Raw genomic sequence first — 288,358 nt, forward strand, 5'->3', positions numbered from 1 at the left:
TCGCTCTTTGCATACTTCCTGATCCAATGTATTTTACCTGTTACAGACACAGCACCACGTCATTCAGTAAGGACATTTACTGAATCTTAGAGAAAGGCATCCATCCTAGCAGGCCATTGTGCACAATCTTATGCCTCAGTGATGACTTCATAATTCTGTACCATTATCGTGTGAGTCAGGTTCTGGCAACTGCATCATGTGATAGGATGAGAGAGCGTCATGGTTCTGTGTCCACAGCCTCTACGTTTCAGCCTATCAGCTCGTACCTGGTCTCACCATAATGCACAATCGTATGTTAGTAGATCATTCCCGCCAAAGGCCATCATTGAGTGGAAGCAGCTAAGGCCCTGTGGGAAGGAAAGATAAATGTATGCAAGGGAAAGGAAAGGCCAAAGGCATTCCAGTAGTCTACCCATATGACAATCATATTTTTCACTTGAATTTGTACGTCAGCTGCTACACCTCCTCCTCAACATTGGGTCCATTATCCATACGAAGAAGGCGGTTCTTTTTTTTGCTTGTCAGTCATTTAATCCTGGAAGAGACTGAGTGGAAGCGAAAACCAGAACTTTATGGGCATACTCACAGCATTTCCTCCTGGGAGCATGACCTCTTTGGTAAAAAGGACCTCTTGAGCCATAAAACATGGTTGGGCAGGGAGGAAAAGGACAAACATTCAAAATGAGACACTCAGAGTCATGAACAGTGGGGCTCCTCATCGCTCCCTTGCTTATTTCCTGAGCCAATGTATTTTAACTGTAAGACACAAAGCACCATGTCATTGATTAAGGACATTTACTGAATGTTAGAGAAAGGCATCCATCCTTTTAGGCCATTCTGCACAATCTTATTCCTCAGTGATGCCTTCATAATTCCATACCATTATTGAGGAACCCTGGCAGGTTCTGGCAGTTCCAGCATGGCGTAGATAGAGAGAGTATTCACACTTATGTGGACACAGTCTCTCCTCTTCAGCGAAACACTGAGTGCCTATGCGCAACATTATCCTTGACCCTCTGTTAGTAGTTCACACCCTCTAAAAGCCATCATTGAGTGGAAGCAGCTAAGGCCCTGTGGGAAGGAAAGGTAAATGTACGCTAGGGAAAGGAAAGGCCAAAGGCACTCCAGTAGTCTACCCATGTGACGATCGTATATTTCACTTGAATTTGTGTATGAGCTGCTATTCCTCCTCCTCAAGATTGGGTCCATTATGCATGCGAAGGAGCTGGTTCCTTTTTTTGCTTGTCAATCTTTTCCTCCTGGAAGAGTCTGAGTGGAAGCGAAAGCTAAAATGTTATGGGAATACTCACAGCATTTCCTCCTGGAAGCATCACCTCTTTGGGATCCAGGACCTCTGGAGCCATAAAACCGGGATAGTCCGGGAGGAAACGCACAAACATTCAAAATGAGACACTTAGTGTCATGGTCAGTGAGGCTCCTCATCGCTCTTTGCATACTTCCTGATCCAATGTATTTTACCTGTTACAGACACAGCACCACGTCATTCAGTAAGGACATTTACTGAATCTTAGAGAAAGGCATCCATCCTAGCAGGCCATTGTGCACAATCTTATGCCTCAGTGATGACTTCATAATTCTGTACCATTATCGTGTGAGTCAGGTTCTGGCAACTGCATCATGTGATAGGATGAGAGAGCGTCATGGTTCTGTGTCCACAGCCTCTACGTTTCAGCCTATCAGCTCGTACCTGGTCTCACCATAATGCACAATCGTATGTTAGTAGATCATTCCCGCCAAAGGCCATCATTGAGTGGAAGCAGCTAAGGCCCTGTGGGAAGGAAAGATAAATGTATGCAAGGGAAAGGAAAGGCCAAAGGCATTCCAGTAGTCTACCCATATGACAATCATATTTTTCACTTGAATTTGTACGTCAGCTGCTACACCTCCTCCTCAACATTGGGTCCATTATCCATACGAAGAAGGCGGTTCTTTTTTTTGCTTGTAGGTCATTTAATCCTGGAAGAGACTGAGTGGAAGCGAAAACCAGAACTTTATGGGCATACTCACAGCATTTCCTCCTGGGAGCATGACCTCTTTGGTAAAAAGGACCTCTTGAGCCATAAAACATGGTTGGGCAGGGAGGAAAAGGACAAACATTCAAAATGAGACACTCAGAGTCATGAACAGTGGGGCTCCTCATCGCTCCCTTGCTTATTTCCTGAGCCAATGTATTTTAACTGTAAGACACAAAGCACCATGTCATTGATTAAGGACATTTACTGAATGTTAGAGAAAGGCATCCATCCTTTTAGGCGATTCTGCACAATCTTATTCCTCAGTGATGCCTTCATAATTCCATACCATTATTGAGGAATCCTGGCAGGTTCTGGCAATTCCAGCATGGCGTAGATCGAGAGAGTATCACACTTATGTGGACACAGTCTCTCCTCTTCAGCGAAACACTGAGTGCCTATGCGCAACATTATCCATGACCCTCTGTTAGTAGTTCACACCCTCTAAAAGCCATCATTGAGTGGAAGCAGCTAAGGCCCTGTGGGAAGGAAAGGTAAATGTACGCTAGGGAAAGGAAAGGCCAAAGGCACTCCAGTAGTCTACCCATGTGACGATCGTATATTTCACTTGAATTTGTGTATGAGCTGCTATTCCTCCTCCTCAAGATTGGGTCCATTATGCATGCGAAGGAGCTGGTTCCTTTTCTTGCTTGTCAATCTTTTCCTCCTGGAAGAGTCTGAGTGGAAGCGAAAGCTAAAATGTTATGGGAATACTCACAGCATTTCGTCCTGGAAGCATCACCTCTTTGGGATCCAGGACCTCTGGAGCCATAAAACCGGTATAGTCCGGGAGGAAACGCACAAACATTCAAAATGAGACACTTAGTGTCATGGTCAGTGAGGCTCCTCATCGCTCTTTGCATACTTCCTGATCCAATGTATTTTACCTGTTACAGACACAGCACCACGTCATTCAGTAAGGACATTTACTGAATCTTAGAGAAAGGCATCCATCCTAGCAGGCCATTGTGCGCAATCTTATGCCTCAGTGATGACTTCATAATTCTGTACCATTATCGTGTGAGTCTGTCAGGTTCTGGCAACTGCATCATGTGATAGGATGAGAGAGCGTCATGGTTCTGTGTCCACAGCCTCTACGTTTCAGCCTATCAACTCGTACCTGGTCTCACCATAATGCACAATCGTATGTTAGTAGATCATTCCCGCCAAAGGCCATCATTGAGTGGAAGCAGCTAAGGCCCTGTGGGAAGGAAAGATAAATGTATGCAAGGGAAAGGAAAGGCCAAAGGCATTCCAGTAGTCTACCCATATGACAATCATATTTTTCACTTGAATTTGTACGTCAGCTGCTACACCTCCTCCTCAACATTGGGTCCATTATCCATACGAAGAAGGCGGTTCTTTTTTTTGCTTGTCAGTCATTTAATCCTGGAAGAGACTGAGTGGAAGCGAAAACCAGAACTTTATGGGCATACTCACAGCATTTCCTCCTGGGAGCATGACCTCTTTGGTAAAAAGGACCTCTGGAGCCATAAAACATGGTTGGGCAGGGAGGAAAAGGACAAACATTCAAAATGAGACACTCAGAGTCATGAACAGTGGGGCTCCTCATCGCTCCCTTGCTTATTTCCTGAGCCAATGTATTTTAACTGTAAGACACAAAGCACCATGTCATTGATTAAGGACATTTACTGAATGTTAGAGAAAGGCATCCATCCTTTTAGGCCATTCTGCACAATCTTATTCCTCAGTGATGCCTTCATAATTCCATACCATTATTGAGGAACCCTGGCAGGTTCTGGCAGTTCCAGCATGGCGTAGATAGAGAGAGTATTCACACTTATGTGGACACAGTCTCTCCTCTTCAGCGAAACACTGAGTGCCTATGCGCAACATTATCCTTGACCCTCTGTTAGTAGTTCACACCCTCTAAAAGCCATCATTGAGTGGAAGCAGCTAAGGCCCTGTGGGAAGGAAAGGTAAATGTACGCTAGGGAAAGGAAAGGCCAAAGGCACTCCAGTAGTCTACCCATGTGACGATCGTATATTTCACTTGAATTTGTGTATGAGCTGCTATTCCTCCTCCTCAAGATTGGGTCCATTATGCATGCGAAGGAGCTGGTTCCTTTTCTTGCTTGTCAATCTTTTCCTCCTGGAAGAGTCTGAGTGGAAGCGAAAGCTAAAATGTTATGGGAATACTCACAGCATTTCCTCCTGGAAGCATCACCTCTTTGGGATCCAGGACCTCTGGAGCCATAAAACCGGGATAGTCCGGGAGGAAACGCACAAACATTCAAAATGAGACACTTAGTGTCATGGTCAGTGAGGCTCCTCATCGCTCTTTGCATACTTCCTGATCCAATGTATTTTACCTGTTACAGACACAGCACCACGTCATTCAGTAAGGACATTTACTGAATCTTAGAGAAAGGCATCCATCCTAGCAGGCCATTGTGCACAATCTTATGCCTCAGTGATGACTTCATAATTCTGTACCATTATCGTGTGAGTCAGGTTCTGGCAACTGCATCATGTGATAGGATGAGAGAGCGTCATGGTTCTGTGTCCACAGCCTCTACGTTTCAGCCTATCAGCTCGTACCTGGTCTCACCATAATGCACAATCGTATGTTAGTAGATCATTCCCGCCAAAGGCCATCATTGAGTGGAAGCAGCTAAGGCCCTGTGGGAAGGAAAGATAAATGTATGCAAGGGAAAGGAAAGGCCAAAGGCATTCCAGTAGTCTACCCATATGACAATCATATTTTTCACTTGAATTTGTACGTCAGCTGCTACACCTCCTCCTCAACATTGGGTCCATTATCCATACGAAGAAGGCGGTTCTTTTTTTTGCTTGTAGGTCATTTAATCCTGGAAGAGACTGAGTGGAAGCGAAAACCAGAACTTTATGGGCATACTCACAGCATTTCCTCCTGGGAGCATGACCTCTTTGGTAAAAAGGACCTCTTGAGCCATAAAACATGGTTGGGCAGGGAGGAAAAGGACAAACATTCAAAATGAGACACTCAGAGTCATGAACAGTGGGGCTCCTCATCGCTCCCTTGCTTATTTCCTGAGCCAATGTATTTTAACTGTAAGACACAAAGCACCATGTCATTGATTAAGGACATTTACTGAATGTTAGAGAAAGGCATCCATCCTTTTAGGCGATTCTGCACAATCTTATTCCTCAGTGATGCCTTCATAATTCCATACCATTATTGAGGAATCCTGGCAGGTTCTGGCAATTCCAGCATGGCGTAGATCGAGAGAGTATCACACTTATGTGGACACAGTCTCTCCTCTTCAGCGAAACACTGAGTGCCTATGCGCAACATTATCCATGACCCTCTGTTAGTAGTTCACACCCTCTAAAAGCCATCATTGAGTGGAAGCAGCTAAGGCCCTGTGGGAAGGAAAGGTAAATGTACGCTAGGGAAAGGAAAGGCCAAAGGCACTCCAGTAGTCTACCCATGTGACGATCGTATATTTCACTTGAATTTGTGTATGAGCTGCTATTCCTCCTCCTCAAGATTGGGTCCATTATGCATGCGAAGGAGCTGGTTCCTTTTTTTGCTTGTCAATCTTTTCCTCCTGGAAGAGTCTGAGTGGAAGCGAAAGCTAAAATGTTATGGGAATACTCACAGCATTTCCTCCTGGAAGCATCACCTCTTTGGGATCCAGGACCTCTGGAGCCATAAAACCGGGATAGTCCGGGAGGAAACGCACAAACATTCAAAATGAGACACTTAGTGTCATGGTCAGTGAGGCTCCTCATCGCTCTTTGCATACTTCCTGATCCAATGTATTTTACCTGTTACAGACACAGCACCACGTCATTCAGTAAGGACATTTACTGAATCTTAGAGAAAGGCATCCATCCTAGCAGGCCATTGTGCACAATCTTATGCCTCAGTGATGACTTCATAATTCTGTACCATTATCGTGTGAGTCAGGTTCTGGCAACTGCATCATGTGATAGGATGAGAGAGCGTCATGGTTCTGTGTCCACAGCCTCTACGTTTCAGCCTATCAGCTCGTACCTGGTCTCACCATAATGCACAATCGTATGTTAGTAGATCATTCCCGCCAAAGGCCATCATTGAGTGGAAGCAGCTAAGGCCCTGTGGGAAGGAAAGATAAATGTATGCAAGGGAAAGGAAAGGCCAAAGGCATTCCAGTAGTCTACCCATATGACAATCATATTTTTCACTTGAATTTGTACGTCAGCTGCTACACCTCCTCCTCAACATTGGGTCCATTATCCATATGAAGAAGGCGGTTCTTTTTTTTGCTTGTAGGTCATTTAATCCTGGAAGAGACTGAGTGGAAGCGAAAACCAGAACTTTATGGGCATACTCACAGCATTTCCTCCTGGGAGCATGACCTCTTTGGTAAAAAGGACCTCTTGAGCCATAAAACATGGTTGGGCAGGGAGGAAAAGGACAAACATTCAAAATGAGACACTCAGAGTCATGAACAGTGGGGCTCCTCATCGCTCCCTTGCTTATTTCCTGAGCCAATGTATTTTAACTGTAAGACACAAAGCACCATGTCATTGATTAAGGACATTTACTGAATGTTAGAGAAAGGCATCCATCCTTTTAGGCGATTCTGCACAATCTTATTCCTCAGTGATGCCTTCATAATTCCATACCATTATTGAGGAATCCTGGCAGGTTCTGGCAATTCCAGCATGGCGTAGATCGAGAGAGTATCACACTTATGTGGACACAGTCTCTCCTCTTCAGCGAAACACTGAGTGCCTATGCGCAACATTATCCATGACCCTCTGTTAGTAGTTCACACCCTCTAAAAGCCATCATTGAGTGGAAGCAGCTAAGGCCCTGTGGGAAGGAAAGGTAAATGTACGCTAGGGAAAGGAAAGGCCAAAGGCACTCCAGTAGTCTACCCATGTGACGATCGTATATTTCACTTGAATTTGTGTATGAGCTGCTATTCCTCCTCCTCAAGATTGGGTCCATTATGCATGCGAAGGAGCTGGTTCCTTTTCTTGCTTGTCAATCTTTTCCTCCTGGAAGAGTCTGAGTGGAAGCGAAAGCTAAAATGTTATGGGAATACTCACAGCATTTCGTCCTGGAAGCATCACCTCTTTGGGATCCAGGACCTCTGGAGCCATAAAACCGGTATAGTCCGGGAGGAAACGCACAAACATTCAAAATGAGACACTTAGTGTCATGGTCAGTGAGGCTCCTCATCGCTCTTTGCATACTTCCTGATCCAATGTATTTTACCTGTTACAGACACAGCACCACGTCATTCAGTAAGGACATTTACTGAACCTTAGAGAAAGGCATCCATCCTAGCAGGACATTGTGCACAATCTTATGCCTCAGTGATGACTTCATAATTCTGTACCATTATCGTGTGAGTCTGTCAGGTTCTGGCAACTGCATCATGTGATAGGATGAGAGAGCGTCATGGTTCTGTGTCCACAGCCTCTACGTTTCAGCCTATCAGCTCGTACCTGGTCTCACCATAATGCACAATCGTATGTTAGTAGATCATTCCCGCCAAAGGCCATCATTGAGTGGAAGCAGCTAAGGCCCTGTGGGAAGGAAAGATAAATGTATGCAAGGGAAAGGAAAGGCCAAAGGCATTCCAGTAGTCTACACATATGACAATCATATTTTTCACTTGAATTTGTACGTCAGCTGCTACACCTCCTCCTCAACATTGGGTCCATTATCCATACGAAGAAGGCGGTTCTTTTTTGTTGCTTGTCAGTCATTTAATCCTGGAAGAGACTGAGTGGAAGCGAAAACCAGAACTTTATGGGCATACTCACAGCATTTCCTCCTGGGAGCATGACCTCTTTGGTAAAAAGGACCTCTTGAGCCATATAACATGGTTGGGCAGGGAGGAAAAGGACAAACATTCAAAATGAGACACTCAGAGTCATGAACAGTGGGGCTCCTCATCGCTCCCTTGCTTATTTCCTGAGACAATGTATTTTAACTGTAAGACACAAAGCACCATGTCATTGATTAAGGACATTTACTGAATGTTAGAGAAAGGCATCCATCCTTTTAGGCGATTCTGCACAATCTTATTCCTCAGTGATGCCTTCATAATTCCATACCATTATTGAGGAATCCTGGCAGGTTCTGGCAATTCCAGCATGGCGTAGATCGAGAGAGTATCACACTTATGTGGACACAGTCTCTCCTCTTCAGCGAAACACTGAGTGCCTATGCGCAACATTATCCATGACCCTCTGTTAGTAGTTCACACCCTCTAAAAGCCATCATTGAGTGGAAGCAGCTAAGGCCCTGTGGGAAGGAAAGGTAAATGTACGCTAGGGAAAGGAAAGGCCAAAGGCACTCCAGTAGTCTACCCATGTGACGATCGTATATTTCACTTGAATTTGTGTATGAGCTGCTATTCCTCCTCCTCAAGATTGGGTCCATTATGCATGCGAAGGAGCTGGTTCCTTTTCTTGCTTGTCAATCTTTTCCTCCTGGAAGAGTCTGAGTGGAAGCGAAAGCTAAAATGTTATGGGAATACTCACAGCATTTCGTCCTGGAAGCATCACCTCTTTGGGATCCAGGACCTCTGGAGCCATAAAACCGGTATAGTCCGGGAGGAAACGCACAAACATTCAAAATGAGACACTTAGTGTCATGGTCAGTGAGGCTCCTCATCGCTCTTTGCATACTTCCTGATCCAATGTATTTTACCTGTTACAGACACAGCACCACGTCATTCAGTAAGGACATTTACTGAATCTTAGAGAAAGGCATCCATCCTAGCAGGCCATTGTGCACAATCTTATGCCTCAGTGATGACTTCATAATTCTGTACCATTATCGTGTGAGTCTGTCAGGTTCTGGCAACTGCATCATGTGATAGGATGAGAGAGCGTCATGGTTCTGTGTCCACAGCCTCTACGTTTCAGCCTATCAGCTCGTACCTGGTCTCACCATAATGCACAATCCTATGTTAGTAGATCATTCCCGCCAAAGGCCATCATTGAGTGGAAGCAGCTATGGCCCTGTGGGAAGGAAAGATAAATGTATGCAAGGGAAAGGAAAGGCCAAAGGCATTCTAGTAGTCTACCCATATGACAATCATATTTTTCACTTGAATTTGTACGTCAGCTGCTACACCTCCTCCTCAACATTGGGTCCATTATCCATACGAAGAAGGCGGTTCTTTTTTTTGCTTGTCAGTCATTTAATCCTGGAAGAGACTGAGTGGAAGCGAAAACCAGAACTTTATGGGCATACTCACAGCATTTCCTCCTGGGAGCATGACCTCTTTGGTAAAAAGGACCTCTTGAGCCATAAAACATGGTTGGGCAGGGAGGAAAAGGACAAACATTCAAAATGAGACACTCAGAGTCATGAACAGTGGGGCTCCTCATCGCTCCCTTGCTTATTTCCTGAGCCAATGTATTTTAACTGTAAGACACAAAGCACCATGTCATTGATTAAGGACATTTACTGAATGTTAGAGAAAGGCATCCATCCTTTTAGGCGATTCTGCACAATCTTATTCCTCAGTGATGCCTTCATAATTCCATACCATTATTGAGGAATCCTGGCAGGTTCTGGCAATTCCAGCATGGCGTAGATCGAGAGAGTATCACACTTATGTGGACACAGTCTCTCCTCTTCAGCGAAACACTGAGTGCCTATGCGCAACATTATCCATGACCCTCTGTTAGTAGTTCACACCCTCTAAAAGCCATCATTGAGTGGAAGCAGCTAAGGCCCTGTGGGAAGGAAAGGTAAATGTACGCTAGGGAAAGGAAAGGCCAAAGGCACTCCAGTAGTCTACCCATGTGACGATCGTATATTTCACTTGAATTTGTGTATGAGCTGCTATTCCTCCTCCTCAAGATTGGGTCCATTATGCATGCGAAGGAGCTGGTTCCTTTTCTTGCTTGTCAATCTTTTCCTCCTGGAAGAGTCTGAGTGGAAGCGAAAGCTAAAATGTTATGGGAATACTCACAGCATTTCGTCCTGGAAGCATCACCTCTTTGGGATCCAGGACCTCTGGAGCCATAAAACCGGTATAGTCCGGGAGGAAACGCACAAACATTCAAAATGAGACACTTAGTGTCATGGTCAGTGAGGCTCCTCATCGCTCTTTGCATACTTCCTGATCCAATGTATTTTACCTGTTACAGACACAGCACCACGTCATTCAGTAAGGACATTTACTGAATCTTAGAGAAAGGCATCCATCCTAGCAGGCCATTGTGCACAATCTTATGCCTCAGTGATGACTTCATAATTCTGTACCATTATCGTGTGAGTCTGTCAGGTTCTGGCAACTGCATCATGTGATAGGATGAGAGAGCGTCATGGTTCTGTGTCCACAGCCTCTACGTTTCAGCCTATCAGCTCGTACCTGGTCTCACCATAATGCACAATCCTATGTTAGTAGATCATTCCCGCCAAAGGCCATCATTGAGTGGAAGCAGCTATGGCCCTGTGGGAAGGAAAGATAAATGTATGCAAGGGAAAGGAAAGGCCAAAGGCATTCCAGTAGTCTACCCATATGACAATCATATTTTTCACTTGAATTTGTACGTCAGCTGCTACACCTCCTCCTCAACATTGGGTCCATTATCCATACGAAGAAGGCGGTTCTTTTTTTTGCTTGTCAGTCATTTAATCCTGGAAGAGACTGAGTGGAAGCGAAAACCAGAACTTTATGGGCATACTCACAGCATTTCCTCCTGGGAGCATGACCTCTTTGGTAAAAAGGACCTGTTGAGCCATAAAACATGGTTGGGCAGGGAGGAAAAGGACAAACATTCAAAATGAGACACTCAGAGTCATGAACAGTGGGGCTCCTCATCGCTCCCTTGCTTATTTCCTGAGCCAATGTATTTTAACTGTAAGACACAAAGCACCATGTCATTGATTAAGGACATTTACTGAATGTTAGAGAAAGGCATCCATCCTTTTAGGCGATTCTGCACAATCTTATTCCTCAGTGATGCCTTCATAATTCCATACCATTATTGAGGAATCCTGGCAGGTTCTGGCAATTCCAGCATGGCGTAGATCGAGAGAGTATCACACTTATGTGGACACAGTCTCTCCTCTTCAGCGAAACACTGAGTGCCTATGCGCAACATTATCCATGACCCTCTGTTAGTAGTTCACACCCTCTAAAAGCCATCATTGAGTGGAAGCAGCTAAGGCCCTGTGGGAAGGAAAGGTAAATGTACGCTAGGGAAAGGAAAGGCCAAAGGCACTCCAGTAGTCTACCCATGTGACGATCGTATATTTCACTTGAATTTGTGTATGAGCTGCTATTCCTCCTCCTCAAGATTGGGTCCATTATGCATGCGAAGGAGCTGGTTCCTTTTCTTGCTTGTCAATCTTTTCCTCCTGGAAGAGTCTGAGTGGAAGCGAAAGCTAAAATGTTATGGGAATACTCACAGCATTTCGTCCTGGAAGCATCACCTCTTTGGGATCCAGGACCTCTGGAGCCATAAAACCGGTATAGTCCGGGAGGAAACGCACAAACATTCAAAATGAGACACTTAGTGTCATGGTCAGTGAGGCTCCTCATCGCTCTTTGCATACTTCCTGATCCAATGTATTTTACCTGTTACAGACACAGCACCACGTCATTCAGTAAGGACATTTACTGAATCTTAGAGAAAGGCATCCATCCTAGCAGGCCATTGTGCACAATCTTATGCCTCAGTGATGACTTCATAATTCTGTACCATTATCGTGTGAGTCTGTCAGGTTCTGGCAACTGCATCATGTGATAGGATGAGAGAGCGTCATGGTTCTGTGTCCACAGCCTCTACGTTTCAGCCTATCAGCTCGTACCTGGTCTCACCATAATGCACAATCCTATGTTAGTAGATCATTCCCGCCAAAGGCCATCATTGAGTGGAAGCAGCTATGGCCCTGTGGGAAGGAAAGATAAATGTATGCAAGGGAAAGGAAAGGCCAAAGGCATTCTAGTAGTCTACCCATATGACAATCATATTTTTCACTTGAATTTGTACGTCAGCTGCTACACCTCCTCCTCAACATTGGGTCCATTATCCATACGAAGAAGGCGGTTCTTTTTTTTGCTTGTCAGTCATTTAATCCTGGAAGAGACTGAGTGGAAGCGAAAACCAGAACTTTATGGGCATACTCACAGCATTTCCTCCTGGGAGCATGACCTCTTTGGTAAAAAGGACCTCTTGAGCCATAAAACATGGTTGGGCAGGGAGGAAAAGGACAAACATTCAAAATGAGACACTCAGAGTCATGAACAGTGGGGCTCCTCATCGCTCCCTTGCTTATTTCCTGAGCCAATGTATTTTAACTGTAAGACACAAAGCACCATGTCATTGATTAAGGACATTTACTGAATGTTAGAGAAAGGCATCCATCCTTTTAGGCGATTCTGCACAATCTTATTCCTCAGTGATGCCTTCATAATTCCATACCATTATTGAGGAATCCTGGCAGGTTCTGGCAATTCCAGCATGGCGTAGATCGAGAGAGTATCACACTTATGTGGACACAGTCTCTCCTCTTCAGCGAAACACTGAGTGCCTATGCGCAACATTATCCATGACCCTCTGTTAGTAGTTCACACCCTCTAAAAGCCATCATTGAGTGGAAGCAGCTAAGGCCCTGTGGGAAGGAAAGGTAAATGTACGCTAGGGAAAGGAAAGGCCAAAGGCACTCCAGTAGTCTACCCATGTGACGATCGTATATTTCACTTGAATTTGTGTATGAGCTGCTATTCCTCCTCCTCAAGATTGGGTCCATTATGCATGCGAAGGAGCTGGTTCCTTTTCTTGCTTGTCAATCTTTTCCTCCTGGAAGAGTCTGAGTGGAAGCGAAAGCTAAAATGTTATGGGAATACTCACAGCATTTCGTCCTGGAAGCATCACCTCTTTGGGATCCAGGACCTCTGGAGCCATAAAACCGGTATAGTCCGGGAGGAAACGCACAAACATTCAAAATGAGACACTTAGTGTCATGGTCAGTGAGGCTCCTCATCGCTCTTTGCATACTTCCTGATCCAATGTATTTTACCTGTTACAGACACAGCACCACGTCATTCAGTAAGGACATTTACTGAATCTTAGAGAAAGGCATCCATCCTAGCAGGCCATTGTGCACAATCTTATGCCTCAGTGATGACTTCATAATTCTGTACCATTATCGTGTGAGTCTGTCAGGTTCTGGCAACTGCATCATGTGATAGGATGAGAGAGCGTCATGGTTCTGTGTCCACAGCCTCTACGTTTCAGCCTATCAGCTCGTACCTGGTCTCACCATAATGCACAATCCTATGTTAGTAGATCATTCCCGCCAAAGGCCATCATTGAGTGGAAGCAGCTAAGGCCCTGTGGGAAGGAAAGATAAATGTATGCAAGGGAAAGGAAAGGCCAAAGGCATTCCAGTAGTCTACCCATATGACAATCATATTTTTCACTTGAATTTGTACGTCAGCTGCTACACCTCCTCCTCAACATTGGGTCCATTATCCATACGAAGAAGGCGGTTCTTTTTTTTGCTTGTCAGTCATTTAATCCTGGAAGAGACTGAGTGGAAGCGAAAACCAGAACTTTATGGGCATACTCACAGCATTTCCTCCTGGGAGCATGACCTCTTTGGTAAAAAGGACCTGTTGAGCCATAAAACATGGTTGGGCAGGGAGGAAAAGGACAAACATTCAAAATGAGACACTCAGAGTCATGAACAGTGGGGCTCCTCATCGCTCCCTTGCTTATTTCCTGAGCCAATGTATTTTAACTGTAAGACACAAAGCACCATGTCATTGATTAAGGACATTTACTGAATGTTAGAGAAAGGCATCCATCCTTTTAGGCCATTCTGCACAATCTTATTCCTCAGTGATGCCTTCATAATTCCATACCATTATTGAGGAATCCTGGCAGGTTCTGGCAATTCCAGCATGGCGTAGATCGAGAGATTATCACACTTATGTGGACACAGTCTCTCCTCTTCAGCAAAACACTGAGTGCCTATGCGCAACATTATCCATGACCCTCTGTTAGTAGTTCACACCCTCTAAAAGCCATCATTGAGTGGAAGCAGCTAAGGCCCTGTGGGAAGGAAAGGTAAATGTACGCTAGGGAAAGGAAAGGCCAAAGGCACTCCAGTAGTCTACCCATGTGACGATCGTATATTTCACTTGAATTTGTGTATGAGCTGCTATTCCTCCTCCTCAAGATTGGGTCCATTATGCATGCGAAGGAGCTGGTTCCTTTTCTTGCTTGTCAATCTTTTCCTCCTGGAAGAGTCTGAGTGGAAGCGAAAGCTAAAATGTTATGGGAATACTCACAGCATTTCGTCCTGGAAGCATCACCTCTTTGGGATCCAGGACCTCTGGAGCCATAAAACCGGTATAGTCCGGGAGGAAACGCACAAACATTCAAAATGAGACACTTAGTGTCATGGTCAGTGAGGCTCCTCATCGCTCTTTGCATACTTCCTGATCCAATGTATTTTACCTGTTACAGACACAGCACCACGTCATTCAGTAAGGACATTTACTGAATCTTAGAGAAAGGCATCCATCCTAGCAGGCCATTGTGCACAATCTTATGCCTCAGTGATGACTTCATAATTCTGTACCATTATCGTGTGAGTCTGTCAGGTTCTGGCAACTGCATCATGTGATAGGATGAGAGAGCGTCATGGTTCTGTGTCCACAGCCTCTACGTTTCAGCCTATCAGCTCGTACCTGGTCTCACCATAATGCACAATCCTATGTTAGTAGATCATTCCCGCCAAAGGCCATCATTGAGTGGAAGCAGCTATGGCCCTGTGGGAAGGAAAGATAAATGTATGCAAGGGAAAGGAAAGGCCAAAGGCATTCTAGTAGTCTACCCATATGACAATCATATTTTTCACTTGAATTTGTACGTCAGCTGCTACACCTCCTCCTCAACATTGGGTCCATTATCCATACGAAGAAGGCGGTTCTTTTTTTTGCTTGTCAGTCATTTAATCCTGGAAGAGACTGAGTGGAAGCGAAAACCAGAACTTTATGGGCATACTCACAGCATTTCCTCCTGGGAGCATGACCTCTTTGGTAAAAAGGACCTCTTGAGCCATAAAACATGGTTGGGCAGGGAGGAAAAGGACAAACATTCAAAATGAGACACTCAGAGTCATGAACAGTGGGGCTCCTCATCGCTCCCTTGCTTATTTCCTGAGCCAATGTATTTTAACTGTAAGACACAAAGCACCATGTCATTGATTAAGGACATTTACTGAATGTTAGAGAAAGGCATCCATCCTTTTAGGCGATTCTGCACAATCTTATTCCTCAGTGATGCCTTCATAATTCCATACCATTATTGAGGAATCCTGGCAGGTTCTGGCAATTCCAGCATGGCGTAGATCGAGAGAGTATCACACTTATGTGGACACAGTCTCTCCTCTTCAGCGAAACACTGAGTGCCTATGCGCAACATTATCCATGACCCTCTGTTAGTAGTTCACACCCTCTAAAAGCCATCATTGAGTGGAAGCAGCTAAGGCCCTGTGGGAAGGAAAGGTAAATGTACGCTAGGGAAAGGAAAGGCCAAAGGCACTCCAGTAGTCTACCCATGTGACGATCGTATATTTCACTTGAATTTGTGTATGAGCTGCTATTCCTCCTCCTCAAGATTGGGTCCATTATGCATGCGAAGGAGCTGGTTCCTTTTCTTGCTTGTCAATCTTTTCCTCCTGGAAGAGTCTGAGTGGAAGCGAAAGCTAAAATGTTATGGGAATACTCACAGCATTTCGTCCTGGAAGCATCACCTCTTTGGGATCCAGGACCTCTGGAGCCATAAAACCGGTATAGTCCGGGAGGAAACGCACAAACATTCAAAATGAGACACTTAGTGTCATGGTCAGTGAGGCTCCTCATCGCTCTTTGCATACTTCCTGATCCAATGTATTTTACCTGTTACAGACACAGCACCACGTCATTCAGTAAGGACATTTACTGAATCTTAGAGAAAGGCATCCATCCTAGCAGGCCATTGTGCACAATCTTATGCCTCAGTGATGACTTCATAATTCTGTACCATTATCGTGTGAGTCTGTCAGGTTCTGGCAACTGCATCATGTGATAGGATGAGAGAGCGTCATGGTTCTGTGTCCACAGCCTCTACGTTTCAGCCTATCAGCTCGTACCTGGTCTCACCATAATGCACAATCGTATGTTAGTAGATCATTCCCGCCAAAGGCCATCATTGAGTGGAAGCAGCTATGGCCCTGTGGGAAGGAAAGATAAATGTATGCAAGGGAAAGGAAAGGCCAAAGGCATTCTAGTAGTCTACCCATATGACAATCATATTTTTCACTTGAATTTGTACGTCAGCTGCTACACCTCCTCCTCAACATTGGGTCCATTATCCATACGAAGAAGGCGGTTCTTTTTTTTGCTTGTCAGTCATTTAATCCTGGAAGAGACTGAGTGGAAGCGAAAACCAGAACTTTATGGGCATACTCACAGCATTTCCTCCTGGGAGCATGACCTCTTTGGTAAAAAGGACCTCTTGAGCCATAAAACATGGTTGGGCAGGGAGGAAAAGGACAAACATTCAAAATGAGACACTCAGAGTCATGAACAGTGGGGCTCCTCATCGCTCCCTTGCTTATTTCCTGAGCCAATGTATTTTAACTGTAAGACACAAAGCACCATGTCATTGATTAAGGACATTTACTGAATGTTAGAGAAAGGCATCCATCCTTTTAGGCGATTCTGCACAATCTTATTCCTCAGTGATGCCTTCATAATTCCATACCATTATTGAGGAATCCTGGCAGGTTCTGGCAATTCCAGCATGGCGTAGATCGAGAGAGTATCACACTTATGTGGACACAGTCTCTCCTCTTCAGCGAAACACTGAGTGCCTATGCGCAACATTATCCATGACCCTCTGTTAGTAGTTCACACCCTCTAAAAGCCATCATTGAGTGGAAGCAGCTAAGGCCCTGTGGGAAGGAAAGGTAAATGTACGCTAGGGAAAGGAAAGGCCAAAGGCACTCCAGTAGTCTACCCATGTGACGATCGTATATTTCACTTGAATTTGTGTATGAGCTGCTATTCCTCCTCCTCAAGATTGGGTCCATTATGCATGCGAAGGAGCTGGTTCCTTTTCTTGCTTGTCAATCTTTTCCTCCTGGAAGAGTCTGAGTGGAAGCGAAAGCTAAAATGTTATGGGAATACTCACAGCATTTCGTCCTGGAAGCATCACCTCTTTGGGATCCAGGACCTCTGGAGCCATAAAACCGGTATAGTCCGGGAGGAAACGCACAAACATTCAAAATGAGACACTTAGTGTCATGGTCAGTGAGGCTCCTCATCGCTCTTTGCATACTTCCTGATCCAATGTATTTTACCTGTTACAGACACAGCACCACGTCATTCAGTAAGGACATTTACTGAATCTTAGAGAAAGGCATCCATCCTAGCAGGCCATTGTGCACAATCTTATGCCTCAGTGATGACTTCATAATTCTGTACCATTATCGTGTGAGTCTGTCAGGTTCTGGCAACTGCATCATGTGATAGGATGAGAGAGCGTCATGGTTCTGTGTCCACAGCCTCTACGTTTCAGCCTATCAGCTCGTACCTGGTCTCACCATAATGCACAATCCTATGTTAGTAGATCATTCCCGCCAAAGGCCATCATTGAGTGGAAGCAGCTAAGGCCCTGTGGGAAGGAAAGATAAATGTATGCAAGGGAAAGGAAAGGCCAAAGGCATTCCAGTAGTCTACCCATATGACAATCATATTTTTCACTTGAATTTGTACGTCAGCTGCTACACCTCCTCCTCAACATTGGGTCCATTATCCATACGAAGAAGGCGGTTCTTTTTTTTGCTTGTCAGTCATTTAATCCTGGAAGAGACTGAGTGGAAGCGAAAACCAGAACTTTATGGGCATACTCACAGCATTTCCTCCTGGGAGCATGACCTCTTTGGTAAAAAGGACCTGTTGAGCCATAAAACATGGTTGGGCAGGGAGGAAAAGGACAAACATTCAAAATGAGACACTCAGAGTCATGAACAGTGGGGCTCCTCATCGCTCACTTGCTTATTTCCTGAGCCAATGTATTTTAACTGTAAGACACAAAGCACCATGTCATTGATTAAGGACATTTACTGAATGTTAGAGAAAGGCATCCATCCTTTTAGGCCATTCTGCACAATCTTATTCCTCAGTGATGCCTTCATAATTCCATACCATTATTGAGGAATCCTGGCAGGTTCTGGCAATTCCAGCATGGCGTAGATCGAGAGATTATCACACTTATGTGGACACAGTCTCTCCTCTTCAGCGAAACACTGAGTGCCTATGCGCAACATTATCCATGACCCTCTGTTAGTAGTTCACACCCTCTAAAAGCCATCATTGAGTGGAAGCAGCTAAGGCCCTGTGGGAAGGAAAGGCAAATGTACGCTAGGGAAAGGAAAGGCCAAAGGCACTCCAGTAGTCTACCCATGTGACGATCGTATATTTCACTTGAATTTGTGTATGAGCTGCTATTCCTCCTCCTCAAGATTGGGTCCATTATGCATGCGAAGGAGCTGGTTCCTTTTCTTGCTTGTCAATCTTTTCCTCCTGGAAGAGTCTGAGTGGAAGCGAAAGCTAAAATGTTATGGGAATACTCACAGCATTTCGTCCTGGAAGCATCACCTCTTTGGGATCCAGGACCTCTGGAGCCATAAAACCGGTATAGTCCGGGAGGAAACGCACAAACATTCAAAATGAGACACTTAGTGTCATGGTCAGTGAGGCTCCTCATCGCTCTTTGCATACTTCCTGATCCAATGTATTTTACCTGTTACAGACACAGCACCACGTCATTCAGTAAGGACATTTACTGAATCTTAGAGAAAGGCATCCATCCTAGCAGGCCATTGTGCACAATCTTATGCCTCAGTGATGACTTCATAATTCTGTACCATTATCGTGTGAGTCTGTCAGGTTCTGGCAACTGCATCATGTGATAGGATGAGAGAGCGTCATGGTTCTGTGTCCACAGCCTCTACGTTTCAGCCTATCAGCTCGTACCTGGTCTCACCATAATGCACAATCCTATGTTAGTAGATCATTCCCGCCAAAGGCCATCATTGAGTGGAAGCAGCTATGGCCCTGTGGGAAGGAAAGATAAATGTATGCAAGGGAAAGGAAAGGCCAAAGGCATTCTAGTAGTCTACCCATATGACAATCATATTTTTCACTTGAATTTGTACGTCAGCTGCTACACCTCCTCCTCAACATTGGGTCCATTATCCATACGAAGAAGGCGGTTCTTTTTTTTGCTTGTCAGTCATTTAATCCTGGAAGAGACTGAGTGGAAGCGAAAACCAGAACTTTATGGGCATACTCACAGCATTTCCTCCTGGGAGCATGACCTCTTTGGTAAAAAGGACCTCTTGAGCCATAAAACATGGTTGGGCAGGGAGGAAAAGGACAAACATTCAAAATGAGACACTCAGAGTCATGAACAGTGGGGCTCCTCATCGCTCCCTTGCTTATTTCCTGAGCCAATGTATTTTAACTGTAAGACACAAAGCACCATGTCATTGATTAAGGACATTTACTGAATGTTAGAGAAAGGCATCCATCCTTTTAGGCGATTCTGCACAATCTTATTCCTCAGTGATGCCTTCATAATTCCATACCATTATTGAGGAATCCTGGCAGGTTCTGGCAATTCCAGCATGGCGTAGATCGAGAGAGTATCACACTTATGTGGACACAGTCTCTCCTCTTCAGCGAAACACTGAGTGCCTATGCGCAACATTATCCATGACCCTCTGTTAGTAGTTCACACCCTCTAAAAGCCATCATTGAGTGGAAGCAGCTAAGGCCCTGTGGGAAGGAAAGGTAAATGTACGCTAGGGAAAGGAAAGGCCAAAGGCACTCCAGTAGTCTACCCATGTGACGATCGTATATTTCACTTGAATTTGTGTATGAGCTGCTATTCCTCCTCCTCAAGATTGGGTCCATTATGCATGCGAAGGAGCTGGTTCCTTTTCTTGCTTGTCAATCTTTTCCTCCTGGAAGAGTCTGAGTGGAAGCGAAAGCTAAAATGTTATGGGAATACTCACAGCATTTCGTCCTGGAAGCATCACCTCTTTGGGATCCAGGACCTCTGGAGCCATAAAACCGGTATAGTCCGGGAGGAAACGCACAAACATTCAAAATGAGACACTTAGTGTCATGGTCAGTGAGGCTCCTCATCGCTCTTTGCATACTTCCTGATCCAATGTATTTTACCTGTTACAGACACAGCACCACGTCATTCAGTAAGGACATTTACTGAATCTTAGAGAAAGGCATCCATCCTAGCAGGCCATTGTGCACAATCTTATGCCTCAGTGATGACTTCATAATTCTGTACCATTATCGTGTGAGTCTGTCAGGTTCTGGCAACTGCATCATGTGATAGGATGAGAGAGCGTCATGGTTCTGTGTCCACAGCCTCTACGTTTCAGCCTATCAGCTCGTACCTGGTCTCACCATAATGCACAATCCTATGTTAGTAGATCATTCCCGCCAAAGGCCATCATTGAGTGGAAGCAGCTATGGCCCTGTGGGAAGGAAAGATAAATGTATGCAAGGGAAAGGAAAGGCCAAAGGCATTCTAGTAGTCTACCCATATGACAATCATATTTTTCACTTGAATTTGTACGTCAGCTGCTACACCTCCTCCTCAACATTGGGTCCATTATCCATACGAAGAAGGCGGTTCTTTTTTTTGCTTGTCAGTCATTTAATCCTGGAAGAGACTGAGTGGAAGCGAAAACCAGAACTTTATGGGCATACTCACAGCATTTCCTCCTGGGAGCATGACCTCTTTGGTAAAAAGGACCTCTTGAGCCATAAAACATGGTTGGGCAGGGAGGAAAAGGACAAACATTCAAAATGAGACACTCAGAGTCATGAACAGTGGGGCTCCTCATCGCTCCCTTGCTTATTTCCTGAGCCAATGTATTTTAACTGTAAGACACAAAGCACCATGTCATTGATTAAGGACATTTACTGAATGTTAGAGAAAGGCATCCATCCTTTTAGGCGATTCTTCACAATCTTATTCCTCAGTGATGCCTTCATAATTCCATACCATTATTGAGGAATCCTGGCAGGTTCTGGCAATTCCAGCATGGCGTAGATCGAGAGAGTATCACACTTATGTGGACACAGTCTCTCCTCTTCAGCGAAACACTGAGTGCCTATGCGCAACATTATCCATGACCCTCTGTTAGTAGTTCACACCCTCTAAAAGCCATCATTGAGTGGAAGCAGCTAAGGCCCTGTGGGAAGGAAAGGTAAATGTACGCTAGGGAAAGGAAAGGCCAAAGGCACTCCAGTAGTCTACCCATGTGACGATCGTATATTTCACTTGAATTTGTGTATGAGCTGCTATTCCTCCTCCTCAAGATTGGGTCCATTATGCATGCGAAGGAGCTGGTTCCTTTTCTTGCTTGTCAATCTTTTCCTCCTGGAAGAGTCTGAGTGGAAGCGAAAGCTAAAATGTTATGGGAATACTCACAGCATTTCGTCCTGGAAGCATCACCTCTTTGGGATCCAGGACCTCTGGAGCCATAAAACCGGTATAGTCCGGGAGGAAACGCACAAACATTCAAAATGAGACACTTAGTGTCATGGTCAGTGAGGCTCCTCATCGCTCTTTGCATACTTCCTGATCCAATGTATTTTACCTGTTACAGACACAGCACCACGTCATTCAGTAAGGACATTTACTGAATCTTAGAGAAAGGCATCCATCCTAGCAGGCCATTGTGCACAATCTTATGCCTCAGTGATGACTTCATAATTCTGTACCATTATCGTGTGAGTCTGTCAGGTTCTGGCAACTGCATCATGTGATAGGATGAGAGAGCGTCATGGTTCTGTGTCCACAGCCTCTACGTTTCAGCCTATCAGCTCGTACCTGGTCTCACCATAATGCACAATCCTATGTTAGTAGATCATTCCCGCCAAAGGCCATCATTGAGTGGAAGCAGCTATGGCCCTGTGGGAAGGAAAGATAAATGTATGCAAGGGAAAGGAAAGGCCAAAGGCATTCTAGTAGTCTACCCATATGACAATCATATTTTTCACTTGAATTTGTACGTCAGCTGCTACACCTCCTCCTCAACATTGGGTCCATTATCCATACGAAGAAGGCGGTTCTTTTTTTTGCTTGTCAGTCATTTAATCCTGGAAGAGACTGAGTGGAAGCTAAAACCAGAACTTTATGGGCATACTCACAGCATTTCCTCCTGGGAGCATGACCTCTTTGGTAAAAAGGACCTCTTGAGCCATAAAACATGGTTGGGCAGGGAGGAAAAGGACAAACATTCAAAATGAGACACTCAGAGTCATGAACAGTGGGGCTCCTCATCGCTCCCTTGCTTATTTCCTGAGCCAATGTATTTTAACTGTAAGACACAAAGCACCATGTCATTGATTAAGGACATTTACTGAATGTTAGAGAAAGGCATCCATCCTTTTAGGCGATTCTGCACAATCTTATTCCTCAGTGATGCCTTCATAATTCCATACCATTATTGAGGAATCCTGGCAGGTTCTGGCAATTCCAGCATGGCGTAGATCGAGAGAGTATCACACTTATGTGGACACAGTCTCTCCTCTTCAGCGAAACACTGAGTGCCTATGCGCAACATTATCCATGACCCTCTGTTAGTAGTTCACACCCTCTAAAAGCCATCATTGAGTGGAAGCAGCTAAGGCCCTGTGGGAAGGAAAGGTAAATGTACGCTAGGGAAAGGAAAGGCCAAAGGCACTCCAGTAGTCTACCCATGTGACGATCGTATATTTCACTTGAATTTGTGTATGAGCTGCTATTCCTCCTCCTCAAGATTGGGTCCATTATGCATGCGAAGGAGCTGGTTCCTTTTCTTGCTTGTCAATCTTTTCCTCCTGGAAGAGTCTGAGTGGAAGCGAAAGCTAAAATGTTATGGGAATACTCACAGCATTTCGTCCTGGAAGCATCACCTCTTTGGGATCCAGGACCTCTGGAGCCATAAAACCGGTATAGTCCGGGAGGAAACGCACAAACATTCAAAATGAGACACTTAGTGTCATGGTCAGTGAGGCTCCTCATCGCTCTTTGCATACTTCCTGATCCAATGTATTTTACCTGTTACAGACACAGCACCACGTCATTCAGTAAGGACATTTACTGAATCTTAGAGAAAGGCATCCATCCTAGCAGGCCATTGTGCACAATCTTATGCCTCAGTGATGACTTCATAATTCTGTACCATTATCGTGTGAGTCTGTCAGGTTCTGGCAACTGCATCATGTGATAGGATGAGAGAGCGTCATGGTTCTGTGTCCACAGCCTCTACGTTTCAGCCTATCAGCTCGTACCTGGTCTCACCATAATGCACAATCCTATGTTAGTAGATCATTCCCGCCAAAGGCCATCATTGAGTGGAAGCAGCTATGGCCCTGTGGGAAGGAAAGATAAATGTATGCAAGGGAAAGGAAAGGCCAAAGGCATTCTAGTAGTCTACCCATATGACAATCATATTTTTCACTTGAATTTGTACGTCAGCTGCTACACCTCCTCCTCAACATTGGGTCCATTATCCATACGAAGAAGGCGGTTCTTTTTTTGGCTTGTCAGTCATTTAATCCTGGAAGAGACTGAGTGGAAGCGAAAACCAGAACTTTATGGGCATACTCACAGCATTTCCTCCTGGGAGCATGACCTCTTTGGTAAAAAGGACCTCTTGAGCCATAAAACATGGTTGGGCAGGGAGGAAAAGGACAAACATTCAAAATGAGACACTCAGAGTCATGAACAGTGGGGCTCCTTATCGCTCCCTTGCTTATTTCCTGAGCCAATGTATTTTAACTGTAAGACACAAAGCACCATGTCATTGATTAAGGACATTTACTGAATGTTAGAGAAAGGCATCCATCCTTTTAGGCGATTCTGCACAATCTTATTCCTCAGTGATGCCTTCATAATTCCATACCATTATTGAGGAATCCTGGCAGGTTCTGGCAATTCCAGCATGGCGTAGATCGAGAGAGTATCACACTTATGTGGACACAGTCTCTCCTCTTCAGCGAAACACTGAGTGCCTATGCGCAACATTATCCATGACCCTCTGTTAGTAGTTCACACCCTCTAAAAGCCATCATTGAGTGGAAGCAGCTAAGGCCCTGTGGGAAGGAAAGGTAAATGTACGCTAGGGAAAGGAAAGGCCAAAGGCACTCCAGTAGTCTACCCATGTGACGATCGTATATTTCACTTGAATTTGTGTATGAGCTGCTATTCCTCCTCCTCAAGATTGGGTCCATTATGCATGCGAAGGAGCTGGTTCCTTTTCTTGCTTGTCAATCTTTTCCTCCTGGAAGAGTCTGAGTGGAAGCGAAAGCTAAAATGTTATGGGAATACTCACAGCATTTCGTCCTGGAAGCATCACCTCTTTGGGATCCAGGACCTCTGGAGCCATAAAACCGGTATAGTCCGGGAGGAAACGCACAAACATTCAAAATGAGACACTTAGTGTCATGGTCAGTGAGGCTCCTCATCGCTCTTTGCATACTTCCTGATCCAATGTATTTTACCTGTTACAGACACAGCACCACGTCATTCAGTAAGGACATTTACTGAATCTTAGAGAAAGGCATCCATCCTAGCAGGCCATTGTGCACAATCTTATGCCTCAGTGATGACTTCATAATTCTGTACCATTATCGTGTGAGTCTGTCAGGTTCTGGCAACTGCATCATGTGATAGGATGAGAGAGCGTCATGGTTCTGTGTCCACAGCCTCTACGTTTCAGCCTATCAGCTCGTACCTGGTCTCACCATAATGCACAATCGTATGTTAGTAGATCATTCCCGCCAATGGCCATCATTGAGTGGAAGCAGCTATGGCCCTGTGGGAAGGAAAGATAAATGTATGCAAGGGAAAGGAAAGGCCAAAGGCATTCTAGTAGTCTACCCATATGACAATCATATTTTTCACTTGAATTTGTACGTCAGCTGCTACACCTCCTCCTCAACATTGGGTCCATTATCCATACGAAGAAGGCGGTTCTTTTTTTTGCTTGTCAGTCATTTAATCCTGGAAGAGACTGAGTGGAAGCGAAAACCAGAACTTTATGGGCATACTCACAGCATTTCCTCCTGGGAGCATGACCTCTTTGGTAAAAAGGACCTCTTGAGCCATAAAACATGGTTGGGCAGGGAGGAAAAGGACAAACATTCAAAATGAGACACTCATAGTCATGAACAGTGGGGCTCCTCATCGCTCCCTTGCTTATTTCCTGAGCCAATGTATTTTAACTGTAAGACACAAAGCACCATGTCATTGATTAAGGACATTTACTGAATGTTAGAGAAAGGCATCCATTCTTTTAGGCCATTCTGCACAATCTTATTCCTCAGTGATGCCTTCATAATTCCATACCATTATTGAGGAATCCTGGCAGGTTCTGGCAATTCCAGCATGGCGTAGATCGAGAGAGTATCACACTTATGTGGACACAGTCTCTCCTCTTCAGCGAAACACTGAGTGCCTATGCGCAACATTATCCATGACCCTCTGTTAGTAGTTCACACCCTCTAAAAGCCATCGAGTGGAAGCAGCTAAGGCCCTGTGGGAAGGAAAGGTAAATGTACGCTAGGGAAAGGAAAGGCCAAAGGCACTCCAGTAGTCTACCCATGTGACGATCGTATATTTCACTTGAATTTGTGTATGAGCTGCTATTCCTCCTCCTCAAGATTGGGTCCATTATGCATGCGAAGGAGCTGGTTCCTTTTCTTGCTTGTCAATCTTTTCCTCCTGGAAGAGTCTGAGTGGAAGCGAAAGCTAAAATGTTATGGGAATACTCACAGCATTTCGTCCTGGAAGCATCACCTCTTTGGGATCCAGGACCTCTGGAGCCATAAAACCGGTATAGTCCGGGAGGAAACGCACAAACATTCAAAATGAGACACTTAGTGTCATGGTCAGTGAGGCTCCTCATCGCTCTTTGCATACTTCCTGATCCAATGTATTTTACCTGTTACAGACACAGCACCACGTCATTCAGTAAGGACATTTACTGAATCTTAGAGAAAGGCATCCATCCTAGCAGGCCATTGTGCACAATCTTATGCCTCAGTGATGACTTCATAATTCTGTACCATTATCGTGTGAGTCTGTCAGGTTCTGGCAACTGCATCATGTGATAGGATGAGAGAGCGTCATGGTTCTGTGTCCACAGCCTCTACGTTTCAGCCTATCAGCTCGTACCTGGTCTCACCATAATGCACAATCCTATGTTAGTAGATCATTCCCGCCAAAGGCCATCATTGAGTGGAAGCAGCTATGGCCCTGTGGGAAGGAAAGATAAATGTATGCAAGGGAAAGGAAAGGCCAAAGGCATTCTAGTAGTCTACCCATATGACAATCATATTTTTCACTTGAATTTGTACGTCAGCTGCTACACCTCCTCCTCAACATTGGGTCCATTATCCATACGAAGAAGGCGGTTCTTTTTTTGGCTTGTCAGTCATTTAATCCTGGAAGAGACTGAGTGGAAGCGAAAACCAGAACTTTATGGGCATACTCACAGCATTTCCTCCTGGGAGCATGACCTCTTTGGTAAAAAGGACCTCTTGAGCCATAAAACATGGTTGGGCAGGGAGGAAAAGGACAAACATTCAAAATGAGACACTCAGAGTCATGAACAGTGGGGCTCCTTATCGCTCCCTTGCTTATTTCCTGAGCCAATGTATTTTAACTGTAAGACACAAAGCACCATGTCATTGATTAAGGACATTTACTGAATGTTAGAGAAAGGCATCCATCCTTTTAGGCGATTCTGCACAATCTTATTCCTCAGTGATGCCTTCATAATTCCATACCATTATTGAGGAATCCTGGCAGGTTCTGGCAATTCCAGCATGGCGTAGATCGAGAGAGTATCACACTTATGTGGACACAGTCTCTCCTCTTCAGCGAAACACTGAGTGCCTATGCGCAACATTATCCATGACCCTCTGTTAGTAGTTCACACCCTCTAAAAGCCATCATTGAGTGGAAGCAGCTAAGGCCCTGTGGGAAGGAAAGGTAAATGTACGCTAGGGAAAGGAAAGGCCAAAGGCACTCCAGTAGTCTACCCATGTGACGATCGTATATTTCACTTGAATTTGTGTATGAGCTGCTATTCCTCCTCCTCAAGATTGGGTCCATTATGCATGCGAAGGAGCTGGTTCCTTTTCTTGCTTGTCAATCTTTTCCTCCTGGAAGAGTCTGAGTGGAAGCGAAAGCTAAAATGTTATGGGAATACTCACAGCATTTCGTCCTGGAAGCATCACCTCTTTGGGATCCAGGACCTCTGGAGCCATAAAACCGGTATAGTCCGGGAGGAAACGCACAAACATTCAAAATGAGACACTTAGTGTCATGGTCAGTGAGGCTCCTCATCGCTCTTTGCATACTTCCTGATCCAATGTATTTTACCTGTTACAGACACAGCACCACGTCATTCAGTAAGGACATTTACTGAATCTTAGAGAAAGGCATCCATCCTAGCAGGCCATTGTGCACAATCTTATGCCTCAGTGATGACTTCATAATTCTGTACCATTATCGTGTGAGTCTGTCAGGTTCTGGCAACTGCATCATGTGATAGGATGAGAGAGCGTCATGGTTCTGTGTCCACAGCCTCTACGTTTCAGCCTATCAGCTCGTACCTGGTCTCACCATAATGCACAATCGTATGTTAGTAGATCATTCCCGCCAATGGCCATCATTGAGTGGAAGCAGCTATGGCCCTGTGGGAAGGAAAGATAAATGTATGCAAGGGAAAGGAAAGGCCAAAGGCATTCTAGTAGTCTACCCATATGACAATCATATTTTTCACTTGAATTTGTACGTCAGCTGCTACACCTCCTCCTCAACATTGGGTCCATTATCCATACGAAGAAGGCGGTTCTTTTTTTTGCTTGTCAGTCATTTAATCCTGGAAGAGACTGAGTGGAAGCGAAAACCAGAACTTTATGGGCATACTCACAGCATTTCCTCCTGGGAGCATGACCTCTTTGGTAAAAAGGACCTCTTGAGCCATAAAACATGGTTGGGCAGGGAGGAAAAGGACAAACATTCAAAATGAGACACTCATAGTCATGAACAGTGGGGCTCCTCATCGCTCCCTTGCTTATTTCCTGAGCCAATGTATTTTAACTGTAAGACACAAAGCACCATGTCATTGATTAAGGACATTTACTGAATGTTAGAGAAAGGCATCCATTCTTTTAGGCCATTCTGCACAATCTTATTCCTCAGTGATGCCTTCATAATTCCATACCATTATTGAGGAATCCTGGCAGGTTCTGGCAATTCCAGCATGGCGTAGATCGAGAGAGTATCACACTTATGTGGACACAGTCTCTCCTCTTCAGCGAAACACTGAGTGCCTATGCGCAACATTATCCATGACCCTCTGTTAGTAGTTCACACCCTCTAAAAGCCATCGAGTGGAAGCAGCTAAGGCCCTGTGGGAAGGAAAGGTAAATGTACGCTAGGGAAAGGAAAGGCCAAAGGCACTCCAGTAGTCTACCCATGTGACGATCGTATATTTCACTTGAATTTGTGTATGAGCTGCTATTCCTCCTCCTCAAGATTGGGTCCATTATGCATGCGAAGGAGCTGGTTCCTTTTCTTGCTTGTCAATCTTTTCCTCCTGGAAGAGTCTGAGTGGAAGCGAAAGCTAAAATGTTATGGGAATACTCACAGCATTTCGTCCTGGAAGCATCACCTCTTTGGGATCCAGGACCTCTGGAGCCATAAAACCGGTATAGTCCGGGAGGAAACGCACAAACATTCAAAATGAGACACTTAGTGTCATGGTCAGTGAGGCTCCTCATCGCTCTTTGCATACTTCCTGATCCAATGTATTTTACCTGTTACAGACACAGCACCACGTCATTCAGTAAGGACATTTACTGAATCTTAGAGAAAGGCATCCATCCTAGCAGGCCATTGTGCACAATCTTATGCCTCAGTGATGACTTCATAATTCTGTACCATTATCGTGTGAGTCTGTCAGGTTCTGGCAACTGCATCATGTGATAGGATGAGAGAGCGTCATGGTTCTGTGTCCACAGCCTCTACGTTTCAGCCTATCAGCTCGTACCTGGTCTCACCATAATGCACAATCCTATGTTAGTAGATCATTCCCGCCAAAGGCCATCATTGAGTGGAAGCAGCTATGGCCCTGTGGGAAGGAAAGATAAATGTATGCAAGGGAAAGGAAAGGCCAAAGGCATTCTAGTAGTCTACCCATATGACAATCATATTTTTCACTTGAATTTGTACGTCAGCTGCTACACCTCCTCCTCAACATTGGGTCCATTATCCATACGAAGAAGGCGGTTCTTTTTTTGGCTTGTCAGTCATTTAATCCTGGAAGAGACTGAGTGGAAGCGAAAACCAGAACTTTATGGGCATACTCACAGCATTTCCTCCTGGGAGCATGACCTCTTTGGTAAAAAGGACCTCTTGAGCCATAAAACATGGTTGGGCAGGGAGGAAAAGGACAAACATTCAAAATGAGACACTCAGAGTCATGAACAGTGGGGCTCCTTATCGCTCCCTTGCTTATTTCCTGAGCCAATGTATTTTAACTGTAAGACACAAAGCACCATGTCATTGATTAAGGACATTTACTGAATGTTAGAGAAAGGCATCCATCCTTTTAGGCGATTCTGCACAATCTTATTCCTCAGTGATGCCTTCATAATTCCATACCATTATTGAGGAATCCTGGCAGGTTCTGGCAATTCCAGCATGGCGTAGATCGAGAGAGTATCACACTTATGTGGACACAGTCTCTCCTCTTCAGCGAAACACTGAGTGCCTATGCGCAACATTATCCATGACCCTCTGTTAGTAGTTCACACCCTCTAAAAGCCATCATTGAGTGGAAGCAGCTAAGGCCCTGTGGGAAGGAAAGGTAAATGTACGCTAGGGAAAGGAAAGGCCAAAGGCACTCCAGTAGTCTACCCATGTGACGATCGTATATTTCACTTGAATTTGTGTATGAGCTGCTATTCCTCCTCCTCAAGATTGGGTCCATTATGCATGCGAAGGAGCTGGTTCCTTTTCTTGCTTGTCAATCTTTTCCTCCTGGAAGAGTCTGAGTGGAAGCGAAAGCTAAAATGTTATGGGAATACTCACAGCATTTCGTCCTGGAAGCATCACCTCTTTGGGATCCAGGACCTCTGGAGCCATAAAACCGGTATAGTCCGGGAGGAAACGCACAAACATTCAAAATGAGACACTTAGTGTCATGGTCAGTGAGGCTCCTCATCGCTCTTTGCATACTTCCTGATCCAATGTATTTTACCTGTTACAGACACAGCACCACGTCATTCAGTAAGGACATTTACTGAATCTTAGAGAAAGGCATCCATCCTAGCAGGCCATTGTGCACAATCTTATGCCTCAGTGATGACTTCATAATTCTGTACCATTATCGTGTGAGTCTGTCAGGTTCTGGCAACTGCATCATGTGATAGGATGAGAGAGCGTCATGGTTCTGTGTCCACAGCCTCTACGTTTCAGCCTATCAGCTCGTACCTGGTCTCACCATAATGCACAATCGTATGTTAGTAGATCATTCCCGCCAATGGCCATCATTGAGTGGAAGCAGCTATGGCCCTGTGGGAAGGAAAGATAAATGTATGCAAGGGAAAGGAAAGGCCAAAGGCATTCTAGTAGTCTACCCATATGACAATCATATTTTTCACTTGAATTTGTACGTCAGCTGCTACACCTCCTCCTCAACATTGGGTCCATTATCCATACGAAGAAGGCGGTTCTTTTTTTTGCTTGTCAGTCATTTAATCCTGGAAGAGACTGAGTGGAAGCGAAAACCAGAACTTTATGGGCATACTCACAGCATTTCCTCCTGGGAGCATGACCTCTTTGGTAAAAAGGACCTCTTGAGCCATAAAACATGGTTGGGCAGGGAGGAAAAGGACAAACATTCAAAATGAGACACTCATAGTCATGAACAGTGGGGCTCCTCATCGCTCCCTTGCTTATTTCCTGAGCCAATGTATTTTAACTGTAAGACACAAAGCACCATGTCATTGATTAAGGACATTTACTGAATGTTAGAGAAAGGCATCCATTCTTTTAGGCCATTCTGCACAATCTTATTCCTCAGTGATGCCTTCATAATTCCATACCATTATTGAGGAATCCTGGCAGGTTCTGGCAATTCCAGCATGGCGTAGATCGAGAGAGTATCACACTTATGTGGACACAGTCTCTCCTCTTCAGCGAAACACTGAGTGCCTATGCGCAACATTATCCATGACCCTCTGTTAGTAGTTCACACCCTCTAAAAGCCATCGAGTGGAAGCAGCTAAGGCCCTGTGGGAAGGAAAGGTAAATGTACGCTAGGGAAAGGAAAGGCCAAAGGCACTCCAGTAGTCTACCCATGTGACGATCGTATATTTCACTTGAATTTGTGTATGAGCTGCTATTCCTCCTCCTCAAGATTGGGTCCATTATGCATGCGAAGGAGCTGGTTCCTTTTCTTGCTTGTCAATCTTTTCCTCCTGGAAGAGTCTGAGTGGAAGCGAAAGCTAAAATGTTATGGGAATACTCACAGCATTTCGTCCTGGAAGCATCACCTCTTTGGGATCCAGGACCTCTGGAGCCATAAAACCGGTATAGTCCGGGAGGAAACGCACAAACATTCAAAATGAGACACTTAGTGTCATGGTCAGTGAGGCTCCTCATCGCTCTTTGCATACTTCCTGATCCAATGTATTTTACCTGTTACAGACACAGCACCACGTCATTCAGTAAGGACATTTACTGAATCTTAGAGAAAGGCATCCATCCTAGCAGGCCATTGTGCACAATCTTATGCCTCAGTGATGACTTCATAATTCTGTACCATTATCGTGTGAGTCTGTCAGGTTCTGGCAACTGCATCATGTGATAGGATGAGAGAGCGTCATGGTTCTGTGTCCACAGCCTCTACGTTTCAGCCTATCAGCTCGTACCTGGTCTCACCATAATGCACAATCCTATGTTAGTAGATCATTCCCGCCAAAGGCCATCATTGAGTGGAAGCAGCTATGGCCCTGTGGGAAGGAAAGATAAATGTATGCAAGGGAAAGGAAAGGCCAAAGGCATTCCAGTAGTCTACCCATATGACAATCATATTTTTCACTTGAATTTGTACGTCAGCTGCTACACCTCCTCCTCAACATTGGGTCCATTATCCATACGAAGAAGGCGGTTCTTTTTTTTGCTTGTCAGTCATTTAATCCTGGAAGAGACTGAGTGGAAGCGAAAACCAGAACTTTATGGGCATACTCACAGCATTTCCTCCTGGGAGCATGACCTCTTTGGTAAAAAGGACCTCTGGAGCCATAAAACATGGTTGGGCAGGGAGGAAAAGGACAAACATTCAAAATGAGACACTCAGAGTCATGAACAGTGGGGCTCCTCATCGCTCCCTTGCTTATTTCCTGAGCCAATGTATTTTAACTGTAAGACACAAAGCACCATGTCATTGATTAAGGACATTTACTGAATGTTAGAGAAAGGCATCCATCCTTTTAGGCCATTCTGCACAATCTTATTCCTCAGTGATGCCTTCATAATTCCATACCATTATTGTGGAACCCTGGCAGGTTCTGGCAATTCCAGCATGGCGTAGATCGAGAGAGTACCACACTTATGTGGACACAGTCTCTCCTCTTCAGCGAAACACTGAGTGCCTATGCGCAACATTATCCATGACCCTGTTAGTAGTTCACACCCTCTAAAAGCCATCATTGAGTGGAAGCAGCTAAGGCCCTGTGGGAAGGAAAGGTAAATGTACGCTAGGGAAAGGAAAGGCCAAAGGCACTCCAGTAGTCTACCCATGTGACGATCGTATATTTCACTTGAATTTGTGTATGAGCTGCTATTCCTCCTCCTCAAGATTGGGTCCATTATGCATGCGAAGGAGCTGGTTCCTTTTTTTGCTTGTCAATCTTTTCCTCCTGGAAGAGTCTGAGTGGAAGCAAAAGCTAAAATGTTATGGGAATACTCACAGCATTTCGTCCTGGAAGCATCACCTCTTTGGGATCCAGGACCTCTGGAGCCATAAAACCGGTATAGTCCGGGAGGAAACGCACAAACATTCAAAATGAGACACTTAGTGTCATGGTCAGTGAGGCTCCTCATCGCTCTTTGCATACTTCCTGATCCAATGTATTTTACCTGTTACAGACACAGCACCACGTCATTCAGTAAGGACATTTACTGAATCTTAGAGAAAGGCATCCATCCTAGCAGGCCATTGTGCACAATCTTATGCCTCAGTGATGACTTCATAATTCTGTACCATTATCGTGTGAGTCTGTCAGGTTCTGGCAACTGCATCATGTGATAGGATGAGAGAGCGTCATGGTTCTGTGTCCACAGCCTCTACGTTTCAGCCTATCAGCTCGTACCTGGTCTCACCATAATGCACAATCCTATGTTAGTAGATCATTCCCGCCAAAGGCCATCATTGAGTGGAAGCAGCTATGGCCCTGTGGGAAGGAAAGATAAATGTATGCAAGGGAAAGGAAAGGCCAAAGGCATTCTAGTAGTCTACCCATATGACAATCATATTTTTCACTTGAATTTGTACGTCAGCTGCTACACCTCCTCCTCAACATTGGGTCCATTATCCATACGAAGAAGGCGGTTCTTTTTTTTGCTTGTCAGTCATTTAATCCTGGAAGAGACTGAGTGGAAGCGAAAACCAGAACTTTATGGGCATACTCACAGCATTTCCTCCTGGGAGCATGACCTCTTTGGTAAAAAGGACCTCTTGAGCCATAAAACATGGTTGGGCAGGGAGGAAAAGGACAAACATTCAAAATGAGACACTCAGAGTCATGAACAGTGGGGCTCCTCATCGCTCCCTTGCTTATTTCCTGAGCCAATGTATTTTAACTGTAAGACACAAAGCACCATGTCATTGATTAAGGACATTTACTGAATGTTAGAGAAAGGCATCCATCCTTTTAGGCGATTCTGCACAATCTTATTCCTCAGTGATGCCTTCATAATTCCATACCATTATTGAGGAATCCTGGCAGGTTCTGGCAATTCCAGCATGGCGTAGATCGAGAGAGTATCACACTTATGTGGACACAGTCTCTCCTCTTCAGCGAAACACTGAGTGCCTATGCGCAACATTATCCATGACCCTCTGTTAGTAGTTCACACCCTCTAAAAGCCATCATTGAGTGGAAGCAGCTAAGGCCCTGTGGGAAGGAAAGGTAAATGTACGCTAGGGAAAGGAAAGGCCAAAGGCACTCCAGTAGTCTACCCATGTGACGATCGTATATTTCACTTGAATTTGTGTATGAGCTGCTATTCCTCCTCCTCAAGATTGGGTCCATTATGCATGCGAAGGAGCTGGTTCCTTTTCTTGCTTGTCAATCTTTTCCTCCTGGAAGAGTCTGAGTGGAAGCGAAAGCTAAAATGTTATGGGAATACTCACAGCATTTCGTCCTGGAAGCATCACCTCTTTGGGATCCAGGACCTCTGGAGCCATAAAACCGGTATAGTCCGGGAGGAAACGCACAAACATTCAAAATGAGACACTTAGTGTCATGGTCAGTGAGGCTCCTCATCGCTCTTTGCATACTTCCTGATCCAATGTATTTTACCTGTTACAGACACAGCACCACGTCATTCAGTAAGGACATTTACTGAATCTTAGAGAAAGGCATCCATCCTAGCAGGCCATTGTGCACAATCTTATGCCTCAGTGATGACTTCATAATTCTGTACCATTATCGTGTGAGTCTGTCAGGTTCTGGCAACTGCATCATGTGATAGGATGAGAGAGCGTCATGGTTCTGTGTCCACAGCCTCTACGTTTCAGCCTATCAGCTCGTACCTGGTCTCACCATAATGCACAATCCTATGTTAGTAGATCATTCCCGCCAAAGGCCATCATTGAGTGGAAGCAGCTATGGCCCTGTGGGAAGGAAAGATAAATGTATGCAAGGGAAAGGAAAGGCCAAAGGCATTCTAGTAGTCTACCCATATGACAATCATATTTTTCACTTGAATTTGTACGTCAGCTGCTACACCTCCTCCTCAACATTGGGTCCATTATCCATACGAAGAAGGCGGTTCTTTTTTTGGCTTGTCAGTCATTTAATCCTGGAAGAGACTGAGTGGAAGCGAAAACCAGAACTTTATGGGCATACTCACAGCATTTCCTCCTGGGAGCATGACCTCTTTGGTAAAAAGGACCTCTTGAGCCATAAAACATGGTTGGGCAGGGAGGAAAAGGACAAACATTCAAAATGAGACACTCAGAGTCATGAACAGTGGGGCTCCTCATCGCTCCCTTGCTTATTTCCTGAGCCAATGTATTTTAACTGTAAGACACAAAGCACCATGTCATTGATTAAGGACATTTACTGAATGTTAGAGAAAGGCATCCATTCTTTTAGGCCATTCTGCACAATCTTATTCCTCAGTGATGCCTTCATAATTCCATACCATTATTGTGGAACCCTGGCAGGTTCTGGCAATTCCAGCATGGCGTAGATCGAGAGAGTACCACACTTATGTGGACACAGTCTCTCCTCTTCAGCGAAACACTGAGTGTCTATGCGCCACATTATCCATGACCCTGTTAGTAGTTCACACCCTCTAAAAGCCATCATTGAGTGGAAGCAGCTAAGGCCCTGTGGGAAGGAAAGGTAAATGTACGCTAGGGAAAGGAAAGGCCAAAGGCACTCCAGTAGTCTACCCATGTGACGATCGTATATTTCACTTGAATTTGTGTATGAGCTGCTATTCCTCCTCCTCAAGATTGGGTCCATTATGCATGCGAAGGAGCTGGTTCCTTTTTTTGCTTGTCAATCTTTTCCTCCTGGAAGAGTCTGAGTGGAAGCAAAAGCTAAAATGTTATGGGAATACTCACAGCATTTCGTCCTGGAAGCATCACCTCTTTGGGATCCAGGACCTCTGGAGCCATAAAACCGGTATAGTCCGGGAGGAAACGCACAAACATTCAAAATGAGACACTTAGTGTCATGGTCAGTGAGGCTCCTCATCGCTCTTTGCATACTTCCTGATCCAATGTATTTTACCTGTTACAGACACAGCACCACGTCATTCAGTAAGGACATTTACTGAATCTTAGAGAAAGGCATCCATCCTAGCAGGCCATTGTGCACAATCTTATGCCTCAGTGATGACTTCATAATTCTGTACCATTATCGTGTGAGTCTGTCAGGTTCTGGCAACTGCATCATGTGATAGGATGAGAGAGCGTCATGGTTCTGTGTCCACAGCCTCTACGTTTCAGCCTATCAGCTCGTACCTGGTCTCACCATAATGCACAATCCTATGTTAGTAGATCATTCCCGCCAAAGGCCATCATTGAGTGGAAGCAGCTATGGCCCTGTGGGAAGGAAAGATAAATGTATGCAAGGGAAAGGAAAGGCCAAAGGCATTCTAGTAGTCTACCCATATGAAAATCATATTTTTCACTTGAATTTGTACGTCAGCTGCTACACCTCCTCCTCAACATTGGGTCCATTATCCATACGAAGAAGGCGGTTCTTTTTTTGGCTTGTCAGTCATTTAATCCTGGAAGAGACTGAGTGGAAGCGAAAACCAGAACTTTATGGGCATACTCACAGCATTTCCTCCTGGGAGCATGACCTCTTTGGTAAAAAGGACCTCTTGAGCCATAAAACATGGTTGGGCAGGGAGGAAAAGGACAAACATTCAAAATGAGACACTCAGAGTCATGAACAGTGGGGCTCCTCATCGCTCCCTTGCTTATTTCCTGAGCCAATGTATTTTAACTGTAAGACACAAAGCACCATGTCATTGATTAAGGACATTTACTGAATGTTAGAGAAAGGCATCCATTCTTTTAGGCCATTCTGCACAATCTTATTCCTCAGTGATGCCTTCATAATTCCATACCATTATTGAGGAATCCTGGCAGGTTCTGGCAATTCCAGCATGGCGTAGATCGAGAGAGTATCACACTTATGTGGACACAGTCTCTCCTCTTCAGCGAAACACTGAGTGCCTATGCGCAACATTATCCATGACCCTCTGTTAGTAGTTCACACCCTCTAAAAGCCATCGAGTGGAAGCAGCTAAGGCCCTGTGGGAAGGAAAGGTAAATGTACGCTAGGGAAAGGAAAGGCCAAAGGCACTCCAGTAGTCTACCCATGTGACGATCGTATATTTCACTTGAATTTGTGTATGAGCTGCTATTCCTCCTCCTCAAGATTGGGTCCATTATGCATGCGAAGGAGCTGGTTCCTTTTCTTGCTTGTCAATCTTTTCCTCCTGGAAGAGTCTGAGTGGAAGCGAAAGCTAAAATGTTATGGGAATACTCACAGCATTTCGTCCTGGAAGCATCACCTCTTTGGGATCCAGGACCTCTGGAGCCATAAAACCGGTATAGTCCGGGAGGAAACGCACAAACATTCAAAATGAGACACTTAGTGTCATGGTCAGTGAGGCTCCTCATCGCTCTTTGCATACTTCCTGATCCAATGTATTTTACCTGTTACAGACACAGCACCACGTCATTCAGTAAGGACATTTACTGAATCTTAGAGAAAGGCATCCATCCTAGCAGGCCATTGTGCACAATCTTATGCCTCAGTGATGACTTCATAATTCTGTACCATTATCGTGTGAGTCTGTCAGGTTCTGGCAACTGCATCATGTGATAGGATGAGAGAGCGTCATGGTTCTGTGTCCACAGCCTCTACGTTTCAGCCTATCAGCTCGTACCTGGTCTCACCATAATGCACAATCGTATGTTAGTAGATCATTCCCGCCAATGGCCATCATTGAGTGGAAGCAGCTATGGCCCTGTGGGAAGGAAAGATAAATGTATGCAAGGGAAAGGAAAGGCCAAAGGCATTCTAGTAGTCTACCCATATGACAATCATATTTTTCACTTGAATTTGTACGTCAGCTGCTACACCTCCTCCTCAACATTGGGTCCATTATCCATACGAAGAAGGCGGTTCTTTTTTTTGCTTGTCAGTCATTTAATCCTGGAAGAGACTGAGTGGAAGCGAAAACCAGAACTTTATGGGCATACTCACAGCATTTCCTCCTGGGAGCATGACCTCTTTGGTAAAAAGGACCTCTTGAGCCATAAAACATGGTTGGGCAGGGAGGAAAAGGACAAACATTCAAAATGAGACACTCAGAGTCATGAACAGTGGGGCTCCTCATCGCTCCCTTGCTTATTTCCTGAGCCAATGTATTTTAACTGTAAGACACAAAGCACCATGTCATTGATTAAGGACATTTACTGAATGTTAGAGAAAGGCATCCATTCTTTTAGGCCATTCTGCACAATCTTATTCCTCAGTGATGCCTTCATAATTCCATACCATTATTGAGGAATCCTGGCAGGTTCTGGCAATTCCAGCATGGCGTAGATCGAGAGAGTATCACACTTATGTGGACACAGTCTCTCCTCTTCAGCGAAACACTGAGTGCCTATGCGCAACATTATCCATGACCCTCTGTTAGTAGTTCACACCCTCTAAAAGCCATCGAGTGGAAGCAGCTAAGGCCCTGTGGGAAGGAAAGGTAAATGTACGCTAGGGAAAGGAAAGGCCAAAGGCACTCCAGTAGTCTACCCATGTGACGATCGTATATTTCACTTGAATTTGTGTATGAGCTGCTATTCCTCCTCCTCAAGATTGGGTCCATTATGCATGCGAAGGAGCTGGTTCCTTTTCTTGCTTGTCAATCTTTTCCTCCTGGAAGAGTCTGAGTGGAAGCGAAAGCTAAAATGTTATGGGAATACTCACAGCATTTCGTCCTGGAAGCATCACCTCTTTGGGATCCAGGACCTCTGGAGCCATAAAACCGGTATAGTCCGGGAGGAAACGCACAAACATTCAAATTGAGACACTTAGTGTCATGGTCAGTGAGGCTCCTCATCGCTCTTTGCATACTTCCTGATCCAATGTATTTTACCTGTTACAGACACAGCACCACGTCATTCAGTAAGGACATTTACTGAATCTTAGAGAAAGGCATCCATCCTAGCAGGCCATTGTGCACAATCTTATGCCTCAGTGATGACTTCATAATTCTGTACCATTATCGTGTGAGTCTGTCAGGTTCTGGCAACTGCATCATGTGATAGGATGAGAGAGCGTCATGGTTCTGTGTCCACAGCCTCTACGTTTCAGCCTATCAGCTCGTACCTGGTCTCACCATAATGCACAATCCTATGTTAGTAGATCATTCCCGCCAAAGGCCATCATTGAGTGGAAGCAGCTATGGCCCTGTGGGAAGGAAAGATAAATGTATGCAAGGGAAAGGAAAGGCCAAAGGCATTCCAGTAGTCTACCCATATGACAATCATATTTTTCACTTGAATTTGTACGTCAGCTGCTACACCTCCTCCTCAACATTGGGTCCATTATCCATACGAAGAAGGCGGTTCTTTTTTTTGCTTGTCAGTCATTTAATCCTGGAAGAGACTGAGTGGAAGCGAAAACCAGAACTTTATGGGCATACTCACAGCATTTCCTCCTGGGAGCATGACCTCTTTGGTAAAAAGGACCTCTGGAGCCATAAAACATGGTTGGGCAGGGAGGAAAAGGACAAACATTCAAAATGAGACACTCAGAGTCATGAACAGTGGGGCTCCTCATCGCTCCCTTGCTTATTTCCTGAGCCAATGTATTTTAACTGTAAGACACAAAGCACCATGTCATTGATTAAGGACATTTACTGAATGTTAGAGAAAGGCATCCATCCTTTTAGGCCATTCTGCACAATCTTATTCCTCAGTGATGCATTCATAATTCCATACCATTATTGTGGAACCCTGGCAGGTTCTGGCAATTCCAGCATGGCGTAGATCGAGAGAGTACCACACTTATGTGGACACAGTCTCTCCTCTTCAGCGAAACACTGAGTGCCTATGCGCAACATTATCCATGACCCTGTTAGTAGTTCACACCCTCTAAAAGCCATCATTGAGTGGAAGCAGCTAAGGCCCTGTGGGAAGGAAAGGTAAATGTACGCTAGGGAAAGGAAAGGCCAAAGGCACTCCAGTAGTCTACCCATGTGACGATCGTATATTTCACTTGAATTTGTGTATGAGCTGCTATTCCTCCTCCTCAAGATTGGGTCCATTATGCATGCGAAGGAGCTGGTTCCTTTTTTTGCTTGTCAATCTTTTCCTCCTGGAAGAGTCTGAGTGGAAGCAAAAGCTAAAATGTTATGGGAATACTCACAGCATTTCGTCCTGGAAGCATCACCTCTTTGGGATCCAGGACCTCTGGAGCCATAAAACCGGTATAGTCCGGGAGGAAACGCACAAACATTCAAAATGAGACACTTAGTGTCATGGTCAGTGAGGCTCCTCATCGCTCTTTGCATACTTCCTGATCCAATGTATTTTACCTGTTACAGACACAGCACCACGTCATTCAGTAAGGACATTTACTGAATCTTAGAGAAAGGCATCCATCCTAGCAGGCCATTGTGCACAATCTTATGCCTCAGTGATGACTTCATAATTCTGTACCATTATCGTGTGAGTCTGTCAGGTTCTGGCAACTGCATCATGTGATAGGATGAGAGAGCGTCATGGTTCTGTGTCCACAGCCTCTACGTTTCAGCCTATCAGCTCGTACCTGGTCTCACCATAATGCACAATCCTATGTTAGTAGATCATTCCCGCCAAAGGCCATCATTGAGTGGAAGCAGCTATGGCCCTGTGGGAAGGAAAGATAAATGTATGCAAGGGAAAGGAAAGGCCAAAGGCATTCTAGTAGTCTACCCATATGACAATCATATTTTTCACTTGAATTTGTACGTCAGCTGCTACACCTCCTCCTCAACATTGGGTCCATTATCCATACGAAGAAGGCGGTTCTTTTTTTTGCTTGTCAGTCATTTAATCCTGGAAGAGACTGAGTGGAAGCGAAAACCAGAACTTTATGGGCATACTCACAGCATTTCCTCCTGGGAGCATGACCTCTTTGGTAAAAAGGACCTCTTGAGCCATAAAACATGGTTGGGCAGGGAGGAAAAGGACAAACATTCAAAATGAGACACTCAGAGTCATGAACAGTGGGGCTCCTCATCGCTCCCTTGCTTATTTCCTGAGCCAATGTATTTTAACTGTAAGACACAAAGCACCATGTCATTGATTAAGGACATTTACTGAATGTTAGAGAAAGGCATCCATCCTTTTAGGCGATTCTGCACAATCTTATTCCTCAGTGATGCCTTCATAATTCCATACCATTATTGAGGAATCCTGGCAGGTTCTGGCAATTCCAGCATGGCGTAGATCGAGAGAGTATCACACTTATGTGGACACAGTCTCTCCTCTTCAGCGAAACACTGAGTGCCTATGCGCAACATTATCCATGACCCTCTGTTAGTAGTTCACACCCTCTAAAAGCCATCATTGAGTGGAAGCAGCTAAGGCCCTGTGGGAAGGAAAGGTAAATGTACGCTAGGGAAAGGAAAGGCCAAAGGCACTCCAGTAGTCTACCCATGTGACGATCGTATATTTCACTTGAATTTGTGTATGAGCTGCTATTCCTCTTCCTCAAGATTGGGTCCATTATGCATGCGAAGGAGCTGGTTCCTTTTCTTGCTTGTCAATCTTTTCCTCCTGGAAGAGTCTGAGTGGAAGCGAAAGCTAAAATGTTATGGGAATACTCACAGCATTTCGTCCTGGAAGCATCACCTCTTTGGGATCCAGGACCTCTGGAGCCATAAAACCGGTATAGTCCGGGAGGAAACGCACAAACATTCAAAATGAGACACTTAGTGTCATGGTCAGTGAGGCTCCTCATCGCTCTTTGCATACTTCCTGATCCAATGTATTTTACCTGTTACAGACACAGCACCACGTCATTCAGTAAGGACATTTACTGAATCTTAGAGAAAGGCATCCATCCTAGCAGGCCATTGTGCACAATCTTATGCCTCAGTGATGACTTCATAATTCTGTACCATTATCGTGTGAGTCTGTCAGGTTCTGGCAACTGCATCATGTGATAGGATGAGAGAGCGTCATGGTTCTGTGTCCACAGCCTCTACGTTTCAGCCTATCAGCTCGTACCTGGTCTCACCATAATGCACAATCCTATGTTAGTAGATCATTCCCGCCAAAGGCCATCATTGAGTGGAAGCAGCTATGGCCCTGTGGGAAGGAAAGATAAATGTATGCAAGGGAAAGGAAAGGCCAAAGGCATTCTAGTAGTCTACCCATATGACAATCATATTTTTCACTTGAATTTGTACGTCAGCTGCTACACCTCCTCCTCAACATTGGGTCCATTATCCATACGAAGAAGGCGGTTCTTTTTTTTGCTTGTCAGTCATTTAATCCTGGAAGAGACTGAGTGGAAGCGAAAACCAGAACTTTATGGGCATACTCACAGCATTTCCTCCTGGGAGCATGACCTCTTTGGTAAAAAGGACCTCTTGAGCCATAAAACATGGTTGGGCAGGGAGGAAAAGGACAAACATTCAAAATGAGACACTCAGAGTCATGAACAGTGGGGCTCCTCATCGCTCCCTTGCTTATTTCCTGAGCCAATGTATTTTAACTGTAAGACACAAAGCACCATGTCATTGATTAAGGACATTTACTGAATGTTAGAGAAAGGCATCCATTCTTTTAGGCCATTCTGCACAATCTTATTCCTCAGTGATGCCTTCATAATTCCATACCATTATTGAGGAATCCTGGCAGGTTCTGGCAATTCCAGCATGGCGTAGATCGAGAGAGTATCACACTTATGTGGACACAGTCTCTCCTCTTCAGCGAAACACTGAGTGCCTATGCGCAACATTATCCATGACCCTCTGTTAGTAGTTCACACCCTCTAAAAGCCATCGAGTGGAAGCAGCTAAGGCCCTGTGGGAAGGAAAGGTAAATGTACGCTAGGGAAAGGAAAGGCCAAAGGCACTCCAGTAGTCTACCCATGTGACGATCGTATATTTCACTTGAATTTGTGTATGAGCTGCTATTCCTCCTCCTCAAGATTGGGTCCATTATGCATGCGAAGGAGCTGGTTCCTTTTCTTGCTTGTCAATCTTTTCCTCCTGGAAGAGTCTGAGTGGAAGCGAAAGCTAAAATGTTATGGGAATACTCACAGCATTTCGTCCTGGAAGCATCACCTCTTTGGGATCCAGGACCTCTGGAGCCATAAAACCGGTATAGTCCGGGAGGAAACGCACAAACATTCAAAATGAGACACTTAGTGTCATGGTCAGTGAGGCTCCTCATCGCTCTTTGCATACTTCCTGATCCAATGTATTTTACCTGTTACAGACACAGCACCACGTCATTCAGTAAGGACATTTACTGAATCTTAGAGAAAGGCATCCATCCTAGCAGGCCATTGTGCACAATCTTATGCCTCAGTGATGACTTCATAATTCTGTACCATTATCGTGTGAGTCTGTCAGGTTCTGGCAACTGCATCATGTGATAGGATGAGAGAGCGTCATGGTTCTGTGTCCACAGCCTCTACGTTTCAGCCTATCAGCTCGTACCTGGTCTCACCATAATGCACAATCCTATGTTAGTAGATCATTCCCGCCAAAGGCCATCATTGAGTGGAAGCAGCTATGGCCCTGTGGGAAGGAAAGATAAATGTATGCAAGGGAAAGGAAAGGCCAAAGGCATTCTAGTAGTCTACCCATATGACAATCATATTTTTCACTTGAATTTGTACGTCAGCTGCTACACCTCCTCCTCAACATTGGGTCCATTATCCATACGAAGAAGGCGGTTCTTTTTTTTGCTTGTCAGTCATTTAATCCTGGAAGAGACTGAGTGGAAGCGAAAACCAGAACTTTATGGGCATACTCACAGCATTTCCTCCTGGGAGCATGACCTCTTTGGTAAAAAGGACCTCTTGAGCCATAAAACATGGTTGGGCAGGGAGGAAAAGGACAAACATTCAAAATGAGACACTCAGAGTCATGAACAGTGGGGCTCCTTATCGCTCCCTTGCTTATTTCCTGAGCCAATGTATTTTAACTGTAAGACACAAAGCACCATGTCATTGATTAAGGACATTTACTGAATGTTAGAGAAAGGCATCCATCCTTTTAGGCCATTCTGCACAATCTTATTCCTCAGTGATGCCTTCATAATTCCATACCATTATTGAGGAATCCTGGCAGGTTCTGGCAATTCCAGCATGGCGTAGATCGAGAGAGTATCACACTTATGTGGACACAGTCTCTCCTCTTCAGCGAAACACTGAGTGCCTATGCGCAACATTATCCATGACCCTCTGTTAGTAGTTCACACCCTCTAAAAGCCATCATTGAGTGGAAGCAGCTAAGGCCCTGTGGGAAGGAAAGGTAAATGTACGCTAGGGAAAGGAAAGGCCAAAGGCACTCCAGTAGTCTACCCATGTGACGATCGTATATTTCACTTGAATTTGTGTATGAGCTGCTATTCCTCCTCCTCAAGATTGGGTCCATTATGCATGCGAAGGAGCTGGTTCCTTTTCTTGCTTGTCAATCTTTTCCTCCTGGAAGAGTCTGAGTGGAAGCGAAAGCTAAAATGTTATGGGAATACTCACAGCATTTCGTCCTGGAAGCATCACCTCTTTGGGATCCAGGACCTCTGGAGCCATAAAACCGGTATAGTCCGGGAGGAAACGCACAAACATTCAAAATGAGACACTTAGTGTCATGGTCAGTGAGGCTCCTCATCGCTCTTTGCATACTTCCTGATCCAATGTATTTTACCTGTTACAGACACAGCACCACGTCATTCAGTAAGGACATTTACTGAATCTTAGAGAAAGGCATCCATCCTAGCAGGCCATTGTGCACAATCTTATGCCTCAGTGATGACTTCATAATTCTGTACCATTATCGTGTGAGTCTGTCAGGTTCTGGCAACTGCATCATGTGATAGGATGAGAGAGCGTCATGGTTCTGTGTCCACAGCCTCTACGTTTCAGCCTATCAGCTCGTACCTGGTCTCACCATAATGCACAATCGTATGTTAGTAGATCATTCCCGCCAATGGCCATCATTGAGTGGAAGCAGCTATGGCCCTGTGGGAAGGAAAGATAAATGTATGCAAGGGAAAGGAAAGGCCAAAGGCATTCTAGTAGTCTACCCATATGACAATCATATTTTTCACTTGAATTTGTACGTCAGCTGCTACACCTCCTCCTCAACATTGGGTCCATTATCCATACGAAGAAGGCGGTTCTTTTTTTTGCTTGTCAGTCATTTAATCCTGGAAGAGACTGAGTGGAAGCGAAAACCAGAACTTTATGGGCATACTCACAGCTTTTCCTCCTGGGAGCATGACCTCTTTGGTAAAAAGGACCTCTTGAGCCATAAAACATGGTTGGGCAGGGAGGAAAAGGACAAACATTCAAAATGAGACACTCAGAGTCATGAACAGTGGGGCTCCTCATCGCTCCCTTGCTTATTTCCTGAGCCAATGTATTTTAACTGTAAGACACAAAGCACCATGTCATTGATTAAGGACATTTACTGAATGTTAGAGAAAGGCATCCATTCTTTTAGGCCATTCTGCACAATCTTATTCCTCAGTGATGCCTTCATAATTCCATACCATTATTGAGGAATCCTGGCAGGTTCTGGCAATTCCAGCATGGCGTAGATCGAGAGAGTATCACACTTATGTGGACACAGTCTCTCCTCTTCAGCGAAACACTGAGTGCCTATGCGCAACATTATCCATGACCCTCTGTTAGTAGTTCACACCCTCTAAAAGCCATCGAGTGGAAGCAGCTAAGGCCCTGTGGGAAGGAAAGGTAAATGTACGCTAGGGAAAGGAAAGGCCAAAGGCACTCCAGTAGTCTACCCATGTGACGATCGTATATTTCACTTGAATTTGTGTATGAGCTGCTATTCCTCCTCCTCAAGATTGGGTCCATTATGCATGCGAAGGAGCTGGTTCCTTTTCTTGCTTGTCAATCTTTTCCTCCTGGAAGAGTCTGAGTGGAAGCGAAAGCTAAAATGTTATGGGAATACTCACAGCATTTCGTCCTGGAAGCACCACCTCTTTGGGATCCAGGACCTCTGGAGCCATAAAACCGGTATAGTCCGGGAGGAAACGCACAAACATTCAAAATGAGACACTTAGTGTCATGGTCAGTGAGGCTCCTCATCGCTCTTTGCATACTTCCTGATCCAATGTATTTTACCTGTTACAGACACAGCACCACGTCATTCAGTAAGGACATTTACTGAATCTTAGAGAAAGGCATCCATCCTAGCAGGCCATTGTGCACAATCTTATGCCTCAGTGATGACTTCATAATTCTGTACCATTATCGTGTGAGTCTGTCAGGTTCTGGCAACTGCATCATGTGATAGGATGAGAGAGCGTCATGGTTCTGTGTCCACAGCCTCTACGTTTCAGCCTATCAGCTCGTACCTGGTCTCACCATAATGCACAATCCTATGTTAGTAGATCATTCCCGCCAAAGGCCATCATTGAGTGGAAGCAGCTATGGCCCTGTGGGAAGGAAAGATAAATGTATGCAAGGGAAAGGAAAGGCCAACGGCATTCCAGTAGTCTACCCATATGACAATCATATTTTTCACTTGAATTTGTACGTCAGCTGCTACACCTCCTCCTCAACATTGGGTCCATTATCCATACGAAGAAGGCGGTTCTTTTTTTTGCTTGTCAGTCATTTAATCCTGGAAGAGACTGAGTGGAAGCGAAAACCAGAACTTTATGGGCATACTCACAGCATTTCCTCCTGGGAGCATGACCTCTTTGGTAAAAAGGACCTCTGGAGCCATAAAACATGGTTGGGCAGGGAGGAAAAGGACAAACATTCAAAATGAGACACTCAGAGTCATGAACAGTGGGGCTCCTCATCGCTCCCTTGCTTATTTCCTGAGCCAATGTATTTTAACTGTAAGACACAAAGCACCATGTCATTGATTAAGGACATTTACTGAATGTTAGAGAAAGGCATCCATCCTTTTAGGCCATTCTGCACAATCTTATTCCTCAGTGATGCCTTCATAATTCCATACCATTATTGAGGAATCCTGGCAGGTTCTGGCAATTCCAGCATGGCGTAGATCGAGAGAGTATCACACTTATGTGGACACAGTCTCTCCTCTTCAGCGAAACACTGAGTGCCTATGCGCAACATTATCCATGACCCTCTGTTAGTAGTTCACACCCTCTAAAAGCCATCATTGAGTGGAAGCAGCTAAGGCCCTGTGGGAAGGAAAGGTAAATGTACGCTAGGGAAAGGAAAGGCCAAAGGCACTCCAGTAGTCTACCCATGTGACGATCGTATATTTCACTTGAATTTGTGTATGAGCTGCTATTCCTCCTCCTCAAGATTGGGTCCATTATGCATGCGAAGGAGCTGGTTCCTTTTCTTGCTTGTCAATCTTTTCCTCCTGGAAGAGTCTGAGTGGAAGTGAAAGCTAAAATGTTATGGGAATACTCACAGCATTTTATCCTGGAAGCATCACCTCTTTGGGATCCAGGACCTCTGGAGCCATAAAACCGGTATAGTCCGGGAGGAAACGCACAAACATTCAAAATGAGACACTTAGTGTCATGGTCAGTGAGGCTCCTCATCGCTCTTTGCATACTTCCTGATCCAATGTATTTTACCTGTTACAGACACAGCACCACGTCATTCAGTAAGGACATTTACTGAATCTTAGAGTAAGGCATCCATCCTAGCAGGCCATTGTGCACAATCTTATGCCTCAGTGATGACTTCATAATTCTGTACCATTATCGTGTGAGTCTGTCAGGTTCTGGCAACTGCATCATGTGATAGGATGAGAGAGCGTCATGGTTCTGTGTCCACAGCCTCTACGTTTCAGCCTATCAGCTCGTACCTGGTCTCACCATAATGCACAATCCTATGTTAGTAGATCATTCCCGCCAAAGGCCATCATTGAGTGGAAGCAGCTAAGGCCCTGTGGGAAGGAAAGATAAATGTATGCAAGGGAAAGGAAAGGCCAAAGGCATTCCAGTAGTCTACCCATATGACAATCATATTTTTCACTTGAATTTGTACGTCAGCTGCTACACCTCCTCCTCAACATTGGGTCCATTATCCATACGAAGAAGGCGGTTCTTTTTTTGGCTTGTCAGTCATTTAATCCTGGAAGAGACTGAGTGGAAGCGAAAACCAGAACTTTATGGGCATACTCACAGCATTTCCTCCTGGGAGCATGACCTCTTTGGTAAAAAGGACCTCTGGAGCCATAAAACATGGTTGGGCAGGGAGGAAAAGGACAAACATTCAAAATGAGACACTCAGAGTCATGAACAGTGGGGCTCCTCATCGCTCCCTTGCTTATTTCCTGAGCCAATGTATTTTAACTGTAAGACACAAAGCACCATGTCATTGATTAAGGACATTTACTGAATGTTAGAGAAAGGCATCCATCCTTTTAGGCGATTCTGCACAATCTTATTTCTCAGTGATGCCTTCATAATTCCATACCATTATTGAGGAATCCTGGCAGGTTCTGGCAATTCCAGCATGGCGTAGATCGAGAGAGTATCACACTTATGTGGACACAGTCTCTCCTCTTCAGCGAAACACTGAGTGCCTATGCGCAGCATTATCCATGATCCTCTGTTAGTAGTTCACACCCTCTAAAAGCCATCATTGAGTGGAAGCAGCTAAGGCCCTGTGGGAAGGAAAGGTAAATGTACGCTAGGGAAAGGAAAGGCCAAAGGCACTCCAGTAGTCTATCCATGTGACGATCGTATATTTCACTTGAATTTGTGTATGAGCTGCTATTCCTCCTCCTCAAGATTGGGTCCATTATGCATGCGAAGGAGCTGGTTCCTTTTTTTGCTTGTCAACCTTTTCCTCCTGGAAGAGTCTGAGTGGAAGAGAAAGCTAAAATGTTATGGGAATACTCACAGCATTTCGTCCTGGAAGCATCACCTCTTTGGGATCCAGGACCTCTGGAGCCATAAAACCGGTATAGTCCGGGAGGAAACGCACAAACATTCAAAATGAGACACTTAGTGTCATGGTCAGTGAGGCTCCTCATCGCTCTTTGCATACTTCCTGATCCAATGTATTTTACCTGTTACAGACACAGCACCACGTCATTCAGTAAGAACATTTACTGAACCTTAGAGAAAGGCATCCATCCTAGCAGGCCATTGTGCACAATCTTATGCCTCAGTGATGACTTCATAATTCTGTACCATTATCGTGTGAGTCTGTCAGGTTCTGGCAACTGCATCATGTGATAGGATGAGAGAGCGTCATGGTTCTGTGTCCACAGCCTCTACGTTTCAGCCTATCAGCTCGTACCTGGTCTCACCATAATGCACAATCGTATGTTAGTAGATCATTCCCGCCAAAGGCCATCATTGAGTGGAAGCAGCTAAGGCCCTGTGGGAAGGAAAGGTAAATGTATGCAAGGGAAAGGAAAGGCCAAAGGCATTCCTATAGTCTACCCATGTGACAATCATATTTTTCACTTGAATTTGTATGTCAGCTGCTACACCTCCTCCTCAAGATTGGGTCCATTATCCATACGAAGAAGGCGGTTCTTTTTTTTGCTTGTCAGTCATTTAATCCTGGAAGAGACTGAGTGGAAGCGAAAACCAGAACTTTATGGGCATACTCACAGCATTTCCTCCTGGGAGCATGACCTCTTTGGTAAAAAGGACCTCTTGAGCCATATAACATGGTTGGGCAGGGAGGAAAAGGACAAACATTCAAAATGAGACACTCAGAGTCATGAACAGTGGGGCTCCTCATCGCTCCCTTGCTTATTTCCTGAGCCAATGTATTTTAACTGTAAGACACAAAGCACCATGTCATTGATTAAGGACATTTACTGAATGTTAGAGAAAGGCATCCATCCTTTTAGGCCATTCTGCACAATCTTATTCCTCAGTGATGCCTTCATAATTCCATACCATTATTGAGGAATCCTGGCAGGTTCTGGCAATTCCAGCATGGCGTAGATCGAGAGAGTACCACACTTATGTGGACACAGTCTCTCCTCTTCAGCGAAACACTGAGTGCCTATGCGCAACATTATCCATGACCCTGTTAGTAGTTCACACCCTCTAAAAGCCATCATTGAGTGGAAGCAGCTAAGGCCCTGTGGGAAGGAAAGGTAAATGTACGCTAGGGAAAGGAAAGGCCAAAGGCACTCCAGTAGTCTACCCATGTGACGATCGTATATTTCACTTGAATTTGTGTATGAGCTGCTATTCCTCCTCCTCAAGATTGGGTCCATTATGCATGCGAAGGAGCTGGTTCCTTTTCTTGCTTGTCAATCTTTTCCTCCTGGAAGAGTCTGAGTGGAAGCGAAAGCTAAAATGTTATGGGAATACTCACAGCATTTCGTCCTGGAAGCATCACCTCTTTGGGATCCAGGACCTCTGGAGCCATAAAACCGGTATAGTCCGGGAGGAAACGCACAAACATTCAAAATGAGACACTTAGTGTCATGGTCAGTGAGGCTCCTCATCGCTCTTTGCATACTTCCTGATCCAATGTATTTTACCTGTTACAGACACAGCACCACGTCATTCAGTAAGGACATTTACTGAATCTTAGAGAAAGGCATCCATCCTAGCAGGCCATTGTGCACAATCTTATGCCTCAGTGATGACTTCATAATTCTGTACCATTATCGTGTGAGTCTGTCAGGTTCTGGCAACTGCATCATGTGATAGGATGAGAGAGCGTCATGGTTCTGTGTCCACAGCCTCTACGTTTCAGCCTATCAGCTCGTACCTGGTCTCACCATAATGCACAATCGTATGTTAGTAGATCATTCCCGCCAAAGGCCATCATTGAGTTTAAGCAGCTAAGGCCCTGTGGGAAGGAAAGATAAATGTATGCAAGGGAAAGGAAAGGCCAAAGGCATTCCAGTAGTCTACCCATATGACAATCATATTTTTCACTTGAATTTGTACGTCAGCTGCTACACCTCCTCCTCAACATTGGGTCCATTATCCATACGAAGAAGGCGGTTCTTTTTTTGGCTTGTCAGTCATTTAATCCTGGAAGAGACTGAGTGGAAGCGAAAACCAGAACTTTATGGGCATACTCACAGCATTTCCTCCTGGGAGCATGACCTCTTTGGTAAAAAGGACCTCTGGAGCCATAAAACATGGTTGGGCAGGGAGGAAAAGGACAAACATTCAAAATGAGACACTCAGAGTCATGAACAGTGGGGCTCCTCATCGCTCCCTTGCTTATTTCCTGAGCCAATGTATTTTAACTGTAAGACACAAAGCACCATGTCATTGATTAAGGACATTTACTGAATGTTAGAGAAAGGCATCCATCCTTTTAGGCCATTCTGCACAATCTTATTCCTCAGTGATGCCTTCATAATTCCATACCATTATTGAGGAATCCTGGCAGGTTCTGGCAATTCCAGCATGGCGTAGATCGAGAGAGTATCACACTTATGTGGACACAGTCTCTCCTCTTCAGCGAAACACTGAGTGCCTATGCGTAACATTATCCATGACCCTCTGTTAGTAGTTCACACCCTCTAAAAGCCATCATTGAGTGGAAGCAGCTAAGGCCCTGTGGGAAGGAAAGGTAAATGTACGCTAGGGAAAGGAAAGGCCAAAGGCACTCCAGTAGTCTATCCATGTGACGATCGTATATTTCACTTGAATTTGTGTATGAGCTGCTATTCCTCCTCCTCAAGATTGGGTCCATTATGCATGCGAAGGAGCTGGTTCCTTTTTTTACTTGTCAACCTTTTCCTCCTGGAAGAGTCTGAGTGGAAGAGAAAGCTAAAATGTTATGGGAATACTCATAGCATTTCGTCCTGGAAGCATCACCTCTTTGGGATCCAGGACCTCTGGAGCCATAAAACCGGTATAGTCCGGGAGGAAACGCACAAACATTCAAAATGAGACACTTAGTGTCATGGTCAGTGAGGCTCCTCATCGCTCTTTGCATACTTCCTGATCCAATGTATTTTACCTGTTACAGACACAGCACCACGTCATTCAGTAAGGACATTTACTGAATCTTAGAGAAAGGCATCCATCCTAGCAGGCCATTGTGCACAATCTTATGCCTCAGTGATGACTTCATAATTCTGTACCATTATCGTGTGAGTCTGTCAGGTTCTGGCAACTGCATCATGTGATAGGATGAGAGAGCGTCATGGTTCTGTGTCCACAGCCTCTACGTTTCAGCCTATCAGCTCGTACCTGGTCTCACCATAATGCACAATCCTATGTTAGTAGATCATTCCCGCCAAAGGCCATCATTGAGTGGAAGCAGCTAAGGCCCTGTGGGAAGGAAAGATAAATGTATGCAAGGGAAAGGAAAGGCCAAAGGCATTCCAGTAGTCTACCCATATGACAATCATATTTTTCACTTGAATTTGTACGTCAGCTGCTACACCTCCTCCTCAACATTGGGTCCATTATCCATACGAAGAAGGCGGTTCTTTTTTTGGCTTGTCAGTCATTTAATCCTGGAAGAGACTGAGTGGAAGCGAAAACCAGAACTTTATGGGCATACTCACAGCATTTCCTCCTGGGAGCATGACCTCTTTGGTAAAAAGGACCTCTGGAGCCATAAAACATGGTTGGGCAGGGAGGAAAAGGACAAACATTCAAAATGAGACACTCAGAGTCATGAACAGTGGGGCTCCTCATCGCTCCCTTGCTTATTTCCTGAGCCAATGTATTTTAACTGTAAGACACAAAGCACCATGTCATTGATTAAGGACATTTACTGAATGTTAGAGAAAGGCATCCATCCTTTTAGGCCATTCTGCACAATCTTATTCCTCAGTGATGCCTTCATAATTCCATACCATTATTGAGGAATCCTGGCAGGTTCTGGCAATTCCAGCATGGCGTAGATCGAGAGAGTATCACACTTATGTGGACACAGTCTCTCCTCTTCAGCGAAACACTGAGTGCCTATGCGCAACATTATCCATGACCCTCTGTTAGTAGTTCACACCCTCTAAAAGCCATCATTGAGTGGAAGCAGCTAAGGCCCTGTGGGAAGGAAAGGTAAATGTACGCTAGGGAAAGGAAAGGCCAAAGGCACTCCAGTAGTCTACCCATGTGACGATCGTATATTTCACTTGAATTTGTGTATGAGCTGCTATTCCTCCTCCTCAAGATTGGGTCCATTATGCATGCGAAGGAGCTGGTTCCTTTTCTTGCTTGTCAATCTTTTCCTCCTGGAAGAGTCTGAGTGGAAGCGAAAGCTAAAATGTTATGGGAATACTCACAGCATTTCGTCCTGGAAGCATCACCTCTTTGGGATCCAGGACCTCTGGAGCCATAAAACCGGTATAGTCCGGGAGGAAACGCACAAACATTCAAAATGAGACACTTAGTGTCATGGTCAGTGAGGCTCCTCATCGCTCTTTGCATACTTCCTGATCCAATGTATTTTACCTGTTACAGACACAGCACCACGTCATTCAGTAAGGACATTTACTGAATCTTAGAGAAAGGCATCCATCCTAGCAGGCCATTGTGCACAATCTTATGCCTCAGTGATGACTTCATAATTCTGTACCATTATCGTGTGAGTCTGTCAGGTTCTGGCAACTGCATCATGTGATAGCATGAGAGAGCGTCATGGTTCTGTGTCCACAGCCTCTACGTTTCAGCCTATCAGCTCGTACCTGGTCTCACCATAATGCACAATCCTATGTTAGTAGATCATTCCCGCCAAAGGCCATCATTGAGTGGAAGCAGCTAAGGCCCTGTGGGAAGGAAAGATAAATGTATGCAAGGGAAAGGAAAGGCCAAAGGCATTCCAGTAGTCTACCCATATGACAATCATATTTTTCACTTGAATTTGTACGTCAGCTGCTACACCTCCTCCTCAACATTGGGTCCATTATCCATACGAAGAAGGCGGTTCTTTTTTTGGCTTGTCAGTCATTTAATCCTGGAAGAGACTGAGTGGAAGCGAAAACCAGAACTTTATGGGCATACTCACAGCATTTCCTCCTGGGAGCATGACCTCTTTGGTAAAAAGGACCTCTGGAGCCATAAAACATGGTTGGGCAGGGAGGAAAAGGACAAACATTCAAAATGAGACACTCAGAGTCATGAACAGTGGGGCTCCTCATCGCTCCCTTGCTTATTTCCTGAGCCAATGTATTTTAACTGTAAGACACAAAGCACCATGTCATTGATTAAGGACATTTACTGAATGTTAGAGAAAGGCATCCATCCTTTTAGGCCATTCTGCACAATCTTATTCCTCAGTGATGCCTTCATAATTCCATACCATTATTGAGGAATCCTGGCAGGTTCTGGCAATTCCAGCATGGCGTAGATCGAGAGAGTATCACACTTATGTGGACACAGTCTCTCCTCTTCAGCGAAACACTGAGTGCCTATGCGCAACATTATCCATGACCCTCTGTTAGTAGTTCACACCCTCTAAAAGCCATCATTGAGTGGAAGCAGCTAAGGCCCTGTGGGAAGGAAAGGTAAATGTACGCTAGGGAAAGGAAAGGCCAAAGGCACTCCAGTAGTCTACCCATGTGACGATCGTATATTTCACTTGAATTTGTGTATGAGCTGCTATTCCTCCTCCTCAAGATTGGGTCCATTATGCATGCGAAGGAGCTGGTTCCTTTTCTTGCTTGTCAATCTTTTCCTCCTGGAAGAGTCTGAGTGGAAGCGAAAGCTAAAATGTTATGGGAATACTCACAGCATTTCGTCCTGGAAGCATCACCTCTTTGGGATCCAGGACCTCTGGAGCCATAAAACCGGTATAGTCCGGGAGGAAACGCACAAACATTCAAAATGAGACACTTAGTGTCATGGTCAGTGAGGCTCCTCATCGCTCTTTGCATACTTCCTGATCCAATGTATTTTACCTGTTACAGACACAGCACCACGTCATTCAGTAAGGACATTTACTGAATCTTAGAGTAAGGCATCCATCCTAGCAGGCCATTGTGCACAATCTTATGCCTCAGTGATGACTTCATAATTCTGTACCATTATCGTGTGAGTCTGTCAGGTTCTGGCAACTGCATCATGTGATAGGATGAGAGAGCGTCATGGTTCTGTGTCCACAGCCTCTACGTTTCAGCCTATCAGCTCGTACCTGGTCTCACCATAATGCACAATCCTATGTTAGTAGATCATTCCCGCCAAAGGCCATCATTGAGTTTAAGCAGCTAAGGCCCTGTGGGAAGGAAAGATAAATGTATGCAAGGGAAAGGAAAGGCCAAAGGCATTCCAGTAGTCTACCCATATGACAATCATATTTTTCACTTGAATTTGTACGTCAGCTGCTACACCTCCTCCTCAACATTGGGTCCATTATCCATACGAAGAAGGCGGTTCTTTTTTTGGCTTGTCAGTCATTTAATCCTGGAAGAGACTGAGTGGAAGCGAAAACCAGAACTTTATGGGCATACTCACAGCATTTCCTCCTGGGAGCATGACCTCTTTGGTAAAAAGGACCTCTGGAGCCATAAAACATGGTTGGGCAGGGAGGAAAAGGACAAACATTCAAAATGAGACACTCAGAGTCATGAACAGTGGGGCTCCTCATCGCTCCCTTGCTTATTTCCTGAGCCAATGTATTTTAACTGTAAGACACAAAGCACCATGTCATTGATTAAGGACATTTACTGAATGTTAGAGAAAGGCATCCATCCTTTTAGGCGATTCTGCACAATCTTATTTCTCAGTGATGCCTTCATAATTCCATACCATTATTGAGGAATCCTGGCAGGTTCTGGCAATTCCAGCATGGCGTAGATCGAGAGAGTATCACACTTATGTGGACACAGTCTCTCCTCTTCAGCGAAACACTGAGTGCCTATGCGCAGCATTATCCATGATCCTCTGTTAGTAGTTCACACCCTCTAAAAGCCATCATTGAGTGGAAGCAGCTAAGGCCCTGTGGGAAGGAAAGGTAAATGTACGCTAGGGAAAGGAAAGGCCAAAGGCACTCCAGTAGTCTACCCATGTGACGATCGTATATTTCACTTGAATTTGTGTATGAGCTGCTATTCCTCCTCCTCAAGATTGGGTCCATTATGCATGCGAAGGAGCTGGTTCCTTTTCTTGCTTGTCAATCTTTTCCTCCTGGAAGAGTCTGAGTGGAAGCGAAAGCTAAAATGTTATGGGAATACTCACAGCATTTCGTCCTGGAAGCATCACCTCTTTGGGATCCAGGACCTCTGGAGCCATAAAACCGGTATAGTCCGGGAGGAAACGCACAAACATTCAAAATGAGACACTTAGTGTCATGGTCAGTGAGGCTCCTCATCGCTCTTTGCATACTTCCTGATCCAATGTATTTTACCTGTTACAGACACAGCACCACGTCATTCAGTAAGGACATTTACTGAATCTTAGAGAAAGGCATCCATCCTAGCAGGCCATTGTGCACAATCTTATGCCTCAGTGATGACTTCATAATTCTGTACCATTATCGTGTGAGTCTGTCAGGTTCTGGCAACTGCATCATGTGATAGGATGAGAGAGCGTCATGGTTCTGTGTCCACAGCCTCTACGTTTCAGCCTATCAGCTCGTACCTGGTCTCACCATAATGCACAATCGTATGTTAGTAGATCATTCCCGCCAAAGGCCATCATTGAGTGGAAGCAGCTAAGGCCCTGTGGGAAGGAAAGATAAATGTATGCAAGGGAAAGGAAAGGCCAAAGGCATTCCAGTAGTCTACCCATATGACAATCATATTTTTCACTTGAATTTGTACGTCAGCTGCTACACCTCCTCCTCAACATTGGGTCCATTATCCATACGAAGAAGGCGGTTCTTTTTTTGGCTTGTCAGTCCTTTAATCCTGGAAGAGACTGAGTGGAAGCGAAAACCAGAACTTTATGGGCATACTCACAGCATTTCCTCCTGGGAGCATGACCTCTTTGGTAAAAAGGACCTCTTGAGCCATAAAACATGGTTGGGCAGGGAGGAAAAGGACAAACATTCAAAATGAGACACTCAGAGTCATGAACAGTGGGGCTCCTCATCGCTCCCTTGCTTATTTCCTGAGCCAATGTATTTTAACTGTAAGACACAAAGCACCATGTCATTGATTAAGGACATTTACTGAATGTTAGAGAAAGGCATCCATCCTTTTAGGCCATTCTGCACAATCTTATTCCTCAGTGATGCCTTCATAATTCCATACCATTATTGAGGAATCCTGGCAGGTTCTGGCAATTCCAGCATGGCGTAGATCGAGAGAGTATCACACTTATGTGGACACAGTCTCTCCTCTTCAGCGAAACACTGAGTGCCTATGCGCAACATTATCCATGACCCTCTGTTAGTAGTTCACACCCTCTAAAAGCCATCATTGAGTGGAAGCAGCTAAGGCCCTGTGGGAAGGAAAGGTAAATGTACGCTAGGGAAAGGAAAGGCCAAAGGCACTCCAGTAGTCTACCCATGTGACGATCGTATATTTCACTTGAATTTGTGTATGAGCTGCTATTCCTCCTCCTCAAGATTGGGTCCATTATGCATGCGAAGGAGCTGGTTCCTTTTCTTGCTTGTCAATCTTTTCCTCCTGGAAGAGTCTGAGTGGAAGCGAAAGCTAAAATGTTATGGGAATACTCACAGCATTTCGTCCTGGAAGCATCACCTCTTTGGGATCCAGGACCTCTGGAGCCATAAAACCGGTATAGTCCGGGAGGAAACGCACAAACATTCAAAATGAGACACTTAGTGTCATGGTCAGTGAGGCTCCTCATCGCTCTTTGCATACTTCCTGATCCAATGTATTTTACCTGTTACAGACACAGCACAACGTCATTCAGTAAGGACATTTACTGAATCTTAGAGAAAGGCATCCATCCTAGCAGGCCATTGTGCACAATCTTATGCCTCAGTGATGACTTCATAATTCTGTACCATTATCGTGTGAGTCTGTCAGGTTCTGGCAACTGCATCATGTGATAGGATGAGAGAGCGTCATGGTTCTGTGTCCACAGCCTCTACGTTTCAGCCTATCAGCTCGTACCTGGTCTCACCATAATGCACAATCGTATGTTAGTAGATCATTCCCGCCAAAGGCCATCATTGAGTGGAAGCAGCTAAGGCCCTGTGGGAAGGAAAGATAAATGTATGCAAGGGAAAGGAAAGGCCAAAGGCATTCCAGTAGTCTACCCATATGACAATCATATTTTTCACTTGAATTTGTACGTCAGCTGCTACACCTCCTCCTCAACATTGGGTCCATTATCCATACGAAGAAGGCGGTTCTTTTTTTTTGCTTGTCAGTCATTTAATCCTGGAAGAGACTGAGTGGAAGCGAAAACCAGAACTTTATGGGCATACTCACAGCATTTCCTCCTGGGAGCATGACCTCTTTGGTAAAAAGGACCTCTTGAGCCATAAAACATGGTTGGGCAGGGAGGAAAAGGACAAACATTCAAAATGAGACACTCAGAGTCATGAACAGTGGGGCTCCTCATCGCTCCCTTGCTTATTTCCTGAGCCAATGTATTTTAACTGTAAGACACAAAGCACCATGTCATTGATTAAGGACATTTACTGAATGTTAGAGAAAGGCATCCATCCTTTTAGGCCATTCTGCACAATCTTATTCCTCAGTGATGCCTTCATAATTCCATACCATTATTGAGGAATCCTGGCAGGTTCTGGCAATTCCAGCATGGCGTAGATCGAGAGAGTATCACACTTATGTGGACACAGTCTCTCCTCTTCAGCGAAACACTGAGTGCCTATGCGCAACATTATCCATGACCCTCTGTTAGTAGTTCACACCCTCTAAAAGCCATCATTGAGTGGAAGCAGCTAAGGCCCTGTGGGAAGGAAAGGTAAATGTACGCTAGGGAAAGGAAAGGCCAAAGGCACTCCAGTAGTCTACCCATGTGACGATCGTATATTTCACTTGAATTTGTGTATGAGCTGCTATTCCTCCTCCTCAAGATTGGGTCCATTATGCATGCGAAGGAGCTGGTTCCTTTTTTTGCTTGTCAATCTTTTCCTCCTGGAAGAGTCTGAGTGGAAGCGAAAGCTAAAATGTTATGGGAATACACACAGCATTTCGTCCTGGAAGCATCACCTCTTTGGGATCCAGGACCTCTGGAGCCATAAAACCGGTATAGTCCGGGAGGAAACGCACAAACATTCAAAATGAGACACTTAGTGTCATGGTCAGTGAGGCTCCTCATCGCTCTTTGCATACTTCCTGATCCAATGTATTTTACCTGTTACAGACACAGCACCACGTCATTCAGTAAGGACATTTACTGAATCTTAGAGTAAGGCATCCATCCTAGCAGGCCATTGTGCACAATCTTATGCCTCAGTGATGACGTCATAATTCTGTACCATTATCGTGTGAGTCTGTCAGGTTCTGGCAACTGCATCATGTGATAGGATGAGAGAGCGTCATGGTTCTGTGTCCACAGCCTCTACGTTTCAGCCTATCAGCTCGTATCTGGTCTCACCATAATGCACAATCGTATGTTAGTAGATCATTCCTGCCAAAGGCCATCATTGAGTGGAAGCAGCTAAGGCCCTGTGGGAAGGAAAGATAAATGTATGCAAGGGAAAAGAAAGGCCAAAGGCATTCCAGTAGTCTACCCATATGACAATCATATTTTTCACTTGAATTTGTACGTCAGCTGCTACACCTCCTCCTCAACATTGGGTCCATTATCCATACGAAGAAGGCGGTTCTTTTTTTTGCTTGTCAGTCATTTAATCCTGGAAGAGACTGAGTGGAAGCGAAAACCAGAACTTTATGGGCATACTCACAGCATTTCCTCCTGGGAGCATGACCTCTTTGGTAAAAAGGACCTCTTGAGCCATAAAACATGGTTGGGCAGGGAGGAAAAGGACAAACATTCAAAATGAGACACTCAGAGTCATGAACAGTGGGGCTCCTCATCGCTCCCTTGCTTATTTCCTGAGCCAATGTATTTTAACTGTAAGACACAAAGCACCATGTCATTGATTAAGGACATTTACTGAATGTTAGAGAAAGGCATCCATCCTTTTAGGCCATTCTGCACAATCTTATTCCTCAGTGATGCCTTCATAATTCCATACCATTATTGAGGAATCCTGGCAGGTTCTGGCAATTCCAGCATGGCGTAGATCGAGAGAGTATCACACTTATGTGGACACAGTCTCTCCTCTTCAGCGAAACACTGAGTGCCTATGCGCAACATTATCCATGACCCTCTGTTAGTAGTTCACACCCTCTAAAAGCCATCATTGAGTGGAAGCAGCTAAGGCCCTGTGGGAAGGAAAGGTAAATGTACGCTAGGGAAAGGAAAGGCCAAAGGCACTCCAGTAGTCTATCCATGTGACGATCGTATATTTCACTTGAATTTGTGTATGAGCTGCTATTCCTCCTCCTCAAGATTGGGTCCATTATGCATGCGAAGGAGCTGGTTCCTTTTTTTGCTTGTCAACCTTTTCCTCCTGGAAGAGTCTGAGTGGAAGCGAAAGCTAAAATGTTATGGGAATACTCACAGCATTTCGTCCTGGAAGCATCACCTCTTTGGGATCCAGGACCTCTGGAGCCATAAAACCGGTATAGTCCGGGAGGAAACGCACAAACATTCAAAATGAGACACTTAGTGTCATGGTCAGTGAGGCTCCTCATCGCTCTTTGCATACTTCCTGATCCAATGTATTTTACCTGTTACAGACACAGCACCACGTCATTCAGTAAGGACATTTACTGAATCTTAGAGTAAGGCATCCATCCTAGCAGGCCATTGTGCACAATCTTATGCCTCAGTGATGACGTCATAATTCTGTACCATTATCGTGTGAGTCTGTCAGGTTCTGGCAACTGCATCATGTGATAGGATGAGAGAGCGTCATGGTTCTGTGTCCACAGCCTCTACGTTTCAGCCTATCAGCTCGTATCTGGTCTCACCATAATGCACAATCGTATGTTAGTAGATCATTCCCGCCAAAGGCCATCATTGAGTGGAAGCAGCTAAGGCCCTGTGGGAAGGAAAGATAAATGTATGCAAGGGAAAGGAAAGGCCAAAGGCATTCCAGTAGTCTACCCATATGACAATCATATTTTTCACTTGAATTTGTACGTCAGCTGCTACACCTCCTCCTCAACATTGGGTCCATTATCCATACGAAGAAGGCGGTTCTTTTTTTTGCTTGTCAGTCATTTAATCCTGGAAGAGACTGAGTGGAAGCGAAAACCAGAACTTTATGGGCATACTCACAGCATTTCCTCCTGGGAGCATGACCTCTTTGGTAAAAAGGACCTCTTGAGCCATAAAACATGGTTGGGCAGGGAGGAAAAGGACAAACATTCAAAATGAGACACTCAGAGTCATGAACAGTGGGGCTCCTCATCGCTCCCTTGCTTATTTCCTGAGCCAATGTATTTTAACTGTAAGACACAAAGCACCATGTCATTGATTAAGGACATTTACTGAATGTTAGAGAAAGGCATCCATCCTTTTAGGCCATTCTGCACAATCTTATTCCTCAGTGATGCCTTCATAATTCCATACCATTATTGAGGAATCCTGGCAGGTTCTGGCAATTCCAGCATGGCGTAGATCGAGAGAGTATCACACTTATGTGGACACAGTCTCTCCTCTTCAGCGAAACACTGAGTGCCTATGCGCAACATTATCCATGACCCTCTGTTAGTAGTTCACACCCTCTAAAAGCCATCATTGAGTGGAAGCAGCTAAGGCCCTGTGGGAAGGAAAGGTAAATGTACGCTAGGGAAAGGAAAGGCCAAAGGCACTCCAGTAGTCTATCCATGTGACGATCGTATATTTCACTTGAATTTGTGTATGAGCTGCTATTCCTCCTCCTCAAGATTGGGTCCATTATGCATGCGAAGGAGCTGGTTCCTTTTTTTGCTTGTCAACCTTTTCCTCAAGGAAGAGTCTGAGTGGAAGCGAAAGCTAAAATGTTATGGGAATACTCACAGCATTTCGTCCTGGAAGCATCACCTCTTTGGGATCCAGGACCTCTGGAGCCATAAAACCGGTATAGTCCGGGAGGAAACGCACAAACATTCAAAATGAGACACTTAGTGTCATGGTCAGTGAGGCTCCTCATCGCTCTTTGCATACTTCCTGATCCAATGTATTTTACCTGTTACAGACACAGCACCACGTCATTCAGTAAGGACATTTACTGAACCTTAGAGAAAGGCATCCATCCTAGCAGGCCATTGTGCACAATCTTATGCCTCAGTGATGACTTCATAATTCTGTACCATTATCGTGTGAGTCTGTCAGGTTCTGGCAACTGCATCATGTGATAGGATGAGAGAGCGTCATGGTTCTGTGTCCACAGCCTCTACGTTTCAGCCTATCAGCTCGTACCTGGTCTCACCATAATGCACAATCCTATGTTAGTAGATCATTCCCTCCAAAGGCCATCATTGAGTGGAAGCAGCTAAGGCCCTGTGGGAAGGAAAGATAAATGTATGCAAGGGAAAGGAAAGGCCAAAGGCATTCCTGTAGTCTACCCATGTGACAATCATATTTTTGACTTGAATTTGTATGTCAGCTGCTACACCTCCTCCTCAAGATTGGGTCCATTATCCATATGAAGAAGGCGGTTCTTTTTTTTGTTTGTCAGTCATTTAATCCTGGAAGAGACTGAGTGGAAGCGAAAACCAGAACTTTATGGGCATACTCACAGCATTTCCTCCTGGGAGCATGACCTCTTTGGTAAAAAGGACCTCTTGAGCCATATAACATGGTTGGGCAGGGAGGAAAAGGACAAACATTCAAAATGAGACACTCAGAGTCATGAACAGTGGGGCTCCTCATCGCTCCCTTGCTTATTTCCTGAGCCAATGTATTTTAACTGTAAGACACAAAGCACCATGTCATTGATTAAGGACATTTACTGAATGTTAGAGAAAGGCATCCATCCTTTTAGGCCATTCTGCACAATCTTATTCCTCAGTGATGCCTTCATAATTCCATACCATTATTGAGGAATCCTGGCAGGTTCTGGCAATTCCAGCATGGCGTAGATCGAGAGAGTATCACACTTATGTGGACACAGTCTCTCCTCTTCAGCGAAACACTGAGTGCCTATGCGCAACATTATCCATGACCCTCTGTTAGTAGTTCACACCCTCTAAAAGCCATCATTGAGTGGAAGCAGCTAAGGCCCTGTGGGAAGGAAAGGTAAATGTACGCTAGGGAAAGGAAAGGCCAAAGGCACTCCAGTAGTCTACCCATGTGACGATCGTATATTTCACTTGAATTTGTGTATGAGCTGCTATTCCTCCTCCTCAAGATTGGGTCCATTATGCATGCGAAGGAGCTGGTTCCTTTTCTTGCTTGTCAACCTTTTCCTCCTGGATGAGTCTGAGTGGAAGAGAAAGCTAAAATGTTATGGGAATACTCACAGCATTTCGTCCTGGAAGCATCACCTCTTTGGGATCCAGGACCTCTGGAGCCATAAAACCGGTATAGTCCGGGAGGAAACGCACAAACATTCAAAATGAGACACTTAGTGTCATGGTCAGTGAGGCTCCTCATCGCTCTTTGCATACTTCCTGATCCAATGTATTTTACCTGTTACAGACACAGCACCACGTCATTCAGTAAGGACATTTACTGAACCTTAGAGAAAGGCATCCATCCTAGCAGGCCATTGTGCACAATCTTATGCCTCAGTGATGACTTCATAATTCTGTACCATTATCGTGTGAGTCTGTCAGGTTCTGGCAACTGCATCATGTGATAGGATGAGAGAGCGTCATGGTTCTGTGTCCACAGCCTCTACGTTTCAGCCTATCAGCTCGTACCTGGTCTCACCATAATGCACAATCGTATGTTAGTAGATCATTCCCGCCAAAGGCCATCATTGAGTGGAAGCAGCTAAGGCCCTGTGGGAAGGAAAGATAAATGTATGCAAGGGAAAGGAAAGGCCAAAGGCATTCCAGTAGTCTACCCATATGACAATCATATTTTTCACTTGAATTTGTACGTCAGCTGCTACACCTCCTCCTCAACATTGGGTCCATTATCCATACGAAGAAGGCGGTTCTTTTTTGTTGCTTGTCAGTCATTTAATCCTGGAAGAGACTGAGTGGAAGCGAAAACCAGAACTTTATGGGCATACTCACAGCATTTCCTCCTGGGAGCATGACCTCTTTGGTAAAAAGGACCTCTTGAGCCATAAAACATGGTTGGGCAGGGAGGAAAAGGACAAACATTCAAAATGAGACACTCAGAGTCATGAACAGTGGGGCTCCTCATCGCTCCCTTGCTTATTTCCTGAGCCAATGTATTTTAACTGTAAGACACAAAGCACCATGTCATTGATTAAGGACATTTACTGAATGTTAGAGAAAGGCATCCATCCTTTTAGGCCATTCTGCACAATCTTATTCCTCAGTGATGCCTTCATAATTCCATACCATTATTGAGGAATCCTGGCAGGTTCTGGCAATTCCAGCATGGCGTAGATCGAGAGAGTATCACACTTATGTGGACACAGTCTCTCCTCTTCAGCGAAACACTGAGTGCCTATGCGCAACATTATCCATGACCCTCTGTTAGTAGTTCACACCCTCTAAAAGCCATCATTGAGTGGAAGCAGCTAAGGCCCTGTGGGAAGGAAAGGTAAATGTACGCTAGGGAAAGGAAAGGCCAAAGGCACTCCAGTAGTCTATCCATGTGACGATCGTATATTTCACTTGAATTTGTGTATGAGCTGCTATTCCTCCTCCTCAAGATTGGGTCCATTATGCATGCGAAGGAGCTGGTTCCTTTTTTTGCTTGTCAACCTTTTCCTCCTGGAAGAGTCTGAGTGGAAGCGAAAGCTAAAATGTTATGGGAATACTCACAGCATTTCGTCCTGGAAGCATCACCTCTTTGGGATCCAGGACCTCTGGAGCCATAAAACCGGTATAGTCCGGGAGGAAACGCACAAACATTCAAAATGAGACACTTAGTGTCATGGTCAGTGAGGCTCCTCATCGCTCTTTGCATACTTCCTGATCCAATGTATTTTACCTGTTACAGACACAGCACCACGTCATTCAGTAAGGACATTTACTGAACCTTAGAGAAAGGCATCCATCCTAGCAGGCCATTGTGCACAATCTTATGCCTCAGTGATGACTTCATAATTCTGTACCATTATCGTGTGAGTCTGTCAGGTTCTGGCAACTGCATCATGTGATAGGATGAGAGAGCGTCATGGTTCTGTGTCCACAGCCTCTACGTTTCAGCCTATCAGCTCGTACCTGGTCTCACCATAATGCACAATCCTATGTTAGTAGATCATTCCCTCCAAAGGCCATCATTGAGTGGAAGCAGCTAAGGCCCTGTGGGAAGGAAAGATAAATGTATGCAAGGGAAAGGAAAGGCCAAAGGCATTCCAGTAGTCTACCCATATGACAATCATATTTTTCACTTGAATTTGTACGTCAGCTGCTACACCTCCTCCTCAACATTGGGTCCATTATCCATACGAAGAAGGCGGTTCTTTTTTGTTGCTTGTCAGTCATTTAATCCTGGAAGAGACTGAGTGGAAGCGAAAACCAGAACTTTATGGGCATACTCACAGCATTTCCTCCTGGGAGCATGACCTCTTTGGTAAAAAGGACCTCTTGAGCCATAAAACATGGTTGGGCAGGGAGGAAAAGGACAAACATTCAAAATGAGACACTCAGAGTCATGAACAGTGGGGCTCCTCATCGCTCCCTTGCTTATTTCCTGAGCCAATGTATTTTAACTGTAAGACACAAAGCACCATGTCATTGATTAAGGACATTTACTGAATGTTAGAGAAAGGCATCCATCCTTTTAGGCCATTCTGCACAATCTTATTCCTCAGTGATGCCTTCATAATTCCATACCATTATTGAGGAATCCTGGCAGGTTCTGGCAATTCCAGCATGGCGTAGATCGAGAGAGTATCACACTTATGTGGACACAGTCTCTCCTCTTCAGCGAAACACTGAGTGCCTATGCGCAACATTATCCATGACCCTCTGTTAGTAGTTCACACCCTCTAAAAGCCATCATTGAGTGAAGCAGCTAAGGCCCTGTGGGAAGGAAAGGTAAATGTACGCTAGGGAAAGGAAAGGCCAAAGGCACTCCAGTAGTCTATCCATGTGACGATCGTATATTTCACTTGAATTTGTGTATGAGCTGCTATTCCTCCTCCTCAAGATTGGGTCCATTATGCATGCGAAGGAGCTGGTTCCTTTTTTTGCTTGTCAACCTTTTCCTCCTGGAAGAGTCTGAGTGGAAGCGAAAGCTAAAATGTTATGGGAATACTCACAGCATTTCGTCCTGGAAGCATCACCTCTTTGGGATCCAGGACCTCTGGAGCCATAAAACCGGTATAGTCCGGGAGGAAACGCACAAACATTCAAAATGAGACACTTAGTGTCATGGTCAGTGAGGCTCCTCATCGCTCTTTGCATACTTCCTGATCCAATGTATTTTACCTGTTACAGACACAGCACCACGTCATTCAGTAAGGACATTTACTGAATCTTAGAGTAAGGCATCCATCCTAGCAGGCCATTGTGCACAATCTTATGCCTCAGTGATGACGTCATAATTCTGTACCATTATCGTGTGAGTCTGTCAGGTTCTGGCAACTGCATCATGTGATAGGATGAGAGAGCGTCATGGTTCTGTGTCCACAGCCTCTACGTTTCAGCCTATCAGCTCGTATCTGGTCTCACCATAATGCACAATCGTATGTTAGTAGATCATTCCCGCCAAAGGCCATCATTGAGTGGAAGCAGCTAAGGCCCTGTGGGAAGGAAAGATAAATGTATGCAAGGGAAAGGAAAGGCCAAAGGCATTCCAGTAGTCTACCCATATGACAATCATATTTTTCACTTGAATTTGTACGTCAGCTGCTACACCTCCTCCTCAACATTGGGTCCATTATCCATACGAAGAAGGCGGTTCTTTTTTTTGCTTGTCAGTCATTTAATCCTGGAAGAGACTGAGTGGAAGCGAAAACCAGAACTTTATGGGCATACTCACAGCATTTCCTCCTGGGAGCATGACCTCTTTGGTAAAAAGGACCTCTTGAGCCATAAAACATGGTTGGGCAGGGAGGAAAAGGACAAACATTCAAAATGAGACACTCAGAGTCATGAACAGTGGGGCTCCTCATCGCTCCCTTGCTTATTTCCTGAGCCAATGTATTTTAACTGTAAGACACAAAGCACCATGTCATTGATTAAGGACATTTACTGAATGTTAGAGAAAGGCATCCATCCTTTTAGGCCATTCTGCACAATCTTATTCCTCAGTGATGCCTTCATAATTCCATACCATTATTGAGGAATCCTGGCAGGTTCTGGCAATTCCAGCATGGCGTAGATCGAGAGAGTATCACACTTATGTGGACACAGTCTCTCCTCTTCAGCGAAACACTGAGTGCCTATGCGCAACATTATCCATGACCCTCTGTTAGTAGTTCACACCCTCTAAAAGCCATCATTGAGTGGAAGCAGCTAAGGCCCTGTGGGAAGGAAAGGTAAATGTACGCTAGGGAAAGGAAAGGCCAAAGGCACTCCAGTAGTCTATCCATGTGACGATCGTATATTTCACTTGAATTTGTGTATGAGCTGCTATTCCTCCTCCTCAAGATTGGGTCCATTATGCATGCGAAGGAGCTGGTTCCTTTTTTTGCTTGTCAACCTTTTCCTCAAGGAAGAGTCTGAGTGGAAGCGAAAGCTAAAATGTTATGGGAATACTCACAGCATTTCGTCCTGGAAGCATCACCTCTTTGGGATCCAGGACCTCTGGAGCCATAAAACCGGTATAGTCCGGGAGGAAACGCACAAACATTCAAAATGAGACACTTAGTGTCATGGTCAGTGAGGCTCCTCATCGCTCTTTGCATACTTCCTGATCCAATGTATTTTACCTGTTACAGACACAGCACCACGTCATTCAGTAAGGACATTTACTGAACCTTAGAGAAAGGCATCCATCCTAGCAGGCCATTGTGCACAATCTTATGCCTCAGTGATGACTTCATAATTCTGTACCATTATCGTGTGAGTCTGTCAGGTTCTGGCAACTGCATCATGTGATAGGATGAGAGAGCGTCATGGTTCTGTGTCCACAGCCTCTACGTTTCAGCCTATCAGCTCGTACCTGGTCTCACCATAATGCACAATCCTATGTTAGTAGATCATTCCCTCCAAAGGCCATCATTGAGTGGAAGCAGCTAAGGCCCTGTGGGAAGGAAAGATAAATGTATGCAAGGGAAAGGAAAGGCCAAAGGCATTCCTGTAGTCTACCCATGTGACAATCATATTTTTGACTTGAATTTGTATGTCAGCTGCTACACCTCCTCCTCAAGATTGGGTCCATTATCCATATGAAGAAGGCGGTTCTTTTTTTTGTTTGTCAGTCATTTAATCCTGGAAGAGACTGAGTGGAAGCGAAAACCAGAACTTTATGGGCATACTCACAGCATTTCCTCCTGGGAGCATGACCTCTTTGGTAAAAAGGACCTCTTGAGCCATATAACATGGTTGGGCAGGGAGGAAAAGGACAAACATTCAAAATGAGACACTCAGAGTCATGAACAGTGGGGCTCCTCATCGCTCCCTTGCTTATTTCCTGAGCCAATGTATTTTAACTGTAAGACACAAAGCACCATGTCATTGATTAAGGACATTTACTGAATGTTAGAGAAAGGCATCCATCCTTTTAGGCCATTCTGCACAATCTTATTCCTCAGTGATGCCTTCATAATTCCATACCATTATTGAGGAATCCTGGCAGGTTCTGGCAATTCCAGCATGGCGTAGATCGAGAGAGTATCACACTTATGTGGACACAGTCTCTCCTCTTCAGCGAAACACTGAGTGCCTATGCGCAACATTATCCATGACCCTCTGTTAGTAGTTCACACCCTCTAAAAGCCATCATTGAGTGGAAGCAGCTAAGGCCCTGTGGGAAGGAAAGGTAAATGTACGCTAGGGAAAGGAAAGGCCAAAGGCACTCCAGTAGTCTACCCATGTGACGATCGTATATTTCACTTGAATTTGTGTATGAGCTGCTATTCCTCCTCCTCAAGATTGGGTCCATTATGCATGCGAAGGAGCTGGTTCCTTTTCTTGCTTGTCAACCTTTTCCTCCTGGATGAGTCTGAGTGGAAGAGAAAGCTAAAATGTTATGGGAATACTCACAGCATTTCGTCCTGGAAGCATCACCTCTTTGGGATCCAGGACCTCTGGAGCCATAAAACCGGTATAGTCCGGGAGGAAACGCACAAACATTCAAAATGAGACACTTAGTGTCATGGTCAGTGAGGCTCCTCATCGCTCTTTGCATACTTCCTGATCCAATGTATTTTACCTGTTACAGACACAGCACCACGTCATTCAGTAAGGACATTTACTGAACCTTAGAGAAAGGCATCCATCCTAGCAGGCCATTGTGCACAATCTTATGCCTCAGTGATGACTTCATAATTCTGTACCATTATCGTGTGAGTCTGTCAGGTTCTGGCAACTGCATCATGTGATAGGATGAGAGAGCGTCATGGTTCTGTGTCCACAGCCTCTACGTTTCAGCCTATCAGCTCGTACCTGGTCTCACCATAATGCACAATCGTATGTTAGTAGATCATTCCCGCCAAAGGCCATCATTGAGTGGAAGCAGCTAAGGCCCTGTGGGAAGGAAAGATAAATGTATGCAAGGGAAAGGAAAGGCCAAAGGCATTCCAGTAGTCTACCCATATGACAATCATATTTTTCACTTGAATTTGTACGTCAGCTGCTACACCTCCTCCTCAACATTGGGTCCATTATCCATACGAAGAAGGCGGTTCTTTTTTGTTGCTTGTCAGTCATTTAATCCTGGAAGAGACTGAGTGGAAGCGAAAACCAGAACTTTATGGGCATACTCACAGCATTTCCTCCTGGGAGCATGACCTCTTTGGTAAAAAGGACCTCTTGAGCCATAAAACATGGTTGGGCAGGGAGGAAAAGGACAAACATTCAAAATGAGACACTCAGAGTCATGAACAGTGGGGCTCCTCATCGCTCCCTTGCTTATTTCCTGAGCCAATGTATTTTAACTGTAAGACACAAAGCACCATGTCATTGATTAAGGACATTTACTGAATGTTAGAGAAAGGCATCCATCCTTTTAGGCCATTCTGCACAATCTTATTCCTCAGTGATGCCTTCATAATTCCATACCATTATTGAGGAATCCTGGCAGGTTCTGGCAATTCCAGCATGGCGTAGATCGAGAGAGTATCACACTTATGTGGACACAGTCTCTCCTCTTCAGCGAAACACTGAGTGCCTATGCGCAACATTATCCATGACCCTCTGTTAGTAGTTCACACCCTCTAAAAGCCATCATTGAGTGGAAGCAGCTAAGGCCCTGTGGGAAGGAAAGGTAAATGTACGCTAGGGAAAGGAAAGGCCAAAGGCACTCCAGTAGTCTATCCATGTGACGATCGTATATTTCACTTGAATTTGTGTATGAGCTGCTATTCCTCCTCCTCAAGATTGGGTCCATTATGCATGCGAAGGAGCTGGTTCCTTTTTTTGCTTGTCAACCTTTTCCTCCTGGAAGAGTCTGAGTGGAAGCGAAAGCTAAAATGTTATGGGAATACTCACAGCATTTCGTCCTGGAAGCATCACCTCTTTGGGATCCAGGACCTCTGGAGCCATAAAACCGGTATAGTCCGGGAGGAAACGCACAAACATTCAAAATGAGACACTTAGTGTCATGGTCAGTGAGGCTCCTCATCGCTCTTTGCATACTTCCTGATCCAATGTATTTTACCTGTTACAGACACAGCACCACGTCATTCAGTAAGGACATTTACTGAACCTTAGAGAAAGGCATCCATCCTAGCAGGCCATTGTGCACAATCTTATGCCTCAGTGATGACTTCATAATTCTGTACCATTATCGTGTGAGTCTGTCAGGTTCTGGCAACTGCATCATGTGATAGGATGAGAGAGCGTCATGGTTCTGTGTCCACAGCCTCTACGTTTCAGCCTATCAGCTCGTACCTGGTCTCACCATAATGCACAATCCTATGTTAGTAGATCATTCCCTCCAAAGGCCATCATTGAGTGGAAGCAGCTAAGGCCCTGTGGGAAGGAAAGATAAATGTATGCAAGGGAAAGGAAAGGCCAAAGGCATTCCAGTAGTCTACCCATATGACAATCATATTTTTCACTTGAATTTGTACGTCAGCTGCTACACCTCCTCCTCAACATTGGGTCCATTATCCATACGAAGAAGGCGGTTCTTTTTTGTTGCTTGTCAGTCATTTAATCCTGGAAGAGACTGAGTGGAAGCGAAAACCAGAACTTTATGGGCATACTCACAGCATTTCCTCCTGGGAGCATGACCTCTTTGGTAAAAAGGACCTCTTGAGCCATAAAACATGGTTGGGCAGGGAGGAAAAGGACAAACATTCAAAATGAGACACTCAGAGTCATGAACAGTGGGGCTCCTCATCGCTCCCTTGCTTATTTCCTGAGCCAATGTATTTTAACTGTAAGACACAAAGCACCATGTCATTGATTAAGGACATTTACTGAATGTTAGAGAAAGGCATCCATCCTTTTAGGCCATTCTGCACAATCTTATTCCTCAGTGATGCCTTCATAATTCCATACCATTATTGAGGAATCCTGGCAGGTTCTGGCAATTCCAGCATGGCGTAGATCGAGAGAGTATCACACTTATGTGGACACAGTCTCTCCTCTTCAGCGAAACACTGAGTGCCTATGCGCAACATTATCCATGACCCTCTGTTAGTAGTTCACACCCTCTAAAAGCCATCATTGAGTGAAGCAGCTAAGGCCCTGTGGGAAGGAAAGGTAAATGTACGCTAGGGAAAGGAAAGGCCAAAGGCACTCCAGTAGTCTATCCATGTGACGATCGTATATTTCACTTGAATTTGTGTATGAGCTGCTATTCCTCCTCCTCAAGATTGGGTCCATTATGCATGCGAAGGAGCTGGTTCCTTTTTTTGCTTGTCAACCTTTTCCTCCTGGAAGAGTCTGAGTGGAAGCGAAAGCTAAAATGTTATGGGAATACTCATAGCATTTCGTCCTGGAAGCATCACCTCTTTGGGATCCAGGACCTCTGGAGCCATAAAACCGGTATAGTCCGGGAGGAAACGCACAAACATTCAAAATGAGACACTTAGTGTCATGGTCAGTGAGGCTCCTCATCGCTCTTTGCATACTTCCTGATCCAATGTATTTTACCTGTTACAGACACAGCACCACGTCATTCAGTAAGGACATTTACTGAACCTTAGAGAAAGGCATCCATCCTAGCAGGCCATTGTGCACAATCTTATGCCTCAGTGATGACTTCATAATTCTGTACCATTATCGTGTGAGTCTGTCAGGTTCTGGCAACTGCATCATGTGATAGGATGAGAGAGCGTCATGGTTCTGTGTCCACAGCCTCTACGTTTCAGCCTATCAGCTCGTACCTGGTCTCACCATAATGCACAATCCTATGTTAGTAGATCATTCCCGCCAAAGGCCATCATTGAGTGGAAGCAGCTAAGGCCCTGTGGGAAGGAAAGATAAATGTATGCAAGGGAAAGGAAAGGCCAAAGGTATTCCTGTAGTCTACCCATGTGACAATCATATTTTTCACTTGAATTTGTATGTCAGCTGCTACACCTCCTCCTCAAGATTGGGTCCATTATCCATACGAAGAAGGCGGTTCTTTTTTTTGCTTGTCAGTCATTTAATCCTGGAAGAGACTGAGTGGAAGCGAAAACCAGAACTTTATGGGCATACTCACAGCATTTCCTCCTGGGAGCATGACCTCTTTGGTAAAAAGGACCTCTTGAGCCATATAACATGGTTGGGCAGGGAGGAAAAGGACAAACATTCAAAATGAGACACTCAGAGTCATGAACAGTGGGGCTCCTCATCGCTCCCTTGCTTATTTCCTGAGCCAATGTATTTTAACTGTAAGACACAAAGCACCATGTCATTGATTAAGGACATTTACTGAATGTTAGAGAAAGGCATCCATCCTTTTAGGCCATTCTGCACAATCTTATTCCTCAGTGATGCCTTCATAATTCCATACCATTATTGAGGAATCCTGGCAGGTTCTGGCAATTCCAGCATGGCGTAGATCGAGAGAGTATCACACTTATGTGGACACAGTCTCTCCTCTTCAGCGAAACACTGAGTGCCTATGCGCAACATTATCCATGACCCTCTGTTAGTAATTCACACCCTCTAAAAGCCATCATTGAGTGGAAGCAGCTAAGGCCCTGTGGGAAGGAAAGGTAAATGTACGCTAGGGAAAGGAAAGGCCAAAGGCACTCCAGTAGTCTACCCATGTGACGATCGTATATTTCACTTGAATTTGTGTATGAGCTGCTATTCCTCCTCCTCAAGATTGGGTCCATTATGCATGCGAAGGAGCTGGTTCCTTTTTTTGCTTGTCAATCTTTTCCTCCTGGAAGAGTCTGAGTGGAAGCGAAAGCTAAAATGTTATGGGAATACTCACAGCATTTCGTCCTGGAAGCATCACCTCTTTGGGATCCAGGACCTCTGGAGCCATAAAACTGGTATAGTCCGGGAGGAAACGCACAAACATTCAAAATGAGACACTTAGTGTCATGGTCAGTGAGGCTCCTCATCGCTCTTTGCATACTTCCTGATCCAATGTATTTTACCTGTTACAGACACAGCACCACGTCATTCAGTAAGGACATTTACTGAATCTTAGAGTAAGGCATCCATCCTAGCAGGCCATTGTGCACAATCTTATGCCTCAGTGATGACTTCATAATTCTGTACCATTATCGTGTGAGTCTGTCAGGTTCTGGCAACTGCATCATGTGATAGGATGAGAGAGCGTCATGGTTCTGTGTCCACAGCCTCTACGTTTCAGCCTATCAGCTCGTACCTGGTCTCACCATAATGCACAATCGTATGTTAGTAGATCATTCCCGAAAAAGGCCATCATTGAGTGGAAGCAGCTAAGGCCCTGTGGGAAGGAAAGATAAATGTATGCAAGGGAAAGGAAAGGCCAAAGGCATTCCTGTAGTCTACCCATGTGACAATCATATTTTTCACTTGAATTTGTACGTCAGCTGCTACACCTCCTCCTCAAGATTGGGTCCATTATACATACGAAGAAGGCGGTTCTTTTTTTTGCTTGTCAGTCATTTAATCCTGGAAGAGACTGAGTGGAAGCGAAAACCAGAACTTTATGGGCATACTCACAGCATTTCCTCCTGGGAGCATGACCTCTTTGGTAAAAAGGACCTCTGGAGCCATAAAACATGGTTGGGCAGGGAGGAAAAGGACAAACATTCAAAATGAGACACTCAGAGTCATGAACAGTGGGGCTCCTCATCGCTCCCTTGCTTATTTCCTGAGCCAATGTATTTTAACTGTAAGACACAAAGCACCATGTCATTGATTAAGGACATTTACTGAATGTTAGAGAAAGGCATCCATCCTTTTAGGCCATTCTGCACAATCTTATTCCTCAGTGATGCCTTCATAATTCCATACCATTATTGAGGAATCCTGGCAGGTTCTGGCAATTCCAGCATGGCGTAGATCGAGAGAGTATCACACTTATGTGGACACAGTCTCTCCTCTTCAGCGAAACACTGAGTGCCTATGCGCAACATTATCCATGACCCTCTGTTAGTAGTTCACACCCTCTAAAAGCCATCATTGAGTGGAAGCAGCTAAGGCCCTGTGGGAAGGAAAGGTAAATGTACGCTAGGGAAAGGAAAGGCCAAAGGCACTCCAGTAGTCTACCCATGTGACGATCGTATATTTCACTTGAATTTGTGTATGAGCTGCTATTCCTCCTCCTCAAGATTGGGTCCATTATGCATGCGAAGGAGCTGGTTCCTTTTCTTGCTTGTCAATCTTTTCCTCCTGGAAGAGTCTGAGTGGAAGCGAAAGCTAAAATGTTATGGGAATACTCACAGCATTTCGTCCTGGAAGCATCACCTCTTTGGGATCCAGGACCTCTGGAGCCATAAAACCGGTATAGTCCGGGAGGAAACGCACAAACATTCAAAATGAGACACTTAGTGTCATGGTCAGTGAGGCTCCTCATCGCTCTTTGCATACTTCCTGATCCAATGTATTTTACCTGTTACAGACACAGCACCACGTCATTCAGTAAGGACATTTACTGAATCTTAGAGAAAGGCATCCATCCTAGCAGGCCATTGTGCACAATCTTATGCCTCAGTGATGACTTCATAATTCTGTACCATTATCGTGTGAGTCTGTCAGGTTCTGGCAACTGCATCATGTGATAGGATGAGAGAGCGTCATGGTTCTGTGTCCACAGCCTCTACGTTTCAGCCTATCAGCTCGTACCTGGTCTCACCATAATGCACAATCCTATGTTAGTAGATCATTCCCTCCAAAGGCCATCATTGAGTGGAAGCAGCTAAGGCCCTGTGGGAAGGAAAGATAAATGTATGCAAGGGAAAGGAAAGGCCAAAGGCATTCCAGTAGTCTACCCATATGACAATCATATTTTTCAGTTGAATTTGTATATCAGCTCCTCCTCCTCCTCCTCAAGATTGGGTCCACTATTCATGCGAAGAATGCGTTTGCTTTTTTTGCTTGTCAGTTATTTCCTCCTTTAAGAGACTGAGTGGAAGCAAAAGCTAAGATTTTATGAGAATACTAACAGCATTTCCTCCTGGAAGCATAACCTCTTTGGGAAAAAGGACCTCTTGTGTCATAAAATGTGGATGGGCAGGGAGGAAAAGCACAAACATTCAAAATTAGACACTTAGAGTCATGGGCAGTGGGGCTCCTCATCGCTCCCTTGCTTAGTTCCTGAGCCAATAGGTTTTACCTGTTAGAGACACAGCACCATGTCATTGATTAAGGACATTTACTGAATGTTAGAGAAAGGCATCCATCCTATTAGGCCATTCTGCACAATCTTATTCCTCAGTGATGCCTTCATAATTCCATACCATTATTATGTAACTCTGGCAGGTTCTGGCAATTCCAGCATGGGATAGATTGAGAGAGTATCACACTTATGTGGCCATAGTCTCTCCTCTTCAGCGAAACACTGAGTGCCTATGCGCAACATTATCCATGACCCTCTGTTAGTAGTTCACACCCTCTAAAAGCCATCATTGAGTGGAAGCAGCTAAGGCCCTGTGGGAAGGAAAGGTAAATGTACGCTAGGGAAAGGAAAGGCCAAAGGCACTCCAGGAGTCTACCCATATGACAATCGTATTTTTCACTTGAATTTTTATATCAGCTCCTACTCCTCCTCCTCAAGATTGGGTCCACTATCCATGCGAAGAATGCCGTTCCTTTTATTGCTTGTCAGTCATTTCCTCCTTTAAGAGACTGAGTGGAAGCAAAAGCTAAGATTTTATGAGAATACTCACAGCATTTCCTCCTGGAAGCATAACCTCTTTGGGAAAAAGGACCTCTTGTGTCATAAAATGTGGATGGGCAGGGAGGGAAAGCACAAACATTCAAAATGAGACACTCAGAGTCATGAACAGTGGGGCTCCTCATCGCTCCCTTGCTTATTTCCTGAGCCAATGTATTTTAACTGTAAGACACAAAGCACCATGTCATTGATTAAGGACATTTACTGAATGTTAGAGAAGTCATCCATCCTTTTAGGCCATTCTGCACAATCTTATTCCTCAGTGATGCCTTCGTAATTCCATACCATTATTGGGTAATTCTGGCAGGTTCTGGCAATTCCAGCATGGCATAGATCGAGAGAGTATCACACTTATGTGGCCATAGTCTCTCCTCTTCAGAAAAATACTGAGTGCCTAAGCGCAACATTATGCATGACCCTCTGTTAGTAGTTCACACCCTCTAAAAGCCATCATTGAGTGGATGCAGCTAAGGCCCTGTGGGAAGGAAAGGTAAATGTATGCTAGGGAAAGGAAAGGCCAAAGGCACTCCAGTAGTCTACCCATGTGACGATCGTATATTTCACTTGAATTTGTGTATGAGCTGCTATTCCTCCTCCTCAAGATTGGGTCCATTATGCATGCGAAGGAGCTGGTTCCTTTTTTTGCTTGTCAATCTTTTCCTCCTGGAAGAGTCTGAGTGGAACCGATAGCTAAAATGTTATGGGAATACTCACAGCATTTCGTCCTGGAAGCATCACCTCTTTGGGATCCAGGCCCTCTGGAGCCATAAAACCGGTATAGTCAGGGAGGAAAGACACTAACATTCAAAATGAGACACTTAGAGTCATGGTCAGTGAGGCTCCTCATCGCTCTTTGCATACTTCCTGATGCAATGTATTTTACCTGTTACAGACACAGCACCACGTCATTCAGTAAGGACATTTACTGAATCTTAGAGAAAGGCATCCATCCTAGCAGGCCATTGTGCACAATTTTATGCCTCAGTGATGACTTCATAATTCTGTACCATTATTGCGTAAGTCTGGGACGTTCTGGCAACTGCATCATGTGATAGGATGAGAGAGCGTCATGGTTCTGTGTCCACAGCCTCTACGTTTCAGCCTATCAGCTCGTACCTGGTCTCACCATAATGCAGAATCGTATGTTAGTAGATCATTCCCTCCAAAGGCCATCATTGAGTGGAAGCAGCTAAGGCCCTGTGGGAAGGAAAGATAAATGTATGCAAGGGAAAGGAAAGGCCAAAGGCACTCCAGTAGTCTACCCATATGACAATCATATTTTTCACTTGAATTTATATATCAGCTGCTAGTCCTCCTCCTCAAGATTTCGTCCATTATCCATGTGAAGTAGGCGGTTCCTTTTTTTGCTTGTCTGTCATTTCCTCCTGGATGAGACTGAGTGGAAGCTAAAGCTAAAATTTTATGGGAATACTCACAGCGTTTCCTCCTGGAAGCTTAACCTATTTGGGAACTAGGACCTCTGGAGCCATACAACGAGGATGGGCAGGGAGGAAATCCACAATCAAAATGTTGCCCTTATAGTCAAGGACAGTGGGGCTTCTCATCACTCCATTGCATAGTTCCTGGTCCAATGTATTTTACCTGTTACAGACACATCACCACGTCATTCAGTAAGGACACTTACTGAATCTTAGAGAAAGGCATCCTTCCTTGCAGGCCATTTTTCACAATGTTATGTCTCAGAGGTGCCTTCATAATTCCATACCATTATTGGGGAAGTCTGGCACGTTCTGGCAAATACATCATGTAATAGGATGATAGAGTGTTATGATTATGTGTCCACAGCCTCTCCTTATCAGCCAGTCAGTGAGTACCTGTTCTCAACATTATGCACAATCCTATGTTAGTAGTTCACACCCTCTAAAAGACATCATTGAGTGGAAGCAGCTAAGGCCCTGTGGGAAGGAAAGGTAAATGTATGCATGGAGTAGGTGTTGATATCAGTGATATAATGTTCCCCCTTTCATGTTTGAAGAAGAACCAAAAAGACAACATTTAAACGAAGTGTCTGGGTGGTCTCCTTAAGTGATCCTCCCATAGTGGGAACTTGGCCTTGGTCCTTCTTGCGTATTATTTAAACTTTGGAAAGAGCAGGTACCGAGATCAATCCTGGAGAATGAGAGCCCATGCTACCACATCCACGCATAGCTACTAGCTACTTATGCCACCAGAGGGGTGGCCATGCCATAGAATGGCTGAGATCCAGTGCCGGTTGTTACCTGCTCTGTGGTGGGTGCTCTCTGATGAACTTTTACAATGCTGAGTGCTCTACACGTTTGCCCCTTCCATAGATTCATACACAGGCCTTTCCTTTTTCTTATCAGACCCCTAACAACTATCTGTTCAAAACTGTCCAATAATCCGTGTTTATTCTACTTAGACCACTTTTCTTCCCACATAAAGGGGCTATAGTCCACCTTCATGTGCTGAGTTTACTTTACTGGAAATAGCTGCTCCAAGATTTTGTTCTGCCTTTTTTTCTAATGAGAGAGATACAAACGGAGGATTGTTTGAACAAACTACATTGTGCACCTCTGAAGCTGGTTTTGAGTCCTGAACTGACACTACCATCATTCTCTCCTTCCTCTATGACAAATCCTAGATTTCCCCCACACTTGGCAAGCTCCCTTGGCTATACTTCTCTTGATGTCTTTCCTGTTGATTGTGATCCAGAGCATTATACCTGAGGCGTCTGAGCTCCTGGTCAGTAGGTCCGTCATAGTCCATGGACACTGTGCTTGTGAATTTTCTGTCAAGATGAGGCAAGGATGTAACAAAGGGCACTCCAGTAGTTCCCCCCAGTGTCAGTCATATTTTTCACTGGAATTTGTATAACAGCTGCTCTTCCTCCTCCTGATGATTGTGTCTGTCATCCATGAGAAGAATGCGGTTCCTTTTATTGCTTGTCAATCTTTTCATCCTAGAATGGACTAAGTGGAAGCTCAAGCTAAAATTTTATGGGAATACTCACAGCATTTCCTCTAGGAAGCATCACCTCTTTGGGATCCAGGACCTCTGGAGCCGTAAAACCTAGTTTGGCAGGGAGGAAAAGCACAGGCATCAAAATGAGACACTTAGACACATGGAAAGTGAGGCTATTCATAGTTCAATTGCTTAGATCCAAAGGCACCATACTTTTCCTACTAGAGACACAGCACCATGTCATTGATTAAGGATGTGTACTGAATTTTAGAGAATGGCATCCATCCCTGTAGGCCATTGTGCACAACTTATGTCTTAGTGATGCCTTCAAATTCCGTACCATTAATGCATAAGGCTGGCAGTTTCTAAGAAGTGCCGTATGTGATTGGACGAGAGAATCTCATGGTTTTGTGGCTACTGCCTCACCTCTTCAGCCAATCAGTGAGTCCTCCCGGGGCTCAACATTATACACGATCTTATGTTAGTAGATCAAACCCTCTACAAGCCATCATTTAGTGGTAGTAGCTAAAGGTAAATGTATACATGGCATAGTTGTTGATATCAGTGATAAAATGTTCTCCCTTTCAGTGTGGAAGAAGTACCATAAAGACAGCATCCCACCAAGAGGCTGGGTGGTCTCCTTAAGTAATCCTCCCATGGTGGGGAATTGTCCTTGGTTTTTGTTGTTTATAATTTAAACATTGGAAATTGCCGGTACCGAGATCAATCCTGGAGAATGAGAGCCCAAGCTATTAGATCCACGCGTAGCCAGTAGCTACTTTTGCCAGCAGTGGTATGGCCATGCGACAGAAGGACTGAAATCAGGTGCCGGTTGATGCCTCCTCTGCGGTGGCTGCTCTCTGATGAACTTTTACAATGCAGAGCTCTCCACATGGTGGACTCTCCCATAGTTTCATACACAGGGCTTTTCACCAGACCGTTGCTGCTGATTTCCTTTCCTTTTTTTTTCTTGCTGACACTTGACCAACCTTGTGTTCACCACTGTGTAATAATCCATATTTATTCTAATTAGAACACTTTTCTTCCCACATAAAGTTTATATCCACTGATACTCTGCCCATCAGGAGAATATTTTCTCTGCCATTTTTCAGGGCCTACCTCTGGTTTTTGGTGGTATAGCAATAGCCCAGTTTTGCCTTGTACCACTGCATTAGCTCATTTATTATTAAAGCTTAGTTTTTTTCTCCTCTGTCATTGGGTCCTAGGTGACTCCCCATGCAGCTGTAGGGAAATTAGATTTAACAGTGGTGCATTACTTGGGATCTGGTTGCTCTATTTATGCTGCACACTAGTGCTCACTGGCCTTACACTTGGTCCAAAATACCCCACTTTTTCCTCTTACCATGGAGTGCTGCTTCTCTCTGCAGAGCTGTCCTCATTTGAAGTAAGGGGGTCAACTTTGAATGACCCTATCCACCAGTCTTTGGGAGCAGGCTTCTCCCAGGGATGTTGAGTACTTAGGGTGAGGCAGCTCCCTACATACTTTGGCTGAGGAGGCTTTCTGGAGAGGAGCTAAGTTGTGAGTTGTCAGCACTCAACATTCCAGGCAGCTGAATGAATAAATGCCTTGGTCCTGGAGAGTAATCTTCATGGCACCTTACAGCAACTGAAGAATATATTTTCAAGGATAATACTGACAGAGCTGAGGTCAGGGAAGGGAGGGCAGTTTCATTACTGTCAACCTTGCTTGAGGTCTGATTCCATGATGAGTTTTTTTCCATACAATTTTCAAAAAAGATGCTTCAGTGAAAAGTCATGTCCAGAGCTTCTGTTTCTATCCACCTGTCAAAATTTCTCTTAAAAATATAAATAACTTGATGAATGTAGATAATATACTATCTCAAACTGCCAAACTGTCATCCCAAAAATCTCTTAGACATAATTAAGAATGACCATTAGAGTACAACGAATCCAAAGCTTTCATTTGTCAGAATAGAAAACTAACACATAGGAGGAATGGTTTACCTATTTTTTGTTACTAAGCCTCACCTTTCTGCATCTGTAAACTTGAAATAAGAATAGTTCCTACTAATAGATTGTAACTCTTTCTAGAACATGGAGGCTCAGAAGGACCCAAGAGCATACAGTTAGAAAGTGAATGAAGAGAGCATTTGATCATAAGGCACATGTTTAGAAATCCTTTCATTTGTTCATTCCATTGTACATGTATAATCTATTTCTAAGAACTTGATATTTCAGTACAAGAGACCATTCGTTCATTCAGCAAATACTTATTGATGCGTCCTCTATACCAGGCACAATGCCAAGCTGTGAAAATGCAAGAATTAAGAGTATTTGCTTTCACAGAGCCTGCAGTATAATTGGATGGATTCACATTTATCAAATATCACAAAGCATATTAAAACTTACAGTTGTGATAAGTGGTCTGAAATAGATGTGGTTCCATGAATGTGCATGATAGTGGAACTGACTTAATCATGGAGGTCATGGAAGATTTTGCAAGGGTAATGTCACCAGCACAGAGATCTGAAGCACTAGTGGAGTTAACTGGATGAAGGAAATATAAGGAAGTATTCAAGACAGAGGGAACGGTACTTGCTGAGACCCTCTGGCAGAAGAGGCCATGGCACATATGAAAAAGTTAAAGGTTATTCTGGCTGAGAGTGGAGAAAACAAATAGGAGTGTGCAGCATAGAGGGATTGCAGGGCTAAACTAGGATCAGACCATAACTGCCCTGTGGTGAATGAGTTGGGGCTTTTGCACTTGTTCTGATGGAAGATGATAATAGCATGGACTATACCCAGCTGGGAAAGCTGGGGTTCTGGTGGACGGATTCGAAAATTCTCAGTAAAATCGACAGCACTTGATGCTAGATTACATATGGGAGATGTCTAGGATGATTTCCTAGGTTTTTGGTTAGCATAACTGAATGGAAGTAGTGCCAAGATACACACATACGAACCTTTCCAAGCAGAATGTGGTTAAATATTTAGTGAGCTTACTTGCATATGAAGAAAATCCTATGAATTTAGAGCTCGGGTCTTCAATATGGCTCTTCATTTTTGAATTGTTCCTGAAAGAAAGTGGTGAGTTATGAAACCTCTGTCCAGACAAAAGCACTTTTACACTGACTTACAATTTTGCATGTATTTTCTGGGCAGGCTTTATCCATATAAATTCAAATTCACATGGCATTTATGCAGCCTATGGATTAGAGGCAAAATACCTACAAATCTTTATGGTATAGTGTACCCTGTTGCTTCACTTGCACGCTTCACCAAGCAAAGATAGGGAGCATGACTTTATACGGCTGCTATGGTCATCCATTTGTTGTATTTTACTGCTAACAAATAAGTATTGAGTGGGCACTTGCAAAGTGCTGTTCCCTCCTCACAGGGAATCACTAAATATAAATGCTCATCTGGGAAACTATACAAAAGCACATCAATCCTTAATGACAGCACCAAACACAAGGGTTGCCGTGGCATTATTGTCCAGAAGACAAGCTTTCCTTCAGAGAAAAACTGCCTTCTCTCATCTCCTCTTCACGTTCCTGGGTTCATGGAGCCTGGTGAGGAAAATAAAATATTTCCTTCCCCAGGGACAGAGTCATTTGGATGCAGCTGCATGTGAAAGAGAACAGCTGACTTCGGAGTTGATTCCATGATGAGCATTTTATGAGCATACTATTTATAGCAATTATATATACTACATACTGTATACACATGAGACATCAATTATATGCTAAATCAGCTCCTGAGCCAAACTAGAAATAATGGAAAAGAGAAAAAGGGCTTCAGTTGCAGCTGGCAGGCTTAGAAGGAGAAATATTTTAAAGGAAAATCACATACACGGAAAAACAGTCCCACCTTCTCCAGAAAGTCTTTTAAAATTACACAGTCATATGGCATGAAATTCAACCATAATCTTCTCCGGAGTTTAGGGATAAGTCTGATGAAGTTCAAAGTTCTCTTCTATTTTTCTTTTTCAAATGTAATCAAGTATAATAATTCCAAATACGTATTGAAGGCTTACTGCTTGCCAAGTATTGTGCCAGCTTTACATACATTATCCCATTTTATCTTTGCAATCATTCTGTGAAGTAGGTACCTTTATAAAACTCCTTTTACTAAGGAATAAACTGAAGCTCAAAAATGCTCCACAATTTTCCTGGTGAGACTCCATTATCAAATATCAAATATCATAATCAAATCTAGGTGTGTTTGAGTTGGAAAGCCCAAGTGCTGCCTTATAGGTGACCACTTCACTAAAACACACATCCCACCTAAGTGGAAATAATGAAAAGTAGTTTCATAGCCAAATCATCTGTCATTCTTATCATAGTAACACAACTACCAAAGATATGTGTTGATCCCTTGAAAACAAAATTATAAGTATTTTTTCAGGACCATTGTAATTAGAGAACACAGAAAACCCCACCATGAAATTTCAAATATTAACAGCAAGTGTAATTTAAGTCACCATGTTAGACTCCAATCAATGCTTCTTTGATAATGGGAGAGAGAGAATTACTTGAGATCTGCAGGAATTTCTCAAAAACAATGTTACTTCCTAAAAATGTTACTTCCTAAAAATGCCTACCGGGGGCCTTTCAAAACAGTAATATGATCACACAAAACAGAAATATGGTTTTGTGTGAAAAGTTTCTCCTTAGTGAATCTCAGTATTTTGTCTCAGAAACCAAGGACAGCTGCTCTGTAGAAACATGGTAAATACATAGCTGGAAGATGGCTGCGCTAAGAAGTGGTCAAGCAGTAGTTTTTTCAACATCAGTGAATTATATACATTTTTTAAATGAAATTCATTCCTCCATGTTACATAATCATTTTTCAAAGCTGTTAAATTGCAATCAGGCAAGTCCTTTGGCTTCCTTCTGAAAATACATTTCTGAAATTAAGAGGCATGCAAGCTCATTGCTGTCTTCTTTCTCCTTATCAGATGTCACACCTAGATGGCTGTAAATAAATTCCCCCTCATTACTTGGTAGCCTTTGATCCAGACCCATAACTCATCTCTCATTAAACTGGCACAAGGCTAAGGTTTATGTGGTTAAGTTCAGAGCTCATTCAAGTGCAGGTACTTCATCAGGAAGCTTAAAAACATTTCCATTTAAAGATCCTGGTTTGTCATGCAGTCTTCTAAAAAACTGTTTGCATGATGGATGCCCTCCCTTTAGCATTCTAGCATATTCATATGCAGGAGAAATAGTTTCTCTTTCCCTTTAGTCACCTGTAACCAAAGCCTAAGATAATTCAATAGCCCTAAACACTCATTTTTATATAATAAAATAAATATACCCATAGCATTTCTTTCTAACAGATGATGAAAGTACGTTTCTGAATAATCTTCAGCTGTGTGATCATGATGGTCTTCTGACTATTCAATCCTGCATTTAAAAGCTTATAGGACCCTGAAGCCTTCTAGGTTCAGTTTAAAGCTTGTTCATGCTCCTTAGCCTGGTCTCATCAAAAAAGTTAGATTCTATAAGAAGGGTGAAAGTGGAGATGAAATTATGCCCAATGTTCTTTCCACCCTTAAGCCCTTTAGTAGTCTTTATGTATATTTACACCACTTTACTTAAACTGTCACATCCTTGTACTCACCTCTATACTTTTTTGTACTGTTCACTGCACCTACCTGTAAGGTTCTCTCTTGCTCCACAAAGCCATATGAGAGTCTTCCTATGCTAACACACTACAGAAATATCATGGACTAAATGTGCTAGATAGGGCCAATTCACTTAAACAAAAACCCCAATATGCAGGAATTTGATTTCACCAAACTGAAAAATCAGATTACTTAATAAAACTCAAAGTCCCAAAATCACTTTGTGAAGGAAGCTGTCTGATGATCTGATGATTGTACCCCCTTGTCCAGTCACTCTGGTAGTAGAAATGATCACAGCTACTACTCAGAGTTCTGTGAAATGGATTCTATTATCCCCAACTCAAAGATGAGGAGACCAAGGGTCAGAGAACTCAGGTGACTTGTTTAGATCAAGAACTAGGACTAACCTATGTCTGTTTTACTCCACAGAGTGTTCTTAATCATTCCAGAATCCCATCTCCTCAGGGCTCGCCTACACAGTTCATGTTCAGCTGTTCCCCTGCCTGAAACGTCCTCCCCTCTCTTCATCAGTCAGATCCTATCACATGCTGGGAGTATTTCTTCTCCAATCATAACATTTTCCTCCTCAGAGGGAGCTTACTTAGTGTGGCTCTGGGTTTGTCTCTGAGGAGGGAGAGTGACTTCTCTGACTGGTAAGGTTGGGAAGGATAACAGACTCAACTCATCTTTACCTTTCTTCCGTGAGGAATAACCCTTCTTTTAGAGCAAGAGCCGTCCTGGTTCCTCGGTCGTGTGTGTGCAGCCTGTCCGTGTGGAGAGGTGTGTCTGGTCCAGGGCTAGCCTGGTAGGAGGTAAATCTGTCAGGTTCCAGGGATCAGTTTTAACAGTCCACTTGACTATCTATTAGACGAGTCTCCCAGCTTGGTGTTATCAGGAATCATGGCAATACTTGACCTGATATTATTACTCTTTATTTCTGAATTTTTTCAGAATTGGGCAGGAATGAGAGGTACAGTTTGGGATGCTGCCCAGACCCCTAGATTCTACTCCCTCCTAAAAGCTTTTCCCAAGTCCCTTTTCCCTTCCCTATCCCCACAACACTTTGTATTTCCCTACTAACCTTCGTAACGGGTTCAGTTGTATTGGTGATGCATTCTATGGCTACTTACATGAAGCTGCAGAGGGTTGGAGCTTTGCCTCATCCATTTATCAGGGTACCCCCCGCAGAACCTAATGTAGTGTTTTGTAAATGGCAGGACCTCACAAAAATGTTCGTTGAGTTGAATTGTTTCTATGTCATGTCATCCTTGTGTGTAGCTTTAAACTTTTTTTTTTCCACTTTCCTTAATTCCCCAGTTGGTTAAAAGCTGTAGAAAAATACAAACTCCAATTTTCTCTCCTTTGCAGTAGACCACTCAGTGCGATGATTCAGGCCCAGTGGAGAAACTGTAAAATTGCTGGCCTTCTGACTGAGAGTGAGCCAATCAACTGTTCCAGTTAGGAGACTTGCCTGTCTGCCCCTCCCGTTCACTCTGATTACTCATCCTGCACTGGCTCCAGGTGCTTCCGTCATGAAAGATTGCCCTGGAACTATGTGACACCGCATCTCAGAAATACTATGACACCATATTTGAAGCAGAGGCATCTTCAGGAGCAGCTGGGGGCTGGCTGCCATTAAGTCTATTTCAGGCAAGAGGGAACCTAGCATTTTTAATCGGAAATAGGCTATTGTTGCATATCTTATAATTCAATTCTGAATGAATATGAGTGTGACAGTGTTTCTGAAGCAATGAATTTAACACCTAGCATTTTAAGAGCTTGCACTTATTGCCAAAGCACTAATTAAGCTTTACAGATGAGAGATTAAGTGACTCATTAGAGGTCACAGAGAACAGCAATGACAGGGCTTTTGAATGTCATAAGGGCCTTGCATGAAGGTTGAGCTCTGTTCATTCAGTATAACTTTATGTGAATATCATTCTATAGCAAATCATAATCCAGTTCATCAATTTACTCATTCATCCCTTCATGTGTTCATGCCTTAATACAGTCAAAGAGCTCTTACACTGTGCAAAACCCAGTTGGAGGTGCTAGAGACAGAGATAATTACATTTTCACTCATCTTTAAGGAGTCTATAGTGAAGGACAGATCAGCCAAGAAATTACGGAAGTACCTAGACTATGAGCTAAGGGTGTTAGGAGAGGACAAGGTCTCTAATCGGCCTGGGATCTAGGACTTCCTAAAAGAGACCAGGTTTGAGATGAACATTGAGGGCTTTTGCAGAAGTTACCTGGAGATAAAAGAACACGGTGCAGAGCTTCCAGTGTTTCCAGAGCACAGTATTCCTCAGGAGGAATTCCTCTGTGAGAGCAGATAGAGACTGAGGAAGAGCTGGGCCAGATTATGAAGAGACTACGCTGAGTAAGGAACTTTACTCTGCTGCTCAGAGGCAGCTGCCTCAAGTGGGAGGATGATGTCATCAGTGCCATCATAATCAGTTCATTGTGAAACAATGGGAATAGACTGTAGCCTGTGTAATAGCTTTAGCTATGGGGAGAGACTTGTCTGAGGGATGTTTACGATAGAATGACAGACTTTGAACTGAAAAAATGCATGTTTATTGGGGATTCATAAGAAAGCTCATAGGAAAGATAGTGTAAGAGAAGGTAGGAACTGTGGATAACTCCTAAATTTCTGGCTTAAATTACCTGGGTGGGTGATAACATCTATCAACAGTGTTAGGAAACACAAGATGACAAGTAAGTGTAGGAAATAAGTCCAGATGCTGAGCTGAGGAATAGGGTCAAGAGGTACAAAACAGTCATTAACAAAGAGATAATGATTGAAATGATGGCTGTAGTTGGAATTCTTTCTACATGTAACCATATTTCCAATTGCTTTGACTGCATGGATAGCATTTCTCACTTCCAATAAGAAGGTCACTACTGGGTCTTCTTACTTCTTACAAGCAAAGTAACTACAATTTTCTTAAAATAGCAAACATGAGAATTTTGACACATCTACACATTATTCTTAGGAATACAGAAAAATGAGTACATGAATAAGCACAATAATTAAAATGTGTTAAACTATGATTCTTTCCCCAGTAATGGAGAAAAAATAAAACTATGGTCATAGTAAAAGGTATTTGAATAAGGAACTTTACCCTGCTGCTCAGAGGCAGCTGCCTCAAGTGGGAGGCAGCTATTTAGCTTTACTAGAAATGTAATATGCTGTCCTACGTCACCTTCTGCACGCCTCTCCTCAGCCCCTCCCCTTCCACCCATCGCCCTATGCAGCCTACACACCTGCATGGCAGTTTCAGCCCTCTCTTCAAGTGGTCACAACTCATTTAAAGAAACAAAAGGGTAGGGTCCTCTATGTGCTCTACAACCTTCACATATCAGTTTAAATAAACTTGTCTATGCTGGTTTCAAATTGGTTCTCTTCCACATTCCGCGTATGTAAATTCCATCTGTAAAACTAACCCAAATTGCTGAGCTGAGAGAGAAAGATATGAGGTCAATTTTGAATGTGAATTCAATGATGTAGAATTTGCTTTTAAGGTTCAATTCAGATTGTTCCTCTGGCCTGGAAACCTCCTATGATCCCTCTCACTCTTAGCAACATCCTGTATTGGACAAGCCCTTTTTACCTTATCGCTTCAGAACAGCTGGTATCTCCGTGACTAGAGAGACAGCTCCTGCACGGCAAGCCGTGTCATTCATTTTAGTTGTTTCACCATCTATAGTTTTCAGGGTGCAGGTCTTATACCTCCTTGGTTATATTTATTCCTACGTATTTTATATTTTTGATGAAATTATAAATGGGATTATTTTCTAACTATTCTTCCTGAGAGCTTATAGTTAGTATATAAAATGCAGCCTATTTCTGCAGTTAATTTTGTATCCTGTGACTTAAATAAATTCATTTATTTGAATAGTTTTTTGGTGGAGGCGTTAGGGTTTTCTATATATAGTATCATGTCATTTGCAAATTGTGACAGTTTCACTTTCTTTGTTCAGGGTTTATAATATGCCTTCCTACAATGATGGAGTTTCTCTCCTACCAAAAAAACAGATTGATCTCTGTTCAAAAAATAAAATATGAGCTATTGAGGTAGAACCGATATTCTTATCCTTATATCTGAAATTTGGAATCAAGCAAGCTTCTCATATTCTATAACCATTTCTGTAATATAAAATGGTTGATTTAACCATAAATAAAATAAAATACTAACACTCTGATGCCTAGTATATACATTATGTTATATATGTTCAACTATACCCTTATTATCTGCATTAATAAATTGACTGCAAGATAAGAATCATATCTGTGTAACTACACCTTTGCACAAAGTTTATCAGCATCTCCCTTGCTGCACTATACCTTTGTTTTTGTATTTTTTAACCCAACTGGATAATGAGCTCCTGAAGTATAGGTTTCTTGATTTCTCAGTATCTATGGTGGTATCTGGCATAAAGAAGGAACTTCAATCATATCTCCTAAATTAAGGAAAAAACAAAAAACTGTTTCACTATATTAAAGGCATCAGGACCGTTCATACCTCCCCAGCTTAGTCCTGGATGGTATCTGGTGGTCATCTGCTTCACTGTGCTCCCCAGACAAACCTTTGTCTTCATGCCAAGAACACTGCACAGGAAGGCAGCCAGGAAAGGGTAGTGGGCTGGTGTCAGACTCTAAGAGGAATACACATGACCTTAAAGCTAAGTGTGTAGAAGAAAAACAGAGCTGGGGATCAAAAAGTGATCTGCTAACCCTGAGACCAAATGCAACTGAGAACAATTGTGCCAGGGACTATCCAGGATCAGGACCCAGAAACGTTAGTGTGTTACAGACTGAAGAAAATTAGCAAGCCCACTTTCAGTATACATGTTCCTCACTGTAGCCCTACAGGCCCATAATGAACGAGGCTTTCTCTAATGTTTAAACTGTGCCCTCCATCTGTACCATGCTTGTATTACCTCAGTTCTTATGCTGTTTTTGTACAGACTTGCACCTCTCATTCTCTGAAAAGTCTTAAATGAATTCCTCAAAACTAGGTCGTGCATACTTCCTATGTGTTCATACTGCTCTTTTGCTGCCACTCATCACAGTGTATGGAAATTGCCTATTCAAAGATCTGTTTTACTAACTTGTCTGAAAGTTACACTCATTCACTGTATCCAGAGCCTAACACGGTGCCTACTAGAAAGTAGGATTTGATAAATATTTGCTGAATGAAATAAGGAGGATTGTTTGGATTTTACATATGGACAAAAAGTGTTGAAACACTGAGTTATCTTTCAGTATTGCAGTTAGCAGTCCCTAGTACACATTCATTCAACACATACTGATCAAGTACCTGTTAGGTGCCATGTACCATGCTAGATGCCGTGAGCATACATTATAAACTTTTATTTTCTTTTTGTAGTTTCCCTTTCATGTAGTGTCAGTTTATATAAGTGATTTTTGTATTTTAACATTAATTATAACAACAACCATTCAGAGGGGCTGCTTTTGTCTCACATTTTGCTGATGATAAAGGTGAACTTCATGGGAGCTAATTGTTCAAGGTCTAATCTAACTTGAGGAGGTGGCTGGAATCAAATCTTATCTTTCAGATCAAATCTCAGATCTTTCTGATTTGATGACAGCTCTTTTTCTACTGTGAATATGTATCTATGAATACTATAATTAATATAATTCTCTCATTTGGTGAGCAAATAAAGTATAGAGATTGTGTTCCTCTTTGAAGTGTTTGGGATTAGTGAATAAAATATTTGGGTAATTTTGGTACCTTGACAATTTGTCTATATAACTGAAAGAAGAGTCTCAGGGTAAGTGAAAAGTTTTCTAGTTGGATCTTTCTATGTGCCTTAAAAATTAATTTTCAGTGGCTGTATTTAATTATGAAATCAAGTAGGCTTGATTAAAAAATAAGTCACACTTTGGGCCAATATATTATTAATGCTATTGAGTTTTGTACTGCAATTTGGAGAATATTATTCTGAGTTCTTGTCTAGGCTTCCTATCACCTGAGCATCAGAAAATAACTTGTTCTTTGTCCACTTGTACTTTAATTATAGCTGTCGGGAATAAAATGAAGTATAATTAAAGAAAATTGAAAGAGATTATATAAAAAGTAGATGGTAGTATATAAACTTAATTGTATTCACTATTTAGTGCCTTTATGGTATTTATTTAAATACCCAATGATCTGATTCTAGGAGTTTAACTCTTCATTATTTAAGTCCAGTACTGAAAAGTAGATCTTTATAGATCTTCACTTTACAGGTCTATAATCTTAACTATTACACTGCCCTTCTCACTTATTTTCCAAGACCTTTCCAAATGGTCCAGCCTAAATGACACTGAATGTGAGTGTGCAAATGCCTGTGAATGTATGTGTGTAAGTACATGTAGTGAAGGGAAATAAAACATTAAAAATTAAATCAAGGCTGTAATGAAATACTTGATACTATGAATAGGTATGTTGTAAATGAAGAAAGGTTATAGTTGTGGGCATTTTAAACTACCAACTATAAATTAATTTATGTGGAAAACTAATTTCCAAGTAATAAAACTTAAGATATTTCAAGTGGGTATTAGTGAGTTTGAGGACAATCCTACTGACAGACCCCATTCTGGTAATTCTCTGCATAGCTTAGCATATTATATCCAGAAAAGTATTAACATGTCTGGAAGGGAAATTAAATAAATAAACAAATAGGTGTGATATAAAATACTTAGGTAATAAAGGATAATTGTGTGCATAGTTTACATGATGTGCCATTAGGCACTGTTTTTCCTGGTGACAATTTAGTAGGAAGGACTTCTTGGTAAAGGAATAGAGTGCAAGCCAAGTAATCAGACAACATCAGGGATTCACAAACGCCCATACCTCATGTGGACATTGACAATACCATTAATGAGCCACAGTGTGAAATCAATGCATTGCCTTGTGGGGGCAATGATCCCCTGAGACCCACCTGTGGTGGCATTGCAGCCATGACTCATTGTCATAAATTGTTAGGAGGAAAACTACCTTGAAAATAGGATAGAACCTTTATTAATAGCATGATGCTTATATGAGTTGGGAGGAAAACTCTTGCTTTAGTTTAAGAGTTGGGAAATTAACTATTTAAGATACTGATGAAGTTGACATCACTAAAAATGCTCCATATGAAATGGTTGTCTAATATGTCACTTGTTTAAAAAAGACTATTCAATTTAAACACAGTAAGTTATTGAGCAGCTATAATGAACCAGATGTGTGGAAAGTACCTAGAAAAAAAGAAGAGAATGGACAGAGGGAGTCAAGGTGCAAAGGAAGAAGGAAGGAAAGAGTACTCCTTTAATTTGTGGAGATCACAAATCAGTGGTAGCATACACAAGTGAGAATCTGACTATAACCTGTCCAACTGTGATTAGAGATAACTGCATCAACAGTCATACACACAGAGCATCACAAGCAGATGTATACAAAATTGATTCATTATTGAGAGAGAAGGGAGGATTGGGTAAAGTGTCAGAGTAATTAATGCCAGAATGTGTCTTTGAAGGATAAGTAGGATTTAAAGAGAAAAAAGAATGGTACACAAACAATTTTCAGTTGTTGAATAACTGATGCTCTGGTACTAGTTTCCATATAAGTAATTAGATAGGTAGCCCGCTGTCCTGTATATTATTACTACATGTAATTATTTTTAACACTATACGTGATTATAATCAATGCTTACTTTTTTTCTGATTTGAATCATAACTCGGTGTTTTTATTAAAAACAGTATTCTCCAAGGCTAGATTGTTGCTGAATTTTTGTATTATATTCACAAAAAGGTCGTGTGATGCTATTTACATCCTCCAGGCCCTGCCTCTTCAACCAACTTCCTGGCAGTCCCATAGACATGTAATAATACATAGGAATAGAAGTTATTTTTCTGGCTGTGAGTCTAGTTTACTTAAAGTCAGTTTATTGGATTTAAATCAACAGCAATCATAAATTTTAAATTGTACAATATTGTGAACCTAGGTGTTCTATGTGTGTGTTAGATTTTTCATGTGTAAATATGTGGTGGTACACTTGGTGGCTGTAATTTGAACTATTTTATGAGTAGGGTAAGCAATCACCATTAGAATAGTCATCATGTTTCTCCAAAAAGAGTCTTCAGTATGAATAAAGAGAAGAAAATAATTCAACCTCTAGAGTATGTGGAAACAGGGGAAATATAATCCAGAAATGGAAAGGAAGAAAACGTGTCACAAAAGTAGTGCCAAACCAAATAGAACTTAAACCAGAGAAGGAGCTTCAAGAAGAAAGGGCTCCAGAGAGGCCAAAGGGAAACGGCAAAAACTGTACACACACACAAAATTCTGTCAGCATTTACTTACTTTGACAAATAATGTCTGTAGAAAGAGTAGAAGGGAGATGACTTTAAAAAGATAAGGAATTGATGAAGTAAAAGTATAAAGTGTGCTCCATTAAAACAAGTTTGAAAGTGAACAAAAAAGAATAAATATGATACTCCTCAGTAGAGGATAGGAGCAAGTTAAGACTGTAATTTTTTTAAAGGTATTGCAACCTTTGCAAATTTGAAGATCTAGGAAAGCAGGGAATGCCAAGAGAAAAAATGAGATGCTGACAAGGATTCTCAGGACAAGTTCATTCAAATGTCTTGAAGAGGAGGGTCTGAGATCTAGAGACAGCGAAGGACAATGGACATTAAATCTGAAGCAGAATCACTCACGAGGATATGTTACAAAAGCTACAAAGTCTTGAAAAACTCTTGTATTTTTCTCTCATCTATAATTCCCCACTATCTTTTTCACCTAATATTTGATACTGTGATGAATTTCTGATTCCCAAATTTGTTCCAACATACTCTCTTCCATTTGTTAAGTGATGTAGGACTCTTCATTCAAGAGGTCTCTCGATCCAGCTCTGGAATAAAAGAAAAATACCTTGTATATAAAGAAGTAGCTTTTTCAAGGACCTCCAAGAATCATGTGGGAAATTTATGTATATCATGGTGTGCTCCAGACAGAGTGGAACCGGTCTCATTTTTCCTCCTTCTCCTTCATTCCTCCTTTGCTATCATCTTATATACTTCTTTCTCAGTGCTTTTCAGACCATCAGGAAGGCTCAAGAAGCAAAATGGTAAGGGTGATGTGATGAAAGTGAGGTTTAGACCTGATGAAAGGTCAAGAAGGTATGAAATTTTGGCTTAATGCTGAGAGTATCCCTGAAATTACTGCTCACAGAGTGCCAATACAGCACCTGGACAAGCCAGGAGAAGGATACTAGACTGGGTTCATGTAAATAAGTTAGTGGTTTCATCATTGAAACTGTAGCAAGTCTCTTGTTCCTTATTAAGTAGATGAAAAAGATGAATAGTAAGGAAGGGGTCATGAAACATAGGGTTGAGGGAGTGAGTTCCATGTTTAAGATGTCAAAAGCAGAAAAGTGCCTTACTTAAAATGGATTTGTCCAGTATGTGGCCAAGCTCATGTTTTATTGAATTTAATTCATAGAAATCAAATATGGTGAAGCTAAGTGGCATCAACAGAGATACTCTCAGAATAATGACATCTGCCATTCAACTCACTTTCCACATAGTTTTCAAACTAATTTAATTTACTTTCCCTCCCAAATTCTAAATTGGGAAGAGGCTGATAAATCATTTTAGCCTCAGGATAAGAGCTATGTGAAGCCACCACTGTAAGTGGACTTCCTAGTAATGCAAGACAATAGAATCCAGATGGATGGATGGATGGATACATAGGCAGACAGAGAGAGAAAGAGAGAGAGGAAGGGAGGGAGGAGCGAGGGAAGAAGCAAGGAAAGAAAGGAAGAGAGGATACATACATACATAGATTTACACAAGCTAGTTTGTATTTGATTTTTTTAACATAAAAGTACTGACTTCTCATTTACAGTTATGTCTCCAATGCAGAATATTTGGAATCCCTATTTTATCTAACATCTCTATTTGTATATTAGAAAGCCACCATATTTAAAATAGAATTCATAATCCTTTCCCCAAAACATTCTTCTCTGTGTACTTTCTCAATGAATGATACAACTACCCCTCCAGTTGTTTAAGCAGATCTGAAAGTCACATAATGCTCTATTTTTCTTCATACAACCAGAGACTCTGAAAATCCCAGTTCCATTCCTCTCTGTCTCTCAAATTTCTTCATTATTTTCCATCTCCACTGCCATCATCCAGGCTACAGGGATATCTCTCCTGAATCAGTGCAAATGCATTTTAGTTTGCAAGTGCGTCTTTTTCTAATGCTTCCCATCACTGATTTTTCACATTTTAACTGGTATATACAGTGATGTTTCTAAAATGCAAATCAGATCCTGTCATTGCTTACTAGAAACTTTTCAAAGACTTTTTGTTGTGTCTTTAAGGTGGCCTCTGAAGTTTCTGTGATGTGGCTTTTGACGTATTGTGCTATTCTCCCTCTCATTCTCTGCCCTGGCCTTTTTTCATTTCTTTAAATGAATCATGCGCCTTCTTACCTTACAAACTTCAAATAAGGGCTTCAAACAGGATGTCTTCCTAGCATACTGCTTTACCTGGTTAATTGTTACTGGCATGTTCTTTACTTGGTTAACTGTCACTCATCTGTTGAGTTCAGATTAAACATTCACTTCATCTTCCTGGCACCCAGATGAGTTCAAGTGAGCTTCTGATATTTCTTCATTGTTGTACTTCTTTCCCTTGTTGTAATTAATTTATAATTAAAAATTATCATGTGATCTTGGTGTTAATACTTGTATTCATTGTTATGACACCAAACATTTTTTTTATTACATTGGGTGTTTTTCACCTAAGTTCACTGCCCAGCTTAGAGGAGTTGCTAAATAAATGTGTTGAATGAATGAATGAATGAATGGGAAAATTGTAAAGGGGAAAGAATACTGCTTTCATTGCTGAAATATATTGAAAGGTTGAAAATGAATGCTGATGGCCAGCAGATAAAAAAGCAGCAATTTGTATGATGTGATTCAGATAAGTGACTGGATTGTCCATTATCTGATGGGCTAGTTCAGAATGTCTGAGACCAATTAAAAACTCCTCATGTTCATAATCTGCAGTCTATACTCCTCTTTATATTATGGTTTTTAATTTGTTTCAGATCATAAGTTCATTATTAATACTATATATTCCAATATTTTTAAATATATATGCCCTGATTATCAGTAACTGATTATCTGGAAGTAGTAACAACATTCCATGTAGTGTGATAATATGCAACACTAATCTAAAATCTCCCCAATTTTTAATATTCAAAAAAGTCTCTTTCTTCCAATTATATGTTTAATGTAGCACAAAAATACAGCCTTATGATTAATGGTGAATTCATAGCCACATCTCAGTTTAACACCTACATGTAATATTCAGTGTTTTCATTTTTTATGCAAATAATGGACGACATAGATTGGCTTCAGCATTTAAGAGGATTTATTGATTCATGTAATTAAAAAGTCCAGGGTGGTCGGGTTTGAGGTGCAGTGGGACCAGGACTCTGACTCCATTGCTTTGTGACTCTCCATGTTTCAGTTTCACTCTCAGGCTGGTTTCTTCCTCATGGTGGAAGAACAGAAATTAGTGGCTTTGCAACCTCACATTGTCCAGAGAAAGAGATTATCTGTGTCCCACAGTTCCCAGCAAAGGTTCTAACTAGGCCAGGAGAAATCTAAATTCTAGTTATCTTGGCTAAGGTTACCTAAACCAGTAACTGGGGCACCAGGAGAGATTACCCATTGCCTGAGACTAATCAGGGTACACCTCTGGAGTTGGAACTAAATGTGTTTACTACAGAGGGGATGAAAGTGAATATTGACAGGAAACACTACCCACTGTGTTACAAATCAGGGCTTCTGGATAATGCTGCAAATGTACAACTGAATAAAAACTATATATTATCTTCCTATCACATATACATATATATGTACTTATTTACATAAACCTTCTAGTCAAATAAATGTATACAGTAAAATTAACTTCATTGGACATTTGCATAAATAAAAATATGAAATTCTAGGTTGCTCACCAATAAAGAATTTAGGTCATTAATTGATTTATAAAACAACTTGTTATTTCAGTACTCAACTGTTTTTCCATAGTTTCCAAGTATTTTTTCAAACAGGTAACCAGAAGAGATTATTTTCATTTCTCAAATATAAATTGCTTTTCTGTAATTTCAGATGAATAATCACTAAGTTCTTTCAACAAAAATGACCCCTTAGCCACCATTTGACTACAAGCATTTAAGGGCAATGTGTGGCACACAGTAGGTGCTTAACAAAATAGGTGTTCGTTAAATGGATGCATTAACTTCCGTTTAAAAAATCTATTAATGTAAGTATATAATTTTCACTTAAAAATAACCACTTCCATTATCTAAAACCTTGATAACAATGAAGTACTTGAGTTGAAGGATTCACTTGTGTCTCATTTACTCATTCCTTCTAAAATTTATCAACAAAATTGAAAATCTACTCTCTGAAATACACTGTTGCAATCTTTTTATACTTTTTTTCTTTTTATACTTTTTTTTTCATTCTTTTTATTCTTCCCATAGCATCCTGTGCATATACAAATCATAGCACTTACAATACAGAGTATTTACTCAGTGTTTATTTGTCAAGTATTGGAATATAAATATAACAAAGATACAAAATCTGCCCCCAAGAAACTTAAGTGTGTGGGGTGGAGTGAGGGTAGCTAGAGAATGTCTCATCTATTACTGTAACTCAAATGTTAGCATATATAAATATAGTAGGTGCTCAATACACATTTGTTGAATTCATAAATAATTCATTGAAGACTGAATTAATAATGTCCTCTGGAGAATTCTGCAGCCCACTCAATTCCTCTGGAAAGGATGGGAGTGAGACTGTAGTCAATCACGGTTATAAAACCAATCAGGGGAATAAAACACTGAATTAGATAGACTAAGTTTTATCAGAGTGTTATAATAAAATTCAAGACATTAAGTTTTACGGAATGCCAGTAACTCCTCTAAAGGCTAAAATACTTTGACTTTCCTAATGACCCTTGTTGCCAAGTTCTTTGTTACAATTGACCTCCGGGTTTTTACCCACGGGTTCACGAACACAGGGCTGCAGTTGTAGCACTTTATGTTTCTAACTCTCCAAACAGTATGTTTGGTTCTCTTACATACAGAATGCTAAGACTCTCAGTCATGGCCATCTGCTCCTTCTGCATTTACACACTCAATCCATCCATCCCTGTGTTTAACCTTCAAATAGTCACATTGGATTCCAATGTTTTGTTGATTCAACAAACATTTATGGAATGCCTGTTATGTGCCAAGACCACTACTTGACTCTTTATATATGGCTGTGAGAGAAAGAGTCCAAGTTTTCAAGTCTGGATGCCAAGAGAAATCTAGACAGAGCAACTGACTAGGGAGAAAAGAAGATGAGTTTGATTTTAAGTATGGAGTTTCTGATGAGGGTGGGACGTATAGATAGAACCATCGGGCAAATTGTTGTAACTGTAGGACAGAATCTTCAGAAACAGCTTGGATCTTCATGGAGGCAATATTTAAGGCTGAATTCCTACCACCACTCATACTTATTGTGAAACATCTCCAATCTTGTTCCAGGTGGTCCCTTTATCTGCAAAAATCCCATTTTTCCCAGCCTAAACAAAACCTGTGGATACATCAAAATTCAGTTCAAATCCTTTCTTTTTCCATTAAAGCTAGTGCTATCCTTTTTCCTGTAAATAACAACTACTTGTGAAGTTCTCTTCTAGTGCACATCATAATACTTGCCATTTGCTTGTAGATAGCCTTAGGCTGTTCTAAATTATTTTGTGTATTAAAAGTTTATCAGCCAAGAAGACTTTAATCTGCTCAAAGACAGAAAATATTCCTTCCCCTCTCAAATCCCCCACATGCTGGAAACTTTAACACATCCTACAAAATCCTTAACTATTTAAATTGCTAGCATATCCCCTTGCCATCTCATAACAAAGTCCTTCTTCTTTAACAATTGCCACACTCCTTCCATTTATCCAATACTATGTAGTCCCTTTTTTATTAACAAACAATGAGTTATGTGCTGGGGCTATGGAACTAAAACACCATACTTATTAAGTTCACCATTTTTGCAGAGGAGAAGCATACAAACCATTGAAATACAATGTGATGCATGCTAAATTGGAATAAACACAGCATATAAAGTGCAAAAATGCATATCTCTTTCAGACTGGTAAGATCACAGAAGGCTCAGAAGAGAAGATATCTGAAATGAAGTTAGAAAAACAGGTAGAAGTTAGTAAAATGAATGGAAAAGGGTGTGACTTAGCAAACACGAATGATTATGAAAACTGGTAGTAGGGAGGATTATTAAGAAATCATGGTATCTTATAGGAACTTAAAGAAATCAGGGCATACAGAAAAAATGGGAATGGTAAGAGACTATTGATCATGGACAATATCATGAAAGATCTTATGTGCTTTTTAAGGAGTTTGGACTTTATTTAAAGGCAAGGAGAGCCAAAGAAAATGTTTAGGCAGAGATTTGATATTGGTAGATTTGTGTTTTTAAAGTCTCAGTACTAACAGCAAAGGAAAACAAGTAGCACCTAGTCCAAATGAGAGAGGATGAGGTCCTCATTAAATCCATTACTGGGATGGGTGTAGTAAAAGGAAGAAGGTTCCCAAGATGTTAAGGACATGGAACACCATGTCTCTGGAAGGAGGAGATCTTTGGTAAGGAGGAGTAACACTGCCCCTTCCTTAAGTCTTCGGTTTGAGTAATTAGAAGAATAATGGTGGCTTCTGTCTAGAAACATACAGCAAGAAAGGGCAACAGTTTCTCTTTGGGAAAGTTATAAGTACTCTATTTTTGGACAAGCTGTATTGGAGGCACCCCTGGGTTGAGCTGTCTCATAGATGCTGAATACTCTTTAGAATTTGAGAAGAATAACAAGGCTAGAGGTAGAGATCTAGAAGTAATTCAATAAAAATGGCAGTTGAGGTCATTAGATGAAGTCTTGTGCATAGGACAGAAAAGAGAGACTTTATAAAAGTGCAGGTAAAAAACTGTAACCCCAGGGGGAAATTATGTTCCCAGCCCAGGGCAAATTACCTCTGAAGCTGAAATCAAAGGGAGAAATAAAGTGGGAGAAACCCGTTTATTGCTTACAAGTAGTTGTCCACTTCTGCTAGCCCTTGTTTCTCATGACCTGGCTGGGAAAAGGGAACCCACCCAGCCTCTGCAGTCCAGCTATGCCCTCACTCCCCCTTGTAATCACCTATTGATATGGAGATGGACTACTTCTCTCCACTCCTTGGAAACATGTATTGATAGGCAGATGCACTAAGGCCAGGCAACAGATTCTGAAAATATTGCAATTTTACCCACAAAAACCAAAGACAAAACCCCAGGAAGCACAGGTACCTAACATGCAAGCATAAGAATAAAGACTAGAGAAGGCAGGGGAGTGAGAGCAGAGCCACAGAGAGTGGGACCACAGAAGGCATGGGATAAGAGATTTTCAGGGAGGAAGTGGCCAGTCACCTAAAATGCAGTGGAGGTCAGTGACCCCCAGCATCCTTTCCCCTTTACCTAGTCAACAACCCAGAGTCATCTCCACTTCCCTCTGATATATCTTAGATGCACCATACAAAGGAGACTTACTGATCGTTCCTCATACTTCTCTGAATGCTCTCATTCCTTCTCTAAATCTATGCCTTGCCCCACATCTGCTTATTTCCAACACTGTAATACAGTCCCACAACCTGCAGCACATAGATTCTTGTTAATTAGACTTTTTTTTTTTTCTGGAACAGTGTGATGTCTCCTGGTCTGATATTACAGATATTCAGCTATGAGCCATTTGTTGGTTATCTTGTTCCTTTTTAAGTTCTTGCCTTTCTTGGTGTTGCATGATCACTCTCCCACCACTCCTCCCATTGTTATTCTCTTTTCTCATTACCTTTTTTAAATCAAATTCCTAAAAGGACCTCTTCTCCCTCCAGGTATTCCTTGAACATTGGTGTTATCTGGACTTCTACATTTCTCCTTGCTCATATCATGCAAAACACTTTCATTAGGTAATCATATTTCCCCTAACAGTTCTACCAAATATCAATTTGTTGACAATATTTAAATTAAATATCTTAGGTCAGATTCTTTAAGTTTCAGATTTATATGCATAACTACATTCTTGACATAATCCACTCAAATGTCTCACAAGCATTTCAAAGTTAAAACGTCCAAAACTAAACTCCCACCATACATATTTCTCCTTAGTAAATGGCACTGACTCAATGAGAAAGCTCAGTCACTGTAGTCTCCTTTCCTTCTTTCTACTCCACAGTATATTAATCAACAAACCCTGCCTCTTTGAACTTCTAAATACAGTATTTCTTATTTCAGTTGCTTACTTTTCATCCTATGAATACTTCCCTTTTTTTCAACCCCCATCAATCCTCATCTGGATTATTGCAGAAGCCTCCTAATAAGTACTCACGCCTTTTTTTCTTCAAATCTATTTGTATAGAAGAGTCATGTATAAAAACTATAAATTGAACTGTCATGTTCATATTTAAAATTTCTATGAAAATAAAACTGCTGGCTGGAGCAATGTTCATTAAAAGGGTGACATAGGCAGTTCCTGACTTCAGTTGCCCTCCCAAGAAAACCAACTGGCAACTACCCATAAATAAGACCCAATGACCATCCTGAACCCAGGGGTGAGGCTGAAGCACCCCTACAGCACAGAGATGTGAGGGATGCATTAGGAGGGTAAGAGGAGAAGCAATGCTCTGACCACATCACCACTCCCGCAGGCCAGCCCAGCACCGCGGTGAGAGGGCTCCCTGGGCTTATGGTTTCTCCAGTGGGAAAAACGTACCCAAGATGGACATCCAGCTCCCCCAGTGTTACACAGCACTTCCTAGTAAGCACACTCAGGTCTCGCCTCACAGGAATTGATAGGGAAGTCTGGGGCTTGACTACTAAAGATCAGATTAAAACAGAAAGGGGTGGGGCTTATAGCAACCGGTGCTCTGATCTGGGCAGACCACTTTCCTTGAAGCTGCACTCACATCGAGATCCCAGCCAGTGGCTCTGCTCATCTGCAGAGTCAAGCCAGTTACCCCATCTGGCCAGGGGCCCAGTGGGCAGTTCTGCCTGGTTGGGGTCACCAGCCAGTGAGCTGTGCTGACTCTGAAGCTTGCTCTATAGCTCCACACAATCAAGGAACCAAATTCAAAGCCCTGCCTACTACTGAATATAGTCTCCATGCCCACGTGACCAAGGAAGCCTCACCCGAGAACCCAGGTAGGGCACAGACCAGCCTACACTGGTCTTGCAGCAGCACCTGAGCAGAGAGCCCAGCCAGTGGTTTCGCCTGTCTGCAAAAATGAGCCAGATTTCTTGGTGGCCAGGGAAACTGGTGGGTAGTTCTGCTTTATTCAGGTCACCAGTCTATGAGCTATACCAGCCTTGAAGCCTTTGTGTGGCCCTCCCTGTGCAGGCAAACAAATTTGAAGTCTTTTTTACTGCCAAATACAGTCTCAAGTTCTGCCAGGCCAGGAAGCTTAACCAGAAAATCTAGGTAGCTATGGAAACTACCCTATAGCCTCACATGAGCAGGGAACTCATGTGTAAACTCATGGGAACTCAAGTAAGCAGTCCTGCCCAACTATTTTGTATAGCTTCTGGCCCCACATACCTAAGGAGACTTATAAGTGAACTGGACAGCCTTTAAACCCAGTCTTTGGTACTACTCAGCTGCAGAGTGCAGCCCTATAGCCCTGCCCCACAAGCAGAGCCTAGCATACATCTTTGCCTGATTGCTGAATACAGCCTTCAGCCTTTCCAAGGCAGAGTACCCAGCCAGTAACCCAGACCAGTTGTGGAGCATAGCCAGAGGCCCCATTTAACAAAGAAACCTGGAAAGCAATCCACACCCCCCAAATGTGGAGCACCTCTAGCCCCACCCAAAAGCCCCTCCCAACCAAAAAACCCAGCCAGTGACCTTACGCAACAGCAGACACAGCCAGTGGCCTATCTGCTTGTAAAGCCCTGCCAGCAGCCCAGCCAGCAGTACCATCCAGTCAAGGATCACAGCCTGAGATGCCACACAACCAGGAGCAGTTAAGGAGCTAGGCCCACAGCCCTGCCCAACAGACAAGTCTAACCAGTGGAACTGCCATGCCAGGGGCCTTACTTGACCGAAGACCAAAACTGTCAACTGAGAATTTCATACTAGGCAAAGCTGTCCTTCAGAAATGGCTTTATGAAAGAAACAAAAACTAAGGAAGTTCTTCACCATTAGACTTGTCTTACAAGAAATGCTAAAGGACACTCTTCAAGCAGAATTAAAAAGATTTTAATTAGTATTGCAAAAAACAGATGAATGTGTAAAACTCACTGGTTAAGTATACAGTCAAAGTCAGATTCTCTAATATTATAATGATGGTGCATAATATGCATATAATTAGATTAAAAGTTTAAAGCCAAATGTATTAAAAATATCCACAACTACAATGATTTGGTATTAGATACATAGTATTAAAAAGATGGAAATTATATCAATAACTTAAAATGTGAGGTGGGGAGAAGTAAACATTTAAAATTTCTGTATAGCATTCAAGTTGTTATCAGCTTAAAATAGGATGTTATAAACATACGATATTTTATGTAAGCTTAATGGTAACCACAAAAGAAAAACCTGTAGCAGATACACAAAAGATTATGCTGAAGGAGTCAAAGCATACTACTACAAAATGTCATCAAATCACAAAAGAAGACAGCAAGAGAGAAAGCACAGAACTGAGATTCTGTAAAACAGTCAGAAAACAACAAAATGGCAAGTCCTTACATGCTGATAACTACTGTAAACATAAATGGATTAAATTATCCAATCAAAAAACATAGAATGGCTGGATGGACAAAAAAAAATAAGATCCAACTATATGCTGTGTACAAAAGACTCTCTTTAGCTTTAAAGACACACATAGACTGAGAGTGAAGGGATGGAAAAAGGTATTTCAAACCAATGGAAACCAAAAGAAAGCAGAGGTAGCTGTACTTATATCAGAGAAAATAGGCTTGAAGTTAAAAATTGCCAACAAGGAGAAGATTGTCCTATAATGATAAAGGGGTCAATCTATCAAGAACATATACCAATTATAAATATTTATGCACCAACATCAGAGGCCCTAAACATATAAAGCAAATACTAACAAAACTAAAAGGAGAAATCAGCATCAAAACAATACTTGGGGACTTAGTACCCCACTCTCAACAACAGATAGATCATCCAGACAGAAAATCAGTAAAGAAACAGAGGATTTGAACAACACTATAGATCAAATGGACCTAACAGACATGCACACATTTCCTTCCAATAGCAGCAGGATACACATTTTTCCCAAGTGCATACAGAACAATTTATAGGATAGATCATAGGTCAGGCCACAAAACAAGTCTCAAAAAATTCAAGAAGATAAAAACCATAAAAACTATCTTTTGCTTCCACAATGGAATGAAACAAGAAATCAGAGGAAAGCTGGAGCTCATTCAAAGCAAAAGGAACCAAAATGTTACTTTCTAATGCTGTTAGGTTAGTACTGTCTTTTTCTCTTTTTATATGAATGGAATAAGTCTTCTCCTTTGTGTATATTTTGTTTATATTTGTGTATATTATGTTTATATTACTCATTTTGCTTTATGTGCCAGTTATTTTCATTGTCATTGCTATCTAGTACTGTTTTATATGAATAAACCACATTTTTTTTCCTTTTTATTGGCAGTGAGCACTTTGGTTGTTTTCCGTATAGGTCTATGCAGATTAGACTGATGTAAGCATTCTTCTACATGCCTTTTGATATGTAAATGATCACATTTCTGCTGGAGACGTTCATAAGAATGGAATTGTTCAGTCATAGTGTATATTTATATTCAGTTGTTATAGACACTGTCAAATAGTTTTCCAAAGTGGTTATACCAGGCTATACTTTTACTGCCACTGTTTGAGAATTGCAGTTTTTATAGATTCTATCCTGCACTGTGTCAGTCTTTTTGTAACTTTAGCCATTCTTGTTGGTGTGTAATGCTATTTATAGTGGTTTTACTTGTATTTCCCTAATGAATAAAGTTGAGCACTTGTTTTATCTACTGGCCATTTTAAATCCTATTTTGTGAAGTATCAAGTACTCAAATTTCTTGAACCTTTTTTTTAATGACTTATTTTTATATTACTTTATAGGAATTCTTCTTATATTCTAGATATAAGTCCTTTCCAGATTATCTACATACATCTGCCTATCAGTCTATCTGTCTATCCATCCGTCTGTATATCCATCTACACACACACATACCCCACAGACATCTTCTAATTTGTAACCTGCGTTTTCATTCAGTTAGTAGTGTCTTTTGATTAAAATAAGATCAATTTTATTATAAATACATTTAATAATCCTGAATTTTATGGTTAGTCCTTTCTGTGCTGTGTTTGAGAAGTCCTTCCTATCGTACAATGATGAATATATTCTCTTTTGGTATATCTAGAAGCTTTTTATGTCATCTAGAAACTGTATTGTTTTATTATTTTATTATTCACATTTAGATCTACAAACCACCTGGAATTGATTCCCACGAATGGTGTGGATTAAGTATCATGATTTTTTTCCATATAGATATAAATTTACCCAGAATCATATATTTAATAGAATCTTCCCTCCTACTTCTTTGCAATGTTGTCTTTGTCAGAAATCAAGTCTCTGTGTACATATGAGACCCTATTCCATTGGTCTATCTGTCTTTACAATTGTATATAATTGTAACTTTATAACAAGCTTGGGTATCTAATACTGTATTTCCTCAAATTTGTTCTTTTTTATCAATATTATCTGAGCTATTCTCGGTCCTTTATAAATTTTAGAATCTGTTCATAAATTCATGTGTGGGTTTGTGCTCTTGGAGTAGATTTCTAGGGCTGCGTATTTAGCAGTCCTGGGCTTCTACACCCACCCCACCCTATTTCTCTTTCTCCTGCTGGTGAGCTGGGGTGAGGAGAGTGTTCATGTCCTGCCGGGTCATGACTTTGTTACTTTACCCTTTTCTGTGATGTAGGTTTTCCATACTCTTTTCACAGATATAGACTGGCTGGTACCATCTTATTTCTGGGTCACTCTTTTAGGAATAGTTGTATTTGCTGTATTTTTGTATTATATGTGGTTGTGGGAGGAGATTTCTGCCTCACTTCTCATGCCACTATCTTCTCCTCCCACTCCTTTTATTTCTTATTTCCTCTTTGAATGCCTAGAACATTCAAAAAATATTGAAGGAAAATAGTGAGAGAAAACATCCTTTATTTGCTCTACATTTCAGGAACATTTTACTGTTGTGTATAATCTTCACTGTAAAAACTCTTGCATAGGTTAAGAAAATTCTCTTTCTTTAGCTAGGTTGCTATTGATTTTTTATCAGAAGTATGTTGATTTTGTCACATATATTCCTTAATTTATTGACTCTATTATTTTGTGAGAATGATGTTAAACTATTGAGTTTTTTTTGTATATAAAATATCTGTGTTGTTTAAAGATTAATAATGAACTGCCATGTCCCCACCACCAGGTTAAAAAATATAAATCTGCTTGTTCCTTGGAAGGCCCTCATGCTGACCCCATTATACCCTACTGTCCTGAATTCTGTCTGTCAAACCTCCTTTTCTTAGAATTTCACCTCCTCTTTACGTCTCCCAAACCATGTACTGCTAATATAAAAAACATTTTTCTGCATTTATTCTGCTGTGACTTGTTCCTTGTGCTTGATGTTGTCTTTGAGACTTGTGGACAGGGATGCACACATAAACTATTGAATTTTTAAAAAATCCTATTTTCTTTCCATTCACCCACTGATGGACATTAATGTATGTTGTTTCTACATTTTAGCTATTGTTAATATTGGCTGTAGTGAACATGGGAATGCATATGTCTCTTGAAGGTCCTGATTTTAATTATTTTAGATAATACCCATAAGTGGGATTGCTGGATCATATGGTATTCTAATTTAATTTTTTGAGGAATCTCCAAACTGTTTTCCATGGTGGTTGTGCCATTTTCCCATACATTGATGAACTTTGAAAACATTATGCTAAGTGAAATAGACCAGTCACGGAAGGACAAATGCTGCATGATTCCATTTACATGAGATATCTAAAGTACCTCAAATGCACAGAAGTAGAGAGAAGAATGGTGGTTGCCAGGGGTTGAAGGACAGAGAAATGGGGAGTTGCTCTTCTTTGATGGGTATAAAGTTTCAATTATGTAAGAGGAGTAAGTTCTAGAGATCTCCTGTACAATCTTGTGCCTGTTGTTAACAATAATATATGCCTAAAAGTTTGTTAAACATGTGGATCTTATGTTATCTGTTCTTAACACAATAAAAAGACTTCCAAATTTGCATTCCTGGGGCAAACAGATTGGTCATGATGTATCCACATATTTATTTATTGCTGGATATGGTTTATTGTTGCTGCATATGGTTTGTTGAGGATTTTGCATTGGTATTCATGAAAGTTTGGGGTACTTTTTTTCTTCCTTGTGAAATTCTTTTGATGTTTTGATGTCACAGTTTTGCTGGACTTACAAAATGAATTTGAGGAGTTTCCTCTTTCCTTTGCTCTGAAGAAATCTGTGGAATACTGGTGTTATTTCTCTCCTAAATCTTTGGAAAAATTTGTCAGTGAAGATAATGGAATCAGGTTGTGTGTGTGTGTAGGTGCTTAGATTGTTTCTGGGAAGCTTTATGTAAATTTCCATTAATTTCATAGATATAGGATTATTTGAGTTTTATATTTCTGTCTGTTTTGTATATTATATTTATTGACATAAAACAACATGCTCTTATAATGCCTTTTTAAAATTATCTTCTTTTTCATTTATGATATTTGTAATTTGACTTTTCTTATTTTTTCTTGATTATTGCTGCCAAGTGTTGGTCAATTGTATTAGTCTTTTTAAGGAACCAATTTGGCTTTAACATTTTTCTCCTGTACATTTATATTCTGTTTCTCCAATTCTCCATATATCTTTATTTTTCCATCACTACTAAATTTTCTGGCTTTCATTTACTTCTTTTCCTAATTTATGTAATTTTCTTTAAGGCACTATCTTTAATATTAGCAGTTTTACTAGGATCTGCCTAGGTGTCTAGGAATTACTTTGTATTTTTTTTGTCTGAATTCACCAAACTTATTAAACTGTGGTTCACTGGTTTTGGAAAATTCTCTTCAAATGGGGTTTTTACCCCCTTTCCCTTTCTCCTTTTCTTCTGGGAATCCAATTACATATGTCAGATATTTGATATTTTCATCATGTTTCATATGTTTCATGCTTTTCTGTCTTCAAAATTATTGTTTTTCCAAGCAGCAGTTTAGATAATTTTATACTTCAATGTTCAAATTTTCTAAATTTCACTTTTGCTATGTTATTTTTCTAGAAAATAAAACACATCAATTGAGTTCTTAATTTTACTTCTTGAATTTTTAATATCTTAAATTTATCTTTTTCATGAATTACTGTGTCAGCTAAATTCTCTGACTTCTCTTGAATCTATTTATCATAATTACTTTAAAATTCACTCTCTATTAATTCTAATGATGGCTTAGGATTGAGTCTATTGCCTGTTTTCCCTGGTTTTCAATCACTTGCTTGTTTCTTCTATGCCTGTCCATTTTTTATTGAATGATAGACAATGTATATAAAAATTTGTAGAGAATCTGAGGTTATCTCTAATGGTATTTCATCCAGAGAGGATTTGCTTTTGCTTCTTTTAAGCAGAACAGAGAGACCATTTTAATTTAGTAGTTTGATATTGAGATGATTTGAAGTGGGGTCCCATTTTGTGAGGGCTTATCCTTTCCAGGTTTGGCCTTACAAGTTAAATGTACCCTTTAAGGATCCCAAATGAAAGCCTGGAGTGTATTGGTTTTTTTTTTTTTTCTTGGAGGTCCACAATTCCAATTATTTTTTCTTCAGTGCAGTGTGATTGCCTAAGGCTCTGCTCAATTTTCAAGCCATTAGCCATTGTTTTATGCTCAACTACTAAGCTTTTCACCAACTGCCTACAAATCAGCAAATGACTTAAGGGATAAGTGGTACCAAATATGTTTCAGATCTCTGTGCTTCTCCTCTTTCCCAGATACTTGCTCATCGTGTTTTGGATGTAATATTAGCCCAGAACCTTAACAAATTTTGAGCCTCACCCGTTGCTTCTGTTCCAGATTCTCAGCATCTCATCCTCGCCTTTCTATTTCAAAGGAGTCTTAGCTCAGCACCGTGGTCCCTTCTGTCCTGCTGGCTAGACAGCTTTTTTTACAGCATAAACAGATTCTTTTTTTTTTTTTTTAAGTTTATCCAGCCTTCAATTTGTCTTCAAAGGAAGATTTGCCCAATTTATCATAGCTAGAAATGGAATTAGCTGCTTGGTTTCTAATTTGTGACTTACATATTGTCAGTCTTTTTGGATTATTGGGCAGCTGGCATCTAAATTTTTCAGGCTTTCAGGTTCTTACTTTTGTCTGCCTTCTTATATAAAGACTATGTCTTAAACTTAATCTGACACTGAGAGCAATTTTCAATTATTTACTGGTCTAGAGCTTGTCAGTGTTCACTGGTTAACCATACCTGATAGATGTGAGAGGTTAACGATAGACTTGGTTTCAGTGGGTATCATGGGGCTATTTTGTCAAGGCAAAACATGTTGTCTCAAAGTGAAATGTGAATTGAAGAGCGTCCATTCTGTATCTGTGTGCAGATATCAAGGTCTCTTGAGCATCTCCTAAAAGCAGTTTTCCTTGTAGCTGAGAGACTCCTAATAACTTTGCCAGTGTATTCTACCATGACAAACATGGACATTTTATCAGAAGATGAATGCAATGGTTTGATTCTTTGCTTACAGTCTCAGGGAGGAAAAGAAAAAGAACCTGATTCGAAGATCTGTATGTGTGTGTATACATACAGAAATTAAAAATAACTCCTCTCTATTTTTTCAGGTACAAAACCAGATAACTTTGTTCACAGATTTGGATCAAATACCATATTACTAGGTTATACCAATTCAGTATTGGTTTCTAGATTTAGGTACACTTAAGTTTGAATCCTGTATAATCCTGGGTGACTTAGTGCCTTTCAAACTAAACTTTCCTCATATGAGATATCATGTAAAAATATGTCTCCCAGGATCATACAATATATATATGGCAACCGGCAGAGAGGAAGCATGTATATAAAGTGCTTAGAATGATGCCTGGCAGATAGCAAAGCCTAACTATATGTTGATCACTGTCACTCTGTAAGTTTTCATTTGCCTGTCTCTAATACTGAAGAGTGGGTAAGGAATGACAATTTTTCTTCTCTTTATTCATCATATGCAGCACTCTGAAAAGTAATTCGCATGTGTAGTGTTATTCACTAAATTTTGCTAAATGTAAGCGGCATGCCAAAAACATGAAAGTTGATGAAAGTATGAGGAAAATATATTTGACTGATATTATAAAGTCCTCAATGTTATAAGAAGTAAGGGAAGAAAATAAATGGGGAGGGGGACCATAATCTCAATATCATCATGAAGTCTGCCTTCTTACTTGAAATTTAATAGATGCTCAATAACTATTGACAGTTTGACTAAACATTAACTTAGTTTACCAGCCTAACAGAAGAAATTAGTCAAATTCAGTGGAAGAGGCATCTGCAGGCTGAAAACTGGAAGACTGATGAAAGTAAGGAAGTTTCTTGAGAAAACATCAAAAAGGTTATATAAAGCTGTGGACACAGTAGACTACTCATAATGTGTTTTATCTGTTTAACTGAATCAATTATCTTATTGCACATTTTATAAAGTTGCCTCAATTTTTGCATTTCTCCAAACAGCTACATGTGACAAAAGAAACAATAGATTGTATAATTCACAAACCAATCAGCCTAATTACAAATATTTTTCTGTTTCTCCTTTGTGAAGGGTGTGTATGGTAAGGAAGCATCTCACAGCGACAAGACATTAAACCAAAGGGCAAATGCCTACCATCCTGGAGTCTAAAGTGAGGCAGTATGGGTGTTCTAGCTATCATAATATAGTTGACATTATCCATCATTTTCTGTAATCTCCACATCTTTAGGAGTCTACTCTAACCAAACACAGAATTAGCTCAGACCTCTTAAGATGGTATTCCTTCTGATAGTAACATGCTTTGGCCTTCCAAGGGAGGATCTGGAGAAGAGAGGCAGGGAATGAATAATAACTGTCTGTATAACAAATCACCACAAATTTAGCATCTTAAAACAATATGCATTTATTATCTTATACTTTCTGGAGGTCAGGAATCCAGGTATGGCATAAGTGGGTTCTCCCCTCAGGGTTAAACAGCTTGAAATCAAGATGTTGGCTGAGCTGCATTTCTTTCTAGAGATTTGTGGAAGAATGTGCTTCCAAACACATCCATGTCTTTGGCTGAATTCAGTTGCTTTTGGACGTAGGCCTGAGTCCTCATTTCCTCGCTGGTTTTTATCCAGGGGGCATGCTCAGCAATGAGAGGCCACCTGTATTCCTCTACACATAGCGACCTCTGTCTTCAAAGCCTACAGTGGAACTTCTCCCCCAGGTCTCCCATGTAAAATCGCTTTCATGTTTGAGTCTCTTTGTCCAGGAAGAGTCAGTCACTTTCAGGGATTACCTGATTAGGTCATACTCACTGAGGATAATCTCCCTACTTTAAGGTCAATTTATTTGGGACCTTAAATATATCTTGAAAATCCCTTCAGAGCAGCACCTATCCAGATTAGTGTGTGTTTGTTTGAAAAAGTAGAAGGTGTGTGTACACGAGGGAATGGGAACATTGGATGCCATGTTAGAGCTCCACAGATGCAGACCCACGCCTACACCCTGCTCCCTGTCCTTCATTAAATGCCTCTTAAGTATGATCCCCTTAAGAAACATTTTTCAATGCTGTCATCACTGCAGAGGCACTGTAAAGTGCGGAAAGCACTGCAGTTTGGGAGGTAGAAAGATCTGGCTTTAAGTCCACTCTATATTTTCTGTGGGATTTTGAGTAGGTTACCTCATCCCTCAGAGCCTCAGTTTACTCAATGGTAAAATCTCAGGCTAATAATAATTATCTCTAAGGACTGCAGAGAATTAGGAAAAATAATGCAATGGAAATCACTGACTTTTGCTGAACACATAACAAACTTTAGGTTCCTGACTTTTCATCTGTCTTCTGAACATTCTGCTATATCTCCTCCAAGCCTTGGAAATGGGAAACACTAAGATTTCAAACCCTGGAGATAAATTCACTTTAGTACATAACCTGTTCTCTAAAAAAATCCTACATTGGCTTCTTTTTAGAATTAAACAATTCATTAATATTGCCTGGTATATATTCCTAAGAACTTCTATTTAAAAGCTCAATATCCTTCCATGCTTTTCACTATTATTTAGAGATCCTAAGACCTCCTACTCCCCTTGGGGGGAAAAAACAAGAATATTATATGAAGACAGCCAAACAGTCAGTAGGCTCCCACTATTAGAAAAAAAAAAAATCCCCAAATATCTGTTAAAATGCTATTGGTAAGAGATTTGGCAGGATGAGGATTACATGTGGGTAGAACAGCAGTTTCCATAATAATTATATGGGTTGTGAACAGATTTTGAAAAAAAAAAGCTCAGATGTGGTCTAATGAATGTTCTCATTAACCTTAATAGCATCAGGTGGAGAATGGAGAGGACCATTTTGGAGGGGCAATCAATTCAGCTTTTCAGGGAATTTTATAAGACACATCCAACGACACTGTGTTCTCAATTAAAAATGAATATATGCAGTTATCTGTCAGAAATTCTCTATAATTTGAAGTTTGCCTTTTAAGTTCTAATTTCCTAATAAGTTACATTGAACATTTCTTGAATGTTTACAGTGTGCCTGGCATTATAATAAATATAAGGATGTGGAGATGTCCAAAACAAAATTTATAGGCTCTCTGGGAAAAAGAGAGATAAACATATCTAACTTTAACACAATGACAAATGCAAAACTAAAAACATCATAATGCTACCTCTACGAGAGCAGAAATCTTGTTCCCACACTTAGATGTAGTTACCCAATACTTGTTCTGAGAATAAAGGAACAAATGTCACAGCATTTTGGGAGCAGAGAGGAGGGAACTATTAAGTACACGGGAGCTTGAGAAAGGTGGTGATAAGCTGCATTCAAGCTCGGTCTGTCTGATGACCTGGATTTTATCTAATCAGGAAACAGGTGTTGAAGGGATTGGCACCGTGCAGAGGGAAGGGAAGAGCGTGCTCACAGCTTAGAGGTATGAAAGTGTAACATATTTAAGGAATGAGAATCAACATGCTGAGCCTCCAGTATACAATGTGTGTGCGGTTACGTTCAGCAGCACCAATGTCATTATGACAAGCAGGACTAAAGATACCAGAAAGCAAGAATAACTGTGTGTGCCTGGGACACTCACCCTCCTTCCACCCACACCGAGCTCTTATCTCCTGACACAAATCTCAAGACTGCTGCCTCCTAGGAGTAGTCGTTCTGGTGCTTACATCTGTAGTCTGCTTTGCTCCTTTCAAAACAGACTTGGAGGTGATTTGTTTGTGTTGTGTGCCCATGGCAGATGCCTCCCCCAAAACTCTGGAGTTATACTCATAATCATGTTGCCACTTGAGAGTTCAGCTAATGAAATCCATTCTCATTGTATGTGATTAGCCTTCCACGTAAATAAATCAAGAGATTCTAAATGTAAGAACTACGAGTTTGGCAACACCCATAATACTAATTGAGGGAATAATCTCAGGGAGGCAGGACAGGAGTGTGATTTTCAGTAAGTGATCATTCAGTGCCTGGAAACCTAATGAATTGTACTGCTTGTGGAAAGATTGAGGAAAAAGGAAAGGGGACATTCAGTCTGGGATGAATGAGCAACTTCAAATGGGCTGAAAGTCAGCAATACCTATTCAGGCAGGTCATGCCTAATGGACTGTTGGGTCCTTGAGGGCGTGTACTGGAACCTACTGCAGTGTTGGCACAGTTTGAAGGCACAGAAGAGGCACTCAAAATGTTTACTGAATTAATTAATTGGAATGGGTAGAACATAGAGACTGTTGCTAAAGGATCACCCAATGCAATTTTCTCGGCTATGTATATTTTTCTGTTTTCAAATAGCAATAACTTAAAATATATGCTGATTGGAAATAAGGAAAGGAAGAAAGATTATATTCTTTGCATTGGACAGATTTATATTTTGATATGAGAGACAAATTAAAAAATATTGGGCATCTCTAATCTAACATTTGATAGTCCATAAACTTTATTCTTCATAGTTTTCAAAGAATATTATTTTCTATTCTTGGTAGCAAGTGGTCCTCAGGAATTTCTACATTCCAGAAATATATTTGATACTAAATCTATTTGTTATAAACCCTGAACTAATTATTTTATACTCATAAACATTGGTGTGATCTATATATCAGTTATTTAATACAATGAATGATAAAAATAATAATTCTAAAGGTAAATATTAAGTTAAAATATTTGAAGCATAAGGACATAATGGTATAGAGTATCAGATCTTCAAAGTTTTATGATTTTTTCTTTTTTTTTTTGAGTGCCAATAACTATCATTCAGCATGCAAAAACATAAACATAATAGAATAGGGTGGGTTAATCTGGTACTGGGACCATAGATAAGAAAACAAGGTTAACTTACATTTTTTTAACATCCGAATCAATTGTATATGTAGAGAATTCTAAGTATGAGAAATAATGTGAATTGTACATTAAGGGGAGAAGGGGAAAAGAGTAGATTATAGGGCAGTAGTAATTTGGGTAATGCAATCTTGGTAAGAAAATGAAAGTGAAGTCTTGCTATATGAGCATGTCCTTGAGATGTCTGTGGGAAAGATTTAAATGACTCTATCTACTGGGGGAGGTATTTTGAGAATGGGTACATATTGAAGGTTTCTCCTTTAGTGAAAGTTAAGCCACCCTACATAAGTTAAAAATATTTTTCCTGTTTCAAATGTTCAAGTTACTCTGTTTCTATAGCCTAAGAAAGACTGGAAGCCTGACTAACACAACAACCAAATTAAGAATCTATATGTCCAATCATTCCTGTTATTCACAGTAGTTGTGTTCTATAAACATGCACCAAACACTGAATCAGTGAATACTGACCATTGCTCCTAGGGGAAATAGAGGTTTAAATTGCTGTGAGCCTCTAGTCCCAACCTTTTCGTCAACTAGTCAATATGTAACCTTGCTTTATGTATGCCACTGCCAGCAACACCTTATTCAATGTATATTGTTGATTCATTAATATTGAATTCACAGCAAGCAGCTATTTATTCATGCCTGAATGCAGCTGGTTTGACAAACATATTTTCTTTGGAAGGCACATGACAGCCTTCTTGTGCTTGGGCACTCAAGATCAGCACCATGGATCAGTCTAGATCAGCACTCTATTTTAAACAGCGGAATCAATAAAAACACACAAAAATGCAGACACCTTGGTACTAAACAGACCATGAAAAGGACACTTATGCATAGTGTGAAAGCTAAAACAAGAAAGCAGAGCGCCCCCTTGTTCAGCAGAATGTGCACATCAGAAGACTCCAGTTTTCTGCCACTCTGAATAATCTGCAAATGGCCACAAAATGCTACCAGTACCGATTTGGGGGGTTGCAAATAAATTTTAGCGTGTAAGTTAATTCTCAAGTACAGAATCTGCAAATAAAGAGGATCGACTGCATATCATGGAATTGGAAATAAAAGAATGCAATAGATTATGAGGAGATAGGTAAAATGTCCATCAGAGAGAAGACATAGAAATTAGATGGATGGATGGATGGATGGATAGATAGATACTATATCTAGACAAAGTGCCTTAAATACGGTACATTTTCTTTCCTTATCTTCCTCCCTACTTATTTTCCTGATTTGGTAAAAATATATGTCACCCAAAGGCATTAAAGTAGTGCCAGTATCTTGACAGCCTACTCTAACAGTGTAATGCAAAGCATTAAAGTAGAAAAGTAAGCCCAAGTTTTTCTTGGGATTTCATTTTACTTTAGGATTTATTATTCCTTACTTAGAGATACCCTGTCATCTTAATGCAAATCTTAAAAGCACGTTTTTACAGAAGTGTTAATATTTAATAACCTGAAGTCAATATAACATCATCTAACTTAGTCAGCACGGAATGGACTTTCTTGACACTTACATAGCATGTATTTTCCAATAAATTTCAGGAGGGTAACCCTGCTTTGTCACAGATATTGGGATTTTCTGTTTACACACACATTCCTTTATGGTTTTTATTTTGCTGTCGAATGGAAGTATCTGGAACAGAGCTGTTTTAAACTCACAACTCTAACTTACAAGCTACTAATAAAACCTCATCTTTTGCTAAATTCTTCAGTATAGACAAGGGATTTATACCTGAAAAACAGAAAAACCTAACAAACATGAGGAAAGATGAGTAAATTAACACACTCTGATCCTGACAGTTTTTTTAGTGGAAATGTTATCCTCCAAAAAGTTTTATCAAGACAAGCATTCTACAATCCCCATTAAATTCAGTGAATGAATTGTGAAGGTTAAATTGGGCCCATTATAATCTTACATTTCTTATGTAACATTCATGATCATAGAATTACATAAAAGCATATGAGTGAGCTGGCATGAACAAAAGGAACGAATTCCCACTTTCTTGGAGAATGGGCTCTGCTAGACAAACAGAGCTTCCTGTCCCATTTGCAGCACGTCCACGCATTTCCTCCAGTGCCAGTGAGACCCACACTCTCACATCAGTGATACAATAAACCCTCCAAAACAAAGGGAGAAAATGAGGCAAACAAGCCCACTTCATTTCAACTTGTCAGCTTTAAATAAAACCTTCTCCAGCTGAAAATGAGAAACTTGAGAGAAGATAATGTGTGAAGTAACCAAATTCAACACTGGGACAGAACACATTGCACTACTTACTATTTTTTCCTGATCTGCCACCAAAGTTTTTGAAATTTCATCATAGGTAATTTTTAATGAAATATCTTCTCATCAAGGAGGACTTACAGGAAGAAATGGTTTCTTTTGTTTGTTTATTTTTTTCTCCTTTCCACCCACTGACATCTTAGGAAATATCTCAAATTATCTTAAGCCCTTGTGATATTTTAATGAGTAATCTATGACCTTTGGAACAATTGTCATTATCAGTTTTTAAGTCAAAGTTGTATAGCTAAGCCTACTGAAAAAAGGATATGCTTTTTGAGCTTAACTTTAATTAACTGCTTACATAATATCTTTCCAGCACTAATTTTATATGCAGAATATAAGAGCATGCTCTCTGCCTACAGAAAATAGCAAACGAAAAACAGTATAAAGGACAAAAAATGCATTTGAAGAAAGAGTAAAGGAAATTAAGATTCTAATAGAAATACCTGAATATTGATGAAATAAACAGTGACTGCTTATGGAAATCCTTTCCCTCACCCTTTCCCCAGGGCCCACTTCCTCCTAGCCCAGTTTACCTCCAAACACTCGCCTGCTTTGCATTCAGAAGGCTGCATGCTCTTTTTTCCATCAGTTCTCTTCTTATGCTTTCCCTTCCCTTCCCTCTTTGCTGTTACTTTTCTTTTTTTCATTCCCTTGACTTTCTTCATCATCCCTGAAAGAGCGCTTTGCACCTCTTCAATGAAAGGGTTAACACCACTAGCTCCCAGCAGTTAGGCTACACAATTTGTGCATATTTCCTGGGGAGAGAACATGGGAACAGTCATTTTTCCTGAATGCCCCAGGGGTACCCACATTTGATATAAACATCTTTTTGCCTTTTACTTCTAATCTGTGTCTGATATATTTTCCAAATAAGTTTAGAATACTGTTCCTTATTTTGTTATACTCTTGTATGATTATAACATGAACTCTCTGATTGCAAACTCTTTAATTTAAAAATTCCTAGATTATTTTGAGTGATGGGTGTGTGATGTTGAGGAGTGATCCCTGGCACCATCTCTGGCCCATTGTTAAGAAGTTCTTGAGTCATCCTAAAATAAAATATGATTTCATATGTTTATTTTAAATCTACTGGAGAAATAACATGGCATAGAGAAGAGGATATGAACCATGATCTACAAAGACTTTGGTTTGAGGCTCTGACGAATCAATGTTTAATAGAATGACCACAATCAGCAAGTTTTCTTTTTAACCTCTCTATAATTCACTCGTAAAATGTGGGGAAAAAATGAATAACATGTCATAGGATGATTAAATTAATGTTAGGTGTGCTTAAGAACTATTTTTCATTTTTGCTTTATGATCACTATAATGATTATTACAGAGTAAGGGAAAAGAATTTATTGAAATCTAACTTGGTCTAGCTACTAAACATTCACTGAATAGTGATATTATGCAGCTTCCATGCACTTACTATATTTTATAACCAGTAAACTCTGCCAAAAGCATTAGGTTAGTCTCTGTAGTTCAAGGCAAGAGACATCAGTGCCTTCCAGCACTATTGCACCCAAAATTCCATTGTGTTTTGTACTTTTTCTTAACAAACCGCTATCATGTAGATGTAATATAGTGTGGCCATTTAATGACTGATCTTTTCCAAAGGAAAGCAAATGGAATCATTTGCTTAGAGGATAGCTGTTCTAAGCTGAGGGGTTTCTTTGTTTCCCCACAGTGATGGCTGGGCCGACAGGTATGATGTGACAGATGGATATCAGCGAGAAGCTGTTGGTGGAATTACAATCAAGCTCCAATCTCCTGATGTCAAGTGGTTTGATGATTATTATCTGAAGCTCCGGCCAGAAACAAACCTCCGAAACCCTTGGTTTCAAGAATTTTGGCAGCATCGTTTTCAGTGCCGGCTGGAAGGGTTTGCACAGGAGAACAGCAAATACAACAGGACGTGCAACAGTAAGCAGATTTATGGCTTCATTTAGTGTGGATGAGGTTGAGACTCCAATCTAAGGGAACTGTGCCATGGGGATGGTGGCTGTTACAGAGGAGGACTCAGATAAATAGAGTGTGTATTGCTACTTGCAGTGATAAACAGGTTTTATTTGCACTAAGAAAAATATATCAGAGCAATCACAAACAATTCGATTATTTACATTTATATCATTCAAGAAATCAGCCCTGTGCTAATAGGATAATGTGGGCTCCAGAGAGGAATTATTCTTGACATCCTTAGAGGCAAGAACTGCATTCTGCTCATTTCAATTATCTTTAATGGTTAGCACAGTGTAGGGCACATAGTAAGGGTTTCATGTATGTCTGAAGAATGAATAAATGAGTGTTGAAGGACAAAGCCAGTCCTACTTCCATCAATGAACTATTAAGTAGTAGGCAATTTGCTCTGAATAATTATGGTGTTTCAGGAGATATAACCTGAGCATAGCCATTCATTCAGCCATTCAACAAATACTTACAAGGGCTCACAAGGTGCCAATTCATGCTTTAGGTATAAGGATACCAAGGGAGGAAAGCAAGTTCCTGTCCCTCTTGTGAGGGAGTCAGTCATGCCAATGAACCTACAATTCAACATTGTGGTATGTGTCAAGCAAAGGATTTGGTTAGTATTATTCATAGCAAATCCAAGGGCACTCCTGACTCTAATACGCAGGGAGGGCCAATGTTGATCGGTATGCCAAACAAAGCCTGCAAAGGTTAGGGTCTGTTGTTGAGACTGACTCATCCCCATCCTGTGTAACAAGAACCCTATTTAAATTTGCATAGGGGTAGAATGTTGTAGTTGTTAGATAGGTGCCTTTATCCACAATGTTGTAACACAGGCTTTCCTTGGGATAATGGGTTTCAAATTCTGCTCATGAACCAATTCCAGCCCTCAGAGAAGTCACTGTGTAACAGCACCAAAATGAGGAAAACAGAAACAATGTGTTTTCATAATGCATTTCCTCCACTGAGTTCATGTCCATCCTGTGTTTTTTATATTAGTTCATTCTTTTGTGAAATGAAGGTGGTTGTAACTAGTGATTTGTGATCATTTTTAAATGTGGATGCTTGGTAAAATAAGAACTTGGCAATTCTTGTCCGTTTCTATCCTAGTTGGGTAATGGGGGTAGAGGGACGGTGGGGTGTGGGATATTGTACTAGTCAGCGAGACCCAGAAATCAGAGAAGCCTGGTGTGAGGCTCTGTTTGCTTCTCTGTCACTGCAGATACTGGTAAATCTTGTCCAAAAGTTTCAAATACTTATTCATTTCCTTCATTTTTATTTTTTATTGTTATGAGAAAATGTGTATGAATAAACAGCATGGTGACTTATACATCACAATTTCCATTTTTGTAGCTAATTTAATATTGTTCACAGTTCTATCCAGTTTCTGAAGGACACAGACTTCTTTCCTCTCTTGAGATTTGGGAGCATATGCCTTTGATGTTCTGATTCTGTGACTGTGTACAAACTTAATATATTTTGTAGCTACAGTTATAAAGGGTAAGCAGATCAACAATTCCTGACCAGTGTGGCTGAGGGAATTTTTCCAGATGTTTTTCACCCTCTTTTGTACTAATGTTCTTTTTCCCCACTTCTTTTTGTCTGAAGTATCTTCTTGAAACAGTTTTTGCTTCTTTTTTTTTCCTGCTGGAGGTCTTATACAGACCTCTTTAATTGATTTCCCTTAAAACTCTTTAATTGACTTCCATGGAAACACTATTTCTATGGAAATTATTCTGTAAAATCCTTTGTACCTGTTACTGTAACTCTGTCTTTCACATGAGCACCGCAATAGGATTTCTCTGTGTAGAATCTGTTCCTTACTCTAGGATTGGAAAGAGCCCTTCAGTCTCCCCCACTTAAGGATCTTATCTAACAATGGTTGTCATTTTGTACAGAGACATGGACATTTATTGTGTAATACCTCAGTTATTCTTCTCAGTGATGGAAGCATTATTATCTTTATTTTAAAGATAAGAAAGCCAAGATTTAGAAAGACAAAATAACTTGTTCAAGGCCATGTACTATTAAGTACTATAAACTGAGAACTGAACTCAGATTTGTCTGGAGTTTAACCTATATGCAGTACTAAAGAGTTAGACTATTATAATTTTTTTAAATCACCATCAAATATTCATTATATCATAGCCAATATATAGGTCAAAGATATAAAAAATGAATCTTAAGATTACTTGTACATGACTATGGAATGCAATAATAGATGCTCGAATGATCATTGCTCTTTAGTTATGACCATATTTCCTTATTTACATCTTTTTTACCCATCTTCAAAAAGGCCCCAAGTAGTTTGCTCATATCTAAAACACTACCAAATATGATTAGCATTTTCCTAAATAAAATGTATTTAAGCCCTTTCATCAAGCGTGTGCATAGGGCAACCATTTTGAGTTGGAATGGTAAGGAATACTAGGAGTTTATAATTGATGTGTGATAAGAAAGTTTCACCTTATTCACTATCTATGGTACCTTAAACCTAGTAGTTCAATAATAAAAATGACTTGATACTTTGAGTGGAAATACCCATAACTGAATCACTATTTATTTTTCTTAGTTGCTTCTTGGAAGGTGAAATATAAGAACTAGAAGAATCTAGATCTAGTAGTCTAGAATTAGCAGTAGCCTTATAGAGAATGAAGTACAGAAAAGTTCTGAGTAAACAGAAAGTTCAGTCTCATACACTTATTACTACTTCCTATTTCTCATTTGCTGTTTGTTTTCTATTCAGTTTGTCCTTGAATTTGTTATTCCACCTTCCTTACTGCCTTCTTTTGGATCAATCAATAATTTTTATTATTCTAGTCAATCACCTTAACATTTTTGTTTCATCTCCTAGTATAAGCCTTCTGGAGTTTTCAGTAGAAATTACTAAATGAATCCTTCATTTAATATAAACTATTATAAGTTGGTTCTTGTTTACATTCAAGAATCTTGCAAATATTTAGGTCTACTTATCCCATTGTACTTTTTTTGCTATTGCCATATAATTTACTTTATATGCATTATATATGCTACAGGGCTTTATGATCTTTGCTTTAAATAAATGCTCAGCAGTCATATTTGCTTACTTCTAGTATTCCTCATTCTTCTTTTACTTCCTTGATTTCATACGTGATTCTTTCAGCCTGAAAAATTTCCTTTAGTACTTCTTGTGCCAATAGTTTACATTAGCTTTACTTTTTGAGAACATCTTTATTTCATCTTTATTTTTGAAGGATACATTCACTGAGTGTAACATTCTATATTGGCAGTTTTCTTCTGTTTTTTTTTTCCCCAGTTCTTTTTTTTTTTCATTTAAAAACATAATTCCATTATTTTCTCAATTCCCTGATTTTACTGAGAAGTTAGCCAGATACAGTATTTTACAGTCCCAGAATGCCTTATATTTATTTTTATGGTTTCCAATGTTCTGTTGACGTTCTCTTTTTCATCTACTTTTTAAATCCTTTACTCTTTACTTGAATGTATTGATAGTTATTTTAAGGTCCTTTTTTTCCCCTGACATCTGGATCTTCTGTCAGTCTACTTCTATTGACTGATTTTTCTTAGTCATTGGTAACATTTTATGTTGATACACCTGCAGCATGTTTTCTTTTATGCCATATATTGAGTATAAAATACCATAAAGACTGAATTTCATATTATTTCCCCCTCACCCCCCACTGAGGGTCTGCCTTTTCCAGATTCAAAGAAATCAAGATGGGGTAGGTTGCAACCTCTAGTTAAAATTGTCTTTAAGGGACAATTGGCATGAAATTTTAATTGAGGGTCTAGCTAGTATATTCCCTTCCCTGGATAACTCAGCAGATCTTTACTATATATTATCTTTTCTCTCAAGTCTCCTGCACTATGTTGTTTCTAAGTTCAGCATGTATCTTGAAGAAAAGACTCGCCAAAGTTTGAAGAGTCCATTCCTCAAGTGAAGCTTTTCTTTCAAATAATTACAAAACAATAGGAAATTTCTGTCTTCCTCTTCAAATTCCTGAGCCTTTCAAGCAGCTCCCAGAATAGGCAAGGGAATCAATCGTGAGGGAAAATGGCTATCTTACATTTAGAGCTCCCAGAGTTTATAAATTGACACACCAGATCATTTCAGTATCTACAAGTTTTCCTGGTTTCTCTTTTTCCCAGCAGTGTCATATACAAGGTAGAATTTATATCTCCTCCAGATATGATCCATGTCCTTTCCCCTCACCTCAGAATGTGATTTTATTTAGAAATAGCATCATTACAGATGTAACTGATTAAGATAAGGACATACCGAAGGACTTTTAATCCATTATGACTGGTGTCTTTATAAAAAGAGGAAACGAGACATAGAGACAGAGAGGCACACAGGGGAAATGGGGCAGGAAGACACAGGCAGAGACCTGAGTGGTGCAGCAGGAAGCCAGGGGACGACAAGGATTCACAGCCACCAACTGAAGGCCCCGTTTCCTTTACAGATACACTCTGTCACTCACTGACATTCATTTACATTGCCTTTGTATGATTTCTCCCTGTCACCTCCAGTCACTTCCAGAGGTGTCACTTATCGCATTAACACACAAACATTCTCACCTGGATGTCCTGAGGGCACCTCAGACTTAACATCTCTAAAACTAGCCTCATTACAGCTTCTGTAAACCATAGGCCCAGACTCGAGTCTATCCTCTATGCCTCTCCAGTTTCAAAAAATGATCCACTCACCCACTCTGCCTCCCAAGATATAGGAATAAGACATACCCTCTTTTCCCCTTTGCCCATCCACACAGCAAACTGGTGACCAAATATTGTTAATTCTACCATTTCAATATCTTCCATATCCGCTGTCTCCTTTTCATTTCTGCCTGAATTCAAATCTTTATGCTGCTGCTGTGGTTTAGTTCTTCATTGTCTCTTACCTCAAATAATAGAATAATCTCCCTGTTTAATCTTCTCTTGGTTCTTCCTCTTCCATTATATGCTGAAAAGTAGTCCCAAAGGTGTCCATCCAAAGGCCACATCCCATCATGTCACTCCTGTTCTTAAAGATCTTCCGTGGTTCTCCAACGTCTGCAAAAGGGAATCCTCACTCCTTTGATCCGAGTTCTTCAAATTCATCATTCATATCTTTCAAGGGTCACTTTTTATTCCTTAGACCCATGAAATCTATGCTTCAGCCACTCACAGACTGTGCTCTGCCCTTTCAGAGTGGCAGCCCACTGAAGTCCCTGTGCTTTTACATGTGCTAAGTCTGGCTCAGCAAAGAGCCTACTCAGGATGTCTGTCAGTTCCGTTGCATTTACAGTCTCATGGTTTCTAATAACTCCAGGTTCCCAGTCTCAAAGAAACTGTTACCCTCGCAGTTCACTTCCTGTGCCTTTCTCTTCCTTTTTGTCACCTACCGGTCCAGATATTAACACAGGTCCTCTATTCCCTTTATTTTTATGCCACGATGTAACCATTCACAGAGGCATCTATGTGTGTGCCAAACTGCCATCAATAAAATGAGGATGAAATAAATGGGTTCAGAGGAACATAAAAGTACTTTGGCCATGAGGGCATTCCTAGGATTCTAGTAATAGTCTATTTTGTGAGCCAGCTGTAGTTCCTAGGATGTGTTTGTTTTGAGAAAAATGAGTGTATCGGTATGATTTTTACACTTCTCTGTGTTAATGTTTTAATTTAACAAGAGTTTACCTTAAACCCCCTCCCTCAAATGCAAGTTCTGTGGCCACTATATCCAGCCTAACATTGCTTTCATTCCAGATTTTCCCAAAGTTCTCTCCCCCACACACTTCACTCCCCCACCAGCCTTTGGCCACTATGTTGCCTGATTCCTCTTCCTTTCTTTCTTGGTAACTTTTGCCTCCTTTCTTCTCAGTATTTCTATACGCCAACAAAAATACCTCTGCAGTTAATATACAGAATTACTTAGCTGTTTGTTTTCTTGTCTCCTTCAAAATTCTACCTGTGGAGAGGGGGTGCTCACCTTTTGGGTCCAAAGCTGCCGCTAAAGTTACTCTGCCAACCAGAGGGCCACTTACTCCAGAGAAAAAATGATAGCAGTGCTGCAGGGAATAAAGCAGCTACAGTGATAATAATTTTTTTCCACTGTATTACACCAACATAGAAATACAATTTTCACATTGTTACCAACATGTTAACATTTTTTGTTCATCTTTTTCGATTAAGCTATAAAATTCTCATGGATAGGAACCATCCTATTTGACTGTTTTCTAAACTCCTAGCATGGTATCTTATATATAGAAGTATTTAGTAAATATTGTTAAATAAATGTTACTTTATTTCTCTTAGACCCAGGTAGAGTTACAGCGTCTAGAGGACCTCGAACAGTGGTTCCCAGTCTGTGGGCTGCAGGCCCCAGGGGTCACTACTGATTTGTTGGCTGGGTCTAGAATTCTTGTGTAGTTCAACATTGCCAGCAGACAGAACTGTGCTTTGCATATCCTTGTGTGAATATGGTGTTTTTATGCACAAGCTAATTCAGTTAATAAATTATAGATTAATTTTTAAATTACTGAAATCACAGTAGTTTATTGCCATTATGTGTTTTACCTATCAAAAGTCTAATATCTACAAATATATTAAACTACAAATAATATTTATGGAGTGTGTGGAATACTTTGACATTAAAAGGATTTCTCATATTCAAAAAGATTGGTTCCCCTAGCTTGGAGGTGTTTCTTCTCCCTTTCTGTAAGTTTCCAGCTCGAGTGTCTATATTTTCTCTGACACACATGTCTGAGGAGGATTTGAAGTGGGCTAGTTAAGGATACTTCCTTATGCATCAGAATTTTTTCCTGCCATTTTGTTTGCTTTTAATATGCTTCTTCATAGTTTAGCCACAAAAACATTTCATCATCTCTCAGCCTGAAAACATGACAAGAAAAGCCAAAAGTGTGAAATGAGAAGAAATAATTGTCTGGGTAAGAGAGGGGCCAAATAACATTAACCCCCAGATTAGAGATTCCTCATCCTTCCCCTACATCAGCACTTCCAAGACTGCATTTAGAAAGAAAGTTAATCCAGTGTGAATAAAGGATTCCACAGTTATAAATATTGGGATATTACATTCTGTATCCAATTTTTAGAGATTCATAATATATATCAATATGTTGGAAAAGGACAGATCCTGTTGTAAAAAATTTTAAATAATCCTTCATTTATTTAATTAAATTCAACATTTCCTCTATTTTTCTTTTACTATGAGCTCATCTTATATAATGCTGATTAGCCCCATGCTTTAGGAAAGATTGCGCTAGAACAATATTAATATCCATACATTGAAGAAGAAATTTGATCACATCATGCTAGTGTATGGGGTGAAATCGGCATGGAAGCCCATTTCTGTCTTTATATCAGCCAAATTATTAAATTAATGAGAATTTGATGTGACAGTTTGGCTTAATACAATTCTTGGATTTTTTTACATTTTGATATTTCCATTGCCAGGGAAAAGAAAAGTTCTCCATCTTGGACTCTTCTTTAAAGAAATGAAATATAGAGCAAGATCAAGGCCCCAGATACTAACACATCAAAGTTTTGAGAAACATAAGCTGTCACATTTCTTATTTGAGTTCCAGAGTTTAAGAAATAAGAGTAATTATCCATCCAAGTGTTAATACATGTAATTTTCTATGATGAATATCTACCATTAAAAAGTACTCAGATATCCCCAGAAGAAAGCCCTTGCATTAGAAACTGAAAAGGTTTCCAAACTCTTAAGACACTAGGATTGGAACCCAAGATGTGTCAAAGCTATTTAAAATAAACTAAAGAGAGAGCTGATAAGCTCGCTGAGATGCCCAGGTACACTGCAAAAATAACAGACTTAGTCCAAGAAGAGCCACTTAAACAAACTCAACCTGTAGCCATGAGTAGGCCTCTCTGAGTCTTAGTTTTCTCATGTGTGAGATGGGGATGATTATTTAAAATAATAGCTAAATAGAAAAGGAAACCTTAGACAGTATTGGTGGAAACATATTGGTCCAGCCACTATGGAAAGCATATGGAGTTTTCTCAAAAAAAAAAAAAAACAACTAAAAATAGACCCAGTAATTCCATTTCTGGATATTCACCTTTCTGAACAAAACAAAATCACTAATTGGAAAAGATATGCACTCCTATGCTTATCACAGGATTATTTACAATAGCCAAGATATGGAAGCAGCCTAAGTGTCCATCGATAGATGAATGAATTAAGATGTAGTATATTTAAACAATGGAATATTGCTCTACCATAAAAAAAAGAATGAAGTTTTGTATTTGTGACAATATGAATGGACATAGAGGGTATTATGCTAAATCAAATAAGTCAGAGAAAGACAAATAGCCATATGACTTCACTTACATGTGGAGTCTAAAAAACAGACAAAACAAATAAAATAGAAAATAGACTCATAAACACAGAGAACAGATTGTTGTTTTTCTATAGGGAAAGGGATTGGGAGTATAGGTAAAATATGTGGAGGGGATAAAAGGGTACAAAATTCCAATTAGAAAATAAGTTAGTCAAGGGGACAAAATACAGCATAGGGAAGATAGTCAATAATACTGCAGTTTCCTTGTATGATGAAAGATGGTAAATGTGCTTATCGTTCTGAACATTTAATAATGTATATAATTGTTGAATCACTATGTTGCATATCTGAAACCAATATAATGTTTTATATCAACTATATTTCAATCAAGAAAGAAAATAATTTTAAAAAGTAATACCTATCTCACAGGACTCTAATGAGGCTTAAATATGGTGATGTATGGGAAGACACTTAAAGATGTGATGGGGAAATACCTGCTTCTAACAAAGATGAAGTAATAGAGACTGGATTTACTCTCCTGCTTGAAATAACTACCACAAAGCAAGACAAAATGTATAAAACAACAGTTTGCAAGATATTGGATGTCAAGCAGTGAAGGACAGTTCTTAAGGGACAAGAAATAAATGAGGTGAGCTTCTGAGTTAAGAAGATGGAACTGTGAGTTATGAGAGACCTAGGAAGCTAGTGAAGCTAAGACTGAAGAGGAGAACTGCAAGGAAAGAGAACTCTGGAGATGTGCAGAGGCTCCCTTTCAAGGATTCAGCTGAACACTGGTCACTACGTGTGTGTGAGGATAGTAGAGACCTGGGAAAGAACCAACCCAAAGGATTAGACAGAACAGTGCTCCTGACGCCCATATGGGACAAGGAACAGTGTCTGTCTTCAGCAGGTGGATTGGAAAGACTTATGGTTGAGAGGGCTAAAACAATACATAGGGGAATTTTATACCATTAACTTGCTACATTAGAAAAAAAAAATATCTCAAATTAATGACTATAGATCCAGCTTAAGAAATTTGGAGAGGAAGAGCAAATTAAACCCAAAGTAGAATGAAGCAATAGATCAGAGTGAAAATCAGTGAAATATTTAAAACAAAACAGAAACATAATAGAGAAAATCAATGAAACTAAAGACTGGCTCTTTTAAAAGATCAATGAAATAGAAAAAATATTGGTCAGGAAAAGAGAGGAAACACAAATTAACAATACAAGCATAAGAGGTGACATTACTACAAAGTCTACAGATATGAGAAGGAAACTAAGAAATATTTTTTAAAACAACTCTATCCAATACATTAGTCAACCTAGATAAAATGGAGAAATTCCCTGAAAAGCACAAACCACCAAAGTTCACTGAAGAATAGGCAACCTGAATAGCCCTACATCTATTAAAGAAACTAAATTTATAGTTAAGGATTTTCCCACAAATACAACTATAGGTCAGACGGTTTTACTGGTAAACTGCTACCAGATATTTATGGAAGAACTGATATGAATTCTATATTAACTCCAACAGAAAATTAAAGAGGCAGGCAGGAATACTTCCCAATTCAATCAATGAGGCCAACATTATCCTGATATCAAAACCAGACCAAGATATATATGGAAAATGACAAACCAATATTGGTATATTCTAAAAGAATTTTAGCAAATCATATCCAGTAATACGCAGAAGATTACTATATCATGACCAAGTCAGATTTATCCCAAAATGTAAAGTTAATTTAATATTTAAAAGTTGAGCAATGTACTTTTTTTATTAAAAACCTACAAGATTGTTAAATATGTCAAAATGTAATGTTAATTTCTGATAAAAAAATAGGAATAGACAGGAACTTCATCAGTCTAGTAATACTTCCCCCATGATAAGGCAAGGAGGTTGGCTCTTCTCACAGAGGTTTTAGTTAGTGAGATATATATTAACTAAAGAAATAAAGGCACCCAGATTCGAAATGATAAATTAAACTGTCTTGGATAACAAATGATAATGATATGATTGTCAATCTAGAAAACCCAATGTTATCTACTAAACATTCTCATGAGTTTATTAAATTTGTAGTATAGAAGATTATTATGCAAAACTCTATTATATTTCTATATAATAATAAATGATTAGAAAGTGAAATAAAAAATTACTACCATTTAAAATAATGTTAATATGAAAAACTCAGGGGTAAATCTGGCAATAGATGTGCAAATCTTTATTCTGAGAACTAAAAAACATTGCTCAATTGAAGGTTTAAATAAACGGAGACACTGTAAGCACACATCAGAAGACTTAATGTTACAATGTCATTTCTCCCAAATTTCATCTACGGATTTAAAGAACTCCAATAAAACTCTCAGCAAATTGACAAACTGATTTTAAAAAATTATGTAAATGCAAAGGACCTAGAATACTCAAAACAACTCTGAAAAAGAAGAATAAAGTTAGTAGATTAACATTACCTGATTTCAAGACTCAAGTCTAAAAATGTAGTAATCAAAATGGCATGTATCTTTGTAAAGATAGACAGATATATCAGTGGAACAGAACAGGGAATTTAGAAACAGGCCTACATGTATATAGAAAACTGTCTTGACAGAGGTGCACAACCAATTCAGTGAAGAAAGGATCAGCTTCTTAGCACTGGACAATTTGGATAGACATAGGTCCAACAGAATAGTACTCATGAACAGAAAGCAATGAGTTATTGATACACCTAACAAATAGAAAATCTCAAAATAATTATGTTGAGTGAGAGAAAACAGGAAAAGAAAGAATACGCACTGCATGATTCAATCCCTATGAAACTTCAGAAAATGCCAAGTAATCTACGGTGACAGGAAACAGATAAGTGGTTGCCTGGGAATGGAAGGGATTTAAAAAGGTCCATGAGGAAACACATGGAGGTGATGGATACACTATCTGTATCATTGTCATGGTTTCTCAATAATGTATATATATGAGAACTTATTAAGTTGTTCACTTTCAAAATGTGCAGTCTATTGAATATCAATTGTACTTTAATAAAACTCTTAAGTATTTAAGTACAAATACACACACACACACACACACACGTGTTTATATTTGCCAGACTTTTTCTTAGGCTTCAGAGAATTCCAGCAAAAACCAAACCCTTTATCTTCTATGTCTCTTGTGATTTGGATGCCCATAACCAAATAGAAGTTTTATTCATATACAAGGACTTTTTCCTCTTGCTTTTAATCCGTAGGCTCATCTCCTTGAGGAGCCCAGTGCAGTGTTCTCTCTCAGTCTCTCAGATGGCTCAGTAAGCCGTGCTGTAATGGACAGGAGAGCTTCAGACTGAGGACCTGGGTTAAATTCAGCCCCACCGCCCACTCACCTGTAGCCTTGGGCCAGTTACATAGCCTTGCCTTCTCCATTTATACAATTTAAATGATTACTTATATTTTAGAGTCATTGTGAAGATAAAACAAGATGATATATGTAAGGATCCTATTAAAGGATCTCTGGAAATGTTGACTTAAGACTTTGTACCTACAAAGTTACCACAATAGATTTTGCTTTAGAAAATATTTGCATTTAAGTTATTGTGAAAAAGAAATGCACCATGTAGTATTAGTAAATATATTTTCCAATAATCTCCAGGCTAGGAATGATGATTGACTGCCTATTTAAATACAACATGAAAGAAACAACAGATGTTTCCTCTGCCTTTCAATGATCTTAGTCTTCATATTACTATAGGTGTTTTAGCTTAGTAGGCCTGCTTTATAACAGGTGCTGTTCCCTGAGCAATACATAGGGCTAATTTTAATTTTATGGCTGAGTATCAGACACTATATATGAGTTTACCCACATCGCCGTGGCAACTGTGTGGGATGGTTTTTGCCACAGCCTTCATGGTTGGCCTGGTGTTCTGCTGTTTCAGTAACTGCCAGTGTCACAACCTTTACAATTTTAGAGAACTAACACACGGGCCACATAGCTACTAAATAAAGAAACTACGGTCCCACACAGCCACTAAAGTGGCAAGAGAGCCTTCTGTCAAAGATAAGGTCGCTAAAAAAATCATGTGAAAAAGCTTGGCTATTGAAAGATAATCCACATTAGTAGATGACTATTGCACCCTTACAACATTGGGTAATGCTGGGGTGGAATCCAGGGGAAGCATGTTCTGGTACTTGACTTCAGGGTATCAACATAAAACAATAATAGATGTACTGTTAAAACTAGATAAGTGATTAATCTCTTTGGCAAATACCTAACGGAATGCCTTTTTTTGTGCCACTCATTTTTTTAGGTGCTGGGGCTGTAGCATAAATAAAACAGACAAAAATACCAGTCGTCATGGAGCATATGTTCTTATTAGGGAAGACAGAGTAAAACAAAACAAACAAATAAATTATATGTTATATTAGATGGTGGTAACTTAAGAGAAAAAAAAAACAAAGCAGGGAAGCAGGGTTTAGAACCTTAGGGAGGATGCAATTTAAATGGGGTGCTAAGGAACAACTTTACTGAGAAAGTGACTTTGTGTAAACCCCAGGAGGAGATGAGGCAGTAACCCAGGTGGACACAAGGGAGGATGGTTCCTGTTGCAGGAAATGCAGGTACAGAGTCCAGGGAGGGACATGAGCTGTTATATTTAAGGAAACAGTTAGAAGACAAGTGTGGCTGGAACCTAGTAGGAGATGATGGCAAAGGGGTAACAGAGGGTGAGGTCTTGTAAAGTCTTGCTGGCATGGCACTGACCTTGGCTTTTACTCAAGTGAAACTTGAAGCAAACTCGAAGTTTGGGCAAAGGAAGGACTTGAACTGGTTCATTTTTTGAAGATCACTTTTGCTATCATATTAAGAATAGATGGTAGGTGTGGTAAAAGAGGAAGCAGGGAGATGATTAGAAGGAAACTGCAGTGATAAGATGAGAGAGGATGGTTTGGACCCAGGCAGAAGCAGTGGAAGCGGTGGATATTTTTAGTTAGTACAAGTAAAGCAGAGGGAACCTCCATTTATTGAGTGCTTCTGTAGGCGAGGCCCTCTGGGAGATTCAAGTACTTATTCCTCATATAATTGTGTTGGATAGAAGTATAACTACGTTTTTCAATAGAAACTAAAGCTGGGAAAGGTTCACTACTTTTTCAGGACAAGATGCACTGCAGGTATTTGAATTCAGTCTGATCCACAGTCTGCACTCTGCCACAAGGTCTCTCAGGTTTAAAGCATTGCTGGAGCATATGACTCAACTAGGAAGGATCACAGAAATCTACAGATGGGAGAGATAACTGCGGGTCAGGATGCCAAGGATAATTGGAAGGGACAGCTTGACGGTGGTGTAGATAAGTGGAAGGAGGAGCCAAGCAGAGAGAAGAGCCTGAACAACTGGGAAAGTTGCTCAGTGTGGTCAGGTTCTGGTGAGGGCCTCTTTCTTGGCTTACAGACAGCTGCCTCCTCACATGGCACAGAGGAAGAAACAAGCTCTTTAGTGTCTTTTCTTATAAGGGCCCTAATCGCATCATGAGGGTGGAGCCCTCATGATCTCATAGACCCTACCCCAAGACCCCTCAAAGTCCTTATCGCCCAAAAGCTCTATCCCCAATATCATCACATTGGCAGTTAAGGTTTATTCGTGCTGAAATATGAATTATGAGAGAATACAGTTCAGTCCATAGCACATAGTCTCTAACTTTAGTAAAATTCAGTAGATCATATCATTATTAGTATTTTTCTCCTGCACCCTGTTTTTCCCTAGCAATCTCACAAAGCTAAGAATACTAATACTTCAGAACAAATAAAAGAATGCGATTCTAAGGAAGAATTCAGCAAAAAGGTGCATTGTATAGAAAACGCAACTCAAACAAATGGAAGTCACAAACCTATATAGTTAACAGTAGAGAGAAACACAAAAAGTTTGTGCATTTACAAACTGTGTGTAAACTGCTTCCTGACTGTTCCAGGTTAAAATGTTTTCCTATTCTGCCTGAATTGGTATATGTTGCATCTGGGAAATTCTAGCAAAGTATAAAAACAATATTCAAGTGTGTTTTATGGTTCTAGAACATCTTATCAGACACACAGTACATTGCTTCAAAGGTGGTGTGTTTTTAAAATCCTGGATAACTAGCTGTTACTGGTCTTCAAGTGAAATACTTGGATAACAGAAATAGTATTTAAACTCAGGTTCAGGAGTACATGACACATTTTCTTTAGTAGGAGTTCCCTTGATACTCAGAATGTTCAGTTTCTTATTCCAGTTTCTCTGTTCCTCCTGTGTTTCTCAGCTTCTTAGAAGAGGTAAAGTAGGCATGGATCATGGCTCTCTTTTATGCTCTCAGGCAATATTTAATTAAGCTTCAATCAATGATGAGAGAGAGAGAGAGAAATTCATCTGGTGACTTTTCTCTAAACTGAATTAGCTAATTCAAATAGTCACAGGTAATTGCAGAGTGCCCTCCCTCACGAAATCAGCTGCCAGGGTGCAAGGCATCTGCTGTCCCGGATGAGGAAAATCGGTAGTGAATTGAATTTGATGTCTGCATTCTCTTGGTCAGATAATTCAGCTCAGAAAATCTTTTGGTCCGTGGTTCTACTTTCATAAAATAAATAAATGATTTGCCTCTGTTGGACTGCAGGCACCCATACAAACCCATGGAATACTGGATAGAGCCAGGCCAGTAATTATTATAAAAATTAATAGTGGAGTTGGAATTCAAATAATTAGTAAACAGTTGTCAAACTAGTAACTACAACAATTTGATTCATGTCAGGGGGTTTGGTTGTAATCACTAGAAACTAATTTTAGTGTGGCTCTCTTCAGTAAAGTAAGTAAACATAAATCTAAATAAATACTATTATTGAAGAAGATTGAGGTCTCCTGGGATCTACTGGTAGCTGGGAAGCCAAGTTTGGAAACATGGACCAGCTCCCTGAGGCCATGAACCCAGAAGCCCAGCTTTTAGCACTTTGGACAGACTGCACATGGACCCTACCTCTCACTCCACTGTAAGTGAATACCGGTCGTTCTTTTGTTTTACTTCATTTCCTCCAGTTTCCCAGGAAGCCGCATCTGATTTACTGAGCCTGGGGTACATTCCATTACTTGGCAACCAGGGTATGGAGAATGCAGGGGGATAAGGGCTACTTCAGCTTCCCTAATTCTTGTGCAGCCTTCTGGAATCTCGGTACAGTGAGGAGTTCATCAAAATTAGGAAGGAGATTTGGATTCCATGCAGTCGAATAATGACGTTCACTACAGTTTAATTCAATAATTGCAAATGATAGAAGTGGTCTCACTACTATCATCATTATCACAATTAACATTTAATAAGCAGTTGTTTCCTAGGTCCTATTCTTACCCACATTTTCCCAACACTATCTTATGTTGTGGCCCCATCAATCTGAGGAGATAGCTACCACTAAAAAAATGAAAGAAGAAATTCTTAGTGAGGTTAAATGACTTATCCGACATTACACAGCTAGTAAGTGGCAAAACAGTCTCAAACCATAGGCCGCATAACTCCAAATAAACTAACTAATGTGCATATACATAGGATTGACTTCTCTGCTGCCATTAGGCAGTTTTATAGATTATTGAATGTACTTGGTGCTTAATAAATACTTGGTGAAAACTCTTGTTAGAACAGCTCCGGCATAGAGTTGGTGCTCAGTATATACTTGCTAAATGAATAAAGGAACATATATTACATGTTTATTAAAAGGTGTTCCCTCCCCTGAATGCTCCCCAGAGCACTCAGCATTCCCCCAGTATGTGCTGAGTGGGTGACCCTGTGAATCAAGGGACTCAAGTCCAGGTTACGAGGAAATCAATGCCTATTCATACTGACAAGGTGAACTGTGTGCATTTAAGCAGTAACTTACCTTTATTACTTCTTTTGTAAACATGATATTTTAGGAAATGTTCTCTATAGACAAGAAATTGTATAGAGTTGAGATATTTTGGTGAGTCATTTTATTTTTTAACTCCATGGCTTCCATTCTGTTCTTTTTTTTAAAAAAAAAAAAAAAGTAAATCAATCCTAGAGACTAAACAGGAAAAAGAAGTATTATGGACACAGGGCAGAAACATCTTTCAGCCCAAATTTTCTCAGCTAGATACAGGCAGAAAATAATGCTGGCTTATATGTTTAAGGTTAAATGAAGTAATAAGCATGAAGCACCTAACATTTAGCATGTGTGACATACTTTCTTCTTCTGTCTCTTCTCCTCAAATGCCTGCCTTAGAAATATTTCAAAATAAAATAGTTTGTAGGAAATAATCATTGTCATGGTTGAAAGTGACATTATTGTGATTTTAAAGAAATAGCTATAATAAAGAAGCTGTTACTGTGGTACAGAACTACAACACTCAGAATACAGAGCTTCATAAATACTTTTTGATAAAAAATTATCCGTGTCTATTGTTTTACACAAATATTTCTACCCTAATCCAATCTCATGTTAGACACGATAATTAACCTTCCATGTGTACAATTTGTGAACTCTGCATTTATTGGTTGAATTCTTTGCAGAAGGCTTACTAACTGCAATGCAATTCATTTTTTTAAATTTCCTCAATCATTTCAATTACAGTGCTATTACGTGAGATGGAGCTTTCATTTACCATGCTTGTTATTTTTGATTAGAAGTAAAAGTCTTAATGGAACTTAAATTTTTAGCATCACTTATCTTCAGAAGTATAAACTCTGGTACATTTTGTACATAAAAGTATACTAATTCTCAAATTTTAAAAGGTGGGAATACTAATTTTGCAAATATCTTAGATCAGTCCAGTGATCTCTCATATATAAATTATCCTAGAGGTACAACAACAGGAAGAGTTTCCAGTTATTTAGCACCTCTTGCAGGTTCATGACTCCTATCCCTACTGGCTCTAATTCTCACAACTCTACATGAAGGTATTATTTTCCTGTTTCCAAATGAAGAAGCTCTGAAATAAAGAATAATTCAATTCTACCTGAGAAGCTCTAGCAGCCTTCACAGGAAAGTGACCATTAAACTGTATTTTAAGGTATTGTAGGAAGCTCATCAGAGATTGGAAAGCCACATCTTCAGAAAATATTTTTTAAACACAGTTAAAAATGGAAAAAAAAAAACCAAAAAAACAGTGGTGATGGAGACGGACAGACAGACAGGGCCAAAGAGAAAATTTCTGATCTAGGAGTTTGGTCCTGGTGTAGTAAGGAGAATGGAATGTATGGCTTTTTGCCACATACTGTTTTAACTCATATCCTAACCACCAGCCTTCATATCCCTGTGGAATTCTGCCTTCATTTACACACCATATGGAAGTTCCTCCAAATACTGTAATATAAATGAACAAGATATGCTATCTGAAATAACATATCCATTAGAGGACTGCCAGCCGGCTGTTCCCGGTGAAACATTTAAATTTAAAATTTGATGTTCTGCACATGGAAGTGTGCAACCCGGCGAGTTTCTGTAGCTCCCTGAAGACATGTCTTCTTTCTGCAGCTGCTGCTTTCATTTGCATTTCAATATGAGCATTTAGAGGTCAGCTGCCTGTATTTCAGGCAGTTATAAATTGGAGTCACTAGATACCGGAAACTAATGTCTGCATGGGCACATGCCAACAGCTGTGGTTCCCAGCATTGCCATGTGTCTAGGCGCAGAATAGACATTTAGGTATGGTGTTAGGAAAGGATGAATGGTTTATGTGATGTCATCTGTTACTTCTGCTCTTTCATAGACTATTTTTTCCTTCTTGGGAGGCAGCTATGCTCACCACTGTTCTTTCCTTCTTGACATCACTAGCTCTGTAAAAGCCCTACATCACATAACCAGTCCTTTATTTTATTAATCTTAACCTAGGCTCCCAAGAAGCTACTTGCATCTTCATTATAACATTAATGTCTCTGTCTAGCCTATTATATGTTAAGTTTCATACAATAAGTCTATTCACATTCACCCATCACTCATATGACCCACCAATATACTACTGACAATGTTGACCACTATTCTGGGTGCTAGAGATACAGTGATAAGCAAGATCAACATGGGCCCAATCTGCACAGAGCTGACTGCCTATTCTGAACTAGTCTCTGAATCTCCTGGTATATTTAGAGGCTTTTGTGCAGAATAGGTGCTTAGGAAATGTTAAATGAAGGAATGGATTACTCACTACATGCAACATTAGCAGCTGTAGAGGATACAGTATAAGCAAGACAGTTTTAGTCTTCATGGAGCTTATACTCTGTGATGGGTACAGACAAACACATAGATCATCCTAATGCATGGCAGAAAGTAATATGCATTGTAATAGAGGTGTAAACACATTTCTGTGGGAGCACGTAATGGCAAAAGATTAATTCTAGCTTGGGGAATACTCTGCCCTTCTGTCACCATGGGAAACAAATTATTGTGTCATTCACTGAGCATAAATGGAATCCATTTGTCATATGCAGAAGGTATAAGTAGATTCAGAAAATAAATGGGAGTAGGGAGAATTGGTTCCTCTGAAATGTTCTGCATTGCAATATTACAGTATGCTATCCAATGGCATCTTCCAGATTTATAATTTCCTTCCTACAAAATACTTGAGTCCCTTCCCTTATATTCTCCTTCCCTTTACTATCTGTCCCCTCTTGGTGGGTAGAGAGGAAATAATGAGGGCAAATCAAAAGTATTTTAGTATTTAGTGTAAAGGCTAAAAGAATTAACTTGGGACTTTTGAAAATAAATTGTTGCCAGTTACATTACTCTGTGACCATGAATTAATTTGCTGAAAACAACTTGAAATCATAGTTTCCTTTGCCTCCCTTTGAAAATAGCACTAATCCAGGAGTTTGGACACAAGAGGTCTGGGGCAAGCCACCGCTAACCAGAGAGATGACTTCAGGGGGTCCTTTCTTTCTCTTGGCCTTATTTCCCTCATCTGTAAAATGAGTGTATTGGACCAGATTAGTAGGAGCCAATCTCAGAGGTCGAAGAGGTCATATAAAAGATAAACCAGGTTAGCATTTGCCATAGGAGAATGTGAATCTTCTGATTTTTTTCAGGATAGTCTACAAAGATTCTTATGTGAAATTTCCACAAAATAGCATTTAGCCAAACAAAACCTATCTGAAGGCCAAATTCAGCCTTAGCGCCTTTTCCGTAGCTTCTAGACTAGCGCTGTCTAAAGTCCCTTGTATCATTCTCTGATTCTGCATTGTTAAGGCACTCTTGATTTCCCGTTGTTTAACAGCTACCAAGCTTCAACCTTCTGGCTCCCAGATGAATTAAAGAGCATGTTTTGAGTGCCATACAATTAAATTGTAATCATGGACTGGAGAATTTCAGTTTCTGCTAATCCTTTTAGAGCCTTCCGATTTGATTAAACAATAGTAAAATTAGGACTGAATGTTAAGTGTTCTAAATCAGGGATCCAATTCTGGAGAAGGAAATAGGGAGGGAACGGCTGTCCTTCCCTACTTGCGTTTGCTCTCCGCAGGCTGCCGTGAGACAGATCCAGCCTGAGAGCAACTGGCAGGTTTGCTTTGGCACAAGTCTCATGCCCACACTCGGCCTGGCCTAAAAAAATAATCCTTGAACAGAGTAAATACTACTGAATGAAGTCCATTTCTTTCCTGCATTAACATGCCAACTAATTAACGTGCCCTCTCTTTCCTACCACTTAGTGGATATGCAAAGAGGTCTGGATAAAGTGAGCCATTAAATTATGTGCACTCAGGACTTTAAAACTTGCCTAGGAAGGGGAAACTCCTTGGGCCCCCCCAAACATGCATCACTGACCCATATTTTACAAGCTGAGATTTTTGGAGGAGAGAGATACTATATTACTCATGCTTGTATCACCAGCATCCAGCACAGTGTCTGACATACTGTAAGGATTCACTAAACATCTGTTCCATCAATAACTTAATTAATCTCTGAATCAGTCAATGAATAAATTAACTAATGAGCCAGAATTCCTCTCTAGGGCCTAAGCAGGAAGCACAAAGGAGTTGAATATAACTGTGAGTTCTGTGAAGACATCTGAAGAAAGGCTGTATCCCTACCAAAGAGGAGCAGGGAGTTTGGAAATGCAGACAGAAAGAAGATCAGTAGCAGGTGGTGGGACTCTTACGTCCCAGGTGACCACAGACATGCCCTTACAACAGGTGTCATCTCATGACTCTGCACATTTCAGATGTCATGTTATCTTATAGAGAATATTTAAGAAAAGAAAGCAAAACAGGAAATGAACCTGGCTGGCTTTCGGCTACAAGTTCTTGCTGCATCTGCGGGCTGTCAGTCCACTGTCAGTGCGGCTTCCAAAGCCTGTCCAGTGCCATCAGAGCTTGTGGCAGCTGTGCCTCACTGGGGGGCCAGTCCTGGACGTGGGCAGTGTTTATCCCACAGTTCACTTCTCAACATGTTGTGTGCTGCCTGGTGTCAAATCCATGCTTGCTTAACTCAGGGGCAAGCCCGGGAGTTCATCCTTCCCAGACCCATCTGTTCCTATTTGCTTTTCGGAATCCTCAGGAAGCTGCTCTGGTCATTCTTCCCATGCAGCTCTCAGGGCAGCAGCCCTTCTCTGTGACCAAATTCAGCGTTGTAGGATGTTCATATTCAGTGACTATGCCTCAGCTCTGCATTCTCCACAGTCTCCCTGGCATTTTCCAGTTCCCAGCCTCTCCCAAGCAATGGAGAATGTGCCCATTCTCTTGGGACGGTGTTCCTCTGGTGACAGAGAAGGGGTCCCACCCACGGGTTACAGGGCTTCCCCGCCACCATCACCTTTGCCACCATCCCCTGTGCCGGGCTGTCTGGGGGGTTTCCATAGGAAAACAAATAAATGAAAAACAAAACTGGAATTTCCCTACTGTCTGACATGTAGGTGCTCCTTGCCACTCTTTGGACCCAAAGCAGAAGGTTTTTCTCAGAGCAATTTCTGGTGTGCAGCTCCGTGTTCGGGGCTGCCTTCAAGTCCAAATCCAGCAATTCTGGAGGAAAAAGAGTGCAGAGTCTCGTGCATGGTTGAGGGGCATTTTGAATTCCAATTTCCTTCCCCAGTCCACCTGTTACCATTTACTTTTCAGAATCCTCAGAAAGCTGCTGCAGTCATTCCGCCCAGGGTTTTTAGCTGTATTGTGGGAGAAACAGAGTGGACAGTGCCTATTCCATCTTCCCTGAATTTTTCCCATGTAGTTTTATCAGATGCTGAAAGCACACAGATTTGCTTAATGGGATTGTCTGGTCCACCTGGCAGAGGCTGTTGTACATTGCCATTGTTTTTTAGTTTCATTTAGTGCCATTCTACAAAGGAGTGATTGCCTTAGTACTAATTTGACAGTTTGAAGATGAGACCTGGTATTTGGTGATACACTTTGAGACATCCTGTCATCACTCAGGTTTCATTCATGTACTTGACGTATATCAAAAGTGTCAGTCATGTAACAGGTGCTGTGCTAGGCATGGAGCTATCTCTGTGAATGACAGAATCACTGTCCTCAAGGAGCCCACAGTGTACTAGGAACCACCAGTACTACAGGAGAACAGAGCAGAACCTTCAGTCAAGAGACAGCTATGTCAACAAGCCATTTCTGTACGGGGTGGTGAGTGTATGATGCACATGAGCAGTGGTGCTATAAGGGAAGAGAGAAAAGCCTTAACTCTGAAGTACAGAAGAGTTATGAACTATTTCTAAGTGGAAGTGAGTCCTAGACACACACAAATTAAAAATAGAATATCTGCACGAAAGTATGTTCCAGATGTATAGAGTAAAGTGCACAGAGGCCCATCTATAGGAAGAGTTTATTAGAGGCTGCAAAAAGTTCCAAAAATCTGGTGCCTATAGAGTAGGATGGGTCAGAATAGAGAGGTAAATTGAAAGCAGAACACGAAAGGTCTTGAAGATCAGGACAAAGTATTTCGGGTGTAATTTGGTTATCTACTGAATGGTTTTAATAAGGGACTTAACAAAATCAGCTTTGTACTTTAGAAAAGCCACTCTCTCTGTATCTACAATGGAAATACACAAACGTGAGCAGGGCAAGATTGGAGGCAATCAGATGTTAGGAGGCTGTTGCCGAACTTATAGGACATTCTGGAACTAGTAAAAATAAATCATACTGTATCCATCCAAGGCAACTCTAGATAGCCAATGAAATAGTCTAGCATCTCCACATATAGTAATGGAGCGATCAGGAACTCACACAGGAGTCTGATAGCTGAGACAGGTCCCATCGGTCAGCTGGGCATGTCAGTTCTATTTTCAAAATGTTTCCTGACTCTGAACTCTTCTCTCCATCTCTATTGCTGTCTGTCTAATTTAATCCACCAATATCTGTTGCCTGGTCGCATCGGCCACTGACCAATCTCACTGTTCAGCATGTCAAACATCACTTTGATTCCCCGTCCCCACCAACCTGTTAATCACACCTCAAAGGCACTTGAATTCATCTAGTTGCTTAAAAGGAAAACCTGGACTAATCCTTGATTCTTCTTTTTCCTTAATACCTCACATCCAATCCATCAACGTATCCTGTACTGCCTGCTTTCAAAATATACTTAGCAGCCTATCCTGGACTAATTCACCATTACCTCTTAGCATCCTATCTCAAGATTCCCCAAGTTTTCCCATTCTCATTCTATTTTCCATCTTCCAAGTACAATTTTTAGAATAAAATTGAGATCATGTTAGTTCTCTGATTAAAAACACTCCAAAGCCCTACATTATACAGCCCCAGTCTGGCTCACTTCCCTCAGATCCTATTTCTCTTCCCCCTAACTCACTGTTCCAGCCTTCTTTTATTTCTCAGAGAATACAGTAGGCACATGTGCGCTAGCTGATGCCTCTGCTTGAGAGCATACTTCTTCCAGATCTTTATATTTTGCGTGTCAAGAAGCAAACCAGATCATTAGTAATAGAACTGGTGTCAGGGACCAAGAAACATATATCAATGTGTTTTATCAAATGCTTTTTAAGTATAATCTTATTTAATCCCTATATAAATCTATTAATCAGATATATGATTAAGTCCATTTTTTTCAGGCACAGAGAAGTTAATGACCTTGGCCAGAGCCACACAATAGTAAGTAGTAAAGCTGTGATTCTAACCTGCTGCCTGGTTCCAGAACAGATATTCCAGAACTCTTACCCTCTGTTTTCTGCTGCTCTTAGCAGTTGATGTGCACTTTCTAACACACCATAAGATGACATCTTACAGATTCACCCACCTCAGATATGTGCGGAATTAAGAAGGAGGTAGAGATAGACAAAGATCTAACTCTGAAGAGATAAGAGGCAGGAGAATTCCTTAATTAACCAATATCTCCCCAACATCTACGAATATTGAGTCTATTGCTTTAATTGCTTTTAAATGTAGACACCACTCCTTTCCCCAGTACAGGAAAAGCTAAGCCAGCCAGCTATGGACAGTCATCTTGACTTACTTAGTTTCTTCACCTATAGAGGAAATAGCTCCTGTATCATTGAGTTTCATGAAATTAAAGCATTTTGTAAAGTATTTATTTTGTTAGCACATATTTTAACAGCTCTCAGCTCCCTGATGGTGGTAGCTCAGCCATGAGCTGCTTCTAATAATGGAAAAGGCTGGAATATATGTGATATGATGTGGCAGAATACACACTTGAACTTCCCTGAACTGACCCGGTTGCATCCTGAATGCTAAAACAGATCAACATATTGTTCTTTAAAAATACATGCATCATAAGAACAAAGCAAAAACTGAAGAAACAAAACAGCAGCAGACTCACAGAACTCAAGAATGGACTAACAGTTGCCAAAGGAAAAGGGACTGGGGAGGCAGGGGAGGGAGGAAGAAGGGGAATAAGGGGCATTACAATTAACACATATAATGTAGTGGGGGGTGGGGGGCACAGGGAAGGCAGTATAGCACAGAGAAGACAAGTAGTGACTCTATAGCATCTTACTAAGCTGACGGACAGTGACTGTAAGGGGTATGTGGTGGGGACTTGATAATGGGGGAATCTAGTAACCACAATGTTGCTCATGTAATTATATATTAATGATACCAAAATAAAAAAATACATGCATCAAAATACTTTAAGGAGAAATTACAAAGGTCAAACTTCCAACAGTTTTCTTCTGGCAGTTTCATTTAAATTTGCAATCATTTGGAATCTTTGGGTGACAAGGGAAAACATCACCAGGAACTTCTACGAGACCCTTGTCATTCCAGATGCCCAGAAACAACAAATGATTCAACCAAGTATGCATGTATGTCCTTTGGATTTCAAGCTCTCGCCTTTGGTCAGCTCCCTCTGTATATTCCTGGGCCCAGGTCTCGGGCAGCATTAGCGGGCACTATTTGAGGGAATAGAAACAGCACTTTCCAGGAAAGATCCAATATTATTAGTTTATTTTCCCTAGCGTTTTATCTCAGAATAGTTTAAAGAGGTGGCACAGTAATAATGTTCAGGGAATATGTACATGCAGGAGAAGCAAGATAGTATAGTAAAAAAGACACTTATCTTGGTGTGAGAAATTCATGTCTACTTCTGATTTTTACTATCTGTGTGACCTTGGAAAACCTACTTAGCTGGTCTACACCTCGGTTTCTTTATCTCTACAGTGTGAATACAGGACTGATGCACATCACTGATATATGCAAAAATTATTTTGAAATGTGCCAAACAAATGCAGATTTTCATTCTTGCCCCTGTTCCATTCAGCAAACAGTGCAGTAACTGTGGCCTTAGCACTGTGATTTGATTTGCAAAAAAATAAGGCTCCAATTTTTCCTTCGTGCCTATTGCTATCTATTGTAGACAAGGCATTAAGAAAACCCAGGAAGGGAACCTGAAGGATGACTGCCTGAGTCTCTACTGGGCATCACATTGGGCAAGACCTTTGGCTGCTTCTATTCTCCAAAGTCTTCACCACAGAACATAGCGGTTACATGTTGTCATGACTGACATTTCAAAACAGTTACTACTATAATGCATCTACCCTGTGCCAGGCTCTGTATGAGATACTTATAGCATTTAATTCTCACATCACTCTTGCAAGATAATAGGTCACCATTTAACAGACAATTAAACTGAATATTAGAGAATTTAAGTAACTTGTCTAAATCACGGAGCTGGGAAGCTCACAGAGCAGGGATTTAAACCTAGATCTTCTTCTGCTTATAAGGAGAAAATAAAAGAATGAGAATCAAAGTACTGCCTGTTTAATAGTCACAAACACACCTGCTGCTGAACTCTGCTAGTGGGTTGCTCAAGGTCAAACACCTAAGCATGGCTTTAAAGACTATCACTGCCCGGTCAGTTTTCTGGAAATAGAATCAATCAAATGAGTAACTCTGCTTCCACTTAAGGAGTTAAATTTAAAAAGATAGGGGATGGACTGACTTGAGGACTGGAGTTTCAAACTCTCCTTCCCCTAAGTATGCCCACATGGTGCACAGGGTACCTGAGAGAGGTATAGAGAAAGTGATAGGGAGCAGAATTGATTTAGTATCTGTAAAATTGGTGGTCTTCATGGAGGAAGTGCTCGTGGAGTCTTTACAGATGGATCAGATTAGTGTTAATAGGGCCAGGGAGGAAAAGAAAATAGAAGGGATTAGCCTAGTTAGAGGGGATAGTTCTTTGATTCATTCAACAAATGCTTATCGGGGACCCACTATTAGCCAGCAACTATTCTAGACACTGAATAGTGAACAAAACAGAAAAAATTCCTCTCTTCACAGAGTTAACACTTTTGTGGGTAGATGAGGCAGACAATAAACAAGACAAATATGTATTATTTTAGATGGTAGTAAGTGAAAAATAATGTCAGAAAAGGAGATAGGGAGGCAGGGGGTGAAAATGAGATTTAGACATAATATCCAGAGATGTCCTTACAGAGAGGATGATACTTGAGTAAAAACCTGAATGGGGGAGGGAACAATCTCTGCAGATCTCTGAAGCAAAGCATTCCAGGTAGAAGGAACAGCAAGTTCAAGGGCCCAGAGGCAGGAGCAGGCCTGGAATGTTTGAGGATCAGGAGGGAGTTCAGTGTGGCTAGAGAGGAATAATCTAAATGAAGAGTATTAGGAGATGGAATCAGAGGAAAAGGGACAGAGAGCCATAAGCCGGCTCCTCTGTGTCTTTGAAGGTCACTGCAAGGACTTTGGTGTTTACTTTCAGTAATGAAAGAGCCACTGGGAAGTTTGATCAGTGTCTCATGTTCTGACATATTTTATAGGAATTTTTCTGACAACTGCACTGACAGTCATCTGAAATGCGGGGAAGATGGGCAAAGGTAGAAAGAAGAAGATTAGTTAAAAGAATATTGCCATATTCAGACAGGATATAATGTATCTTAAACATGGTAGAAGTAAATTGGTGTGAAGGAGTTTAATTCTGGATATATTTTGAAAATAGATCAAACAAGAGTTGAGAAGAGATGAAGGAAAGAGAGAGGAGTGAAAATTCTACAGTATTAGACAGAGCTTCCAGAAGAATGGAATTTCCAGCAGTATGAGGGGAAAATGTGCAAGTATTAATGGCATCTGTATAGAAAAGGAAATTGTAAGATTTAGTTGGAAAGTAACCTGTATAGAAAAGGAAATTGTAAGATTTGGTTGGAAAAGTAGTCTTATCCTAAGGTGGAAACAGAATTCCTCATCTTAGACTTACGCCTCTCTGTTCAGGCAAAATGTAATGCATCAGCATTTGGGCCAGCAGTCAAGGAGAGGTTAATATACCTCTACAGACTGAGAAATCATGAAGAACCATGCTATCTTTGGAGAATTCCTGTTTATTGCGCTTAAAGAAAACCTTTCCCCGGATATCAAGCTCTGTTTTACCTCCGTGGTTCCTTCCACCCTATTACCATGCTCTCCCTAATCTCAGTCCTCTCCAGGCTGCAGTCGCCAGGCCTGGTAGCAGATGCTGTCTCCTAAACACACCTGTCCATAACCATGGCCTCTACCCTAGGTGACACCATTTTCAGCTATAACTGGTCGGACTGTTCCACTGCCCCTTTTAAAAGAAGTTTTATTGAAGTGTAGTCAATATAACAATACAATATTTTTAGGTATACAATATAGTGATTCAACATTTATGTACACTAGGTAATGCTCACCACGATGAGTGTAGTCACCATCTGTCACCATCCATTGTTCTGACAATCTGATTGACTACATTCTCTATGAATTGCCCCTTAATGGGACTTCCTGACTCTCCTCCTACAGCCCTTTAAATCTTCCTCCCCACTGTAACCAGACTGGTCTTTCTAAAGTAGAAATCTTATCATGTCCCTTCTTATTTAAATGTTACAAAGGATTCCAGTGCTCTTATGATAAAGTACATCAATCTCAATGTGGCTTACACAGTCCTGCCTTCCTCTACTACTTTGGTTTTTCCCATTCTCCCCACTCCCACTCCATGTCCTGAATAGTCCAACCTTCTTAAGGTTTTCCAAAATCAGAAAAACTCTGTCTCATCTGTGATTCTGCAAACATGCTTTCCTCCACTCTTCATCCAGCTGATACTTGGCCATAATGCTCAGCTCCGGTGAGCTTCTGGTGCTCCTCCACATTCAGTCCTGCCTCTGCACTTACCAAACGACACTATAGTTGCTGGGCTAGATGCTCAGTTGCCCTCTAGACTCTAAATAAATAAGAGCAAGAATCATGTCTATCTTGGCCAACATTATGTTCCCCACTCCCAGCAAGCTCTGAGCAGTCAGAAGTAAAAGGCCCTCACTCCCAATTTGCTGAGTCAATAACACCTACAAAATGTTAGTCATTTTATTGAAACTTTACCAAAAGCCCTCCAGTGGAAAGGATCTCTCCCTCTTTGGACCTTTATAGATTTTAATTACACATGCATTGCAGATTTATCACCTTCTATTTCTAATTGTAATTATATAATTTATCTCTATTACTGAATAAGTTCCTTCTTAAGTGCAGAATCCCTGTCTGATTCACCTTTGTGTTTTCTCTACGTCATCAACCACACAGCTTTATGTCTATTCAGACTCCAATAAATGCTTATTTAACTAATGAATTAATGGACCTTAAATGTTACATTCCAGAATTTCCAAATAGGCCTGTTTATGGAGAGTGTATGCCTAGGTTGGAAGTGGTGGGTGATAAATCCAAACAGGTAAACTGAGGCAAGATGGTGGAGGACCTAGTTTGCTCAGCTAAGAAGACTAAATAGTTTGGAAGTGATACTTGTAGAGAATTTCTAAACCAAGGAAGTATATTATCACAGCTGAGTGTGTTCACTTAGTCTGTTCTTCAAATAAATTTGGTGCTCAGAAACACAGTTCTATCACACATCCATCCCCAGAATTCAGTTATAGAGGAAGTACTGTTGGGGGTTCAGGTCTGTCTTCAAGGTCTTGGGGTAAAAACCTGGCAATAGAAGACAATTATTAGGCTAACTGTGTTGGCACCTGTACCTTGTATTTCCTCTGGTTCTAACTCTGATAAATTGCTCCAATGTATTCTCTAATTATTCAGAATCCATGGATATAGCTATGGTAGAATAAAATTTTGATGTTAATCCCTGATTTGTTTCCCAACAGGTTCTCTGACTCTGAGAACACATCACGTTCAAGATTCCAAAATGGGATTCGTGATCAATGCTATCTATTCCATGGCCTATGGGCTCCACAACATGCAGATGTCCCTCTGCCCAGGCTATGCGGGCCTCTGTGATGCAATGAAGCCAATTGATGGACGGAAACTTTTGGACTCCCTGATGAAAACCAATTTTACTGGGGTTTCTGGAGATATGATCCTATTTGATGAGAATGGAGACTCTCCAGGAAGGTAGAGTTACACTTCTCCTCTACAGAATAGAACCTAAACAAGCCATCTCTACATCCCGAGGTGCCTGTTTCTCTCTTTTGTGGTTATGTAGGCTTCCTGGTAATGTTTGGCGAGCTCTGACATCACAAAGTGAGTAAAGACAGAGAGGGGAAGCCCATTTCCTGTGGCCAGGGAAAAGTATGGATGCTGATGTCCAAAACACTCTTGGAATCATCACCACTTGTCAGAGACCTAACCATAGAGGCAGGAGCCTCACATTATCACAGATACCCAACAGCCAGCTCTGGTTTCTCTGCACTTCTTTGCACCTTAGTCCCTGTGCTCTGATCTCTTCTTGGGTCATAGAACTATTCTGAAACAGGAACAATTCCACTTCTGGTAACCCAGAAATGTTATATTGTTGGCTGTACCTCTAGTAAGTTATAATGCATATTTTATTTTATTATCTTTCAACTGGAGAAATTTCTCCTTCCTTGAGGAATAAATTGCCCTTTTCTCTTATTTATAGAGAGGAGCCTAAGAAATATGAACTTATTCATAATTACAGGTCAGCCTCCAGGGAAGTCATTAGGTACCTAGAACTCACCAGAATTCACATCTGTCTCATAGTCTAAATTCTTAAGTGATTTTACCCATGAGACTTTTCATCCACAAGGGATAGTCACTGAAATGACATCCTGAGCTGGGTCTTCACTCTGCCCTCGATCAGAACGATCAGGCTCCTTTGGTCTCCCACGGCAAAATCCCAAGTGTTCTTCCAGCAACAGCTTATGCTGGACACGTGTGCTTGGAGAGGGTGTCTTTATTCTCTCTGTTTGCAGCTGACCCTGCCAGAAGAAGGTGTCCTGAGTCCCTCCCTGACTCACACCCCATGTGCCCACACATTGTACCGGCCACCTTGGTCTGGCTTGTTTCTGTTTTCCTGAGGTGAGCTGGACCTTGTCCCTGACACAGCCGCCACCACCTCACAAGCTGAACTTCTCTGTGACAGCTAGTTCCAAGATATCCGGCCAAGAGGAAAGCTGGGTGTTTTCTCTGTTCGAGAGACTTGAAGAATATTGCTCCAAGCAGGCTGTTTGCCAAGAGATACTGACTTTTCATATATGGTTTTCTCCTTTCTGGCTATTCAGTGTATCTAAGGGAGAACATACAAGCATTTTCTCAGAGACAAAGAAAACTTCAGACTTACCAGTGGGCTCAGTCTGTAGACTCAGGTCAAGGCCTAGAGTCTGACACAGGCACATGGATTTACTTGGGGGCTTGTTCATACACTTTGATGACTGCAGAGCTCTACCAGTTCAGACCAGGTCACATACCCAAGCCAGGTCCACAAACCAGATAGTGAGGAAATGTCTCAGATGGCTCACCTACTCCAAAGGGAAACCTTGATGGATCAGACATAACATCACTAACTCATTCATAATCCTTCAAAAGTTGTATAGAGGTATTTAAGACATGGTTCTTAACCTTTTCTGAACTGTGGATCTCTTTAACTCAGAAAAAATTTATAGATAATTCTCTCAAGGACAATATACAGAATATTTTGCAAATAATTTCTGGGCATTCACAATTGTTTAGAGACTTTCCATGTATTAATAAGTTTGGGTATTACACTAGCCTAGTAATAAGTAGTCAGAACTGGCCTCTGAGGGTATGAGCCAGACTCAGGAAAAGGTTTGCAACATTTTCTTTTTCCAATTATTCTAGTTACATTTACAAAATGATTATAACTAATATTTATTGAGTGTATGTTCTGAGTCACTTACTAAGTCCTGTGCATTTTAATCCAAAGAGATAAGCAGTATCTTCCTTCTCTTTTCTAGCTGAAGACTCACAAACTAAGGTTTAGAAAGGTTAAATGACTTAACCAAAGACACAGTCTTATATATGATAGAGTTAAAATTCTAATTCAATCTCTTCGGCTTCAACTCAACCTTATACAACAGCCTGCCCATTAATCAAACAGGATCAAAATCAAAAAGCTACTATTTTGTGAGAAATTTATTTGTAGGCATTAGAGGAAAGGTTATGGCTCTGCTTGATCAAAGACATTCCAAACTGGACAATGAACCAGAGCAGCCTAGGGAGACGAAGGATTCCTCTAAAATGCCAGAATCACAAGAGGAAGATCCTGAACAGTGGGAGGTGGGAGAAGGGGCCACTTACTCTGGCACACATACTTGTCAATTATTGGAGACTAAATTTTAGTCATTGTTTTTAAGCCTCATGTCTAATTAAATGACTACCAGTCAACAATTTTTAATGAAACCTCTTGGTGCCGGGTATATTACAGAATTCAGAATTACTGAATTTACAAAAGGTTATACAGTCATATTATGCTCCCAGCATGGTGTGGAACTGCATTCCTTAATGCATTAATATTTCGATAGCAAAGCATGTGAATATTCACAGAGAATGTGATAAATAGACTAAATAGCCTCATGACATTGCAGGCCAAGTTCTATCACCGGATAAGTTCAGACTGGGTCATGTTTTGCTGCCAAGTAAGTTATAAAAACAATTTATGGTTTTCAGAGCTCTAAGGATTTCAGAGTTGTAGATGAGAAATATGGACCTTTACTATCTACCTCCAATGGTATAGATCACAGGTTGGTGAACTATGGTCTACAGGCCAGATAGAGTCTACTGTTTTTGTAAATATGGTTTTATTGAATCACAGCCACATTCATTTATTTAGATACTGTCCATGGCTGCTTTCACACCACACTAGCAGTGTAGAATAGTTTCAACAAAGACCATCTCACAAAGGCTAAAGTATTTGCTGTCTGCCCCTTTATAGCAAACGTTTTATGACCCTTGGTATAGAGAGTCCACGAGAACTAGGATTTAAGAGGCCTTGCTGTTGCATGGGACTGACCATAACTGGGCAGAGAAAACATGGATTGTCAATGTTTTAATCAATTAATCAATGTCAATGTCAACATAGCAGAAAGGAAGAGGGTATAGAATTATACAGTGGAAGTTCTTACTTTTTATATTAAGTGGCACAACATTAACTTTAAGTAAAATAAGATAAATGAAGAATGCATATTTAATCATTTGAGCAACTAAAATTTTAGTACAAGAGGTATAGCCAAAAAGCCAATAAAGGAATACTAAAAAAAAAAAAAAGAAAGATTAATCCAAAAGAAGACCAGAAAAGAGAAACAGATGTGATGAAAACACATGTGACCAATAGAAAATAAGCAGAACACTAGAAATTTGTGGATACTGAGCTGGCTTGTACATGGATTCTTAATATGTGGCTCTGTCCATGGAAGGACCAAAGAAGTGATCTGTTTCATCTTCTTAACTTCCCTCGGGGAGAAAACAATCTCAAAACCAGGAGGCGGTATGCTCAAGGTTACAGGGTCAATAAAAACAGAATAAGCAAACTGTGTGCAGCTCTCAGGCAAAATCATCAAATAAGAAAAACTTAGCTTAGTTTTTTGTTTTTGTTTTTGTTTTTTTCACTTTCCTTACATTGCATTTGAAATGGTTCTACCTATATACTGGGTAAGGGTTTCATTATTAGTTACCGTTAAAGGTTCTGGTCAAACCAACTCTGTGGTCTCCCTTTAATCTGTGATGACCTAATCCCAAAGGCACAGATCATTATAGTGGCTTTGTTGTGTGGACTAGTGCTTGGAGTGTCTATTATGTCAAACAAAAGACAATTTATCACATATTTAAGGATTGAACTTAAAAAAGAAAGCAACTTAGTACCAGAAGTATAGACTGAGCAGCCCTTAGGAGCCATGTGAATCTAATATTCTACACAACCCCTCCTCTAAATGATATTTTGGTTACCCTGACAGCAACCTTGCTTCTGCCCTTTGGGTAAAGAGAATATCACTGCCTTCTGAGAAAGACTGTTCTAATTTTCAGAGTTATAACTACTTAGAAAGTTCTTTATTTCTGTTCAACTGAAACCTGCCTGTCTCTAGTTTCTATACAAAGAGTACTTTACTGGGATTTTTTTTTCTTTTTGGTAAGAATACATTTTATCTGTTTTATTTTATTTTTGAACATCCTATAAAACTCCTTGTAAAATTTTCAGTAAATTTCAACTCTAAATGTTGGTCATTTAGGAAGAGAGATAGTTAAGGAAGAGACAGACTAAAGACAGGCAGAGGGAAAAGGGAAAGAAGAAGACAGATTACACATCCCCACACACATTGATGAAGAAGAATGGTCAGGAGCAGAGACATAGGAAGCAAGAAGTGCACTGAGGCAGGGCAGGAGGGTGAGAAGATGAGAGCAAATGAGAAAGAGAGAGACACAATTAAATGATGATAACAATTGCAGGATTGAACTTAATTTGTGTTTTAATTTTTACCTAAAATTTAAGAGTACTTTTAAATGCTCATTTCTCTCACTTTCGATGGAGAATATAATTGAATATAAAATCTGTATTTTATCTCTGAAAATGAAAAGAATTCATATCATTTGACAAGAGAAGGGGGAAACTTCTCTTAGGGAGGATTATTTTCAGCTACTTCTTTTCCTAATGTACTGCTACCAAAGATTTTTACAGTAATGTTCTATTTTCAGAGCTACGACCCTTAGTGATACTATCTCTGTGTTTGTCTTGTAGGTGAGAAATACTTAACAGAAGTCTAAAGGCTGATTCCAAAAGGAGGACACATTATCTCTAACATAGTTAGAACAGGTTGATTGGTTTGAATGAAAATTAAGGTTTAACTTTCCTTGAAATCACTTCCCAGTAATATATGACATTTTCTATTCTATAGATTTTTCATGTTCATTTTTCAAAAACTGCATCCCCTCACTTTTTACCATTTCTCCTATATAAAAAAAGATTTCTGCACTATATAAGCAATGGAAATTGATCTCTTCATTCTACGGAGCAGATCTGGAGCAGTCTAGTGGAGGATAAACAGCAGACTTGGAGTCTAAAGGCTGAGTTTAGGTCTTGGCTCTGCCATTTGCTTTCTCTGCATCTGGTATCACTCATTAACCTCCTGGAGCTTCAGTTCCATAATCTGTAAAATTAACAGATTGGACTACACTTTGTCAGAGTTACGAATTGGTAAAAATGGATTGATGGCTCATTTTAGGGTATGCAGTGAAACCGTATCTCTTCAAATCAGTAGCGGTAAAGAAAGAAGCATCCTGACACTAATTTTTCTTTCCCTCTCCCAGCCTGAAACATCCCAGGGTTATTGGTTCACAGAGAGTCACCCTTTGAAGTCTTAGAAGCCCAAGTAGCAGCCAATGACATAATAGATGAGTTCTTTTTACCTCCGTGCTCTGGGTTCTAATATTTTAACTCATTGCATGCTTAGATAGTTGGTTAGAATACATTTTATTTGTTTTATTTTGTTTTTGACCACTTTTTGAAACTCGTTTTTTCAGAGTGGAAAGGTGTAGAACTCAGTTTTGTATCCTATAGGTTGGTGCTTTTGGTTTAGAAGTGGAATTTAGACAGTTACTCAGAACTGTTATTGACAGCAAATAAAACACTGACGGATAATCCTTTAGCCACTGAATAGCTAGAAAAACTTAAGAATGAGATAACACTCTTAAAAAGACACTTTAGTAAAAAATGTGATTGGGAGTAAAAACAGAATGGTATCATTTTTACAATAAAGGTCCAGACAGATTGATGTCACATTTGTTCTTAGCATTTCTGTACTGCTTATTGGTCTGAGTATGGTAATTTGGTCACTTGAACCTAAAAGCTAGAGTTTTCCATCCATGTCAATTTGCAGGTAGCTAAATATGCTAGGCATGGAAGGTTGAAAGAGGTATTTATAGTAGCCCATCTACCAACCCTGTACGTCCTGGGAAGTAAAAGCATAGGGTATATGTTAAGACATGTCTACCTAGACATACCTTAGGCACGTCTACAGGAACTGACACAATGGTGATATTGCTAATCCAGTGCCCTCAGACTGGAAAACTACTTCAGAACTGCTTCTCTGAAAATGGTCTTATATATAAGAAAAATCTTATAAATAAGCACACTCTTTACATCTCTATCCCCATACTTAAAATAAGTATAATAGCTACTAAAGGATGAGAACTCACAAGGTGCTAGTATCTTCCAGCATTTTTACATTGTACAAGGTGCTTTATTTTCAGATTTATTTAAATATCACTCCTGAAAGTATCTTTATACAGTAAGTTTGGCCATTTATAAAAGGTAAAATCAGGCCCTATCCAATTTATCTCCCCATTCCCTATAGCTGAAGGCAAGACTAAGGTTCACCAAATTTCTCACTTGCTTAGCAAAGGAAAATTTTATCATTTTATTTGAGTGGAGATGAAAACCTTTCTATCTTTTCTAGAAACCTAACAGTAGCACTTGCTTAAACTTCTTGAAGTTATTTCAAAACTGTCTTTCATTTTGCTGAGGTCAAGTCACCTTCTCACATGGGATTATTTTCTATTTCAGGTATAGGCTTGAATGTAAAAAAAAAAAAAAAAAATCTCTGAAGAGAAAGTGAAACAGACAGGTTTTTTATTGTTTAAAGGGTACTGTCATGGAAAAATCCAGTACTAATGACAATAGATGACAACAGATACATTGTTGGGGAACAGAAACCTATTGCCTTTTCATACTTGAGTGTTTATATTCTTCACTGGATAATTATTATACTCTTATTCCTAAGGTATGAAATAATGAATTTTAAGGAAATGGGAAAAGACTATTTTGATTACATCAATGTTGGAAGCTGGGACAATGGAGAACTAAAAATGAATGATGATGAAGTGTGGTCCAAGAAAAACATCATCATCAGATCTGTGTGCAGTGAGCCGTGTGAGAAGGGCCAGATAAAGGTAAAACGGAGTCTGTGCTTCTTCATTTGTCGCTGTGAATTCAAAAGTGTTCATTATCACTGCTATTTTAAAAAAAATTTAGACATTGGTTTTAGCTTTTGCGTCATTAAGTTTCTAATATCAAGAATTGTGTTTTACTTTTTTCTCAATGTCTTATACTATCTAGTACAACTCAAAACAGTCTTAGTAGTAGGACTGACTGAACCAATTGATGTGTCGTGTTTGCCCACAGCCTTTCTACTCATATAGGCCTTTAAAAACATGCTTCCTGGGAATAAGTAGTTCACAGTCGGAAATCACATTAATTTCTAATTAACTTAACAAATATTTATCAAACTCCTACTAATGTAAGTGGAAAGGTGTAGAACTCAGTTTTGTATCCTATAGGTTGGTGCTTTTGGTTTAGAAGCGGAATTTAGACAGTTACTCAGAACTGTTATTGACAGCAAATAAAACACTGACGGATAATCCTTTAGCTACTGAATAGCTAGAAAAACTTAAGAATGAGATAACACTCTTAAAAAGACACTTTAGTAAAAAATGTGATTGGGAGTAAAAACAGAATGGTATCATTTTTACAATAAAGGTCCAGACAGATTGATGTCACATTTGTTCTTAGCATTTCTGTACTGCTTATTGGTCTGAGTATGGTAATTTGGTCACTTGAACCTAAAAGCTAGAGTTTTCCATCCATGTCAATTTGCAGATAGCTAAATATCCTGGGCATGGAAGGTTGAAAGAGGTATTTATAGTAGCCCATCTGCCATTATTATATCAATGGGGCAAAAATAAGACACATTTACTTTCAGAAGATTTATAGTCTAGATGAGGAAAAATATCATGGGCACAGATAATATCATGTAAGATGAGACAACTTCATTAAGAAAGGAAAAAAGGGAGGGGTCTTTCGAAGTTCATACAAAAGAAAGTGAGAGATTTCTTCTGAATAAAATGTCAGACACTGAGCCATAAAGAATGGACATGATTTCAGAGAGAGGTGTGGGGAAATGATCACTTATGCAGAGGAAATAGAAATAGGAAAGGTACAGAAGTGGCCATTTGAAGACTGTTCTGGAATAACAGTGAATAATCTAGGATGCATTGCTTTAATGATTATTATAAAAAGAGAAAGTTGAAGTGATAGATTGAAGCCATATTTGTGGAGAGTTTTGAATGCTAAATAGGTTGAATTTAATTTTTATGAACCATGAGTCTGAGAATAATTTCAACCAATATGCTGACATAAGCTGCGCTATTGTATGAGAAGATTCATGAGTTATAAAACATGAATAAAGAAAGAAGAGACAAATTAGAAGGACACTGGGAAGTGGTGACAAGGGCCCTGAATTATGGAAGAAACACTGAGTGTGGAAAGGGGACAGGAAGATATTTGAGAGGAACATTATCAACAAAGACTCAATCAGCCCTGGCTACCAACTAGATGTACAGTTAGAGAAAAGAAAGAAGTCCAAGAGAGACAACTGTACATCTTGTAACTAGAAAGTGCCATTGTCAGGAATAGAAGAATGGGAAAGGTTTTAGAGAAAAGGCAAAGGGTTAATTTTGGGAGCTTATTGGTTCTGAGATATTTAACCAGTGATGAAAAATATTGGTCTACACCAGTGAAAATATAAGGCTGAAGATACAGATTTAGGAAGTAATTGACATGGAGAATATAGCCAGTGATCCTGTAACATCTTTCTTTGTTGACAGATAGTAACTGTACTAGTTGGGGTGAGGATTTAATAATGTGGGTAACTGCTGAACCACTGTGCTGTGTACTTGAAACTAATATAAGATTGTATATCAACCATTCTTCAATAAAACAAACAGAAAAAAAATTTTTTTAAGTAATTGAATAGAGATAAAGTTAGAATTGTTAGAGCAGGTAAGATCCATCAGTGAACTTGAAACTATAAAGAGAAAATAAAGGTGGACCAAAAATAGATAGATATTGAAGAAGACGTGCTTTTAAAGTGTAAAGGGAGAAGAAAATGTAGCCGGCGTGTGGCACCAGGGTCAGAAAGTAAGAGAGAACCCAGAGAGCACACTACCGCGTGGGACGGTGGTCAGTGGAAGGGCCAAGGAAGACAAGGACTGAGGGAAAGACGTGAGAATTAGGGTCAGCCCTTCATCTGGTGCTTTCTGGAAACAGAAGCCTGTCAGACTGAACAGAATAGAATGTTAACTGAGCAACAAGAAGCGTATGGTAAAAAGCAGGGAAAGAGCAAGCCTGGTGTTTTGGGGGTACTGGATAGCTATTTTTAGGCTAAGTAAGATCTGGTGTCACTTATAATAAAAAGCCAATGCCAGAGAGAATGAAGAAATAATAAAAATAAAAAGGAGGTTAGGTATTGGAGTACGATGCCCTAGGGGAAAAAAAAATGATACCAAAATAATTTGTTCATCAAATACCACAAAGTGGGCAGCACATACACTTACAGGACTTGCGTCGGTCTTTTCCATCAACCTTATCTTCGCTCTTTAGAAAACATTTTAGGTATTTGTTCATTACTAATTAAAAATGAGACTGAAATATTTCAGTATCAATTATAAGATCTTCAAAAGGTAGTTCTGAAGATTTGGTAAGCAGAAGACCAGAAGGAAGACAGACAAGATAAATGAATATAAATATAAATTTTTTATATGTGCTATCTGGCCCCATAGCTTATGGAGTATCTGAAACTTTCTGTACATAGTATTACGGTATATTGCCAAGATTAGTGAACTACAGTCCATGGGCCAAATCCAACTTATGGTCCTTTTTCTGAACAAAAAGTTTTATTGAAGTACAGCCTTGCTCATTGTTAATATAGTGTCTATGGCTGCTTTCATGCTGTGATAAATGGAGTTGAAGGGCTCTGTTAAGACAGAGACTGTATGGCCCAAAAAGCTGAAACTATTTACTATCTGGTCCTTTGCAGAGGAAGTTTGCTGACCCCAGTGTACAGAGACAGTCTGCGCCTTGACAAGTCAGCTAGCAATTAACACTCGATGTAGAAATTCTTTCTAGTCACACTCGGAGTATCAATTGTTCATGATATCCAGAGAGGTTAGCTTGTGTATGTTACCACATGGATGTTTGTTCTGACCCTTCACAGTTTGAACCTGTGACTTTAGGTACTTATCTACCACATTCCATTGGGAATAATTTACACAATGGGAGAATTTGACTCCCTATTATCATGTTTTTAATACTAGTTAATACAGTCTTTTTTAATCCCAAATTCTATTTCCTAACTCTATGTCATTTTCAATCTATTAAATATACAATTGACAACATTTTCTTAATATGGTTTAAAGTTGTCACTGAGCAACTTCATTAACAATATCAACATCTCATGGCATTGTTCAGATTTGTTAACTTAGTTCATGAAAGGACACTTAGTTTAATGAAAGTTCACCTATGTTACATACTGTTATTCATAAAGAAAGCACCCTTACTACCAGGGTGTTAAAATGAATGGGAATCACTATGAAACATAACTGTCACCACCTCTTGTATTCAAAATGAATGTGAAGAAGAACATATATAACAAGTAAAAAAAAATAAAACAAATCAGTTCTGAATAAGCAGAAGGAGACATATTATGTTGTCACTATTGGTGCAAAAGAAGATTGAAATTTGAGGATTAATCTTGGAAAGGGGCATGATCTTATTTTAGTTAAGAAAAACTTAAATTTACACATCCTAGTGAATTGAACCACAGGAAGTCAGCATATTTCTAGGAAGAAAAATGCTCCTGCTTTTGTTTGTCAGGCCCTGCTAAGAAAGAGAATCCTCTAGTATTTGAAATGTGCCTGCTTGTATTACAAAATGTAGTAATTGTCCAATGATAGTTTTACCAAGTGTGGTTGAAATTACCCTGAAAATGAAATTCATTTCCCTATATGGCTATTTATATGCATATTACTAATAAAAGTTGAACATTCTTAGGGTGTTCTACAGTTTACAAATCACTGTGGTATTTTATTTTAATCTCCAGGAAATCCTATCAAGTAGATATTATTTAAAAACCACTGGTCTCAGTTTGAAGAAACAGGATAAGCTGGGGAACTTCCCAAGGCTGAGAAACTCTTTATGGGCCATAAGACTAGAATCCCAGGGCCTCTCCATTCCCTGGTCAGTACTCTTCCTCCCCATCTTTCAAAATATCCTTATGTAAACTATCTATTTTTATATTAGACCAAGAAGGCTCAATATTTATGAACAGGAGCCTTGAAGTCCAACAGGCATTGTTTGATCCCTCATTTAACCTCCTGTGTGTTGTGTGAACTTACAATGTCTTAGTTTTCTCCCCTACAAAAATGAATAAAATAAAACCGTCCTACCTTATACAGAGCTGTTCTAAGACTTTTAATGAGGTAACAGCATATGGCAGGCACTAAACAGTCAGTAAATAGTCAATATTATTATGAAGAATACTTTTGATAGATTACACCAGTGTAATTAGCAATTCTGTCTCACTGGTTATTTTAGGGAAAGGACATTTCAGGCCCTATTGACATCATTCTACACTTGTGTTGTTACAATGTCAAGAGCCAGCACAAGGGACAAAAGAATTTAAGAAAGAGGTGCCAGCTTACAATTGTATTTGGCTATAGACATCTAGATGTTATCATCAAAGGTCATTAACAGAGTCAGCATCTAAGACAAGGAATATAAAGTGTAATCATTGCTGTGTCTGGTTATTACTGGTTATTAATCACTGTTTCAATTATTTATAGAATGTTTAATGAATGCTGTCTCTATTCCACAGAGGCTATTCATGCTCTAGTGGGGAAAAAAAATAAAAGACATCCATTTCTAAAGAATAACATCTGGGACTCTTTCAACTGTTAAATCATTTCAATTATTTTCCATCGCCTTAAAAAAAATCAGACAAATGAAAAGATATACAATAGCCTCAATGACCTCATCCACCTTCATAACACGCAAATCAAAGCTACTAGAGTAGGAAGGAATGGGCTGAATTATTGAACCAGATTTTTAACAGGAACAGAGACCAAGAGATGAAATCCAAAAAAAAACTTCATTTTCTGCCTCTTAATTCAATACAAATCCCTAATTATTTTGATCAATATGGATAGATTTTTGAACTTGGCAGATATACAATGCCTTTTGCTAACAATTATTCAACTGATGGAGGGAAACCAAGGTAAATCCAGAGAGCAAAAGCTCTAAATTTGATGAGGAGAGAGGCACACACTCTGGGAAAAATTCAGTTATATACAAACTTATATAAATGAATGTGTATTTATATATGAGCACAAACACAGACACTTAATTAAATACAGATAATTAAAGCTAAGGATCCAAAGGCTTGCATCTAATTTAATTCTCTATCCTGTCCCCAACCAATTTTATGATGTTGGACTGGTCTCTTGAACTCAGCTTCAGTTTCTTTGATTATAAAATGCGAATATTCATACTTATGCTGCCCATTGGATAATATTTAAAATGGCTCATGTGAAAGATAATTTCTGCTTTGCAAAGCAGCACATCTGAATAAAGGATCATTGGATTTTTATGTCTGAAAAAAAAAAATGACTGAAATTTTAAATATTTGCCTTAGGTGATCCGGAAGGGAGAGGTCAGCTGTTGTTGGACCTGCACACCTTGTAAGGAGAATGAGTATGTCTTTGATGAGTACACCTGCAAGGCGTGTCAGCTGGGGTCATGGCCCACTGATGATCTTACAGGTACGTGTATCACAATGTCAACATAGGCACATCCTCAAAAGCCACCTGAAAAAGGACACAGACATGGGGGGAGGGAATCACATCTCCAAATATTCCTGATCTTGGTGGTCTTGTTTATGTGACAAAGAATTCCCTTAGGAACAGAAGCCTTCCCAATATCTGTATTAATCTCAAAAATCTTTACATCTCAGGAAGAGATTGACCAATATTCCCGCCTTTACCCCCAAACTAGTTCAGAGTCCCTATGTTTTCTACTGGGCATTTTCAGCCCATCTTCAGAATATTCCTAGAGGTTCCTAGCCAGGGCCCCCAGTTAACTATCATTTGAGGTAGAGACAGAGAGGTACTAGCCAGGAAGAGACTAAAACATGTCATGACATTTCCAAGAGCAAAATAGTAGCTCAGAATTGGGTAGAAGTTGGTCTAAAAAAATCTCTGTTTTTCATAGTGTTTTTTCTTTTATCTAAACCAGGAATGAGTTTCCAAGTGAAAGCCAGCATGGAGTAAAACTAATCTCTGCTTAGTATTTTTGGGGGTGTTTTTGTGCTGTTTTGGTTTGGGTCTTCTTTTTTTCCTCCAAAAATGTTAAGGAATAGGCCATTGTGTTCTCCAGGTTATATTTTATAGCTATTTCTAGTTTTGCAGTATGAAAACAGAATAGGGTATCTTTCATCTTTCCTTCTAGTTTATTCAATAAACATTTATTAAATGCATATTACACGCCTACCACTGAAATGAAGATACAGAAATAAAGATACAACCTCAATCTTAAAGAGGTTAATGAGGGAAGCAAAAAGGTAAAAATATGATTACTGTATAATAAAAGGGCATAGGTATGTGAGGAGGGGACCTACAAGACTAAGTTTTCAAGGAAAAGAAGAAAAAAAACGATTCCAGGCAGAGTGCCCACCACATGGCATGTCAGGTCATCTAGTGGTTTCACAATGAAGATGCACTTAGCACAAAACTCCTAGAGGCTAGGAGATTATAGCGTCATCAGTGTTAGACTCCATCCCTCACAGGATGAGAGATTATCCATGGTAGTTGTATTCAATCATTCCAAAAGCCTGGTTCTAAAAATCCTGTGATCCTGGGCCTTTTGAGACCAGCTCACATTAAGGCTTTATTCTCAGTAATTGATATTTGTGCAAAAGACTTGTTTCCTTAAAAAATAAAAATCTGATTTTATAAAACACCAAAGTGCCTTCTGGTTACATGTGAGTGCTATTTTCACCATTAGACAATAAGCTTTCTAATATGCTTATACAGTTTGGTGTCCCCAGAGCCAACTCAGTGCTGAACACCAAGCCTTCAATAAATTTAGTTGAACAGATGAACTACAGCACACACACACACACACACACACACACACACACACACACAAATGTCAGAAAGAAAAAATATATATGATTTGTTCTCTGGGGAGGGGGTGAAGAGCAGTAGTAATAAAATTTTTCTTTATACTATTTCTTTACTCTTTGCTTATTTCTAATTTCAACATGGATTATCATTAAATTGACAAACTATCTTGCAGATTCAACTATCTGTATCACTAAGCACCTTGAAAGTAAATACAGAGATGTAATTTTTTGTCCGATGTTCTGTAAAACCATGCAATTAACAATGAACACAGTCTATTTTTTCATTCTTTTAACAGAAAATTATGATTACTATTTGCAGTCTAATAATAGGTGCTGGAGAAATTGAGGTTAAAAAACAGACATGGATTAGTGCACATGGTGTGTGTGGGGTCATGGGTAAGACAGTGTAGCACAGAGAAGACAAGTAGGGACTCTGTGGCATCTTACCACACTGATGGACAGTGACTGCAATGGGGTGGGGGTGGGGGGCTCAATAATAAGGGTGAATATAGTAACCAAATTGTTTTTCTTATGAAACCTTCATAAGCGTGTATATCAATGATATCTTAAAAAAATAATACAGACATGGTTCTTACATATTTTACCATCTTGCTGGGAGACAGACATTGTAAACACTTCCTCCCTCACTCTCTCATGCACACACACACACACACACACACACACACACATACACTCATGTGCCTATTGACAAATTATGTTAAGTAATATGAAATAAAACAAGAGTAAAATATTAGGGAAGACATAATTTAAATTTGTGGCCCAAAAAGAGCCCTTCAATGAACTGAAAATTAGCTGAGACCTAAATGATAAATAGAAATAGCTAGCAAAGAATGGTGAGAAGGGCATTTCTGGAGGGAAAAGCCCATGCAAAAGTCTGTGTATGGATAAGCACGTGGGGAAATGGTGCAGAAGAGATCAGAAAGGTAGAGGGGGCCAGATCATAGAGAGCTGTGTAGAACATGTTCGGAATTTGAGTTCAGGAAGTGTAATAGAAGAAAAACTGATTGGATGTATAGTTTAAAGTATACTTCTGGCTGAATCCTGGATGTAATAGCACACTACAATTTTATAGAATGTTACCACTGGGCTAATCTGGGAAAAGTGTACAAGGGGTGTGTGTAGTATTTCTTATAATGATATGTGAATCTAAAATTACCTCAAAAATTTCATTTAAAAGTAATATCCGTAAGAAAAAAATATCCTTCTGGGCATTGTGAGGCAGAACGATTTGGAGAGGGATGGAAATGAAAGCAGGGAGACAGGTTGGGTGGTTACTGCAAAATCGCCACTGCAGGCAAGAGTCCTTAGTGTCTTAGACTGAACAGTGCATTGGGAGATTTGAAATATACTTCGGAATAGAATCAACAGGATATACAGATGAATTGGCTGCAGTAGATGTTAAGTGAGGCTACCAAGTTTTCTGCCTTGAAGACTAGAGAAATAAATATACTATTTTCTTGGATGAAAATCAATAGTTTGGTTTTCGACAAGATCAGTTTTGAGGTGTCTTTGAGGTTTTTAAGTGTTAATTAACTAATTTGAAGAATTGAGGCCTTTGTTCAGTAGGACTGGAATACAAAATACAGTCTAAGTTTCCAAGAATCTTGCAATCTAGTGGGCCAAAAGCATGTAAACACTGTGTACTAAATGCTGTAGGTGAGGACTGACCGAAGTACTATGGGAAAATCGAGAGAGGCATACTTAACCCTGCAGAATTTGGTATTGTTTAATCTTGAGGCAGAATCTTGAAGCTCACTCTTTTAAAAAAGTGAAGAAGACCATATTAGAAAGAGTATGCAGCATCAGGTCTATTAGGGGAACCATCACTTTGCCAGTTGCCCCCACCAAAAACAGTGAGTCATTTCAGACTCTTCTCTATTCCTGGCCTCCCATAGCCAGTCACCTATCAAGCCTGGCTATTTAAATTGTTAAATATTATTCCCTCCTCTCCTCTCCATTTGTACAACTCTTCTCTTGACTAGGTTCTTACCATTTCACATTTGACAATTGCAGTAATTCCCCAGTTATTTTTTCCTACTCTCAAAATTTCTACCACATGCTTCTAAGTCTACTTTTCATCTTGCTACTGGATAACATATCCAAGTACAGATCTGTCCCTTTTATTTCATTGCACAACACTTAACCAGTGTTTTCCTATCTCTATAGGCTATATTCTAAGTTTTTTTATGTGGCATATAAAATCTGCTCTCTTCCCCACCCTCCTAAAATCTTTCTAGTATCCATCACACCACGTTATAATGCTCGTTTTACATTCTAGTATCCAGAGCTGCTATAATTCTCATCTACACACACTGCTACTTTATTCCCCCACATCCATGCATGTGCTGTCTTACCTGCCAGGAATGCGCTTACTCCTTTCTTTACTTGAATAGTTCCTACTAACCCTTCCTTACTCTACTCAGATGTCACCTTCTCTATGAAACTTTCTTTGATATACCTAAACCAACAAGTCCCTTGTTCTGTATTTCTAAAGCAAAATCTGCTTCCCTCTTCACATCGTTTTTCAAACTGGATTTTAATGGCCTATGTCCTATCTGCCTCCTCTACCAAATCATTAGTTTCTCAAGGACATAACTGTATCTCCATCACATTTGCATTCCCAGCACCCAGCCCCGCACCTGATATAGACACTTAGGAAGTGTGTGTCAACCTGCAGTAAAGGTGGGAAGTATAACAGATGCAGATGGAAGGAGGTATTAGGTCCATCCTATGAAGACAGCCTTTAACTAAGGAGTTTGGCCTTTATCCTACAGACAGTGTGGGGCCAGTGGAGGTTTTCAAGCAGAAGAATTGAAATGATTTTCCTCTAACTACATGCATGTGAGTGTTGGCCGGGAAGAGAGGGTGGCAGGGGGAGCAGGGGAATAAATGCCAAACCTAGAAAGGTCCCCACATTGATACTATGTGAAGTTTAACCTTTAAATGAGATCTACAGCATTTTCCAAAGAGCCTACAGCTGTTTGCAACCCTATCTCACTGACTCTGATTCAAAGTAACAGATCACTTAGAGCTGCTAGCTAGCCAGAAGACTGCCCTGCCAGCTTTAGCAGTTCTAAAACCTGCCACAGACATGCTTGGCGCTGGCTTCAGGGAATATTGTCTCTCTTCAACCTATTGGCCTTTTAGTTACCCCACAACATGACAGCTCAGGTCACTTTGGGTTGTGCCCTCATTGTCATAATAGCAGCTAACGCATAAATAACACTTTCTGTGCACCAAGAACTGTGGGAAACATCTTACAAATGTTAATTTTTTAATCCCAACAGAACTCTGTAAGACTGTTAGCATAGTTGAGATATCTGAGCCCACTTAGAATTCAGTAATTATTTTAAAAAACAACTAAGGATGGCAATCAACTGACATTAATGTCTATCCATATACTCATATATATGTATATATTCATAGAAAGATGTCTGAAATGAAGGTTACCTACTGTTCAGAAAAGATGTTTATGAGTCATAGGACTGTGGTTACTTTTTCATACACACACACATATATATAGTTATAAACATATGTGTATATAGTATTGAATTATATTATGAGAATGTATTTTCATCAGTAATGCCATGACAATAAAATTGAAGCTAGCCATATTCTTAATAATCACCAGAAACCAGGAGCTAGGAATAAGGAAGAGAGATAAAAGAATCTGGCATTAAAACCAGAAGGGAAAGAAAGAAGATTAAAAGTGGAGGATGGGGGCGGAACACAGACAATGTCCCGAATTCAGCTTACTTTCATTTAGAACAGCAAGTCTAAATTTGTCTAACAATCTTCACGTATCTGTGTTAGCAGTGAGTAGGATAAACAGGATCCCTGTCCTCAAAGAGGGTGTCATCCTAAATACTGCCCAGTAATGATAAGATGTTAGCACAGAGAAGACCAGAATGGTACAGGAGCCTGTATCAGTGCATGCTTCTTAGATGAGGTTTATGGCTGACTCTTCATGGAGCTGTGTACATGCAAGAATCAAAGTAAAGATGGAAGCTGGCCAAACTAAAAGGAAAGAGAAGAGGGTTTTTTGACACAGACTACGGGAACTGAGAATACGGGACAGGTGAATGAGGCAAGCTAGAAAAAGGCCAACTCTTGGAGGGCTTTGTAAGCCATGGTACATACTTAAAAATTTATTCTAAGGGAAATTAAATCCATGATTTATTCATTCAGTCATCCAGAAACCCATTCAACAATATATACCTAGTACTTCCTCTATCAGGTAGTGTTCTAAGGACTGAAATTATATCTCTGACCAAAACATAAAATTCTCCATCATTATGGTGTTTATATTTTAGTGAAGAGAATAGTTTTAGCAAGGCAATTATCATCCCCAGAAATTTAGTATGATAGACAGTGTAGTCACGGTGGACTATTTTATGAATGTTATTCACATAGTCACCATGTGAAAAGTGAATATTGTTTAAAACATGAACAGGATGGATACCAGTTTCAGAACAGTGGTTTCATCTGGAGAGAGAGAAAAAAGGGAGCCGGCTGGGAGTGCCAAGGAAGTTTTAATTATATCTGTAAGATATGTGTGTGTGTGTTGATCTAAAACACGTATGACAAAATACAACATTTATTAAACTTGGATTTTTAAAAATCTTAGTTCTCTACTGCACTGCATTTTTAAAAATGTATCACTTAAAATAGCTCATACCAGGTAGTAACTGCACTAGCTGGGGTGAGGATTTAATAATGTGGGTAACTGGTGAACCACTGTGTTAAATACTTGAAACCAATATAAGATTGTTTTCAATAACAACTATACTTTAATAAACAGTAAAACAGCTCATGCTATTTAAGCTATTTAAATACTGAATACTGAAGGATACAATTTAAAAATAAAGACAAAACTGGAGATTTTAGAAGGAGGATAAGAGAAAATCACAGTAAGGAAATTTTGCAAATCACAATGTGAATATATTGATGATTTGGACTATAATGATACACTGAGAATAAATAGCAGTGAAAAATCTGATTAGGAATTAAAATCAATAGGAAAAGGTCATTGTCTTCCTGAGAGAAGAATGTGACTGCAATGTGGTCCAGTTTGAGAGAGAATGGAGGGGAAAATCACAGACGGCAACAATTTGGGCTAGGCACTCAGACAGTTCCCTAAAAGCTTCTGCCAAGACAACTTTTTCATTGCACACCATTCGCTACCAGAGAGAGGCAAAAATGTCCTAGAAAGAATCTTTTGTTTGCTTTCTCTCAAAGAACTTAGGATGGGTGAGAAGTAGCAGATCTTTAGCTCCCCAGCCCAAAGCCAAAGCCATGGAAAGAAACCCTTTCAGGTAGATTTGCCAACTCTGGCAGCCTTCCAGCAAACCCGAGGAAAAGGGAAAAATGAAAACAACAGGCCTTTCAGAAAGTGACTCAGTGGGAAGCCTTATGACAGGAAGTTAGAATGCTTCCTACTTTTCCCTCATAAAGAAATTCATCTTGTTTATTTTAAGTGCAAAGTTGTAAAATGGAAGGAAGGCAGTGCATATCAACATTTTAACATCAACAGAAACATTCTCTAGGAATTTCTTTCAGTTCCCTAAGTTACCCAATTGCTCTGGAAGTTGGAACTTTTCTTTGTATCTTCACTTAAGAGAAAAATAGAGAACAGAATCAAACAAAAGGGAGTTGGTGGGAACCTGGGAGGGCGTGGCGGATGGGCTCCAAGGGGTCAGAACCCCTGACAAATTTTACAGCTCCAGCATTTGAGTTATTCTCTTCCCACAAATAGTTATTTCACTTGTGTTCCTCAGTTTGCCCCACTTTTCTTGGCACTTTTTTCTGCCTTCCTTTTGGTGAATAAGTACCTTAAATAAAAACATGAGGAGGATTACTTTCCATTACCAGTAATTATAACTCTCATAAGCATTATCCTTTTGAATCTTATGGAGTTAAGGTATTATTGTACAGTTGAATTAGTTAAGGTGCAGGCAGATTCTGTAAATTGCTCAAGATCAAAAAACTCCTGGAAAATCACACCCAGGTACTGTGTTTCCACTGTTTCATGCTACTCCATCTGCCTTTCTCTACAATCACATTTTGGGGCCCTATATTTTCAGGAAATTATAGAAAGAGAAAATATTCAGCTTTCAAGCTGGCCACCTGTTAAGTGTGTCCAGGTTGCTCAGATATTTTTCATTTAAAATGTGCTGCCTATTTGATTATTATAATTCAATTTGGATGGGGAAAAGGGTAAAATATCTTTGCCACTTGTTAAATGTTATGTCGCTGATTCCTTAGGGGAAGTATTTTTAGTTTAGATGAGAAATATATTTATTCATATTATGACAATTATAATAAATAGCTCCTGTTAATATTAAAAATGGAACAGATTTTCATAATAGTGACTTCTAATTTCTTGGCCTCTATCTTAGGTAGTAATGAATAGGAATCTATACTGTACAAGCTAATCGTTCTATCATTCATTCAGCAAAAGTTCTTTTATCGAGTTTCTACACTGTTTTCAATACTGTGCTAGGTTCTATTAATATATACATATGGAAGGTATCTGATCTTCCACTGATATGGATTCAAATGTCCATAGTAGAATGCTGACTTAAATAAGTAATTGTATCAAGAGTATAACATATGATACATACACTACCTGAACCATATGTCAGGTGCAATCAGTGGCACAAAGGGTAGAAATATTCATTAGCTAATGGTCCCAACCAGGTGCAAACTGGGCACTGGACACTTAGTGGTCATGAAGCCACAGTTCCTTACCCTCAGGTATCCCAAAGCCTGGGCAACATACATACAAATAAAAAGGCAGTTTCACTATATTCAGTATGCCCGGTGTATAATACAAACTGCCTTAATGTTTATCTAGTGAAAGAATAAATGAGAGACGAGGAAATAAAGAATAAATGGATGAACAGAGTAAGCGCTGACTGCTGTAGGAGCACTGAGGAGAGGAAACCGCCCAGGTCTTGGAGGTTTAATGGATCTTCTAAGAAGAAATGGGATCAGTGCATGTGAAATGAGGCTAAGCAGCTAAACGGGAGAGGAATTTCCAAACAGAAAGAAAAAAACCTTAAGGAATAATGCAGCATGACATATCTAGCAACATGTGTGTCTGAATGTATTTTTTCCATTTTAGCAAAGCTGTTCAGAGGCAAGTGAATCACTGTTTCAGATTCACCTTTCTACCATAGTCATTCTTTTCTAAAGACCAGCTGTAAAGAAAGTGACTACCTTGTTTAACAATAGAATTTCCAGGTCCCTACTACTTTCTAGAGTGTTCTTGTTAAGTCTGCTACTTAAACTCATCAATACAATCTAAGAAAGGTGAATTTATGATAAATGTAGTATCAAAAATCACAGCCAACATTTTGGCTGTGTGCAACACGTCTGTAACAATTAATCTTTATTATCTTCCAATAGTATAGTGGTTTAAATCGGAAGGCTTTGGAGTCAGACATATCTATGTTCAAATACACATTCCACCAATGACTGATTGTATAACCTTAAGCAAATAAACTTCCTCCTTGAGCTTTAACTTCCTCTTACATAAAATGCAGGTAAAGGTAGTAACTAGTTCATAGAATATTGGAGAGATTAAACAGCATACAAGTAGTTTAATACCTGTTAATAGTTCAATTATATTAATAATTATCACTCTAGGCTTCATAAACTTTAAAAAAATGTAATGATGGGAAATGAAAATACAGATAGATGGATTGATTTAAGAATGAATGAGTGAGAAAATGTGGAAGAAGTTCCATCCTCTCTCTACTGAATGTATTCCACATACTGAAGAAACATCCTTTAAGTCAATGACTCTCTACAACAGTGGAATGCCACAGAAGAGGCAATGAATTTAAATTTATTAAACTAATTTACTATTATAAGCATAACCTCAGATTATCTTCTTAGGCCTTCCGATTCTAAATGAATGGATTACACAAGGTTAATGGCAATCTGCAAACTCCAGAAAGGTCGTCCATGAACCGTGACAATACTAAATGGCCTCTGACAACTATTTTCTTTTAATCACTCTCCCAGATCAAAAGATTTTCTGGTTTCATCGATGGCGTCATTATTCACTTTTGCTCCTTTCCTCAATAACAAGAAAACAAAATTTTAACCTTCCCCAAAGGGATCTAGCATCTATTATCTTTAATATTTTTACACTTATACACAGCTATATTATTAAATAAAACTAATGATAGAGTTTTAGAGTGTCCCAGCACTTCGTCTTGATCCTCTTTTCTATCTAAAGTTGCTTCATTGGTGATCTTACCCCATCTCATGGTGTTATTCTCAGTTATACACTGAAGATTTCTGAATCTAAATATATAACCCAGACCTGTCCTTCAATCTCCAGACTTGAATATGCAACTACATATTTGACATATTTACTTAAATTTCTAACTGATATCTCAAATTCTTCATTTCCAAAGTTAAAATCCCAGTTTTTACCTTCTTGATCCCAGAGCGGCTCTATCCTTAGCATTCTGTATTTCACCTGATTTTTCAAGTGATTCCATTTTTTCAGTTTTCAGGCCAGTAATTTTGGAATCATCTTTTGACTTCTCTCATATCTCTTGGTTGATCAGAAAACTCCACTGACTCTTCAAATACAAGATTCTACCATTTCTCACTACCTCCACTGCAAGATGCCTGGTCCTAGTAATCACTAATCACCTTTACTGCTGAAATAGCTTCCTAACTACTCTTCTTGATTCTACCTTTGCCCCACCCTACAGCCACTCACTGCCCCCTGAAAACACAACCTTTTTAAAAAGTAAGCCAGATCAGATAGCTGATCAAAACCAATCGAGATCTCAAAGCAGATTTGCTATTTTTTTTCAACTTGGGTGAAGACTTTAAATATTAATATATTTTCATTCATCATTTAAAAAAAAAAAGGAAGCCAGATCATGTTACTCCAGTGTCTAAGCCCCTATAGTGGTTTCCTATTTCATTCCAAGTAACAAAGTCCTTACATATTCATGTTCTGTATAATCTAGCCCATTGTTATGTCTCTGGACTACTTTCCTCTTCACTTTACCACCCCAGCACATTGGTTCTGTTGTTCTGTTAAAACACCTGAAAGGTTCTGTCTCAGCATCTTTGCCCTGGCTGTTCTCTGGCTGGAACGTTCCACCCCAGATACCCATAAACTATTATCCTTCCCTCCTGCAAGTCCTTGCTCAAATGTCTACCCTGACCAAATGGTTTATCACTACAAAACTGCCCCCTTCCCTTCTTCTGTCTCTAATTTTCTCCATTCCATATAAAACCTTTTATTCTATTTATATTGTTTCTATATTCGTTTATTTTTGCTCATCTTCTATTGCCAGTTTCTCCAGTTGGAATACAAGCTAACAGATAGGGTGTTTTATGTTTTTGTTAATTTTGGGATATCAAGTTTCTATTTGATGAGAAATAAATTAAAAATAGAAGAAAAGAAACAAATCCCCATGAGTGCCTATCGTGCATAAAAATAGGAACTTTGTATTCTGCCAGTTAATCCTCCTCATAACCCCAAAAGGCTAGACTCATTAACTCCATTTTACAGAAAACTGAAGTTTAACATGTAAAATATCTGTGCTTGAGGTCACACAGTAAGTACCAGAAGTAAGACTCAAGCCTTAATACGAAAGTCTTTCTATAAAACTTGTACTTTTTCCTTGATAAAATGCTTTAGGCAATATGGAAATAACTAGGAATCACTGGATTCTTTCTGAAAGGATTTCTAAAATGCATTGAAAATTTTTGTGCATTGGTCCTTTTCAAACAATGGGCTTGATGAAGCTGTTCCAGTTAATGCTGGAAAGAACAATGATTTCCTTTTTCAATGAGATGCCAGGGCTCACACATTGATAAATTGTAAAATGGCTTCTTACTCTTCTGATTTCTCAGTTCTCATTAACTTGTAAGTTTATTTATTCCAGAAGAGTCAAAAAGATGGTAAATTTATAAATGTAAACATTTTCCCCAGAGGCAAAAAAAAATTGTGAAAAAGCCATCTGTCAATGGAACTTCCCAAAGTTCTCAAAGCTTATGTTCTTCAATGAGAACGTAAACCAGTTTTCATCTTGCCAGAAACCATGTAATGAAAAATGTGCATTGCATTCTTCTTTACAATGATAAATTTGTGGTCTGACTAAAAACAATGTCTTGTGGTCAAAAACCACTCTAATATAGCCAGACTGAAGAAAATAATGTGGTTTCATTGATTTTGGTTTTTGATAAAATAGTTTACCCTGAGTAAATTATCACATTTCCCCCCAAGAACATAAAACATTGTTAACACAGTGCCTACCACTACATTATCTAACTCATTTGGAAAGTGCTTTATAAAGCATTGGTGTATTATTTGACTAATAAGCAGATAAATGTCTCCTATCTTGCCACCTCTTTTAAAAAGCACATCAAGTGAAAAATTCAGAGAGCATGTGTGCTGCCTCATACTCACAAACAACCTACGACAATATAATGCCATATACTTGGGACTGTGTATATATAACAGGCTAGAAAGATGATTTTCCCCAGAAGAACAGAGGACAATCAAATAAAACACACAGGCAATTTAGCAGATGTTGAATCACTGCTGTTTTTTGTATATGCTTATCTTTTTCCTCTTTTTCTCACTTCCTAAGTATTATGCCACTGCTCAAGTCACATTATTTTATATGGTCCTCACTCTAATCATTGAGATGTAGGCAGGAAGTTATTATAATCTCCCCTCCTAAAGCTTTTACTGATCTGCCGTCTGAACAGGAGATAATATAATTCCCGGAGATAATGTAATTCTTTTCTGACACCGAATTACCATGCGCTAGAGGCGTTCCTCTGCCTTCTGCATTTCGGCTGTTTCCTTTACATTCCATTTTCATCTCTCTGTGTCTGTTCTCCTGTGTTTCCTTTCACTTCAAACGTTCTTCAGTTCCAATTCTACTTGACTTCTCTGAACTGAATGAGATTATGGTGCCTCCATTGTAGAATGTTGTGGGTATCCAAGAAGGTAAAAGGTAATAAGGCCACAAATCTGACCAATACACTATTTTAAAGGAATAAACAACTGCCTTTGTATTCCCATGGTACAGGCCCCGCACCTTGAATGTGGTGGGTGCTCAATAATATGCATTGAACAAAGAAGTAAATGCAATACTGTAGGTGATGCCAGGTAAACAAATTTTCAATCTCTTTAACAAGTAGGACAAGGCATTAATCTTTGCCATGTGTACTTTTCTTACGTGTGTGGGGTTCCCATATTTTCTTTTTATATAAACATGAGCATTGTATTTACCTAAACATGTACCAGTAGCTCAATTGAGGAATGCTTAAAATATTCTGGTACTTAAAGTTCAGGAACTAGTAGCCTTGGGAAGAGAAACAGAAAGTAAAATCCACGGTAAAGTATGCAAACAATTTTGCAACCAGCGTTAAGAAAGTAATGTAAATCCAGGCCTTAGAACAGTCCTGATATGTCTCAAGGGGAAAAAAAAAATCAAGACTGTCTAACAGGGTCTATGAAAATACAGAAGGCAGATTCTGCAAAACGGCTTTAAAAAACCTGAGTCAGAAAATCAGAAAGCATTTGAACATTTGTGTGGAAGACCAGCCACAGGAGGAAAATGCTTTTTGGTGTGTGCAACAAAACAAGAGTCTAACTAAAACCTGAGGAAAGGAACCCTGAAAGAATCTGGCAAGCCAGGAAATTAATAGAAATAAATAGAAATTAATTGTAATACACTCATTATAGCTCATATTATATGTGTAAAATTCCATTGATAGTCAATTGGTTTCAAACTGATGACTTAAATATTTTGATCTAGTAAAATACAAAAATAGTTTTAAGCATTTTATTGACTTCAATCCTGAGAAATTGTGTCAGTGATGCTTTTCAGATAATTGGTCTGTATTTCTCGTATGTCAATTTTTCTACCAGGGTTTCTCCAGATTAAATCCCTCATGATAGGGAAGGAAATTCTATATTATTTCTTGTTCATGTATAGAAAAATCAAGGCACAGATAGAGTAAAATCTAATATTCTCAGGAAATATTTGTATACAAACTGAAAATGAAGTGTATGTCTCATGATTTCCCAAATGTTCTCTTCACTAATGTAATCATTCATTCCTTCAACCGGTGCAGCTGTCTACTGTGTGTCAGGTACTGTGCGTGGCACAGTACAGCAAAAAGCAAAGGAACAGAATCCTGCTCTCAAATTGCTCATAGTCGAACACATGAAACAGACAAGCAAACTCACTCTGAGCATTTATGGCCTATTTGCTGTCACGTGCAAAATAATGTGCAAGTGCTGTGCTAGGCACAGGCCTGGGGAGCTGTTTGACCACACGGGAGGAACCTGTCATTCATGCTCAGGGCATCAACAAAGTCATCCTCAAAGAGGACATGGAAAACTAAAGAGTAAGGAGGACTTAGCGAGTACAGAGGGACAAGGGAAAAGTAGACAGGGAGCAAAGTATTCCAGTCAGCGCACTGTATTATTTAAATGCACATGCTGTGTTTTTCCTCTCTTATTCATCTGCTGTATGACCGGAAGTCATATTTTTCAAAGCTGTTCCCTATAAATGTGCATCTGTGATAATCCTTCCCCTAAGCACTCTCAGTACTAGTAAATCATTCTTTATGCCTTAATTATGAAATACATCTTCGCATATAATTTCAGACTCCCCTGTAAAATGTAACCAATAAAAAAGAACAAAAATAAAAACTAAACAAAACTATCACCCTGAGTTGTCAGCTCTCTGAGAGACTTTTATTAAAGAAATCTAAACCAAAAATATGTACTAAAATGGAAGGGCATGAATAAGTTGGGTCCAATGATAAATGGATGGCTGAGTCCCCTTCCTGGCAGTGTTGGGAATTTCCCACAACTCATCTTTTTTCTCATGTCCTGGAGGTGTTTGGTGTCCATTTAGAAAAACATCTACACTAGAAAACTTTAGGAGCACAAAAGCAACCACTTTCCAGACGGTATTTCTAGCCAGCAACCCACAGGACATATAAGCCCGGATGAGAACCCTGCTGAAGAGTTTGAACCAATAGCGTTTCTCGGAAGGGAGTGTGGACTTACGTCAGGATAACAGGTACCAAATCCTCGTGCTGCCAAGGGCACACCTTGCCCATGGCAGACCTTTTTAATTACTTGTGATTCTTTCTCCTACTTTAAGTAGCCTCAGGACCCCTTTCAGAGGGACACTTGACCAGCTTGCCTCCCGTGATGTGGCATCAATGAATCAATCAATCCAAAATCCCACAGGGTTTAATTTCAGCCCCAACAAGGAAGCATATCAAGCCTCATACTGTTTCTCTGTACTTCAGTTAATGATACCTACCTCACTTGTTTATAATGAAGATTACTTGAAATATCTTGGGTAGAACCTGGTGTAGAGTAGGCACTCAATAAATGTTGGTTTCCTCCTTTTTCTAATGCTGGAATAAACAGGAATAAGCTTCCTATTGAAGCAGTTTCCAGTAAACCTAACATTTTGAGTAGAGACAACATTTTTATTTGAGGGAGCGATCTTGGTATGTTTTGTTTCATGCTAAGGCAATGGGAAAAAAATCAATCAACTTTAAGGTATGCCTTCCCTGCAGAGGACATGGGGGCTTTTATTATTCTGGCCTAAAGTAAAAAATGTTGCAATTAACAGCCTTCTTAGGAATAGTGAATCTGAACGTTACAGTTAGAAGGCACTTTTTAAGAGCGACTTCCATTTCCTACCTCCCTCTTTCCTCTCCTCATACTTCCCAGATCCAGTGACTCACTCAGAATTAGTCAATCATAAAACATTTACCATTGCTGAGTTAGTATAAGAATGTTTCTCTTTTTTTATTTAAGTATAGTTGATATGCAACCTTATATTGGTTTCAAGTGTACAACACAGTGGTCCAACAGTTACCCATATTATTAAAGCCTCACCCCCTCTAGTGCAGTTGGTCTCTGTCAACATAGGGAGATGTTACAGAATCACTGGCTGTATTCTCCATGCTACCACCATCCCTGTGACCAACTTATATTGTGATTGAGAATTTTTGTGCCCCTTATCCCCCTGCCTGATTCCGGCCCCTCCCCCATGGTAACCACCAGTCACTTCTCAGTGTCTATGAGAGGAATATTTCTATTGTGAAACTTCTCACAGCTATAAGCAGAAGTACCCCTTTGAAGTGCTTACTTAGTCTCGCCCACTCTGGCTACCAGAATCTTGACACTAAAATTCAGGTGTGTTATACTGAATTTAGACTTCTATCGATAACTGTGCATGGCAGTTATGTAACTTGGGACTTCTTAAAGGTAACAAAAGTATTTTCTGAGAATGACTTAATCTATATACCAGAATAAGAGAATTATATACTTGGTTATACAGTAAATATATTCATTGGTAAATTGCTATGCTAACCATATGAGTGAGGTACTGTGCTCAGTACCTGGGATCCATTTATAAGCAGAAGAGACATAACCCCTAACATCAGGGTGCTTATTGTAAAGTAGGGATGATAGACGTAAACAACATAATCAATCTCTCTTTCTCTCTCTGTCACACACAAAATAGATTAAAATTGTAGGGAGTGCTACAAAGAATAAGGTACCTAAATATAACACACACATACATGCACACACCCACTTCCAATTCTTCCAAACTATGGAAGTGATGGAAAACTTTACCTTAGGCTAAGTGAAGAAAAAAATATCAAGGATCAGGGATATGGGCAATGAAGAAAGAAATCGAGTCTGCGTTCCTCTGATACCTGAGACCAACATCCTAGAGATCCAAATCCTAACAGGTATGGAAAGGAAGAAAGACAAACAAATGGTCTATTGATGGAACAGATTGAAAACAAGCATGATGTCATTAGTCACCTGTCAACACTTTGTATTCTGGGAAGATCTGCTCAAGTACCAAAGTCCCACAATGCCCCCATATCAGTTCTGTTTCCCTGAAATGGCCTGACCAGCAGCTGAGGACACATACATCTGATTCTCAGAGATTCTCAGCAGCAACATACTTTCCTCCAAAACTATTCAAGAAGTATGGAGCTTGTCAAGGAGTTGCTCCCTAGCCGACTTGAAGAACAGCAGGCATCTGTCTCAGGGTCTGTGATTCCTCATTCCCCTGGTCTGAACAGACACTTGCAACAGGGTTTGAAAATGCAACAGTCTAGGAACTATTACCTACAGGAATATTAATCCTGTAAGACAAATACCCAAAGAGTAAGCATGAGTACCAGTTATTGCTGAGCAATCACATCATTGTTAGGTGTCCAAGAAGTAAGTGCACCATCCATTCTCACATCATGTATGGGAAGCGCTCTGGTGGAGTCATAGGATGAATGTGGATGATACAGTTTTGGCAGCTCACTTTCCCTTTAAAAAAACTGCTGTATTTCCATTATATATCACTTCAAACAATGAAAGAATGGATTATTCTAGAGAACCAAAGCATATGGACCAAGCATAAAAGGGAAACAAGTAACAAGTAGATAGCTACCTAAATAGATGTTATCAGAAAACAGCCCTTGGTTTTCTAATCTATGGCTCATTTGCATTTCTAGAAAGCAATGTATGTTAGTGCATCATCTGAGAAACTGCACTGTGGTTGTTAGCAGGAAACTTCACTGACATGATCAGTATTATTTAATCTAAAAACATATGCTAAATAGACTAAATCTATAACAAAACTATAAAACACACATATATATACACACACTATAGATTCCTAGCTAACCTGTACATACCCTTCCATGTAGTAATTTACCAGTACACTGAGATTACTACCAATGACTTACCATTACATGAAGAATAAAACAGATTTAAATAAAATTAATGGAGGAAACACCCAGTAATTTACAGTAGAAAATAAAGAAGAGATTTAAGAAGAAAAACAGGGCGTTCAGATGTTTGTAAACCAATATACATAGTAAGGGTAGTAACCAATGATAACTTAAATTTAAATCATAATAAGATTAGCATGATCACATGATTCTGAGATTTGGTAGAACGTGGTCCATGATGGGAAAACAACAGTGGAAAGACATTACATTCTGCTCAAAGAAATAGATCTAATAGTAGTAAAGGGGTAAAATATAAAAGAATGATAGACCAGCAGGAGAGACATCTGTAAACCTAAAGCTCAAAGCTTTGTGCAGGGTCCTTGGCAGGTAAGGATTTTTAAGAAGAAGAACTGAGGTGATGCTGTTGGAGAAGGGAATGTAGGCCACCCAATTAACCACTTTCCTTCGGTTGCTGATACACTTTCTTCTGGGTCTATCTTATATCCTCTTCTTCTGCTTTTTCTTAATGTTAGTTTTACACCAGACTTCTAGGTTCTGGTCTCATCTGTATCTATAAATTTCCTTGTTTATTACATTTATTTCCATGTTTCTTATTTCTACCTGTAAACAGATAATTTCTAAAGCCGTAACTTCCACCTTGATCTCTTTCCTAAGCTTCTGCTTCCATCTGCCCAGTGGGTCATAGACTCTTCAAGCACAGATCCAAGTTGGAACTGGATATCACTCCCATGAAAGTGACCTTTTCTCCCTATAACCCTCAAGTTAGTTAAGCACATTGCCATCAACTTGGTTAGAAGCCTCTCTCCTGCTTTTTCTGTCTGTCTGCTTCAAAGTTTCTTTCAATCCTAGCTCTGAAATGTCTTTATTAACTCAATGTTTTCTTCAGTACAATGACTTTTTTAGATTTTGCCTGTCAACCCTTCACTGCCTTCCTGTGATAGCCTTTTGACCAGTATATTCACCTCAACTCTCTACCTGCCATCGTGACCTCCTGCCTTTCCAGTCTGTCTTCCCCCACCACTAGTCCTGGCCTGAGACAATCTAATTGATGATCACCCTAACCCTACCTTGGGATTATCATATAAGACTTTTGCACACTGGATGAGAAGTCAGCCTGATCATCTCTAAGGCTGGAAGGCCAACCATGTACCAATGATTCAGTTGTATAGTCATTGTTTGCTTATTCAAAGTGATATTCCTTTAACCCACCCCAAATGTATTGATACAAAAAATATCCTTGTGTTAGACCTTTAAATTATACTTCTGTAGGCACTCCAAATGATTGTGATGCACATCTGTTTTGGGAAACACCAAGATTTTATCCAGTTATAAGACTAAGTGATTATAACTTGAATCCAATCTGTTGTTCTAAGAGAATCGTCATAAAAATATTCAATACAATGGCAGCGTCATTTATTCTGAGTGGTTCACATTAAATGAAGAACATACATTTGAACATACAAATTCTGGTAAATTTGTGAAAATAATCATCACATTAGAGGCAAGCCTTATGTACATTTTTTCCGATGCATATATTTAATGGAGTTTTCTTTAGTTTCACACATATTAATGGGTTGCACAGGAAGAGTTAAAGAGTATTTTTGACATAAAAATAGTGGTAAATGTTATCATATGCAAAGCATTTAGTAATAGGGTGCTAATTGCATTTAGATAAAAACAACTAAGATTTAGCAGAACAGCCAAACAAGAGTAAAATGAAAGCCCTTAAAGTAAGTTTCTTTTTTTTTCAGTTAATTATCTTTGACTAATGAAAGATTTTCTGCTTCGTGTGTTATATAACCTGTTTCCTATATCAGTCAGTTGCTATGGACATTTGTATCTCATAACTTACCATGGGAAACAGGTCCCTATTAAATTAACTATAATAGATAACAAATTTCACTGTCACACTGGTGTTATAAATAAGCTGTTATGAAAGAATAAAGATAAGAATGATTAATCCCTATTTTTCCTGTTGCAAAATAGTCTCTACAAGGAACAGATTTGTAAATATGAACCTAAACCCTATAGTATAGTGAAGTCTCAGAGGCTGAATTCCATAAATACAGCATATATGAACACAGATGCCTAAAAATACAGATACAGGTATATTCATTGGTAATGAAATATGCTTGTATTTATATTTAATGACACTGTGTAAAATAACTGTCTTATGTATAGTCCATGCTATCCACATACACTTTTTAAGTTAAAAACACATTGTTTCAATATTAAATGCACATGTTTTTAAAATCAAGATACATTTGCCCACTGGAACAATTTTTTAAAGTGTGCCAAGGAGCCTAGGCTAATTCACAAATCCTATTAAACCCTTAATTAATTTAATGATAATACTAATGGTACTACTTGAAACCTGAGATTTTGAGGAAAGAGACTGGCAAGGCAGAAATAAGAGAAAGAAGAAAGAATGCTTCCTTTACTTTTTACAATAGAGCTGCCTTTAGACATATTTTGAAAGGACCACATGCTTCTCTGCTATCATTGCTGATGCCTCCCTTACCTTCCAGTTACTGTTTAATATTCAGAGCCACATACTACAACACCCTTGAACACAGGACATGGAAAGTTAATAGGAGAACCTTACACCGGAATCAGTTAGAATTTGGTTTAGCTACATATGTAGGAAAAAAATAGCTTAAGAAAAGTAAATGTGATGTATATAATCCAGAGCTAGTCATTGGTTCCATGGGGAACAGAGACTCAGACTTCCTCTCTTTTTCTCTTCCAAACCCCAGAACATGTTTTCTGTCCTTAAAGTTACCTTATGGTCCAAAATAACTGCTGGAGCTCTATGCATCATGTTTGTATTCCAGGCCACAGAAAGAAGGGAAAGGCATGTAGGGTATTCGCCAAGAGAAGTCATTTTTTTTCCTTCAGGAGTTCTGTACTTATAACTTTCTGGCCAAAACCTAGTCCCATGGTACAACCTACTGCAAGGTGCTGGAAAATGTAACATTTTTAGCTGTATCATTTACCGTCCCAAGTGAAACTGGAGATCTGCATGCAGATAAAGGGCAGAATGGGTATTTGCAGGCAAATCTCTGCCATATTCTTCAAATATCCAAGGCTCTTGATTCCTTAAATCCTTTCCTACTCACCCAATAAAGCTATCTCAATTCCATGTTTTAAAAAATCTAATTGGCAGGAATGATCCTTCTAGAGCAGTGGTTCTCAGCTACACATTTGAAAGTACAGCACCTTTAAAAACCCTGATGCCCAGGCCAGTTATATCAGAAGTTAAGTAGTAAGACACAGGCCACAGTATTTTTTAAAGTATTTCTAGGTGATTCCAGTGTGCAGTCAAGTTTGATAACCACGGTTCTAAAGAAATTTAAAAAGGAGGCACATAACCCAAATGATGGCAACTTTTGTCACTATTTTCTGTTGTGAAATCAAGTGATTTAAAAAACTACAAACCGTGTGTTTATTCCAAGTATTATCCCAAGAATAATTTTGGGAGTGTTGGCATTTCCCACATAGGCCAACTGTTCACATTTAAGGTCAGTTTCCTTTGCTACCCCTTCTTGTTTGTTTGTTTGTTTGTTTTTTGTTCATTCGTCCATTTATTTATTTATTTTTAACAGCATCTTTTCCCTAGCTTTAGAATCGTACACTTCTGTGTACATCCTAACTTTTCTATACAGTGGATTCAAGGACAGCAGAGATGGACTCAGTGCCAGTCATCTTTGATGACTTTACCTCTCACACACCCCCATACCCATTTAAACACTCGATATTGCTTCACAAATCTGTCTATGCCTCTATATCACCCAGAATTCACACAGCAACCAAAGGAATGTTTAACACACACACACACACACACACACACACACACATACACACACACACACACACCTGACCATGTCATTCCTCTATTCTACGTAGATCCCTCCAATGACCTCCTATTCATCTAGGACTTGCAACCCTGCAAGGTCCCCTCCTGCCTACCTCCCAGCCTTATCTTAGACCACTCATCACCCTGCTGGACAGTGACATCCTTCCATGCCTCCAGTGCTCCCTAGCTCTTTCCTTGCAATTAATCTCTGCTTGCCAAACCTCCTGAATCCTTGAACTCAGCCAGACCAACACTTTCAGTTGCTAACTCCTATTGAAGGAGGACTTCATTGCTCCCACAGACCATGTCAGGACCCAGGCTATACTTCTTCATGGCCCTTATCACAGTGGAAGTAATTCTTTAAAATCCCTCCCTCCCTGATTATTTTATATGAGGGCAGAGAATGTGTTCTCATAATTTTGTTTTCAGGACCTACAACAGTTCCTGCTACAGAGGATATATTTGATAATATAAGGATGCATGTTTTATGAACAAATATATGAAGAAAGGAGTAGTATGGAATACTGAGATTAGGCAGATTGGAGACAAAGTCAAAGGGTCATAGGCAGCTGTTTGTAAACTTAGGCACAAGTGACCCAAGTAAACGTGTTTTTTCTTTTTCAATACGTATCTGTGTCTGCAGGTTGTGATTTGATCCCAGTGCAGTATCTTCGCTGGGGGGACCCTGAGCCCATTGCAGCTGTGGTGTTTGCCTGCCTTGGCCTGCTGGCCACCCTGTTTGTTACTGCAGTCTTCATCATTTACCGTGATACACCGGTCGTCAAGTCCTCCAGCAGAGAACTCTGCTACATTATTCTTGCTGGCATCTGCCTGGGCTACTTATGTACCTTCTGCCTCATTGCAAAGCCCAAACAGATTTATTGCTACCTTCAGAGAATTGGCATTGGTCTCTCACCAGCCATGAGCTACTCAGCCCTTGTAACCAAGACCAATCGTATTGCAAGGATCCTGGCTGGCAGCAAGAAGAAGATCTGTACCAAAAAGCCCAGATTCATGAGTGCCTGTGCCCAGCTAGTGATTGCTTTCATTCTCATATGCATCCAGTTGGGCATCATTGTTGCCCTCTTCATAATGGAGCCTCCAGATATAATGCACGACTACCCAAGCATTCGAGAAGTCTACCTGATTTGCAATACCACCAATCTAGGGGTTGTCACTCCTCTTGGATATAATGGACTGCTAATTTTGAGCTGTACCTTCTATGCTTTCAAGACCAGAAATGTTCCAGCTAACTTCAACGAGGCCAAGTATATTGCCTTCACGATGTACACCACCTGCATTATATGGCTGGCCTTTGTGCCAATCTACTTTGGCAGCAACTACAAAATCATCACCATGTGTTTCTCAGTCAGCCTCAGTGCTACAGTGGCGCTAGGCTGTATGTTTGTCCCAAAAGTGTACATCATCCTGGCCAAACCGGAAAGAAATGTGCGCAGCGCCTTCACCACATCTACCGTGGTACGCATGCACGTGGGGGATGGCAAGTCATCCTCGGCAGCCAGCAGATCCAGCAGCCTCGTCAACCTGTGGAAGAGGAGGGGCTCCTCTGGGGAAACCCTAAGGTAAAAGGTTTGGGGATGTCTGGGGCAGTGGCTCCTACAGCTAAAGCAGCAGCATTTGCTTCCTGGGTCTTTTAAATGGGGAATATCTGAGTGAATAAAACTGTGGGTGGCGGGTGCTGGGAAAGGCATATTCACGTGCAGTCAGCTCTAGGGGACAGAGAAATATTATGAACTAAACTCTAGTTCACCAGAACAGAGTAGAGAACACCATTATTAATGAAGATTGTGCCAATAGTAGAACGCCAAGAGCCTTACACGTCTGACTGTACTTGAATGTACCTGAACCTTTTTTAAGCCCAGAAGAGCCCATGACTGCCCATCCCGCAGAGGCACAAGAATGTAGAGATTAGATTTTAGTTATTAATGGGCAGCTTGAACTCTTTGGGAAATGTCTAAGTAACTGAAAAGAGCAAAACAACAAAGTGACTTTGCATATAATCTTCCTTTCCAACCAGCCGATTTCCCTCTTTCTCTCTCACCCACAGTCCCATCCCATCCCCCAAATCCAGTATCACAGGTAGTAGTTATTGGATAGTTGCCATCTGAAAAGTATCTGACGCCAGTGATTTCCCCAAATGGGAGGGACTTCCTTATATGATAAATGCCCCCTAAAGAACTTCAGAAAGCAGTGAAATCATCTTATCAGTGGCTTGGGAGCAAATTTGGTGGGATTATAAAGGCTACCTAGATTGCTGCTGGGAATAAGGATCTGCTGTATTTAAGAAACTAGTCAGAACTTCATCTGCTAATTCTACAGAGATCTGACAATTTTCCTAAAATCTAGATAAGTAAATGGAAGATAAACATTTTCTAAATGAAAGATAATAGCTAAACAATATTGCTTGAACAATTCTCTTACACCTTCATTGAGCCTGCATGAAAACTCCTACTTTGCTATCAGCACTAATTCTTTAAAACCTGAATTACAGTGATGGTAAAGATACTGTGTTGCTGAGATTGAATAAGACTCACAAGGCACTTGGTGTTTATCCATGTGGCCCAATTCATTTGTATTATCAACTTGTATCCTCACCTCTTTCAGTTCTTTTCTAATTCCTGTATGCCTCTCATCTCTTCCTGTGTACAATGCGCAATGTATTCAGCTAAACTGTAAACCTTGGCAAAAATACCGTGTCTTCTACTTCTCCGATAAATCCTGGCAGTGTCATAGTTTATACACAGAAGGCCATCCATCTGTCTAACCTACTGGCATATATTCCATCTGCCTTCCTGCCTCCTCTCTAAAACATCTGTTATTTGAAACTTCTGCAACATCAGCCTTTTATTTTGTCTAACAAAAATTATTTTTTGAACTTTTATTTTATCAGCCTTTCTTTAAACTTTTGTTTCAAATAAAATCTTCCAGGGCATCCTGATAGATAAACAGGTTGCTGGGGAGACAGACTTGGGAGTCTGTGCCAAAGCACCCTAAAAGCTTCCTAAGGCAGGCTCCTTAGGGGGACAACATGGGACAGTGGGGAAGAGCACTGACTTTGTAGCCAGGTTCTCTTGAGTCTGAACACTGGCACTGCCATTTCTTCTCTCTGAGCCTTAGTTTCTTTATGTGCCAAACTGACACATATTATCTACCTCCTAGGACTGTAAAGAGTGAAAGAAGTAATATGTGTAATGGCCACAGGCATCATAGATACTTAGAAGGTAGCAGAGTGCAGAACTTGGCAGTACTGGGATTTAATGCTGGTAGCATCACTTACCACTCTGTAACCATAGGCAAATCATTTAACCTCTCTATGCCTCAGTTTCTTCCTCTGATGGAGATAATGAAATGAAATACATACTTCATACAGTGGTCGTGAACCTAAACGAGTAAAAACGTGTAAATTGTGTGCCTTAGTAAGCACTTCCCAAGTGTTTGCTATTCTTATTAACTAAGTTAATGATTATCAGTCTTCTTCCACACCTGAAAGTCCCTGTATCAGATGTGGAGCCAGGAAGATCTTAATAACAAAGAGAGCATCAGAAGAGGCAATACAGACGTATAGAAACATTGATTATACAGCCTGGACTTTCCAAAGCATCTCCATTTTTACATTGTCCAGCTCCTAGACTGTAGAGCATACCTGTGGTCCCAATTTAAGCAGTGTAAGCTCCCTAAGAATGGGGACCTGCCTTCTCTACCCTGTTCACCACTGAACCTCCAGTGCATGAAAGTACCGAGAAGGGTGCTTGGAACATAGAAGACATGCCATAATCATTTGTTAATATGTTTGTTGAGTGAGTGGATTTAAGAAGGTAGTAATGTGGTAGGTACTTTTTCCTTGTCTGGTGTGTGTGTACTACTACCCCAGTGGTTCGAACTTTTATAAGATTAAGCTGGCAGTGTTTTATATTGCAGATATGCTCTTCACTCCAGGGGTTATCAGTTTCTGCTCAAGAATCAAGTTATTAATCCCAACCAATGATCTCATGTTTTTTGATAATTTTAACATTCTTCTAGTAACATTGGATTACTATTTTCAAATATTTCATTTCTACTTTACTAAATAAAGGGGCAAAATAAACAAGAGAATTTACTGATACTGCCAATGGAAAACAGGAATTCTCAAAATCTTTGGCATTATTTTAATTTATTTTCCCTAACGGGCGATGTAGTTCTTAATGATTGGATTTTGCAGTCAACATATTTGTGTGTTAGAATATCAAAGAGGGTAAGGAGGGACCTTTGGCAATTGCTGGATTTTCTGAATACTGTCTTGGCAAATGCTAGTCCATCTATGTGATTATAGCTGAGACAGGCTGTAGTCTGATTATATAGTGGTTTCTTTGTTGCCATTAACCAGAAGTTTCAGGCTGAAGCCTGCTTTTGATATGGAGAAGAAAGGCCAGAGAAAGCTATAATACCCTTGTATCACATACACCTCATACCTGCCCCCTCTTTAAGCTATAATCCTAAGAAATTAGATCCAAATTAAAATTCCTCTCCTCTTTGTCTCCCATGAACTCTCAAACTAAGTATTTCTTCTCTTTGATCCCTAATCAAGATATTTAGAACAGTAATACAGTTTTTATTACATGGTAGGATATAACGGGTTATATATGGATTTATCTCCCCTTTTAGTTCATAGTTTATAAATTCCAGCATGTATCCCATTACCTGTTACACTGATGCTTAACAGGTAAGCCTGGGTGCTTCTAATATTTTCATATTTTATTCTAAATTCCTTCATTAGTGGGGCTTCTAAGGCTTGAGTTCTGTAATATGTCAGTGAGCCCATCTGTTGGGATATAGGATAGGTTTAAATAGATAAATTTCTGGATGTAAGTCTTTGGGGAGAAGCAGCTTCTATGCTGGACCCAGCCTGGTTCTGCTGTCTTCCATCTGGTGTGTGGAGAAGCAGGCTGCTCTGAACCCAGACTAGGCCTGGGCTCTGTTTCCAGAAAGGCCTATGCAGTACCTTCAACATCTCATGGCAGACAGTAAGGGCTCCTAAAAGAGGACACTAATTGCATACTTTCAAGTAAAAAATATGTAATACCTCCCAAGGTTACAGTGACTATATTTCCAAAAGTTAATACACACTCTTGGCACAGTGTACATAATGACAGTAGATGCACGTAGCACATTAGTTTATGTTTCTGGCTGCAGAGCCATGTCTGAATTCAAATCCAGTGTATGAATTTGAACAAGATACTTGAATCTAATTCCTCAACTATGAAATGGTAGATAATTCCTGTTGTGAGGAGTAAATGAAGTGATATATGTTAAATGCTTATATCAGCACACAGAAAGCACTCAATAAATGGTAGATAAACCTCTCAGAAATGTGTTTAACTGCGGGGGAGAGAAAGCCTTGTCTTTGGAGACTTAGCAGACTTGTTCAGGTTTCATTTTCCTCATGTTGCAAGAAATATGCAGCTAGAGTCTTCCTGATGTTCTCCAAGGCTCAATGACTCCAGAGCCAACATCCCTGTTCTTCTCTAGGCCTTTAATTAATGATTGCCCCATAGTTCCATGCATTGCATCCTTTTATTAGGGATAACAATAGTCTTCTCAGAGTCCCGTAGAATGGCCTTTACATCACATTGGCCAAAACTGTTTCGTATAGCTGTCCTTAGCTTTGAGAGTGTATGAAAATATGCATTTAGATTTTACATCTTCCACAGTGGAAACTGAAAGAGAGAAGGGGGTGTCAAGTGCTTGTTGCATAAGCCAGCAAGTAGTGTCTACCGTGGAAAGTGATGGTACCTGGTAGTATCAATGATAACAGTAATAGTAATAGAATTATCTAGTGGTCACAAAATATTGTAAGTAGAAGCACTAATTGTTTCCATTTTTCAAATGAGGAGTTGGATGCCCAGCGTGGCTAGAACTCTTGCCCGTAGTCTCATGACTAGGAAGTTACAGAGCATTTTTAAACTCAGTCCTTAGCTTTTTTGCATTAGAGTTGAACATCTTCCAGAACACAGTCTCACAAGTTGCTCCATGAAGAAAAGTTATCTGGTCAAACAAGTTTGCAAAAGCTCTGACTACTCTATTCTTTTATTGGAGATAAACACTGAGAGGTTTTGTCACATAGAAACCAATCATTCATTTGTTAATTCTTTTCAATCTTTTCCCAAGCTGATTGAATGCAGGATATTTTGTTCAAGTAATTTTCTTAACATTCTGGAGAATGGATACTACAGGGGAACCACTGTACAAAACATCATTATAGCCAAAAAAGAAGACATGTTTCTGGGGACTTGAAGAGTAGTTCATATCTTCAGTGAGAAGGGGGCCAGAAAGAGCCAATTCCCGCCTCTTCTCATGGAGAGAGAATCACTTTTGTTCTCTGAGCCCCTAAGGGAAGAGAACAGAGCTCATTCCAACAGATCTAGCAGTTTGCTGGGAAGATAAATAGGCTCACCCTAGAGCACAAAAAGAGAAGTGCCCAGAGTCAGTCATTCAATTCACTGAAATAGCAAACAGAGATTTTTATTTAAAAGGGAGTGAGTCACTATAGATTTTTTTTATATATAGAAACATACTATTTATGCCATCAATGTATAGAGGTCCCTGTGATTAACATTTTGGTTCTAGACACTAATTTTCCAGCACGACATGGCACAGGATCCAATCATTGTCAAGCAGATAATGCCATGCTTCCGTTTAAGGCCTTCCCTTCAGCTGCAAATTGACAAATGAACACAAAACCAGTTCTGACCTAAATAAAGCATTGAATTTGATGAGTCTAAAGTTCTGGCTCTACAACATTCAGAATTTCCAGGGTCATGGGGCTGAAGTTCTAAGATGCAGTGGGCCTGTCTTGGTTAAACTCATAATAGAGGCCTATAGCTCTAAATCTAAGATTTTCTCCAAAGGTAAAATCCTCCCTTGGGATTCTAGTCAAGAGGGCAGAAACATTAATATTGCTTCCACCTTAATTTTAGAAACTATCATTTGTTACTTTTGTTTTAATTAACTCATTAAGTTTTCTTTAATTATCATTCTTATGAGGGCCCACTTAAGCTATTTGCTAAAGAACACGAGCCCTTTCACATCCATTGCCCAAACTACGATTTGCTTGGAAAACTGGTTCTCTTGTGGGAATTCGAGTATGCTCCAACTATTATTAGAGCTTTGATGATTTCCATTTGCTTTGCTTTCATTAAAGGGTTATTCGTCTGTATGAAGTAATATTCATGTTACTTGTTCCCCTTTTGAATCCCCTACCTTTTCTTCCTATCCCTCCAAATCCACTTTATCTTCCGAGATCCAGGTTCCTCAAAGAAACCCTGTCACATGAAACTGTCTCACAGACTTTCCCTCATGTGGACTCAGAACATTTCACATACACTCCTCATACCTTCTTCATTTGTTATTTATCCACAAACACTGCCGGGTACTGTGCCAGGCCCTGAGGGTACGGGGCTTGTTTTGTGTATGTTGCCAGAGATGGGTTCATAGTCTCCTTGCAAGAAGGAATTCATGAACAGATGCAAAAGTGCCTGAGTTTTAAGAGGTTACTTGGGAAAATAGATTATAGAAAAAGGCAAGAGTACACACCCCAGAGTTGGGGTGCAGGCAGACCCAGAGGGGACTGTGTCAAGGAGACTATAGGAAGCCATTTTTATATAAGGGAAGGTGAATACTCACTAAGTGGGGTTAGGTTTCAAAGGGAACAGGTGGAGTTTTTTCAGAGTTTGGGCTTGCTCTTCCCTCACATTGGGCAGAGGCATCTTGGGCTATATTTGGTCCTCATCAGAAGTGTCACAGCTCAGGGAGGTGTGATTTGTACTGTGCTAATAGCAGAGTGGCATGATTTTCACTATGTTAATAGATTTTGGGGTGAAGTTTGGGTCAGTTTTTCCTCCGTGATGGAGCTAGCCAGTTTCGGCCAGTCTGTTACCTAAACTCTCATTCCACATCCCGTGGAAACAGCTTGCATGGAACGTGGATAATGTAAGCAAGCATCCTACTGAAATCCTCCTCCCTCTCCCTGCTTACATCTGGCTATTTACCTAGTCTGACATGTATATGCAACATTTTCACATTGTCTAATGCTGTCTTAGAAGTACTTATATCTCCCTCAGTGGCTAGCGTTGTGCCTGACACCCAGCGGTGCTCAGTGACAGATGGATCATTAATCTGGTAGGCAGCGGCCATGAGGGCTCACACTGCCAACACACTGAGCGAAACCACTCACTTTGCTCACTTGACTGTCCAGATTTTATCTGATAGTGCTTTATTCCAAAGATATAAGAAGAAATATTTTTTTCTGAAACCAAACTTACAAAAAAATCAAACTTCCATTGAGTGCATGCTCTATGTCAAGCACTATTATGGATTCTGGGGATACAGAGATAAACGAAAAGCAGTCTTGGAGGAAATCTCAGTCTCCTGAGACAGAAACAGGTAAGTTGGATGAAGTGATAAGTGCAGGGATAAGAGTCCCCAGGGGAACAGAGGGGCCCAAAGGTAGAAGCAGTAAATCCTACCTGTTGGTAATTAGAAAAGCCTCCCAAAGGAACCAATTCAAACAACAGATGGTATTTAAACACCTTAATCCCTGTTTAGATGCCCTCAGGGCTTTTTCACTGTCTGGGACAGGATAGAGCCAACCTTCCTGTACCTGGCAGGAGAGGGCCTGGCCATGTGGCTCCTTCTCCCCTAGGCAGCCCTGCCTCCAGTCACTTCCTGCTTCACCCTCCATACTGACCCACTCGGAGTTTTCTTGCTTTCAGGCCCCTATCATGTATATTTGGTATAAAGTACACCTGCTCCATCTACCCTTAATTCTCAGTTGGCCAGCTCAAACTCACCTTTGATATCACTGCAGTAGGGAAAGCCTGTCCTGACCCTCTGAGACTGCATTAGGCCCCCCACCACCTTAAGGTCCAAATGAGCCATGTACTACTCCTTATACAGCATTTATCATCCTATGTTATACAATGACTTATTTAATTGTAAGATTCCCTTACACATATACACATGTGTACATGTGCACACACACCCACACACACCCATGCACAATACCATGAACTTAGTAAACACTGAGACCATGTCTTATACATTTGCTGTGCCATTGGCATGCAGCACAGTGCCAGGCATATAGTCAGCACTCAGAAATGTTTGTTATATGAATGGATGGATGGATGGATGGATGGACTGGTGGATATGTGAATAATGATGTTTGAGCCACATTGGCGTTTGACAGTGAAAAAAGAAGGGCTGTAGATACTTAATAATTATATTTATTGAGCACTTGCTATGGGCCAGGCACTGCTCCTTACATGTATTAACTCTTGTAATCCTTAAAACAATCCTTATTTTACAGATGAGATAACTGAGGCAAGGAGAGGTGCATTTACTTGTTCAAGCCCATAGAGTAAATGGAGGAGGAAGGGTTAGAATAAAGGCAGGCTGGCTTCACAGCCCATGCAGATATTAATTCATTAATAATGGACACATGGCAGCCTGAGCTGACAAGCACTTGTGATTGAATGGGTGTGGAGTCCGACTCCCCCCAGGGGTCTCCCTGAAGATTGTTTCCTGAATCTCTATGGCACTGTGCTTTCCTGACATGGTCATGCCTTCAGCTGAGCCTGATTTGATTTGCTTTTTGCTACATGAACAAGTACACAGAAGCCTCTGAGATAACATTTGAACTTTAAAGACTGCTTGAAATCTTTTCTATTTAGTGGTGATTTTTAAGTATCTATATAGATAGTATTTGGGAGAAAAAAAAATCTGACCCACTTATTTATATTATTTATAATATTGATTATGCTTATTAATATTATCATTTTATTATAACTAGGAATTATGAGAATTTTCACTACTTTCCTGTATAATTTTTCTTCTTTTTTTCTTTTTTCTTGGTATGCCCAGGCTCACATAAAACTTCATGAAATAGGCAATGAATCCTGATGCTTTCCACCATGGTCCAGTCCAGGTTAATTCCAACCAGTGTTTTCAGAGTAATCACTATACACCAGGTACATTTCTGAGTTCTAGAAATACACACCCCAGAGTTGGGGTGCAGGCAGACCCAGAGGGGATTGTGCCAAGGAGACTATAGGAAGTCATTTTTATATAAAGATGAATAAGATGCAAACTGTGCCTTTCAGAGTAGCCCCAGAATAGTGAGGAAGACCAAACCATACACAAATCATTAACTTTTGCAGTGTATGAAATAATAAAGGAGAGGATGCACAAGGAAGTCAGGAGTCACTGCAGAGGGCACTTTGTTCAGCTGGGAGGTTTCAGACAGGATGACACCTGAGTTGAATCCCAAGGATGGAAGAAGATGAAGCAAGCCAGGTGAAAGGCATGGGGTACACTGTTCTGGGGAACAACATGAATGACAGCCCAGAGGTATGGCCCAAGGTAGTGTGTGCAGGGAATCACAGCATGTAAATTGTGTCAGCAGGTGACAGGAAATACCCTGCAGAGGCCGGGAGGAGGCTTTAGCGTGAGGAGCAGGCAGCTGACCCCCGTCGCTCTACACTTCTTTCAATAGCATCATCTCTGTTTAACACACACCCAATTTCCTCATACTCATGGCCACCTCCTAACACTAATTTAATTCTTCCCCCACCCACCCCCAACCAAAACTTATGTGACCTCACTCTTTCTCTGTGTTAGAGAACAAATTAATTGGTGCTTTCACAATAATGATTATCAGTGACTTGCTTCACCCTTTATGTGATAAACACTGAGAAACCACTATTATAGAGACTGTGCTAGGTACTTTTATATATATTATCTCATTGGATATTCATACAATATTTTATAATAGAAAGCATTACCCCCAGCCACAGGTAAGAAAAATAACTGAGATATGTAGGGGTGAAGCCACCTTTATTTTGTGCATATTTCATAAGTAGTAAATTTGGAATTCAATCACAGGTCTGTATGCTTCACAGCTCTTTTTCATTTTATACTGCCTTTCTGATGGATTCATTTTCTGTGTAAATCCCATTTTTGTTGTTATCCATAAATAATGTATTTCATGCGTGTGTTTCTGCCATATAAAATGTTCATATTTTGTTTCTGATTTTTACTTCCAGACAAATGACCCTAAAGGCGACCCTTTATTTTTATTTGTTTATTTATTTTGGGGTATACAGGCAGATCAGCCAAGGTAACATCATGGAACAAGGTAGCCTGTCAGTGCCTCTCGTGTTATAATTTGGCAGAAGCAGCATGGTGTAGGGAAGTGAGCCTTGTCAGCAAAGACACAGATTTCAGTCTTGGCTCTGCCACTTACACACTGGGACCTTTGACAAAACACTTAACCCTCAGAGCCTCTGGAAAATGAGGGCAGTGATGGCCGTCACACTCTGTATGATGAAAGCACCATACACAGGGTGTCCCACAGTCCGGGTTCTTAAGATGATGACTTTATTTTTCCTAATCATGGGGTCATCTCGGTCCATGTCTACCCAACATACAGCTCTGGTGACAGCATAGGAGGAGGTCCCATTACATCATTCTTCAGGAGAGTTACTGAAATGGAAATAACTGACTTTGGGAAACTGGCCTGAATTACTCATACATCATTGCTGTATCCTGGGAGCACAGGGCTCTCTAAATTTCCATTATATTCTTAGGTGGTTGGCTGAGAAGTTCTGTTAAAGTGCTTCTCTACAGGTCAGGCTTCCCTCTAAGTTTAAAGGTGATTTGTGGGTGTTTGTCATTTTTCTCATTCCCCTCGTGGTTTTGGCAGTGCATTCACATTTCTTCAAAAAACAGTTTTGACTTTTAGCTAGACCCAGAACACATGGACCATTTTTCCTAATGTTTAGAAAAACAAACAACGAATCACTGTGATATATTTTATACATAGCAATCTGAAGCTCTCTTTGGTGAGGCCAGTGTGTGCTTGTGTTGTTCACTTATGTTTAGCAAAAAAAAGAAAAAGAAAAAATAGTCAACTGAAGGAAATAGTCCCACCACCCCTCACGTGAGCCAGCTCGCCTGGCCTTGTTCTCAGGCATGGCCACTGCACACTCCTGATGGGAGGGGCTGCCAGAGGACATGACTTCCTCCCAGCTGAATTAAAATGGCACAGCCAAAAATGCAAACTAATAATGCTGTTTTCTCTAATTCATTATTTATGCACCTTTTTTAGTTGGAGAAAAAAAAGAGAATCCATGACTTGGTAAACATGCATATATCTGTCAGTGACCTTGCTATCCTGAAACAAATAACCAGACAGTGAAACATGGTAAACCAACGAAGCTCCCAGTGATCATTACAGTCAGCATTTGTGAAGGAAATCCCAGCCATGTGAGAGACACTATACTCTGTGGTCTGCGTATCAGTATCTTACGGAATAAATAAAGCTCCCCTACCCCAGAGTTTCTGATGTAGCAAGTCTGGGGTGGGGCCAGAGAGTAATATTCTGTAATAGCTCTCATGTAATACTCATTAATGTGCTGGGGACATAGGGATTGCACTTTGAGAACCACAGACATAAGCTCACAACATCCATTTGAATTAGATATTATTATTATTCTCTGTTTTAAAAGTGAGAAGACTGAAGTGTGGAGAGGCTAAGTAATTTGTCCGAGGTTGCACAGCTGTTAAGGGATACAGGTGAGATTCAAACCCAAGTCTAATGCCATTTTTTTCCCACAATAGCACGACTGATAAGCCCTCAAGAGGATATGTCAAGTTCCTCCTTCCAGTTTGCGCCGTATTAGAACTTTTGCTCTGCTGTGATCATTTGTTACAGCAGCAATAGAAACCAAACTCTAAGGCATCGCCTGCCCACCTGGGGGTAAGATAACACCAGTGCTGTTACAAGAGGCTTGCTATTAGTTAGGTTATTAAGCATAGTTTCCCCTCATTGCTCATCTGGTAAATTCTACAGCAGTCTCAGAGATGATTCTAACATGCTCTTCCACCTTCTCCCCTTCTGGCTGAGGGGCGTACACTTCTGCCCCTCTGGTGCCAGTGTCCAATCAGGAGATCCGATGCCATTCCCCTACACCTAGGTCCAAATAAAGAACTGCACCAGTGCCAAATGCGGGGAGGGGGAGAGGACGGTTAACTAATGGGGCATGTGAAAAGACCTTGGGATAGAAATTGGCTAGAATTTCAGTGTGTGATCGCCATATAATACTCCCATAAAAACAAAAGCAAAGCAAACAAAGACATCTTCTTCAGTCTTAGATGGCATGGGTAGAACCAGGGAGGTGATGGAGTTGAATCACATCAGCATGGATGTCCTCTGTAGTAGGCAGAATAATGATCCCCAAACACAGTAACATCCTACTCCCTGGAACCTGTGAATATGTTACCCTACAAGGCAAAAGGGACTTTGTGGATGTGATTATGTTAAACATTTTGAGAGTATCCTGGATTATCCAGAGGAATTACCCATGCTCATTGCAATCACCAGGGTCATAAGAGAAAGGCAAGCATATCAGAGTCAGAGACAGAGGTGAAGATGCTACCCTTGCTGGCTTTGAAGATGGAAGAAGGGTCTAGAAGTCAAGGGATACAGGCAGATAGAAGCTAGAAAAGGCAAGGAGATGGACTGTCCACTAGAGCTTCAGAAGGAATGTGGTCCTGCTAACACCATGCTGTTAGCCCAGTGAAAGCTATTTCAGACTTTTGAACTTCAGAACTATGAAATAATATATTTCTATTGTTTTAAAGGCACTAAGTTTGTGATCATCTGTTACAGTAGCAATAGAAACTAAATACACCCTCTGTAAAAATCTGGAGTGCAATAAATGACCCTATCCTGATGACAACCCCTAAAAGACACCCTGGCTCAGGCAGAGAGAGAGAAGATTTTGGTTTTCTTCACACAAAACTCTTGTGAGGCTCCATGACATTCTACAAGGTTTCACTCGGGTCATATGTATTATACACACACCATACACATATTCAACCAGGTATCACTGAGGACAAGAACATTTTCTTCTCCATCGCTAGACTGGCTCTGAGCAGGAGCTCAGTAAATTGCTGTTGTGGTGCTATAGGAAAGGAGCAGGAGGTCAAACCTTACTGAGCCCTCCAGCTTATGCTCCTCAAAGGATCAAAGGCTCCTGCTCTTCCACACTATCCATCTCAGCTTTCCCCTATGGTGTGTCCTGTTCACTTCACTCGGGATCCCACCTGTGTCTTGGTCAGAGCCTGAGGACAGCAGGGCTCACGTGACCCATTAGTAAGACTCAGGCGTGCCAGAGACTGTTCTGACTCATGCAGTGAGAAACAGGCAGAGCAGGAGTATCTGAGGGAAATAAGAGGGAACTTGAGTTGAGAGTGAACTACAGACACCTCTCTCAGAGACTGTTCAGCCACCGGGTACAGTCAAGTATGCAGCCCATTGCCGAAGAACCGACCAGTGCAAAAGTAGGCTCTTCTCCTGCATGCACAGAGCTAGTGCCTGCCAGGACCACAAAATGAGAACCCAGTGTTCTAGCCCAAATGGACTAGCAAGCACTTTTCCCTTTCATTGGTTAACTAATCAAAAATAAGAAAAAAAATGATTTCAACATCCACTCACAGCCAAAGTCTAACTTTAAGACTTGTTTTCATCTAAAGGATGTTAGAAATGTGAGGATACTAGAGAATAACTGGGCAAATTGACTTCAGTAAAGAACCTACAGAGACACATTAACAGAATGCTAATGTGCTGAACTGCAGCTAAGTAGATGCAGACTTCTGATGTCTTGCCTGTCTCTTTCACCTTCAAACTTCAAATCCCTGCATCAGAGCACATGTTATCTAATTTCCCCTTGGACATTTCCAGAGGCTTTTGTTTAATTGTAGTCACTGTGCAGACACTGCTCTGTGACTCCATCTCCAGAGAGAATAGTGCCAGACAGAGAGCGACTTGTGGACAGAAAAGAGCAGACAGCCTTTAAACTCCAGGGCATTTCTAACCATCCTTAGTGATGCTAGTGAAGAACCAGGCTCTACGTGTCAAACATTTACAGATTTTCCCATGTTTCCTCTTCTGTCTTCTGCTTACCCCCACAACCCTCTCTCCCCACCCTGAGCAGTCAGCGGACTAGATCCCTCTCCTGGTCACTAGGTGGCAGGTGGGGTTCTCTGGGCAGCTCCAATGAGAAGCATTTCTGCTCAAGATGCCCTCAGCTTGTGTAACAATGATAGAGGATTGTCACTCTAGGCTTGTATGGGGAGTTTGATGCAGCTGGAGGCAAACTTCTGTAGAAGTCGTGCTAACAGATGTGCTAATTCCCAGATGTACTAAATGAAGAAAATTTCCAGTACAAACTTGATTTTCTCATCGTCATTGATACATTTTCATACCTATAAAAATGGTATGGCATATAAAAGTCTGAAAAAATCAGCATCATTTCCTAGAATAGTGATGCTAGATTTTTAAACATACATATGTTTTCACACACCATAGATATTATCCTGCCACTCACTTCTTCTACCAGAAATGCCTTCCAAATTCAGTGGGTCGTACCTTCCAGTGTTTATTCTTCAGGAATCAAACCAACGAGGATCAAGATCTTGCATTTGTGGGGGAATGCACCAAGTGCCCATGTGAGCTGTTTATTTCATCCAAGCGGTTTCTTATAAGGACCCCTCTTGGAAGGTTTGTTATGCCCATTATAATAATGAGGACAGTAAAGGTTAGAGAGGTGAAGACGTTTGCCCAAAGTGGTGAGTGGCTAAATCAAAGTTTGAGCTCAACCATTGCAGTTAAGAACATTAGCCCTCAAATGCACTGAACTTCAAAGCTTTCTCTAAAGCTTGACCTTCTGAGTGAGAAGCCAATCTGCCTTGTCAGATGCTTAGTCACACTATTTCTGGAAGGGACAAAAAACATGATGAAGGGGCAGGTGGCCTTTTACTTCAGCGAAAACTAGTGAGTCAGAGTCTGCAGTATTTTATCCCTGGGTGCTCAGTGACAGTGGGGGTCTGCCAGTGGGAGGTGGATGGGAGAGGACGCTGAGATGCGGGTCAGATTGTCACTACTACTGGATTTAAAATCAGGCTTTTAGGCATTCCAGCCAATATTTTAAATGGGCAGAACCTATAGAAGAGAAGGTGCAGTGTAGGATGTGGGAAGAGGATGATTAAAATGATGGGGCTGATAATAGGTAAAGTTTTTTCGAACATATAAATGTGGCAGACACTACTATCAATGCCTCATAAGCATTCATTGAATCCTTATGACAACTCCATGAGGTAGTAACATTAGTAACTTTGTTTTTTTTATATGAAAGAATTGAGACACAGCAAATTGCCCGGGAACAGATATCTGGAAAGCGTTAGACCTTGAATTCTAATCCAAGCAGTTCAGCTCTAGAATCCATGGCCAAACTCTTTATTTGACAGGGCAGTAAAGAGTTTTAGTAATCAACAAAAGGTCAGGATTGAGAAAGACATTTGAGAAAGTAGCATTGTCACTGTAATTTGACTTATGTTGAAATATCTTTCTGTTTAACTCCACAGACAGAACAAATGATAATCCATTGCCCTGTTCTCTAATGTTAACCCCTTCCCTTCCTACCTTCTCTCTGTGTGAGACTTAAAGCCACTGTCTAGAGTATTCTCTGAATCATAATCAGTTAAGGTCCAAAGTCAGTCTGGTTTGGCCATCAAAGCAAGTGCAGTTGACCCTTGAACCACATGGGTTTGAACCACATGGGTCTACTTATATGTAGATGTTTTTCAAATAAATATATTGGAAACTTTTTAGACATTTGAGACAATTTGAGAAAACTCCCAGATGAGTCATGTAGTCTAGGAATACTGAAATACATTAAGAAAAAGTTAAGTGTGTCATGAGTGCATAGAATATATGTAGATACTAGTCTTTTATCATTTACTACCATAAAATCAACAGTAGGCTATCAGTACCTAAGTTTTGGAGGAGTCAAAAGTTATATGTGGATTTTCAATGGCATGGGGTTGGCACATCTAACCCCCGCATTGTCCAAGGGTTAACCGTATGGTCGATCCCCTTTATCCATGGTTTTGCTCTCCACAGTTTCCATTACCCACAGTCAACCCCAGTCTGAAAGCAGATGATCCTCCTTCTGACATATCCTCAGAAGATCAATAGTAGCCTAACACTACATCACAGTGCCTGTCATTCGCCTCTCTTCATCTCATCACGTAGGCATTTTATCGCCTCACCATCACCACAAGGAGGTGAGTATAGCACAATTAAATGTCTTGAGAGAGACCACATTCACCCAACTTACATTATGGTATATTACTATAACTGTTCTGTTTTACTATTAATTATAAATATCTTATTGTGACTAATATATAAATTAAACTTTATCAGAGTTATGCATGTACAGAAAAAAAACTATAATATATATAGTGTTTGGTACTATCTGCAGTTTCAGGCAGCCCGTGGGAGTCTTGGGATGTATCCCCATGGATAAGGGGGGACTACTGTATACATGAGAAGACATTTCAACTTCTTGGCTGAAATGTGTGCATAAGACAGATAGCACTGACTTGAGCAGATTCAGATTAAGTACATGACTTCACTTTTATCAATTGTGATTTATTTTTATTTCCTTTCTTCAAAGGAAGGCTGTTCCTAAAGTTGTCAGTTTAAAAAATGTGTAAGATGATGGAAAGTCTGTTTTAAAAGTGGTTAGGTACAGTTGAAATTCATCAGGTATTTCTTAAGCATCTACTTCATGCAAAATACTTAAGACAATTTTTAGAATTAAGTGTATCACATCCTGGATAATTATAATATGTAAGAGAAGTCATCAGAGAAAAATATCACTTTGACATAATTTCATAATCACTTCTGTAGACATTATCATCGAAGGCTCTTCTTCCTCTTACAGTTCCTTTCTGAATAAAAGCTACACCTTCAACCTAGTTGCCAAAACCTGTGTCATTCTTGACTCTTCACTACCCTTGATTCTTCACATCCAATTAATCATTTTCTCTACTTATTTTGTTATCTTTTGCATTCTCACTGATAATACTTTGGACCAGGACCCCATAACCTATTAACTACTGATGTAATGTCCTAAATCTCTATTATTGGTACACTACCTATCCCAACAGCTGCCAAAGTGATCTTCTTAAAATTGCAAATTTGATCACATGACCCAACCCTCAAATGAGTAGGTATACGTGCCTTAAACTATAAAAATCTAAAATTCTCTCACATGGTTCACAAAGCTCTTCAAAGCCTAGTCCTTGAAGACTTGACCTTCTCATCCTGAGGTCCAGCCACCTACCTTCCAATGTCCTTATCGGCAGTGTTCCTCCAAATACATATCACATAGCCCAGCAGTGCCAAACTGCACGTGATTTCCCAACTACAACACACACACCTCGGCCATGTCTTTGGTATGCTCCAGCCTATATTTTTCTATTCCTTCTGCCTCTACTGAAACCTGCCTTTACCTCCCTTGCTCTTACCTAGAAAATACCTTCTTACCCTCCAGTCCCTTACTCAAATAATACAACCCTTTTGTAAACTGTGTTTCCATTGGACTTTCTGGATCTCCTAATGTGGAACGCCTTAAGTGTATACTATATTGTTGATGTGTGTTTTTCTCTCTGCCATCCTGTAAGTTTCTTGTAAGCCTTGCTGTCTATGTCTCCATCCCCAGCAAGTAGCACAGTGACTATTTTTTAACAAGTTCTCTAGTAAATACGTGTTAAGTGAGTGACCAGCAAAGATTCACTTCTCTAGTCTCTGGAGAAGACCTAATTCCTTCCCTAAAGGTGAATCATCACCCGACAGTAGTTCATTTTCCAAGATAATAAGTCAACTTTTCAAGTCTTGCTCTACCACTGCCTGATAATATACCATTTAAATATATTTCTGTCTCTTACTGGGCATGTAGAAAGTAAATTCTAAGAAGATTTAGATTTGGTGGGTTGTAGTGTTATGAGTGATATGTTTCAGGTGTTGAATTTATGGGGCAAGAAATGCTTCGAAATGATTAATTAAGTGGTTTGTCTCTGCAACAACTGAACTATATTTCTGGAGTTATGAAAGACTATGTCTGGATGATTCTGATGAATTGCATCTACAACACTTCCCTTTGTATAATAAATTGATATTCTCAAATGCTGTGATTATAGTGAATTTTAATTTGCATGTGATGTTAGTGGCCTCATTTGTTACTATTTGAATTTGATTTAAATGTTTTTGATTAACTGATATAACTTGTCTGGGTGGTGGGGTAAACTAAGCATTTTTTTTCAAAATTCTGTTTCCAGAAATGTTCCTTTTATTTGCATTAGCTCTGCTTGGAAGTGGCCTAGCGACCCCATATCTGGGGATGCAAGTCATATCTCTTTAAGAACATAACATTTCATACCAGAAAAAAGTAAGCCTCAGGCATAATTCTGTGTGTTAACAACTCTTTCTCTTCCTTCGAACTCCATTCCCATGGTAAAAATGGAATCGTTGAGGAATAAATAAATGGGGAGGATAAGAATATCCTTTTCTCTAACCCCTTGGCTACAATAAGCCCTCTACCTTTCTGAGCATTTGGCCACACATTTCTCTTGCATTCCTCCTAATTTCCCCCAACACATACACATACATACAACAAGAAGAAAACAAGTATTTATCAAACTCCTTCATTGTGCTCTGTGGTATTATATATGATACATTGTTTATTTGTACAACTTGCAAAGTAAAGATATTTTTATTGTGGAAACTGAAGCTCAAAGAGATGAAACAATTTTCCAAGACTGTCCACTCAGCTTGTGGTTACACTGATTTGAACCCATGATTGCCAGGCTACTCCACATGCTTTTTGCATTGTACCTCATTACATCTTCCATTATTCCTCAGTAATGAAAAAATATGAAATAAGTGAAAATAATATTCCTGTTAGGAGAATCAGTTATAGAATTTCTGCTCTTGGTGATATACTAAAGAAACTCACAGAATAGGTAGCATTGAAAAGAAAGAAAAGTAGAAGTGTTACAAGTTACTTAGATTGGGAAAGACATTCCAGCAAAAAGATACCAGCAGGCATGAAGGTGCACAGTTCAGGCCTGCTTGGGGCCGCATCCTGTCTCCTAGCTGTAGGTGCTCTCCAAGGTCAGGCCATGAGCAGATATAGTTAGGGATAGTGAAGGGCAGAGCCCAAGGAGTACATAAATAAAATCTGAGAACTAGAAAAAAATTCTTCAATATTAGTATTAAGTACACCTGAGGCCCAAAATATAAGTATTAACACAAAAGGAAAAAAAAAACAATGGATAAATGAAGGTGTGGCCATAGTTGCAATGTTATACAGCAGTCAAATTAGATCAAGAGTCATTTTCATTGGCTAGGGCAACCAGCTGTTGGTTTGGGCTTTAACAAAAAGCAATTTAGACTTCAACTCTTTGAGGAAGTCTCTGTTTCCCAGATGCCCAAGCAAACATCAGTAGGTAGAACACTCATCAGTCAACTACTGAATTCCATAGAAACTTTGATCTAATGTGCAAACTACCAAATGCAGGTGGGAAGCCCATCACAAGGATTTGTTGGTATCCAGAGCATTGACCCCATGGCAGCCTCCTCAAGACCTCCACTTGTGATGGGTTTCAGTTCTTGAACTCCTGAATTGCTTGCTTAAGCACAAGTTTCATAATCCTAAACCCACTACACTATATAGCCACAAGTTTCTTAACGGGAACTGCAAGAGCAGGCAAAGGAACCCTGAGGGTTGGCAGCCCTGCCATGAGCTTGGTGAACCCACACAAGGACTGTGCTGCCAAGTGCAGATCAACCTGGCTCCTGAGAGGTGTGTGATGCGCAAGGCCCCCTAGAGGGCAGCAGAGTCTCACAGGAGGGGGGAGAAAGTCAGCCAGGGGCTCCTGGGGAGCTTCATTAAAGGAGACACAAGAGGGCAACACACACATTTATGGGTATTGAAATTAACCAATGAATTAAAGGAAGTCAGTATTAGGAGAGAGAGAAAGATCTAAGTCATACACCAGACGACAAAAACAAGTTGGCTAGAAAAAGGCAAGTTGGACAGAAGTCAGTCACAGGAAAGCAAGTTTCTCTTTCTCTGCTTGGTGAATGTTTGTTACCCAAACAAAATAATAAATAGGTACTATTTGCTGAGAACCTATTATTCATCATGTCTGCTATGGGCTAGATGATATTTTAGGCACTGGAGATATAAAGCTGAATACAATACTGTCCTCTCCCTAGATAACACCTCTCCTCATAGTGGAACCACAAATGTCAGCAACTAATGTCAGTAGAATTAGTTGTAGGTGATTTACATCTCGGAAGGGGGCACAGAAAAGGATATAATTTTAAAAGAGGGGCAGGAAAGACCTCAAAGAAGGGATAACGTGATGGCATGGATCCTGGTTGTGGTTTTCTGTCCCCTGTGATTTCTCTAGGTCTTCCCTGAATAATCTATCTTCTTTTTTTCTCCTTCGTTTATTCTTTCATTCAGTACATTTCTTTGTTAAACCCTTGCAGGTTCCATTTACTGTTGCAGACACAGGGGTACAGATGTGTTCTCTGACATGGCAATAATAGGCAAGGAAGTGAGCTTTCCTACTTTGGTTTTCCTCTCTGCATCCTGTCTTCTCTCTAGGGATAAGGAAAAAGCTGAGCCCTTTGTGAGGAAGAAGAGTAAGAGAAAAAGAACATGGTATCTTGTCAGTTAACTCACTCTTCTTATTGCTTACGCATTCAACTAATAGTTACTGCTCACAATGGGGCAAACTTCTATCTTGGGCCAGGTTAAGTTCAAGTTCCACCACAACATTTTCCATTTTGGTTCTAGGATCTTTCCATCCTAGCCACACATAGGTGTTCTTATTTTCACCATGATTTAGTGTTCTCTAATTGTTTATGGCATTCACGCTTGTCATCCCATTAGAGTTTAAGCTCCTTAAGGTCAGTCTGTGAAACAAATTGGCATAATGTCCAACTATAGAACCAAGCACTGTGCTGTTATCTAGAAATTGCACAGTATGTGTTTGAGCATATTATTTATAATCAGAAGGACCTATTATTGATTTCTGGCATCCACATTCATCAGCTATGTGAACTATAATTCTCTTTTACATAAGGCCAGTACTACCCTCCCCAGGGTTGTTAAGATGCTTGAGACAATATATAAAAACCCCTAACAGTGTGACTGTAACATAGGTTTGCTCTTTCTCCTTCTCTTCCTATTCTTTGGCTTCATCTTGATTGAGTTTTCTTTTCTCTTTTGGCCCATCCAAATTTTGGCTGTTTTCTTTCATCTATGTTCTATAGCACAAGCTTTAGAGTTCAACAGCCCAGATATGTGTTTGGCTTTGTCCCCCTCTTACTATGTGACTTCAAGCAAGTTGCTTAACCACTCTGGTTCAGTCTCTTTAGCTCTAAAATGGGGATGATAATAGTATCTACCTCATAGTGTCTTTGTAAAATTAAATGCTAAAATTCATGTAAAATGTCAATGCTGTGAGCTAAGTAACATTGCTCCCTTTATTGAAAGAGGAAACTTAAGAAAAAAAAAAGTTATGTAAATTAATATATATTAACATACAGATAGTAAGTGGTATTACTAGGAATCAAACCCATGTTGATTAACTCCAAAGCTAGTACAATTAATTGCCATCATTTATTGCCTGTCTCAAGTAAACTAAAGTCTCAAGCAAACTAAAACCCAATCCACTTAGAGAAATTTGGAGAACTAGTGTATATCTTTATACGTAGGTATAATTATATGGAGGTGCATGTTATTTTGTATCTGTATATATGTGTATGTATATATGTATGTATACATATGTTCATATGTATATATGATGTTATATAACTTCATACGTTAGTTTGTTATATTTTGCTACAATAAATTCCTATACTTCTACATCACCATGCAACTCCTAGTTCAGTACCTGGAACATAATAAGTACTTAAGAAGTGCAAGTGAATTTACTAAAGAAAGACCTTATAGCATCATTTTTTTTTTTGAAGCACTGGTTTATTTTTCTCTCTTGCAAAATTAAAATTGAGTTTTTTATTTTGTCCAATGAATCTAGTTTGTTCCAAGACACGAGACTGACTCTTTACTTATAGCATCATTTTTATGTAATATTTCTTTGGGATCTCCCATCATGAAATTAAAACAATCTCACTTTCAATTTACACTGAACAATTCAGAAGCTGCTTAGAAATGGCAAAATTAGTAAATCCATTATATGTGATTATAGTAAACCACAAGACATTATCCTAAAACCAGGAGAAATATTCTCTTTATTAAAATGATACATTAAAACAATGTAATAAAGAATAGAAGGGGAGTGGAAAGGCAGTCCCTAGTCATTGACTTGAGATTCTAGTACCTTCTGTCTGGTACAATATAGTGGAGATGATTCGTTTGAAGATCATGTAAGACCTCAGATTTCCCAAGACTGCTTCCCTCTCTTTGTGTGTCATTCCTGCTCCTAACAGCTGTACCAGTCATAGCAAGTGTGCCCTTCCCCCTCACACGTAGACAGGGACCAGGAACACCCCAGCCTCTTCAACCACCACTACCTCATCTTGGTCTTGTCAAAATCAAGTGATTTTTAAAACCTGAGAGAAATGGGAACCAAGATTCTCTGTGATATTTGGAAACACATTTGTTTCTCTTTGTTTCTCAAATTCTATTTGTTCATCAGTAGTCAAGAGATAGAGGAATAGAAAACAGAAAGAAGAGTCTTGTGTGTGGATGGGGGATGGGAGCAGCAAAGCTGAAGGAAGAGACAGAGGAAGAAGGAGGGTGACAAACAGAAAAAAACTGTTGACATAACGAACTGAATGGCTGTCTGTACAATCAAAGGCGAGGCCAATTTAGGAGGCAGGTTTGAATAAATATTACTGCCTCACCTCTGATAAGTGTTTTTGTTTTTACCACTTGCACAGATGCATTCATGCAAAAAAGCATTGGATGAATGGTTGTTATATTCCAGGCCCTGTACTTGGGGCTTAGGAAGGAGCAGACGTGACTTTACTCCCAAGAGGTTTACAGCCTGGTGACAAAGACAGTACGCTAGTAAGCAGACTAATGTCTATCTGTATCACACTAATATAATATCTAACTATAATTTGAAATGAGTGTTATGAAGGAAGAGAATAAGGCTCTCATGGAGATCACCTGGGGAGACAGGCTGAGGTGAGGTGAAGAATGTCATCTGTCTGCAAAGAATTTCCAAATCCAGCCCACATGACAGCAGCCTGAGTCAGCATGAGAGCAGGCAGGTCATGTGAGCTAGGTCTGGAAAATGGTGAAAGTCAAGGATTTTTAACCCCCAAGGTTTAATGGGATGCCTCAGGGCATGTCCTGTATGAGGACTCATGGTTTTTTAAGTATTGGGGAAAGTGGAGAAAGGAGGAAAATGTATTTTGTCTCAGAACTGTCTGGGAAAACCTGCCTGGTTAGAGAAGTTATCAGAGCAGGAAAAAAAATGACAAGTATGAAAGTAACTTTAATGTGCACCTATTAAGACCCAGAATTGTGCACAAATTACCTTATCTGATCCCTTCTCAGCATTTCCGTTTTGTAGGTGGGAAAACTGTAACTCAGAAAGCATCAGGATGTCTACTAACATAACACAGCTCGTTTACGGTTTCCTCATGGGACAGGAGCAAACTCTGGGAAGCAGGGGTTGTTCAAGTTTTGTGAGATTTAAAGTTCATACAACCGGGGGACTCCGTTAAAGAAAAAGATAACAAAATGTGAACACAAAAACAGGAACAGAGCCTCCTTGCAAGGGGCTGCAGTGAGTGAGGGGCCCTGATTCCCCAGGAGCTTCAGAGCAAATTTGCATCCACAGAGAAACACTGAGGTTTGGATCCCGACAAACCTCAGACTGAGAAAAAATCAAGTTGCTACCTGCAAATTGTAGTCAAGGTCAGTGCCAAAGAGGGATCAGGTTTGCTATCTTCCTGCTGGGGTAGAAAGGGTCAAAAAAGAGGCAGGGGCTCAAGTCAGATTAGAGAAAAAACGGTAAAGCTCAAAAAATAGCACAGTCGTCCAAGTGCCCAAAACCACTGAAAGATTAGAATCAGACCCAGCAAATGGCCAGGCTAGTGTTTGTTACCAGCATTTTAGTGAAAACAATATGCATCGTAGTTAATATCTAATCCATCTTAATCTCCCTGTTTCCTAACTTTTGTTCTCATCTGTAAAATAGGAATAATAATACTACCTAATTCATAGGGCTGTGGCAACAGTAAAATCAGTAAATTTGGTTACTTAGAATATATCTGGTATATTCCAAGTATTCAGTAAATGTTGCCTCCTACTGTCATTAATACCCAGCTTGGCCTGACTCCTAAACTTTCCCAGTTATTTATGTACAAACATGTTAGGAAGAATTCCCATTGGAAAACTACTCATCTGTCTTTAGGAAGAAGCAATTATTTTGTCTGAAAATTCATCAAACCTAAAATAAAAGCCAGCAACTTTGAATGAATGCTTTACTGCAGTGTTCTATAGGCTAATCCCGTTCTCATATAGAGACCCTTCCTCTGGTCAACATTTTCTTCCTCCCTGAAAAATTTTCCCTATTGAGAATGTTGTGTAAGCTTGTGAAGCACTTAAGAATTAGTTATTAAATCTCTATCTTCCTGCATGTCTACTGATTGTGAAACAAGCAGTGAAGTCAAAGGAAAGTACACAATGAAAAGGCAACAACTGAAGATGATTCACATCTGAAAACAAGTTCTCACCATACATGGGATTAAAATACAGCCTTTGGGAATTCTCTGAAATCTAAATGAAAGGCTTTACTCAATACAAAATTTAACACATTCCATAACATTGCTATACCATAATTTATTAAACTGTTCTCCAGTGGTTGGTTGGTTCTTGTTTTGTTATATTTTTTGCTATTTCCTATAACACCAAAGGGAAAAATCTTAGTACAGAAGCCTTTGAACTTCTGTTCAATTATTTCCTTAGAATAAATTCCTTTGAATAAAATTACTGGGTCAATATAGCTGATTCCTTACATTGTAATTGCTTATTTGCATTACTTCCCCACCTGTCAACTTCTACCTCCTGTTTATTTTACAGAGGACAGAGCAATATGTTCCCTGGCAGCTTCTCAAATACTTTCACAATTTATGTTCATTTCTAACATTACTTTGGGAGCCATTCATCATGCTCAATTTTTGTTTTTAATTTGAAACCTTTGAATCAATGACATTTCAAGTCTGGGCTAAAGTTGTTGTTCTGTATATGGAGAGCATAAGATCTGTCAGAGCATGTAGTAAACCATTCTAATGTATTTACTCCTGTAAATGCATAGAAGGCAGAAGGATGAGACTGACAGGGAATTACTTTGCAATATTACTTTGTAATAATGAACTAGATCTGGTCTTACTCTTTCCATCTAAGCTGAAGATCCATAAAGATTTGTTTTTTGTCTTCATTTAGAATTCTTCTTTGTTCAGCTTGACCAGGCTTTCCTTCGGCTCTCTAACACCTTAGAGTCACTGAAATATTCTGTCACCTCATCCTGTCTGTCTTCTGATATCCCACACAGTACCCCACACACTGACATTGCTTGTCAGTTGTCTTTTACAGCCTGCAGATTTTGGTGTATTCCTTTGTAGGCAAACTCCAATCAGAGGAACTGCAGTTTGTTTACATGTTAACAGGGGGCCTGCAGGGCTGTTTGTTCCACTTGGCCATTATGTAGTCAAATTAAACCTTTGAAAAAACAAATATATATTGTGCCCAAAGCCTAGAGCTGCTAAGTACATATTCTCATCTTCATGTATGATGCTTTCAGTTTCTCAAATGGGCTATCAGATTAGTTGTGTAGATTTTTTTTTCAGCATCAAATGAAGAAAAAGGTGAAATGCTAATAAAGACTATTATGTTTGGAGGTAAAACATCTGGTTTCTAGCCCTATTTCTATGACCTGCCATTAGTGGAGTCTTGCCCAGAAAAAGCTTTCTGGGCCACAGGTTCTTTATCTGAAATATGAGGATAATAATTACATTACTTAGTTTGTTGAGAGAATCAAATGGTATAGGAAAAGTCTTCTACAATAATTTAAATGCCGTTCAATGATATATCATAGTTTCTGTCCTTACTTTAGCACTGTCAGCATCCAACATTAGGAAGGTCCTAAAAGTAATGTGGTAATAAACCTGGGGGAAAAAATGCAGTGTGCAGCATTCTGCCTTATACATTTTAAAATTAAAAACTGTATTTCTGGATGATGGCTAAAGATATCACCTGTGGGCAGGTATTTGACCCGAACTTTGCCTAGAGTGCAAAAGCTGAGGTCTAGGTAGGGCCTGGAGGGACCAACAGGGTTGACTGGGCCCCAAGCTGTAATACAGGTTTGTTACTTGTACAAAGGGGAAGTGGGAACAATGACTAGAGCTAAGTCAAATCGAAAACTAAGGGCAGAAAGATTGTGTTCGACACCAGGGCAGCAGAGGGAAAGGGAGAACTAAGAAATAAAACCTGGTTCCAGAAGTTGATACACCCAGGCTCAAGTATGATGGTTTCTGGAAGAGAACTCCAAAATCACCACTGAATAGAGCCAGGACCACTCTTCCGTGGATATATAACTGACTCGGAAAGGGATTAGCACATAGAGACCACTAAGCTTTGTTTTCTTGACATTTTCTTAGTCTGGTCAGATGAAAGGAAATCTTTGCAGATACATGCAGGCTAATGCCAATTCTACAAACATGTGACCAAAGCTTTATGAAAGTATTTAAAAGTGCTCAGACGTGTGATATTTCCTACTACTTAATTAGTTTTAAGAATGTAGTGCTAAACCCATTGTAACACGCTATTTTGGGCTCCTGGATCCAATTCCAACATGTGTGTGTTTGCAGGGGGTGATGGCTTCCCCACGCCAACAAGCAATTCCCCAGGTACCAGCTGGATGTCTTGTAATTCAACTCAATTCTGACAGTATCTTCCTGGAAATAGCATCAGATCCCACAGGTTAAGGCTCAGTCCTATAGGACTGCCTCCCCCATTTCTTACAATAAAAAGGCCAGGTTACCAGCTGTGCTTCTGATCAACCAGCCATACACTGGAGATTCCAGCAGCTCCCTCCTTGGAGTTCAGAGCTGTGTCCAAGTTGTTACTTGCTTTTCTGACTGAATGGCTATAAATCAGAGATTCCCAGGACAGCCTCCTCAGGTCCAATTAACTTGGTAGTGCAGTTTACAGAAACATTTGACTTACTAGATAATTGGTCTATTGTCAAAGAATGTAGCTCAAGAACAGCCAGATGGAAGAGATGCATAGGGCAAGGTGTAGGGAAGGGGCGTGGAGCTTCACCCACTACTCTCCCTGCACCTCCAAGGGTTCACCAACCCTGAAGCTTTCCAAATCTGTCCTTTCGGGTTTTTGTGAAAACTTTATTACATAGGCATGATTGATTAAATTACTGGCCATTGGGGACTGAACTCAATCTCCAGCCTCTCTCCCCTCCCTGGGGGTTGGGGACTGGGACTGAAAGTTCCAACCCTCTAAACTCTTGGCTGCTCCACTGGCAACCAGCCCCCCAGCCTTGGCTGCTTTCAGATGTAGCCTCATTAACGACAAAAGCCATCTTTATCACTCTCCACTTAGGAAATTCCAAAGGTCTGGGGAAAGCTGTGAGCCAGAAACCATAGAGGAAGACTAAATATATATTTTTCTTATGAATCACAACATCATACTGGTTATGACAATAATTAACATTAGCTTCCAGTACGGGAACGGTGGCATTTGTAGCATGGTTATGAGGGCCAAGTGTTTAGGTGTTCTCTAAATGTGGATTCCTGAAAAAAACAATGCTTTGTTTCACCCAGTCTATCTCCCTCTTTTATCCCTATACAAATCTAATTCTGTGAAGACTGTCATACTTTTTTATTTACAATAGCATGTTTAAAAAAGAATTTAAAAGAACACAAGTGGTTAGGTAAGGCTGAAGTATTTGTTAGTTACTTGTTTCTTTAGGGTGTTCACACATATACCCAACACACACACAACTTATAAATGTCAGACCTAAGTAAATGCTATAAAATAAAAAACCTTCAAAATTCTTAGACTCAGCCTTGCTTAAATAAAGTAATTAAAGCAAGGTAAGAGGTTAGGAGGATTTTGGCACCAGAGCATCTACACCTTAATTCAAAGTGCCTTACATAATAAAGAAATAATTACACATAAAAAGAAGTCCTGAGGCTACAGAGGCTAGTCCAGCAGCTCAAAGCCACTGTCTGGGTGGGACCTACATTCTTCCCACCTTCCGTTCCACCGTTTTTTGGGGTGTTGGCTTAGCTTCTCTTGTTCCTGCGACATGGAGGTAACTTTGTCAGGGATAATATCCACACAACTGTCCACAGCAAAAAGGGGCCATGGTGTCCAGTGTTTTCTGGCTAAGAATAATGAAACTGTTTTTAGAAATCTCTAGAAGACCTTCTCTCACAATCATTGGCTGAAAGTGATAAGTAAAATGGGGTTACCGTTATCATCTTAGTCTAATTAATTAGCATCTACCTCCTGACTGCTTGTTATTGAAAATGGAGCTATGTGAAGAAGGAGCAAATATTTTTTTTTTAATGAGTATTCCTTATACGACCTTCTTGGCTTTGGTGTTTCACTGTCTGCTGATCATTTTCCCTGTAATTTTTGCTTATTCTATAAGTTTCCTGCCCAAAAGTGACTACTTCACTTTTCCACCCATACTTTCACAAACTTCAAATTCTCCCCATTTTATTCACATCATCATTCCAACTTTACTGGGAGATCTACTGTCCTTCATCATGAGCTTGCTAGTCTTTCCTCCTTCCCACTTTAACATTTCCCCGTAACTTGTTTCTCCTTTTATTCATTTATGCATGCATGCATTTATTCAACAAATATTATCACCTATGAGAAGCTCAGCCATGTCATAGGCAGTAGAAAAAAGTCCAAAATACATGCCTTCATAGAACTTACATTATTTTGAAGATTCTACTGGGGAAAACAGGCAGTAAATAAAACAAATACAGTTGATCAGAGAACAATGTGGGTTTGGATTGCACAGGTCCACTTATACACAGATGTTCTTCATTAAATATATGGGGAAATTTGAGATTTGTGATAATTTGAAAAAATTCACAAACCACATAGCCTAGAAGTACAGAAAAAATTAAGAAAAAGTTAGGTACCTCATCAATGCATAAAATATATGTAGATACTAGTCTATTTTAATCATCTACTACCATAAAATCAAAAGTAGGGTATAGTCGTTAAGTTTTTGGGGACTAGAAAGCTATACACTTGATTTTCATGGGGTAATGGGTTAGCACCCCTAAACCCCCTTTGTTAAAGGATCAGCTGTAAGTAAAATATAAATGTTGGATAAAATAAAAGCAGGAAATGGTAACAGGAAGAGTGGGATCACAGTTGCATTTTTAAGTAGGGCGGTCATGGCAGGCTATATTAGGAAAGTGACATTGGAGAAGAGATTTGAAAGAGGTAATCTCTGAGAATATTTTGGGGGAAAGCACTAAAGTAGAGGAAATAGCCATAGAACAGGCCCTTCAGTGGGAGGATGTTTGGTGTCTTCAATCAACAAAAAAAGATTGGTGTGAATGAAACAAAGTAAGCAAGGAAGAAAGAAAGTTAAGTTATGGGATGAGAGAAGTAATGGGGGAAGAGAAAGACTGCGTAGGACTTTGTAAGCCATTATAAGAAATTTAGATCTTACCCAGATAGATGGTTAATTAATTGAGAGTTTAGAGCACAGAAGTGATATAAAAAGATTTTTGTTTTGACAGGATTATTCTGATTGCTGTGTGGTTGCTGTGTGGAGATCAGATTGGGCTGGGCTGGGGTGTGGAGATGTTAGTAAGGAGAGAAACAAGAGCAGCCTAGGAAGTTATTACAGTCGTCAAGGTAAGAGATGATGGTGGCTTGGCCCAGGGCAGTGGCTAGAGGAGAAATGGTCAGATGCTGGGTATGTTTTGAAGGTGGAGCCTGAAGTATATGCTGACTGGTTAATTATGAAGTGGAAAAAAAATGTGTTCTTTCCTCCTTGTTTCCTACAATTATTTTATCTCAAAACTCTACATCCCCTTTCACAAACCTCTTTAATTTTTTTCCCTCTTCCTTGGTCTCTTAAGTCTACAAAATTGCTTCGATTTGTACTGATTAAAAACAAAACAAACAACAACAAAGCCCTTTGGAGATTCGATGACCCCTAAAGTCACTGCTACAGTCTACACATAAAACATGTATGAAATATCTAACACTTTGGAAAGATCATGTTGTTTTTTAACTCTGACTACTTTAAAGAATGATAAAATAAAGTAAAATATGTATACAAGGGCTCCTACATATAAGAGAAAATACCCCCCTGTGGTTTTCACTAAAATGATTGATTTCTACTTTGGGGGTGTTGTAAGAGTTCAGAAGAATTAGCGCAATGTTCCTTCAAGAAGTGGAGTTTCGGGCATAGAAAGCGTTACTATGGGAGAGAAGACAGTAAAAGAATTATTTCTCAAGATAATTTTATCTATCAGAAAGAACAAAACCTTGAGCAGACAAGCCCTTGACATAACTGTGGAGTCAGGGAAATGTGCATCTGGTACCTTCGGCTTTCTCCTTTTCTGTCCCATTTTTCCCCTCTACTAGGGACTTCTAGGATCTCTGTACTCTTTTTTTCCTTCCATCTCAACCATGTTCTCAGAGTCTGCTGTAACACATCCCTCCACACGTGCTGTGGAAGATATTCACAACAGCTTTTGCACCATTAACCTCCTCTTTCATGGAGATTGGAAGTCTTTGTTCTTGACATTAGCGGGGAGGTGAGAGAATCTACCAACAGAATCTTTCTAGCATCCTGGAAATGGTATTGTGCTGGGATATTCCAATTATATATATATATATATATATATTGTTCTTCATTTCACCCACCGGGCTTTTCCCTTCCAGACCATCTGAAGCCTCTGTCTGTAATCCCTATTTGACCATAACAACAGTTCTCCGTCTTCAACTTCTTCACAGAACACTCCATGTACTGTTTTTTCTTTAACTCAAACCCGGTTTTCCCCCTAAGGACACCTCTCCCTCTGTAGCCTTTCCAGATAAGATTACTTCCATATCACACATTCTTCAGGCCACAGAGTAGGAGTCAGCAACCCAAGGCTGATTTCAGACATATTCCACTTTTCAGGCAAGGAAGTATAAAAGCTAAAAACTCTGCCTCCTTTAAGGCTCATGATATCTTGTTATCCTGCCATCTCTCAACTTGTTTTATAATTATTATTTGCTGCCAACTTTTGGATGAAGAACTTTTGTCTGCCCCAAGTTCTGCTATTGTTCTGGATTACTTTAGTGCCCATTTTTCAATTCTAATGATCAAATTCTATTAGAATTATCATTTCAACCATCCTGCCTCTGGTGAACTTGTTGTTATCTGAATCTCCCTCGCATAAAGAATCTTTATTTCCAATATCAAACTCTCTCCTTTCCTCCAGCTTCAGGCATCATCCCACCCCCGCCAATACCTTCTATTGCACCTAATTGCACACATTTTTTTCTTTGAATTTCTTCATTTTATTATAGTCTTCCATCTCATTCTAAGATTGAGTGAAATCTAAGATTTCAGTGACCCAATGTTTAGGAGATATTAGTAGGGAGTGGGGAAAGGGAACGAAGAAATGGAATTTGTTACTCAAGTAATTATGGAGAAATTGTACTTACTACCCAATCCTGAGTGATTCTTACCCCACATTATTTAAATTTACTAGATTTAAATAATCTAGTAGAACTGAGTAAAGAACTAGAGTTTCTTGGGCAAAGGGGATACAAAAGGAACAAAACAATGTTCATGGAAGCCATCTAAAGCTAATTTCAGCAAATCATTCTTAAATCTGTTAAAACTATTATGATAGTTTTTCATGGCAGGGTTATGGATGAGAAACAAAAGCGTCAAAGCTATACCGAACACAAATCTAGAAGTCTGGGACTAACAGACTGAATAACCTTGAATTCAATATTCAGTAAATGTTTTGAGGGAATGCTTGTATTAACAGTATCAATGGAAGCTTTTGGACAGGCAGGATGAGCCAGTCTGTAAGTGCCTTCTCTCTGCAGCTCCATATTCTACCTGCTCCCTGTGAGCACTTTCAGCCATGCCATTGCATTTGCCATCATCTGTATGCTGATGCTCCCATGTGTATAATAGTCTCCTAACCTCCAGCTTCTTAAACCCATGTGTCTCCTGAATATGTGCTTTGGATGTCCTACCAGCATCTTAAACTCAGTATTTCAAAATGTAGCATTTTATTTCATCCTTCCAATATTCTGTTGTATTTTCTTAATTAAGTGCACCATCCAAGGCAGGAACTGGTATAACACTGTACTTCTATCTCTGTACTTATCATCCAGTAACCCTACTCATTTTACATCCTACATATTTTTGAAACTATACAGTACTTTTTGTCTGTATCATCACTACCCAAAGGCATGATCTCATCATCTCTCACATGGCGTATTGCAGTAGTATGAGTCTCTCTCTTGTTTTCTTCCTTTAAGTCTGTAGTATTTTATTTAAATGTCAACTCTGACCACTTTTTTCTTAGCTGAAAGATCTCACAGTGGAATCTCATAACCTACAGGGTAAATTCCTCCATGAGCCACCTTTTATATACCTCTCCATCAACACTGCCCATTTTACATTGTCTTATTTTACTCTTGATCACAACAAAAATTACTAAACGCTGTTTCCCCATAACACCATGCTGCTAAACCTCTCCCCATGTTTGCTTTTGATTTTTCTTCTGCCTGCCTACCCATTTTTTCCACAATATTCTTACTTATTTTTCAAGATTTATCTTAGGCATCATATCTCACTGATTTTTCCTGCCATTCTGTATGGGTTAAGTAACCCTTCTTGTATTTGTTTCTATAATAAAACTTCTCACATTGTTTTAAAATTATCTGTTTATGTTTCATCCTCCCACTCTACACTGTGAATTTAGCAACAGCATGGAGAACCCACATGCTTCTTATTACAGCACCTTGCACATGCAGTATTGAGTAAATGGTTTGAATGATGTAAAGTAAACACATGTAGTGCATCTATGGGAACCCAAATGAGGGAACACATTTTAAAGTTCTGTACCAGATCCTCTACCAGCCAATCTCTGTGAACTCTACTGCTCATTTGCAATATGAGGCCATGAAGAGAAAAGGGAAATAACAAGTCTTTACAATTTTGTTTCCAGAGTTACTGACATTGTTGTGTAGAGGGAACTTAACGGAAATAGTGTGAGTTTTGGAATCAGGAGGCCCAATTTCTTATCTTGGGCTCTCCACTCATACATGGTGTGAGCTTGGGCTTACTGACACTGATCCTCAATATTTGCCTCCTTGGAATATGGAATAGCACCTGCTTTGCAGGGTAGTTTTAAGAATTGATGATAAGGTACAGAAAAGAACCTGGCATATTCAATATTCTGTTATTATTATTATTATCTCTATTATGACTTCAAATATAATTACAGTTAACTAAATACTTTATTTGAAAAGTGAGTTACTATTTGTAAAGCACTTAAAACAGTGCCTCATAAATATGTGTCTGTGTGTGCATGTGTATATGTATGTATATGTTTTAGTAAGTACCTAAAATATATATGAATTTATTATATAAAAGAAACAATTTTAGCTGATATTTAAAAGCTATAAACTCTGAAAAGTTTAAACTATTTTTTATTAATAGTTCTATATTTCTGAAATAGACCCAAATAGAAAAAATTGTACATCTGCAGTAGAGATTATAAAAGCATTATTCGTTACTTTAAACAGCACGTTATTGTCGACTAGGATAATGAATAAGTGAATGAATGAAAATGTGGTCTGTTAAGTATCTAGTAAACATAATTAAGCTGTAATTGTAATTACAGACAGGCAAGAAGGGTCCCATTAGAAAGCAAACATGGGCTTCCCAATCTAAAAAATGGCATTTTCACCATACCTTAAATATTAAAACTACTCAAAAGTTCCAAAAAAATCTAATGTATCTGTTGCTTTTTTGGAATAAATTGGAGTTTGTATTTTTTGTTTTCTTTTGTTTTGTAAAATCGTTCACCAGAAGAAGTTGGATTTTGGTAGAACAGGATGCTTAGGCGCTGTTTTCTAAATAGTCACTGGACAGAGTGTGTGTAGGAGAGAGAAGAGAGAAAGAGGAGTTTAGTACCATGAAGAGCATAAATGCCCTGAATTATCTATGAAAGAATTAAGTTAACGGGCAATTAGCCTAACAAGAATATATTTAAAAATACTTTAAGGGCCCTTTATGAGGAACTGAATAACTATCAATTATTCTATTAGTATTAGCATGATTTTAATATAAGCTGTAGATCAGCATTATGGTTGTGCAATCCAATTTGCAAGTAAGCATGACATATTTTCTATTGAAGCAATGTCATTCAATGACTGGTACTGCACAAAAGACAGATTCTCTTCCAAGGTGTTTTCAAGTGTGCTCAGTCTGGCTTGGTCCGATGCTTTACCTCCTCTACAAGTCTTTAGGTTCTTTTCCTCTCTTCTTTTTGCCCTAAACCTGTGACTTCTTTAGGCTTAAACTTATTGTGTATATACTGTCTTCTTTCCTTCCTTCTCCCAATAGACTGAATTATTTCTCTCTATATTTCCAGGACAAATTCCATTGCCTAGAACTCAAAAGATATTCATCTAAAGTCTACTGAATAAGGAAATCCATTTTATCCATTTAGCTTGATTTAATGAGCCATTTTCATTCAAATAATAAATACTTCAAACATCTTAAAAGAGAAAAAAATTAAGAGGAAGGCCTCTGTCCTAAGACTAATTGTGATTTTAATTTTGTTGCATTTTGTTTTATTTAATGTTAACTTTGAGACATCAGGGTGAGAAACTGCTAACAGGCATCTATATCAAAGGTAAACAAGTCTTCTGATAGGAAGTCACTTTATTACTCCCTCTTGAATACCAGGAACATGGACGAAGTGGTATCATATCAGGTTCCAGTTTTAGAAAGGAAAAAGGTAATGAACCCTAGGGATTTTAAGCCCCTGCAAACTCTACTGCCAGTCATTCTCTACCAACTAGGCCTATGATTTTGGTAAAGTCAGTTAAGTAAGTCTTCTTTGGCACATGGGGTTAGCAGTGCCTCCTTAATTACCTCACAGGCTTAAATTAAGGAATAAAAGAGATTATCACCATGAAATCATGTTGGCTCTGAAAACTGTCACTCAAATATAAGGGCTCATGTTGATGTATCATGTGGCAGACTAATGTTGGGAATCATAACTCAGTTTAGATGAAATAGTAGTACCTTCCAGGTGTGGTGAACTGCCAATTCTGATACCTTCCACAATGCAGGCAGCCCAACACTGATCTTCAAACTTCAGCTTAATGGTTATAAAAGCCTCTCACATCCATGAAATATCTCTTTTCTCTTTTGGCATCGCCAGTCTCTAGTAAAATGCTCAGACACAGTACCACTCAATGAAGTTTTGTTAATGCTAAGAAATATTTTTTCAAAAAAACTAATAATGGAAGACAACACATTATAATGGCTAAAAGTGTGGGTTCCAAACTTAGACTCCCTGTGTTCAAAATCCTTGATCAATCTACTTAATCCTTACAATCTTGGGTTTATTTTCTAGTGGACATAATTAAAAACAAAGCTTCTTCCATAGGGTTATTGCCAGGATTAAATTTAGGTAATGTTCTAGCACAATGTCTGGTACATGGTGAACACTAAATTCTAATTTATTGTTAGATGCTAAGAATTGCCTCCCTTTTACCACTGACTGTTAAATGTGATGAATTCACAGATTAATAGGCAATGTAAAAGAGTAAATGTAAAAGAGTAGATCACATGGGTTTTATCAAGAAGTAACAAAACCATTCTGTGTTATCCATATACCATCACAATCATCTAATAAGTTATCACCGGTCAGCCACTGCAGTGAAAAGCAGGAGCCCATTTGGTATGGGGCAGCCCTCTGCAGCCACAGCTCTGCCTCAGCCTGGCCAGTTAAGCACACAATCATATCTCTCTGTTTGCTCCTGTCCTTGTTCATGCTCACCAGGTACAAAGACAGGAGACTGGCCCAGCACAAGTCGGAAATAGAGTGTTTCACCCCCAAAGGGAGTATGGGAAATGGTGGGAGAGCAACAATGAGCAGGTAAGCAAACTGTGAGTGGCCTAAGATGGTGTGAACTAAATGTCTGCAAGCTATAGGAACAGGTGGCTCCCTGGTCTGGATCCTCCCTCAACTGTGCATCCCATACAGTGTGGCCAACCTGGGCCACCGCTGGTTTTCTGTGTGTCTGATTTGCAAAACCCATGCCCTTCCTGTGAAGTGATGGGAGCCTCCTGTCCCCAGTGCTACCGTTTCCCAAGGTTGTGTGCTTTGCATGTCTGAAGCTTAGCTCACAGTCAGTTCTCCTGTGGATTTTTACTTATTGAACAAATGCTTCTGGAGTTTGCAAAGTGGAAGAGATTGGAGGAAATTCACATTTCAGGACAATTCAGTCACTTAACAAAATGAATGCAAAAGCCTAGGACTGGCTTTGAGGGAAGAACTGCAATTGAAGAAAGACTCCAGCCCTGATGCTTGACAAGCCTGGGAATTAATCTGACTTACTTTGGATGTAATATCATCTCACAGCCAAGAGCAAATGCCATGTTAAACTAGTGACCTGTAGAGGCAAGAGGCTTTCGTGGACTGGAATCAGGAAAGCTAGTCTTCCTCTGGCTATTGTAGCTTTGCAGCTCCTTTCCTTCTGTGTTTGGTGGTAAACAACCCCTGTTGCTGCGCTATGCATGTTCCTTCCTAACAGGCACTCCTAGCTGAGCTGTGCCCAGCACCATAGGGCATTTGAAACTATAAGCAATAACTGAGCTGTGTTGCATGAAGTGAACGTGCTTTATTGCATGGGACTGGGTTTCAAGCAAAGGGCTCCAGAGAGAAAGACTGTCAAATTGGAATTGAAGAGTTCCAGAATACTGGAGAGCCTTGAGTGGGGGAATCACTTGCCAAGAACTATCTCTCTACTTCTAATTTATTGTGGCTGTTCCCAATCCATCTGTGATACAGAAGTATGGGAGGGAAGCTCTTACAAATCAATGTGGATTAAAGGAAAGGTGAAGTGCAAAAAGTACAGTGTGTATATGTGAATGTGTAAGTGCTGAGGACAGAGTTTGAGATCCAGCTAAGTAGTAAGAAGATAATCTTGTTGAGTCCTATTAAAATTTCACCCCTAAACATTGTGTTTGCTTCTGCAGTAGTGGGCTCCTTCTGGTTTTCAAATAATGTCTAACTTTCTCCAAGTACCACTGCATTACATAACCTCTGGGGGGCCATTCACATTGCAGTCTGTGAAAAAAAAATGGTGCCTGGAACAGTACAGCATAGCCTGAGCAACCATTCATTAGTGGCCCTGGCCAAAAGCTTGGTCATCTACAGCTCCCAGAAACAAGGCAATGAGAGCATGTGTACATGTGTAGGCATTTATGTGGGCACACTGGTGTATCTGATGGCCTTATGCCCATGATCCCTTTCTGCAGCTGTATTTGTATCTCAGTATGCCTGGGAGTAACTCAGCACAGTGCTCTTGAGGCTCCTGGTTTCCTTCCATTCAGATATGACAATGTGGCATAATTATTGTCCTTGAAGATCAAAGAGCTCTGGAGTTGGCTGCACAAGAGGGAAATGACTGTGTAAAATGAGCACAGGGGCTCTTGCCAGAGTGACTTCTGATCTGAGGCAACTGTCAAGGAGTAGTGTTCCCAAACCTAGGGAGCTTGGCTGCCTATCAGACATACAGAGGAAAAATCTTGGGCAATGTAACCTAGGAATCTATAGTGAATAAGTTTCCTAGGTCATTCTGATTTAGCCAGTCCATAAACTGCTATTTTGCCATAATCCATTCACCAAGGAGATGACATGGAGTTATTCATGGCAAACATTAGGTCTCAATCCTGTCGTGCAGTGTTCTTGGGAGTGTTGAGTCAGTATTTGGAATTCTCAGATCTGATCAGCCCAGCAGTTAGATTTGCACAAGGCTGTCTTGATTGACAATGGGAGAGAAAGAGACAGGAGTTAGTGGGACACAGAGGGTAAAGGGACCCCAGATCAAATATGTTTCTTTGGATCAGGTCCAGATCTACAGAGGTAGCCTCTCAATGTGTCTACAGTGGGATGGCCCAAATTTCTCTACAATAGCAAAATACCATATACCTTTTGTTTTCTCACTTGTCTGGATAGAGCCAAGGCAATGGCAAGGCTTATTACATTGCCCTGTCCTGATGGGCAGAGGGAAATAGTGCATGCTGTATAAGGACACCTCAGCCCCACAGATAAGCATAGCTCATTGGAAATAAATGGCCTTCCCATCCTCTTTTCTCTTTCTTTCCATTTCTTTAGCATTACATTAACATTGACAAAGAAGGAGAGAGTGTCTGGGGGAGGGATAGAAAGTTCTTCAAGGCTCTAAGACAGCTTTCTACTAGGGAGGAAAAAAGTCCTAGAAACATATAAAGGGAGAGACCAAAATGTCTAAGACCTTCAAATTGTTTTTTCCAACTCATATTTGTTCATATCAGTATGCACGCACACACACACACACACACACACACACACACACACACACACACACACACACAATGACATTAATCCAGGAGAAACAAGTTTAAAATGAATATTAACAGGGAAGATGAATCAGAGAGGAGGCAACTGCAATTTAAGCCATTTCTAAATAAAGTTCAAGTAGTTAATTCCAACTTGCTTACTCTGAAATTGAATGGAAGGGCTGGGAAAAGGATAACTGTTTGAGACTTAAAGATACTTTTAGTCCCAGCTGATAGAAGTCCCTCTTCCCTATCCACTCCCACTCCTCCCCCCAGTTGCTTTCCAGAGTTATAGTCAAGCATCATATTTACTTGGCAAACATCTGGGCTGGGTCTCTGGCCATTATCAAACCACCAGTCCCAAGGAAGTCTAAGGGAAGCTCAAACAACCACAGGAAACCAGGAGTCTTCCCCCCACATCTCATTTGCCTACGATTTATATGATGAAACTATAGGGTAGACAGGACCCTCTGAATTCATGCCTCAGGTGGTTCTTCCAGAGCCCAGCTGCTTGGCAGGGAGAGAAGGGGCTTTCCAGTGCATGTGGTCATAGCAGAGCTCATATCTTATAGCCCCAGAGACCTCTCTCCCTTCTCCCTACTCCCTTCACCCCCACATTTGGAAAGGAAAAAGAACATTATATATATATATCCCTAACATTCTAGCTTCCTGAAATATTATGTTGCAGTTTTCCCTTTATGTGAAAACTTTTTCCTCCTGTCTGAATACAGCATAACTGGTGGTCTTTTCATATTTTCACAGTGGACAGTCTAAGTGTGTTTCAGAGCAGAATTCTCCTGATGGCAGGAGAAGTGAGAGTCTTAAACAGGGAGGTGCTCTAAGAACCCAAAATTCTCTGAACCCTGCCCCTGTGAGTTCATACTGAGATGGTCTGACCTCAGGAATGGCAGAAACCTCAACAATGAGGTTATTACCTCCTGTCTCAACAGGGGCATTTCATCAGAGTGCTCCTGAGGGGGTGCTCTGATGTGCTCATGGTGTGCCCTGTTAAGGACAGGCACAGACATTCTGAGCCTCCCATTCTCTCTGAGAACAGGCTCCCTTCCTCAAATGAAACAGAGAGATCTAGAGTCCCCATCTACTGCTTGAAGGAAGGAGGGTAGCACGGGGGTATTTTTATTGTTGCTATCTCATGATACCAAATATGTGAGCTATTAACTCCCAATCAGTTGATTTTTACCTAGTAGTTGCAGCATCTAATTTTAGTAGAATCTGATAACAGCATTGTTAAAATAATCAGGAACTCAGATTTGAAAAGTAATTCCCCCCAAATTATGTCCATGTTAGGATTGTTTTGCCTTTCACCCTTTCAATGATTTCTTCCTTCATGTCATGCTCATTTATTAAATATCTACTAGAGCATACAGCCTGGCACACAGCAGGCACTCAATACATTTTAGTTAGTACTATTATTACCCAAGCCTACCCAGCTTAGGTTGGAGTTCTTTTTTTTTTTTTTTTGTCTTCCATTTTCTACCGTGATCATGTTGTTTTCTCAAAAATCCATTCTGGAAAGGTATATAAAATGAAATCTAGTAATAACAACAGAGTTAATTCAGTGTTATAATTTCTCTGCTTTAAAACATGTTCTCCCAACTTTTACTAGGTGCTTAGATACATCCACCACTGTTTTTTTAAGTACTTTACCTATATAATCTCCAATTTAATCTTTAAAAAAGGTAAATGGTAAAGCCCATATCAGAGCCCAACTCAAGTTTGATTCTGGAATTCACACTCTAACCTCTGTGATATCTGCTACCCAGGATAAAATCCAAACTCATGCACTCAGAATACAAGGCCCTTCACACATTAACTCTAACTCTTTGACCTTTACTCCCTCTGTTTCAGCACATATATTCTGTTCTCCAGATGCCCCCAAATTTCTTGCAATTCTCCAAATACACTCACTCCTTTCTACAGTATTACACCTTAACACATGCTATATCTCTACCCGGATCCCTTCCTTTCTCCATTTACCCATCTTCTCCAAACCTCATTCCTGTTCTATCTGGCAAACTCCTACTCAGTTGTCAAAACCCAATTCTAATGTCAATTCCTCTTTAAAGCTTTTCTAAAATTCTTAAAATCTATTTTCTATATGTCTAGGTTCATAACTCTAAAGTACTTTGGGTTTACTTCTGATATTGCATATTATTTAGTTGCCTGTCTCTTTTCACTAAACTTGAGGTTTTTGAGGGCAAAACATGTCTTGTTCAATTTTACATCCTCAGTACCCAAAGTGAAAGGGCTCAATTGATTTAATTGGCCAATCAGTAAGAATGCATGGAGAACCTTTCAGTATGTAGTTTTAGGGATCCAGAAGTGTTCAGAATATTAAATAATCTGCACCCTAAAGGTACTGACCTTAAAGGTAATTTTTATTTACTTGGAAGGATCCTGCAAGAGCAATAGATAAAAGTATTAAATCTGTAATCCAGATAATAAGGCCTAGGTTTGGACACAGGAAGGAGAAAGCAACATGATAGGCAGTTTCAAGTTCAGGTTTCTAAAATTTCTAGAAGAAAACTTCATAAAGTATATGCTGAATAATGTTAGACTGAGTGCAAGAGGCACTCCTTGAGCAAGAAAATAGAAAAAGCAGAGATAGGAATATGGATGAAATTAATTTCACCAACACTATATGCTATATGTCCTTCTTGGAGCTTCTTAGTGAATAAAGGCTTGAAAATTTCCACAGAAATTCATTTAATTCTGTTTGACTTATATGGCCCTGGAGCCATTTATTCATGAGTCATTTTTTGAGCTTCTCCACTTTATATATTGTGTGCAAATAAGTTCTACCAACTTATACAAAAAACAAAAGAAGAAAGTAAATATATTTCAAGTAACAGAATAATTCTTGCAATCTTATTATAAAAAATTTCCTAGGGGAACTTATTTTAAGTCTGACAAAAACTCAGTCTCATTAATGTCTGGTGATTAGAATAGAAATTACTAACTGTATTAAGTGCCACAAATATAAATCAGTTTCCTAAGTTCCTTTGCCTGTTTTCCCTAAAGTATCACTAACGTGAGTATATTCTACTTATGTTATTAAATTGGACAGTTTTCACATGTGGAAAGCATAATATGAAATAGTAACAGTACTGCTTGAACTACATGGGTCTCTCATTTCAGTTTCTGTTCAATCCTCTTCCAGTCTAATACCCCTTTTGTTGGAAAAAGGAGGAGCTGGTCGAAATCTTTTGTGATGCTGCTGTCCTTGCTTGTGAAATGCATATTTTGCACATAGATAGATAATTTAGTAGCCATATACAAACATTTGTATATATTTTGAGGCAAGAGATTTGATAGCTTTAATTTCCTATAAAAGGGGAGAAGGAAATCAAAATAGTTTCTGATGAGACAAATGCGAAGCCAGGTCTTCATGTCATCAACAGTTCAAACTCATATACTCCAGAGGAAGAAGTCAAAGTTAGGGGCGTATTAGCCTCTAACATACAGGTTAAATTTTGCAATAGCATCCACCTAATCTTATTACCATATTCCCATTAGGTAGGGCATATTGAATTATGAGCAAAAGCTATTCAGCAGAGCTAAGTGCTCTGGAAATTTGAATCACTACTTCATCTAATTCCATGTTTTATGAGTCATCATTTCTAGCTGATTCTTCAAACAGAAGAATTCTTTATTTCTAAAAATGTTAATTCATCACTTACTATGCATAAGGCACTAAGATTCATACTGGAAATTCAAAGAGATCTGAAATAGGGTTTCTCTGCCTAATGATTTTTGGCCATTAGAACTTCACATGCCTTCACAGCAACTATGCTTTCTTTCATAAGCCTATGTCTCCCATACTCGTAGAACCAGTAATCAATAGAAAGTCGTGAAGTTTAGTAGCCTATACAGCAGGATTTTACACCTTACATATTTTCTCCTTTTGAGTACACAAATCCCATGAACCTCTTTAAGCATCAGTTTTACAGTCTGTAAAAAGGACATGATGTTGATAATTGCCTCATGCACTATTTTGAGGAATTAAAAATTGCATGTGCAGTTGTATACATGTTGGCTATTTGTGAAGAATGTCTATCCAGAGGGATATATTTCCTTTATCCCTCATCCATCAATGAACATTTAAAGTCGATTCCACTTTTGGACACTGTGAATAATGTTGCAATGAATATTGGGGTGCTAATACCTCCTTTGAGATCCTAATTTCAGTTCCTTTGGATGTGCCGAGAAGTAGGATTGCTGGATCATATAGTAATCTATTTTTAATTTTCTGAAGAGCTTCCTGTTTTATATAGTAGCTGCATCATTTTGCATTCTCACCAACTGTGCACAAGGGTCCAAATTCTCCACTTCCTCACCAACATTTTTATCTTTTTTTACTAATAGAGATCTTAACAGGTGTGAAACGATTAGACTGTTTTGTACACTAAAAATATCTGTTAAGTGGGTATATCTTAAGTGACCTTGCCACAGTGAAGGATGGATAGAAGTTAGGAAAGGATGCAGACAGGGAGGGTGGAAGGAAGGAAAAAGAAATAAAGGAAGGAAGAAATGGCAAACATAGTGTTAAGCATATGAAACATCTCAAAGGAAGTGGGACTAGAACTGACTTAGCACCTGTGGCATGGGCCCATTTTTTTATCCAATAAAAAAATAATCAAGCAAAATTGCCTTTTTAAGCCAGGAGACAATAAGCATGTTGGTGGTAGATCTCCAACCAGGATTCAAGGTTCTAATAGAGAGCAGTCTTCACACATCAGATTTCAGTTACATTCATTAGCTGAGGTGCTTTAACATTAAAAGGCATCTTTTGCCTAAATAGAAGTCATTTTTTCATCAACTACTAAAAAAATCCTGGGTTGTTCTCTTATCCAACAGTCCCCCAGGATTCATCTCTGCAATGTTTAGGTCAGTGTTGATTCAGAGCTTTGGAAATTTATCATCAGGTCATTTTATGGACACAGACTTGGGGGTTCCTGTTTCCTTGGATGCTCCACAGGGGTATGTCTTGTAAGCCTCTTAGTTTTTGTGTACACTTAGCAGAGACAATACCACATGGTGGCAATGACTCTGGATTTAGGGTCAGATCTGAGGCACTGTTCTACCTTTCATTTGAATTGCACATCAGTTAAATTCCATAAGCCTCATTTTTTGCATCTGTAGTGCAGGTTAATAATACCTGTCCATACCAGGCATACAAGGTGATAGAATTAACTTCATTTCCCAAACACTTCCAGTCCACCTACTCAACGAGACACCACACTAAGCACAGGAGATGCATGTGGCTGTTGCCCTTGAAGGTTCCAGGCTTAGTGCAAGAACAGGCTTATAAATTAAAAGTACCACTTGGTGAGTGCTATGCCAGACAGCTGTTGTTGAAGGTCAACTATAACAACATAGGTGAAAATGCACCGTGAGGTGTAATGTTCTATTCAAGGGGCAGCTATTATCTATCATTGCAGGACTCATGTTCTCTTTGTCATCAATCCCAAGCCCATGTCTTATTAACATTTAAATCAAGCTGGGTTTCTCCACAAAGTCTTTCCGGCTGCACCAGCCCCCAGAAACAAAACAGCTGTGTCTTCTTTTGCTCTCTTTTTATGAAATTATAGTCTGGGCTTCATAGTGATTGCTGGAAAAGATCATTTCCTGTTGGGAAAAAAATGTTTTTTTTGCTTAGTTGAAGTATCTCAACTAAAGCCTAGAACTTAAGTGTCACAATAAATAGTTTAGTTTTTAAGTTTGAGTCCATGTTACTGCGTTATGGATCAAAAAGAAGTAGCTTAATCCAGGAAAGAAAACTCTGTGATGAACCAACACTATGCCTCTGCTTAGCATATGCTCCTACATTACATCTTTTGTTAGATGCCTTCTCTTTATGAGAACCTGGGTCCTCTGATACAGTAACAGCTGTATCAGAACCATTAGGTGCTTTAGTAACCTACTCTGATGGACATGCAAATGTTGGGAAAGCCTCCTGTTGCCCTTAAACCCAGAATGGTTTAAAATAGGGCTAAGGGGGTTCTCCTCCCATTAGGAATTTGTTAAAGACTAAATGTCTAGTAAGAGACGTTCTCTGGGGGAATTATCAGAGAAGCATGCAGCCACTGTTCCCTCTCCAGATACTTAAAAAACAGTCAAAGTTCACCCCATAGGGTTTTTGGAAGGGTTTCATGAGATTTAGTATGTGGAATTAGCTGTTTTGCCATAGATGCAATATACATGTTAATTGGATTCTGTTTATCCGTGTTATTTTAACATTCCCCTGGCTTTAGGGCTTTTTAAGCTCCACTTTATTTGCAAATCCTTCCTTGAAACTTCACTCTCCAGTTAACAGAGCTTTTCTTTGAATTCCTCTAACACCAACAAGAATAACTCAATGGGCAAGGACAGATGTCTTTTCCTTTCACCGTAGTTCTTGTACCATTATATTCATTTTTACCACACCTAATAGTATTTTAACACTGTATTCCTCCACTATTAAAACAACCTTCTAAATCTATCCTGGACACCACTGTCTTGCTGGTGTCAGTCTTCTTTGTTCCTTATTAATTGAAGGACTAAGTATTTTAACAGATGTTATTAATTAGGCCTTAACATTTTCCTGAAGTGGGACTAGGTCTGGGGCCAGATGAGGAATAAGGTCAATGGATAAAGTTGTGGTGAGGATGTAAAGATTATGGTGTGATTTCTACATTCAGTTATTTTTGTGGAGCTCAAGAAAGAGGATCAAATATACCTAAAATGTAAAATGACAAAAGACAATTCTTACAGTTGAAGAGCAGCATAGAAAAGAAGCCATGAGTGTTTCTTTATATATTCATTCATTTATTGAACAACCCTGTAGATTATGTATGTCTTCAATAACTAGACCATCTCTCTGGTCTAATACATTAGATTACCTGTCTACTCCAGACACTGACTAAAAGTCCAAGGTTAATTACTAATGAATTGTTAAAATAACAAAAGGAAGAAGAAAAACAATTCTTGTAAATCAGGGATGATCATGAAAAATTTTAATTCTGGACAAAGAAGTCTAAATTCTACTTTCTGATTCCTTTCACTTCTTACTCCATCCCGGCAGAGTCAAACTGGATTACCGGCTATCTCTTAGAATCTTCTTTCTAGATTTCTGAATTTGTGTCACTGCTCTTCTTCCATGGTGACAATGACTAGCACTTTTTTTGGATTTTGCCATAATCTACAAATTATTGAAGGTCTAGATGCAATCTGTGCCCTGTGGACAGGCAGCATTCCCTGGCCACTCCCCTCCTGCTGGAAATGGTTTCTTCCACTTGTGAAGTTTTGAATCCCTTGTGATCTGTACCCTGTAGGAGGCCAGTGAACTGACTGACTTCTTGCACCCATACTTCACCACCCTTCACTCTCCCTGCCTTTAGCAGCCTTCCAACCTGCCTATCTGCTGCTCCCTTGTTTCAAGGCCCTAGGGAAAGTGGAAACAAAATACTGTAACTCAAAATACTGTATGTTTATCAAAATACTGTAACTCATACTCTTAGCCTTTATATGTATCTTCTCTCTTGAATTCAATTTTACACTCTTTGAGGGAAGTATCTTATATCAAACTCTCAGCCATGATACCAAAAGTGCTCAAGAATCAAAATCATTTGTGAAAGTATCACATACCATTTGTTACCAACATTAGTTTAAATATCAAAATTTTCAAAGTAGTGCAAATTTAAGATAATTCCTGAAATTGCACCATTCTCATTTACTGGCACTCTAAATAAGTCACGGAGAAAATAAGTGTTCTACACATACATAGGACAACTGTCTTTTATTGGATCACAGCATTTTTCAAAAATGCTGAAAATTGCCATACAATATTGATTTATATGGTTGTAAGCTTTAAGTGCCTTCATCATTAAGGCATCCAATCATTATCCTTGATAAGTACAGGTGCTTCATCAACCTGTGCTATTTACATTAACAACCAGAGATGTAGGGTGCTTCCTTGAGACTGCAAAGTTTATTCCTGAGAAGTACTGAGACATAGGGTAATAAATATAAATCAAATGACTAACTTATCAGTTTTAAAACATATATCATCACCAGATAACATCTGAGGCTTCTCTTCCATAAAATAAAGACAGCTCACTTCAAAAGGCAAATATGGACAGTGTACTATTATGGAAAATGGAACTGGAAATCATTAAATGGTATCAGTCCCACTTTGCCATTTTCTAACCATGTAATTTTGGGCAAATCACCTATCTCAATGAGCCTCATTTTTCTCATTTTTGAAAGGAGAATAAACTCATTGATCCTATCTACTTTGACAATCAGTACTTATAAAAGTTGTTTTTTAAAGCACTAAACAAATATAAGGTGCTATTGCTTTGATTATTGTGTCTGTATTAGGTAATTTAATCCTGCATTTCCATTTACTCAAATGTTTTTCTCTGTACACACATCTCTAATGCCTGCATCAGGATGGCCATTTAAACTGTTTTTGTTAGTGAGATAGCTATTTACATCTGTTTGTTGTAACTGGGAAAATTTATATGGGTGATTCTTCCATTTTCTTATATTTTATGGTATATTTCTCAGTGTAATCAAAATCAAGATGCCAGGTCTTAGACAAGCCTCAGGATGAAATTCTTCCTCCTAATTTAGAATGTCTGAATATAAACAATATCAAACTCCTTGGTATCTTTTAAACACTGTATTTCTACTTCGTAATTTAAAGCAAATTATGGAAAGCAAAATATACTGAAAAATAGTTTAAGAAAAGGTGCCAAAAATAGAACTGCAATGGCAGGTTTTCTGCTTATAATATTCTTAATTCATCAAATTCCTTTATTGACCTAATATTTTCTGATACCATCCTAAAGACATATTTGCTAATGACATTAACAAGGTGTTTTGTTTTTTTTTTACTTTCTGTATTAGGAAGCTTATAATCTTACTATGCACTCTCCCTTGGCCATCCCTCAACTCAAAAGCACAAATAAAAGAAGTTTAGTTATATAACTTTCTTATAAAAATAACTTGTTGATTTTCATAGAACATATTGTATTATTCTAATGCCCTGAAAGTGTGCAGTTGAAGAAGGTACTAATAAACCATGCAACAAAAGAGAGGAAAATGGCCTGTTTTAAGAATTTTAATTGCTTATGAAATGTTCTAAGAATTTTAATTGCTTGTATGTTGTTAATAAAACCCTAAACAAGTTTTGAGGGAAAAAATATGCAGATCATTCAACAGCCATTTAAAATGGGCATGAAAGTTCTAAATTCCATAGACTTTTTTGATGGTCAGACTCTCTTAATTACTATTTGCTTCCTAACAATGTGCCCTGGCAGAATGCTCCACTTCCTGGAGGTTTTTGGCAAGTGAACAGAGAAACTGAGAGAGGTCATTAAGCTGACATTCATGGCCTGCTTGAAATGAATTATTTAAGCATCCCACATGGAAAAGAAGAGGAAGAATAAACTTTAAGGAATAAAGGTAGAAGGTGTTATTTTGGCAGACTCAAACTGTAAACAAGAAATGAATAAATCTAACCCTCAAATAACATTATCAAAGTGCTGCTTTCTTTTTTCCAGAAATAAGAGCAAATTGTCATAAAATAGATTACATAGTATTAGATTTGACAAAACGGTTTAATCGGTACCTAGAAAGAACAAGAAATTTTTTAATTTTGTTTTGTTTTGTTTTTGGCCAAGTCGTCTTCTTTCCCAGATGCAGCAAATCCTTTTCTCTGTTTCTCTCTCTTTTCCACTCCTCTTTCCTTCTCCTTCTCTTATGCCCCAAGTATTCAGTGGGGAAGGTGAAGTGCTATAAAAAGGTAAGGAAAAGTTCCCTTTCCTTTTTTTCAGCTCAGGCTCCTAGAACAAATGTATAATCCTGAAACTAAAAATAAAACTAAAGTAATAATGAACAGCACTTTACCTGGATTGAATGGGAGGTTTGATGGTGATGAATAACCCCTTGCAAAGGTACTGTACTTTATACCCTCATGTGTATTACCCTTTTGCTTCCTTCCTGAAATCATGTGAGATGAGCACGGGAAGTTTGTTTATTCCATTTTACCAGTAAGTAAAGAGGCTCAACAATGTTAAGTGATTTGCCCAGCATCACTCAGGGGTCAGATCTTGGACCCACATTCTGGATCCACTACCCATACTGTCTCAGTAAGCTTTCATCACTGAGACGTTTCACTAAAACAGATTTATCTGTACAAAATGTACAAAAAATAGGTGCAGATGTACCGAATAAAGGAATACACACTTCCTCTGTGATTTTCATGATGGATATCAAGGTCTGTGCTTTTGTACTTAGTTTATGATCTTTTTTATCTGTATATATTGAGCACTGTTGATGACAGCAAGTTACATAAAAAGTAGAAAGATCCATAAGACAAAAGAAATAGAATTTCATTAATAGTGAATTACTTTAAAACCTTAATTCTAGCAAACAATTCAGTATGATTTTTTTCCATGAAATGAATTTATCCACTCAATTATTGGTCCAAAAGTATTGAGCACCTACCATATTTAGTCAATGCACTGGCTACTATGGATAAAATAGGAAACAACCCTCTGTCTGTGCTTTCATAACACTCCATCTAGGAGATGAGATGGACATACAGCAAAGACTAAGTGCCTAATGTGGGGACTAAGGGGTGGGGTTAGGAAAGCTTCCCTCAAGAAAAGGTAATTAAGGTAAAAAAAAAAAAAGATAGGAAGTACTTAGGCAAAAAGGAAGGAAAAGGCAGAGAGGAGGACCACAAGGAAGAGCATTTCAGGAAGAAATAAAAGGTCAAACAGGAATTTAGGTGAGTAAATGTGATCACCCAGGGAGACAGTTCAGTGTGGGAAAAGACAGGCCACACACCAAACCCTGTGGAACTCCAATTCCTGTTATAGTTGGTCAGGTTAAAGAGGAACAACCAGAAATAAGTGATGGCTTTACCATATATTTTAATTTGCACTGAACTGAATTCTCTGTTCAGAGCTCTACAGGGTCCTAAGTATATTGTTATTTTCTGAAACAGTATTCAGGTGGAATACAAAAAGTAACATTCTTAGATAACCTTCTCCTTACCAAAAGCTTTTACCTACATTGCCTCATTTAATCCTCACAACAACCTGCTCCAAATGATACACTGTCTTTTTTACCACAGCTTAAAGAAATTATCATTTTCCAAGCATCCAGGATGGTAGATCCAGTATTAAGAACCCAGAGTTTAGGATCCTTTGTCCATTGCACTTTCCAGGGCACCACGAAATGGGCCTGTTAGTTTTAAAAATCCTATTCATCCTTCAAATGCTTATTAAAATTTTGCTGTGTGCAAATGAACAGATAAATTCCCTGTCTTCATGGAAAGAAAAACTACATTCTACTAATAAACAGAATAATGTCATCAGCCAATGTTTTTCTTAAGAGTTCCCATTTACTTCAGAGAAAAAAACTCTTTCATAACCCAAGGAATGAAATGAAGCACTCAGATTTGGACTCCATTTCTCTGGTGTCTCCTGTGTCCATTTCCATTGTGGTTCAAACTGTCAGGTCCTCTCTTGCCACATGCCCACATGCCCACAGACATCGTGAGCAAAGGCATGGATGGCCAGGAAAGATGTCAGTCCTTTGTGCAGATTGGTTGGTTAGGATAGTTTCCTTCTCACACATATATCCAAAGGTTTTTTGGGTTGTTGTTGTTGTTGTTTGATCTGCTATTATGTTTTTGAGTATGGCTACATGTGATTCCAAAGGCCATCACTGTTTCCTCCCATAGTTATGTTCCATTAAAACTTCTCCTCATTGTGAACAAGAACTTCCCTAGAGCAGAGCACGGTAGAATAAACACAGTTGCGCTTCTGGCTTCTAGGCTCATGCTTTGAATTAAAAATGGCCTCAGTGACCTGAAAGACTAACTGTCCCCCCACCCCAGCATTCTTGTTTCTTATCCTGCTGGTAGGACAGAAACGGTGTTGTTGGCAACCATCCTTCCAATCAAATCCTAAAAATAATCTGGAGTGTTTCTTTGGTGCCATGCTCCAGAAGCTAGCACACCTGGGAAGAAGAAAAGTAATGCAACTGACAACAGAAAAGGGAGCAAGCCAAGTGAATGCAAAGTGTGACACAAACCCTGAAACCCTCCCGAAAGAAAAGTTAACAGGTGTCAGGGCCCCATCTGCTACTGGGGGTGGGGGTGCAGAGCAACTTTCAAACCTGGAAATAACTTGTCCTTCCTTTACAGGGCAAGGGGTGGAGGTCACCTCACATTCTAGAATTCTGAGGACACCAGGTGGCAATGTTTTGGGTAGATTAAATGGAATGGGATTTCAGAGGAAGGGGCAGAGAGAGGAAGACCCCAAAGTGGAAAGGGACACAGGAAGAAATGAAAAGCAGTGTGGGAAAGAGGCAAGAACCATGATGTAAGAGGGGCTGTAGAAAAATGGTCTGTTATCAAGGGGGGGTGTCCCCAGAAGAATGGATTTGGGGGTTGCAGACAGCCCAAGACAGTGGGGCTCCACACACAATTCTGTCCCCAACCTGCTAAAGGCAGATTACACTTCCAGCAAGGAGGCCAAGGGAGCAATAGGAATCCAGAGAGAAAGGATAGCTTCCTGTTAGAGTTTTCCGTTTCCAAAACACTTGTTGCGGAATCACTGCAAGGAGCAGGGGACAGAGTGTTTGGGACATGCATAGCTGTATCTTTGAAACCCAACCCAACTCCTGCTTAGGGTATCTGGCAAATGCCCTCGGTGAGTCCTACACACAGATAAATTACTAACCACTGGCTGTGATGATATTGAGTTGCCAAAGCCTGTGTTCAGAGACTGCCCAAGGCTGTCTAGTTCACAGTGCCTAGAACAGAGCTGTCTGGACATAACCAGACCCCTCACTGTAGAGATCTTGGATTTCTTTGTGGTGGGAAATCACACCAGGACCTCTCCATATAACATCCCCGAAGGTCAGGCCTCATTCTCTTACCATAGTGAGGTTCCTGACAGAGGGTCTGTAGTTAAGAGACAGTTGTGCCATTTTTAGTGGTAAGGAGAGTACGGTCAGGCGCTGAGGCCGAGCTACCAACCCCATCTTCTTCAGAGCAGCTTTCAGACTCCGGGCGGTGGACACGGAAAGGAACCGCATGGGAAAGAGAAGAGGGAGAACGGCCCTAAGAAATCAAACATCAGACTACACTCACCAAGCCTCTAATTTGAAAGCAACATGCTAGGTGCCAAAGGCGCATCTTCCCTCTTAGAATTGTTATTTAACGATTAGGCCTAAAAGTAAATTTGTGAGGAAAATTTCTGTGAAGAAGAAAAGTTCTCATTAATTAGAAATTTTTTCATGTGTTCATGGAGTTTGTACGTACCAGCAGGTAAGCCAGACTAAGTAAAACCACGTTCAAAGTCAGGAATTTGGATATAAATCCCCCATTACCGTTGGCTGGCAGAATACAAACTAAGCTGGATCCACATCTTATTTCCTGGTAACCCTTGACTCCTCCTCGTTCCCTCCCCTCGGATGATTGGGTTGGTGAGTTGAGGCCCTTTCGGAGGCTGACAGCTTTAGGAAGACCTTGCACCAGGCACTTAGGCACAGCGCCTCAAGCCTGCAAGCCCTGGCGTCCATGCTTGCATCACAACCAGATGTTCCCCTCACAGGTGGGCTCAGAGCTACAGCAGAATCCCCACAAATACTCCTTTACCTTTACTGATAACCCCTTTGACACACTTCGTGGTAGTGTTAACCAGAAGGCCAGATACAATAAAGGAGCCCTTAACTCACAAGGGGCACACAAAGGCCACTTCCAAGATCTCTTGCCCTGGCGTCCTTTCGATGCCGTATTTCCCGAAAGGACAAGGAAAGCCCTGTCCATCCGGCTCCCACGACCGCCCACGGCGAGGGAAGCCCTCCCGCAGGGACGTCGCTGAGTCACCTGTCTTCCTTCTCTCCGCAGCTCCAACGGAAAATCGGTTACGTGGGCCCAGAACGAGAAGAGCAGCCGCGGCCAGCACCTTTGGCAGCGGCTGTCGGTGCACATCAACAGGAAGGAGAACCCCAACCAGACGGCCGTCATCAAGCCCTTCCCCAAGAGCACGGAGAGCCGCGGCCCGGGCGCGGGCGGCGCGGGCGCGGGCGCGGGGGGCAGCGGCGGCGCGGGCGCGGGCGCAGGGCCCGGAGGGCCCGAGCCGCCGGACGCCGGCCCCAAGGCGCTGTACGACGTGGCTGAGGCCGAGGAGCGCTTCCCCGCGCCCGTGCGCCCGCGCTCGCCGTCGCCCATCCGCACGCTGAGCCGCCGCGCGGGCTCGGCCAGCCGCACGGACGACGACGCGCCGTCGCTGCGCTCGGAACCCGCGGCGCGCAGCAGCTCGTCGCAGGGCTCGCTCATGGAGCAGATCAGCAGCGTGGTGACGCGCTTCACCGCCAACATCAGCGAGCTCAACTCCATGATGCTGTCCACCGCGGGCCCCGGCGCCGGTGGCGGCGCCCCGCTCTGCTCGTCCTACCTGATCCCCACGGAGATCCAGCTGCCCACGACCATGACCACGTTCGCCGAGATCCAGCCGCTGCCCGCCATTGAGGTCACGGGCGGCGCGCAGCCCGCGGCGGCCCAGCCGGCTGGGGCCGCGGCCCGGGAGAGCGCGGCCGCCGGGCCCGAGGCTGCGGCCTGCAAGCCCGACTTGGAGGAGCTGGTGGCGCTCACCCCGCCGTCCCCCTTCAGAGACTCGGTGGACTCGGGCAGTACAGCCCCCAACTCGCCGGTGTCCGAGTCGGCCCTGTGTATCCCGTCGTCTCCCAAGTACGACACGCTGATCATAAGAGATTACTCTCAGAGCTCCTCGTCGTTGTGAAGGTCCTTGGAAACCACGCTGGGACCCGCCCGCGCAGCGCGGGCCTCCCGTTTCGCACGGACACAGTGACGAGCAGAGTCGCCTGGTTAAGACCCGAGGGAGAAGATGCCCAGAACACCTGTAATGGAAACAGGAGATTAATAGTGCTATTTAACATCAACCGACGAAGACACCGACTACACATCTTTCGGCAGATTTTCTTCTAGTGGCCTTAGAAAACATGGGCTTTTAAGAAACACCGCTTATAGTTTTGAGGGCTGACAAGGAGTCTGTTGAAACACTTTGATACCAAGTGCTTTGCTCCTGGGAAGCAATGAGTGTGAAACAACCTAACGGAGGGCAAAAAGCATGGTTAATAAGCAACTGTAAAAAGTTTTGTTCATTTACTTTAATTCTTTTCCCAGAAGATTCTTTGCTTCACCAAACATGAATGTACATTTTCTAACAAACTCAAAATCTGGGACCAAAACGTCAACTTTTCTCTTCTTTTGTTCTTTCCTTTAAAGACCTTGAAAATCAGGAACTTGGGCTCAGCATTTACTGAGGCGTTATTTGTGGGTGTGTCCCATTGCAGAACACAAAATGGACGAGCGCGCCGCTGATGTACGTAAGGCTTTTACCAGGACTTTCCTCTCCAATTTAGTTGTGAAAACCTCTTTCAAAAGCCTGCATCTGGGATTCCACCTAGTTATTTCAGTTCACCTCCATTATCCAAGAAAACCAGTGGAAGATTTCTTGACTATCTCACCGTGTTGCCAATCAATACTGGAGTAGCAAAAAAATATTTTCTGGAGTACTGTTTTGTAATTCCCTCACTGGGGTGCGTTGTGTAGCTGGAAATTCTCTTTATAATAATAATTCTTGAGCTCCAGCCTGGCTATCTCTTTCATGAAATGTGGACACTCCTTATGAATGCTGTTGCATTAGTATTGCCAGCTAAAATATTAAAATATGCATTTGGGCTTCTTCATCCTTTCTTTTGAGAACCTGATGCACAAAGAGCTCCTCTGTCCTCTTCTATTCCCACCACTGGAAGAACAGTCCATAGACCCAATGAAGAAGACACTGTCATGACTGGAGGGACTGTTGTTCAAAAAATTAACACAATCTTAATACACTGGAAATTTTAAACTGTGTCAAGTCAACTTAGCAGAGATTTAGCTATGCCAGTGAGCAGTGATTTTAACTTTTCTGGGCTGCTTAACCAGGGCAGCTATGAACTATGACAAATGTAGATTTTTCAAAGCAATACAGAATACTAAAACAGAGGAACCTTAATGAATATAAACCACAAAATCTTTCTTAGCCATTCCAAAAAGAGGCAAAGCAATTATTAATATTTTCCTTTTTAAAATATTCATATGATTTTGTGCACTTTACATACTGTCACTTTTTAAATACTGTAAAAAACATTTAAAATTAGAAACACATGTGCTTTGATAGGCTCATATAGGTAGAATTCATAGCTCAATACTTGCAACCACTGTCATCTCTTTCTTCCTCCCATTACAGCTATCCTCAGGTGCCAAATGTTTTTGATTTTTAAATAAGGATAGTAATAAAAGGAGGAGGTGTCCTATAAATTTAAAGTTCATTTGGCCCAGCCTTATACTAAAGATAGCCTTATGAAAAAGATTTGCTGCGAGGCAGAAGTTTATTTTTAGCAGAGAGAAAAAGATAAATACAACCTTTTTCCTTTAGCTCAGTATTCTTATTTTGGTATATAGTTTTTTATTTCACATCTACTTTAAAAGGAATTGAGAAATGAAAATATATCCATTGACATACCCGTTCTCCACTTTTAAAAGTTAAATATACTGCTTCACTTCCCTTTCCTGACATCTGTTCTTGCATTAAATTTTAAATCAAATCTTTCAATATAAAACATTAAAGGCTTACATTAATGTACTAAAATATTAATTTATAAAAATCAAACCTCCCATGCCAGATTTGAAAGTAACATCTTCAGGGCACCCTGATCCCAAATGTTAATAATGAGACTCTTGAAACAGTAAATCTAGCTAAGGTTTATGGTGTCATTGAAGTCATTGAAAGCAACTGTCTGTCTCTACTTGAAAAACAAATGTAAATGTTTTGAAGTATTAATATCCCTGGATCCTCATCACAAGGGTGGCATTGACCTGGGGATTATTGTTTTGATTTCTTAGGCACTGAAACCTTTCTAAATATGCTCTACTCTCTTAAGTTTTATAATTTGTTTCATAAAATCCTTGTTGATTTCCATTTTATTCTCAAGTACAATCAGTTTCACTGTGTTGACCAATAGAACATTTTTTAAACTTTCTCCATAATCAAATTCTTTTTCTAATTTTTTTAGTAGCATACTTCTTTAAAAGGTATATACTACCTTTTGAGAAAATTCATTAGAAATTAAAATTTAATGCAAATAAATTACCATCTGAAAATTCTGTATGAAATTATCAATTGTAATAAGAAAAATGATTTATCCAACTAGAGGAAAACAAGATGTATTTTTCTCTGTATTTCTATATCCTTTGCCACTTGATTCAGTACATTGTATAATACATAATATTATTAGTAATGCATTCTTGGGATCTTTTATTTTGGAATGATGCTAACTCTGTCTCTTTGCCAATTCTAATACCAGGTTCCAAGTAATAATTCTACAATACCAAGAGAACTGAATATTCATTCTAGGGCTAGGATATGAACTTCACAATTCATTTGGGTACCTATTTTCACTGAATTTCCTTGAAAGCAGTCTGTTCCTGGACCAACTGATAATGCAGTCAGAACCAGAGTGACTGAAAGGAAGGGGAAAGTACAGTGAAATGCTAAGGTTCAGAAAAGTTACCCTAAAAGACAGTTTGGTCCCAGGATGAAAAAAAGAAGATCTGGTTTGAACAAGTTATACGGACTATCTAAGCAGTCCATTCATTCTTCTATTTTGGGAGAGGAATGGGGACAGCCTGAGAAGATCATATCTGGATTGGGATGAACCAACCGTCTTTCTGGGTTAAGCGTAGGGAACAGAAAGGAAGTGTGGAAAGGAAAACCATATGTCACTTGATTGAAGCAAAGAACAAATTGTTAGTAACAGTCTTTACCAAGCAGCTGCTGTTACCAGCAAGTGATCAGGAAGACTAGGAGCTATTTCTGATTGTAAATGAATTATATAATGGCTCTGCTGCAGTTCTGTGACTTCCAAACCAGGAATTTAACAGTTTTTTTGAAAAACAAAACAAAACAAAAAACATTTCCTATGCTAGTCTCCCAGCAAAATGTACATGTTTTGGAGACTTGAGAGGTATTATCTGAGTTCACATTTAGCCACAGCTTATTAATAACCCTTGAGCTGTCTGAATCTCTATAGTTACAACTTATAATTTTATACTGTGAAAAATATACAGATCAGTGAAAAGTATAAAGATAACTGGAATTCACTTTAAAGAGGCTCTGAGGCCTGGGAGATTCTCTACTATCTGTTGAAAAATGAGGCATGTATAAAACAGTTGGCTGAATTTCACTGATCTTCCCAATGTGAACAAATATACTATGTATATTGTGTGTATTTCTAGAATTCAATGGCAGCTGCCGATGGTGTTGTAATTAGAAATCTATATAGAATATAGATGTTTTAGAGAGATGGTGCCAATCCTAAAAGATCTGTGTGGGCTACAAGTGCTTGTATTTACTTTTTTCTGCACTTTAACTTATTTGGTTTTAAAGTTGTGTGCTCGTATCTGTTCTTTTCTGTTGCTGCAGCTTGTACTATTAAAACAATAGAGAATGTTAAATTATTTTGATGTGAATTGCAAATGATTTTTTTCATAAAGTTTAACATTTTTATCAGCATTGTTTTGCTTTGTACTTGTATAAATGTGTTTTATTTTAGCATTTTAAAATACACTTGCCTGTTTCTCAGTTTTCTAAATCATGTTAGAGTTGGTGTTTGTGAAGTCACTTTTCAAAAAATATTAAAAAAGAAACTATGATATGACCTTAACGTTCTTCCCTTTAAGTGTTTAGAATGTTGTCTTAATAATGTTTTCAAAGACCCCAAGAGCCATACTATGAATTAACCATAAATTCTGAATGATCTACACATTTGAATTGTGGGGTCTACAGAGTAGCCTATGGACAAGAAATTAATAAAAAATATCGACCAATCACAAACCAGCCACAGAAGCTGTCCCCAAAGACATCTGCAAACACCTTTTACAATATAAATACTTTTTTTAAAAACAGGGGAGCCTGTAGGGAATACACCTTTTTTGTGTGTGCCTGGAACTACAAATTATAGATATATTTCCACAATTAGCTGTGTTGATAGAGGTAACATCACCAAAATAATATAGAATATGTGTGTTTATAATATGTGTCTCTGTACATGTATATAGAGACACATTCATAAAGATATTTTACTTGGGAGTTCATCTATATAGTGTTTGTGTGTGTGTGTGTTTGTGTGTGCATGTATGGGCATATCTATATAATTTTCCTAGAACAAAATTACTTGTTAAATTAATTTTTACTCTGATGGATTTTTAAGCAAATTTACATTATCTGAACATGAATTAGCTAAAACCTTAAGCATAATTTAGGCTAGATGCATGAGGTGTGGAAGAGAAAGACAATATAGATTTTAAAATATAGCTTCTCTCTGCTTCCCTACATTGTATTACTTATACACATATAATATGTATATACATATATTCTTATACATATGGAAATTGATACAAAATATGTTTTGTCGTAAAAAGAAAACCATTTATTGTATTTTGTCAGACTCTCAAATTGATACAAAATATGTTTGATCTTAAAAAAGAAAACCATTTTTGTGCTTTGTCAGACTCTCCTGCCTTACTGTCTTCTATTCTGAAGTAATACAAATGGGTATATGTTTATACAAACTTGAAGTTGAGGTGAGATCTGGACCACATACAGAAAATTACCTTCTAAAGATCAAAAGAGTCTTGTAAGAGTCCCTAGAATCATGGAAGGCCAGTTAAAACTAGCTGATGCAATGGAAATGGCATTGAATTAAAAGTCAGGACCTATTACCCTGTCCCATATGACCTTGAACAAACCACCTTGACTTCTCTATAACTCACTTCCTCTTTCCTTAAATGCAGAGTTGAGATACAATAACCTGTGAGACTCCTTCCACTTCCAGCATTCCTGAAACATGATAAATGTTCAATAATTAACAGCTATTATTAGTGGCAACATAGATTTTTTTATACAATTAATATTCATCAGGCAGCTTAGGTATGTTATGTCCAATATCATTTGTGAAACTATAACACATTCTTGTCCATCTTAAAGCATATGTCATTGGGGGAAAAGCCTGTTGAGGTTTGAATTCATATGCCACCTTGGAACTGCCTGTCTAGGGCAACAGTAAATTGACCTTAAATCCTACAGAAAGAATGTTTTCCTTCTGTTATGCTGAATGCTGGTCAATGTTTTGGTTGTACTGTAGGTGAATGATAAGTTTTAAAAAATAAAAAATTCTCAGAAATTTGCTCTTTTATGGTAACTAGCTAGATTGGTAGGTAAATATAATTATATTAATGAGATTATCTCCATAAATAAAAGCATAGTATTTACATTTTATCTTCAAGTATTTCAAAATTCATAATCAGTCCCCACATTTCATCCTTTTTATTACTTTCAAAGAAATATCTTACTTGATAAATTCTATGAGAAAATCTTTAGACTTAGCTTCTTTGCCCATCCCTAGAATCCTAAACCAAAAATAATATAGGAAAACTTAACCTCCACAAGATTAAATGTTTTAAATTAGCTTTTACTCCAGACCAAAGACATTTATTTTTGCTTTGACATATAAGTCTTTCTCAGGTGTATGAACTATATGAACATTTTATATAAACAGGTTAATTATGTGGTATATATACCAGGCTCATTTAGTTCATTATTTCTAGCTTGTATTTTTACTGATTGACATTAAACAAAGCTTTCCATAATTATGATGCTTTTATAACAGGAAAAAATGCTATCAAACAAATAATGTGAATGACAAGTTCCTGAAAATTACATATATAGTAAGCTGACTTTTCTCAACTGCCCAACAGTGTTTCATAAAATTTTTAGAATTTGGAAAACATAATAACGTAACTTCTAGTTAAATGGCTGCCTTCACTTAAGAACTTGTTATTCTTTAAATATATTAATACTCATTAATTCTGGAAATCTTTTTTTTTTTCTTTTTTCTTAAGGACTAGTCTCCACAGAGTAGAGCTTCATATAATGAATTGTGGAAATGCTATGACATAAGAGTTACAATTTGTACATGCTTTTCCTTCAGTCTTGAAAATTGATTGCTATTTGCATGATGAATTCCTAAGCCTCTTAGAGAATGGCACCTTCAGAGCCATTTTATTAAAACATGGGAAGTCTTGTTCAATTTTATTATCCACTTTCCTTCTATTTTGTGATTTCTCAGGGTTCTACTAGCACATTAACTTTACTCTCAGGGGTCAAGCTGGAGGTATTCTTTTTCATACATTTTTTTTCACCATAAATATTGGATGGTTCCCTTAACTCCAATAGCCTCAGATGAAGCAATATATGGGATAGCATTAGTAGATGTTAAGTATCCAGTGAATTTTATTCTAAGAACTGTAGAAGGCTATTGGGATATTATCCAAAAATAATTTTAGCAACTTTTTTCATGTTTTTATTCAATTTACCTAAATGAGCAAAAGTACATGAGCAAATCTGTAACATATACCATTCTAATGCATTTCTATTCCTGCACGTTCAAAATACTTATTTCCACCTTTTACTTCCTATGTATTGTAGTACTTACCATTAGCTACTTTCCCTCTCGGAAGAGCCCAGATCACAACATTAGTCCTAGTACACTCACCCCACCCTCCAAGAAGGCACAGAACTCTCTTTCTATATATATATATAAGGCCTTAATCTGGAAGTGAAAGTACCCACTCTAATAAAAGCCAATCAGCAGCAAAATTAGGGAATATACTGGCTAGTTCTATGTGGTCAGTATGCGAGAAACCAGAAATGCTTTCTTGCTCTTTGCATGGTAATAAAATTCCCCAAATTCAATTTCTAAGAAACAAGAGAGGGCTGAGATTCAACCATTCCTAATTGACAAAATGAGAATCAGGGACCTGAGGAAAATGCAAATAATGATGATGAAGCTAATGAACAGATAAAAAGCCCATATAAATTAAAGAAAGCTAAGAGGCCCAAATTAAAAATAATGCTTATGTCACCAAGTGATGTTATTTGCTTAACCAGCACCATCAGTTACCCCAGCCCTGGTATATGCCAAACACTAGAGAAGCAGATGCTAAATAAATAAAAGCAGGTTTGAGAAGAAATAATTCAAAATGAAATTCATTAAAAGGGCCAGGAGATATGTTTCACTGATAAAAATCTAGTGAGAAGATACTATATGTACCTAACAGTATGGCTTCAAAACATAAAGCAAAGACTAGTAGAAACAGATGCATACACTCACAAGGGGCCTCTCAAATATACTTAACTCACAAAATCATCAAAAAGCCAAAAGAAAAAACAATGACATAAAATTTAGAAGAATTAAGTCTCATAAATACCATGAATAATCAAATTTATTTACAGCTTTGGTCCCATTAAACAGAGAACATTCTTTCCATTATCCATTAAATATTCATAAACATTAACCTTGGATCTGACTACAAAAAAGTCAACAATTCCAAAAAGCAAAAATCATATAGGTTATATTCACTGTGAAAAAACAAAAATCCTTCAAATTTTAAAATTAAAAAAAAAAAGATATCCAAAAGAAATATGTTCACTTGGGATCTCTTGTCCTGTGAGCTTTTTTGGGATGAAGAGGAAAACTAATAACAAACATTAGTGAAAACCCTGCATGTTAAACAGTTCTTCATAACAGTTCTATATACCAGTTCTTCAAAGAAAATGTTTCACTCTAAATGTACATGTTAAGAAATAGACTGAGCATAAATTAATCAAACATTCAATTGAGGTTGACAAATAAATAAAACAGAAGAAAATACAAATGTTGACTAAATTAAAATATAAGAAAAGAAAATATCTGACAAAAACTTAAAGTGATCATTAAACAGTCTCTTCATTTGAAATGACCAATATATTGACAAACATCTGTCAAACTTAATCAGGTAAAAGAGAGAAACCACATTAATGTTAGTTGTGAGAAAGGAGTCATAGCTATATATATAAAGGGTATAAGAAAACACTAGATAAAACTTTATACTAATAAATTTGAAAATATAGATGAATATTATTCTAGGAAAATATATTATCAAATTGAAACAAAACAAATAGAAAATGCAGATTAACCAATAATGATAGACTGTCATGAAAGGGCATTTAAAAATATGTAACTCTAAAAAGCATATACCTAAATATTTTGCAGATGAATTTCATTATGGTATATAAGTATAGAACACAGAAAAATACACATATATCTATAACTCATTTTATGAGGGTTTTATAACTTTGGATCTCAAATCAGACAAGGAGGGAAATAAAAAAAATAGGCTATTCTCATAAACAGATTTTAAAATCCCAAAGTATACATCAAATTGTGAAATTTAATAAATTATTAGTACTTCATGACTAAATATAGTTTACATTGGGATTTTAATTGTTCAATACTAAAAAATCAATATTGTTTACTACATTAGCACTTAAAAGAAAATATAATCTTCTTATTGTAAAATAATATAAAAACCTGATGAAAATCAACACCACTTTGTGATTAAAATAAAATTAAACAAATTGGCAATTGAAAATAATAGGAAAATTTCTTGAGATAAAAAATATATGAGAAACCTATAGGAAACATGATATTAATAGAAAAATAGTGGAAGAATTCCCATTAATCTGGAATGAAAGATGTTTGCCATATATGTACTATGACATTTTTGTCTAAAACAGAACATACTTGACAATTAAATAAAGTGTAAGCATTTCAGTTATATTGAGTCAGTGGTTTTACTTGGGGCAACTGCTTATACCTGGACTGTTCTGGGCAAACCAGGACCTAGGCTCACTCTGATTCACTACTATTTACTCTGGAATTTGATGTCCCAGATAAAATTTAAAGTCACACACACAAAAAAAATAGAAAGAAAAAGTAGATATTAACACTTTAAAGAAAGTAAGAAATCTACTGGCAGGTTGATCAATCTATAAAATCCAAAACAATCAAGAAATAAAATACTAAATGTAATGATATACAAAAACAAAAGGAAAAATAATAACTTCGGGCAAGCAATTTTTTTGTCAGGGATTGCTCATGAGCATTGCAAAATCTGCTAAACTAATAGGGAAAGTAAAAGACATAAACAGAGTAATTTATTACTTGTGAAAAATACAGTAAAGTGTGCTTGACAAAGAGAAAGTAAAGGAAAAGGTGAGAATAATATCTTGGAATACTTTCCAAGGAGATTTCCAGACATGGCATTGCAAAGGATCAGTAGAAGCTGCCCAGATGGATATAAAATAAAACACCCAGGCGCAGGGAACAGCACATTTGCTGATGCAAATAAGTGCCTGGAGTGTTCAAGGAAGTACCATTAGTTTAATTTGATCAGGGCTCCTTGAGAGAATTAAATGAGATAACGTAGGTGATGAGCACAATGTCAGATTCTTTAGTAGTAGTAGTGGAAGTAGTAATAATAGTGTCAGAAATTTAGATCTAATAAAATACTCCATAAAGTATAAAACACATTAAATAATATTCCCCTGCAAAATTGGTTATTGCTACTTTTGTTCCTGAGCATGTATGTATCTTTCTCTAGTAATAGGAACGCAAATTCAATCAGAACTGAGAAGGACCCTCATCACCCGTGGATCACACACAGGCACACAATTGTTTGCTGCAGCAAATACCATAACTAAATGTAAGAAAGAAGTTGATGCATTTATAACCAAAGTAGATTAGATGAAAAGTGTATTAGTAAGTCACCTCTGCTTAGTAATTAATAAAAATAATAAATAATATTCAATAACAACCAAAAAAATGAGAGAGAAGTTAAACTCATGACATTTGAATCAGGATATTGAAAACTGAGGAGGAACAAAGAAAGAGGAGGGACTTTAGAAGAACACAAACTGCATTCTGTAAGACTTTGGGCAACAGCCTCCTTCAGCGCTGCACCTTCCCTGCCTCAGAATAAGTCCTCTCCTCTAGATCTTTTTTCTTCCATAAACTGAAATAGTTGTCCTAGATCAATATTACCAAGATTTTCAAAGTTATTCTAGAGCCTTCATGCCATTAAGACAATATAAATATACATTTTAATTTCTCTTTTATTGTGGTAATACTTATGAGACCAACTCTCTTAAAAATTTTAATCGTACAATTAATTATTGTTAACTACAGGCACAATGTTGCACAGCAGATCTCTAGAAGTTCCTCATAGTGCATAACTGAAACTTTATATCCACTGAATAGTGAACCCCCATTTCCCTCACCCCCCAGTCCCTGGCAACCCTGGTTCTATGTCTCCTAAGAGTTTTGACTATTTTAGATAGCTTGCAATATTTGTCCTTCTGTGACTGTCTTATTTCACTTAGCATAATGCTCTAAAGATTCATCCTGTTTGTTGCATAGGGCAGGATTTCCTTTATTAGGTTGATTTTCCATTGTATGTATATACCACGTTTCCTTTATCTATTCATAGGTTATTGGACATTCAGGTTGTTTCCACATCTTGGCTTTTATGAATAACTAAAAAAGAGTTAAATATTTAAATCCATGTTACCCACCACCCATTTACAGAGTATCTTTTTTCTTTGTTTGAGAAATCTGTGCCTGTACAGGCAGAGCAGAGACTACCTGAGGGGGGCAAAGTGGGCGGAGTGAGTGGCCCGGATGTGGGGCTAGTCCTGCCCTGCAGGTTTGTAGTTAGTGGGCCGGCCCAAGCCGTGCGGCTCCTCTCCGGCTTGGTTCCACCTGATTGAAGGTCTTGCGCTTGTAGACGCCCACTGCTCTGTCTCCTGCTGGGTGATCATCTCCAGCAGCTGCCCCACCGGCTCTGCAACGCGGCGCCTCCTTCGCGGGCTCGCGCAGGCGCCTCAGGAGGGAGGTGCTGCCATGCAGGCCCGCGGCCGCTGCGTGTAGCTGCGGGAGGTACTCCCGGGACCGGTCAGGGCTGGGGCTCTGGACTGTGGGGTCAGCTTCTTCCGCTCCCCTTCGGCCCTCTTGTTGGTTCTTCGGTAAGCTTGTCCTTTGTTACACTGCGTTTATTACTAATATCTGTAATATATATACTTCTTCAGCTCTCCGAATGAAAGGGCTCCCATCCTTCCCTGTTGCCCACATGACTCCTGATCACAGCTGAACCTGTTTGCTGCCATTTGCACAGGAAACAAGCAGAGCCAGGAGATGGTAGGGGAAGAGGCTGGGAGGGGACAGCTGTACTGTCCAAGGCAGGCCAGGGTGGAGAGTCCCAGAATTCCAGCTCCAGGGCTGCAGGGGAGCTGGCGGGCCGTCCCAGGCTTTAGCACACCACATGTCACGGGCTTGCGTCAAACCAGGAAAGCCCACCCGGGGGAGAACCAGGAGGACCGGGGAGGCAGTCGTCCCCTGTTGCGAGGAGAGGAAAGGCAGGAGGGTACGAAGAGCCTCCCTCGTTTTGGCAGAAAAACTTATTCTGTTGGGCAGTCCCAGAAATGCCACAACACCGAGAAAGGCTACGAAGAGTGAGCAGCTGATAAGCGTGAGTAGTGTGGGCGCATTATACTTTCATTCCGTTTGCTAAACACACTAAGCATCAGGTTGCTTCTGTTTCTCAGCGTAGTATTGGTTCAAACATGTCTAGTTTAATTCAGAAACTAGTCATGAACATTATACATAAGCAACTTGACTTGTTAAACTCCAACTATGCTTTCTGACATCAGATCGTAAAAGCGAGTTGTTTTTACCGTAGTAGGTAGTGTCATTTCAAACTACCTTTAAATTACATTCAGTATCTAAACTAAACATGTAATAATCTCCAGCCTTATTTTGTCATCAAAATAGATTTTTCTTCCAAGTATAATTCAGAGTAAATTTTAAGAAGCTTTTTGATAAGTGGGAAGAGCTGAAATTTTGTCTTCATATGTAATGCATTCTAACAAATATTCAGAGGGTGTTTGCTCCGTGCCAGGGCACTTTTAGGGGACCTAGCAATGAATGAAACAAATTATGTTTACATGGACATTACTTTTTTAATAAGAGTGTGAAGGTGTGTATTGTGAAAGACAATAAAACAAAAACTAAACATCAAAGTCTAGTGTGTATGGGAAAGTGGTAAGTGCTGTGGAGAAAAAGTGGGCGATGGAGACAAGTTCAGGAAAGGGGCATAATTTTAAATAAGTTCATCAGGAAAGATTTTACTTCTAGGTGATAATCTGAGCAAAGACTTGAAGGACGTATAGAAGCAAATCATGGAAGAATATGCCATGCAGAGGAAATAGTAAATACAAAGACCCTGAGGAAAAAGGAAATGTGGAAATGTGAGGAACGGCAACAAGCTGAAGGAGAATGATGCTGGTGTAGCATAGTAGAAGCTGATGTCAGTAAGCCCAGAGTCAACTCGTGTAAAGCCTTATAAGCCATTATAAGGAGGTTGACTTTTGCTTTGAGGGTTTTGAACAGAATAACCATATCTGATTTATTTTAAGAGGACCAGTTGGGAAGCCCTGGAATAATTGTTAGGAGGTAAAGTTAAAAGCAGGGAGGCTGGTAAGAAGCTACTGTGATTAACAGACAAGAAAATGATAGCGACTTAACACTCCATAGTTGTAGTGGTGGAGGTCATAGAAGTAGTCATAATTTGTATATATGTGTAAGATGAACGCATCAAGATTTTCTGATAGATTTGGATATGGGCTGTTAAAAGAGGAGTTGAGAGAGTTGAGAGCAATTCCACAGTGTTTTGGCCAGGATGGAGGTGCCCCTGGGTTGGGAAAGGCTGATGTTGGAGCAGGTTTTGAAGGAAGGATCAGGACATGTTGAATTTGAGATGTCTATTGAGAAGATATTTTGGGTTTTAGAATTTAGAACTCAGGGAAAAAGACTAGGCTGGAGCTATAAAACATATATCAATTACTGAAAATAATGTAAGTACAATTCTTTTTATATAATATATAATTGCATAATATATAGAGCTCAAAAATAAATTATTTAACTTAAAATTGCTTCTTAATTATATATTACCTACAAACTATGGTTTTTTTAAAATCTAACAAGGTGCTGTGAGATTACATATCACTGTGAAAGAGGTTCATAAATCAAAGGTTGAAAAATACATTTCCTAATTTATTTCTAAATTATCCCTATGGCTAATTTTAGCTTAAAATAACCACTGAACATTTAATTTGGTTGGAAGCTTTAAATTACATCTACCTAAGCAATAATATTTCACAAGTAAAAAAGGGAACTTCTTTGTGATAGGTGAGGTAGGTCTGGATAATAAGTACTTCAGTCTTAGCTGTGACAGAAAGGCAAAATTCAGAGCCAGTTTTGCTTAGACTATTGCTGTGAACTGCCTTCTGCAATGTGAGGCCTTTCAAAACTACTAAGCAAGCTATTCATTGGTGTAACACTCTCTGGACTTCTTCTCCTTGAAAGTTATGGTGCTGGCCAACAGAAGATGTGGCATTCAAAACCATCTCTGATTACAAGATCCATCAGTCATTACACCACATCTTATCTCATGAGACTTGACCAAGATGCTTCCCTCCAGAATAGTCTACACTTGAGACGCAGGCCTTGTTCCAGGCATAGGCAAAAAATAGCATCGTAAGGAGAAGGGTTTCTGGTGTTCACTTGATACAGAACAGAGCAAAGCAAAGGCATTTCATCTAGCAGAACAGGGCACCTTGCCCTGAGACATGCCATCATCTGTGAAGGACAGGGTCCACTGGAACTTCTAAGATGTACCCAGACCAGTTGTGGAGGTTGTGGTTGTCTGGGAAAGTTTCCTAGAGAAGATGATGCTGGAGGTAGGACTTAAAGGACTACTATGCACAGGATGTTCTTGGCAAAGGAAATAGTGTGTACAAATGCACAAGTGTGAAGGTTAACCACCTGTAATAAATATGAAGGCATTCTATACTATTGAAGTGTAGAGTCCTTATGGGGCAGCACCAAGAAAATGACTAAGAAGGTTAAGAAAGAAAAAGATAGGCTTGAATGCATGCTGAGGAGTTTAGACTTTAAATTGCTAAGCAGCCATCCTAGGATTTTATAGAGTAGATTGTCATGGGCAGATTTTTGTTTGTGAAATACATGATGGAAGATAAGGCAATAGAAAAGGCAAGCGAGAGGCAGATAGCTACATTAGGAGGCAATCTACTTGACAAATAAAGAGATCAGAAACTGTGCAGATGGTGAAGAAGTGGTGAATTCAGCAAACATTATGAAGGAGACAACTGGAACCAGAGAATAAATACAACTATAAGGCATTCATTTTACATTAAATAATCACACATACATTATGGGATAGAATGTAAATGAATCTGGGTGAATCTTGAAGATAAAACAGAAGATGTGAAGTAATTTCATGTATTCACATTCCTCTTCCATGAGGAAAAATTTGAGAAGCATGCTTTCTAATTCTCTCATTGGCCTTGAAATCCTCAGAGCATGGATGTCTCATTTGCCTCATGTTGATAATAGCCTGCACAAATGTTGTTATGAAGATTACATGAAATAATTTATGTCAAACACCTAGCATAATGCTTCACAACATAGTGTCTAAATATGCACTGTTCATTCATAGCTCTTCTTCCACTAGAGATGAGGTTGCAGAGTGTTGCTAATCTGTCCAGTGCCACAGTAAGTTCATTAATGAGTCAAGGCTAGGAAAGAGAGTGATTGAGTATCTTCTTGGTGCCTGTAACTGGACATGGAACATATGTAATGCCATTGAATCCATACAAAAACCCTTGTGGCTGGAACCCATTTCCTAGCTCCCATTCCCATGGTCTTGTGCCTCAGCATGCTGCTTTTCCTTGGTTTGGATCTTCTGCTTGCTCAACGTGTAATTACATTAGCTTCCAAGAACAGAGAGGACCACAGAGATGGCTTACATCAAATTTGCACTCTTGCTGGAGCCTCTCTTCTGCTTACTCTGCTGACAGGTGGCTTGAAAATCAAATGGATGGGGTTCTGGAGATGCAGAACAGAACAGCTGGCAGGCCAAGCTCAGGTAGACACTCAGGTTCCAATGATTTTAGAAGATTGGAATCCGACTTGAATCTTTCTTCCAGCTTCTTTCCTAGAGAGAATAACTTAGGATGGTCCCAAATGACTTCTCACTTTTTAAAAATAAAAACTATCACGTGCTTATGCAGTAGCCAACTTGGAAAACGCTAGCAGCAAAGGAGTGAGACTTGGTATATGCAGCATTTCCCTTAGCATTCTCCAGAGATGAGTCTGACACACTTCTGGCTCTGAAGCCCTGGGCGAGGGATTGTAGCTACTGCCAACATCATCCATCTGTAGACAATATGCTAAAAATCCATTCTGTCAACAGATGGACAAGACGACATGGGATAACATCTTTACACAAAGGGAAAATGGTCTCAATATCATTCCATTATGCCCCTTCTCGTCCTATCAGAGACCACTTTGATTAATCTATTTTAACTTGATTTTGCCAACACATCCTTCTACTTGCAGAGGAAGGACATGCAAAGCATCCAGAGGGACTTTCAGAACGCTGAGAACAGGCAGCTATCTGAACCAGGGCAACAACTCAAGATAAATTCACCTTGCTCTGCATCTGGCCTTGACAGAAGTGACAAACTGTGTCTGGACAGAGAATGGACAGAGAGAAAGGAGAAAGCTTAGCAACTTTTTAACTTATTTTTTTAGGGTTTTCATTAGATTGAGGGTTCCTGAATTTGAACCAAGATTCCTAGCAAATGAAGGAAACAGAATGTTGGCCCATGTTTTCCAGAGGACTATGTATGACACGTTTTCTCCAAAGAGTAAATGAATTAAAATGCCCTCAGCTCTGTTTACTAACACTCCCCAGCTCTACTTACTACGGATCTCAGAGTTCTCATCAGTAAGACGTTCTTCTTTGCAGGATTAATGGTGGCTAAAGCAAATTAATGTTTGTGGTGAATGCCATTTGTGAGTTGTTAATTATTATTATTAATTTTAGTAATAAGTTCCATCCTAAATGAGATTTGCATTAGGTTTTTGACAGGAACATGATCAGACAGCTAATATGCTAGAATGCTTAAACTTGAACTAGGTCTTATCTAACATCTGGTCCTGATGTAAGTGCTAGTCCTATGACACCCTATTGCCTTTTCCTTTTACTTGAGCTCTGCTGTATGTCAGCAGTTTGAAAAAGAAGTTGCCACTTTTAGGCTACAAGTGTGCATGGCTATGTGTCAGTTTCTTAGAGAAGCACAGATGTGCCACTAAGCATTTCTCTTACCCTTCCGCTGTGTCTGCATCTCCCCAGAATGGCATTAGCTGTCAGCTGCTTTGGTTACATAGGTTGGAGTATGAGAAAATAGTGTGAAAGAAGAAGAATACAGGATAAACAGCACATTAAAAGACAGACAGACTGTGATCTGGATTTAGGTACAACAGACCTGGGTTAAAAATTCAGGTCCTATCACCAATTAGCTGTGATTTTAGGCTAAGTAATTTCCTTGAGCCATTAGCTTTATTTTATGTAAAATAGAGAGGATAACACCAGCTTATCTCAAGGTTGCTTTGATGATAAAATAATGTGGTAATATATACAAATGCTTTTGTAAAGAACTATACAATGATTAGCTCTTAGCTGTTACACTAGGCATTAAAGTACTAAAATGTTTTGCTCAATTTGCTATCAACTCTATTCTTCTGATTGCTCAAAAATTGTACCCTTGACTCCTCCTTTTCCTTCTGTCCTCTTTCATACCTTCATAGCCCTCATTTGATCTACACTTGGAATACCTACAGATCAGAACACTTCACATCAATCTACTTCTACCTGTTTCAGGAGAACATCATATCTTGTCTGGATTTCGGCAACAGCCTTCTAAGGGGTCTCTCCTTCCACCTTTGCCTCCCCACTACAGTGTATTTTCAGCACAATAGCCAGAGTAATTTCTTTGAAATATGTCAGATCATGACACTCTTTTGTTTAAAACTTTCTAAGACCTTCCCTTTTTACTGAGAGTAAAAGCTGCAATCCTTAAAACAGCTTTCAAAGTCTTTTTATTTGTTTAGGGATATCTTGCTAACAAATCAGCACATACATTTCAACACAATTCTTGGTCTCTACCTAAGACTACCTAAGAGAAAGACCATTCACCTCCAGCTTTAACCTTCCACAGGGTTTGGCTTGATCTCAAGCGAGTTCCCTGTCTCTTACTATTCCCTTGCTAGACTATAGGACATGGCTTTGAATCAGGGTCTCAAAGCTCTTGAAACCAATCCTTCAAGATAGGCAACATCAGGCACCCACATAGAATCCTCCAAAGCTCAGGGGAGTCGCCTTACAATAGAGTCTAGGGAAGGAACAGAGTTGACTTCTGCACGAAGCCCCAGAGAGACCATACTACGTCAGACCTCTGTGTCTGCATGGTGTTCCCTTTGCCTAGACAGCTCTTTCTCATGTGTTACTTGTCAAAATCCCACCTACTAGTCAAGAGCTTATAGATGCCTCTGCCTTCCTGGATTCTTACCTATTCCCATACAGTCAAGAAAGGTTGTTCCTGCCTCTGCCCCACCAACATTTCTCCTAGTGTAGCCTATAAGCCTTTTTTCACATCTTAATCCACTGAATATGTCTGCTAAGTACTGAGAGATTATCACTTCCTTGAAGACAAAATCAGTAACAGAGGCCACCTCCCTCCTCCCACCTTTCACTTCAGTGTATTAACTATATGAGGATCTAGAAAGTTGTAGACAAGAGCAGTGATTCCCAAAAGCAGGTCAGGGAGAGTCATTCAGCAGAATCATCTGGAGGGAAAATTTAAATACATTGATTCCTGAGCTGGGAGTCCCTAGAAATTCAGATTAAGTAGATCTGGGTCAGAATGTAGGCATAAGATTAAGCATGAAATGATCATCAAAGTTTGGCAAAACAGCTGGGTTAGAGGCTAATCTTAAAACGTTTTTAAGAGAAGATGGAGGCTGTAGATGATAGGGGGAAAAACAAAAAAGCAAAAGCAGATGTAGAAAGTCATCAGTATGACCCCAGCATGGCAGAAGAGAGGTGGCCTGGCTAGAGGATGCGGTTTTCCAATTTTAGCTCATTTTATTTTCTTTGTCTTGCCATTGTATTCACTAATAACTCTCAAAAATCCAGTTTACGCTTAGATCACACCCAGGGAATGCAAACGTGGGCCAAAGATTATAGTGTCTTTGCCTTTGGAACTTATATTTCTCAGTGTAAATTAATAGATTGACATCCTAGTCTTTGTGGGCCTGGTTACCTTGAGTCTATTCTGAGAGACACATGCATTATCATTACGTCAACAAAATTAGGTTTCTGAACCTGAAAATCTCCAGGCCTTGGAAGAGAGGACCCATACCTTAGTAGCTAGTGGAAACACCTAAATACCCCACTATCTTTTACTCAGTATAATAGACCCCATTATCTGTGATTCTGCTTTCCACAGTCAGATACCCATAGGCCGCTGTGACCTGGAAGCAGATGATCTTCCCTCTGATGTATCTTCAGGTCAGTGGTAGCCTGGGGCTCCATCATAGTACCTCCATCATTCCCCTTATTTTCCCCTTATTTCGTCTCAGCACATACGCATTTTATCATCTTACATCATCTCAAGAAGATGAAGGGTAAGTATAGTACAATAAGATATATTGAGAAAAAGAGACCACATTCACATAACCTTTATTATAGCATATTGATATAATTGTTTTTTTATTAATTATTGCTGATCTCTTACTGTGCCTAATTTATAAATTAAACTTTATGATAGGTATATATGAATGTAAAGGAGGAAACAGTATATATAGGATTCAGTGGTATCCGTCATTTCAGGCATCCACTGGGGGGTCTTGGAATGTACCACCTGTGGGTAAGGGGGAACTACTGCATATTATTAATACATGAGACATGAAAAATAGGGAAGATCTGGAGATCTAGATAGAGGTCTTGACTCTGTGACTGATTTAATTTAATACTGATCAATAATTACTAAGTTTCATGCTTTACTCCCATGTCCTGGGCATTGTCCTTGACATCTTAAATGCATCATCCCGTTTAATTATACCACCAACCTTGCTAAAGAGTTATTTTAGGGGGCAGATACTAGAGTCCTACACATTAGCAGTTCTCTCCTTTGTCCTGAGAAAGAGAGCTCCAATTTGATTTCAGGCTCTTGATGCATAGACTGTAAACAAAATGAATAGACTTCTAGCAACTGCCTTGGTTTCCGGGGTGACTTTAAGAACTAAGGAAGCTACTTGGTAAGGATGCAGAAAAGAAATAGCCTGGATTCCTGAGGATTCTGGAAGACAACTAGTCCCTGGATAGTCTCCCTCTGTAATTCTTTTACATAATAAATAAATAAATCACTGTAATTTGGGGTTTTCTTTATATACTGCCAGTGTAATCCAGAGTACTATAGAACTCTCATGTTCGATTGAGGAAACCAGGTACAGAGAGATTAAGTAATTCACCTGAGATCACACAGCTAGTAAGTATTGAGCAGAAATTCTTCACCTGCAAATATGATTGTAAGGCCAGTGTTTTTGAATCTATGCTATATGACCTCTAAAAAAAGATTATTTTGATTTTATGTTTGGTATAGATGAGGCAAAATAGTATATATCAACACTTTGTGTATATTAGGCATTGTGCTAGTTATTATCACATATATTAATTATGTTGTTTATCCTTTAAGCTTGGGTTTCTCTGTATCTATTAACTAATTAATCTCCTTATCTCTATAATCCAAAACCAAAGACCTTTTCCTACAGTCTAGCAGGCAACACTTGCCAGTCCCTAGGCAAGGTTGGCTGAGGTCTTTTCTCCAAGTCAGGCAGCTAGCTACACAGGAGAAAATGGTTTCATCATTTTTGATAAACACTCATACGTGAGATTCAAACCAGCCGAAATTGTTCTAGTCCTCTGCTCCCCTTTCAAAGTCACTCACACATTGTGGAAGTTGTATTAGAACCTTAAGATTGATTATAAGTAGATGTAAATAGTTCTCCTGCCAGAGGAAGAGAAGTAAAGAGAGAAAGGCTTTTTCTCCAAAGCAGCAACTCCACATTACAAGGTTAAATAAAGAAGAAACACATACACACACACAAAACATATAAAAAGAGAGCTAGTAAAAACTGAAGTTAGAGAATTCTGAAAATACCATATACCACCTCTCTATATTTAAGTACAATTAAAATGCTGAGTGTAAAAAAAACAAAACAGAAAAGTAAATCCTTAGGAAGAGATAAGAAAAATGACTCTTTAAGCTCTGGATAAAAAAAGATTTTTCTAAGCATAGAGGCAAGGAAGAAATCACAAAAGGAAGAAAATTAAATAGATTTGCTTATTAAGAAAAATTAAGAGAAATGCAAATGACGATAGGAAAAAGTTAAATTTTATGAGAAAAGAACTGCACATTACAATGATAAATCATTTCTAACACTTCTGCAAACATTTAAATAACACTTAATATCAGACAAAAGGCAGTTAAATAGGCATCTTCACACACTGATGGTGGGGAGATAAAATACACAGCTTCTCTAGGAAGAATTTTGGCAACAACCCAAAAAATTAGGCCAAAATTTATGTGCAAACATTTTCATTTTATTCAGATATCAGGTGCGACCTTTGACTTTCTTGAAATAAAAGCCACTCTTAAATTATGAATATTTACTTCCACTGGAGGTATTCATTTAACAAAATGCACAACAGGCCCTCTAGACTCCAGAAATGAATTGGTAATGCTAGATTTATCACAAGAAGCATGAAGTTTCCCAAGGAGACTGACTACCTGAAAGTACTTTAAAATCTTCTGGAATGTGCTCTGGTATGATGACTAGAAGAGCTTCATTCATTTCACTCATCCCTTCACTGAATAGTTTATGATTACTCTGTGTGAGTTACACTGTTACACACTAAAGACTCAATGGTGAACAGAGAACATATGCAGTCGCCAAGCTCATGGGCCATCTAGTCTGTGATGCAGATAAATTAATCAAATTAAACAAACTAATAGGAAAATTGCAGCTGTATGGATGCATGCCTTGAATGAGGTCCTGTGGTACTCCAAGAATAGATAATAGGGTAATGAAGCAATGCCAAATACTTACTTTATTGTGAGTGTAATAGGAACTTTTCACTCATGAATTTGACAGTCTTGATTTCAGCTATTCCATGGTATACTTGAAGGACTCTGATATTTAGCTAATGAATGAGCACTCCTCACTGTGGCTTTGGAGAAAGAAAATACCTGAATTCTCTCTTATGAATCACAAGTGTTTTTCCTACAGTTAGTACTTCTTCCAGGATTGAAACTATCGAAAAATTCAGGTTTTAAAGAACTTACTGTCTTTAATTGCTGTGAAATCAGGATCTGATTTGTTCACAACTGTATCCTCTGTACCTAGTGTCTATCATATAATAGACCCTAGGAAATAGTTATTTATTGATTGAACTAGTGGGATGGCTGTTCCAGAAGAGTCATAAAGGAGCTCTAAAAAAGCAACTTGGAGCCTAGCCATGAGAATCAGCTAGTGGGCTTAAAAGGAACCTTGTGCACTACCGCCTACACTTATGGAACCAAAATCTTTAGGTATGTAGCTCAAGAAATCTGGATTTCATACAGAACCTAGGTGATTCTGATGCAGGCTATTGGAAATATGTGTGAAAGAACATTTGGGGCCATTTAAAAATTACTGCTTATTTCTCTCATTTTTTTAACTGCCCTTGACAGTGTTAAGAAATTGATGGAATGTCATTAAATATGAAACAATTGATATAACAAGGTAGAGGAGTGCCTCATATGAATGCCTAGAAATATAGAGAAAAAGAAATAGAAAATAATCTGTTTGCAAGAAAGACTAGATATAATGCATTTTTTTCAAAAATAGAACTATAATTATTGTTAAACTCGGTATGCCATATACTTCCCCAATAGCCAAATCATCAAGTATATACTGAATGCCAGTGAGGTTTCCTACTTAAGCTGGGAATGGAAAATCTGATTTTACAAAATTTGTACCTTGCATTCTGGGGACATTTAAGTGGGGATGTGTATCCTTACACAACACAAGGTTGAGATAATAATACATAAAGAGAAAGAGTGACAGCCTTATATTCTTTGAGCATTATAATGAGCTTTGATGATTCTACAAATATCTCATTTAAGGATTTGATTATAATTATCTTAGAGATGAGGAAACTGAGCTTTTAAAAAATCAACTGGATCCCAAGACTGTTTCATTCCCAAGTCTATGCTCTTTCCTCAAGTAGGCATATAACTAGGATGACACACCCTTTTTGTCCTTGGGACAGTCCCAATTTATGCCTGTTATTTTCACATATTTTTTTTTTGGTTATAGCTATATTTTAAATTGAAGTACAGTTGGCATACAATATTATTTTGGTTTCAGGGGTGCAACATAGTGATTCAATATTTATATACATTACTAAATGCTCACCACGATAAATGTAGTTGCTGTCTGTCAACATACAAAGATATTACAGTATTATTGACTATATTCCCTATGCTGTCTGTATTCTCATCCCTGTGACTAATTTGTTTTATAATTGGAGGTATCTCTTTATCCCCTTCACTTGTCTTATCCATCCCCTTCCCCCTCCCCTTTGACAACCACCAGTTTGTTCTCTGTTTATGAATCTATTTCTGTTTTGTTTGTTCATTTGTTTTGGGTTTTAGATTCCCCATATAAATGAAATCATATGGTATTTCTGTTTTTCTGTCTGACTTATTTTAGTTAGTGTAATACCCTCTAGGTCCATCCATGTTGTCCAAATGGCAAGATTTCATTATTTTTTTTATGGTTGAGTAGTATTTCATTGTGCATATATACCACATCTTCATACCTGAGGACACTCAGGTTGCTTCTATATCTTGGCTATTGTAAATACTGCTGTGATAAACATAGCGGTGCATTTATATATATTTTCAAATTAGTGAGTTTGTTTTCTTCAGGTAAATTCCTGGAAGTGGAATTATTGTGTTGTATGGTATTTCTATTTTTAGTTTTTTGAGAAACTGCCATTCTGCTTTCCTCAGTGGCTGCACCAATTTACATTCCAATCCACAGTGCACGAGAGATCCCTTTTCTCCATTTCCTCACCAACCCTTGTTATTTTTTTTCTTATGAGATTAGCTATTTTTATTGGTATGAAGTAATATCTCATTATGGTTTTGATTTGCATTTCCTTAATGATTTGTGATGTTGAGAATTTTCATGTGTCTGTTGACCATCTGTTATACTTTGGAAAAATTTCTGTTCAGGTCCTCTGCCCATTTTTTAATTAGATTATGTTTTTTTTTATTGAGTTGTATGAGTTATTTGTATATTTTGGATATTACCCACTACTGGATCTGTTATTTGCAAACATCTTCCATTCAGTAGGTTGCCTTTTCATTTTTTTGGTGATTTTCTTTGCTGTGCAGAAGCTTTGTAGTTGATATAGTCCCACTTGTTTATTTTTGCTTCCGTATTTCTTGTATGGAGAGACAGATCCAGAAAAAAATCACTAATGCTAATATTCAAGAGTTGTACTATCTATGTTTTCTTCTAGGGGTTTTATAATTTCAGTTGTTAATAGTTAGGCCTTTCATCCATTTTTCATTTATTTTTGTGTATGGTATAAGACAGTGATCCAGTTTCATTCTTTTGTGTGTAGTTGTCCAGTTTTCCCAACACCATTTATTGAAGAGACTGTCTTTTCCCCATTGTGTGTTCTTGCCTTCCTTTATCATATATGAATTGAGCATATAGGTGTGGGTTGTTTTCTGGGCTCTCTATTCTGTTCCATTGATGTAGGTGTATCTACTTTTCTGCCAGCACATACTGTTTTGATTACTGTAGCTTTGTAGTTAGTTTAAAGTCAAGAGTGTGATACCTCTAGCTTTGTTTTTCTTCTCAGGATTGTTTTGGATATTCAGGGTCATATGTGGTTGCATATAAATTTTGGGATTATTTTCTGTAGTTCAAAGAAAAATGCCATTGGTATTTTGTTAAGGATTGCATTGCATTTGTACATTGCTTTGGATATTATGACCATTTTAACAATATTAATTCTTCCTCTCTATGAGCATTGAACATCTTTCCATGTATTTGTGTTATTTTCAATTTCTTTTATCAGGGTAAAAATTTCTTTTATCAAATCTTACAGTTTTCAGGTTACAGGTATTTCACATCCTTGGTTATATTTATTCCCAGCTATCTTATTCTTTTTAATGCAGTTGTAAATGGGATTGTTTTCTTAATTTCTCTTTCTACTATTTCATCATTTCTACAGTGAAATGAAACAGAGTTCTGTATATTGATTTCTTTTATCTTACAACTTTACTGAATTCATTTATTAATTTGAATATTTTTTGGTAGAATTTTTAGTATCAAGTTATCTGCAAACAGTGACAACTTATTTCTTCCTTACCAATTTGGATGTCTTTTATTTTTTTTCTTGTATGATTACTGTTGTTAGGACTTCCAGTACCAGTGAATAAAAGTGGTGAGAGTGAGAATCTTTGTCTTTCCTGATCTTAGAGGAAAAGCTTTCAGGTTTTTCCCAGAGTATTATGTTAGTTTGGGTTTGTCATAGATGGCCTTCATTATGTTGAACTATGTTCCTTCCCTCTATACCCACTTTGTTGAGAATTTTATCATGATGTTGAATTTTGTCAGGTGCTTTTTCAGCATTTATTGATGTGACCATATGGTTTTTATCCTTCCTTTTGTTAACATAATGTGTCACATTGATTTGCAGATAATGAACTATTTTTGCATCCCACTTGGAATAAATCTCACTTGGTCATGTCCCCACATAATTTTTGATAACATCCACTTTTACTCTCACAAGTATTCCAATTGGATGATAATTATATGGTCTCTGTATGTGTACCTAAAAATTAAATATAAGTGGACTATAGAAGGCAAAGGTAAACAAGACTTGGTTGGCTTCTATGATTCATAGACTTTGGAGTGAGACAAGCCTACATTTAAATCCCTGTACTTCCACTTGTGTTAGACAAGTTACTTGAAGTGGAATCTTTGGCCAGTTACTTCACCTACCTAATACTCAGTTTCATCAACTATAAATGGAAATAATAATGGTGCCTTCCTCAAAGGGCTTTGGTGAGAATTAATAATGCAGGAAGAATGTTTGTATGATACAAAATAAAGAGTATATAAATAAAATGGTTTCTCCCCAAGGTATGTACATTCCCAACTGCCTATTTCTCTTGAGTAATAGAATAAGACCCAGAGTTTGGGAAGGGACATGGATCATGGTTCAACATGACACACTTAATGTCTTTGGTGAAAAAATTTTCACTTGAAATCACTATTTTTGTTCAACATGTCGGGGTTATGATTTCTTTCCAGAGAACTAGTATTGGGCCTGAAGATGACACATACACAAGGCCTTCCCTTTTATTCAGTAGAAAAATTAAATAATTTAAAATGTTCAGTTTTTACCTCTTTGCACCTTTCTTTTGTGATTTGTTTTGGGATATTAAAAAAAATGCCTCAGTTATAGCCTTCAGCAACATGTTGGTTTACATTGCTCGGTAGATTTTTACCTATGTAATGTCTAATTTTACAGCCAGCTGGTAAGCAAATAAAAGCCAACCAAAGAATGGAACATGCTAGGGACTCACTGTTTTTTCTCTTCATATATTCTAAATAGTTACTGCTTTAGATGTTACTGAATTGGGCATATGAAGAATGTCACCTAATGTCCATTCTCTTTACTTCTCCCCACCAACATCTTTGCTGATCTGATTTTTCTCTCCATTCTATCCTAAGTGCTTAGTCATGAGACAGCAACTGAGATGACTATAATCTCCTTCCCATGCCAGCCAAAGCTTGAAGAATGGGTGTGGGACACAAATCTTGCCTATTAGATCCTTAAATATCTTGCCATTTATTATCACCACTCCCCTGCTATTAATGTATCCCTTTATCCATTAGGATACTGTCAGATGCAAGTATTAGAAAGTGTCCACTCCACATAGCTTATACTGTAAGGAAATGTGTGATATTACCTAGCAAAATGTCCAGTTATGGTTGGTACCAGGATTACGATGACTTTAGTTCTCTAAGGTTACAGCTACCTTCTCTGAGAATTTCATTCCTGGATAAGTAGGAAAATAGCATCAGATGTGCCAGTTTTTACATCCAGATATGCCAGTGCTCAGAGGAAGAAAGGGAATGTGTCCTCCCGGATCTCCCTTACTAGCAGATAAGCCTTTCCCAGAGTCCCACAGCTGACTTCCCTTGGCTTGAATTGTTTCTCGTATCAATTCCTCAAACCTTGACTGGCATGGGAGTGGGATTGCAGTTATCTCTATTATTGCCTAAAGCATTTAGGGTAGAATGGAATTAAAAACCACATAAACACTACTATCCTCCTACTTTAATTCTTTAACATTGTTGAAATTTATGTTTTTTATTTATGAATTTATTTGTCTAACAATTTATCACTATAACTTTTGACTCTACTACATAATTGGTATACAATAAATATTTGTTGAATGATTATTTTGCTGTTATTTACAATAAAGCCCACTTCCTAATTGAGAGGATTTGATATTCAGATAGGGACAATCACTCTTAGCTTGTAGCAAGTCAGACAAATGAGGCTACAAAAGCATTAAAGAATAGGAAGCAGTAGGATGACATATGCGGAGGGATGTAATGTAGGTTTCCCATGCAGAAGGGACAGAGTAATCACTTAATCCTGGAGGTCTTTCAGTTTGAGTCCAGTTTTATCTATTGCCAGAAAGAAGGCAGTGCTGGACTGAGAAAAAAGAGCCTGGATCATATAGAGACTTGGCTGGTTAAGTCCACTCTAGTATTCACTCACAGTGATTTTGGTACTTATTGTAGAATTTACTCTGATCCTCAGTTTCATTATTTTTTTAATGGAAAAATAAACTTAACCTTAAAAAGTTTGCACACCTGATGAATCTACCCAGAGCCATTTGTGATTAACCAGGGTCACTATAAAAAGCATTTTCTCTATGAATTATGTAGTTTCTAAATAATTGACTTTACATAGCCACCCCTTTCCTCTTTTTTCCCTATATTTCCTCCTGAGTCTTCTGTTTTCCTCTCATTTTACACCCATCTATTTCTTTTGAGTTCAATGCTTAATTTAATTTTTCCTAGCCTTTGACCTAAGGTGTCCTTTGTGGATTCTCCTTCAACTTCCCCCTCCTTTGTTTGTGATGATACAGATTCCCTTCTGGGTGACACTCCCTGGGTCAGAATGATCCTTGATCCTTTACTTTTTGTACCCTGCCCTCTCAGACAAATTAGCTTGACTTGACATTGGGACTGTACTCAGGCAAAGTAATATACAGAAATAATGTTTGTGGTGGCTTTCATAAACTGCATAGCAGAGTAGCTCTCCAGCCTTGATGGGCATCAGAGTCACCCGGATGATTTGTCAAGACAGGGATTGTTATATCCTGTCCCCGGAGTTTCTGTTTCACTAGATCTGCCATGAGTCCTGAAAATTTACTTTTTCATCAGTAATATATTAGGTGATGCACCTGATCAGTATCAGTTGGTACTAATACTGCTTTTTGAAGGGACATGGAGAGCTGCTCTGAGAACTTTACAGATGTTCATTGTAGGAGGGTAAGGAACAGCAAAGTTGACCCAAGAAGGTCTCTCTACTTAAGTTCAGTAAAATCATCAGAGGGAGGTAACTATGTATGATATGTTGAACTAAGTATAGGTTTACAAAAGTGACAATGTAGTTCCTGCCCTTAGGGAGCTTACAATTTAGTTAGAGAAGTAAGCATGTTAACAGATGTTATTGAGAATGCATTCAAAAAAGTCTGTACTATAACTATGCACACGGTACTATGTGAGGGTGGATGGGGAGAGAGACTCTACAAGGAGTTTCAGGGAAGGTTTCCTGGAGGAGAGGATGGCTTAGCTATCTCATCAAATTTACAGTACAGCTTAATGATCGAGAGACGTGTATGTCAGTAACTAATGACCAACAGAATGAAGAAAGGGCATTGGGCAGGGTTCATGAGAGGTGGGTGCACAAAGGAAAGACTGTCAATCTACCTAGGAAATTCTGTAAGGCTTCTTAGAAAATAAAGTCCTTATTCAGGCTTGTGGAATGAATGGGATTTTGATAATCAGGAAAGATTCCAGATGGAACAAGTTATCAAGAAGCAAAAGGACTTTGTAGATTTAAGGAAAGTGAGTAATTAGTTCAGTGAAGGTACAGTGTAAGTGATGTCAAACATGAATTGGGAATTAAGAACTGAATGCTGTGTAGGGGCCAGATTATGAAGGATTTTTGAACTCTAGATTACATATCACATAGCCAATAAGTGGTAGAATCCAAGCAGTTCACAGAGTCTGTGCTCCTAAATCTCTAGTCAACATTTCCCTGCCAGAGCTAAATTTTGTTTCACAGCATACTACCCCTCCCCAAAGGAATGTAGCCTGCTCTCAAAGAGGGCTGAAAATAGAGATGGGAAAACTAGAGGCAAATAAAGTGGTATTCATCTTTTATCTCTCAGCTTTGCTTCATTAGGCACCTGGTAGAATATGGTGATGCTAGAGGATCATGGCTACCCATATCCCCAAGTTGACATGGTTGAGTTCACAGTGGGCATCTCACTTTTTCTCTCTGTTTCATTCCTAGTTTTACTCTTACTCTCCTTCTGTACTCTAAACTCCTAGCAAAGGGATTCTGACTGAACTATAATTACATGCCCAACTGTGGTCAAGTCATTGGAGGCCAGGGTGCTCACTAACATAGCTTCTTGGGGGACCGTCTCTGTATCTGATAGATTATTTCTTGGCAATCACTGTAAAATGTATACACAGTTCCAACATCCTGTATCATCAGACATCCTTGGACTTGAAATTTAAAAGCCTGAATTTGGATCTGTGTTACACAACTACCATCAACAAGTCATTTATTCTCTCTGGGTCTTGATTCCCTCAAAAATAAAGTATCTATAATTATCCTTGCCTGGGCTGCCTCACAGGGTGATCATGAGGACCAAATAGAGTAACTCCTCCTCCTAGTATCACTAAGACTAATAAAGTGCTTAACACACATAAACACTATTTTAAGTGCTTTCCGTATTATGGACATTAACTGTCTCATTGACTCTATGAGATAGGTGCTGCTATTCTCATTTCACAAATTGAGAAAGTGTAAAACAGGAAAGATAAGAAAGACTTGCCCAAGCTCACAGAGCTGTAAGCAACAGATGGGGGAACTCAGTTTTTGAGTCCATGTTCTCAACAATTCCTAATATGGCTGCAAAAACACTTAGTAATCTCCAGATTACTCTAGCATCCTCTAGCATCACCATATTCTACCAGGTGCCTAATCCAAACATAAGAGCACTATCCAAACATAAGAGATTGGTAATACTGTGCAGCACTACATTTTAGCACCAGAAAACTGTTATTATCATAGGATGAAACAAATGAAATCTGATTGAGCGTTTGGATCTTTGTTTATGCAGGATTTTAGTATTCTGGTTTTGTTATATTTCAGTAGTTAAAGGAAAGACATATATTCAATTCTGGCTCAATATTTTCCACAGGAGTCCTTTGGAAAACTTTTTTATTTAGCATTTGTTACAAATATCTTGGTGCCTCCATCAGAGGATAATAGTTTGTTTGGATGCATTCTGTTTCATGACTCATAAAATTGATATTATAATTTGTTTCTGCTTGGGGCCTCATTTCACTAAGTTCTAATCCCAGAGTAAGGTCCCGTGGCAGAAGAAAAGGAGAGCGTGAGAAAAATGGTGAGCGTGACTGAGTCAAGGAACAAAGAGCCAAAGGGCTCTGGCAAAGAGGCAGAGAGCGAAAGAGAATCTTGGTCACCTCCCAAAAGAGCATGTTCTCTCAGGAAAGACTAATCAAAGACCACTTTATTTTTTGGAGTGTACAAAACTAACTTAGAGTGAAGGGAAGGGACTGTTTCCATGGCACAGTGGGGCTTGAAGAATGAAGTATAGGATCTATGGTATAGCTGAGCACCCTTGAAGCTGGGGCTAGAGATCTTAGAATAAAGCAAAGGTCTTTACCAGTAGACCCACCATTAGTGTGACTTGAGTGGTTATGTGTGAACAATTTGCCTCTTTCTTTTCTGCCTTCATCTAATTCACTTTATCAGTATGTATGAACCAAATTTAAATTACATCTTATCATTTTGCAAAAGTTTGGATGGCCAAACTTTGATCCAGCTGTTCACCCTGGTCCAATAAGCTGTTTCCCAAGGGGATACTCAAAGTGTGCAGTGTTCACATAGCCAAGACTGTGGGCAAAGAACATTCTATTGGATGTGGTTGTGAAGTGTAGACACACTAAGCTGTTCAGCCCCACTCACTGGCTCTGACTTGTAGGTTTATGTAAGGGATACAGAATAGCACAAGGCAGATAATTTTTCTTTGCAAAACTTGAGCTGTCTTTTGAAAGAGCAGGCTGTCTAAACAACCAAAACTAAAAGAGAAATTAGTGACTAATGAAATAGTTTGTCATACAGTAAAGGCAGCAGATTTCATAAGAATTCAGAGAAAAATGAAGCCAAATGACCAGAGTGGGAAGAAAGGACTTCCCAGGCTTCGCCTGGTCTGGAAGGATTCCTGGGTTTGGATGGGGATTGGTAAAAATCATTCCATGTAGAGTCGGAAAGAGGGTGTTTCTTTGATTTGTAGACTCATTTACACACAAGTATTAATTTAAATTCTGTTATGTGGCAGATCTTTCTTGTGATGTGCAAATGTGTGTGGGTTCTCCATAAGTTCTTGGTGAATGGATAGATGGCAAGCCTCTGTGAATAGGAGAGATGTGTCAGAGAACAGGGAAAGATGCAAGGCTGAGATGAGGCCATACTGTGGAGAGGCTTGAAGACCAAGCAGTGGATTTCTAGGAAACAGAAAAATATTAAAGGCACTGCAATTAAGAGATGTCATGATGAAATTGGAATTTAAGGAAGATGAATTGAGCTGAATATACAGCCAAGAAGCAGAGATGCCAGCCAGGAGAAATGTGGCCGCAGACTAGGTGTGAATTATTGAGGACCTGGTCCAGGTTGTTGGCAGGGCATAGAGAGGAAAAGACTGCTGTGGATGATGCTCTGAAGGGAGAAGACAGGATACGATAAATCAGTGGTACTCCTGAGGTCATCATGCTGTAAATAGAGGTGACAGAGGTGACAGGTCAGAAACTGAGGCACTGGGAGGTAGATTGTGTTTGGACATCTTCTTAAACGTGATGTGATGATGACAGAAAGTACGAAACACTTAAAGCACTCATTGTAACCCTGTTAATGGGATGGTCAGGGCATTTCTTTTCTTGTTCTTTTTTTCCCTGACTAACCCATTTCTGGCCCATGATTTCCAATGGATACAGAGGAAAGAAACAAGTCTAACATGAGGCTTTTTCACATCCTTAGCGAATGACAAGACTGCACTTAGGAGTCTTGGCTGTCCCCAAATCAGAGGTGCCCCTGCATGGCCTGGTGCAGCTGGCTGGTTCCCCTAGAGGACTCTTCTATTACCTGCTGACTTGTTAACAGGCTCCTTTCAGCAGAGACTGGCATCCTGAGCTATTGGCCCTGGCTGAGCAGATGAGAGTGGTGGGGAGCACTGCCCAGATACCTAGCATAAATGCCAGCCTCATTTCACCGCATCCCAAGGGAAGCATTTGTTATTTACCCACAGAGTAAGACGTGCTCCGAGAGTACAACTTCAATGACATATATCCAGATAGGAGAAGGAAGGTCCATTTGAGTCAACTTACTTAAAAAGAAAAGAAGTGTATTACTATCTGCCAAAACACTACCTTTCTCTCCCAAGAAATATTTTCAACTCTTAAGCCTCTTTCTTTGACCAAAATACAAGACTGCACTGCCATGTTCCTTCTGATCCCTTGTTTACTACCAGGAAGTAAGTCAAGTGTCTTCATAGAGTGCCCTAACCCAGGAAATCTGCCCTAGAGGCAATGACTATGTACAGAAAGAGCTTTGTGTCCAGATTCCCCCTGCAGCTCACTGTCAGAAGAATTTCAACTTTTGAACAGAATACTTTTAATCCAAACAGAACTAGGAAACCATGACAGCTGGACTGGGGCTGGCACCTGGTACACCTGGTGGAAAGATGGAAAATTCAGTCCTGCTGATGTCAAATTGCTGGGTGATTCCTCTCAAGTGGGATTTTGGGTCCATAAAGTCAAGGAAACTTGGGGAATGATTACGTTTTTCATTTTACAATAAATCCTCACTGAGATTCAGCCTCATTCGTAGAGTGAAATAAGTATCCATGATGGTATCTCTATCCTGGGGTATTTCCCAGTCTTCATCCATCTTGAGTGCATTCACTAACTGCAGCTCTGCTTAACAGCTCAACAGGGCCTAAAGCACAAAGTCTGAATTTTACCACCTAAGACCCTCTGCAACCTGATCCCAACCTAACTCTTGACTCCTCACGTGTCTTCCACACTCAGGCTGTCTCTCGCCACTTCTCTGTACTTCTTGTTTTTCCTGCTGCCTAGAAAATACTTGCATCATATTCCAAATGTTTATATTCAGTCTTCAAAATCCAAAGTTGTATTTCAAAATCCAAAATGTGGAGATAGGGGGTTGGGAAGAATCACCATATACTACCTGTGAGACATTATGCTTTATGTACTCTACCTAATTATCTCATTTAATCCCTCCAACACCATCATGCTGGTATTACTATTTCCATCTGAGAAAAGAGGTAAATGAGGCTTACAGAACTCAAATAGTTTTTTCCTGAGATCACAAAGATTCAAAGCTTGAGCTCTCATTTGCATCAAACAATATAAAAATCTATCAAATATAAAAAAGTTTCTATAACTTTTATTAGCCTGTGCCTAGTGTGAGCAGAATCGCACCCTCACTTGCCTCCTCATCACTGTATTCCTTTCCCCAGCAACAACTCCTTGAATACAGAACCTCTGCACAAAGCTTAATTTTTGCTTATGGTCCCTGTAAATGTTTCAGAATCCTTTCATTTTTACCAGTGTCTTCATCCTTACTGCTTCCTGGGGTTGTGTCATTTGAAAGGTCAACCCAAGAGAGGGCGCAACATAAAACACATCTAATCATGTTTGAAAAAGTTAATAGCTAATGAGTGTCAGTCTTGTGTGATGTCAAGAACACGGGTTTCTATATATTTTTTATTAAGTATAATAAATACATAAAAGAGTACATGTCAGAAGTGTAAGCACACAGATGCCACCCACACCTGAGAAGCCCCATCATGCTTCCTCTTAGTCTTTGCCTCCTCCAAGGACTAATACTCCCCTGATTTCTCGCATCCCAGATTGGTTTGCCTCTTTCAATAATTTATATAGGTAGACTAATACAATTTATACTCTCTGTTGCTCGGCTTCTGTTACTTAATACTATGTTTGTGAAATGCATCCATATTGTTGAAGCAGTTGGAGATGGACCCTCCTTCTTGCTGTTAGTTTAGTACTCTCTCAATTTGTTTAGTTTTCGACTCTCAGAAATTATGAAAGTGCTTTACTTTCAAAAGTTAGAAACTCCTACATATCCCATGTGCAACATTTAATATATGATTACATTGATTGATTTTTAATTTTTAATTTTTTTCTTATACTTATTTTCCAGCTTCATTGAGGTGTATTTGACAAATAAAGATTATATGTATTTAAACTGTAAAACATGATGCTTTGATATACATATACATTGTGAAATGATTATCAAGCTAATTGATATATCTCTCACCTCATATTGATACTATTTTTGGCATGTGTGGTGAGAAAAGTTAAGATCAACTGCCTTAGCAAATTGCAAGGTACAATGTACTATTAGTACCTGCAGTCACTGTGCTGTACATTGGATCTCCAGAACGTTCTCTTCCCACATAACTGAACCTTTGTACCCTTTGACCAACATATTATCATTTCCCCGCCCCATAGCCCCTGCCAACCACATTCTATTCTCTGCTTTTGTGAATTCATCTTTTTTATATTCCACAAGTGAGATCATACATTATTCTTCATAATGTTCTCCAGATTTATCCATGTTGTCACAAATGGCAGAATTTCCTTCTTTTTTAAAGGCTGAATAATACTCCATTATGCATCACATTTTAATATAGTGGTTTATATAGTTTGAAAGTGATCAACAGAAATCACAGTGTTTAAATATTCATTAACTTGGTGCACACTTAAAATAATTCCAGCTTTGTCTTGTGAATAAAAATACCACAATGAAAAGAAAAATCTCACATGAACATTATCTTAAAGGAGAGAAAGGTTCAAAGTTTAAAGTTAGTTAGAACTTACAGACCATTTGATCCAATATTTTTCAAACATTTTTGCATCCACAACCAACACTTACTGATTGTGTCACTTGGCAAGTCAATTGACCTTATCTGTAAAGCAGAGAATACTCTACCCCAGGGAGTTGCTACCCAGATTATATGGTGTGATGTTTGTGCAAATCAGAAGTAGTATAGTTGACTTAAGTAGTAACTCAAGTTTATATATATTTTAAATATGATTAGGTAGTTGTCTGGCCATCTTCCAGCAAGACTTGTGGCTGTTCCTGTAAGTTACCAGTTAAAAGGGAGGCAACATGGATGCACTATAAAGATTGTCTTCATTTCTGAATACCTGGGTTCTGTTACTAAACTTCCCCTTCCTACCTACATAGCTTCAAGACTTAACATTTTGAGCCTCTTGTTCTTGTCTGTTAAATGGGGATATTATAAATAAGTATACACACACACATGCACACACATATGTGGGTGCATGTGTGTGTGTGTATATACACACACACCAGGAGTATTGTAATAATATTCTGGATGCAGAGGTACTTTGCAAAATAAAATGCTTTTAAGAACCAAATAATTAATTTTACTATAGGAAAGACTATATATAGAAAGTGTTTGGTATCACTTAAGAGAGAAGCTGGAGTGGTTTTAGATTCTTAATAGCTATGTATTGTAGAGAACTGACAATATTTTGCTTAGAACTTTACGTTCACTGACAAACTAAATCCTCACAACCAGAATTTTGAATTGCTCCCATTCTCACATGAGGAAATTGAAGTTTAGAGATGTTAAGCATCTTATTTAAGGCTACTTGGCAATGAGCAGTGCTAAGACACAACAGGTCTGTCTGGCTCCAGGCCCAGGCTCTTTGGACCACGTGGCACTGCTGCAGCCATGTGAAATAACAGATGCTTCCCATATTAAAATTACATGGAGTTGTAGTAAGCAGCTTGGCATGGGCCGTGTGAAGTGGGTGGGACAGATGCTGAAACCAGGCAGAATTATGTGTACTGTCTGAGGGGAACCAGGACAAACAATGAAAGAATGTGCTTACAAAAAAAAAAAATTTTGTTGCTTTCAGAATGTTAAAACATTTTGTTTAAATAGAATCCTCATTTCCCTGTAACGAGGAGTATCAGAGATGTAGTTAAATAGGATTACTAAGGCAATCAGGAATGCTGTTAAACGCCACACTGTGCCCGGTCTCAGGAAGACCCCCTAAGTATAATGTGACCTTGAGATGGGCCTCATTTAAAGTGTAACCTGTACATTAATGTCTTTTTTGGCTGTATTTTTAAGTTGCTTACAAAAACATCATGCAGCTTGTTAAAAGAAACAGGAGATTTTTCAGCTCTCTTGGCTCTTATGGTCATAGAGCATCTCAAGGGAAAAAAGGTGTTTTATTGTGAAATGGTGTCCTTTCTTTTTTAACTGTGAGTAGAACAACTACAGCAACTTTGTTGTTAATTTAGCTAAAGTTGAATTTCAAAGGAGCAGAGAAACTAGTCAGTTATGTCTATATTCCCTGGTTATAAAGTCCTTCCTGAAAATATCAAAGTGGAAACTTTTAAAAGGAAGTAAAACTACAGGGATCCTTTAATAAATCTGTTTTATTTCCCAAATATTTGGAAAAAGTCATTTCCTTTTCCAACTATTAATTCAGCCCTTTTGTATTTTTACTAATTATAAACAATAATACATTCTTCTTCTAAATACTTTAAACATGACCAAAACTATATAGAACAAATGTCATCATCTAAACATAAATGTTAGCACTTTGATATGCTTTCTTCTGCACACGTTTTTCTTTCTCATGCACACAAACACACATGCACAAATAAACACATACTCCTGTATAAAAGAAACCTAACACATGTAACATTTTATTAATCATTGTCTCTGCATGTTTCCGTGGACATCTTTCCACATTTTGTTATCATGTTTAGCTCCTGCCTAATATTTTAATTGTATGGATGGATGAGGCTTATTAATTGTACTGACTATATACCCCAGAATCAGAGTCAGTGGTTTCTGTGACCTCATAAGTCCCTTTTTCTCATAGTTTTTTAAGGTCCTTACCCATAAAGAAGGCGTTTGAAGTAGGTGAATTACCTAACACTGATGTTCCATGTTTCTTCCACATCCAGCCATGAATTGTCCTTCCCAGTTTTACATGCCTTTGGCTTCCCTCGTCTCCCAGAATGAATTAAAGAGGCATGATGGGAACACACAGAGGAGTAGGGGAGGAATTACTTCACTTGGGAATCAGGAGAGGTTTTTTTGGAGGAGAGCTTTAAAAGATGAACTTGATATTGAAGAACTGGTAGTATTGAACACATGGCATGATGTGAAAAACAGAATTTGAAAAGCAGGGAAAAACACAAATATGGGCAATCAGGTGGGTCAGGGTATATACTAGTAGGTGAGAATGACTTAAAAAGGCTACTTAAAGGAAAGTGACAGGAGGTTGAGATTATATTATGGAGAAATTTGTAAAATGTGGGAATTGGGAGGGTGAGAAGGAGGGGGTAGGTGATGAGAATCTTTTAAGGTTTTAAGGAGGAGGATAAAAAGGGCCAAAGGATTTCCCTCACCCCCGTCCGCTTGCCTTCTTGGAATGGTTCAGAAGAGAATTACTAGGTGCAGAAAGAGCAGCTGGGAGATTGCAGGATGTGGATCCTGTGAGCGGCCCTGGGACTGGCAGGCAGAAGGAGGTGCAGCATGGGGGCAGTCAGTCTTGCTTCAGAGTGTGGCCTCTAGGACCAGACTGTGTAGGTTTGAATCTTCTCTCTAGGACTCAGTAGGTATGTGAGTCCAGGGTGTATTGAAACTCTCCTTCAGTTTCTTCATCTGAAAACTGCAGATAATACTATAACCACCTTTATGGGGGTATTATGAGGATTAAACATGTAATGCTTGCATATAGTAGGCACTATGCATGGTGGGCAGAAGTAGTATAAAGATGTGGCAGAGGAAACGGATTTCAGAGATGAGTCAGTGGGGCGTTTAGGGGAAAGATTTGGTGCCATGAGATAAAGAAAGCATAGATGGCTCAGTATTTCTAGTTCAGGTCAATGAGGAGATACCAGAAAGAAAGCTGGGGAATAAGGAGGGAGCAAGTTTGCAGAGGGAGACCATGAATGATGACTGACTCATGCTGGGTGAATTTCAAGGAATAGAAAGGGTATTCATATAAAATAGGCAGCTAAAAATTTGAAACAGAATATGGGACTCAGGCCCCCAAGGAGAGGTATAAATTTTGGAGTCATGAGCTTCATATATCATTAGGAGTGATACTTTGCTTAGGATATGATAGGATGAAAATTCTGGGCTTGAAGTGCATGTTTCTATCTAAAAATATGTATTAGAGGTATTTAACATGTACATAGCAGAATATAATTTTAATACTGTTCCTGGATAAAAAGGATCCATTTGACAACTTAAAATGGTCTGTTATTATTTTGTAAAAACATGGATGATGCTGTGTTTCTGATAGTCAACTAGCCTGTAATGTAATTTCCAAATGATGATTTTCCAACTGGGCTGCATAAAACAATGACAAATGCTCTACTTAATGAGCCTCAAAACAATTAAGACACACAGACACATCAGAGAATTATATTGCATTTAATCACCAGAGAAATAAACAAAAATGTGCTGTGATGATTAAATGAACTTGATAAATCAATTATAAGTTAATTTCCAGAACAGATTCTGAAGGCTGCAGAGCTGTGGTATGACATGGTTGTAGGTTAGTTGTTAAGTTCTGACAGAATCAGATGGAAATAATGGGAAAAGTACTTAGCTAAAATTCAGAAAAACTAGGTGTAGTTTGTATATTTCAATTAATTTCAAGACTTTGGTCAAATCATTGTACTTCCCTGAACTTTGATTTCCTTGACAGGTTACACTAAAAAGCATCTTGTGAGACTATCATGAAAATAAGTGAAATATTGTAGGTAGAAATTAAAATAGTAAAGGAAATAATTCCAATGTTCTAATTTATAACAAAACATAATCAATGAGAATTGAATCCTTGAAGTAGAGATTCCATCATATTCTCTCCCTTTGAGCAGACTTTCATGAGAAGACAGATGATAACAATGTCATTTTAAAATATGGATTTAAAATTGTGGAATTACATAGAATCAGAAGTGTAACTGTATTCCGTTGTATACTGACTTACTGCAAGCATCTCATAATGGAGGCCTTGGATGGTTCTAGATGGCCATAGCCCAAAGCTCACCTCTGTGATTTCTCCTTGTCTAATTTTTAGTGACTGATCAAATACCACTCTACAAGTCTGTTTTAAGTATGTTACTATACTCAAGAAAGTTATAGTTAAGTCCATTGTCTGATGATCCACTACCATTAGATCTTACATTTTTGTGACATCAAACTGATGTTGATTCTACAGGTTTCTTCTCAAAGGAACATCTTATTTCTGAGTTCTTGAGGATCAACTCATTGTGCTCCTTCACCCCCACCCCACCTTCTTCCTTGCATAAGCATATGATAGTAAAGATTTTTCTTTATACTTAGACTGCTAATGAGATCTTAGGGCACAGGATGGGATAGACTAGCAGTGCTGCCCAGTAGATCTTTCTGAAATATGGTAACATTCTGTAATCTGTGTAGTACAATGCAGGCCACTAGCTATATGTAGCTATTGAACACTTCAAATACAGCTAGGGTAAGTGAAGAGCTAACTTAAATTTCATTTGATTTTAATTAAATGTAAATAGTCATATGTGACTGGTGGCTACCATATTAGACAGCAAAGGTAAAGTGGTAGTTCCCAAACTCACTGAATCAGGAAAACTTGTGAGTGGGACTCAGGTATCTATGCTTTTTTATAAAAAGCTTGCCAGAGAACTCTGATATACAGCCATTTTTGGAAATTTCTCTAGAAAAAGTAGTGGACTTATAATAGAGAAGTCTAATCCTACCTACTCTTGATCTTTTACTATTTAATTTTAGACAACCAACTTAGCTGATCTGATATTTTTGCTTTTTGTGTAGAAGGGAAAAGTAACAGGGCCATTGTATATATTAGTTAAATTATTACTTGTGATAAATTGTTAGGTTCAAATTCTTCATGAGTCCCAAAGTTTCTAGCATGGTAGGTGATGCTGAATAAACAAACTGAATGAATGATTGAAACTATGGGAGGAGAAAATCCCTAATAAGACATTTCTTAGTTGTTCATCAGCATCATGTAATAATAATACGTACAGCTAAAATTATTAACCAGTTACTGTTGATGACCAATATGCTAAGTACTTAATTTCTCTGTACTTGGATATTGTACAATCCAAGTATATTGTACTTGGATATTTTACAAGTGTGGTGTTTACCTTCAGGGAGGTTAAATTGTTTACCCAAGACCACATGATTAACAAGTGTCTTGGAAGGGCGTCAAATCCATGTTCACTTGAATTCAGTTACCCATGTACTTGATCAGTAAACTCTTCAACTTCATAATGACATTAGCTCTTCCATTGGGATATCTAAAGGGGAGCAATAGAAGCAGCAGGAAGAGTTGGAAGTTAGGCACTTCAGCTGCTCATATTTTAACTGATTTGAAGTTATCAAACTGAAGAGACTGTATGAACTCAAGAGCAGAAGGGGTTGCCAGGAACCACATACAAGAGTTGAGAGTAGAGTTTGGGATGGGGCACCAGTAAGCTCTGAAAGGGAGCACCAGGCTTCCTGAGCCTCCAAGCACCTGTGCACATCAGCCCAAGGGGTCTCCCTGCCCAGTTCATAGTTTGTAGTTAAGATATCTGAAATCTAATGCCGTGACAGATTTTGTTGACAGTTTTGCAATCAGGTACCAAACTTTCCCAAAGCTCAAAGTCTCAATTTTGACATTGGATATTTTACATAATTTGTTTTTGTCCCTTCTCAAAATATCTAGTTTCTTCCATTAGAATTCCTCTTCTGTCAAATACCACTTTGTCATACATTTAATACACACACATTACAAAATCTTGAGCAGTTTTCTCTAAGCTTATGTAGCAACTACAAGAGACTGGTTTATCTAATCCTAACCTCTTCCCAGTTCCTGCAGTGGAGACTATAAAACTAATTACTCAATTTCCCACTCCTTTCAGTGAGGAGTAACCGAATCATACTGCACCATGAGATAAAAGTGGAAGTCTGGTTTAGGTGCTCACCTGCCCCATTTAACCTTCCTCCAACTTTTACCTTTGGTGGCTGGAAGTACCTACCCATCAAGAGGGAAAAGCCATGGAATAGAAGAGCTGTTGGTTTGATCTTTCTAACCTTGGAGGTAAGGCCAGAGACCCCCAGCTCTGGGTATGCTTGCTTTGAGGCTAAAATAAGCTTTCATTTTTTTCCATTGTAATAAGGTTTCCAATATGTACAGCTATAAACAGATACATAATTGATATAACTGGATTTATACAATGAATTAGACAAATATTTTTTTTCAGTGATCTGTTATTATGGACCATTAGAATTATGTATATTTTAAAATTAGACCTGAGCTGCAAAACCATCTGGTCTTATCATATTTTTAAATGTTATCTTTCACTCTAATAGGTGATTGGTTGATTCAAGTTACATTTTTAAAAATTATTTTTATAGCGTGTTTTGTTAGGAAATTACATTTATTTTCTAGGTTTGAAAGATTTTTTTTTTTGTCAAAGTTACATATAATATTCTTATATATGTTTTCCTCATTTTTATCTCTCTGGATCTATACATTTTCTTAACCTTAATTTCAACTGTTTTTTCTCTCTCACTGTTTTACTTAGTTAAGATTTATTTAATTTTCAAATGACAGCTTAGGAATTAATTTTTCTAATATATTTTCTATTATATTAATTTTAAAAGTTACTAATTATTTTACCCTACTTATATTTTGCATTATTTTTGCTTAATCTTCTAAATTAATGATATAAATATTTAAATCCTTGAATTTATTCTTTTGTTTCTATTAAAGTATCATTGATATACAATCATATGTTGGTTTCAAATATACAGCACAGTGCTTGAACAAACCCATATTATTAAATCCTCACTCTCTCTAGTGCAGTCACCATCTATCAACATAGTAAGATGTTACAGAATTATTAACTGTTTGAATTTAATCTTTTATTCTTTAAAAATGAACACATTTAAGTTATATAATTTCTCCTCCCAACTGCTTTAGCTATTCATCATAGTTTGAGTTTGAAAGGTTCACATTTTGTCTTTTTATGGGATTTAGGTAATTTTTGGTTGTATTTCTGTTATGATCTAAAGGGAATCTAGAGGGTGGGGAAAAGATGGCAGAGAAGAAAGGCAAGGTAGAAACCTCCTTCCACATACACATCAAGGAAGCAACTACAGTAAATACAACTAACCCTGAAAATGGCCCGAAGACTGCAGGATAGACCATCTACACCCGGGGAAGAAGAGAAGACCACACAGAGAAGGGTAAAGTGGCAGAGCCATGATTGAATGGGACCCAAGCCCTTCTCCCATCCCAGCCCACAGGCAGGAGGGAGAGGAATGGAGTGTGGAGGGGATAAGTGCACAGGAATCTTGCACACTTGACCCTGAAGATCAGCTCTGGGAACATGAGTCCTCATTGCATTGGGCTTTGGTGATTAATAGGACTGGACACCAGGAGGAGTTGGAGCACTATGGGAGGCTGAGACTCCTGTCACTTGTGAAGGACAGGCATGCTTCATTGGTCCCATGAGACCCAACACAGAGGTGGCAGTTTGAAAGATTTACCAACAGTATAAAGTGTGCCAGAGGGGTGGGGGTTGAACATCGCTCTTTCTAGAGGAGAAAGGGTAGGTGGACTACAGTTCCCCAGCCCTCTCTCAGCCCAGCTGGTCAGGTGCTTGCAGGAGCCAGCCCCAAACACTCCATTCTCCTTGCTGGCAGCTCATCCCTGAGCAATGCACCCCTGTGCACCCACCTGCCTGCCCCACTGGCCCAGCAGCACCTGCATTACTGCCCAGAAGGCAGAGGGTAGCCCCTTCCACAGTGATCCCCATAGAAGTGCCACTGCATGGCTCACACAAGGCACGGAGGTTGCTGTCAGCTACTGCCAGCCGACAAGCAGAAAGGCAGCCCTGCTCAGAGCCCACCAACAAAAACTTCAGCTTCACCACAAGGGAGCACCTCGCACTGATGAGCAATCACATCTTGCACTTCTTTTATTTAAAGCCATTAATTTCTTAATCAGGAGGCATAGCAGAGCTATCTGATACAAAGGAAGAAGCACAGAAACCCAGACAAATGAGGAGCCCGAGGAATATGTTCTAACAGAAGAACAGGATAAGACACCAGAAACCGGGCTAAGTGAAATGGAGATTACCAATCTTCTTGATAAAGATTTCAAAGTAGCAGTCATAAAGTTGCTCACTGACTGGTGGAAAAGAATTGATGATCTCAGTGAGAACTGAGATAGATTTGAAAAAGAGCCACTCAGAGCTGAAGAACACAGTTAACTGAAATGAAAAATACGATGGAGGGAGTGAATTAAAGATGCTACAAGTAGAGGAGACAATGAGATGGAAATTGGAGAACAGGAAAACATGAAGCTGAGGAACAGAGAGAAAAAAGAATTTCTAATAATGAGAGGATAAGACCTGTGTGGCAACTGAAAACAAAACAATATTCACATAGCAGGGTACCAGAAGGAGAAGAGAGGAACAAAGGAGTAGCAAGTCTCATTGAAGAAATAATTGCTGAAAACTACTCTAATCTAGGGAAGGAAATAGACATCCAGGTCCTGGAAGCTCAGTGAGCCTCTAACAACAAAAATAAACCCAGGAAAACAACAACCATACATACAGTCATTAAAATAGCAAAGGTTAAAGATAAAGAGAATTTTTAAAAGCAGCAAGACAGAGGCAGACAGTTAGCTAAAAGGGCAACCTCATAAGGCTACCAGGAGATTTCTCAGCAGAAACTTTACAGGCCATAAGGGAGTGGCATGAAATGTATTGAAATGGGAGAATCTACAACCAAGAATTCCCTACACAGCAAGGTTGTCTACAGAATTGAAGGAGAGATTAAAAGTTTCCCAAATAAATGAAAGTTAAAAGAATTCACCACTACTGAATCAGCCATAGAGGATATGTTAAAGAGGCTTTTGTAGATGGAAATGTTCCTAGGCCTAAGCACTTTCATCAATGAAAATAAACCCACAGTAAAAACAGTAGACCGATTATTTACCAAGCAAGTGTGAAGTTAAAAAATGAAGTAAGCAAATCAACTATACACAAAATCAGTCAAGGGATACACAAGTGTGGAGTAGGAAAATAAAATGAAGTGCTTTTAGATTGATTTGAAATAGAGTGACCATCAACTTAATACAGACTTATATAACTAGGAAACTATGAACCTTATGGTAACCACAAACCTAAAGCCTGTAATAGATACAGAAAAATTTTTAAAAAAGAAATCCAAACACTTAGGAGAATCATCAAATAACAAGAGAACAATATAAGGGAGGAATAAAGGAATAGAGAGGAACTACAAAAACAAACAAAAAATTAATAAAATGGTAATAAGTACATACCTATCAATAAATACCTTAAATGTAAATGGACTGAATGCACCAATCAAAAGACTCGGTGGCAGAAAGAATAAAAACGAGACCCATCTATATGCTGCCTACAAGAGATTCATCTCAGACCCAGACATGCACAGAATGAAAGTGAACAGATGGAAAATGATTCAAATAGATGGGACAAAAAGGCAGAAGTAGCAGTGCTTATATCAGAGAAAATAGACATCAAAACAGAGAAAGTAACAAAAGACAAAGACACTATGTAATGATAAAGGGATCAGTCCAACAAGAGGATATAACCATTATGAATATCTATGCACCCAACATAGGGGCACTAAAATATGTAAAACAAATACTAACAGAACTAAAGGAAGAAATAGACCACAGCACAATCATATTAGGGCATTTTAACACTCCATTTACATCAATGGACAGATCATCCAGACAGAAAATAAAAAGGAAACAGAGGCACTGAACAATAAATTAGCTCAGATTGACTTAACAGATATCTTCAGAACATTCAATCAGAAAGCAGTATGATACACATTTTTCTCAAGTGCACATGCAACATTCTCCAGATTATATCACATATGAGGCCACAAAAAGAGCCTCAATAAGTTCAAAAAGATTGAAACTGTATCAAGCATCTTTAAGATCACAATAGTGTGGAACTAGAAATAAATTACATGAGGAAAACTAAAACACCCACAAACATATGGAGGCTAAACAACATGTTTCTAAATAATCAATGGATCAGTGAACTAATCAAAATGGAAATCAAGCAATATGTGGAGGCAAATGAAAACAAAATATGACAAATACAAAATATGTGGGACTCTGCAAAAGCAGTTCTAAAAGGGAAGTGCATAGCAATACAGGCCTACTTCAAAAATCAAGAAAAATCCCAAATAAATAATCTAAACTCACAACTAAAGAAACTAGAAAAAGAAGAACAAATGAAACCCAAAGTTAGTAGACGGAGGGACATAATAAAGATCAGAGCAGAAATGAATAAAACAGAGAAGAATAAAATAATAGAAAAAAAATCAATGAAACTAAGAGCTTGTCTTTTGAGAAGATAAACAAAATAGACAAACCTCTTGCCAGACTTATCAAGAAAAAAGGATACAAATAAAATCAGAAATGAAAAAGGAGAACTTAAAACTGACACCACAGAAATACAAAGAATTATTAATGAATTCCATGAAAAATTATATTCCAATTAATTGGACAACCTAGAAGAAATGGACAAATTCTTAGAAATACGCAATCTTCCAAGACTGACTCAGAAAGAAACAGAAAATCTGAACAGACCAATTACCAGTGATGAAATTGAATTGATAATCAAAACCTCCCCAAAAAACAAAATACCAGAACCAGATGGCCTTACAGCTGAATTCTACCAAACATTTAAAGAGCTAATACCCATTCTTAAAGTATTCCAAAAAGTAGAAGAGGAGGGAATACTTCCAAACTCATTCTATGAGGCCAGCTTTACTCTGATGACCATACTAGAAAGAGACACAAAAAAAAGAAAATTATAGAATAAAGAAACAATATCCCTGATGAACATAAATGTAGAAAAGGATCATCCATCATGACCAAGTCATATTTATTCCAGGGGTTCAAGGATGGTACAATGTTTGTAAATCAATAATGTGATACACCATATTAACAAAAGGAAGGATAAAAACCATATGATAATCTCATTAGATTCTGGAAAAGCTTTTGACAAAATTCAACATCCATTCACAATAAAAACTCAACAAAATGGGTATAGAGGGAGCATACCTCAACATAATAAAGACCACATATGACAAACCCACAGATAACATACTCAATGGTGAAAAACTATTAGAACTAATAACTGGATTCAGCAAGATTGCAGGATACAAAATCGATGTACAGATCTGTTGCATTCCTATATACAAACTAGCAGAAAGAGAAATCAATAAAATAATTACATTAAAAATTGCATCAAGAAGAATGAAATACCTAGGAAGAGAATCCTAAACAAGGAGATGAAAGACCTGTACACTGAAGACTATAAGACACTCATGAGAGAAATTAAAGAAGACAAAATAAAGGGAAATCTATCCCATGTTCATGGATAGGAAGAATTAATATTGTCAAAATGGCTATCCTGCCCAAAGCAATCAATTTACAGGGTCAATGCAATTCCTATCAAAATACCAATGTCATTTTTCAATGAACTAGAGCAAATAATCCTAAAATTCATATGGAACCAAAAAAGACCCTGAATAGCCAAAGCAATCCTGAAAAAGAAGAAGAAAGCTGGGGGTATCACACTCCCTGACTTCAAGCTATTCTATAAAGCTACAGTAATCCAAACAGTATGGTACTGACACAACAGACCCATAGATTAGTGGAAGAAAAGAGAGTCTTCCCACACATATATAGTCAATATATGATAAAGGAGCCATGCATATAACAGTGGTGAAAAGACAGTCTCTTCAAGGGATCGGTGGACAGCTTCATGCAAGAGAATTAAACTAGATTAATCTTTAACCCCGTTGTGTTGGTATTTTCCTATACATATACCAATAATAGTATTATGCACAGCATTAATAGTACTATAACTCCATTCAGGTTCCCAGACCCAATTCCAGTGTGTGTGTTTCTGGGGGTGAGGGAGGTCTTCCCCCCCACCACAACACCAAGCAATTCTTGAACACCTGCACAGTGTCCAAGATTACCCTCCACCCCCCAACTCCAGACACCATTTGCAAGCCCCAGGTAGTTACCTGTGCTTCTGACCTACCAGATACAGGTTGGAGGTTCCCATAACCTCTCCCATTGGATCAATTAATTTGCTAGAGTTGCTCACAGAACTTAGGAAACACTTATGTTTAACAGCTTAATAAAGGATACCATAAAGGATACAAGTTAACAGCCAGATGAAGAAATACAAAGGGAAGGTTCCAAATGAAGGAGCTTCTATCCTTGTGGAGGTTGGAGCCTGGGTCAGTGGCACATGAGAGTATTCTGGCTCCCCAAGTATAGGAGCTGTCTCCAACAGAGAAGCTGGATCAAAGAGAACAATAAACTCTTCTAAGGGGTTTTTGTGAGGGCTTCATTGCATAATCATGATTGACTAAATTATTGGCTATTGGCTGATTCAATCTCTAGCCCCTGTGCTTGGGTGGGGGCCAATACTCTCTCCACGACAAGATATCCATTTCAGCTTTAAGAATCTGCAGTGTCTTTAGGAACTGTGAAGACCAAATATACCTGGGAAATATATGTTGGTCATCTGACCAAATATGTATTTCTTATGATTCATTATATCACACCCATACACAAAAGTAAACTCAAAATGGATTAAAGACCTAAATATAAAAAATGAAACTATAAAACTCTTAGAATAAATATAGACAGAAATCTCTTGAACATAAGCATGAGCTATTTTTTTCTGGACACATCTCCCCAAGCAAAGGAAAGAAAGCAAAAATTAACAAGTGGGGCCCCATCAAACTAAAAAGCTTCTGTATGGCAAAGGACACCATCAACAGAACATAAAGGCAATCTGCAGTATGGGAGAATATATTCGTAAATGATTTATCTGATAAGGGGTTAACATCCAAAATATATAAAGAAGTCATACATATAAACCAAAAAAAAAACAAAAAAAAAACCAGGCAATCTGACTAAAAGGGCAGAGGACTTGAACAGACAGACGGGCACATGGAAAGTTGCTCCACATCACTAATAATTAGGGAAATACAAATCAAAACCACAATGAGATATCACCTCACAACAGTCAGAATGGCCACTATACAAAAGACAAGAAATAAGAAGTGTTGGCAAGGATGCAGAGAAATGAGAACCATCCTACACTGTTGGTGGGAATGTAAATTAGTGCAGCCATTATGGAAAGCACTGTGGAGGTTCCTCAAAAAACTACAAGTGAACATACCATATCACCCAGTAATGGCACATCTGGGAATTTATCCTCCCAAAAAAAACAAAATCCCTGATTCAAAAATATATTTACACCCCTATGTTTTTTGCCTCATTATTTGTAATAGTCAACATATGGAAGCAACCAAAGTGTCCATTAATAGCTGAATGGATAAAGAAGATGTGGTACGTATATACAACGTAATATTATTCAGCCATAAAAAAGAAAGAAATCCTGCTACCTGTGATAACATGAATGGGCCTAGATAGCATTATGCTAAGTGAAATAAGCCAGGCAGAGAAAGACAAATGTCATGTGATTTCATTTATTTCTTGAATCTAAAAACAAAACTAAATGAATAAAACAACAGTAGACTCATAGACATTGAGAAGTGATTGGTAGTTACCATGGAGGGGCATGGGTGGGGATGGTAAGGGGCATCAAAAGGCACAAAAATCTCAATCATAAGTAAGTTGGTCATGGGCATGATAGTATAGCATGGAGAATATAGTCAGTGATTCTTTAACATCTTTCTATGTTGATAGATAGTAACTGCAGCAATTGGGGTGAGGATTTAATGTGTATAATTTTTGAACCACTGTGTTATATACTTGAAACCAATATAATATCATCTATCAAGTATACTTCAACTTAAAAAAAGAATCCAAGGAATGAGGGAGAAATGGCTGTTAGCAGTAATTCCATTCAAATATAGGAAAAAGTAATAAAAATTGCATAAATACTACTAAAAATTAAAATTTAATGTTATAAATGTGCTGTTAATTCCAAGTACTTATCATGTCATTTTATTATTTATTTCTAAGATGTTGGCTTTTATCAGTTACAACTTTTGAAAAAACTATGAGTATGGAGATAAGTGTTTATATTGTTATACATTAGTTATATATAGAAGTATATATGTTCTATTGGAATGATGAAATAAGGCATGTATTATGTGCCAGATACTTATCTAAGTAGATAAAGCAGTAAAAAAAACAAAGTGAAACTCACATTCTATTTTTAATTTTTAAAAAATCAAATAAAAACAAATAAGCACAACAGAAAAGCCCAAATAAATACCTATTGAAGGTAATAAGCTGGTAATGGTAAAAATATTAGGCAACAAGTACAATATAGAAAATTCTAAGTCTAAAAAAATTCAGTTATTCTATAAATCAAATGCTTACCAAATGATATAAGTTGTAGCATTATCATTCATGAAATGATTCTTAGAATTTCAAACTTACTCATTTTAGAAATTGGTGGTGGTCTCTTTTGACCAGTTCAGCTGTTCTTATCTAAATGATGCTTTTTTTGGTGCCACATTTTAACACAGATTTTGACAGAGAATCATATAAATAATTTTGGTGAACAATCTTCATTAAATTGATAGCCTTGTTGATGTTGCTGAATCTTCTCTGTTTCTCCCAAACAACAATTACATTCAAAATGATTTTTTGGACTACCTTTGAAAAATATGTTAAAATATCAGGTAGTATTAATTTCTCTACTTTTAACTAACTAAATAAAATCATTTATTAGATTATGTTAAGTGATGAAGATTATTAGAATATCATATTTAGTTTTCTCATTTTTATTAAACTATTTTTACTACTAACTCACAGAGCTTTGCAGACATCATGGAGCCAACTTGCAGGGCTCAATAAATTAAAAGAAATACAAAATTTTATTATGCCTTTAATGTTTGTTATTTTACAAGCACATTTTCATATAACTTTTTAAGCAGTCTAAACCTCCAAGAATTGTTACTTTGTTCTGTTTAAAATGCTATGTCAAGTTTCTTCATTTAAAGAGTTTAACTTCTCTTTCATGGATTCTTTAATTTACTCATTCTTACACTTCAACTGTTTATTGAATTAATCTATCAGTTTTATTATTAGTATGTTTCCTTCTTGTTAAGAGAAAGATAATACTAGGATCTTAATGAAAATATCATTAAATAATGCCAATTTCAGTTTAAAATTTATTTTTCAAATTTGTAATGACTTCTATTTCATAATTTAAATCAAAGTGAACATTCTAGGCCTGAAAAAATTTCCAAACTGCTTTATTGTACAAGTGGCTGTCAGTTTGGCTCTCATATTTGTTCTTCCAAATTCTAATTTCTAGACCCTCAGACAATTATTTAATCCTCTTTGACATTTATGTATTGACTAGAAGTAAATTTAAAGTTTATTTATAAAAGATGACTAAAATGATTTACTTAATTTTTGCATCATCAGGGGATATTTTTATTTGGACACAAAGTGAATTAAAACATCTGGAAGTTTTCAAACTATTGGCTGATACTCCAGTCTCTCTCTTTAGTGGTATACTACATCATCACAAAATGCAATAGCATTTTCAAAATTCTCAGTAATCATACTTTTCTCAGTCATAAATAGTAAAATTAGGTATATTAATCAGATAATATCCTTTCTAGTCCATAGGCTCAACAATAACCATAAAAATAAGCTTAAAGTCACAAATTTTACATTTGAAGTACATTTTTAGAACAAGTGAAACAATTGAAACACTGTGACTGAATTTGTAAAATTATTTTTCAAGTATAACAAACATGCAGAAAAGTGTACAGATTATGAGTTTATAGTCCTGTAAATTAGCACAGAACAGTGACTGTTACTGACTTTTTTTGGAAGCCTTCCTTTTCTCCACCATATGAAACAGAAATTCTAATCTTCCTGACACTTGGCGTTGCTGCTTCCTTTTTTCTCTATAACAATTATCAACCTCTCACATAGAATACATTTCCTTTTTTATTTGCCCAGACTGTTAATCATGTAAGTCTAGCTGCTTCCACCCTTGTACTGCCTTGATTCTTAAGTTCTCAAAAATTCATTTTGCCATTTCAGTACTGAAATGGTTGCAACTGCTTTTTCTTTTCTTTTTAACTGAGATTCTTTCATATCACTTGGCAATGTATAATAATAGTACTTGTAAGCAGCAAGATTAATTAATAATGAAAGTTGTAATTTCATTGGTTGATGCTAATTGTCTTAAGCCACAGAGACCACTGGGGAGCTGAATTCCCATCGTGGTAGCATCTGTAAAATACTCAGCATTGCACCCCAGATGGCCTAGGTAATGATTAGCTTCAAAGCTGCTGTGAGGATCCTTTTTGAAACACTTTGTGCTACAGGTGAAGTACCAGTTCATTATCTTTAACTTATGTTGCGACTAACATGTCTTAATGTAGGCTAATTTCTGAATCTACAGGAAATAAAAATGACAATAATGAACTACAGTCTAGATGTTTTTTGATACTGTGCAAAAGTCAGAAAAGCCTGGGATCTTTTGATGATGCGGAAGAGTTAGTACAAAAAACAAATGATTTGTATTTTGGGAAAGAAAAACAAATTGATTATTTCAACCAAAAATATGAGTGGCTTAGTATTGAGAGTAACACAAAAGTTGGGTACAAATGACACTCAAAAGTTTCATTATTAGTAATCGAAAGTGGTAATCATTTACCATTTATTATCAAAATGGCAGTCAACTTCTATTTAAAATTTATGGTTCATATAAAGAATATATGTAGCTATCAGTGAGAAAAATATATGCAGTTATCAGGGATGGGCTAGACTTATGGATAGGGTCAGGGATTGGGTAAAATTGACACTCAAAGTTTCATTATTAATGATCGAAAGTGGTAAGCATTTACTGTTTTTTATAAAAATGGCACTCGACTTCTATTTAAAACTTATGGTACAGATAAAGAATATACGCAGCTCTCAGTGAGAAAAATATATGCAGTTATCAGTGAGGGGCTAGACTTATGGATAGGTAACACCTAATGTTAGTTTTAGGTGTAGGATGAGGATATGGTTACAGTGAGAGTTAGGTTTAAGTTTCAGTGTTAGGGTTTCAGTTAGGTTTATGTTTTGGGTTATGGTTATGTATGGGTGAAGGTGACAATATGGTGAGGGGTATGTCGAGGTGCCAGGGTTAGGGTTAGGTATAGTGTTCAATGTAGGGTGAGGATAAGGTTATGGTAAGAGTTGGGGTTCGGTTTCAGTGTGAGAGTTAGGATTATATACTTAGGATTTAGTTTATGGTTAGGGGTGGGTGAAGAGGGTGAGGGTGGGGGTTTTGTTTAGGGTTAGGTGTACGGGGGGATAGGGTTACGGTTAGATTTGGGGTTTGGGTTTAATGTTAGGGTAAGGGCAAGATTGAGGTTTAGGGTTATGGTGAGGTGTGGGTGATGATGAGGGTCAGGGTGAGGGGGCGGGGTAGAAGAAGGGTGAGGGGGCGGGTTAGGTTTAGGATGAACTTATACTGTGGGTTAGAGTTAGGATTTGGGTTTAGGCTGAGTGTTAGCGGGCGATTTATGTTAACACGGTTCTGTGTGAG

General features: G+C 39.8%; 1 protein-coding gene across 2 annotated transcripts; it reads left to right on the top strand.

The window, feature by feature from the left end:
• The first annotated feature begins 118,346 nt into the window (after positions 1-118,346).
• Positions 118,347-239,849, top strand: LOC118931779 (metabotropic glutamate receptor 5). Of its 2 annotated transcripts, XM_036924544.2 has the most exons (7): positions 118,348-118,934; positions 147,795-148,041; positions 154,680-154,848; positions 160,425-160,551; positions 182,231-183,170; positions 218,639-218,734; positions 235,118-239,849. In XM_036924544.2, exons 2-7 carry the CDS (start codon positions 147,836-147,838, stop codon positions 236,010-236,012), a joined length of 2,433 nt encoding a protein of 810 aa, XP_036780439.2. In that variant the 5' UTR covers positions 118,348-118,934; positions 147,795-147,835; the 3' UTR covers positions 236,013-239,849. The 2 variants fall into 2 exon arrangements, with proteins under 2 accessions (XP_057363131.1, XP_036780439.2); XM_057507148.1 differs by lacking the exon at positions 218,639-218,734 and having other exon boundaries at positions 118,347-118,934.
• Positions 239,850-288,358: the final 48,509 nt, after the last annotated feature.

This window comes from Manis pentadactyla, chromosome 9, assembly GCF_030020395.1.
Source record: "Manis pentadactyla isolate mManPen7 chromosome 9, mManPen7.hap1, whole genome shotgun sequence".
In the NCBI taxonomy this organism is placed as follows: domain Eukaryota; kingdom Metazoa; phylum Chordata; class Mammalia; order Pholidota; family Manidae; genus Manis; species Manis pentadactyla.

Excerpts from the sequence above, each read along its gene's own strand:
- LOC118931779 (XM_036924544.2), top strand. The coding sequence starts at position 147,836 with ATGGGATTCGTGATCAATGCTATCTATTCCATGGCCTATGGGCTCCAC. Across the intron at positions 154,849-160,424 it reads GTGAGAAGGGCCAGATAAAG|GTGATCCGGAAGGGAGAGGT; the intron begins GTAAAACGGAGT and ends TATTTGCCTTAG. Across the intron at positions 183,171-218,638 it reads TCCTCTGGGGAAACCCTAAG|GTACAAAGACAGGAGACTGG; the intron begins GTAAAAGGTTTG and ends CATGCTCACCAG.